Source organism: Leptosomus discolor, chromosome 3 (assembly GCF_034619465.1).
Source record: "Leptosomus discolor isolate bLepDis1 chromosome 3, bLepDis1.hap2, whole genome shotgun sequence".
Lineage (NCBI taxonomy): Eukaryota > Metazoa > Chordata > Aves > Leptosomiformes > Leptosomidae > Leptosomus > Leptosomus discolor.
Genome location: NC_141393.1, coordinates 29,049,182 through 29,258,926, shown reverse-complemented (window position 1 = coordinate 29,258,926; position 209,745 = coordinate 29,049,182). Strand labels below are relative to the sequence as shown.

The 209,745-nt window shown below is 42.3% G+C and overlaps 6 protein-coding genes across 11 annotated transcripts; 4 read left to right on the top strand and 2 right to left on the bottom strand.

Moving 5' to 3' along the window:
• Positions 1-32,945: 32,945 nt before the first annotated feature.
• Positions 32,946-55,719, bottom strand: LOC104351393 (uncharacterized). The gene is made up of 8 exons (XM_086463296.1): positions 55,623-55,719; positions 44,366-44,487; positions 43,125-43,263; positions 42,147-42,268; positions 40,324-40,434; positions 35,998-36,104; positions 34,556-34,646; positions 32,946-33,062 (listed from the first exon to the last, which is right to left on the bottom strand). Exons 1-8 carry the CDS (start codon positions 55,717-55,719, stop codon positions 32,946-32,948), a joined length of 906 nt encoding a protein of 301 aa, XP_086319422.1.
• Positions 55,720-56,314: 595 nt separating this feature from the next.
• Positions 56,315-70,610, top strand: SRP54 (signal recognition particle 54). 3 transcript variants are annotated; one of them, XM_086463554.1, is made up of 16 exons: positions 56,315-56,354; positions 58,881-58,989; positions 60,455-60,546; positions 61,135-61,219; positions 62,166-62,270; positions 63,512-63,578; positions 63,663-63,720; positions 64,424-64,574; positions 65,454-65,602; positions 66,944-67,044; positions 67,155-67,241; positions 67,669-67,742; positions 67,991-68,099; positions 68,896-69,066; positions 69,512-69,607; positions 70,279-70,610. In XM_086463554.1, exons 2-16 carry the CDS (start codon positions 58,912-58,914, stop codon positions 70,368-70,370), a joined length of 1,515 nt encoding a protein of 504 aa, XP_086319680.1. In that variant the 5' UTR covers positions 56,315-56,354; positions 58,881-58,911; the 3' UTR covers positions 70,371-70,610. The 3 variants fall into 3 exon arrangements, with proteins under 3 accessions (XP_086319680.1, XP_086319678.1, XP_009951796.1); XM_086463552.1 differs by lacking the exon at positions 70,279-70,610 and having other exon boundaries at positions 69,512-70,267; XM_009953494.2 differs by lacking the exons at positions 56,315-56,354; positions 60,455-60,546 and having other exon boundaries at positions 58,936-58,989.
• A 4,219-nt stretch (positions 70,611-74,829) lies between these two features.
• Positions 74,830-94,371, top strand: FAM177A1 (family with sequence similarity 177 member A1). Its single transcript, XM_086463555.1, has 5 exons — positions 74,830-74,916; positions 79,099-79,275; positions 89,516-89,582; positions 91,275-91,372; positions 92,189-94,371. The coding sequence occupies exons 1-5, from the start codon at positions 74,830-74,832 to the stop codon at positions 92,399-92,401; spliced, it is 642 nt and encodes a 213-aa protein (XP_086319681.1). The 3' UTR covers positions 92,402-94,371.
• Positions 94,372-95,239: 868 nt separating this feature from the next.
• PPP2R3C (protein phosphatase 2 regulatory subunit B''gamma) lies at positions 95,240-111,056 on the bottom strand. 3 transcript variants are annotated; one of them, XM_086462369.1, is made up of 13 exons: positions 111,008-111,056; positions 110,166-110,293; positions 108,909-109,013; positions 108,201-108,313; positions 107,283-107,380; positions 104,488-104,558; positions 103,616-103,748; positions 102,386-102,441; positions 102,237-102,312; positions 101,454-101,590; positions 99,660-99,797; positions 96,412-96,471; positions 95,240-95,684 (listed from the first exon to the last, which is right to left on the bottom strand). In XM_086462369.1, the coding sequence occupies exons 1-13, from the start codon at positions 111,054-111,056 to the stop codon at positions 95,496-95,498; spliced, it is 1,353 nt and encodes a 450-aa protein (XP_086318495.1). In that variant the 3' UTR covers positions 95,240-95,495. The 3 variants fall into 3 exon arrangements, with proteins under 3 accessions (XP_086318495.1, XP_086318498.1, XP_086318497.1); XM_086462371.1 differs by lacking the exons at positions 95,240-95,684; positions 111,008-111,056 and adding an exon at positions 95,742-96,307 and having other exon boundaries at positions 110,166-110,277; XM_086462372.1 differs by lacking the exons at positions 99,660-99,797; positions 111,008-111,056 and having other exon boundaries at positions 110,166-110,277.
• Positions 111,057-112,112: 1,056 nt separating this feature from the next.
• PRORP (protein only RNase P catalytic subunit) lies at positions 112,113-165,931 on the top strand. Of its 2 annotated transcripts, none has more exons than XM_009954130.2 (7): positions 112,113-113,336; positions 115,642-115,689; positions 121,347-121,479; positions 137,251-137,358; positions 162,272-162,420; positions 163,807-164,002; positions 165,687-165,931. In XM_009954130.2, the coding sequence occupies exons 1-7, from the start codon at positions 112,339-112,341 to the stop codon at positions 165,816-165,818; spliced, it is 1,764 nt and encodes a 587-aa protein (XP_009952432.1). In that variant the 5' UTR covers positions 112,113-112,338; the 3' UTR covers positions 165,819-165,931. The 2 variants fall into 2 exon arrangements, with proteins under 2 accessions (XP_009952432.1, XP_086318382.1); XM_086462256.1 differs by having other exon boundaries at positions 163,807-163,934; positions 165,687-165,744.
• A 4,359-nt stretch (positions 165,932-170,290) lies between these two features.
• PSMA6 (proteasome 20S subunit alpha 6) lies at positions 170,291-183,862 on the top strand. Its single transcript, XM_086463646.1, has 7 exons — positions 170,291-170,413; positions 176,275-176,369; positions 177,049-177,130; positions 177,390-177,545; positions 179,502-179,680; positions 181,861-181,955; positions 183,654-183,862. Exons 1-7 carry the CDS (start codon positions 170,338-170,340, stop codon positions 183,709-183,711), a joined length of 741 nt encoding a protein of 246 aa, XP_086319772.1. The 5' UTR covers positions 170,291-170,337; the 3' UTR covers positions 183,712-183,862.
• The last annotated feature ends 25,883 nt before the right edge of the window (positions 183,863-209,745 follow it).

Sequence of the window (209,745 nt, the reverse complement as noted above, 5' to 3'; positions counted from 1 at the left end):
GGCTCGGGGATACCCCAGCCGCCGCCGCCGCGCTTTGTCTCCTCCGGATCCCCTGCCCCCGGGTCACCCCCCCTTCCCCCGCCTCTGACCCACACACGCCGGGCCGGACACCAACTTCCACTCCCCCCCCACCACTGCCGCCGCCGTCTCCTCCTCCTCCCCGCAAAGCAAACACCCAGGAGGGGCAGCGCCGACCGCTTATCTCCCTCCTTCCCTTCCTGCCGGGACGCTGCCTAATGGGGGTCCTCCTCGCCCGGCGCATCCCGCACCGCGCCTCGCCCCGGCCTTCGCCGCTGCGGGACGGCGCGGGGGGCTACCCGCCCGCCCTCCGGCCTGCCGCGGCGGGGGTTCCCCCGCGCCTGCCCACCTGGTGCGGCCGCAGGCTGCCTTCGCCTCTCGGCCGGTGCGAAACGCAGTCCCCTTTCGTTTCTCCCCTTTCCTCTGCCCCCCCACCCCCCCCGGCTCCTGGGAAGTTTTTGATCTACTTCTTCAAGCCCTCAATCAGGAAGAGCTGCGGGGAGGAGCCTTCCCCTGCTCTCCCCTACATCTTTATTGGCCGCTCGGTGCCTTCCAGCGTGTGTCACACAGGAAGACAGCGAGCTACATTATTAATTAATGGCTGAGAGGGCGCATCCTCCATTTTTGATTTATCAGCCGGAGATCTCCGGTGCGGGGGGTGGGCCCCGGCTGGCTGACCGCCGTGGGGAAGGCGGCTCTTTCTGCACGGGGCTGCCGGGCTGCGGGCGGTACGGTATGGCTCGGCTCGGCTCGGCTCGGCACGGCACGGCACGGCGGGGTGGCCGAGCTGCGGCATGCGGCGCTGCCCGCCCGCGCCTCCTGCCACCGGCATCATCAGCGCTTCCGAAACCTGCGCCGAGGAGCCGTCGGGCAGCTGGGAGACCACCGGGCGCTGGGAGACCGACCACCAGGCGCTGGGTCCCGGGGCGATCCGCTGTCCTCAGTACCTGCCCTGCCAGCACGGGCAGGCGCGTCTCCCGCAGGGCTGTTTGGCGTTTGACAGGGCTGTTGCGGAGACGTTTCTCTCTCGGTTACAGCCCAAAAGCCGAGGAGTGTACTGCTGTCAGAGCGTACAGGGGCACGCGGATATATGTTGCTGAAAGTGAGATTACATATGATAAAGCTGAGCGTAAGAGTTGTGCGTGGGCCCCTTGACATTGCCTCGGTTTTTTTCCAGTTCACTGAAAATGTCACTACATGGTTTTACTAGTGTATTAATTTTTCACCTTTTTTTTTTTTTTACACTAATGCATTTACAGTGCCATTGGTAATTAACACTGGGGTGTTGATAATTGTGTTCTTAAGAGTGCTGGCCAGCCTGAAGACATAAAACCACAGAAAGCCCACATCCATTATAGCTCAACATCACAAGGTCCAGCACTTACATGGAAAATCTACAGAATAATTATAGAAACTCCCCAGAACTACTGAGGTGAATAATATCTGAAGGCTGATATCCATGTAGTTTAAATTTCCAGCTTAAAATGCTATTCCTGCAAATGAGTGTCCCTGCTGTTTCCTGCACCTGTGCATAGGTTGTCTTTACCTCTGAAAGTAAAGGCAACAGGCGACACTGCTGTAGCCCATATGACTAAAACATAAAAGAATGTTAACATCCAGTCCATTAATTACTTTGTTTAAAAAGTGATCAAGTTTTAACCAAAAGCACTAAGAAACACTAATGCTCGCTGCTTCTATTACAGTTTACAAAATATGAAGCTTGAGCTACAAAACAGGTTAACTCCTGAGTCCTACCACTTCATTTTAATTTGCCAGCTGGCTTCACTTTCAGTTTTTAATTACTTTCTAGCAAAGGGCACAAATGCAACTTGAGTTAATGCACTTGTATCTAACATCTAGTGATTTTTAGTTCATTTTACATCAAAACTGTACAGTATACCATGGTTATGACATTTAGTGTTGCCAGCTCTTATGATTACAGTGAGATTTTGCAACATTTACCTTTGTTTTAAGCTCTAGCTCTTCCGCAGATGTGATTAAATTGGAACATCAGGTTTCCTTAAAAAGTTATATTTCTAAATCTCAAGTTTGAGAGAAAAGCTTGAATGTGCAAACCTGAAAGGCTTATAAATTAGAACGGAAAGAAAAGTTTTGAGGTTTGAATTTTTCTAAATCTCATTATTTTTAAGCCAGTACCATTATGTTTGGGAGTCTGGCTGATTTTTTTCATGCTCAGATTGTCAGCACAGCATTATTTTAGCACTAGTTGGTAGCCATGAAAAATGCATGAGTTGATAGAACTGTGACATCAAAAGCAAATTCCCTTTTCCTTTTTGCTCTCCCTTTCCCTCTTTTTCTTCTCACCTTTTCCTCCCCCTCTTGTTCTTCCCCCCTCATTATTCCCTCAGTGATTTTCCAGTGAACAGATCCTCACTGAGTAATAGGGTTGCACCACGTTTTCATGTTCTTAGGAGACAGAGAAGCAGTTCATTTAGTTTTCACCTCTGAATCCAGCTCTGTTCTTTAAAATCCACCCATCCAGGCTCTGATTCTGCTCCCAATAAGGTCAGCAGGAACTAGAACAATTTTTTATGACACCAGCTAATGTCTACTTGGCAGGCATTGAGAATTCAATGGAAATTAATTCTGAGAAATCAGAAAAAGGTTACTTCCCTTCCATGGGAATATTTATTGTATTTTCCCACCGTGTTTATTTTTTGCAATGATTTGGATTTTTTGACACATCACTGAAAGTATAGTTTTGATTCAAGATACAAGAATGGGATTATTGATGACATTCAGTGGGGCTGTTGATGTGGATTTTGCCACAAAGCAGCAAAAAAGAAGCTGCTTCCTTTTTAAAAGATGACTTATATGCCAATAACCATACTAAACGGAGCTCTCTAGCCAGGGAGGCTGCAGTTTGCATTCACAGAACTTTAAAAATAGTTGCATCGGGAACACAAAAATCTTATAAAATATGTGGTCTCTATGCTTTACAAGGGCAGAAAAATTTCCCAGGGGCAGTGTTGGCCCAGGCTTGGGACAGCCCCCCAGCTGCTCCTTCAAAGCTCCCCACAATTTAAATTTTTTTTTCCACTTGCTTCCTGCTTTATCACAGATTTCTTCCCTTGTCCTCTCCTATTTCTCCCTGTCTACCAAGAACTGCTTCGCACAAAGATACTCCAAAATATCTGTTCAGCTATATCCATTACCAAATAATTTCACATGTGACTACTGTTATTCTGGAACAAGTAGGGCACATGGAATTCTTTTACTAGAGCATTTCCACTTTAAATTCACACCTAACTTTAGATTGGAATAGCTAATATTTGGACAAATCATATACTTGGAACCACGCAAAAGCAAAAATTTTACTCAGTTTTATCTGTATTATCATGGAATTGGGAGAGTTTCTTTCTGTAGAGTATGTTTAGCCACTTGGTCGCTTGCTTTTTTTGTTCTTTTTATTTTTCCCCCAGTTTGTTCTCTCAGGGTTTGGTTGAAGTCAGAGAAAAAAATTCACTGGATTTCTTCATAAAGAGCTGCCTTGGACTTCAAATGGCATGCTAGATTCTCAACTCTAATTTTTGTAAAAAACATATGGTTGAAAGGATAAATGTGGAAAATGCACTTATTTGCGTGATAGATTGCTAGTGAGTTGTTCAGTCAAATGACATAATAGCAATAATCCTTACCTTTTTCTCAGTTGACTGGAACATGTTAAAAAAGGAGAAGTATAACATCGATGTGAGCATCGACTCATTTGAATGCGCTGAGCAGATTTTTGGGGATAGTATCACCCCTTTCCAAACGCTGTTTTGAAAGTGCTTCACTTCTGTAATGCAAACAGACTGTAGATCACTTTTTTAAAGCTTATGGCACCCAGCAAAACCACCTTATTTAACCAATTATGCGTTTTACAACCTACCGATATAGCTTTTTTTTTTCACTTTTGCCCTTTCTCTGCCACCTTGCTGAGCCAATTTACTCTTTTGATCATACACCTTTATTTAGACTTTAAACTATGTGAGCAAAGACAATGTGCTGGTTTTATCAATCTGCTCCAGCTGTGGGTAACAGTAACATTTGGTCTATTGTCTTTTACTGGCTGTAAAGCACTATGCTCAGTTTTTAATAACGTACTCATTTATAAATAACATACTTCAGTCAAAAAAAAAAGGAAGAGATACACAGATGATTTTTCACAATGCGTTTAATTTTTCTTTCATTCTCGTTCAGTTGCATTTCGACATGCTTTTAAAGCAGTTCTGTAATCACAAGGATAGGATGTTCCTTATTCTGCAGCTGCTGGACACGTTCAATACTTGTTGCTTTCACAGAGTCACAAATAAAGGTAAAGAATCAATTCATGTGGTCAGTGAATTTTTTGTATAGTCACGTTTTTTTGTAGTTTCTTAATAGCCTTAACCCAGGCATTCCACAGTTGCAAATGCAGGCACAATCTTTGGGTCTGTTGCTATCATAAAGGGCAGTAAGTCATGGCCGGAGTCTGCTTTGCCTGCTCTAAGGTTAAATACCACCCAACACAGCAGGGCTCATCCCTCAACAAAGCCCTCGGGGAGCACTGAGGTGTTTCTTGTATGATCAGGGTTATTCTACAGAAAGGCATTCCATTTTCTTCGGGTTTTTTTCACAGTTTAATAGGAATTAGATTACAGTTCTCACTGCTTTTAATTGATATTGCATGTTTAATTTCCATGCAACTCCAGAAATGAAGAGATATGTTCCTTTAAAGTTTACTTTAATCATATCCTATTTTTTCCTCTCAGAAAAGGCCATTAAAGGTATTTAAACTGATAACCTTATAGCAGTGGGGAGGAACTCTGACCTCATCTACATTGCAGCAATGACCATGTATGATGGGCCTCTATCCTGATTACAAAACGATAAAATTATGTTGTGAAACCATTATTAATTTCCTAATAGTGTCTCTGAAACGAGCTTAAATTCTGAGAGGATTGGTACTGCGTTTTCTTTCTTACAGTCGTAGTGCATACGATACAGAATATTGACACTACTGTAATTTTCTGACACTAAAATATGCTGAATTTCTCATTCCTAACCAATATTTAGAATGAATGATGACTGATGAATGATTTTGAATGAATGATGGGGGAATTTGCTCTCTTTTGCTACATATGCACATTGTCACTACTGGAGTGATCTATGGCATTTTACAATAGACTTAAATATCCTGCATCAGCCTGCTGGAAACCTGGATCTGAATCAATAAGATATTCTTTATGCAGTCAAATTTAAGATTAAGAACTCTAGAACTGCATAATACTAGCCTACCGCATACTAAGTTTGCATTCATCTTATTTGAATTACTTACATTGAACACCTTTCTGTCCAGTTGATGAGTAGACCAAATAATTTTGAGGATGTTACTTTATGATTTTGTTGTATGACTATACAGTCCCAGCTGTTTTTTCAGAGATTAGACAAACCTGCTTACATATTGAAAGAGATCCCATGCAGTGCAGTTTCTGTTGTGGAGCACATGAAGAGAAGTTGGTCCAGTAGCTGATCTGGCTTATTTAGTCAAAGATTACAGTGATGAGCCAATCTGAAAGATAATTCTGCTCAAATATAGACCATGTTAGATTTTCATAGAGCCATTCATTCGACAACTGAGATGACTCATGTCTGTGACGACTCACAACTGTGACTAGTATTCTGACTTACTTATCCATTTAATATGAGACTCCTTTGGCCCTCAAATTATTTTCTTCTGTGCTACTACTCATCCCTCGTGGTAGGCTTTAGGAAGGATGAGGCAAAGAGATTAACTATCTGGGCACTGTTCTGATGGTAGATGCCAAAGCAGAGTTGAAGAAGCCAGTAGCTGACTCAACAGGGACTCTGGATGTCTCCCCACTTAACTACACACAGGAGAGTCATGGTGTGTGCAGGTGGAACAGCCTCACCACGATGCTCCTGCACATGCTTAGACCCTGGCCACCACTTCAGCCCAGGTATACAAGGGCTGGAGAAAAGTGGTAGCTTGCCCTGGGTACAAAATGAGCTGCAGATTTCATGTCATGCTTTTACAGGACACTGCTTTTCCATAACTGCTTGTACGAACAGGGTGCTGGCAGAGTGATCCAAACCTGGTGTGCTGAGCCCTAAAGCTGGAAGGGAGCCCAGCATACTAGGTCATAGCCACAGAATATGTTCCTTAGGGGAACACAATACTCAAGGGAGATCCTCCAAAAGGAGAGCTCCTGAGGCACAGCCTATGTGATCATTCTCCCTCCTCCCACAGATCCAGGGACTGGCATGTATTAGACGGACACCACTGTCCCAAGATGCCCATGTTGGGGCCTCACACCCAAGAGAAAGTGAGATACTGACAGAATTTCTAAATTTCTTAAAAGTCAGGCACTCATAAATGTGTTTGGTTTATATAAAGCATGCACGTAGAGCAGAACTAAAGCAAAAACAACTTAAAAGGTGGTAAATCCAGTGCGTGCTTTGGTCTTGCTAGCTTTGGAAGACTTAGGACAGCTGGAAAATTAGTAGGATTGTTACCATACAGTTGCAAAGCATTCATAGCAAGGAAGAAAATGTAAACATTTTTGTTATTGGTACCAATTTAGCACAAGAATTGATAGAATGAAATTGTTAAAGATTCAATAACTTGTGAATTAACAACTGAAAATTATTTCAGTTGTAATTTCCAGTAATCCAAGAAGTTCCTAAACAAAAAAGCAAAGGCAAAACTTTACAATCCTAAGACCACCTTCACATGTGGAACTTACAGTACCTGAGACCTTATTCAGTACAACCCCACAGCATGGACATAGATATAATCTTGTAAAAATGCTTACATCCAGATAGTTTATTTTTCTGTAGAAACACTTTCTAGTGACACATTTTATCGCTATGCATCTCTAAATGTACCCATGTTTAAGGCTGAATTGGTATAAATATCTCGGGCTAAAATATTTTGTAAAAGTTTGCACCCTCGTTATCATAATTACAGAGTGTCATAAAAATTGTATGTAATTCCAGGTTTACAAAGACAGCAACACTTAAAATAGCATACCAACCATCCTGTTGTCCCCCAGAAATCAGAAAGTTACTTTTAACAGCAAGCCTCCTTTAGGGCAAAACAAAAGGTCACCTACAGCTCTGCCTAGTCCCTAACAGATGCAGTAAGTTAAGACGCCTCCTTTAGAAAAAGCTTTCAGTTACACTCAGTACCACTGACTCATTTGAGGTCCAGTAGACAGAAATGCAGCTAATAATGAGAAAAAGGAGAAAGTGTACAAGACGGTTCTTTTATACCTTACCTCAGTAAGTGCCCCCGCTAAAGTCAGTACCAAGGAGAAAGGTATGAAAGGTCAGATGGTTTAAAAATGCCCATGCCTTCCCATCACTGCCCTGAACTGCCTTGATTTTTGTTTTCTTATGCCTGTGAGTGGGTGTGTTGTGACAAAACAAGTTCAGTGAGAGAATTTCCTGCTTCGTAGATAGGTTTTTAACCATGCAAGGCATACGCATGACCTCAATTCTCCATTTCTTGCCTGTTGTGCAATGGAGAGTTTAGCAGCAAAAGGAGTTACAACCTCAGCATTATCGAATACTTGTGCATATTGCATGTGTACATGCTTGGATAAAAGTGTTTAACAGCTGACATAAGTTGAAATAAACCACTCTTCTCTCCCCCCCACCCCCCCCAATAATACTTCATTCACACAGTCTGAAGGAATCTTCTGGCAGGAAGACAATTTGTTGCAAAAATTGGGAGGAGGAAAGGGAAAGGTATGCCAGGAAACACAGCTCGGGTCTGTGCTGACGGTGAGGTTCTCCATGACCTCCACAGCAGCCTGTGACTACAGCTCATCTCTGAGGCCAACACATACGAATTCTTCTTAACCTTCACATAAAACCTGGTTACACCAAGTGGTGACTTTCCAAACGACTTTGCAAACAGAAGTAGTGCTCTTCTGGCTGGCAAAGCTCAGTCCAACTGTATGAATGAGTAAATGCTGCCAGAGAAGTTTTTTTCCCTGCTGTTCATCTGTATCTTAGCGTTAGGCCAACACTGTCGCCCTGGCAGGCACCAGCTCCGCAGGCTGGCCTGTCAGTGGGATTTGGAGAGAGTTTGGTGCTCACTGTGGGATCTGGAAGAAAAACACTCTCGGGAACTACGCGTTTTGTGACGAGCGTGGAGGAGGCCGGAGCTGCTCCTACACCTGCCGCTTTTTAACAACCAGGGCACCGCCGCAGTGCTTGCGCGATAGCGGGAGCTTCCCCGAGGAAGGGCCGGCCATCTGGCTGCTTTCCTGCCCCTCCTCGCCGCTTCACGCTTGCCAACACCATGAGCGGCTCGGCATTGGTACGGGACGGGGACATCCAGCCCCCAAGCGGCCTCCAGCCCCTCAAAGCCGCCAGCGGACTGCGCGATGGCAGGGTGAGCCGCCGCCTTTTCGCCCCCTGGGCGCCAGCCCCGCCACCGGCCCGGCCGCGAGCGCTGCAAACCGTGGCCGGGCCGGGGGAGCTGACCGGCGGCAGGCGGCCCGGCCGGGGCGCCCCCTGGCGGTGGCGGTGGCGGTGGCGGTGGCGGACGGGGGTCCCGGGCGGTGGGCGCCGCCGGGGCCCGCGCTGCGGGCAATGGCCGCCGTACGGCGAAGCCCCTCACAAGCCGCTCATGAGGGGCGGCCTCGTGGCGGGCGGAGCGTCTGCGCCCTCGCCTGTAGATAAGGCGGCTGGTTAAAACTTAACCCGGGCGGGCCGAGGAGGCGAGCGTCGGCGGGAGGAGGTGTTTGAGGGAAAGTCCTCGCAGTTTGTCCGACCCTGCTTCCAGGGAGGGCACGGGAGGCTGAAAGCCGCTGCTCCCCAGGCGGACGGGCTGCCCGAGGAGGAAGGCTCGGGGTCGTGGCCTCCGCCTGTCCGGCGTGTGTCTCCAAATGGAGGGTCAGGAACTTCGGCAGCTGCCGGGGCTGGCACCGGCCCCAGCACAACTGGCAGCCCACCATGAAGTCCCCTGGCTGAGCGAGGCCTACGGCCCTCTCCACCTTTTCTGCCTTTGCCGAAATTGTGTTGGAAGTGTCTTTTGGCTCCAGGCCACGTGAAAGCGTTGCACTGTGTGGGTTACGGGCACCGAGTTTGGCTGCCCCTTTATCCGACAGTGAAGAAGCAGCACTGGGTTTGGCACCGTAAGATGTGCTGTTCCTTGTACACCAGCTGGATCACGTCCAGTGCTCAGCAACGGTGTATATAAAACCTCTCAGAAATTAAGAGATCCTTCTGCTGAGAGTCGTAAAATGTAATCAGTTCCAGTGGAGGTCGAACAACAAAATGCTGCTGGGAATAGTTTGGACTTTGTTTCTTCAGTTATACCAGAATTAATCCGTGTAACTAGTCTTTCATATTTCCGTGGTGTATAGACCTTGTGCATGTGACCATCCTTTTTTGTAAAATTAAGTCTGTCCCTTCTGTCCCTTTATTTTGTAAACTATCAGTTCATAAGGATTTAGGGAAGGACAAAAGCCCCTGTAAATTGTTACGGTTTCACAGTGCTAGGGAATGCAGGAGGGAACTTTCCTGACTCCTCTTTTTTTTAACACGCTCTACTCCTACATCCTGCTCTTAGATGTATCATCAGCTTTGCATGCAGACCAGACCAGGAGCTAGTTTAACTAGAGTTATTTTGGTATCAGTTTAGCTGCTGTGCTGTGAACCGTCAGGTGGACACACTGAGAAACAAGGTGTAAACGTGGTATTGGCACATTAACACAGGGGTTTAAAGGTATTTAGTTAAGCAGGCATAAAAGGTGATCTATATGAGCCAGCGCAAGCTTTGTGCATAGACTAGATTAAGCATTATTTGGAATTAAGTTCCTTTCGTCTGGAGTTTGCCTGCGTAGGAACTCTGCTTAATTCTGTATCAGATGACTGGTGTAAGTATACGCTTGTCCCACCAAAGGGAGATTTGCCTCAAAGTATCTGAAATATGTGACGTGGTATGCTTTCCTCCTGTAGTAGTAGTAAAGCTAAAAATCAAGCCCTATCAGCTGACTTACACACTGTTTTCTTGATTCTTTTGACAGCCAATAGCCATGTATTTCAAGACATAAGTATCTTCCCCTATATGAGTGTGTTCCAAAGCCTTTGCAAAAGGTCTGTGAGAGGAGAAGTTCATCGGTGTGCTTGAACTTCTGAAGAAACTACAGTGAGCAGTAAGATGAAAAAGTATCCGGAAGGAGGGAATGTTACCCCCGTAAGTTCAATCATACTAAAAGTACTCTTTAGTTCATTATGAAACCAGATTATTTTTTCCTAATAAAAATAATATGGATGAATATGATCTGCAGTTTTTCTGAAGGAGTGAGTACACACACACACATAAAACCCTCATGGGCAGGATCTTTAAAAGACTCTGCGGTGTTCAGTATGTCAAAACACTTGAGCAGCTGTAAGATCAGAACCCAAAGGCCTACAAGCAAGGATGCAGCACCTGGGAGGGTGATGAAGGTAATGTGGAAAATGCTTACATGGGTCCTGTTGTAGTTGCTATTTAAATAATCCTATCTGCACTTAACCATTGTACTACAAAAAAATAATCAAGTCTTGCAGGTTACTTGTGCTTATTATGCAACTTGAAAACAAAATCTATCAGTTGAGCCAGGTCCTTGGCTCTACTCCAATAGTTCAAAACAAGTCTAGAGCCAGCCTAACTGCCCTAGCCATAACTATGTTCACTTCTCCAGGAACAGCTCTGCAGGGCACAGACCCACTGAGATAGCCCACACTTCCCTGCTTCTGAACTCTGACTCCCAGAACATACGCAAAGAAAAGGGATGGGCAGCATGCACCCACTCTGCAGTGCCTCTCTGCATCAGGAACGCTCCCCCTGGGCTAGGAGCAGCCAATAAATTATTTAAACAACAAAACAAATCCCAGGATAGTTAAACAAAATGTTCACTGTACTTTTTTTTTTCTTTTTTTTTGTTTTTAAATTTTTCATCTTTGGAGATAAGCTAGAATCAGCATAGAGAAACTATTATTTTTTAATGTCAACTGGTGGGGTTCAGGCATGTTTGCTTTTCCTTGGTTCCTAGTGAATCATCCGAGGTATCATTTTGAAGTTCCTGTTGCTTGTTTTATGCAAACATGCTCTCAAGCTTCTGTCTGGTGAGGAAGTAATGAGAGTTTGTAGAGTAATAAAAAAGAGTCAACATTTTACAATGTTGAAAACTGTTAATAATCAACATCAAAAGGCTTTAATCTGTTGACAGTCGTATACTTGATTTATGCAGCTGGCTGCCCTACTGCTCTTCTTTCAGGCTAGCTGGAGGGTGTTCTGACTGTATCTGTACAGTGATGACTCTGGAAACGTGGAGGTAGCAGCGACCCAAAGCAATGTGTCAAATCTGAACGCCTGAGCAAGAAGTAGTCCAGGCAGTATGTGTGATTTTCTCAGGTTGATGTGAATGAATTAAGAGCAAAGGTGCTGCCTTCAGGATCAAAAAAAACCCCCCCAAAACCAACCAAACCAAACAAAAATCAAAACAGAACAAAGACCCAACCCTCTGTCTAGCAGTTGCTTAGAGCAAGGGGATGGAAATTTTGGTTTTGTGTTCCTGTTGCCTAGAGTCATGTAAAACCTTTGCCCTTTTACAACTAGCTACAAATCCTGGGGCTGACTGGGTATTACACTGTGTGAGAAGGAAGAAGAAAGAAAAGAGAAAGAGCCCTTTGGGGCATTGAATGGGCCTGAGGGCCAAGCACAGGGTTTAGGAACACGAAATCGCTTGCTCTCTGTTTATTTACAAAGACTTTAGAGGAGGGGCTAGAGCTGGTACTACCCCTTTGTCCTCCTCATATACATGCTAATTCAAAGCTTCCAATAGTAACTTCTAAAGTCAGGAAGAAAATGTTATTTTCCCCTTTTATGACAATTGGATGTTTAGCGGAAGGAACGCTCGACATGCATCTAAGAGATCGCTGATGCCAGCTGTGAGGAAAAAAGGACTTCACACCCTCAAACTGAACTAGTTTGGTGGCCTGTACAGTGAGCAGCCTAAATAGCGCAGAGATAGGTTCATAGTCATTTAAAGTGTAGTAGGTAACACATAAATAACCTTGTCTAGAGACACCATAAATTTGCAGGGCTTGCTTAGCAAAATGAAATGACAGCTAAGGTTCTCCAAACGCAGGCTAGTCTCTTTCCTGGTTTGGCTGAGAAGGGAAGAGAAAAAGGACACCTGAGAAAGATGCTGATTTCAGCCCATTTAAAGCTGCTTCACTGGGATAACTAATTATCGTGTCTTGCCCTCTGTTTCTGCAGGTGCAGGAAACCCTGTTTCAAAGAAAGGGTTTCCAACAGTACCATATTTTGGAAGGTCAGGCAGCAACAGTGAAGAGCACGACAGCCAAAAAATTAAAAGGCAACACAGGTACCTGTTTGAAAGTAATCTTTTCATCATTTCAGCACTCACCTTCTCCTAATTTGCCCCATCTCCTTATCGCTTCGCATGAACTTTGTCTCATGAAAAGATAAGATTATGCACCAAATGATTCATCTGACTCCCTATTCTGACACTCTGCAAGGAAAGTGGTATATAAATGTTATTTGTACAAGGTGGATTTCACCTTGCTTTTCATTGCCTGATTTCAAAAATATTAGATTTATAACATTTCTGTTAATGTCGCCCTTTTCAGCTTGTTGTTTTTTTTTTTTAATATCTTTGAACATGTTACAGCTTCCTAGAATTCCTAGTTCCAGAATAACTGAGATCATTAGGAAAAATAAATTGCTAGTGTTACTTTAAGTGCATCCTTATCGATCGGAAACGCAGCTCAGCATCAGGCTGTCATCTCCAGAAACACTACTCAGCAGTAGTGTACATCAGAAGTTACCTTGCTCTGATGTTATAAAAAGTTTTCAGAGGAGAAAGAAGTCATGGTTCTATTTATGCTATTTAAGAATGCTTTTAAGTAACTTGTAATGGCAGATGCCATTGGATACTCTGTCATAAGTGGTTTTCTTATTAATAACAAGTAATACATATTATGGTACGTTTCAAGCTAGGCCCACATGAAACTTTGTAGAAACAAACACACAGACCATGTCTATAGTACTGCTTCATTCAGGCTTCTCCAGGCCAGAAAGCTCCACTCCCTTGGAAATGATGGCTTTTCACGCTACATGTGTGAGGCTCCTAGCACTGACTTACTGTAAGAGTTTTTACCTTCTTTCAACAAACATGTTTCTGTCCTGTGTGCTCCAGTGCCACTTACTGCCTTTGGCCTTACCTTTGCTTCCAGCCCTGATCCCTTCCAACCGCTGCTCTTAATCATCCAGTCATCAACCACCCTTTTGACACATACACTCAGCTGCCAGCTTGCTTTTCTTCTAGAATGGCCGTGGTTATTGATTATTCAAAGTTTTACTGGAATTGGCAAGTAACAAGTGATTTCACAGCTGTTTAAAAACTTCCAAGAAAATAAAGTTGGAACTTCAGGGGCACGTAGATAAAAATATTTACAGCATTGTTAAACAGGTTAAAAAGTAGAACATTATTCTTTCATTTCTTCTCTTTCCTTTGCCTTTTAGCAACATGTGTCAGGATTTTCCTTTTGTAAGTTGCATAACTACCTTGATCAGCACTTCTCTCCCATCTGCTAAAAACCAAAGAAACCAGACTGGGAGCTTCTCGCATGTTCTCAGTTGAGGCCTCTAGTCCAAAATCCATCTTAAGCACTGTTAGTATGATCTCACTGGGAAGATGTAGTTCTGCTGATTTCTGAGTGGGTTTTTTCCTTGGATTTTCCTTGGGGTTTGGTTTTGTTTGGGGTTTTTTTTTTGATACTTTTATGTAAAACTAAGCAGATAAGTCTCTGCCTGGTGTGCCTTGACACACTACTTGAGTCATTCGCTTTGTTGAAGGACTGAATTGACACCGATCTTGGTTTACAGCTCTATTTGTAGCTGCTGAGTCCTGCCTTCAACAATCGTTCCACAGCCTCATAACTCAACAACCTGTCCCTTTTCCTGTCAACACAGCATTTCTCTAAAGAATGCTGTTGACCAAACAAATACCTGCAGAGAGGATGAGACTGCTATTGCATGTGTAGCTTTTTTAAAAAGTCAGTCATCTGCTGAGGTGATGAGAATGTGGGGAATTCTGTGCTATACATACACAGATGTTTATAGTACCTATATGGCTTGCTCGTAGACAAAGCCAGCACTCAGGAGACTTCAGCATATAGAGACAAATATAAACAGGAGATGTTTTGTTCTGTCCTAGTGAATTATGCACCAGATGCAAAAACTGGGGATTCTGAAGATTATTTTTGAAAAGTTGAGTGTTTGAGTCCTACACCATTCCTAAATGCCCTAAGTGAAGCAGGGACTGAAAGAAGAAAAGTCAGATTCTGGCAGCAAAGGAAATCTTTATATTGCTGCTAGCCTTCAGTTTTCAGTTATTACCTTTAATTATTCTTGAATTGTATCATATTAGGCACGGCTTATTCAGGTGTTTCTCAAGGGCAGCAAGTGTTTCGTTTCAGCAAAGTGCAAGGGTTACTGAAAGAGTGACTCCCAGCAAGTAATAATTCAGTACAGAAATGTAGATTTCATTCAGAGGAAACTATTTTTAAGATGTGTCATCACCGGCAGAACAGACTTTGGTTAGTATAAGCTAGTTATTAATGGCTTTCTGATGTTAGGCACGGTATAGGTCTGAATGTGATTAAGTTAGCAGGAATTCTGCCACTCTTCAGTGACAATGATGTTGAGTCCTGAACTGAAAAATAGGAACATCTTAGCAAGAGAGTAGCTATTCTGAATAATTCAACTAAAATATTAGAAAATTTCAGCATATGTGGAAAGAGCAGACCTCAGCATGAGTGATTAAAAAGAACTACAGTTGTTAAGATCTAATTATTATGCAAAGGCTGAGAAGCTTAAAAAACCCCTAATGTTGCAGTTTACCATTATCAGCCTTTTGAGTACCTTATTTCTAGGTGATGGCATGATTAACATCTAACTATGAAGGCAGCTCAAATTCCTTATAATACTGCTTTCACTGTTAGTAAAACTATCAGCCCTAGCAGAATCCCTAAACCTAGTTTTCAGCATATTAGCACAGGAATAATTTGTTTCTCAACTGTTACTTTGAAACATATTGATTTTTCAGCCTACACATGTTTTTACTTGTTTGTGATCTTATCTTATTCAAATTTCAGAACCACACAATTCACCGCTAAGATAAAGAATGCAAAATTATCCACCCAGTTTGGCTTCAGACAAACAAATGCAACTTCACACAAACAAAGGGAGCTGTATCCAAGCATTATTTGCCTCTGTTCTTAATATTTCAATACTTTGTGGAAGAAAGCAAGTTGGGTAACAAGCTGTTTTGACTTCATACCCAGTATACTTTCAGGTTTCTCTAGTCTCCAAAGCCAAGAATCCAGTCTAAAGATGCCACAAAGCTTCAGCATGCTTAAGGCAAGGCAGTGCTGTGCTTTTTTTCTATCTTTGTTGCCATACTTTGGAATAAAATAAAAGTTTTGCTGTAGATAAAAAGAAAAGCATGTCTGACACCTAAATCTTCTACGCCTATTCCATATATGATCTACACTCGGAGGAAGGAACCTTGGGTTGGAGCTGGTTAGATTTGCTTTTTCTGCTGAACCAAGCTCTGAACTTGAAGTGTTTCACTGGAAGCACTCTGAACTTTCAGCAAATCAGAGCTGAAGCCAAGCTCCCCAAAATGGGGCACCGCACCAGCTGGGTCTCTGGTCTCTGACCCGCTGGCAAATGGTCTGTGGATAGAGCATCCAAATCATCCATCTCGGTACCGGCTGACACAACTTCCTCAAAGAGCAATTCGTGACTTTTCCAGGAATAGCTCAAGCCTCACAAGTGTCGACGTTGGCACGTGACTGTTGCTCTTGCTGTCATGTAGGAAACGGGGTCAGCTTTGTAGAGAGCAGCCTTTGGACTGCTCTGGGTTATTAAACTGGCGGCTTGAAAACCAGCCTCCCAAAGCCCCTGGAACCTCCTCCCAAGAATTAGTAAGGCTGAGTTAGCAAGCCTGAACCACAGCCCTGGGAAGGACTGCGCTTTCTAGCTAAGTAAACCTCTTTTTGATTCCTTGTCTTTTAGTGCAGTTTCTTTGTGGAGCGACTTGTTTGTCCCCATCAGTACCAGGGAAGACAGGACCTGACTTTTCAAATAACTTTTGTTCGTCCCTGGCAGGACTTGACACTTCTTGCCCATGTTACGCAAGACTGTCCTACCCTATGTATGACAGAACAGTTTGGCAAGATCTGCCACCACCTTTCTTTACAGACAGGGCTGCTCTTTCAGTCCTGACTGGAGGGAAAGTGTTTGCCAGTTTGTATGTTTTATTTTAATTTCCTCTGCCCAGATCTGGAGAATGTCTGCCTATAAATACCTGCTTATAGGGTGCTTGGAGAACCACTGTTTTCTCCAGGGACTAGATCGTGTTTTCAAGTTGTATCTTGCCATGGAAACAGACAGGTAATGAAGGATCTGAATTGGATTTCTCTGCATTGGATTTCTCTGCATCACCTCAGTCATTCATTCAACCAGGTGGCAAACCCTCATTACAAAACAAAGGCTGCAATCCAAAATGATGGTTACAGTAAAAACAGGATCCCCAAACCAAAGCGCTAACAGTTTAACAGAGATAAGCAATCTTTTCCAAATCAAAGTAGGTTGTGCAGTGGTACCTACCGAATTTGGTAAGGAAATTTTCAAGTCTTACTACAAAAGCTTTCCAGTCAATTCTGAATAAGTTTCAGACTGGCCTATGCATTTAAAAAAATGTATTAAAACAGAGACTAGAATGCCTGACTGAATTCTGATTCAGTCTTTGCAACTGAATTCCAGACATCATAGAATGATTTTCAAGATGTTATTCAAAGCAATGGAATATATATTTTAAACTAAGCTTAATCTTGCCCAGATTTTGCACAAAATAATTTGGAAATGTGTGCTATTGCAATTTCTTATTACACCTTAATCTGTTACAGTATTCAAGAAAGCTGTTGGAAATTAAAGGCTATGATCCTGCAAATATCACCATGAACTTTAATAAAACCCCAGCTTGCTATTAGGGGCTGCTAAATACCAAGAATTACTAAATAAGAGTTTTCTTAAAAGTCTTTGCTGAACCAATACAAAACTATGCCATCATTAACAATAAAATTGTTCAGATGTTTCAAGATGTTATTGAAATGATCACAAATTTCTGCATATACAGATCAATCAAAATGACCAGTCAAAAAAATGAGGGTTTTGGGAAAGACTAGACCTTTCTTTGACAATACACCACACTAAAATGCATAGAACCCCTGCAATGGATGTAAATGATTTGCCGTGGAACATCCCCCTGTGCTTTTGATCAGAACAAGAGACAAAGAGTATTCCCAAAAAATTCACCATGTGTTTGACAGCCCTTAGTGAAGAGTGAAGAAAGACTTTAGAAATCTGAGTTTGTCCAGGCAGAGCACACAGTTTCCATCAGCTTTAGTAAACCCTGTAATAATAAGCCTCATCATATTATTTAAAGATTATTTAAGAAACTTAATCTATAGTAGTAGCTTACAGTACTGTCATTCCTGGGTAGGAATTACTAATTGCTTGGCACTGTTAATGTACGCTACCTGATTGGAAAGTGCTGTGGAGATCAGAGAGAATGTCAGTAGAGAAATCATTTTCTTTTCTTTTGCTTTGCTTAGCTCTTTTCCCTCTTCTGTGTGAATGAGTGGTAGCATTTTGCTCCTTATCCTCATTACTCCACAGATTTATTATTTTGTGCCCGATCATCAATCAGCCCAGTTTGTACCTTGCTCATGACACTAGCCCAGCAAAAAGGGTAGTAGGAGCATTCTGCCAGAAGGTGAGGGGGAAAAAAAGCTGTAGAAGGACTATTTAAGTGAAAATGTTTGAAAGTCAAAGGGAGGGCATGTGTTTGATTTCACAAAATAAAATGCTGGTTTCTGTTGCAACGTTGGTTACACAATCACATAAGGTTTTATTTTTAAAAGCAAGTAAAAAAATTATGATGCATCAGCTCCTCGACTGGTGTAAATCAACATGGCTTTATTGACTTTGATGGAGCTATGTCGATTTATACCAGATGAGGATTTGGCCCACTGTATGGAGATATTTTTATTTCTCTTCTCACTCTATCAGTTAAGGAAAGGGTAATAATCAGCAAGCTGGAAGCAATTACGTGTGTGTGTGAGGAGGGGGTAGTTTCATAATAGCTAACTTGATATTATTTCCTGTAAAATGCATCAGGAGAATAGAGCCTGGAGCCTGCTGACCAGTTTGTTTTGTAAAGAAATATTTGTTCAGATCTGTTTATAATAATTTGTCAAACGATGAGCAGACTCTGCTCAAGCACTTGCCTTCCACTGACACCAGGGGCGGCAGTTCTAGTGCTGACCAGTGCACCAAGTGGCAGCCGATGAGGAAAGACCCAGGCAAAATTTGGCTTTCACTTGCATCCGTGTAAATCTGGAGTAATTTACCAAAATCAGTAGAAATACTCCCTATTTACAACAGTGTGCCTAAAAGCAAAATTTGGCAGCGTTTTCAACTGAGCATTTATAAGCTGTTTCTGGCAGCAAATAAGAATGGGGGAGGGGAAGATTATTCATTGCAGATGCTTTGTAAGATTAACGGAGGCTTTCTGGTGACAATAAAGTCTACTAACATAGTCACTTTTGGAAAATGCTTTTTAAAGGGTGATTTGAGGGAGTTTTCTGTCATCCTCTAATTCTTAGAGCATTTCATGGTGGTAAAAAGTGCTAACCAAGGCCTCAAGCGAAATGATCTAAATTGTTCTTTTCACCCTGGCGAGGCAGATGAGTCCTGACCTGCGATACCAAGTGGAATAAAGCAGTTGATGGGAAGCTAAGATTTCTGAGAAATCATTTTGGATAAATGCATTTCATAAGATTCAGCTTTCGTTATTGTTAAGCAGCCACACATTGATGAGGGAGCCGAAGACAAACTAGTCACAACTGAGATAAATGTAAAGATTTATCAAATTATGTTTAAGTTATAATGCAGGTTATTCTAAAGTAACAACACTAGCACTATTAACACTGGAGTATTCCAACCAGCTTTTGAAATATAGCTCACTCATCTGTTATCTTTGCTCTCAGGGATGATTTAAGCATATTTTTGTAATGTTTTAAACTTTGAAATACCATTAAAATTACTTCAAGCCCTGTTAGAGTGGATGCAGTTATACTAGGCTAATGGTGCTTCTGTCTCTGTAGCTTGTACCCATATGGCTACCTCTTTCTGAACTGATCTACAGTTAAATTAATCCCAAAAGCAGCACGTAGGTGAACCCTTAAGCATTAGCAGACAACTCATAAAAGACTGGAGAATATGCGGTTCAGAAATCATTCTGGACAGATGCATAAATGCAGCTCTTGCCCCAACTACGGAGAGCCCCATGGAGCTGTGCAGACCTTCTTTCCAATACTGGCCCTCTCCAGGCCTCCCTGCTGTCTTTCCCTGGGAAAGGTCAGGTAGCCTATTAATCACGCTCTTGTCTTTGACTTGAGGTATATATATGTCTACCGCTTCCTGGATCCTTTTGAAGCAAGGAACAATGAGCAACTTTCCAAGGGAGGAGCAGGTTTGCTTATTTTGGTTTCTTTTTTTAATAACTCAAATACAAGCTCCTTAAACCCAACATAAGATAAGGCACTGTTTCAGCTAGGGCAGGAGACAGTGCTCTGACATTGAATTTAAATCCACTTTTCTGTAATGAATATGTAACTTTAGGTATAAGCTGCTAGGTTTTTTTTCTGTCTGTTGTTACAATGCATCTTTCACCAGTTTTGTTGCTCAGTTTTTCGGCTGCTCATGGAAATTCATGGGATGTTTTTTCCCAGTAAGTTTTAAATGTATATGCTGTTTTGCACTGGAAAAGACAACTGCAGGGTTATTATCATCTTTTCTAGTAAGAACACAGAATTGAAAAACAAGTGCAGTATTGTAACCAGCACTACCTCTTCATTGAATTTCTAGTGTTATGTGGACTGTATAAAAAAATTATTCTGTTTTTTTATAAATACATGCACCTAGATTGTTTTTACTATTTAATAGATTGCACAAAACGTAACTGCTTACAGACAGTGTTCCTAGAATCAATACTGCAAAATCAATTCACACTAAGAATAATTTTAAAAGGATGAGAAAACTTTGAGCATGACACATCAGTGAAATGAAGGTAGGCTCTTTTCATTATTTTTCTGCTTAGGTTTTAGATCTTTACAGAAAAAAAAAATGATGAAAAGATCATTTTCAAATCTGGTGTGCACTGTGAAGATGATGTCCCAGCTAATTTTGATGCGGACAGAGATTATGACCGAAGTCAGGAATACACAGAAGATTAAATCCTAAACTGTAACCCTGTTTTCATAGAAATGTATTAAGGAAACAAAATAGAATGACATACCTAAACCAAAGCATTTCTGAGTAAGGCATCTGTCAGATTTTTCCATGAGGTGTAGGCAGTTTAATATGTACTGTGACAGAATTTGAGATTGTTGTGTTTTAGTATTGCTCAGCTTTCAGGGTGAGGGTGGTCCAAAGCCTGAAGATGAATTTCAGGGACAAGCTGAGCAGTAGCCAGGAAAAAGATTAATATTACAGTAACTAGCAGTTCATATGTGTCAACTAATCTTTAATTCGAGAAAACGTGGGACAAAGTCATCATTAAACCAAGTGAAGCTTGAATGTACGAAGGAATTTGAGTTTGGTGTCAAACTGCATAGCGGATTAGGTATTACACCAGTATCTGGTCCTGTACAAACTCCTGGAGTTCATGCTTAGCACAGCAGAACTTCAGGCTGTAAGCACAAGTTCTCATAGGCCGTATCTGTGGGATGCCGTGTGTCCTTGTTTGGTCTTGATCAGGGACCAAGATAATCCTGTCACCAGACAGAACTGAATTCTGCTGAGAGATCTCCGAAAGACACCTCTCGGGGTCCTGCAGGAACTGGTGCTAATCACTTGCTGCTTTATTCACTTGCTGTTACCCAGGCATAGCAAGGAAGGGACCCAAGTACCAGCTGAAACCCCTGGCCAGGCAGCACTAGGATAAAAACTGATAAAACTACCACAAGTTCCCTTCCAAGTGCTCTAGCCTGATCTGAGAAGAAATATTAATCACATCTCTACTGTCTAAAATAGAGCTCAGCTATTCTGAGGTACATATTTAAGTTTCTGGAAGCCTCCTAAGTTGTTTTGTTGGTAGTTTTGGGGTTTTGTGTGGGTTTTTTGGTTTGTTTTGTTTTGTTTCTTTACTACATATACAGTTAATCTGCTTACCAGTTGGAAATCTTTGGAAGCAAGAGGCACCACCTCTTTTTGATCATCGTGTTCCCATAGATATTAAGAAGACTGGAAAAAGTAGAGCTGGAAGGGATCTCTGAAGGTCATCTAATCCATCCTCCATTCTACAGCAGGTTGAAACAGCAAAGATCACACTGCTGGAGTATCTTCACTCGCATCATCTGTTTCTAGCGTGCAGCCTGTGTCTGACTCTGCTACAAGGCCTTACAAAAAGAATTAGTGTGGGACTTAGAGGTCCCCGGGGAAGAAATGAAAATGGGAGTGGAACTAACAGAATGACTTCTAAAATGCTGTTGCTCATCTTGGCCTCCGATTGAGTATCACTTTAGTAGAACTGTTAATTAAAAAACTTAATTTGATTACTTTGGTTAGTCCTGAAATTTAAGAACCTAGTGTCAAGGCTCACAGAGCCTGAGACCAGCTACAGTCTAATTACTAGGCTGGAATTTTTTAATTACTACAGATAAGAGTATTGGGGGAAAATTGTCACGAATCAGAGTTCGGAAACCACATCCTCCCTATTTTCTAGCCATCCCACTCAGCCTCTGAGAGGGAGTCTCGAGAGTGTAGTAAGTGGAGGCAGATAACCACATCCCCAATCTGCTGTCATCCTCAGAGACCAGAATTTCCGATGTGCCTTCTGCGTGACAAAGAGAAGTGATGAAAACAAAGAGGATGTAAGTAACCTCACTTGTTAACAGGTGCCTTCACAATAATTACTCGTGGTTGGCCTTTTGCCTACAGGCAAAATTTCCATTGGCTTTTTAGTAAATTTCTACCATGTCTCCACTTAGAAAACTCAAGATGAATCAGCTAAAGGCATGAAGACAATGTGAACAATTTTAGACACCTTAAACCTGAAGTAGATGCTTTTATTCAGGAGCAAGAGGTCTGCAGAGCTCTGATGGATCTCCCCTTCTGAATGTCACCTTTGGCAAAAAAGGTTTAAGATATCATAGTGTTTAAGATATCACAGTAATGAAAAGTTACTGTCTCTCTTGCCAGGTAGCAAAGCAGGATTCAGGTGTTTGTGAGGGACATCCTTATTTGCAGCGTGGTGTCTTAGCACAAGCCCACCTTTACTATTGGCTTAAGCCAAAACACTGGGCTGTGAACAGGAAGGGGTGAGGTGTTGTACCCATCCTATTCGGCTCTGGGGGGCAAGAGTAGCAAGTTTCTTGTCATAATGCATTAAACTGCCTAGCTACATTTGGCCTGTCCAAGTTTTTGGTTCATTATAAGCAGAACCTACTAAATAGCATCAAACTAAAGCTGCTTGATTTGTAACAGAAACCTCCATCTTGGGACGGGATGCATTTTAAGGGCTCTGACAGATGGGCTCTGTTGGATTGAACATCAGCAATCTTTAACGCTTTACCTCCCCCATATCTGCTGTAACCTTCTTCCAGTGCTGTCTGTCCCAGCAGCAGGGGAAACGAGAGCAGATGCTGATGAGCGTGGTTTCTCCACCGAATCTGGCCTGGGGACTGTGTAGGCTGAGGCAGCAAGTCCCTGCTTTGGCCACCGCTGGTGCAGAGGCAGTGGCCCCTGGCAGTGAGGTGGAGGAGATGGGAGGCAGCCAACATGTAGCCATCACTGCTAAACGTGACAGAGTCCAACCATGATGTCTCACACTCAGCCAATTTGCCAAAACCTTCTGTGGCTGCCTCATGCTGGCAGCTTCTTCATATGCATAATAATTTGACCACAGTGAAAGTTTTTGCTTAAAGCAAAGCATAAGACAGAGCTGGTGCAGTGCAGGCGGAGAGGAGAATGGGTTTAAAAGCCCTTTCACAGCTTTGATCTGAAACTTTTTGGGTTCCCATAAACCCCTTTTGCCCTGCCAGCAGCAATCCCCACAGGAACATGAACATGAGCCCTGTCTCCTCCCTCCTGCAACACCTACCCCCCTTGCATCTGGGCATACCTGCCAAGTTTTGTGCATCTCTGTGTCTGGCACCTATGCAAATTAAGCAATCTGTATCTAATTTATGTGGTCATAAATACTGCTTCTGAAAAAACACTGGCTTTAGGGGTGGTTAAAAGTGTTAGGCTTCGCAGGGAGAGCTCCTTCAAGTGCTAGGGTCAGAGCGCATGGGAGATGAGAAGGAGCCTTCTCACTAGTCAGCCTGGAAAGAGCAAGTTTTTGTGGAAAACATAGGTAACAGGTAAAGACCAATGAGCACACCAGTGGAAGAGCAGAAGTTGAGAGAGCTGTTCCCCATGGAAGGAGTGCTACCTGCTATCCCATGCTGCATGCATGTCAGGTTCTGCCAGTCATCTGTTGTCAGAGCCCTCCTCCTGCCAACCGGCTCCTTAGTCCCTATTCCCACTAGTCGACCTCTTCCTCTACGTTGGATGCCCTGTGCCTTAAAACTGCCCTGGGAATGGGGAGGAAGGGAAGGCTGTCCCAAGCTGTACGTCACCCCCGCTCCTGGGGCCAGATGCAGAAACCACAGCCCACACCAGTCTCCTTGCCTGAAGCCACTTTTCCCCAATTCTTTCAGAACAGGTCTTGCTGCTCCCGATTTCTCCTGCTTTTCCTTCTTGCCTTGCCCCTCTCCCACCTCACAGGGAGGCTGGCTGGGAACCAGCATTCAGGTGAGCCAGTCTGGGCAGAAAGCGATCCCAGACTGTTGACCTCTGTACTCTAACTCCCCTCATTGAGGTGCAGGGTAATTGGACAGCCTGCGTGCGTTTCTGAAAACACTGTAGGAAGAGGAGAAGGAGGAACATGATTGGGAGAGATGAGACGGTTCTGCAAGGCAGGGGAGAGAAAACTGGCTGGGTCATGCAAGAAGCAAAGCATGAAACTTTGGGGAGAAGTCCTGACTTAGCAAATCCAGTGGCTGCAGCAGCAAAGGGTTGGACTCTTCAGGGCTGTGAGCGATGGAAAGGCCTGGGCTATGGTACAGCACTGAACAGGGCTAATCCTTGGGCTCTGGTCATCATTGGGGTTGTAGGCCTTACCTCTTCTCTCTGGGCACTGAGCAGAACATTGCTACTTTCCCCACCAGACGACCACCAGGCTGCTCTGGAGATGCTGAGAAGTTTGCACCTTGTTTGTCCTGGGCTGTGATCACAGCAGTGAGGTGAGCCTGTACCCATGGGCTGGAAATACTTGCTTTGGAGCCTAGATAGCTCTGCCAGTTAATCTAGGCTGTGGGCATGGATGTCAGCCACACATACTGGGTGCTTGTCTGCTCTCCTCTCTGCCAGGGTCCTTCGCCACCATGAAGGCCTGCATAGGGAGGAGGGGAATTAGTTTCTGACCAGCTCTATGTCTTCTCCACTCCCTTCACGCCCTTGCAGCCACTTGCAGGAAGGACAAAGGAATAACCCCAAGTCTGGATACCATAACACTGTAGTTACAAGACAGTAGAAAACAATAAAACCATATTACTGAAATGCCAGTAGCTCTGGGTTGAATGATCTGCTTCTAAGTGTCAGTAAAATACCTCTTTCTAGCTACTAAATAAAAACTTGTCCCTGTTATTTGTGAGAGCTAAACCATATGTACAGTTATGATGAAATGTGGGTGCTGCAGCTAACTTCTGTTAATTCAGAGCATGAAAATCAACTCAAACCGATGAGTGGTAAGAGGAAAAAATAGTAAAACATGTAAGAACATCCTTCTGTTACCAGAGAGTTTCAGGGCAGCATCAACACAAGAAGGGCAGACCACAGCAGCACAGAGAAAAAGGAATGCAGTGTTGGATTGTGTGTCATACATATACTGTAAAAAAGGATCAATTTGAAAGGGATTGGAAAATTTCACAGAAACCATCTTGTTATCTATGTAAGTAAACCCAAATCTAATTCTCCCGCTGTGCTCAGTTGTGCTCTCAGAACTGAACAACAAAATAAGTCATTTAAAGGTTCCTCTTACCTGCAGGAAAGCCTGAGGAGGATAGGAAGGTAGCCTTAAGAGCTGCTTTCAGCCTTCTAAACATTAGCTGGGATAACTGCTAACCAGCTCATACTTGGCTATTCTGCAATTTAAAGGATTATTTATTTAATTTTTTTAATCAAAGCAAGCAAAATAAAGATCCATCTTCAGAAGTCTCAGTGCCCTGAGAGCCAGATACTCAGCTGATAAGAACTGAAGGAAGTTCACTGAAGCCTTGCACGCATGGAGTTACACCAGCAGGCATCCAAACCAGCACGCTCCCCTTTACTTTTTCATCTAACAATTTCTGTGCTCTGCACCATCTGATAGGTCACGGCAGCTCTTGTAAAGGGAAGATGCTTAAATTGTGCAGACTTCATGCTGCACAGAGGTGCTTCAACTCACTCGGTTACCTGATGGGAAGGGGTGAGTGGCCTGTAGCAACCTCATTTGCTGGTGCCAGACTTCTTCATCTCCCATTCCCGCACGTGCTTCTGGGGCACTGGTTCCAGGGCAGCAGCACAGCATGCCTCGCTGCGGAGGCACACCAGCATCTGAGACGAGGCATGGCGCAGAACACAGGCTAAAAACCTCTACTAGGTGTGAGCTGAGGCTCCTCTCCAAAGCTGGCGCTCATCAGGAAGCAGTAGGCAAGAGCCCAGGGGGTCTGGGGTAGGAAACAGCCCTGCAGAGAGGTGGGATACAGCAGAGCTGGCAGTGGGCAGGCACCGGCCAAGAGGCAGGATCAACCTCGTAAGAAGAGCTGAGAAGTTAAGAGCCAGGACAGTGCAGTGGCAGCAGGAGGTGGCCCAAAAACAGGAGCTGAGAGGAGAAGATGCTGCACTCGGAGCCTGCACGAACAAAAAAAAGTAGCTACATCTGAAAGGTTGCTCCCCAGCTACATCCCACAGCCGTGCATGCGCAAGCAACGCGGCAGAGGTAGCACTAGAAGCCGGTATGACACCGCCACAGCTAAATGTCAGTGGTAGCCTAAAGAGGGAACTTCATTCTGAAAAATGCATAGCTGTGAGATCCATAGACAAAACTGATGTCTGCTTCTATTAGTACCAAAACAGCAGTTTGACCTAAATAACGATTTCTGTTTGGCGTTGAAAGGCAAACAGGAATAAGGTCCAAAATGTGAGTCATTAAAAAATAAAAAAAGCCCAACAACATGTACTGTACTCCACAATCAGCCCCTTTCTGAAAGAGGGCCAATAGCTTTATGTATTTTTGAGTCTTCCCTTCCACAGCAAATCTTAGTGCAGCTTCAGAATTTTTGGCTGACACCTTGATGACACTGAAATAGAGTCAGTCTGTGAAGTGCAGATTTTAACTAGGCAGTGGAAGTCCTTACTAATTCCAGTAAGTGCATTAGAATTACAGACTCACAGTATTGCAACACCACATGTTATACTTACACATGCAGTAGTTTTGATTATAAAATCCTTGAATGCTTACTGTGACCCACTCATTGCCTGGCTCTGTTTTGGATTTTTTTGATGATGACCTGCTGGGTTATCACCCCGTCAGGAACGGAGCTCTGACAATGACCTACCCGTTACTGGTCCGTCCAGTCTTTCTAACATGCCCAAGTGGGAAAGGATCAGGGAGAATGAGATGCTCCTGTGCAGACTTCTGTGAGAGACACCCCTAGTACACATACACAGTATAGTAGTTCAAGGTTACTTACTAGTTCAAGTAATTGTTTTCCCTAATTGTCACAGTTCCTAATAGAAATGTGCTTACTATTAAAAATGCTTTCAAAATTATGAAGAAAAGCTACCAGTTCACAAACATCCTCAGCTTGCACACCTTACTCAGGACTGAAAGAAAACGTGCAGACATCTATTCTCTCTAGTACAGAGCACTGCTCCTCAGCATCCAGCCTTAGTTAGCTGGCAAGAGCTTTTGCAACATCATGCTCAGTTTCATTTTAAGACACCAAGCCTCATGTTTTGTTAGCTTTCCATTTAACTTACTACTAAAATTGTTAATTTTTCCTTTGTTTGTTTCTTCGTTCAAGCAGTTGGAAGCAGGCAGCTCCACCCAAATTATTCTTTTCATTACACCAGTGCCCTTGCAATGTTTATCTGTGTGTCAGCTTGGTGCCTGTATTCTAGTGTCTTAAAAGTTTTGCCAGGAAACTGTCGGTGATGTTTTTTCCCCCCTTCCTCCCTAGTAAATTGTGTACTATTTATCTTCTTAACATCATTTTTAAAATAGAGACTATTTATTTTAACAGCTCTGTGTATATTTTCATGCTCACAATTGTTAAGTCCCTGAATACATTGACCAGAGAAATTGCACTCACCGATCCTGCAGCAGACCATGTGCGTGCAATTACCTCATTTACACAATCACAATAACGACACAAAATTCAATGCCCCATCTGGAAGATAGGAAATAATATTTCCTCTCTTCTACCTTTGTCCATGTACGTAGTAGACTCTTGAGAATAAGCAGAGTCTCATTCCATGGGTGGATACATACACGCACACACACAATACACACGCTCACACAATACCACAGACAATCGGGGCCTGATCTCGGTCAGGGCTGCCAGCAACTCTGGTAAAATATTCTGCTTCAAATTCTGGACTGAAATCTGCTCACTTTCCCCATCCTTGCTATTTCCAGCCCAGGCCCACAGTTTTGGCTCTCGGCCTTCCACGCTCTGGCAAAAGTGGGGAAGCACAGCTGAGCAGAGCAGTGGGAAGAGAAAGGCAGAGCGTCCCCTCTCCCCCACTTGCCCCGTGGGCCTTTGGTGGGTCTTGGGGAAGCAGATGGAAAGGCAAGCCCTCCCAGCTATTTTCACACAGAAGGGGGCAGAATGAGCCCCGGAGGACTCTGCTGCACCCTGGGATGACAAACGAAAACTGCTTTCCTCTTCTTTCTGTCCCATCAAGTGGAAGGAGAAAAACTTCCCCTCCCAAGAAGAATGAATCCAAAGATCCCTGAGATAGGGTCTACAGGTAAGGAAGTACCACAGCTGCAGGAGGGGCTGGGATGTCATGCAGCAGAAAAAAAGGTGGAAGATGCAAAATGCTTAGTAGAAAAGACTTGCAACTAACAGGGAACTTCTGGGTTTGGGCCTTCAAGATCTATTTGTTGGCATTCCTGAAAGAGTGAAGCAGGGGATGACTCCAGCACACGATCACTCCAATGTTACAAGCTACAAAGGACTCTGGAGGTGATCAGCTCCAAGCCTTCAAGCATATTGCTACCTTGTTCCTGTTGGAAAAGACTCATCCCTAGGGCCACACAGACATTTCATTTTTTAAATGTGGCAAGCTGCATTGAGTGCCAGGAATTAAAAAAAATTTGTTTTTTTAAATTAAGCATGATGTTCCATCTCTCTTCCTACCTCGAAACCCTGTGCCACATTAATCTGATGTTAAGTAACAAGTAGAAGTACAGACATTTCCAGAAAGAGCATTTAACATGCAGCCAAGCAGCATTGGCTCCTTCTCCACTTAGATCTACAAATACATGCCCCTCTACTGCAAAGATCTTGTGACAGCCCAAGGGTGAATTTTGAGAGTCCATTTGTTAAAATGCTGGCAAGGAGCAGTGGCATTGTGCGTGCTGGGCTCCTGCTTTACCGAGGTGGGGGAGCCAGGGCCTGTGTCTGTCATGATGCCTCAGAGATGAGATGGAGCTGGGTCTGCCCATTTCGCTGGAGTCCCTAAGAATTCCTGGAGAGTGAGAAGCAGCCCCTTAAAAACCCTTCCATCATTACTCCAGCCAGCATTGACCCTTAGACGTTGCTCAGCTGAAGTTACAGGCCATGTTCGCTGTTACTGTCTTCCAGAGACAACGTGCAGGCTGCAGCCACGCTCAGTCGGAGCCTCTGCGTGCCTCCTGCTGCACCACGGGCCAGTCCTGGCGCTGGGAGCGGGGAGAGAGGAGACGGCTGAAAAGAGTCGAGAGACAGGAGAAACCTAAGAAAGAGGAGAGAGGAGGACATAGATGGTGAGGAAGAGAGATGGATTTGGGTTTTTTCAACCTTGCCCCACTGTCAAGTTTGCCCAAGCATGGGTCATTAGCCCCTTTCAGTACTGCTTACTGGGAAAAAGCACGCATGGGAAGTGACTCACCTTTCAGAGCCAGGCTGCCCGCATCAGGCATTTGATGTTTTTTTTTTTAAAAACACAATCTTGAGTGAAAATATTTGCAAAGTTTTCTGTCTGCAAAGTTAATCTATCATTCTTACTGCTTGACAGTTTTTGCTCTATTACAGTAGATCCAAAAAGTCTTCTTTGGTTTACAGAAGTAATTCCTGATGGATTTAAATTTCAGATAGCTCGTGCTGCAGAAGCCAGAGTACTGCAGGGAGAGTTATGCTGCGATGGAAGAGGGGAGCTGCTTTCCATGTGTGCCAGAAACTCCGGGTGATTACAACAAGCACTGCAGATGCGCAGCTCCCTCTGATTAATTTGTTCTAATTCAGGCCTACAAATGTCAAATTTCATGATTTATGCGTTGTTCACGACCACAGGGTTTCTGTGTCATAGCTGGGGTTAGGACCTCCGTCAGGTCATCCACAGAGCTGTCTTTCATGGATGATGTAGCACACCGGCCATGCAGCCTAAGAGCTGTTCGGGGCACTAAGCAGCTCAGGGGCTGGGAGCTTGCAACAGCCACCGTGTCATCTGTGGTAGCTCTCACAGAGCTGCTCTGCACACAAACCCAAAAATCTGGGTACCAGTGGGGGTTTGTTTCTGCCCCCTCCCCTCCTCCCAATACCAGCGGCCATCTGACAGCACGGACAGTGAAAAAAAGGTGTAGGAAATAATTATTTATGCATTTTCAACACTGTAGTGTGGTTAATCTAGGCTTCCTCTTCAATGCTGTCTTGTGAAGAAAAGGGCCAGAAAGTGTATCTCTGAGAGGTACTGATATTTTCTTTGCCTTTCAGGTCTTTTAAATTAGGTCAGCTTACAAAGAACAGCTTGGCTGTTTAGCAGGTTTGTATGACAATCTGAAAGCAATTGATGTTCAATTAATTCACAGCCTTGCTCTTGATTTTGGATTTGTTATTCCTATTTTCACTGTAGACACTGAGGCAGAGAAAAGTTCAATCATCTGCCAAATACCGTGCAATACAGCAGCAGCAGAACAGAGAACAGGACTCTGCATGCTGGATATAGCTGTGGCAGCTTCCTCGAGCCAAACAAGCAAAACCTGAGCTGAGGCAATACACACACTCTTGGGAGGATTTCGGCTGATGTCCGAGGCCTTCTGAGCATATACAGCGGGGACAGATTTGCCCACTTTCACACAGGGTTTTACAAACCTCACACCTTACTTTTTCTACCCTTGTATATGGGAATCTATAGCAGGACTAAAAGGGGCGAGATAACACAAGTTAAAGCTGGAAAAGAGACAAATTCAACCAACACCTTCTTGCACACACTAGTTGTTTTCCAGCTCTTCAGTAGACAAGCAGCTCGTATAAGAACAGCCCTATGAAGCTAAGTTAGGGAGAGATGTCTAAAGGGACAGAGAAGTTGTATCTCTGAGTATTAGTTTAACAAAACCAAACTGAATTACCACCACCTCTTCACTGTGAAGACGTCAGGGTGCGGGTTAAAATCAAGGACCTGTTAAGGGCAGGAGAGGAAGACAGAAGTTTCAGCAGCTTGAACTCACCTCTTGAGTTTCTCCTGATGTCTAAAAAAGACAAGAGGAGCTTCCCTGTTGCACCCTCTGTTGCATATGAGCTCCAGATGCGTGCATGCTATTTCCAGAGTCAGAGGATACAGATGTCATTAAATATGCTGGTGATCTGCTCCAGTCTATTGAAATTTTTTTAATCTGAGATCAACACCCAAAAAAAGTATTTGAAGACTCAGCATGAAGAGGGGAAACAACTGCAATGAAAGCTATAGTTCCTACATTACCAGAACAAGGTGCAGCGTACATATTATACCCGGTATTTAAGCCAAAAGTCCTGCCAATTGATTCAGGAGATCTTGCAGGACCCCTGGAAGAAGTAAGCAACATTTCGACACAGTGTTTTCTTTTCACACGATAGTAGGGTTAGGAAGTAGCTTTTTAAGACCCAGTCAGTTTTCCTTTTATAGCAGCCTATTTATACACTCCAAATTCAGTCACAGCTTCCACTGTGCTGTACTGATTACTATAGTGCTCATTTCCTCATTCCGAGTTGCACAGGCATTTCTTTTCTCATTTTTTTATTCTCTCCTTGTTAGATCTATTAGCCTGGCATTACCTCCACCCCATTTGCTTAGCCTCTCCTGGTTTCCCTTTCCAGCGGCGCTGGTCTCATTGACAACTAAATAATCAACAGTTCAGTTATTGTACTTTAATAAAATAAACACTTTAAGAAAAGAAGTCCATTTTTGTTCACTTTTAAATGCATGAAGAATAGATTCAACACAGTATTTGGGCAGCAGTTCAGTATTGCTCAAGTTAAAACATCCTCCTCCACTCCAAACAGACCATGAAAAATGAGACTTCTCAAAAAGGCACTACCCTTTCCACAGTGCCATTTGCTTACCATGCTAGTGAGTGCCTAATGGCCACTGCTCCTTTTTGCTTACAGCATATATTACCAAGTTCACTGACCTGCAAATCATTTGAAGACTGAAATCCAATTTAAAGTTTTCCCATTGGCACTTGACATAAGTTGTGTAGCAAACTTTTAGACCCTAACAATGCTTCTAAATTCACATTGCACTTAGTCCAAAACTCTTGAAGTTAATGTTTTTGCACTTGGACTGTTAATGTTTGCTAAAAACTGAAACATTCTTCAGATGACTAAAAGCTTCACATCCTTAGAACGTAAAATCTAAATATAAATGTGGTGGGCGTATGTGGATCTTTTCTCTCTGAGGAGGCTCTGTTACGAATTTCCAATGTTTTACGCCACCACCAAGCCTCCGCTAAGCCGTGACACCTGTTCAGAATTTTCAGCTTCTTAACCCCTTATTACACTTCCTACCATCCCCAGCAGACCTGCAGGAAGTGGAACACAGTTCTGTCGTCCCTGACTTGCTCTATTAATTCTCAATGGCTCCTCAGTGTCTTTCGGTATTTTACATTAATAGCCACCTTAAGGACAACTAACTAAATGGAAGGACTTTCTTCTCCTAACTGATGCCAGTAGATGCTCTGGTTGTCAAGCAGGCCCAGGAAAGAAAACCTACAAATTCCATAGGAAGAACATTAAAGACAATAGTGTTAATAATAAATATTATTACTGATAATAATAAATGGTCTATACCAAAACAAACCAGCAAACTCTAACGCACTGCAGCTTTTAAGTAACATTATGCTAAATGCATTCTTACAATTCACGTTAATAACGATTTGCTATTCTTAGGTTTGATATATTTAGCAAACATTAGCAGTGCACAATGCTAGTGAAGAAAAATTCTTTCAGCATCAGTATGTAGCTACTCTTTCTAACATCTCTGCAAAAATTAAACCATAAGGATCTCTCCTAGTTAAAAGTCAATATACTCTGCTGAGACAGAATGCCTCCGTAACAAAACTAATTTCAAAACACTTTTAATTAAAAATCGCAGATATGACTCAGATTAATCACAATAAAAATTTTGAGCTGATTTATTCACACAAGTAAATCCGAATCCATTGTAGATCCAAAATACATGATATTACAAGGATACTAGTAATTATTTTCAGGTACTAGAGAATCTTGTATAAATGTATTTGTTCAAGCGCTTCTCTGTCAATGTCCTTTTCCATGTACACATCATAGTTCAGCTGCATCTCTTCGACCCATTGGCTGAGCTCTATATCTGTCTGAAACAATGAAAACAGATTCTCAAATTAACACAATGTTGACAAACACAGCAGGAGCTTCAAGGTCAGTACAACATTAGCAAGGCAAGACATAATAAGAGAGATTAGTCATTCCAAATTATGCAGCAATGATAAACTCATTTCTGGAAATGCCATTTAACTTAAATAGGAAAGAATAAAGATTACTTTTAAAAATTATCTCAGTCAATAGTCTAGATATTTTGCTAGTATGTTACAACTGCTTCTCTATACGCATTTGTATAAGCCTCAAGCATCCTGATCAGGGAATGTTCTGACAGAAGTGCTGAGGGAGCAGCTAACTGTACCACAGAAGAATCATGGGTACTTCCTTGTTTTACACCCAGGATGTGTCGTATTAAGGCTACAAAGGGCTTCTCAGCTGCTGCTGTAACCACTGCCTGCTCCAAGAAAAGGTCAAGCCCCATTGCTGCTCCTGGGGCTGAGTATCTATTTCACCCACCAGCACACAGGCAACAAGCAATTCAGCTTCTCCAAAGCAGACTCCTGTGGCAAGCAAGCCACTTTACAAATAACCTTGTCATGCATGGTCAGCGTTTTGTTTCCTCACTAAAGCCAGCCCACGTAATTTGTCTAGGCATCACACACCTAACAACTGTAATCTACCGACGACCTATGGCAGCACGGACACAGGGCAGAGGCTGGTCCACCAGAAATGGTTACTACGTGGGGACCAGCAGCAACAGCAGCACAGGGCGTTCAACATCTTTGAAACTTGCACTGGTGTCGCGTTTGTCTCCAACTGCAATGTAAAGCTGCGTCACTGATCCGAGACTCCCGATGGCAATCACTTGGCTAGTTGGGAGACCACATGTCTTCCTAATCTGTACTTCTAACAGCTCCTACTGGCATATTATGAGTCATTTGCTATGCTGGCAGCAGGTCAGAAGACAAAGTATCCTCAGGGATGGTCCATCTTTAGTATGTCCCTTTCTCCCACTGGCTTAAAAAAATAGTTTGTCACGTTTCAAGGCAATGTGCAAATGTAGAGCTAAACAGAGAAAGCATTTCAAGGTTTTGCCTCTAGAAGTTTACAAATACGTCTGTACTTTTGAGGTTCTACCCCTATACCTGGAAGAGGTGTGACAGAAGCGGATATGATTATCACAAAACTTACTCACATCATAATATGGCTTTGCTAATGTTTTTTAGGGGTTTTTTAACCTCACAGCTAGGGTATTGTTAATAATACACCTGATAATACAATGATTCATGCAGCCTATTGATATAGGCTGGGATTTCCATTTTATGGGTTGGGACAATCAAACTACAGGAAGATGTGTTGGTGGTCAACCCAGAAACGGAATCCAGAGTCCTACATCGTTTAATCTATGCACAAAATTATATAACCTTCCTCACAGCAATACTGGCAGGCAGCTAGCCTCTACTACAGAACTGCCACTCTCATAGACAGGGACAAAATGTGTTGGATAAAACTGGCTGAGGGAACTTACCTGGAGCTTTGAGAGCGATTCTTTAAGGCTTGGAACTGTCACTAATAAGGACCCTCTTTTCCTTACATTACAAGCAATAAATTCCCAAGCTCTGAAACATATTTAAAAGTAGGTCACAAATTTTTAGGAAAAAACCCACATTTGATATAAAATAGATCTAACACTTTTACAATTTAGTGGCCAGAGGTAGACTAAGCTTAAGAACTTGCTACACATGCTTATTAGTCACTATTAATATCTAAGCAAATAGCTTTGTATGAAGCTTTGTATTAAAAACAGAGTGAATATCTGATCTTGCAATGTTCGATTTTTTAACTTTTTAACTCTGATACTTACAGGCATGTCATTTTGAACTGTCAACACCTTCACTTTGGACTAGGATTAAACATCAACATTTGGTCCTTTTAGACTTTTGCTTTTGAAGAAAATCCAGTCTCTAAGCGCACTGTTTTGTTAAGCTTAACAACAAGCTGCTCTCTACATACATGCTTTGCAGTCGTGACAAAACACTTCTCTTAAGACATTAGCAATCAGAGTATTTAAATATAGCCCCCAGCATTCTTTTTTTTCTGCTTTTGCAAGTCAGATCATTTCTCACAGCACGGCAAGTCAGACTAAAAAGAATTTAACTTCCAGCATTCTTCAAATGTCATTTGTCTTCATGGTACTAATGCAACATTAAACCACAACCCTTGAGTTCTTGAAGAATCAAATCAATTTTCAGTCATGTGCCTGGATCTCCTAGCAATTTGAAACACCCACTACCCTTCACTCATCCACTCTGTGTCTCTCTGGTTGACATTTCCACCTGGATCAAGGGCAGCAGGACAAGCTTTAGCTGTTGGCTGGGATGGTAGAGACACAGGCACCCTTTCTTTTTGACTGCCCATTCTAAAGGCACAGTAACTTTGGATGGTAAAGTTATTTATGTTTTAAACTGAACCTGCTGGATTAGAAAAAGCTCATCTGTGAGTGTCTTGTAGCTGAAAGAGAAGAACCTTAGGCATGTGTTTGTTTGCTACCACATCTTTATGAAGATATACTAGGAACATCATTAATAACCATGTTTTGCAGTGCATCTATATTAAAGCTCTGACATCCACAAGTCAGTGACCTGTTATCTTTCTGAAGATAGAGCTTTATGCTGATATTGTAATTTCAGATCCTTTAACAGCAAGATACTATTTTAACAGATCAGTACAACGATTCAGGGCAAGGTTTGGGTAAACAAAGCAGCAGCGTTTAGTGGGTCTACCAATAAACAACTGCCATAACACCTTAGCAGTAAAGTGTAACAATTAAGTGTAGGCAGTTTAAGACAATTTCCTTATGTAATTTATGTATGTGACTTGAAAAAGCACAACCTTAAGGTTTTCCATAACTCACAAGGTTACACACATAGTGCCAAAGAAACAGGTAACTTGTTTGGACACATAGCTTACCTGGCCTGTTCCTGTCTGTCAAGAAAATATTCAAAGACGTTATTCATTACAACAACATCAGCCTTCTGAAGAAGTGAAGCCTGAGTACAGATGTCTGCGTGAACAACCTGAAGGAGAAAAATTTCACAAGGCATAAATTAATTTAAGAGACAAATACAGCCTTCAAGTAGCCATGAAGCCTGTCAACCTAATACAGCACCTGCTACCACCATTTTCAACCAGTTACAAAACCAAGAATTTCACTGACTTCATAGCAGATAAAACTGAAGTAAACAATCAGAATAAGCTTTAAAAATATGGAAAAATAAAAATCAGATTTATCTCCTCTAATTAAAATACTTGATTCATTATAGTAAGTGAAATAAATGACTTTTGGTCCAGAATAGAAAAAAGGAGATGATGTATATGATGGCGGTTACATTTCACTTACCTATATTTTAGCAAAAGTGTTCATTGATTTCAGGAAAACAGCTAAGATAGCTAAAGCTGTTTTGAAGATATTAAAAGGCATCTCACAGGCTCTGTGGGTTACTAAAGGATTATAGCTAGAAAACACACTACAGACTCAGGTTTGACAGCTGAATTCTCATGACATATATTGGGACTGGGAATGCTGGAAAGGCAGGATGCTCAGTGGCACTGGAGGACAGCAAGTTCTTTACCTTACTGAACAACTGCCCCTCCAGTCAGCATAGGAGTGGGCTTGATTTCATCTACCTTCACCTACCAGAAAGGATATTAGCACATCATGTAATTTTCAAACAGGTGAGATTATAGTGACAGGAAAATATGGATGCTCATTAACACTCTGACAAGATGTGTTTGACTTTCTCTTAAATACATCACATCCCAAATCGGAGGAGAAACATAAATTGGAAATCTTTTGAAGGGATAAGGGAGAGAAAGCCAATCTGAGTATTATTTGCATTCCATAAATTTTTTTTGAAAGTGCATCCCTGTATGCTGAAAGTGGACAGAAAATCTGAACAGCTTCTTTTCTTTCCTGTGTGTCCTATTACTACGTTGTGCTAGGAATATACTAACCTGATGGATTCAACATTTCGTATTTTGTCAAATCCTTCCAACAGAGGACAGATGTAAAAAGGAATTCTTAATTCTGACAGGAAAGCTGAACGTTAGTGTAGGAGATTAAAAACACTTACCTGTTGAAAAATGTTTTGCCCTCTTAGCAGTGTATCAATACTTGTTGGGAGGGTAAATGATGTATTCCTCCTGATAGCTAACACACAAAGCATGCTGTTCTGACTGACAGAGAAAACAGATTCTAACCAGCCCTGCAACTTGTAAGGGTTCAAGCGCCGAAAAGATGACGAGTTGCCAGTTTATGACAGTTCAGGCTATCAGAATGCATTATAGCAATTCCAATTATAGCCAAATATTTCAGTAACAGTAATAACAGAAACAAAACTCTACCATTCATAAAACAATTAGGCATCATAGCAGTTCTTCTTTGAGAGCTATATTCCACGGGTTCTTTGCAAGTGCGCCAAATCAATAAACCAAACAGCTTTATCTCCTTAAACATGTTACCATACAAAGCTGTTCACCACTGCCTGTAGGGAGTGGAAAGGAAGCAAAGCAACTGAGTTCCTGTACCTTACACAGAACTGGCAGGTTAGTGTTTGAAGGCTCCATCTCATTGAGAAATAGGGACAGTGTAGTTGTCAGAACGACTGGACAAATGTCTACTTTCACCTCTAGTGGTGGACATCTGAACTATTTATCCACTAGTTCATGAAAGTTAGAGCTTTTTACAACAATTAAGATTGGCGATAATTTATCTTAAAACGGTGCACTGTAAACTGTAGCAGTACAGGAGCCGATTAAGAAGAAATTCAAGCATTCAGGCAGCAGAGAAAGAAGACAGACCACTCAGGCCACTATCAGCAGTCCTAAATACATAGTTCCTGGTTGTCAACTCACGTCCTCTGCATAAAGCCACTGCTAACTGTTGATTAAAACAAAAGACCATAAACTGGGGTGGCAGAGAGATTATGGACACAGGCTTGAATGCTGCCTTGTTACACAGGCAACAGTCTCCTGCAGTGGGGCAGGACAGACAGCTAGGGGCAAAACATGTCTCAGCTAGATCTGCCAGAACTCATGTATCAGAACCCAGATTTACCTAGACTGTAAGCAGGATTTTGATCACTATTTCTGAGGCTAAGGAGATATTTTACTTTACTCTGTTATTTTCAAAGGGGCAAAAATAAAAAACCCACCGAATTTCTGTACGAAAATCCAAACACAAGTGACTGGCAGACTGTTCTACCACTGGACTTGTAGCACAAGAAGTCATGATTAGCACTACATTTTCTGAATGCCCTATTAATGGCAGTCCTAATATTTTAAGCCTCAATTCACAAAGACGCTTAAACCACGGGGAAACTCTGAACTTGTGCTGATGTTTCCTTGACTTGAATAACACTTAAACCTTAACTTAAAATTAGTCTGCATTTACAGAGTACGTGACCATGCTGACTGAAGTAACCTAAGCACCCCATTCTCCCCAAACGCATCCTCATTCCTATTAGGGAATATGGGATAAACACGTGTGGCTGCACGATGAGCCAGACCCAGGTATTGCTCCAACCAAAAAACTCTTTTGCCAAGTTCTTTTTCACCTGGACTAGCTTCCTGACCTGCTTGGATGTGTGCTGGCACAACAGAGGCAGCAGCTGATTTTAAAACTGCCCTGCTGCCCAATGGAATACACATCAAGCCTTTCACGATTACAGGCCATTTCTGAATTGAGGTCTCAAGTTTCCCAAGATCTGTTGAACTGTTTACTTTCCTCCCAGCACCTAAGTGTTTGCTCAAATGGCGAAAGATGCTAAGCAACTTTCTACATACTTTAACAAACCAAATGTTGACCAAAGAAACATGAGGTTCACTCAGAGATTTAACCACTAAAGGTATCATTCCACTCTTCTGTCCTTTGGGAACATGCTCTAATAAAAATTCACAATATCCTGAAAAAATTATCGTTATTTAACAAGGGTCTCTTAAAAGTTTTTCAAATTTGTGTCATAAATTATTATCAGCAACTGGATTCTGACTATTTTTCAAGCTGGTATGTAACTCTAGAAAAGATTCATTTGGGGGCAAAGACTGAAATGTTCAAAGCAGTGTGATAACAGGAGTCACATGACTAAATTAGCATCTAATGAGACTCAAATAGCTAAGTCCTCAGGCACTGCTTTGAAAACGTATTATCTTCTTATCTTTATGCTCTGAAATGAATACTTCAGCAGAATTACAAGGTGTGAAGGAAAAACAAAAAGGCTTATAATAAAGAATATACAGGGCTGAAAAGCATGCGTATAGATCTCCAGCTCCACTGAATTAACTTGACACAGCTCCTAACTGCACTTTCAGTCTCATCACAATAAGGTGTTATGAACACAAAACACATGCAAAAAAACAAGGGTTCTGGATAATCTTGCAGGAACTGGGATTGAATTGAGCAACCCAATGCAACTGCTTACCGTATGTTAAACATTTTATGTTTATTATTTCTTTCCAGTTTAAAATCGGTTACTTAATTCCCAAGAAATTACTATACCCAGCAGTTTGTGTGACTCCATGCAAGACCACATCCACACAACACAGGATTGAAGCCGGTATTCTACCCAGCAAGTTCTGCTTACCAACTTTTGCTGGTAACAAAACAACTGGTATTCCCCGGAAAGGTAAAAAACCCCTTTTCTTTTCCTCATTAAAATAGTAGCAGTCATTTCCATAATGGGACTAGGGAAATGGTTCCCGTAACGCTATCACGTTGTTTGAAACTCATTTTGTTTGTGGAAGGTACATACGCACTGACACTCCAAGAAAGGAAATACCCTAAGTCCTTTAGGTGTTCTTAGATGCAAATTTGCAAACCCTACAAACAGCCTTCTGCTAACGATAATGAAACACAGACATTCAGTTTTGTTATTCATGACAGAAACTATACTCTCAGTTTCACAGAAGTTAGTGGCAATAATGTCACTTGATTTCACTGGGAAAAACACCTAAGATATATTTGTTTTGCATGAGCCAGCAGGTAAGTCCATTCAGGAAAAAGGCTAAGTGACTCAACACATGTTATCATATTTTGATATTTTCCCTCTTCCTCTCTGCTATGAGATGTTTTGTTGTTTTTTGGTTTTTTTTTTTCTTAATGCAAAGCCTTTATTTAGGACCAAAACAAGCAAAGGCAGAAACTTCTTCTCAGAATGCTGATTTACCAGCCACTCACAGAAACAGGATACTAGTATACAGTGGTTAAAAATACATATGCTAAACCATATATTTAGTTACCTTTATTCTGTTAATGAACTGGTATTTTGTAATCATAATTTCTTGCAACTGGCAAAAGTCTGCATTCATTTCTACTCCATACAGTTGGGATGCTGAGCTATAAAGGTAACCCTGCATTAGGAAAAGGAAATTTAGTAACTGTGATGCCTTTAAAACAAGTCCCAAAATTTCAATTAAAATGGAAAAAATAAAGCACAGGTTAAGATTAAGAAAGAATCTTAAAATAGCAAGTTGAGAAATGTCTTTCAGTGGACATGACATGTTTTTCAGAGCTAAGCCCCTGATTTGGCAATTCCCAAGGTCTCAGGAATTTTAATAAGAGATGCAAAATGACACGTCAAAACAATAAAGAGAAAAGGAAAGTTCCAGCTTCACTTCAATTCCAAAACAGATGGAAAATGGTCTAAGAAGGAAAAAAGGAGTACAAACCAAGTTACAAAAATAGTGTGAAAAGAAAAGACTGTACATTTTTGTTTCTTAGGAAACTGGAAGAAGAAAATAGCAAGAGAAAAAAAAAGCGTAAGACATACACATAGTCAAAGTGAGTGAAAATATAAGACTATGTACCAATAATATAATGGCATATTTTGGTACAGAGTCTTTGTCAGCATCCCTAAGTATTGTATTACTGCCATTTTCAGGTGCTTCATACAGGTACATATGAAAAAAAGTAAGTTATCCCGTAACAGTAAGCCCAAAATAATGGTTCAGTTTCAGACTGAGATTTTGGAAAACTGTTGGAGATGTTAGGGGGGAAAAAAACAAAAAGTGCAAATACTTGAGCCTACAGGGCCCTAATGAAGATAGGGCTTTAAGTGCTGCTATCTCCACTGAACACCGTAATTACACTTTGCCAACAATGGTGAAGGCAAACAAACAACGCTAAAGATACAGAATACCTGAGATACCCATGTACTACATAGATATCACCTTAGAGAGTAGAAAAGCAACCTGTGAAGGTGAAGTCACTGCTCTTCCAATACAAGCCAAAAACATGATTAAAAAGCAGAAGTCTTTTTTTAAAAACGTTCCCCCTGCTTTATTTGAGACTATCTTCTACTGTAACAATACAAGCACTTGAGTACTTCAAAACACATTCAGGCTAGCAAAAGTGTTACCATTTATGGACCCAATGCTGCAAATATTTACAAATGGGAGTAACTTTCCTCATTTGAGTAGTCCCAAAATTAGATTATTCAGATGAGTAAAATTACATGCTCAAGTGTTTCCAAGATTGAGCCCTAAACAGCCATTGACTTTTGTAAGAAAGTTGTAATGTGTGTTTTGCATTGCTGTTGGCCATATGTTGCAACAGCCATGCCAAAAGCAATCAAAATTGCACTCAAGTTTCTTGATGAAGTATTTTATGTGCATTTTAAAACACAGAGCAGGACAATATGTTTTCGGAGACAAATTCATATCAAAGTCTTCCTTTGTATAATTTAACAGTTTGCCAGCTTCATAAAGGAATTTAAGATAACTAATCTATATATAGACATGGTCAAGACACAGAAGACAAACTTACTTACAAAGGAGAGATAGAGCAGGAACTAGCAAAAGAGCAGCATGTGGGACAGCAATATGCTACTCTGTTGGACAACAGACTTTTCCTCTCCATAAGCAAGATCGTTTGTATGCCCTCTTGTGAGGAACAGAACAAAAACTGAAATCAGTAGTAAACAGCACCTTATACTGTTCAGAGTCAGATCAGAGGTGCCTCTCAGAACAACCCGTCCAAGATGGAGTAACGAGAGTAGGCAGTCAGAGAAGAGGGAAAATGTTTGTCACGGTAATAAAATATGAATTCCTGTACTGGAAGTTACCGCAAACAGCACTGCACCAAGCCTGGAGCCAACGTCAACCACTACCTTTCCTGTCAGGTCAGGCAGTACATGTTGATAAAGAAACTTCAGTTCCATGAGGGAAAAGGAATGCGAAATAAACTCTGGGAAATAAGAACAGAACAAAGGTGTTGGGTGGGCAGTACTAACTACTGTGTTATTAATGAAATATTAATCTGAGGAGTTATCATCACTGAAAACCTGTATGGTTTCCTGACTGAACTAGTGTTGAGGACCCTAGAAAACCAGGGTTTGCAGATCAGAGGTAACCTGCCAAGTAGCCCATCCACTTTGGGGATTCCTTCCCTTACATGGAGAATTTTTAAATCCTTCATGAAACCGAATTACCTTTTTCTGCACAGCAACATACATTAAAGAATACAAAACAAAGTAACTTGGAATTGTTTAAGTGAAAAAGGAAACATGGTACCTAAGGCTCAACACAATTCATGCAAACCTTTTTATGGGCAGGCATATTAATAGCTTGAATTTCAACTCCAAGGTTTTTAAGGAACGGAATGTTCTCCATATAAACCATTCCTCCTTCAATGCCTGTGCTATACTGGCAACAACACTGATCTGTACCACGCCACACACAAGCTTTAAGACAGATGGTGCTTTCTACTGCTTTTCAGTGTGCGAGAGGAGACTGAGGCTACTGCATGGGCTCCTACAGTATTGTTCTCCTCTTGCATCTTCCTTTTCAGTGGTACACAGCCCTGCCTCCTCCCTGCTCAGTTTTTGTGGGCAACTAGTGGCACTTATACTCTGCAAATTAATTCAACTTACGTGTGCAGGAGTCTCCTTCCATTGGTTGTAGGAAGTAATTCTGGCCTGTGTACTGCCCCGGTCTGGACAAAGTCCTCCATCAGCTGGATGTTGCGTTGTCCAGCTGAGTCACTGCACAAACCAGTTTAGCTATACTGAATTTGTTTCTCGTGTTCCCAAAAGAGCACTTACCTAAAGATGCAGTCTTGTATGAGCCACACTCTGTGCAGTAGCTCCTACTCATTTTCCCCTCCTCACACAATGAATCAACAAAATCATCATCATAAAGGAATGCATCAACATGAATCATGGGCAGTGGATGCTGATGTATCTGAGAAGAGGAACAAAACCTAAGAAAGGCATAACCAAGTCTCTTAACTTCACTTACACTGTTACACAGTTAATTGTCCCATCATCCTACCTTTCCCAAAATCCCTGAGATCCAAGTTTTTCCCCTTCTCAAAAGTTACAAATCAGAATTATACCATAGAAATCCTGCATGTAAACTGGATCATCAATTTCCACTGAAATAACCAGCAAGTGGAATTCGACAAAGGAAAGCAAGCTCGTTTCAACAGCCAAGTAGAAGACCTGCCATGAATTTGACTCCTTAGTGCTTGCTTGGCTATAGAGGAGGTACAGGGTAAAAGAAGCTTTTTATCTTCCAATTTAATGAGGAGAATGTAACTTAAACTTAGGAGAAAGCGCAATTTTGCTTCTCAACTTCAACTGTCTCAGTATTTTCATCTTCATGCCTTACGCCTCAATCTAGAAGCACTCTTGATTAACACGGGTGTCATTTTCAATCAAAATCATACCAGTTGGGATGCCTGCCTCTCATCATTTCAGGGGGTATAATCTTCATCCTCCTACTCGTTTTTCCTCCCTCTCCCAGGCTTGCTGCATGTGGCCAATCCACCTTTCCCATTTAAGAGCCACACACCACTTTTCTGGGAAATGCGTTAACTTTCCACCGATACTGACAGCTCAAGTAGAAAAGGTGCTCTGCCCTCCCACAGGACTCACAGCCCACCTCTTTCTGAGCCACCAGAATCTGAAAAGAGCTGGAAATAATTTCTGAGCTGCCCACATTATGGCAACAGCAAAACACTGGCCCTGTATTTCTGTTTTCTTTAGAGAGGCTGTTAAGAGCCTATTATGGAACTAGTATTAAAGAATGACTGTGACAGGTGCCATACCACACAGAATGAAAGCTATGCCAAATAACTTGTGAATAAAGTATTAAGAACTACAAAGCAACTTCCTTCGGGTCACACAATCATGCAGCAACAGTCCTGAGAACCAAACTGAGATCTCCTATACCTCAATCCAGTGCTCATTCTCTATTATGAACCACTAAAAAAACTGAAATCAGCGTAGTCTGCAAACAAGTGATGTGGTTCAGCAAAAGGAGACCATAACGATGAGCTTACTTTCTGAACAGCTTGATGCTCCGAATTAAACATTGCCTCGATGGGTAAACGATTCCGCAAGTCTTCAGCGATATTTTTGAGCACAACATCATTGTTGCTCACCACAAGCTCATCAAAGTCATCTACAAATCAAGACAAACAAAAACCCCTGAACAATCATATGTAGATCATGTGGACTAAGTGATGACCAGTACAATACAGTTGCAAGACATAAACAATACCAGATGGAGAAGGTTTTTATTTGAAATGCATTTTTCAGCCTTTGTTAGCTTTTCCAGCCAATGACAGATTTGGATTGTAATAACTTTGCCACTTAAAATAAACGTAGTGCTTTCCTGAAACCTCAAATTATTTTCATATTTATAAACTTACAACTCACATATGATGGTCTGGGTTGCCACCAAAGTGATACTGTTTCAGCTTAAGATATAAAAACATCAAAGATGTTTTTGAACTAGCGGAGAAATTACAAAACTCATAGTTGCCTGAACGCAGGCTTTTTTTTTAATACAAGTTTCTTTTTATACATACCATCTTTCTTTCTAAGTGGCTACAAAAAAATCAGGGATAATGCACAGTTCAACAGTTCAACTTACAATACATTTTACATGACTTAAACTATCAAAATATTTCAAATGTGAGAGAAAACAGAAATAGATGTAAAACAGTACATTTTTGCAAAGCCACACTGTAAATTCTTACTATTTTTTTCAGGATATCCCTGCATTACTTTAACACCTTTTTTTTTTTTTTGCTTTTTAAAGACATCTAGAAAAAAGATTGAGAGGGAACCTTGGGAAGTCACAAACCCTTTCTTCTTCCAAAGCTGAATCAATAAGTGTCGCTACTTCTCCAAACTATTCTTTTAAAAAAGATTAATGCTGGAAACTACACAACCTCCCTTAGCAATCTATTCCAGTGCTTGACCATACTTACTGTTAGAAAGGCACACTTTTCTTAACAACTGATCTAGATTTCCTCTGCCACAATTCAAACCCAGTACTCTGTCCCACTCGCAATGGAAATAGAGAAGTTTGTTCCTCTCCTGTATATAGCAACTTTTTACTTCTTTAAAGACTTAGAGGTGCCATCAGTCTTCTTTTCTAGAAGAAACAAGATCTACTTATCCAGCCCCTTCCTGCATTTTTTCTACGAGTCTGATCATTCTCATCACTTCCCTCTGGATCTTCTGGACTCTCTCACCCTTTATGATCTGCAGTGAGAAATAGACACATTACTCCAGCTAAAGGTTTATTTGCACTAACCAGACTTTTCACATCCTGCAGTGAACGTCCTGCTTACACACCCCAGTTTCATGTTAGAGTATGATGTTCCTGACTGACATTCAGCATGAGATCTGCTGTACGCCTGTACTCTGTTCCTTTTCTGTTATGTTTTCCTCAAAAGAAGGACTAGACGAAATTTCTTTCTTCTGGACATCTCACTGCTCTGAGGACACTGAACTGCTTCTAAACAAAGGCACATCTCAGGTCAAAACTAGACACCTGTAAAAGAAACAAAAACCACACAACAAACAGCAACTACAAACCTAATCCTGAAAAATACACCAAACCCATTTATTGATTCTTGTCTAAAATCAGACTTGTTTGCCCTCTCTTCCCCACCCCTTCTGGTTTGTTTCTGTTCTATTTAGACTGCCACCATGCTGAGCAGGGAGGGTGGTTTCTACATGTATGGATATCACTCACCAAAGAAAGATCTGACGGCTTTTAGAGGTGTTTAAAAAAAGTATTTGTTAGCATTGCTGTCCCAGGTGGGAACATTAGTATAGACAAGATTGATGGCAAGCAGGTTCAAAGCAAATCTATAAAACATGCTACAAGTTTCTCTATGCTAGTATACTTATCTTTCCTGTGGAACACAGGCAATGCTAGAAACAGTGAGAAATTTTAAGGCTAGTATAAGAAACAGAGACCAGGTAAACTTTCAACTATTAAATGGCTCTGAAATGCTTTTTACTTAAGCACTGTAGTGTCAACAATATGATTAAAGAAACCCTCATTCATTAGTGCAAGACACTCTCTTCTTAGAGCGTAAATGTAAATAGTTCTTTCAACACATCCCAAAACTGACTCCAACAGATAATCCCGAATCCCCCATAGTAAGCAGTAGAAACTTTAAATCATCTGGATTCCCGTAATAGATATTTGGTTTATTATTTATTAAATGTACAGCAGTAACGCTCCAAGCCTGATGGGCACAATACTGTTGGTAGTTATACGACAGCAAGGCAATTTGCTGTTCCAAAGTGCTCACAGTTAAGTCCTCCAGAACCTCAGCTCCTAAAGAGATGCAGACTTTGCAATGAGGAACACAGGAGGGATAGAGGCGGCAGCTGCAACAGTAGCAGCACGAACAACGCAACAGGTGCAATGCAGCAGCTCCAGCTTGTCAGCATTTTAATTTGAAACCTCTAATGAGCACCCATCTCCTGTTAACCTCAGGGTCCATACAACAGCTTGCAGATTTGTTACGAACATCCCAGAAGCAGTGAGTGATCAGGTCAGGGAAGATTTCTATGGATGTGACACATCACAGAAGTAAACTCAGAGATTAGGGGAAGGGAAGGTGGATAGATTTAACTGTTGCTTAACTGGGACCGTCAGCACCACAACAGGTCCCCAGAGCGCAAAGAAGCCAGTTTGCCGAGGTGGATAACATCTGAGGAAGCAAGAAAGAGAAAAATCGTGCTACAGACAGAACGAGAAAGCTGATATTAGCAGCTGTACAGACCAGTGCCTGTGGGCAATAAGCCTCTACATCTGGCACATGCTTTAAAACAATACTATTACTATGCAAGAGAGCTCATCCAGCTGTTATACTGCCTGTTAAGAGTATCAAATTCATATATAGCGTTTAATGAAATGCAGGAAGTGATCATAGACCACCAGGCCAGCTACATCACACTGCAAATGCAGAACTTCAGCTCGCTTTCTCCCAGAGCTGGTGTGTCAATAGGATCTGCTCCCTCATGGCCTGGGTGACCTTTCCTGGCCGACAGCAGCAGTGGACAGCTCTCTAGGTTATTCTGTGTCCCAGCTCTACAGTGGAGAAATGGACACTTCTGGTGGGAGACAGGTAGCACACCTGTCTTCCTCAAATCCACAATAACCCCTCCCTGCCTTGACTTCCATTTGTACAATACTTGTCACAACGCTGGCCATCTTAACACAGGGCCCTCAGCTCTTCTTATGAAACAAAGCATGACACACACGAGTTCTTGTGAATACTCTGTATGAAATAGGTCCTAAGGAAAAATCTTACAACACATATACAACTAAAACAAAAAACTGTTGAAACACTGATACTGAAAAATGAATGATGAATGGAAATGCTTCTTCCCAACTATCAGTTAATACTGTAAAGCATAAGCAAGCAGGAACAAAAAAAAAAGAGAAGGAGGTTTGAACACGCTCTTTGCAAAATGACAAAATGTCAGCTTCAGCAGAAGCTGCACATGCAACGCTCTGCGCTTGCGTGTATAGTCTGTGACTGAACTCAGACATGGAGAGTCAGTCGCCTCATTCCCGTCAAAGCAAGAAACAGCAACAGCTACCACAATAACTCATTTACTTTTGCAGTATGTAAATATTTACAGATTGCCATCAAGTACAGAACACAGGTGCCAAATATGAAAATATGCATTTCTGCCTCTGCCGGTAGTTTTTTCAACTCCACCCTTGTGTTTAACAAACTGTTCGCTCTTGAGAATCTCAGTATCACCTTACAAGCAATCTTCAAAGAACAAACAAAAATAGAAAACTATTTTTGATATCATTTAGTGCCTGATATATATATGAAATGGAGAGGTGTGCAAGCCAACCCCACTGAACAGACAACTGACCAGGAAAGAACTGTAGAGTTCATGAAATACTGCAAGATGAATCACAATCATTTGTTTATGGAGGAAGTCTGAGTGCACAGTGTTTGTATTTTACTTCAAAAACCGGTTCCACTGGATCTACTCAACATGCATTTATAAAATTTAATTAACACATTGCAAAAAGCCTAATTAACACCCTGGTGCTGCTCAGCCTTCCTACAGCAAATATAAGACAAGCTAAGGAAACATCACAAAGTCTCACACCGGATAGAGAGCACCGCTATACCAACATCTAAACATCCTGGCACTGCAAAATTGATTGATTGAAGACAAGCAATATATGATTTCCAAATGACAACAGGAGATTATATGTCACATGGAAAGAAGAGGATTTAGCAAAGGCAACCACAACAGCAAGCACCTTATGGTCTTCCAGGTATTCAGACTCACAGAAGTAAAAAGCAAATATTCACATCCATGTTATTTAATACGAGATTAATTGAATCATTCAGTGTGTTTTAATGATACTGAACAAACAGGTCGAGGAGGAAGTCCCACATTTCTAAAACGCTGTATCTCCTTTTTTGGCTAAACAACGTAGGAAGCAATCTGTGACTTCAGTATACCAACTTCTTCAGGAACATTAAATACTATTTCTATACCTAAGCATACTTAGCTATTGGTAGAAAGTAGTCAGGTTTTTCCAATAGGAATATAACCAGAGCTTATTTTATTAGTTCTTTAAGTCTTTTACATTCATAAATTGAAAGAAGCTTCAAAGTTAAATTTTAAACAAGTCACATACCTATTTTACAATCACTGTTTTTTCCGACCATTATTAAGTTTCAGTGACTAACAACTTCGAAGTAGTTGGTATTCTTAAGCCCTCTCTTGCAACAGCATCATTTGTCACAAGAAAGGAAATTAATGCCAATTCCCAAAGTTAGTGATCCATCAAATTACAGGTAACATCCTATTTTAGTTCACCGAACAAATGAGCAGTGGAAAAGATTTTTGGTATGGCGTAATTTTAACAAAGAAATACATTCCAGTTAATGTAGCTCTGCAATGCTATTTTGATCTCTTCTGAAAGGATATTTTACTTGGAGAAATCACTTCTACCAATTTGGATATGAAGCCTTGTAGTAAATTGCTTTTTCACACACACACACACAAAACTTACATGCTACACTTGTTACACTGCAGAGACTCATGCTTTCATCCTTTTAAAGAGACTCATTCCACTTCAGTTCCACCTGCAGTGACACTAGTACTGAACGAAACATTAAAGACCATTTCCTGTAAAGAGTCAAGTTTTTTCTTACTCTATTTCCTATTCTTGTTTTGTGAAAATCATCATCTGACAATTTCACTTAGCAGGCCTGCAAACACAGTAATGCCTAGATCATAAAGTACAGCATAGAAAAAGCTGGACAAACTTGGTCCGTTCCCGAGTATGATGAGAAGTTTCTTCTCCATATGCAGAGCACTATACTAAAGCAGCATGTCCACCACGGGCCAGTTAAGCCAAGTTTGTCAGATACTCCTCCCTCACTGCCTGCTAAAAGCCTGAATTTACAGCACTGCTTGCCCTCAATTTGCAAGTCGCAAGACTAAATCCTATGCCAATCTCTTAAAAAGCTGGTTTGCTCCCAACACAAGTGAGTCCACAAGAAAAAAATAATTTGTACTTAATTATATGTTGTTTATCCTTGACTTAGAGGATTTGCAACGGTTATTCAACGATTGTTTTGAGTAATCCATCACTGTATGAACAACCAGCAATTCAGACCAGAACATCACTTTGAAATCTTAGCTTTGTATTTAAATGTTTCTAATGAAATGCACAGAATGGAAGAAGTTTCTAAGATTGTTTTATTTTACTGTTACATGGCTGAGAAAAATTTAAAAGCCAGTATTAGAACAGTCAGTTTTAACCCTGCTGAAAAAAATATTTTTTTAATCTATCTTGGGCTCTGCGACAGCACGTGAAAAACCATAAAGGGTCTTTTTATCACCTTATCTGTGCTTCACTGACATGAATTAAGAGACAGGCTTTTGTAATCTGCATTAAAACTCTAAGTACAGCAAAACTGTTCAGTAGCTGCCAGTAAGTAGAGTGGTTTGATGACTTCAATTTCAAACTTGAAATTAGGATTCCTGTATTTACTTCCTCTGATTCCTGTATCTCTGTTCATGTATACAGCTTAGTCAATTCCGCTTTCACTGCTTATCTTCTCCAGCACCCATTCTTACCAAATGCAACCCCTCCTGCTGCTGAAAATTCCTAAGAGTCTGGGCAGTGGAGGAGCAAGAAGGAATATGACCATGCACAGGTTTACATAGAAGCTATACATCAAATGCTGGGACCCAACTGAGGGGGATCTTCAGGGGAGTTTCCCCAAGTGGTTTGAATTAGCTCTTGGGCTTCACCCAAGTTTCTTAGCCAGAACTTCTGGAACGTGGTTATTGCAGAAGGATATTAAAGCATTAATCATCCCATTATAAAAAAGTTCAGTTTAGACACCAAAAGTTCCTATTATTCTTTCCAACTCTTATTATTTAATTTTCTTTCAGATCTAAGACTAACTCAAAAGAAAAGCTGGAATGCAAGTCACCGTGAAATGACGTACATTTCACTGCAGTGTGTGGGAAGAGCTGGCTGATTGCGAAACAGCAAAGCAGTGTTGCTAAGCAGCTGCCTTAAAACAGTAACGTCTTCTTCCATCATACGTAAAGATTTGGAATTTCTAAATTGGCAATACCAAAAAACAAAAAAAAAGCATGACTGGTTATTTTATTCTGTATTTGTACAAAGAAGAAAATGAATAGCATCTTAAATACGCTTACATTCTGTAATTACTAAAGAAGATTAGTCAGAAATCATTAGAGTGAGAACCTGTTCAGCATTCTCTCGGTTCCACATACAGAAGAGTCTTTACTTTAGATATGATAACTTGCTCTACTATAAAGTAATTTGGCTCCTCCATGGAAAGTTTCTCAATCGCATTCCATGCATACAGCACGCGAGTCAGAAAACACCAACTAAGTTACATTAATAAATAAGGCTGTCTGCGACAACACCGATCCCAAAGGGTAACCGCTTCATGCAGGGCTTTAAGGCCGCCTGTATGCTTTACTTGCGAGAGAGGCGTGAGGCAGGGAAAAAGCCTGACTATAGCTAACAGTGGAATCATGCCCAGTCCTCCTCAGCTGGAAGTAAAACTATAAGCTCAACATCTTGCCAGAAAGAGGAATAGATGGCAGTAGGAGTTGGAGGGGAAACCCACACATCACAGAAAAACAACTTGTCTGTGAGGATGCCATTTTTTGTTTCCATTTATCCTATCCATGTTCGCTTACAATTTTTTTCATTCAGAATATCACCCCCCCATCCCTACAATTTTTTTTTTTTTGTTCATCAGAGGTTTGTTTCTTTCCTGCATCTGTAAGGCCAAAGATTAGGCTTTTATTTCTGTGTGGTACAGAGATCTGATAACTTTTTAGCATCTCCCATAAAGCTGTTTTCTCTCTGCACAGACAGAACCCTCAATTCCCTAGCTGCATTCAGGGTACAGAAGCAGAAACCTCAGTACCAGCTCACTATCCTCTGTCCATCCACTATTACTTATTACAGCACTATCTAGGTGTTACAAAGGGCAGTATAATTACTCAAACGCAACAATTCTGAGGGGGAAAAAACCCCACAGTAAAAGTTACTGTCAGTATGCAGCCACAGAAGCAGCTCAGAGAAACAATACAAAAAGAGTGTTGTGTTGGGGATATCACCCAAAATATTTGCAACTCTGGGGAAACTGCAAAAAGAGCAAAGGAATGTGACCTGCTGGACAAATGCCCCTGCTCACTTGCTGTTCAATGCTGCAGGAAAATAAAACCAATAAGAGAGAGAGCCCATGTGCGCTTTTCCTCCAGTCCTGTACTCACTCAGGGTGAAGAAAAAGAAAACTGGCGATAAACCAGAAGGACACAGCCATTAGGGAAAAGCAAGAACGGAAAAACATTAACAGGTTAATGGCTCAAAGAGGCAATGAAACATATCTTAATTGGATAACAACAAAAAGTTCTTACAGATAGGCACAAAGCTTTCCAACTCCCTCTCCTCTACCTTACCTACGATACGTACGTTACAGGGGGAGACCACAGCACCCCAAGATAGCACAAAAATTCGGTGAACTTTAATACTTGTACTTAATATTTGTACTTAAAGCATTATAATCAAGAGATTCAGAAATGGTAACTCCTACAAGCAGCACCATAAGACCAAATTCTATAGGCTCTAAAATTTCTCCACAAATGTGGCAATAGGAAGTAAAACTACTCTAAGTCACACATGTCCCAAATGACACATCTGGGAACAAATATGGTTACCTATAGCTTTCTACAGCATCAGCACTTGGCAAAACACAATCACAAACTGTAAGGAAATGCCAAGGATGCAGATGCCCAAAGTGCAACTTCATTTCTCAGCAAATAAACTCATAGCATCGAACCAGGACATCAACAATTATTTTTTTTTCCTGAAAAAGAGAAAGAAAATATGTATAAATTATTATCGGAGCACAAGCCTGTAAACAAAGACAATAAAACATCATGGATAGCGACTATAAGAATCCTAAACCAAAAAAGATTCTGAAGATGGCCTGTCAAGGACTACAGAGATGACATTATATCCATTACTTCAGCTGCTTGATCCTGACTGCCCTACGTATCCTGTCTGCTCTGTCCTCTGATCTGCAGCAAATGAGCTAAAAAGCCATTGAATGGCAACTACAAAACTAATGATGTTTGCTTTAAGATGATGTATAAAGTGAAGCCACAGCAATGCAAACAAACAGTATAAAAATTGGATGCAGATTACTCAGATGTACCAAGCACAAAGTAGTTCAAAATTTGGAACCTGATCTACACTTTACCTTGTATCTTAATTATGAAGAGTGAATATGAAGAAAGAATATATATTTCCTTTCACTGAAAGACCTAGGCACGGATCTAGACCATTAAAATTCTAAAAAAAAATTTGAGAAATCATCATCTAATAAAGGCTAGGAACTATAGCATACTCATCTTTCACAGAAACTATCTATGGACGAGAATTTTTGCAAGCTGTAGCATAAAAAGAAAGATTCTAAAAGTTATTCATTGACAAAGGATTTTTGCAAGTCTACATAAACTATGCCATTGGCTAAAAATTCCTGTGGTAGAGATAAAGCACGATCATAGAATCAAAGTGGAGAAAACAGTAAGTACGTGTCTCCTAACTGAACCACTTTAGCATGTTCAAGTTTCACGAGGAAGCTCCCATGTGCTTTACTGTATTTGTAAAGGAGTCAGGAAGCTGAGAGAGCCGTATAGACACAGCACCCAAACTGAGACAGTGTAGGAGCTGTAATTATTTACGTTAAGCCAACAAGCAGTATGAGCGACTGCATACGAAATCCAACGAGATTTTCAAATTGGAGCATATTGGATGGAAGGAAACCACTTCTAACAAGACTGTTTACAGTAACGCCGGCACCATTTAGCAAGCGGAGCACGCTACTGCAGCCAGCCAAGGGCTCCGAAAGGAAGGGGTGAAATACTGCTTACAGCAGATCGCTCTGCCATTAAGTCTATACACACATATGTGCAGACATAGACATGTGCATATACACATGTACATACACTCAGAAAAAATAAGAATGTTCAGTTACAATTAACTCTACATCCATCCAAGTTCAGCCTTCAAGTCTTAGGGCCTCCCATCTCTGCCATCACGGTGAAGGCCGATGCACAGATGCTCTGAAACATCTGGTAACGCCTTTCTTAGGCAAGAACCCGGTGGGGTGGGAGGCCTGCGTGCCCCCCAAGGAGGGCAAGCACTGCGCTCCCCATTGGTTCCTTTCCCCAAACGCCAGCAGAGGCCCCAGTCCAGCAGAGACGGAGCCCAAGTGGCAGGGGGAGCCGCAAGCCACAGGGCAACAGTGTGTTTCCAGCTCTCAGTACCTGGACAGCTGGACAACTCCTGGGTGGCACAGCCGGCCTTTGGGCAGCAGCCCCCATGCGTCTGCTTATGCTTCCACCCTGAAGTGGAAGTGCTGGAACACAAGGCCTGAACAAGAATAACCCTGCCACAACAGGGCATGACTTGGGGAAGTAATGCATCGTACAGCAATTTTTTCCCACCCGACGCACAGTCACCAGGGAGGGGGTTTACCATCTCAGCAGGCAACGATTAATAGACAGGACACACAGTTATCAGCTGCTTGAGATGGGATGAAAGGATTCGGGGAGCCTTCAAGATTCTTTTCTGCAATGCCAAAATGCAAATACTCCCGCCCCCTAAGCAGCGGCTAGTCAGTTTATTCAGTGCGGCACCGTGTGCCTACAGCTTTCCTGCACTGCCTATATTCGGGTTTTCCATGTCGTCTTTTCAAGTTGCAAATTAACAGCTTGTGCGCTGACCCCCATTTCCTCTACCACAAGATGCCTGACGGCAGCACGTTGATGAAATCCTACCGAGGCACAAACAAGAAAGTAAACAGAAAGGTACGTTAACTTAAGACGACACGAGGTGGGGACAAGTTAGCTCAGCCCGCTACTTTCGGGCTGCTGGAAGGCGGCTGCGAACGCGTGCGAAGCTGAACGCGCCCAGATCAGCGCCCAGAACCCTCCAGCTACGCCGGGGGCGCCGTGCCGGTGCCGCTTCACGCCCGAGAGGGTAAGAGGTCACCGCCCCCGCTAGGCCGCCCTCCCGCCGGCAGCACGGCCAGGAGCTTGCGGCTCTGCCGCGACACTCGCAGCCCGAAGTGTGCCACTAGCTCCGGTGCACACACACGGGACCGCCGGCGGCGGCTGAGGAAGGCGGGCAGGTGCCAGCGGGCCGCCTCAGGCGCAGCAGCCCCTGCCTAAGAGTCGGAGAGGGCGGGCGGCGCCCGACGGGCTGCCCGCCCCGCGGCCTCCCCCGCCTCCCCGAGCGCGGCCACACGCGCCGGCCGTGCCTCCAGCTCCCTGCGGCGGCGGCCTCCGCTCCTGGGCAGCCCCCTCGCCTCGGCCAGGCCAGGCGGCGCCGAAACAGAGGGCCTCGGGCGGGGGGCTGCCGGCCAGTACCCGCCTAGGCGGGCCCTGGCAGCCTTGTGCCACCGGCAGATCCGAGCGCCCAGCCCGGGGACGGCTTCCCTCCGCCCGGCGGCCGCTCTCTCCCTCCCCCGGCTACAGCACCTCCCGCCTCGGCCACCGGCCCAGCACCGGGGTCGGAGGGACGCCCGCGTAACAGAACGGGGCAGCCAACCCGCAGAGCCAGCAGCGACTCGCCCCGGCTCAGGCCCGCTACGCCCAGCGGGCCTCCCGCCGCCACCGGGGCCGGACGGCGGCAGCGGCAGCCGGAGCGCAGGGCCCGACCCGGGCCGCGCTTACTGGTGTTGCGCATCCAGTGCAGCAGGCGGGGCAGGTCGGCAGCGCACGTGCCCCGCACGGCGGCCAGCACCGCGCGCCGCGCCGCCTCCAGCTCCATCGCGCTGCGCCGCGCCGCCGCGGGGGGGCGCCGCCGCCGCGCCGCCGCCGCTGGACGCGGGCGGGGTCTCATGCCGCGCCTGCGCGGACCGCCCGCTGCCTTCCGCCGCCCGCACGTGCCCCGGGAGCAGGATGCCAAGGGAAAACCCCGCCCTCCGCTGCACACACCCACCCGCTAGCGCGCATGCGGGAGGGCGCCACGGCCCGGGGCTGGCCTTCACGCATGCGCATTCCAGCTGCTAAACGCCATCTCTCTGCGCATGCTCAGGCCCCCGGGCCTGCTGCTGGCGGCACGCCCGGTCCCGCCTCCCCGTCCGGTGCCCACGTCCTCCCCCGTCCCCGCCTGCGCTCGCCCCGCCCGCCCTTAAGCTGGCACGGCGCAGGTCCTGGCCTGCCGTGGGGCTCCGCTGGGTGTGAGCAGGCCGCTTCCCCAGGAGCACCTTAACGAGGCAGCGGGCGCGCGCCCCGGAAGCGGAAGCGAGCTGGGGCCCGCGGGGTGACGGCGAGTGGTGACGTTTCCCTGGTCAGTGGGTAGCGGTGGCATCTTGTGGTTGCCGGTGGCTGCGGAGCGCTGGGCGGCCTCGCCTGGGCTGGGCTGGGCTGGGCTCTGCCCGCGGGCCCGGCGCCGCGCTGCCGGTGAGTGCTCGGGCGGCCGCCGCGACCGGCGCGAAGCGGGACTGCGGCCCGCGGCGGCTTTTCGGGGCGAGGCGGGGGCCCTGGGCCCAACCCCGGCGATGCTGCGGCGGGGAGGGAGGACACTTGGGCCCTGCTGGCCCCGGGGAACGGACGGCGGGGTCTGTCCTGTGGCAGCCTGGACGCGGGGCGGCGGCCGGGCTGGGCAGGGGCCTCCGGTCTGCTGAACCGCTGCTTGGCTGCGCTGCCCCGGCTCCGGGGGAGCGGAGCTTTGGGGCTCCTGGGCGAGCCCCGGCTGTCCGCGTCACCGGGACAGGGCTCGCCCAGGCCGGTGCCTGACCGTTGGCTGTGGCCAGCTGTGGATATACAGCGGGGAAAGACAGGGGCCGGGCACGTATCTAAGGCTGTGCCTTCACCGGTTTTTTCCTCTTCTGTGAAAACGAAGGTGTCGGGCCGTAAGCAGGATAGCCGGTCCCTGTTGCGGCTCAGGCGGGTGCCGTCCTGTTCCTCTGCCAGATGATTTTAGAAGGTGAAGACTAGTAGTTGGGTTTGATTGTCACTGCAGTCGTTCAGACTATTTCTACCTGTGAATCAGCCTTTTTTTGGTTATAGTATTAGATTTTCGGTGGGTTTTAACCCATATGTGTGTATATTTAGTATAACCTTGTACAGGCTTTAGGTAAGTATTCTTTTTGCCTGTTCTCTTTTTTGAAAAACAGATGTTATCTTTTAAAATAGCTGTTTAAACAGCTGTCATCTCTTAAAGCTGTTAGCTTTTAAAAATTATGCGCTTTAAAGAGTACTGCTAGTTTAGCTAGGCAAATTTTGATTAGGAGTTTATACTAAATGGATAGGCAGGGATAGGCAGTCTGTTTTTTCAGACTTGTTTCACTGCTGCTTTGGTGTGACTTAATAACAGCCCTGCTATTTCTGCAGCCACTTTATTCCTGAAATGCCTGCTTTTCAGCAGCAAGTGAAGAGGTCTTGGAATTCTGTGCAGTAGAACAGTGACCTGGGAACTCAGTGCAGAGGTGCCCAGGCTGCTTCTGCTGAAGGCAGCTTAGACTAGGTAAAGCTCACGGCCTTGCTCAGCATGAGGCCTGCTTGATACAGCCTGGCTTGTTTACTGTGGGCACCTGCCAGGTTTAAACGTGTTCAGTGCATTTGTGGAGTGCTGCATCAAAGCTAAAAAGCTCTTCCAGAACTACAGATTCTCTGAATGCAGCGTATATGCATTCTGCAGTACAATCACTGCTAATGCCCTTCTGGCTGCCTGCCAACCTAAGCTGGCTGCCTGCTAAGACAGTTTATGTATCTTTTTGTCTGCAGTGTGGCTCACAACTTGGGTGGACTGTATGTGAAAAGTTACATTTATTTCTGTACTTGGCATTGCTTAGTAATCCTGATGGCTTATCAATTCTTAATGTGCCAGAAAAAGCAGGTGATATTAAAATGATTAAACGCATCCCCTTAGCATAGTGTTTGCATTATTCTTATTGTAAGGCTGTTGGAAGAAGCTTTTGGAGTTCTGTAGTGGAAACAGTTGTTTATTAGGACATAATTAACTTTTTGTATTTGGAGATCCCTAGAACTCTGGAAACTAATTTTAAATACTGAGTATTCTCCTGGCTGCTCTATGTTGGTCATCCTATCAAACTACTTGGCTTTTATATCCCAGTGTGCTAGTTAAGTTTTGTCCATGGCTGCAGTTTTAGTAGCTCAAAGCTTACCAGATGCAGTGGTATTTTAAGAGAGTTTTGGTGGTGGGTTTGTTTTTTTTTTGCATTATTGTGATTTTCATGGGAAGCAAGCTTGAGAAACATTTTGAACATCTGTTTTGCTGACACTTTTGGTAGATCATATTGATGATGATGGGTACCCTACAGAAAGTTAGGGTTTGCTAACTGTAAGTTATGGTATGCTTTAGGCTCGTATGTAAGGTTTGTGTCTGTAGTGAATAAAAATAGTCTGGTTTTCCAATAAAGCTATTAAAAAATACAACGTGAATTTTCCTTATCAAAATGCAAATATGTTTGTAGGGTTACTGAAATGGGAAATTGTTTGGTTTAGTGTAAGGTAGATAAAATAGAGCAAATAAGTAATGTTCAATTTTGTTAGCAAAATATTTTGCTTCTGATCATACTGTCTTTGCAGGATGCACAGCTTTTAGGCTATTCTGCTTAATTTTATTCTGTCATGTAGCGTATTGCTGATAAGATAAAAAAGAAGTTAGCATTCTGTCTGGAAGCCTGTCTGGACTGTTTTTTCCTGGTGAGTTCAATGCACAAATATTCCAGGCAGTGAAATGCTTCCTAATTGCAGTGTGGTATCTCTGTTTTTAAGTAGGCCATCAGGGTAGCCTAAAATTAACTTCAGGCCAATATTTCCTAAAAATAACTCTTAAAAAAGTAAAACTTGTGTGCTTTCTGGAATGCCAAGCAGTTTCTTAACGCAAAAGACACTTCAATAATTAATTTGTAAAAGCATAGCTTCAACTACTTTTAAGTTTAACTTTTACTTGTTTTCCAGATTCTCCTGAGTTCTACTTGAAGCCGCCAAAATGGTTCTAGCAGATCTTGGAAGAAAAATAACTTCAGCATTACGCTCGCTGAGCAATGCTACGATTATCAATGAAGAGGTATGTAGTGTGTGTATACGGTGGCACTAACGTTTAGAAAGCAAAGTTCCGAGAAAAAGTTTCGAAGGCTGATGAGAAGCTTGAAGTAGGTTGACGTTGCTCCGAGGCTCTTTTCTTCCTTCAAGTAAAATTTCTAGCTAGAGGTTTCAGCCCCCTGATAGTTTCAAAGCTTGGAACCAGATTTAGGCATGTGTAGTCACCTCAGGCATAGTGGGTCCCATGGTCAAAGGGTCCTTGAGCCTCACGGCTGCACTTACGGAGAGCAGTGGTCTGAGGAGGTGACACTGGAGGAGGCAATATGTGCCTAAGTTTGGGTGGAAGGTGGGCTGTGGGAACTATGGAGAGTGCTCTGATTCGTGTGTGTGTGCAGCTAGACTACGGAGATGTGTACTAAGCTGCTAGAAGCTGCAGTGTGGAAGAACAAATAGCTTTCGGTGTAAACTTGGTCTGAAATGTGAGGATTATGTTATGTTTGCTGCCTTTAAATTTGAGCCAATCAAGTGTGTGGTTCTGTAAGCTGTGTGACTTGATATAGTCTGTATTTTTTTATTAAGAGTTTGAAATTACAAATAAGTGTTTTCTGTTACATGGACTGAAAAGCAAGATGGAAAGCTAACTGATGTGATGGTTTAGAAGTGCCTCTAAGTAAATAAATTGCTAGAAACTCTTCAGATAGGCAGACAGGTGGCTGAAAGTAACTAAAAAGCAGGCTTATTGAGGGTTTTAGGGGTGGAACTTGTTCATAGATGAAAGGTTTTAACAAATCTTCATCTAGGAGACAACAAATCCTGAAGTGAATCAAATATAGCCCAATTAATTTTTTTCAGCAGTAGAAACTTTTCTCCTGCAAGAGCTCAAGCTGTGCAAATGAGGCCATTTATGCAGGTGTTACTTTCAAAAAATCTTGTTCTTCAAGACTTTTCACTTTGAAAAGTCTTAGAACTACTGAACTGGGTTTCTAACTGAGGCACCTGTTTGCCTGAATGGCATACTGCAGAGCGGTCCAGTTCCTGCTGAGAATGCAGATAGCGGTGTGTCCATTCTGCGTTTAAGGAATGCTTTTGTTTGCAGAGATTGTGTTGTGTTAGGAGATTCCTTTGTGGCTTTCTGTTGCAGCTGTCTCTAAGGAGTACCTGTAGGGAAGTTTAGAAGGTCTTGCTGCCATACCAGCTGCTGTTGTCCTTAGTGCAATAGGGAGCGTTCTGTGTTACTTTGTTATAGCGTGCATAGTACAAATTGAGGACCCTTCTTTTCCAGTGTGACCCTTTCCAATTTAAATTGCACTTACACAGGAACAAATGCATAGGTCTTTTTGTGTCAGTCAGTATAATGATAGGACTGCATTCATTTAATTTGTGAAAGCCTTGGTTATATCATAAATACAGTTTCACAGTCTTATTTTGAACTGCTACTGGCCTAATCAATACTGTGTGTTGTAAAACCACTTTTCTTTTATACTCCAAAGGTTTTAAATGCTATGTTAAAAGAAGTATGTACAGCATTACTGGAAGCTGATGTTAATATTAAACTCGTGAAGCAACTCAGAGAAAATGTCAAGTAAGTGAAATAATCAAAATGCATTTAATTTCTAATGTTTGTAAAAGTTGTCATATGAGGTTACAGAAGAATAACTAACTTCTAACTTTATATGGCTTTCTTGGACACTCCCAGTTTACCTTTAACAGGAAAATACAGTTTGAACTAAATGTCTAGCCAGTTCCATCAAAAGAATCTTCATCAAGTTTAGCCAGTTATTGCTGTTACAGTCTTGTTTGAAAAAACTGTTGGTGTCATTCGTTGAGTGGTATAATAAACAAGTTCTTTGTTACTTCCTAGACACCTCATCTTCACATGTTCTGTGCTGGATATAAATAGATCTGTGTCTATGACCAGTACTGTTACCTTGGCTATTTTCAGATGTGTGATTCAAGTAGGTGCAAGTCTGAAAGATGCGAGTCTTTTAAAAACCTGGTTTTGTCCTGCATACAGAAGTGATATCTCCAGTGCATGTCTCTTCTTAAATATGTCCTGTGTGAAAATGCAAGGCAAATCAGAGTGCTGTTCCGGTTGCAACGACTTCATTTATTACTAGGTTAAAGTGATGCTTTAAGCTATGCTAGTGTTTCATTGTTTTCCTAAACTCAGGTCTGCAATTGATCTTGAAGAAATGGCGTCTGGCCTTAACAAAAGAAAAATGATTCAGCATGCTGTCTTTAAGGAACTTGTTAAGGTAGGACTTCAAAATTCTGTGTAATGTCACTTTTCTTGTACTGTTACTTTCCACAGCCTGGGCTGTGGAAGCAGTACAGGAGCAAGCCAAGCTTTAAGGTTACCTGCAGTTATGTTTTCTGTTGTAAAGCTTCTTACTATTGCAAACAGTAGTATTCTTCTGATTGAAACTACTTGCTGGGCATCTCTCAAACTCACTTCAATTTAAGCTTCAAGTTCAGCTATTCTTACTCTTCAATTGAAATTTAAAGACAGAATAAGGGTAAAGTACTGTCAGCTTCTGGACTGTCTTTGGTTGTCCCAGAAATGTGCCTTTGCTACCTGAGTGAAGATCTGTTCAAACTATTTATAAGCCTTTGAAAAAAGTGTGGAGTAACAACCCAGCAGTTGGTGACAACATTAATCTGCCTGCTTGATCAAATCAGCACCTGGGTGTCCGTATTCTGTCCTCTTTCCAGTTAACAGCCTAGTCTTTTGTTCTTCTGTAGTCTGTGCCCACCCACATGATGGTTCTCTGGAATGTATGGACCTTGTACTCATTTGAGAAGTGAGGCAGCAACCCTAAAAAGTGTTCTGTACTGTAGGATTCTCGCCAGAAGAGGTCCATCTTGAGCAGTGATGGCGGGGTGGAGGTCATGTTTCTGTGTTGGTTGATATACTTGTGCCATATATACAGGACACTCTGACTTTGGTGCTTGGTCTTAGAAAGAAATGACACTGCTACTGTTACAGAATTATTATGCATGACACTATGTACTAGAGATCTTGCACGGGCTGTTGCTGTTCACTGTGAATCTGGAAGCATCTAAGCCAAATTACAACTAGGATGTGCAAAAATTGATTTGCTTCATTGCGTATAAAACCAAGCACTTAGCACAACTGTGACATTGACTGTTGTGTGCTTCTGAAGTTCAGTTCTGCAGCATATGTTGTGCTTTGTTCTTTAGCTTGTAGATCCTGGAGTGAAAGCGTGGACACCTACCAAAGGAAAACAGAATATTATAATGTTTGTTGGTTTGCAAGGAAGTGGTAAAACAACGACCTGTTCAAAGGTGACTTGCACTGAATCTGTGTGTTGTTGGGTTGGGGTTTTTTAGGGGAGGGGGTGGGTGGAAGTGGTGGTCATTGGACTCCTTTTGTAGGATTTACTTGTGATCTCTGCTGTTTCTATTAGTAGGAAAGTACTAACTGATTACAAGGTAGAGATATGTTTGCAGAGGGGTTTCCTGAGGTGAGATGAATGTCCAGAGTGATACTTTTGCAGCAATTTATGGCTTGTAGGACTACCTTCAAGATTTTTTTTTTTAAACTAAACTCTTGATGAAACAGTACTGTATATGGATAAGAAAGATTCTTCCTGGCTTTTGCTTTCTGGGTTTAAGACTAGTAGTATAAAAGAAACCTATTTTAATCCATTACTTATTTAGACAAACCAGTGGAAGTTGGCCTCTGTGTTAGACATCAGTTAAGTATGAGTGGGTGGTGTGAAACCTTCCAGCCCCAAATTCATTGAGGAAATTTGCATTTGTATTTTTAAGGCTAAAAAAGAAAGCTCTGAATCGACACTTAATTTTTCCTCCCAATGACCATCATAAATAGATTATCTTGTGGAAAAGAACTGATGCTTCTTTGCTTGTTTGAGTCATCTGCTTCTGAGATTCACACATAGGCTATACCAAATATCACTGCTCTGGTTTCATAAGACTTTCCAAGTGCTTCTGTAGGCAAACTATATTTTGGAAGTTTGGTCAATCAAATGTTTTGTGAATGTATGTTGTACTAGTGAAGCTGAGTGTTACAAGAAAGTAAGGATTGTATTCCATCACTTAAGCATGTCCTTGCGATGGAATTACCTTTGTTCTTCTGGAAGCACAGAAACAGAGCTGTACAAGTTGTAGCCATTACAGTACTTAATACTGAAGTACTTACTGCTTTGAGTAGTTTCTAAAACCTAGTCCTGTCTGCAGTATTAACAGTAAATAGAATCCAGGAGTTAGTAAAATGGGGACTGGAATTATTTGTAGTCATTCCTAGCTCAGGAAGCTGAAATCAGAAGCAGAATCAAGCAGCTGTTTTCATCTTGCCATTAATTATTATTTGTGCAAGATACTTTTCTAAATAACGGAAATTCTAACATTTGATACTTGCACAGTGTTACGAAGTGGTCTCGGTTATAGGAGGGCTGGCTTGATGTTGAGTCTTCTGTATGTACTTTAGTGACTTGTAAGCTGTTACACGTCATGCTTTCTAGTGGGATTTTGGGGTAACTGCTTGATTTGGATTCTTTTCACAGTTAGCATACTTCTATCAGAGGAAGGGTTGGAAGACATCTTTAATATGTGCAGACACATACAGAGCAGGTAATACAGTCTTTAATGGGATGGTTCTTTAACACTTAGATTTATTTTTTTTTAAGTAGTCCCTTGACTATACCTGTCTTACAGGTGCTTTTGACCAGTTAAAGCAGAATGCCACAAAAGCAAGAATTCCCTTTTATGGGAGGTAAGCATGTTTCAGAAGCAGTTTGGAGAATGATTCAATGCCAGTGATGTGTTGTTCCTTATTGAACATCTTGCACTAAGCCCCATTCAGTGTTGCCTAATTAGTTAGATTTTATTATAGTATTTGCTCTGATCAGATGAAAATTCTGCCTAGTTGAGTGTACTGTCTGTCAGCAGTAGCAGGTGGGGATAGTGTAAGAAGGCATCAGGCATCCCTAGAGTCTTCTCTCAGTGTATAGCTGTTCATAGGCCTTTCCAGAACATTGAGGTCTTCAGGAAGTATCTTTACAGATCAAAGGATATGATTTTTGGACCCTTAATTCTTACTGTCAAGTAGGGGCAGTAGTGGACCTAAAATAGCTTTTATAAAGCAGTAAATAATTTTCCCCTAAGCTTCACTGGAGGTGTACTGTCTAGGTGCTCAGTTAAATCTTATTTCAGAGGAGGCTAGTAGAACTTAGTGCAGTCTTCAGCAGGTGAGACAGACAGTCCTTTGTGCTTCGGTTCACTGAACAGTAAGGGCAAATGGCTTAGGAAGGCATATTTTTAATCAATTTTTGCTTGATATAAGAGGAAGCCCCTCTTGAAAATCCAGATAGATTTAACAGTTAACAAGTTTACAGTCAAGTGGTGAAATTTTGAATTTGTTTATTTGGAAACAAAGAATTGCATATATAATATAAAGATGTTCTCTTTGTGATCAGTTATACAGAAATGGATCCTGTAATTATTGCCTCAGAAGGTGTTGAGAAATTTAAGAATGAAAACTTTGAAATAATCATTGTTGATACCAGTGGACGTCACAAACAGGAAGACTCTTTGTTTGAAGAGATGTTACAAGTTGCTAATGCTATAGTGAGTAGTTTCAAGAAATAACTTCTGTTATAGTAATTTGGCTACAATTCATTTATGTCTGTCTCCTAATGTTCTCTGTGGATTTTGCTTTAACTCCTAGATTATATTAGAAATCACAAATGGATATGAATAAACAAGGGCTGGATGATCAGTGGTTGATAGTTCTCCGTCAGTTTTAATTCTTGTATCTGTAACTCAAGGACACTTGCATGTAACTAGATTATTGTTCCTGCTTTAACTTTTCCTTTTCAGGATCTTTGCATTGAGAATCTAGATAAAAGAACCAGTCTGATCTGATTTCCTGTAGCTACATGCACTAAATTTTCTGTGATTGTCATGAATTGCTCTGAAACAGAGAAGATGATTGGATAACTTTCAGCAGTTTTGATATTAAGTGAAGCTGCTGTTTCTTGTATGAGTTTAAAAAGCCTGGCTATTTGTTTGATTCTGTGGTCTTGTGTGACCACAGGTAATGACACTTCCCACACAACTCTGGCTAATGGCTAACTTGTTTTCAGAGGAATGGATGTCTTAAAGCTCTTAATGTAAAACCCGAATGTTGTTAGCCATTAGTTGCTGGCACATACTAGTTAGCTTATTGGCTCAGACACTGGCTAAAATCACTCAAAGCATAAGTAATAACTGTAAACCTATTAAATTTTAATATTCTGTATGGTAGGTGTTTCACATAGTAGTACAGCATCAGAGTTTTCAGATGGTCCTTAGACAGTACTGTTCATAAACCAGTTGTCCTTTTGTTTTAAACTGCACAGCCCTTACATACTGTTACTGCAGGAAGTTCTGCTACTGAACATAATGCACAAACACAGTTTAAGAAAGCATGAAATGATTCTTTTGTGTATCTCTCATTTCTCCCAGCAACCAGATAACATTGTTTATGTGATGGATGCTTCCATTGGCCAAGCTTGTGAAGCTCAAGCTAAAGCTTTCAAAGATAAAGTAGATGTAGCTTCTGTTATTGTTACTAAGCTTGATGGACATGCAAAAGGAGGTGGAGCTCTTAGCGCGTAAGTATTGTGGTGTACGAGTGTCCAACATACGGCCAGCCATGACATGTGTTGGAGTCTCTCAGAAGGTGTCACTGTCACACTGCGCAGCATCTGAGAGCTAAGTCAGTAACAGTTGTGGTCTTGCCCTGCTTCTGGTGGATAAGATCACCCATTGATACTTAACGTCAGTCAGAATCTGGTATGGTGATGTCCTTCCGATGCGGCAGTGTGTAATGTCACATGTCAGACTTCTGAGAACAGCGTCAAGCAATTATATTTATTGCATATCAGGAGTTTTTACCAGAACTAAAAATTTGAACTTAATAGATACAACTCACCTGAAAAGTTTTGCTTCTCATATAATGCCCAAGATTTTTTTTTCCAAAAGGGGGAAAAACTCGAGCTAGTGGCCTTAAAACTACGATGCAAAGCAAACTTCTGCATGGCCAGTGTCTAGCAATTTGGTAAAAAAATTAGTCTGTGTCATACTTTCCCAAATTCCATTCTAGAGGACTTCTCTCGTGCTGTATCTTGACAGACTATTGACTAGAAAATGTTACGTTTTATCTTCAGCCTTGTATGATGGCATGTCAGACTAACCTCCATCTGTGTTTCGATGATACAGCTTGTATGGAGCTGAGATGATTTGTCAAAACAGTCAAAGTTAACTGACATCAACTTACTAAATCACTGTCTGACTTTGATCTTGAGTGTTAGAGTTCTTAAACTGCCATATGTATTTTGCTGTTACTTAGAGTGTAGTGATGGAAAACTGAACTTAAGAGAAAATGAGAATACGGAAAGCTTGTTCCAGTTGTCACGCGCTTGTATGCATTAAGTCTGCTCTGTGTGTGCTATACTTTCTGTAGACTGGAAGCTGAGTTAATCTAAAAACTACTGCCAAAGATTGTTTGGTGAAAAGGTTCTGATTTTTCTTCTAAGCTTTTTTCCTGTGTTGAAAATGAGATGCTGTCTGTTGTAGGAGGTACCTTGAAGAAAAAGTATTCAATGCCTGTTTCATCTGACCTCCCAACATTAGGTTAAAATGGAGATGATTTATTTTTCTTTCTTTTAAGTTTCTTAAACTCAGCAATGAAAACAAGCAACTTGTATTTCTGTTGATGACTTTTGAAAGCTGAGTTTGTATTTTACAAAGTACTAATTAGAGAAACATCTTGTCAGTTGCTTCTAGCTACTGATCCTAAATGCTGGATGGTCTGCATTGATAGTTTGAGGAGGAAGATAGATGCTTCAGAGAGGATGCGTTGTGCTGATGATGCCCAGCTGATGATACTAACAGCTGGTACACAAGATGGGTGGGTTTTGAGAGGCCATTTCATAAAATATATTTTATTGCAGAGTTGCTGCCACAAAGAGTCCTATTATTTTCATTGGAACTGGCGAACACATAGATGACTTTGAACCCTTTAAAACACAGCCTTTCATCAGCAAACTTCTTGGTACGTACTGTGTACAACTATACTTAAAAGACACTTTGAATTAGGTAACAAAGTCAAAGTGTAGGTTTTTTTAATGCAAACTTCAGAGCTGGTTTTGTTTGTTTTTCTAGGTATGGGTGATATTGAAGGATTGATAGATAAAGTAAATGAGTTAAAGTTGGATGATAATGAAGCACTTATAGAAAAGCTCAAACATGGTAAGTTATTCCCAAGGCCTGAATAGCGGGTGTATTACCATGACCTTATCATGGCAGGTTCTCTGAGACATAGACCACTGAGTTAATTTGTGTTGTGTGTAGAGACAAGTAACTTGTTTCATGTTCATAGTGAAGAATGACTATTCTTTCTCTAATAACTGTGGCAGGCAAGTAAATTGAGTTATGTTTTTTGAGTGGTAAGTCTCTCAGACTATAACTGTCTATAACTGCAGAATAACTGCCTTAACTCTGAAGTGTGTGTCATCTAACATGGTTTAGCCATGTTAATATTGGAGAATTTTATTTATCTACTTATTCTTGCAGTATAATATTTAGTTTGTAAATATGAAGAATAATTGAGAAAGGACAGTAAGACCAAAATGCTGGTGTGACTGTTGCTAATCTTCTTTTTGTTGTTGTACTTCAGGTCAATTTACCTTAAGAGATATGTATGAACAATTCCAAAACATCATGAAAATGGGACCGTTCAGTCAGATCTTGGTTAGTTATCCCAAAAATAACTTTATCAGATTTTTGTTTATATTTGACAAACTTCTGCTGTAAACTTAGAACTCTTCATTGAAACTGGCGTGAAGAGTCTGTGCTTAATTTTTCAAAAACATGAAATGATTTGCCTACTGCAATACATAACTACTGAACTAAAACTTGCTGTCCGTATTTCTGGCTGCTTAATTAAAGTTGGCTTTGCCAATTCTGACACAGCTGTTGTTTTCCATTTTTAAAACAAGGGTATGATCCCTGGTTTTGGAACTGACTTCATGAGTAAAGGCAATGAACAGGAATCAATGGCAAGGCTAAAGAAATTGATGACTATAATGGACAGTATGAATGACCAAGGTAAAACAAACTTCACCCACTTTTTTTTTTTTCCCCCTCCCTTGTTGAACAAGCTTGTTTACAGAGATTTTGGAAACAAGTTGGACATAAGGCAGCATCTACAGTGAAGAAAATGACGAGGAGCACTTATCACTGTTGGGAATGGCAAAGAGTACATATGTGCCTCAAACTTTCTGAATAAGTCTAAATATTGAGAGATACCTTGACAATTGCCTGTTGCTGCTCTATCTTGTGTAGAGTAGGCAGGATTTTGAAGCATTCTATTGGAAATTAATTTATTTTTATTTTTCATACTGTAACTGTGCTTCTTGAATTATTAATGCTATACTTGCAAATTAAAATGCTACATTGATCTTTAATCTGTCATTGCTGTCTTTCTTCCTACCCACCCTCAAATTTACTTGGTGACATAGCCTAGTCTCTGGAATTCAAGGTGTGTTGTTTCTAAGCCACCCATAACTCTTGCAGAAGTATGCTTGTACCCTTGTGCTAAACCGATTAATATGGCTTAAGACCAAGTATGCTGAGAGCATAATTTATTCAGGTGACTTTTTCTATTATGGTGATTGCCATACGAACGTAACAGCTTTTTAGTACTATTCCCTAGATTATCGTATCTCATTTATTGTAAAATCCTATAAAATTCTGCATTGTCACTTCTAAAACGTCACTTCTTCTATGTTTTTGTTCTCTGGCTCAAAACTAGATTCTCAACAATAATAAGTTTGCTACCAGCTGTAACAGATTTTAATGTCTGTAACTGAATGGCTTTTTATTTCCCACACTGTAATTGCAGAGCTTGACAGTACAGATGGTGCCAAAGTTTTCAGTAAGCAGCCAGGAAGAATCCAAAGAGTAGCAAGAGGTTCAGGTGTCTCTACCAGAGATGTTCAGGAGCTTTTGACCCAATACACTAAGTTTGCACAGATGGTGAAAAAGATGGGAGGCATCAAAGGGCTTTTCAAAGGTAAAAAAAAAAAAAAAAATTAATTCAGTGGGGAGGTCACTTGATGTGTGAACACAGGAAGTGTAAAAAATGTCAATTAGGTGTTGGGAGAGGAGAAAGGTGAGTTGTAGCTCACTCATTTTCATGATGTTTGAAAGCTCTTTCATGTAACTGCTAAGAGCTGCAGTGTTCTTTGTGACACTAATGTGTAACTTGGCAGTGAAAAGCACTGTATTTTTGGCTTTATCAGTGTAGACTTTATTACTACTACAATACTGACACTTCAGTCTATGTGGGGTGCAGGGACAGTTGGTCCTTAAAATACTTTTAAGTAGCTGATGTAGTAACTTTTGATCATGGACTCAGATGGATTTGAATCTAGAATTAAGTGTAAAATTCTGATTTATTTTCTTTTTAGCCTTACATGTTAATCCACTTTCTTACAATTGCTCGCTTTTTTTTTAAGGCGGTGACATGTCAAAGAATGTAAACCCATCTCAGTTGGCCAAACTGAACCAACAGATGGCAAAGATGATGGATCCAAGAGTTCTTCATCATATGGGTATGTATTGGCTCTTTACAGCTTCAAGAAAGGAGTACCAAGTTACAGTGGAAGACTTGAAATATAGAAGTGAGGAAGATGATGTGAGAATGTGTGCATTATATCAGTATTAAGTATTCCTAGATTTTTCTAACAGGAATCAGAAAGTTTACTCCCTATGTTATGAATGCTTTGTACTTACCAGTGCTTAATTTAGTCTCTTCGTTCGGATTCAGCTCTCAAAATGAGCAGTTGGAGTGGTGTCTGATGAAATAGTAAAGTGATTAATTGAAGCATGACTGTAATAAAGCAAATCTATTCCTAAACTCCTCTTCTCTTTTAAGCTTTGCCTTGAATAATTAAATTTGACAAAAGCAGCTTTAAATAAAGGCTCCTATACTGGAACTTCACTAGTTGATAATGGTCATTCCTTCAAGGTTTTTTCTTTTGTCTATATCTTCATGCACAGGTCATCTTAACACCTACTTTAAGCCTGGTGTTTTGCAGACCTTTCTGTAATTACTCACTCAGTTACCCATTTTCGATAGTCATTTAAACCTGGCTGGACAGTCTTGGGCTTTTGTGTTTGTGTATTATTGAAGTAGTGTGTGTGCTGTAATGAGGCCTCAGAAGCGAGGTAGCTGTCCTTCAGTGCTAATTAACACATCCATGTTCTCACTTGTTTTCTGCAGGTGGCATGGCAGGGTTGCAGTCAATGATGAGACAGTTTCAACAAGGTGCTGCTGGGAATATGAAAGGCATGATGGGATTCAATAATATGTAAAGAAGCCTTAATAAAAATGGACTTGGTTAACTCTTAGTTGCAACTTCAGTGAAAGAATTTCCTTTCTTCCTTTTTACAGTGATGGGGGGAGTTGTCTTTTGAAATCTTATTCAGGCTTCTCAGTTTCTACATCTAACTTCTGAAAACTATTTTTGCTTAAATTAGTTCCTCTCCACTAATATCTGATGGCACAAAGAGTAAATCAATTTAATAAAACAAATTCATGATGTAAAATTTTAATATTTAGAGACACTTTTTAATTGTTTACATCAAATGGCAGCCGTTATATTTGTAAACAACCCTGATCTTTGGTTATAGTAACATAAAATGTCACAAATATACTGTAAAATAAAATTTAAGTGGTTATAAACAAGGGAATGGCATGGTTCTTCAGTTCTTTCATAACTGTCCTTTATCAGTCTGTAAAGAGATTATTTCCTTAGTTTGGTTTGTTTCTAATGACTGTCATAACTCATGTTTGGCATAGACACTATAAGCATAATTCAGTAGCTGAAATGTGCTGTTGCTGCTCAGGTGTTCTCCTTGGAGCATTTTTAGAAGGTGGATGTGCTGTGCTCAGGTTTGTACAAAACTTTGTTGTCCAGAATTTTATCGTTCTTTCCCTATACATAAAGAATGACGTGACTAAAAATACACAGGTATGCAGATACCAAGCTGTCATATAGTGAAGATAATCTTCATACCAGGTTGCCAATTAAGCAGTTCTTTTATTATGGAGATAATTTCTAATACATACTAGATGGGATTCTGTGCTGGTACTGAAAATAAAACACAGATAGCTGTGTCTAACAGAGCATATTGTGCCAACTCAGCTACAATCTGATCTTAATTTCCTATAGCATTTCTTCTAATATTTCAGTTTACTGTGGTGTCTCAAAAGGGTGGAATCTACAGGCACACTTCAGAAACTAGGTAGACTGATGAACTTTGAAATCCAACATATGTTTTGGCAAATAGGGTAAGATCTTTCACCCTTAAGGCAAGAAGGGGATATATACTTACTGTATAATATACTACAAAGTGCTTGGGTTGTAAATGGACACTCACCTCTGTTGCTTAGATAAAGTAAAAATGCAGTAATTAAGTAACTCTGTCCCTATGTCAGCCATTTGTCTGTAAAAGGTTCAGTTATGTTGGCTCTTAGTATTTTAACTGTAACAAAAGAATGAGTCCTTGTGTATCACCAGCTTGTGGGGGAGGTGTCCATAGCTGCTTAAGTGATGTGTGTTTACTAAAACTGTGTATTTTTTTTTTAATAGTCTTTTCCATTCTTGAGCAGTACAAACCAATGCAGTACACAAAACCATGCAGCAAAGTAGCAAATCTTGGTTTGGAATGCAGTGCGTAGGGAAAAGTGGATGGTCAAGTCAAATGCTTTTCATGGAAATCAAACATGAATAGGCATATTGAGGATGAACAGTGAAGCACTGTGCTTCTGTCCAGGCTCAGGCAGGCTGTCAGGTTACCAATAAGTAACTCTTTCTATTTTCAGTTCATTGCATACATTTCGTTGTAGTCTTCAGTTCACCGTTTCCAAACCACTACCTCTGCTACCAGACAGGAAGAATCTTGTCACTAGCTGTGTGTTGGGGGCAAGTTCAGAAGCGATTTCCTTTAAGTATAAGATGTGTCAATTGTAATTTCTAAGGTTTACACTGGAATAAACAAATAGCAGTATATTGCTCTTACCTTCACATGCTGGGTAAAAAAGACTTTGGAGCCTGCTTGGAGTAATTGCCTAAAGATCTCAAAGTTTAAGAAAAAAAATATGAAAAAAACCTGATTGATGTTGGAGGCACTTAAAAGGAGAGTTCAACTGTATAGGAGCACCTATAAAATTCTCTTATAGATCTACAGGAGAATAACAATTTTTTTGTTTGCAGAGCACGATGAGTAGAAGAAAATCCTGAAGTTGTTGCAGGAGAACAGAAGCTATCGTGTTCTCTCAGTGTGGAATTCTGAATTAGACACTGTTGCATCAAGCTAGGAGAGGTCATGTAAAACACTGCCAGCAAGTGCCATGAGTAATGACTTTCCCAGCACTATTTTTGTGCATTAGGCTTCTTGTAGTCATCCTCCACGGGATCTTGCCATGTTCTGCAGAAAAGTTTTCTCATGGCATACAAGAAGCCTGAAAAGTTATAGGCAAACAAACTTCACTGGAAATACTTAGAAGGCTGAGGCCTATTTTTTCTGTGTATGTCTTAGTGAAAGCTGTTGCTCAGACAAGTTTTTCTGCTGTTCCGGTGTCTGGACACAGAGCTCAATGACGTTCGTTGAGAAACGTATAAGGAAGGGTTTAGGTAATTGTAGTGCCCGGGAAAGGCCACTAGAAGGAGCCAACGGACAGGAGAGTAACGTACAGCGTAAGCTCAACTCTATTTCTGTTTTAGAACTGCACCCTTATTTCAAAATCGGTGAAGTAACCTGCAGTCACCCTGTTCTTTGGTTACAGGATGTTAGTAAGCTTTGACATCCAGCACCCTAATGCAGAAAGAGGTATCTGACACATCTTTACTTTTTTGGAAGATGGTGGTTGTTCTGGAGAAGTCGAAGACTTTGACCAGCTTTGGAATAATAATGTATTGTTGGTTCATGCTTTATCAGTTTGCTACTTTTTAAAGGAAAAGTCCTACCCATAGGGCAGAACAACAGGTTTGATGGAGTTTCTTTATTCCTTCAAAAAAAAGGAAGACCTTGGCAGTTCAAATATAAATAGCCTCTTGTTACAGCTAGGGCAAAGGATGCGTATAGTTCATGGCAACTGTTCTTAAGCCTCTCTGCTGATAAGGCTACCAAGAGGAAACAGTTATGATGGTCAATAGGTAGCTGCGTGGTAGGAGCTGGACAATTAACTATTAGCACACACAAATAGCCATGGAAAGGCATAGGCATGGGTTTACTTGTTAAGTCTTTACCTTTCCTCAGACTTTCGACATTGACACTTGCTAAATCTATTAAATTTGTCTAAGTTGGAGATGCTAATTCTTCTGGGAGGTGAAATATTAACTTCAGTATTACTGTACAGCTGCTCTAACTGCAGTAGATGCAAAGGAGAGCAAGTCGGCTGGTTTGATGCTGTTCTTTAAGAGCTGCTACCCTATTTCAACCAGTTCTTATTTAACAGAATGTAGACTCTGCTAAGGGTAAGATGTGTTTATGTGCCCTTACATTAGTTGGTTTCTTTGCAGCTTTAAGTAATCCCTCTTTGTTTTAACATACAAAGCAGATGCTCAGTCCTGTACTAACTAAAATAGTACTCTCATCTTTCTTTCATGTGTTTCTGTAAACAATCTGTACATTCAATAGTATGTTCTCTGTGTGTCAGCCCTTTTCATAAGGGGAACATTTTCTGCCTTGTGTAATTGTAAAATGGGTATATCTGTGCTTTACCTGGGCCTGTAATTTATTGTGGGATCTGGATAATGCTTTGATAATATGGCTAAGAAAGTGCCTAAGAACCTGTCTATGCTACAGCCTGTAATTCTTTGGAAGTTATTCTTAATGACACAGGTTTGGAGGATGGCTCTTGCTGTCCCATAAAGAAGTGCACTTTACAGATGTTGGCTCCAACCTTTTTTAAAAAATAAATTATTCCTTGGTCCTATAAAAACGATGTTTTAAATGCTTCCACGTCCAGCTGTTTTCAGTAGTCGTTGGCACTGGCTAATGTGCCTTAACCTAGGTCAGCCCCGGTCCTGCCTGCAGGCCAGGCCCTCACCTGCACTAGGGCGGCCGTAGCATGGATGCAGGGGAAAGGACTCCCACTGCTCTGCTGGAGCCATTGAGCCACTATCTGACACACACTCTTCCCCGCATGCTGGGACTAACTGTTATTTTCTCACCTAGACACACAGCAGGGGCCTGGGCACCCTTGGTTTGCGTTTGCTTCTTGTTCTGTGGTTTCTGTCCTTCAAACTGCATTGAATTGCATGAGCCAACACCAGGTGCTGAAAGGCTTGGCCGGCCACCCCTTCTCGAGAGAGGAGGACTTCTAAATACTGTCACGTAACTTCAGGCACTTCTCAAACTATTATTCTATTATTTTGCAGATTTCTACAATATTCTAAGAAGATGACGTGTGTATTTCCCCACAACACGCAGAGTTTTCCCTCTTTGCAGAGGGGGCACGCTTCCCGTGGGGTGCAGCTATGGCCCCAGGTCTCTTCCCCGTCTCCCTCCCGGCTTGGTCCCGCTCCCCGAGCACCCGCCGGGCCTCTCTCTCGGGCAGGCCGCAGTTTCGAGCGCGGCCAGCCCCGCCGGGGCACTGCACCCCTCGGGCCGCGGAGGGGGCGCGGGCGGCGGCCTAGCAGGCCCTGGCGGTCTCCAAGCGCCGCCCCGGCGGGCGGTGTGACGGGCGGCGCCGCCCGGCTGCTCGCCTCTCAGGGCCGCGGCGGGTCCGCTGCCGCCCTCCCCCGGCGCCACAGCGGGCGGGAGGATGGAGCAGGGGCTGTCCGCCATCACCCTCTACTGCGCGCCAGCCGCCGGCCCCGCGGCTGCCGCCTGCGCCATGGAGCCTGAGCAGGTGAGCGGGGCCGAGGCCGGCGAAGCGGCCTCTCCCCCCGGCCGGGCCGGGCCGCCCCGCCGCGGGGCCCGGGACGAGACCGCTTCCGGAGGAGGGCGAGGCCCCTCGGGCCGCGATGGGGCGGGCGGCGGGGCTGGGTCCGGCCGGGGCGTGGGTGGCCACCGCGGCCCGATCGGCGGGGGAGCGCCCGGCGCAGGCCGGTTTTCCTCGGTGGGGTGTGGAGGGGCCTGGCCGCGGTGGGGGCAGAGCAGTCCGTCCGTCCGTCCATCCGTCCGTCCATCGGTCGTTTCCAGCGCTCGGTAATTACAGTCAGCGCGGCGGGCACGCGTGTATCCGGTGTCTCCTGTTCACCGGCAGATAATGTCTCTTACAAACGAGCCTGATAAATAGTAAATGGAGACAGGTTTCCGCTTTCCTCTGCACTGTCAGGCTCGCAAAGGCCTTGGAGATGGTCGGGGACACCAGCTCTTAATTAGACTGTAACCTAGCGAGCTCTCCTGCCCCTGCTGCTGATGTCCCTCGCGATGACCTCGGCCGCACGTTGGATCCTTTATGCACTGCATACGACTTTGGTGCCTATCCAGGGCTTGTTATTCCGAAGGTGTCTTGCAGTCGTCCTCTGACTCTATTATTCTGTTGTCTTCTGTTTCAGAAAGACTTGCTGTTTAATTTTAGTTGAAACACCAGGGTGGAAAGTCAAGCAATATAAAAACAAAAACAAAAACAAAACCAAAAACCACGACACCAAACCCAAACAAACCCCCAAAAACCCTAGCCAAAAAAAGTTAACACACATGAAATTGGTAAGGCAGGGAAGATGGCATAGGTAGAAATGTTGCATAGGTACAAATGTTTCTTGTTAGCTATTACCAGCCTTCTAGTAACTAGCACTGTCAGGTCAGTACCTCTGTGCAAATAGAATTACTGAGGAGGAGCGAGCATAGGAGACTTTGGCATTTTGGGTCATAAGTTCTCATAAGGATACCTGAGTCTGTCAGATTAAAAGATGCCAAAGCCTGCTCTCCCTATTACTTTTCACTTTTCTTTTTCCTAACCTTGATGAAACTTTATGCTACTCCACCACCTAATTAATGCTAGTTGTGTGAGCTCTCCTAGCTTACCTGAAGCTGTCCTGGCACACCTCATCCTTAATTGTAGTTTATTTATTTTGGCAGTTTGGATGTCGACTGAAATCCTATTGTGCTGGGTATTGTACCAACACTGTCAAAATGTGCCCTGCTCTCTCTGTTTCTGGCCAAAGGGTGAGATAAGAGAGTGGGTGTGAGGAGGGTAGACAAGGAGCAGCAGTTTCAGATGCCGACTTCCTGACAGGCAAGGTTTGCGTGAGTGCCATAAAGCCAAGAAGAATTCCAACAGGGCATCTGAATGAAAAGGAAGTTGCTTTCACTGAGTACCTTAAGAGCCTTAGCTAGTGTGGCGACAGCACAAAGGTGGCTGGACTTTGTGTCTAATAATTGCTGGAATAGAAGCTGAAGTAAATACTTTTATGACGTGAGGTTAAGACGAATGCTGCGTCTTTCAAGACCCAGATACGTGTTGGAGAGGGACGAGTCTGTAAAAAAAAAAAGCGGTGCCAACCTGACTAAAGCTGTGGACTAGCAGAACGATCTTTGTAACAACTTCTTGAACTGGAAAAGAAGATCAAATTCGTAAAGGAAGATTGATAGTATAAGCCTCAAACAGGAAATACTGTCACATTTGAGCTATAAAGCGAGTCTACTGACAATTCCAGAATAGATCTGCATTGCCACAGTTTTGGAAACACAAACTTTACTGAACTGTCTTTCAGCTGGGAGAGTTGGCTTTTATTGTGCATGTAAAAATTAAAAGGACAAATACTACAGTCATGACTAAAACCTGCATCCAGGTCTGTTGACTAGGTAGTAACCAAAGCAACAGCTGATATGTATTACTTATAATTATTTTACTTAATAATTTTGGCCCCTGAACCAGGTTACTAAGGGAAACTGGATTCATTGTTCCTTGATGAATCCTTACTATCTTCAACTACTGTATTTGTCTGAAACTTTGTGCCAGTACCAGCTATGCGGAGCTGCTTAGTGTAGGTAGTGTAAGTGGAGTGTGGGATGGGTGTGCAGGGAATTAAAGCCTGCTTTTTAAACTTTAAATATTAACTATGATTTTTTTCTAAATTAAAATATTTGAAGCGTTTGAGTTAAATGAGCCAAAATCAGATAAAGAGTCTGTGCCTTTTGAGAAGCTCTAAGGAGAGGCTCATGTTGCATGCTGTTATTAATCACAGTAATATTTGTGATGCTGTGTTGCAAGAAATAGTGCTCTTTAGCACTGTGACTAAACATGAAAAATGGCATCATTGTACGATGTCAATAAAGGAGTGTGAAACGTTCATAAAAGGCTGATTCTGTGGTGCTCTTTGCTCCAAAAAATACAGAATTGAGTCGCAGTGAGTGGCGCCCACTTTTATGGCAGCATCAAGGAGCGCTCCCTGTGTGTAGGCTGCTTCGCTGTTTTCAGTATTCGTATTTTTGTAGCTTTGGTGTTCTGCTCCTGCTCTGTTCCCAGGGTTGAAACACGGCAGAGAGAGTGCGCTGGGCCCGGGATAGTCAGTTTTGTCTTTCTATGTGAAAATGTAATTCTGCATGAAAATGTGATGCTGTTTCAGCTGAATTACCCCATTGAAGACTCGCCACTTGCTTCTGCTCTGCTCATCCAGGAAAGTGTCCACAATGTGCCATGGTAGCTAAAGGGATGCTAGGGGAGGCTGAGATGACTTGCAGTTTTGAGAAGCGGTGGTACAAGGGCTGGGAGAGATGATGAATGTGTGCACTCCCTCTCCACGCTGTAGAGCTCGGCACGTGATCTTTACCTTCCCTCCCTCTTCTCTGTGGGCACGAGAAGAATCTCTGCCTGGAATGCAGGAAGCCATTCTGCTCCCCACAGCCCCCTTCTGCCCCTCTCTGCCGTGCCCACTGGCTTTCCCAGCTAACCGAGCCTGTTTGCACAGTAAAGCTAAGCTACATAACCTGGCATAAGAGATGGGAACGGTGATGCTGTGCTTGCCATGATTATGGGATGTCTTACAACTATGTGATAAAATATGTATTTTTATAAATAATTTTGAATAGTCTCTGTGGAGACAATTAAGGTTGCATAGACAAGAAGTCAAACATTGGAACGTGCCCATTTTAAGCAGCCTGGATTCTGTGTACACATACACATGTCTCATTCCTTATAATTTTTAAGTTACATGGGCTTGTGCATTTTTAAAAACCTTTGTGGTACATTAAAACCATGTGGGTGGCATTTCCTAACTTCTATGTCCTTCTCTGTGTGACAGAAGTGTTTTCAAAACAGTGTTATGCATTTGATGTACTAGTGTCTAAAAGCTCTACCAAGGTGAAGTCTCTGTTTTGATAGATACAGCACAAAACCTTACTGAATTTCTCTGGCTGCAGGAGTTACTACCCTAAAAAATTATTGATTGGCCTTTGAACAGAAGTATATTTTTGTAACGCTTGTGACCCAAAGACTGCATTGTAGTATTCAGCAGCTGAAAAAACAAACCCAGACATTGTACTTCTCTTTTTTATATGTCCTTAGCCACAAAACTAAGTGTTGTTCTTTTAGCGTGGTCCCTTGTGCTAATTGTGATGGCTGATAGCGACCACAGAGGCAGACTCCTTGATGCATCTTTTTAAAGCTTGAGCCTGGCCCCTTAGTTATCCTTCATTCAGTTCTCTTCTGTGCTAGAGGTGTCTGCCTAAGCTTGCAAAGAGGTGGCTACAGCCTATGAACAACTTGATTAATTTCACTATATATTCACTCCAAAACCTACGATATTTGTGTGCACATCAAATTGTTTAAAGAAAAGTATCCTGCTAAGAAACTCCTACATAACACGGTGCTCTTTTGGAATAGGTGTTTTTAATACCACCTGTCCATTCTGAAGTGAAGGCACTTACCTTCTTGTTACTTTTAGTGAAGCGATCAGTTTTTACATATCTGCAAACAGTAATGTTTCAGTCTTACCTTTTACCTACAGCCAAGCTCTTGCAAATGTCCATTGTGTCTGCTAATCAATCTGAAATATTTTAAATAGCTCTTCATTATTTTTTTTAAGGCGGAACTTTTCCAGTTCCAGAAGCAAATACTTGAGATAATTTTTTTTCTTCTTTATAGCAACTTGCAAATGGAGATAGAGGCTTTGAGAATGTGGAGCTGGGTGTCATAGGAAAGAAGAAGAAAATTCCGAGGAGGGTTATTCATTTTGCAAGTGGAGAAACAATGGAAGAATATAGCACAGATGAAGAGGAAGACGAACAAGAGAAAAAAGACCTCTTGCCGCCTGTAGATCCTGTAGGTATTCTACTTGATAAATTGCTACTTCTGGTTTACTGGGTAGTTGCCCACATTTTATACTTTAATTCTTGTGTCACAAATATGATTTAGTATTTAGTATTAAAGAGTCCCTTAATTTTATTGGCTTTAGGGACTGAGAAATCTGTGAGAAGTACTCCTGAGAAGTTTTGTCCTGGAGTCCTCCTCCACTAAAGTAGCCCTATTAAGTAGAAATGGGTTTAATTTCTTCACAGTTCTAGTCTGTCCTCTCCAGCATTTTCCCCTCTAATAATATTTGCTTGGTGTCTCCTTGATGCATACTGTTTTTTAAAAAAATGTGCAGGGAAGGCATTTGTTTTGTGTTTGGTGAGAGCAGAGAGTTGAACCTGTAATTTAGTGTTAACCATACCAGCAATTTGATATAATTAAAAGAGTATAGAAGGGAAAGAAACAGATGACTTGCAGAAATAAAGGAAAACTGGTGTAATTAATTATATATCACAAACAGGCTTTTAAAGGACCTGCCTCGTCCATGTATGTAGTGTTCATCTGTCTTGTAAGCTGTTAAGATGTTGCTTGACCTGTGAATGGAGTCTCCATTTATTGGTCCAAATTCAAGTGGAGTTTTGACAATGAAAGCTGTCTCTAGTAGTGTGTATTGTAGCTGCTAAAATACATTTTCCTTTTTGTCAGTGATTCTGGATCTATGCTTGGAGGTAAATGAAATATATCTTCTGTTTTATTCTGTTGGCGTGTCTGACAATCTATTTTGTAGTGATAGTGTATCGTAAAGCTCGCAGACATGCGTGCCAGCGCTGGTGGTAGCAGCTCTCTGCTCTCTGGCAGTCAGTCTCAAAGAAGATCCACATCCATCTCTCCATCTCTCCACAACCCCATTCTCATGTTTCTTTTATGACAGCCCCACAAACGGCTGTCCCAACCACCTTTTTTCTGTACCCTCCTACAACATTTCTTACCCCAATAAATGGGGTCTGTAGTCCTATCCTCTCCTTGCCGGCGGGGCTCCCCTCCTGACCCTCTCTGGACTTGGTTGCGTGTACTGAGCTAGAGGTGGAGGCTCCAAAATTGGCTGGGTCCTTCCTGATGTGGACGTGGGGTCAGGCAGCCGGGAGCTGTTGCTTTGTGCAGCTGCTAGTCCTACCTGGTTGCACGCTGTGGGCAGAGGCCAGTGTAGAGCCGCTGGTTCCCAGACTTCGGATAAGAGTCTTTGCAGGCACAGGAGCTGGTGCCCTGTTTTTTACTTGACATTGCTGTTGAAATGACTTCTGCACCATCATTTGGGAATCTGTAATTAAGAAGTGTTGTGATTGAAGCTCTCTATTTACTGTGCAGTAGTAGGCCCTGTATTTATTTGTATCCCTATCCGTCCTGGGAGAGCTTGGCTTTGTTAGAGGGACTGCAATGGACACTTTGACTTACTGCTCATTCTCTTATGAAGAAATGGTGAAGGGATTTGCTTTAGGAAGGACTGTCGATCAGTTCTTTTCTTCCTCTCTATAAAATGAGTTTATCTTGAAGAAAAGAAAAAAAGTAGTTTGAGGACAGAGCTGCAGTGAGACTATGGGAATTGAGCTGGGATTTGGGTTCCTAGTGATTCACAGGTGAAGCTGTTGCATTTCATCTTGGATGAATTGATGGTACTATCTCTTTCTTGCTAGGAAGTTCTTGTATACAACGAAAAGTAACATTCTCCTGGGTGGAGGTAGGATATCCTCAGGATAAAACACACCTGAAGTTTATAGATTGAAAATAAGTATATTCTACTCACAAACAATGACTAGATGTTAAGCTGCCTTGCTGGATGTTGGGGGTTTTTTTTCTTCCCTAAGGATCTACTAAGAGAAATGCGAGAACTGTGAAACTTATTGAATATTATGGTAATGTTCAGGTATCTTCAGAGTTGGGTCTGTTCCCTGGTGTGCAAGTCATGTCAGATATCCATGGATCTGTAAGAGATTTTTTCCCAACTCTAATTGGCAGGGGACCAGACCTGTGTAATTTTTGTGCCATTTCCTCTCGGTAGAAGAGAGTTACACTGTGGTGCAGTGATGGAAGGCTCACGAGCCTTGATGTGCGTGTTGTAAGGCCAGAGATGTGCACACTGCTGTACAAATCGACACTTAACTAAAGAGCCCTCGAACATGCACAACAGCTGGGAATGCTGTGTGATCATTTTCCTGCTTTCCTAATATGGATTTTTTTTCTATATACCAAAAAGGATATTGTATGGCACAGTTAAGATTGCTTTATTCTCTTTTTATAGTTTATGAAAGCCTTAATTTTTATTACACTTCTTAATAAAAGGGCCCCCCAATCCAGAATAGTTTATTGTGGAGCACAGTATGCCTTATTATGTATTGCTTTTTGCCTTGACAGAATAAACTTGATTAGACCAAGGGTTGCCATTAAGTGAAGTTTACCTTATCTGCTGCATGCTTCGTGTACCCCAGCTGAGCCAGTCAATTGAAGAAATGTTAGTCCAAGCTGAGCTTTGATGTTTTAGCCAACAGCTGCCTTAAAAATGTTTTTATTGTGGGATTTCTATAAAAGCAATTAAATAGTCAGTTTGCTGAGACCAGCATGTCTAAAACTTGTTATCTCAGTTGGGATACTAAAATGTACGTTGCAAGTAATAGCTGTTTCTGGTCCAATTTATTTTTAGAAAAGGCATATTTAATATTTTGAATAGAAACTTTGCATCATGAAATTTCAAAGGTCAGCTGGTATTGGCATCCTGGCAGCTTCTGAATGAGTTTAAGGGAAGCAAATATTTTGCTGTGTTGTAAAGAAACATCTTCAGCAAGTACTTTGGTTTAATTGTGTTTTAGAGCTAAGCAGACAATAACCAGACAATAATGATGTCTTTCTTACTAAGCAAAGTAACATGTATATAACCTGGTAATACGACAACTAAAGCACTCAGTGTGATGGACTTCTGCCACTCATAAGAAAACAATTTCTCAAAAAGAACTGGGTCTTAAATTTTGTTTTGAAACAACGATTCTGATACTTCTGTAGGTCAGCACTCAGTTCATTAACGTTCTTCAACTGGAGTGTCCATTCTATTGTATTTTGTTTTCTTTTTTTTTAAGAATGTGTTGAATCCAGAACACAGGGTATGCTTAATATATTTTCCCTGGATTTTTTAGATAATAGCATTCAGTATTATCTGATTGTTCTCAGATTAAAATTTAAATGCTTTAATAACATAAATGTTTTAATTTTAACTGAGTCTTCTGTCCTAAAATTTAGATTACACTTTATATGTAAATCTCCTTTTGCTTCTGTCCACCCAAACTTTATTTTGTAGTAATTAAATTTCTCTAACCTGTTATAGAAGATAATCTTTCTGTTATCCATGGAGGGCCGCTTGCTATAGTCTTTGTTGCATTCACCTACTGCATGAGTAGGCAGAAGGTGGAGTGTAAGTTTTTGCAGAGCGACTGTAAGCAATATGACTGTTGGTGTTAACCTTAGAATTCATCCTGAGAACATCTCTGCAACAAAGCTCCAGAAGAGATTTAATTTTATTAACATTCAGTGCTCAGAAAGATTGAAACACATTCTTACAGGAAGATTATCTTGATATCCTGTAGTTAAAAGGAGCTTAACTTCAAATACAAAAAGTTGTCTCTTGAGGACCGTTGAACTCTAATTTTCAGAATCTGGGGATGAGGGAGAAAAATAGTCACTGACCAAGTAATAGCTACTTGTAATATGGTAGAAGCTTTTTGGTGGAGGATGATGTGTGTGTTTCTGATCTTGTTTTCACTGGCTTGTCTTAGATGCCACAGTTTGCATGGTGCATACACTGAAGGACCTGATATAGCAATGATCAGTCAATAACTAAAATGCATCTTGGCACAGTAAACAATGGAAAAATGTACACCCTATTTGGTGATGTATATTAACTCTTAAATACAGGATTTGTTTTTTCTTAAATCAGGAAATGATTCTTTTCATCATTTTGCCATTTTGTTTGGCAAAGAGAAACCCTACATTTTTTGGAAAGTTCATGTGTTTGTTATTAGGGACTGAAATCTGCCAAAAATAAATACAGGTGTGGGTTGTTTAGGAACATGGTGCACTCAGAAGTTCAGGGAAGCCTGTGTGCGCTCCCTTTGGCAGCCCTATACTACGAAACGAAGTCATGTTCTGTTGTTGAACCAGAGCCCTCTTGATTTTGTCAATGATTGAATCCACTATGTTTATACCTACTTAAAATGAAGCACTTACAGAATCATAGGATAGAATCATTAAGGTTGGAAGAGAGCTGTAAGATCATCAAGCCCAACTGTCAACCCAACACCACCATGCCCAATAAACCATGTCCTGAAGTGCCACATCTACATGGTTTTTGGACACCTCTAGAGACGGTGACTCCACCACTTCCCTGGGCAGCCTGTTCCAGTGTTTGACCACTCTTTCAGTAAAGAAATTCTTTGTAATGTCCAGTCTAAACCTCCCCTGGCCCAACTTGAGGCCATTTCCTCTTGTCCTATCACTGATTACTTGGGAGAAGAGACCAACACCCACCTCACTGCAACCCCCTTTCAGGTAGCTGTAGAGAGCGATAAGGTCTCCCCTCAGCCTCCTCTTCTCCAGACTAAACAACTCCAGTTCCCTCAGCTGCTCCTCACACGACCTGTTCTCCAGACCCTTCACCGTCTTCATTGCCCTTCTCTGGACACGCTCCAGCACCTCAATGTCCTTCTTGCAGTGAGGGGCCCAAAACTGAACACAGTGTTCGAGGTGTGGCCTCACCAGTGCTGAGTACAGGGGCAGGATCACCTCCCTGCTCCTGCTGGCCACATTGTTTCTGATACAGGCCAGGATGCTGTTGGCCTTCTTGGCCACCTGGGTGCACTTCAGCTGGCTGTCAGCCAACACCGCCAGGTCCTTTTCCACCCAGCAGCTTTCCAGCTACTCATCCCTAGGCCTGTAGCATGGCATGGGGTTGTTGTGACCCAAGTGCAGGATGCAGCACTTGGCCTTATTAAACTTCATAGAGTTGACCTCAGCCCATCGATCCAGCCTGTCCAGGTCCTTCTGCAGAGCCTTCTTACCCTTGAGCAGGTGAACACTCCCACCCAATTTAGTGTCATCTGCAAACTTACTGAGGGAGCACTCAATACCCTCATGCAGATCATTGATAAAGGTATTAAACAAGACCGGTCCCAGTACTGAGCCCTGGCACCAGCTGGATTTAACTCCATTCACCACCACTCTCTGTGCTCGGCCATCCAGCCAGTTTTTAACCCCACTTAGACTGCGCCTGTCTAGGCCATGAGCCACCAGCTTTCTTAGGAGAGTGCTATGGGAGTCGGTGTCAAAGGCTTCACTGAAGTCCAGGCAGATGACATCCACAGCCTTTCCCTCATCGACTAAGCGGGTCACCTGGTCATAGAAGGAGATCAGGTTTGTCAAGCAGGACCTGACCTTCATGAACCCATGCTGGCTGGGCCCGATCCCCCAATTGTCCTGCACATGCCATGGAGTGCCCTCAAGATGAACTGCTCCATAATCTTTCCTGTTACCGAGATCAGGCTGACAGGCCTGTAGTTCCCCAGATCCTCCTTCTGGCCTTTCTTGTAGATGGGCATCACATTGGCAAGCCTCCAGTCATCTGGGACCTCCCCTGTTAACCAGGACTGCTGATAAATGATAAACAGAGTGGTTTGGCCAGTTCCTTTGCTAGCTCCGTCAGTACTTTTGGGTGGATCCCATCTGGCCCCATAGACTTGTGAGTGTCCAGGTCATGTAGCAGGTCATTAACTGCTTCCTCCTGAATTATGGGGGGTTTATTCTGCTCTCCATCCCTGTCTTCTGGCTCAGGGGTCTGATTACCTTGAGGATAACTGGTTTGACTATTAAAGACTGAAGCAAAGAAGGCATTGAGTACCTCAGCCATTTCCTCATCCTCGGTGACAATGTTCCCCCCCTGCATCCAATAGAACATGGAAATTCTCCTTGGCTGTCTTTTTGTTGTTGATATATTTGTAAAAGCATTTCTTGTTCTCTCTTATGACAGTGGCCAGATTTCTAGCTGGGCTTTTGCCTTTCTAATTTTCTCTCTGCATGACCTAAAAAGATCCCTGTACTTTTCTTGAGTTGCCTGCCCCTTCTTCCAGAAGTGGTAAACTCTGCTTTCTTTCCTGAGTTCTAGCAGAAGCTCCCTGTTCAGCCAGGCCGGTTGTCTTCCCCTCTGGTTTGTCATACAGCACATGGGGACAGCCTGCTCCTGTGCCTTTAAGACTTCCTTCTTGAAGAATGTCCAGCCTTCCTGGACCCCTTTGCCTTTCAGGACTGTCTCCCAAGGGACTTTCTTGACTAGCGTTCTGAACAGGCCAAAGTCAGCCCCCCCCAGAAGTCCATGGTAGTGGTTTTGCTGATCCCCTCCTTACTTCACCAAGAATTGAGAACTCTGTCATTTCGTGGTCGCTAAGCCCAAGACGGCCTCTGACCACCACATCTCCTCTGTTTGTAAACAGCAGGTCAAGCGAGGCACCTCCCCTGGTAGGCTCACTCACCAGCTGTGTCAGGAAGTTCTCTTCCACACACTCCAGGAGCCTCCTGGACCATTTCCTCTCTGCTGTGTTGTATTTCCAGCAGACATCCGGTAAGTTGAAATCCCCCACAAGGACAAGGGCTAATGATTGAGAGACTTCTACCAGTTGCTTGTAGAATGCCTCATCTGCCTCTTCCTCCTGCTTGGGTGGTCTATGACAGACTCCCAGCAGGATATCTGCCTCGTTGGCCTTTCCCCTCATCCATAAGCACTCAACCTTGTCATCGCAATCATTGAGCTCTACACAATCAAAACACTCCCTAACATACAAAGCCACCCCACCACCTCTCCTTCCTTACCTGTCCTTCTGAAGTGCTTGTAGCCATCCGTTTTAGCACCGCAGTCAGGAGAGTCATCCCATCATGTTTGTGTGATGGCGACTAAGTCACAGCTGTCCTGCACAATGGCTTCCAGCTCCTCCTGCTTGTTGCTCATGCTGTGTGCATTGGTGTAGATGCACTTGAGCTGAGCTATCGATTTCACCCCCAACATTGGCATGCCAGACCTGGGCTCATCTCTAGCGGGCCTGGTTTTATCCCCTTCCCCCTTCGAACCTCGTTTAAAGCCTTCTCGATGAGCCCAGCCAACTCATATGTGAGAATCCTTTTCCCCCTTTGAGAAAGTTGAACTCCATCTGTTGCCAGCAGGCCCGGTGCCGTGTAAACCTCCCCATGACCATAAAAAACAAAATTCCACTGATAGCACCAGCCTCAGAGCCACGTGTTTATCAGGTGCGTTTTCCTGTTCCTTTCAGTATTCTTCCCTGCCACTTGGATTAAAATTATACATTAAGAATTTTCGTACTTTAAAACCATTGTGTTTTCCAGTTTAAACAACAAAATAAAGTCAGGACAGCTGAATAGTATAATTAAGCATGGTAGAAATGTATACTAAAGAGACTGATGGCAGGAGAAATACTGTCCCCTTACAATAAACCAGTGTCCTGTGTTTCATACTGCTGCCCCTTGTTTCGAGTCAAGAAATACGGTATTACTGTGTCCTTGCATTGATTAACGACTGAGCATTAAGGCTTCTCTGGCCAAAGGAGGTTAACATACAGTATCTGGGTATGTGGTTCTTACTGAATATCAGTAGGACCTGACTTGGGTACTGTTTTCCAGTGTTGCTCAATGCATTAAAGCTACTTCACGGGGTGAGATTAGTTTGTACTGAACCATTGCCTAACAGCCCTGTTCACATCACCCGAATGGCTCTGGCTTTCTCCAGTACCTCTTCTCACCTCGCATTCACCATTCCTGGTTCGATCTCCGAGGTGCTCTGAGAAACCACCCAAAATTGCCCTGAGGAAGTAAGTGGGGGAAAAAAGGAGGATTATTCCCTGCATGTGTTCCCTTGTTCCTGGTTGATCTTGGTGGTTTACTCTCCAAGCCATCTCCTTTCTCCTGTTGAATTTGTGTGAAGTAGCTTCTCTCATGGTTTTATATTGCCTTTTGAGACACTTGAAAGAATGGTTTTTAAATTGAGGGGACTGGCAAAGCCTTGCTTGGTGGGGGTGAAGAAGTGTCCAGTTGGGCTTTGTCAGAAAGCAGAGGTTTCCATGAAGCTGAACTTACAAGTGCTTCTGGTATACCAAACTGGTTTTTAATTGTGGTGGGGGAACAGTAGAAATAGAATCTCTGTGTCTGCTGAGCCTCAGATGTTCTCTACGTTTGTGTTACCAGAAACACGTTAGAATATTCTGTGTCTGAGTTACTTCTGTCATGTTGAAGTTCAGCTTGTGTTTTCACTCTTAAATGCTAGGGGGGCTCTTGTAGCTTCTTGCTTACAGCCACACAGCAGGCCCTTGTTTGTCCTGTGCACTGTGTGAATGCTTTTTAACCTTGTCACCTTGTTATGAAGGATTGTACAGAGCCTCTGCTGCATCATTATTGGCACCTGCAGCAACAAGCTTTTCCAGCACTTTTTTTGACTTCAACTGAACAAACTCTGAAATGATTGTCCTTAGCCTGTCTGCCAGCTGAGCCCGTAATCGACAAGCTGGAGGTGCTTTTGTGCAAGCAGGATAGCAGCTGGTTTTGCTTATACTTTTACCTTGGCAGGACATTTTCCATACCCACTGCCAAAAATATGTAGCATCTGGCTTTTTTCAGCCTGCCCAACTTGAGTTTCTGGCTTGACAGACAATTTCTTGCTGCACTGATTTGTAGAGGCTACGCTTGGAAAGCACTGAAGTCTAGTAGCATGTGTACGTGCATACTGAGGCTATACCAACTAATCTCTGTAGCTGTATTATTTACAATAATACTGTAAATATGTCCTGTACAGATATCTACTAAAGAAGGTCGCAGAAAATGGTTACTATCAAACAGTTTTTAGCAACAAGCTATAAATACATATGTAACTGAGTGGAGCTAATGGATTTCATTTAATAAATGCTGACACTTTTAATTGCTACTTTGCACAAGGAAAGTACCTCTACAGAGATCTTTACTGGGGGAAAATATATAACAAAGAGCTAGCCTGAATGAAACAGACTGTTAACTATAAACATGTTTTAGTCCACTGTGAAATTTGAGTTTGCCTTTTCACAAAAGTGAAAGCCTACAGCTTTTCCCCGTTAGATTGGAATCTGCTTTTCCCCTTCGTTTTATTACATGGCTTCTTGTCTGATTTTTTTTAAAAAAAGAGATACAGCCCCTTTCCTTAGTGGAGAGGGTAGCCTATATATGCCCATGAATTTCTAAATTTTCTTCAAGTTCCTATGTGTCAGTATCTCAAGCTGTCTGGAGGCTGCAGTACTTCTGTGGTGGTGAGTACACCATAGTCGTGCAAAGGGCAACTCCCCCTCCTCGTGTTTCTGGTCTGTCCTTCCTAAAGAGTCTGTATCCCCCCACTGCAGCACTCCAGTCATGTGAGCCGTCCACCACATCTCTGGGAACCCACGATCCTACCCCTGCAGCTGCACACACATCTCTTAATTCCTTGTGTTTACGCCCCGTGCTGCGTGCCTTTGTGTGCAGGCATTTCAGAGAGACTTCCCTGCTTACATGCAAATACTTGAGGTGACCCCACTTGAGCTCCGTTTTGTTAATTTTGTGTTCCTCGTTGTTCACATCACCCCAGGCACTTCACTTGTCAGCCCTGTCCATCGCTCCCTCAGAGCTGCAGTAACTTTCTCCCTCCCTCATCGTTCCTGGTTTTGTTCTTCAGGTGGAATTCCAAACAATAATTCATGTCTCATTGTAAATACTTGGAAGCAGCCTCTTGCTCAGAGACCACTTTGAAGGTTTGGTTTGGTTTTCAACAGTCTTTTGCAGTTCTCTTATTATTGTAATGAGGGACTACGTGGTTGACCCACTTCTCTTCTCGGCCTGATGGAATTCAGAACATTATGGGAAGGTCTTTCTAGTTATAGGAGTTACCTCGGGATCGAGCTGGATGCTTGTCATTTCCCAAGTCTGGGAGTGGGAAGCAAAAACCAGTGAAACAGATTTTCCCAGATGTAAACTGTGGTTGTATTTATATCTTACAGTGATACCTTGGTTCATGTATGACTGATCTAGACCTACTTTAAAGCAAGAATATTCTTATAGGTGGCAAACACGAACTGTTGCAGATCCTTCTTCTCAATCGGTGTGAGTTTTCGCATGTATTACTGTGTGCATGAACATACAGCTGTACGTATTCATACTAGTCTTGTTCTCACAGACCACGCTCACGTGGGGACCCTACTTGTGGTTTCATATGCTGCGAGTTGCCACATCAACTTTATCAGGTATTGCTTTATTTAATTCTTGAGTAAACCAGTAATGGAATATTGAAAGTTGCTTTGACAGACTGTAAATCATCTTCGTGAGCTACTGGACATTTTTTCAAAAGTAGGAGTGAACCTGTATTTTAATCTGTAGAGACATACTCTCTTGCCTTAGGCACTTTTTACCTTTCAATCAGCAACTCTTAAATGCAAGAATGAACAGAAAATATCCTTTCGCTGAACACTTTTTTCCCCCTTTTTCTCCATATGGAGATAGGGTGGTGTTGGCAAGGGAGTGCATCAGCTTTCTATTAGGTTTTGTATGGAACTATTTTGTGTGACATTATCTGAAAAGAATGTGGTTTGGAGTAACTAAACTGACAGTTTTTATGAAGAAGACAACTAGAAGTTATCCCAAGAACACATCTAGCCTTGTGCTTTACAACAGACTTCTGAGGTTACAAAATAAACAAAAATAAGACTATTGTCAAGACTGTTAAACTCACTGCATAGAAGTTTATTTGACCTGTGGACCTCATAAAATTTTGCGAGGTTTTAAAAATGCTTGCCCTAGCCTGTGTTCTTCCCAAGGTGAAAAGTATCTTTATTGGTTTTTTGACAAATATTGTAGAGTATCTGTCATTGTACACTGAATTTTGAGTATTTTTTAAAACTATTGGCAGTCTATTCTATTAACTAACCTATCCTTATTTTTAGAAACAGTTTTTCCCTAATGTACAGTGTAATTCTATTCCTCGTCATATCTGTTCTTCATACACAAAGGTAGATATGGCTTCCCTTTCTTCAGAAGTTCTTTATGAATGTGAAGATTAGTACTTCTTTCTTCCCACTTCAGTTTTGCCTCTTACATTTGTAATTTCACCTGGTCTTTTGCACAGAGCTCTGGATGCCAGGATACCTACAAAATTGGTCATTGTGAATATTCACTGAAGCAGTCAATTGCTAACTTCTGACTTGTTTTCCCTGAAGATAACTAGCTCATTTGTATCTTTAGGGCAGATTTGCAATTTGAAGTGCAATATATTTGACTTCTTGCTTGCCTTTACTCAAGAACCAGTGGCGTAGCCTTCACCATGACTGACACAAGCCCCTCTGTTCCACACTTCTGGCTGTGCAGTACCACTGTTTTAGCAAAGCAGTGCTGCATGTAGCCTCCAGCTTGAAAGCTGAGACAGCTGAAACCTAAATATTTTATTAATCCATTAGTATGCAACACAGAACATTGCTAAAACTGCTACTGACTTGAAGTATGCGTAAGTCATAAATAACTCTCTAGTTTGTTGGTACCATTAGGCTGAAGTACTGGCTCAGTTGGTAGCTATGTGTTTTTGTCTAACCTTTAATTTTCAGTTCAGGTTCAGTTAAAGGCTTATCCTTTAACTGATCCTCGAGCAAAACAAACCTAGAGTCAAAGCTGAAATTGGTAGAATTCAAACAAACACTAGCACCATCTAGATTTTCATTAATTTCTGTGTTCTCCTTTGTTCGTTCTTTATCTTAAAGAACAATTATTAGTATATTGATCTAATAATTACATATAAGTAGGTCAGCCTAGCAGATTCTGGTTTTGTTGTTTGAGTGAAGTAGGACTATGGAAAACCATTCAGGAAAAATGGTGATACCTTTAAAAATAAAGCTGTGCTTAAGAATTTTCTTCTAGATACTAATTGTACGTAAACCTCTGTTTTTTAGTGTGTGACTTCCTTGGGGAAAAGATTGCATCTGTTCTGGGGATAAGCACCCCAAAATACCAGTATGCCATTGATGAGTATTACAGAATGAAGAGAGAGGTATGTGTGTGTGAGAGAGAGTTCTTGCACTCCTTTTCTCCCAATTTGCCTTCCCTGCTATTTTAAAAAATGAAATTTGTATTCCAGCATTAAAATGAAGTTGTAGAACCTCTATTTCAGCTTGCCTTCAGTTTTCATTTGCAACATGATTAACGCTTGCTTATCCGTCAGCTCATCAGCCGTAGAACTGGCTGGGTCCTGACCACCGCTCTGTTTCTCTTGTACAATGCACTTTAAAGTCACAGCGTGAGAAAGTTGGCTGGAGGAGTCGCTGGGCGCTGTGCAGAGGTGGCTCCTAGGAGCGTGCTTTCCAACTCTAAAACTTGTTCAACGAAGTGTCAAGGGTAAACTGAACATGATGTTACCATTTGTTCTAAACCATAACTGGAAATGACTGATAGGCAGCCAGTGCGTTATGCAAAAAACCCCTTGATCTTCATTCGGCAGAGAAGAGAAACACACTTAAGGGTTTGCTACTTATTTTGTATTTTTGATAGGTCTTTATTATTAAGAGCTGAAAAAGCTTTAGAGAAGGTAGACCTATCACTTACTATTGACTGAAACCTGCTTATCTAGGCATGTGACATTTTTTTCTGTGCTTAACAGGGTTTAATCCTTCACTTTTCATGATTACTTTTTTTTTCCATAATGGGAATCCAGGAATAACCTCATCTTACGATCAACTAGTGACTGTTTTGTGGTGGAACAAATGTCCTTGCCTTGTAATAGGAACTGGATTGCTCTTATGGAAAGACTTAGAGTGAATGTAAGTTAAGTGGTAAATAGCAGCTTACGAATCCGGTTATCTATTTTTAGGAGGAAGAGGAGGAACAGGAAAACAAGATGTCAGAAGAAGCAGAAAGACGGCATCAGGAACAGCAGAACAAGCCACAAGCTGAAGCTCCTGTCCAGACAGACCAGCCTGAAGCAACAGCATGCACTTCATTTGTGAATGTAAACTTTGAAAATGAGGGAGATGGCCAGTCTGTTGGGGAAGATAAACAAGAGGTAGTTCCTGTCCCTCCTTAAGTGTAAAGCTCTGTATAATGTAGGAAATAGGAAGTGTCAGATGTCACAATCTGGCTATAAGAACCAGGAAAAATAGGATTATACTTGTTCAGTGAAATACAACTTTTAGCATTCTTATTGATCAGGAGAGAGCTAGGTGGTGTCTGTTCAGTCTGTCTGCCTAATAAAGGCTGAGGCATGCTGCCAAATTGGCACTTCAGTCAAAATTAAAGTTGCACTACAAACATTTGGTCTAAAATTGAGTGTGTGAGCTAATTTCTGTGTAAAGCAAGTAAAAATGTCTTTTCTTTGAATTGCTGTGTCTAACACCTGTGGATTGCAGATGCAGTGCTGTTTCCTACTTCTAAACACCTATTTCTGATTTGCACATTGTTTGCAACTTGGCTCTCTATGAATAGATTAATAGGAACCAATATCCTGTAACTCACAAGTCAGTATAATAGTGTCTCATTTCCCCTATTTATTGTCACTGTTGTATGCATGTATTTTTTTTCTGGTGTTGTTTAACACAAGAGATAATGTTAGATTTAATGTTAATTAGATTTAAGGGTCCACTGACTTTTTTTTTTAAATAAATTAAAAAAAAAGAAAAACAGTTAAAGGAGGCTGTAAACACCCTTAAGAACTTATTAACAAATACCAGTACTCTTGGAGGCTAATAGTGCTCAGCTGCTTCACCCAGTGCTGTAACAGTACAGAACTAGGATCGGTGTAAGATGTTCTCAGGCCAAGTCCAAGAATTGAGGCCCACCTGCTTGAATACTTTACATGCTCTGAATCGCCCTGGGAATAAACTATGAAGTCTTGCTAAATTGTCCTGAATGCACTGGACACTGTGTATGGTGCCCGTCTAGAACTATGAGAACTTTTCTGGCCACAGATTACCTGTCAGGGTACCTGATTAACTAAACAGACCATTTAAATTACCAGTAAGGGATGTGCCGTTGCAGATGTCCCCCCCACTTTAGCACAGAATACATAAATAACTAGCAATCACAAAACCAAACTTCTGATTCTTCCTTTCTCTTAAATAAACAAAACGCTTTGTTGCAATACTGCAACAACAACAATTTTTACTTTTGTCTGAGCGAAACGCAGGTAGCTCCAGAGCTTTTAAGTAGCACCAAATACCAATTTACTATTGTACTGCAATGACTGTCGTTCTACCTGTAGCTTGCAAGAGGTAGATGATTTACTTTGGGACAATCAGATGTCAGTGCCCCAGTCACTTACCATCGAGAACCGCTGTAGATGAAGGAGCAGAGATCCTGCACTAGTTACCATGTGAAACATTACTCCTCAAGATTTCTTAAAATAATTTGTAAGAAAGAGTCTTCAGTGAAATTTTGTGATGGTATCATCAGATGTCCCTGGCCTTGGTCCTGCCACCAACTAACTAAGGAGCCTGATGTAGTAGCAGAGGCCAGGTAACTTGGCTGTTAGTTTCCAGAGTTCTGTTACGTATTTTGAACAACCCCCTGCCTGAACTAGTGTCCTACAAGAGCACAAATTCCTTCTTCTCTGTCTGCTCTTGGCATTCCAGCACTACAGAAAATCTTGAGGAGGATTCAATCACCAGCTCTAGTCCATCTGTTTTGATACTCAGTTCTTTGCCTCTTTTTGAATTCTAAGACAGAGGGTGCCAACAGCTGTGTAAAAATCATTCCTTAGCCCTGAACATCTCCACAGGAGAGCTTGCTTCAACAGCTGGGGGATACACAGAAAAACAGCTTGTTGGGAGTCCTTACACTGTCAAGGATAGATAGACTCACAGAGCTCAAGAGTAAACCTTTACAGCTGATGGATGCTTTTCATTTCTGCTAAGAAATTTATGTCAGTTACATTGATTTTTTTTCCTCCCTCTTGTATCTGTTGCATCAGAAACGCTCTCACTGCCTTGGGTTTAAACTTCTTTGTATAAAATACTGTATTAATCACTGTGCCTTAACTTAATCCTTCCTTCATTTTTTTGCGAGCTGTATGAAAGTGGTTACTTTCATAATGGTTTAATTTTTCTGTAAATGCATTAATTGGTTATTTTATATTTAATATAATTTTTGAACTGGAAGTTGGCTATGGCTTTTCCTTTAAAAGGGTGCGGTCTTTGAAACTATGCCTGCACACAGGAACCAGTGCCTGTTCATTGTTTCCCATTGAGTCACACATCCTGGTGGAATATTCAAACACTGAAATTCAAGATACTGTACTGCCCTCACCCCTTCCTTACAATCTCATGTAGTACTTGTAAGCATACTCAGTGTGTTCAGCACTACCTCAAAGTAATAAATAATGAGGATTGCAACCACCTCTGGCCTGGAACTATTGTAATTTTATCTGAAAGTTTAAACACTTCTACAGCTTTGAAGAGAGTTTCACTGCTTTAACCACTGCTGTAGCTCAGCTGGACAGCTAAATGACATAAAATCCTTGCACAGGAGGTTAAGTTGGTGAAAGCCTCTGTACAGCTGTTTGGATTAGTTTTAACTGGACCTAAAGCTAGTGCAGTTTTATTTCTGTTAATGAACCTCCTAAGAAGTAGGTGACTATTCAGTCAGTTCAATAGTTACTTATTCTTTCTGTTAGACACTTACAGCTGGACACATACAGAGGAGAAAGGCCTAAGCTCTTTACCTCTTGCCAAAGGCTTTTGCCTTTACCACAGAAAGCTCAGCAGTGCTCTCATTAGAGGAAGCCATACAGCATGCCGTGGGAGGCCTGGGATGGCTGAGAGGATACAGGCCAGTGCTGAAGATACCAAGAACCACATCCCTACTTTCTGGATAAATTCACATTCTAGAGTAGGGTATTCAAATAAGAATAGGGCTTCGTACACAGGGAAAACATTCAAAAATATTTATTAAAAAAAAGATCATTTTTACCTCTTAAACAACACTTGCTTTTTTGGTTTCAGAAATCACTTCTGAGATTCCCGTATGTATGTACCACATTTTATGTTATATGGAGGGGCGAGGGGGGAAGGGGAGGGAAGTCAAAGGGAAGAGGCATTGACTCAGATAATAAATGTTTCCAGCTTCCGACAGTTGGTGCCTCAGACTGAGATATCACTGTGGACATGGCCTGCTCCTGTTCAAAGTCACGTATCATCAACATCAGCAGCGTTGTCATTATCACTTGCCACAAGGACCTCTCTGTTCTCGTATGTCCAGAACCCATTCAGATCAATTAGAATGCTGGTAACAGTGTCTCCTTGACTGCTATTGATTAAGTCTTGAAGGGAGATTTTGTAAGGATCCTTAGGCTTCACCATATCAAAGATTTCATCCTATGAAAGAAAAGTCAAAATTGGGGACACCCCCCCCCCCCCCCACACACACACATTAATAAGCTGAATAATGTCTACTTTATACCACATACAGAATGATCTTTGGGTAACTTGTACCACCCACACCGGTTTACAAAAAAAAGCTGTTAAGTCCCAACCCATTTAAGATACAAAGCACAATCACTGGCTACAGATAGGAGCAGTGTCCTCAGCTCCCACATCCCAAATAAGAATTTGCTTTTCTGGGGAGGCTTTGGCTTCAAGGTAGCAACATGAAACTCAGTTTGCTTGTATGAGCGAAGTTTTATAAAAGCTCTTTTTTTTTTTTTTTTTAAGTACTAAAACTGCTAAACGTAAAGCAGGCAGTAATAAAGAGAGTTTTATAGACAGGTCCTTCTAGTCACTAGTCCACCCCCCACCCAAAGGGATGATCCTGAACCATAAAACAGACGTACCAAGTATCTTCCAGTGTAAGCCACAGCAGCATGTATTTAACAGGTACTTTGTCTATTAATAAGGAAACTACTACATGAGTTGCATACCAGACTTCTTACAGAGCAGCTGCTGCACAGAAAGACATTTTCAAACCTATGAGTAGGACAAGTCAGATCACCTCTATGACTCTGCAAGTAAATATACAACCACCTAGAAACCACGATATAACAGAAGTAAATTATGAAACGCTTGTTCAAGTATTTCACATAGTACTCTACTCAGTAAAACTAACCTTGACATCCTGAAAAGAAACTGGTTCTTGTCCATGGATTTTCATTTGTTCCTGAATAGCCTAGGGAAAAAAAAAGTTAGGAATAGGTAGTACAGTATTATACTGGCACTGTATGAAACTTTTTCAATGCTTCTGCACCTTAAGCTGCATGGCCCTGTGACAAAGCATTCATACAGCTTGCCATCGATTCTCTTCCACAGGTGAGGCAGGGGTGAGTTAAGGCATAATCAAAGATACACATCTCTAAGTTCGCAGTCCTTACTCAATGTGATAAGAATCCAACTTTCATTATGACCAGTGTTTGAGTACTCTGCAAATGGGATATGCAGACATGTGAATATTATCACTCAAAGCCTGAGACAGTAATCTGCTCAAACGAGAAGGTTCAGTTTTCTGACGAAATGTGAAATACAAACTAGGGAAAGAGAGAAGGGAAAAGACCAGTCAGCAGACAGACAAAGCAGCGTGGCTACACACACTTTCAATCACTTTGAAAATGGAACCTGTATTCTGGTTGATCAAGTAATAATGTGAAGGAGACGATGTATTCGTCTATTTGAGCATTTCTCCATGGACCGAAGGATTCTCCTGGTTCATTCTGTAAGTGGGCATTTCTCATTTTGCACAAAATAGTATTCCCTACTGTCAGTTATTTTAATGTGGTACTATTTAAACAGCCTTATCACCAAACCTCTGCCTGCAAATAACAAGTATGAACAAAACTGTTTCACCAGCACAAGCTGCATAGCCTTGTCAGCACAGCCGTAGCAACACAGCCTCTGCAGGTGCAGACCTACCCACGCTTACACTGGCAGAAAAGCAATTATTCTCAAAGTCAAAAGAAGCTGTTCTGATTTCAAGGAAAACTTAGAATGAATGTTCCACTTCCAAAAGTTTAAAGGAGGGACACGTTTTGGAGCAGCATCTGCTGTAGTCAAGCAATCTTTACTGTAACTAAGCCACAGAGCATGTTAACTGGAGACATGCACAAAAATAGCTATGCCACGGGAGCTTATTACCTTGTTAAACTGCTTTCATATTAGAATCACTTATGTACTATGACAACACTAAAATTCAGGTTTTTATAAAACATAGAACTGCACGTTAACACCTTTTATTCAAATCTGAGTCAGAGACAGCTGAAATGGCCCCTGTCCTCCCTGAATCCTACTGCCATGGAACAGAAGTGGAGGAAGTGGTGGGAATGGTGAGCTGTAAAAGCAGGGGGAGAAGACAAGTCATTGCTCAGTTTCTCTAGGATCCTTAGTGTTGCCAAGTCCTGGCCTGATGGTTGCCCATCAAGTGTGCAACACAGCTACAACTGCTAAACAAAGTTCATGATGAAGTTCAAGAGGCACATGGAAAAATCCTGCCTGCACCTGCAGCAGCACAACCCCATGCAGCAGCACGCTTTGGGGGCCAGCTGCCTAGAAGCAGCTTAGGAGGAAAGGTGGTGGAGGTCTTCGTGCACAAGAAGTTGAACAAGAATCTGCAGGGTGCCCTTGTGGTGATGAAGGTAGATAAATACTGGGCTGTGTTAGCGCAAGCATAGCTAGCGGGTTCAGGGGGACGATTATTCCTCCTGACTCAACGTTTGGACACGGTACTCCAGATGCAGCCTCACAGCTTCGGGCTCCCCTTTAAGAGATGCTGACAAACCAGTGGGAACCCACTAGAGGGCTATCGGGATGCCTGGGGGGCTAAAGCACAGCACAGCTGAGAGGAGAGGCTTGAGAACAGAAGGGTGGGGTGGTGGGGGAAATCTAATTACTACCTTCCACTACCTAGCAGGTGGCTGGAGACAAGACAGCAAGACTCCTCTTGGAGACACACAGTAACAGGGCAAGAGGCAGTGGACACCAACAGCAGCAAGAGGTATCCCAACTAGCCAAAGGTGGGAGAAAGGGTGAGGGGAGAAAAGTCTCAGTCAGGGCAGTCAGTCACCAGAACACATTGCTCAAAGAGGCCGTAGAGTGTCCGTCCTTGGAGATAGCCAAAACTCGCCTGGACAAGGCCCTGAGCGACTCGACCTAACCATGAAGCTGGCCCTGCTCTGAGCAGATGGTGGGAGCAGGTGACCTCCGAAGGCCATTCCACCCTAAATTATTTGATGGTTCCAAGGCACTGAAAGGAAAAAAAGTGGTGGGGTTTTTTATTTGTTTTGGTTGTTTGGTTGTTTTTTTTAAAGCCCTTCCTTTTTCGAAAAAGTCTTCAGATAAGAAGTCTTATTTTCACAAAATCATACGGTCATAGTCACTATAAAAGTTCATGTTCAACTGGAGACTTACTACAATATAGAAATACCGTGGATGTAAGATTATGCCTTGAGCAGGCCTGATTGCTTTACTTAACGAACTCAATGAAGTATGTACCTTGTTCATCATATTTGGATCCAATTAATTCCAACAGCTAAATACAAGGACATAACTGTGAAAATAAACAATGACACAAAGACCCACATAAAGAAAACTGAAGTGCTCGTCCCTGTGTGTGAATAAGTATCACTGAAAGGATCTTGTACCTGAAAAAAACACCACACAGCTCAGCCTAAACCATCCACAGCAAAAATACTCTTACACTGCACGACACTCCCCTTCCCAAGACACCTCAGGTATTTATTAAAAAAACCAAGATAAAACAACAAAACATTCACCCCCAGCCCCCAAACCAAAACCACCACAAAACCAAAAACCCACTCACACACAAACCACAATCCAGAGGAAGACTTTACAAGCCTTAGGTTAATTTTAAAAGCAACCAAAAAAAAAAAATTAAGCTTATTTTAAATCTATTCGGGGAGCAACAGATAAAAACACAGAATATGAAAAATGCAAGAAGCTTTTTGCAATCAATAAACTTTTCAGCTGTACAGGCCCATCACTGTATTTTATTTTAATTTCAATAACCAATTAGAACTATTATAAGAGATTTTAATAGATAATCAATAGGCAATTTTAGGAAAATTTCAATTTTAAAAAGAAAGAACAAAACAATAGAAAATAGTTTTTCCTAACCAAAATCAAAACAGTTACATTTGACTGCAGAGAAAATGTTGAAAATACGTTTTGAATTCTTTCCAAGTTTTGGAATATTTTTTTTTTAATATTTCAAATCTTCTTAGAAGTAGTTACTAGCCTCCCAGTGGGTATTGGTAATTTAAAATGATTCCCTGCAGATCTGCATGCAGAAGCACACAGGCTGTAACACTATAAACACAGAAAATGGCCTATCTGTATAAAGAGACTTACCCTAAAGAAATAATTAAGGGAAAAGACATTCAGGTATCCTTTGTTCTCTATATCAAGCAGTTTGAAAATATATTGCAGAGCTGCAGGCTCCTTTCTGTTTTCTAATGCAAGCACAAAGTCCAGGTAGGTTTTATAGTCCTAAAAGTAGATACAATCATGTTTATTACAGTCTTCTTTCTAAATTGATTTTGCAAGCAGGAACTTTATAATTGGCAGCTATTTCATTGTAGGGGATCAGTCTATTTTCTGAAAAAGACAACATGAAATAGAAAATGGCTGCTACCACCAACATGAACAGAAAAGTTAGTTTTTAATGACTGCTGCTGACAGGAAATCCTGCCATTTTAGAGGTAAAATAGGATTCCAAGCATAAATCCAAATTAAACATGCTATATATACTTTAAAACAATGCTTAGTACATCTTTAGACTGCTGACTAGTGAAGAAAAGCCATATAAAAAGTTTTCATTACCATAAATTAAACATCCAGCGGCAAAAAGCCTACCACTACCAAACAGCGAACTATATGGCCAATTAAAGTACACAATCCTTTGACCAGAGTAGGCTGTTTGGCAAATCATGTGATAGAAGATTAGTAGACATCCCAAACAGGTATCACACTTTTTTTCACTAATACCGATTCTTGGTTTCCCAATCAAGATACAGCTGTGACAAGGACAGAAATCCTTCAGTCCTATGTATATAACAACTCTGTCTACCTTGAACACCAGAGGGTTGTGCTGCCATTCAGAAGGAGCTTGACAAGCTGGAAAAAAGGGCTGTCAGGAGCCTCATCAAGTTCAACAGAGGGAATACAAAATCCTGCATCTGGGGAGGAATAACCCCATGCACCAGTACATGCTGGGGGCTGACTAGTCAGAAAGCAGCTTTGCACAGACAGACCCAGGTGTCCTGATGGGCAGTAAAGCTGAACACAGGCCAGCAAACAGCCCTTGCAGCAAAGGCTGCCGACAGCATCCTGCGCTGCATTAGGAAGGGCTTTGCTGGCAAGCCGAGGAAGGTGATGCTTCTCCTTCACTCAGCATTGCTCTGACCACATCTGAGCGCTGGGTCCTGTTCTGGTCTCCCCTGTACAAGGGAGACTACCCTACTGCAGCAAGTCCAGCAAAGGGCAACTAAAAGGATCCCTCACGACCTCAGTGATCCTGTAATTCTACAAAAAAACGGCTAAGGCAGCAGAAGGGCCGTACAGTGAGTTTGTAATTTATCACTGTTAGAGTTGAGTCACCTGAACGCAGACAACAAGAGCAGCAATACAGTAAGTAAAGCTTTCAAAATAGATACAAGTTTTTGTTTTAACTCTAGTTAGACTTCCCATTTTTCACAGCTATGGAAAGCTCACAACAAAACCCACTTGTCTTCACAGGGAAGTGAACAGGTTAGCTAACTTGCCTTAGTCTCAAGTGTGCCACTTGTCTTTGGTCCTCTTTAAAGAATTACATCTAACTAAAAAGCTCTGCTACATCTATAAATTTTTTCAACATGCACTTCACGTTACTGAATCTACAAGAAGCTTTATCCCAGGCTGTCTGGATTTTGTATCACCTCTGCTTTTCAAAACAAGCAAGTTGTCTTTAAGCCACACTGTGATCACCTTGCTGTTAAGAAAATGAATTTTTTTTTTTAATCTGCTGCATAGTCATTTGTGCAATGGTAACTAAAGTTACTTTACCTCAACCTACTCTTTATTGTAAAGATACCGATTGTGAGACATTCCCCCATCTTAATAAGCCAAGGCTTTTATATTGTGAACAGAATGACAATATGTGATTACCATTTCGCCATCGTAAGTCAAGCATTCCTGAAAGACACGGTCCAAAAATATGTTGGTCAGAGTCCCTGTTCCATACCGGGACAGTTCTTCTTTGCTGAGCATGCCATTGTGATCTTTATCAAGGTTTAAATACTGGCCTAGGGAGGACATATGGAGGGCAAAACATAATATATATCAGCAAAGAGCTATTTCAACAGAGAAAGAAAATGTAGCACTTTTTAAACATTTTTTTAAAATTTTCATCATAAAGTTAATGTAGTTAAGTGGCAATATTCTAGATCACAATAATATTCATAGAGTATCATAAATGAGCACAGAACATGGGGGGCTTGGGACTCCCATAACTAGGTGCTAATAGTTCTACTCTAAGGTAACGGCTCAAAAGTAAAGGCTATGCATACAGAGAAAGGAGCAGAAGACTAAGAGCATATTATTTTAAATAGATCGGCTGCAAGCATGAAAAAAGAGCTAAAGGTGATGCGAAAGCATGAATAGAACAGTCAAAAGAGAAGGTTACAGAGGAATCTTGTACTTTGTGCAACAAGCACAAAATGACAGGGGATAAAACCCTGATAAAGAGCAAGAGTGGAGAGTCAGAACTGTAACTCAGGAAGATACACTGAAAGGATGGCTACAGGAGTTGAAAAGACAAATTATCAGGAGGATTTAAATCAGGGGAAAAATAATGCTAAGAACATGACTAAGTCATACAAGGCAGAGAGGCGAGCGCATAAAAAAAAAAAAAAAAAAAAAAGAAAAGCATTCACATATAAAGGAACCTACCATAAACTCTTAAGGCAGAAGGAGCAGAAAACCAATTTGTTTCCTGACTTTCTTTAGAAAGTTCTTCATCCCTTAACTAAGTGAAACATAAAGTTAGAATTCAGAAAGAGTAAATTAAAATACAATAGCATATGATAAGAGATCTTTACCTCCAGTAAATCATCCAGGAAGCTGCAAGCTAAAATATCCTGTATCTTTATCTTCCCTGCAGCAAGAAAAGGAAAACACGTTTTAACAGTCACCCAGCCAACATACCCATTCGACTGTTCTCATTTAGGTGGTTCTACTTAAGAAAGAAGTATTCTGAGCAGAAAAAAAAAAAGTCTTTTTAAAAAAACAAAATCAAACAAAACCATCTTCTAACATCAAGGATAAGGATGTAATTTAAGAGATAAAATAACTATAGCTTTTAAAATGACTGAACAAAACTAGCCTGATATTGGCAGGAGTTATCCTGTAGCCTTAAAAGCCAGAAAACTAGATTAAAAAAAAAAAAAAGCAAGCATTCAACATCAACTCAAAACATAAAATAAGAAATGCCAAGAAAGCACGCTTAAAACATTTGTTGGAACAACAGCGTCTCCTAAGTGATGTAGTATTTTTGCATCTTCAGAAACTACAGATGTGGCACAGAGCTAAGGTGGCAGATTGCACTTCTGCTGGTGCAGCTTTGACTGGTGCACAGACACTGCACAAACAGCTGTGCAAAATAACAGCATTATAACTTCACACAAACCCTCTCCATGTGTTTGTAATTACCTCTGCTGGAGGCTCCTGCCCACGCCACTCTGGTGTCCTCGAGTGGCACAGCTAGATCTTGAAAACACACGCAGTTCGTGACTTAAATCAAGGGCACATGGAAAAGCAAACTGTCGGAGGGAGCTACATCTGTAACAGGGATTAGCAGCCGTAACTGCAAACCTCTCCTGATGAGTTTCCACGGTGCACACAAATTTAATCACAGGAGAAGCACATCACGATAAGCATTCCTGAGCATTTCCACTCTGCGGACATTCCGCCAAGCCATTCTGTTGCTAGTTGCTGTGTTTTCTATTCACCCTAAACACCTATAAAATTAGCTACTGCTAATGATGCATTTTATGATGAAATAGTATCTTATTTGTTAGTTTCTATGAGATGCCCATCAGTTGTGGTACGACAGAGTTCTCATAGAAATTCATTAGCTGTAGAAGTAGACTATTAGACCCATGTAAAGACTTATGGTCTTCAGTGGAGATTAATCCTCAAATACAAGATTGCTGAACAAAAGCCCACAAAGACAACTACATATTACTTTGAAAACACAAGTAGTTTTGGTGGAAGTATTTTAGAAGCGAAAAACCTCCCACATATTTAAAACTTTGAAAACATGGACCTACCTGTTCTGAGAGGATCCAGAAAGAAGAAGAACTTTCTAACTGCTGTGCAGACATAGAAGGAGTAAAAAGATTTTTCTAAACCATCTAGCTGTGGCAAAGTAGGGATGAGTTCCAAGATATAGTTTTCTAAATCCTGCAGAATTAAGAAAGAAAAGAAAACAAGCTTTAAACACTACTGTTGTTGCATGTTTGCTATATTCCACCCTGGCTTTCAAGTGTATTTTTTTAAAAAATACAATCCTGCAACAATGCAGGAAAGAGCATGAAAGCAGGCAAAAAAGCTTCTGTCTCCATGCAAGAAACCCTAGGTCATATACACACATGTGATGCCATGACTGAAACAGTCTACAGATAAAGCAGAATGTTAACAAAGTAGATGGTATTTACATCCAAATATAAATGCATTCAACTGGACCTTTTTTCAACTACTGATGCGTAACTCCTAATTGGATTATCCTATTGCTGAATACTCTTTAACAGATCTTTTTTGAGTACAGTGGTACCTAGAACCTTCTTATTCATAATACTAACTCCTTTTAGAACAGGACAGTAACTCATTAAGGCCCACTAGCCATCCTTTTTTGTGATTACTACTATAGCCTACTAAATCTGGTAAAGTGCTAATGACATGAAACCTTGCTATGTGTGATCACTTTTTCAGAGAATCAACCACATGTTAAAAAGGCTAGCAGCATGCTCATCACCAAATCTCTGGAATATAAAGACTGTTATTTATCCAAACAAATGTGCCCCCCTCCCCCTGATTATGATAGAAGCTTTTATGAGCTAACACTGGAAGAAAATTGGAGCCTTTCTGATGCTCTGTCATTTGAGTAAAAGACAGACATTAAGTTAATCAAGAATTTACTTACTGATTCTCTGAGGTAGCCCTGTCCTGCCACGTCATATAAACTGAGACCTATTCTTGTCTGATGAAGCCATACTGTAAAAGGAGAAAACATAATTACAAACCAAGAAACTTAGGGGATATTTGAGGCCTCACCAAAATTTGAAGTTATTCCAAAGGCCAAAAGGCACTATTGGATGTTAAGTGCCTCTCTATTTCCCATTTTTCTGAGATTTAAGCAAAGCCAGGATATGTACCAGCCCTGCTTAGAAACACCAGTTGGTAAGAGTCACTGGCAATATGTGTACACTGCCTTGTAATAACTAGATGTGAGAAACGGCTGAGAAGACACCACATTTTATCTGGTAGATGGAATCAAAAAGGATTCGCTCTCTCTCACTGACCTAGAGATATGGGTGCAGCACATTTTCACCGCACTAAAGACAGCTGTTCAACGTAGCATACAGATGGCTCGTCAGATTGCTCCAGCCCCTTGTGCAGCACAAGGCACTGCAGCTACAGCCAAGGGTCCTGACCTCACTTCTGAGTTACAACAGGAGAATCAGAATAGGACAAGCATCTATTTTTTGCAACGAGAAGGCACATTAGTCAGGCAATCTACAGGACAATGTGCATGAGGCCACTGTTAAAGCACCATAACAGAGATGGAGTCGAAATTAGGCATAAAAACTACTATTCATACACTTAGTGCTAAATTTAACTTCCATTTTATGAAGAAACAGTTTAAAAGGTCCTCTTATGAAAGATAAGCTGTGCTTCATACCAACATCCATCTCTTCAAGGCGTTTGTCAAGACGGACTTAGTATCACTCAGAGATGACAGAGGTTGTATGGTGAGGCTGTTTCTTCATTGGCTGACGTTTCAAGGTGTGCACCATACACCCTGAAGTGATCCAAGACACTTTTACTCGCCTTGATTTAGACAAAGCCAAAAGACTCGACCGCCTTTCCTCCCAAAGGGGGAGCATTACTGGAGGCAAATGGTGCTTTGGGAAACGGTTCACTGCTCTCTCAGCCTATCCCATGGTCCTTTGACCATGTAGATCATTAAGAATGAGGAAGAAAAGCTGTCATCCATGGACTGTAGGAAATCCTCCAGCTGAAGGCAGGAAGGAGAAAGACAGAATGCTACATATTCAGCACAAGTATGTGAATACATACAGCTATTCCTAAAATTTTAACAAGCATATAAAAGAAAAACCCCAAAAGCTCATTAATGAGTTCAGATGGTTAGAGAATACCATCACACACCTGAGGCATGGCAGTTTTAAGATGTTTTAAGCTCAGGGTGATATGGCCTCTTCCTGCTGCAGCATCACTCTGGAGGCTGACCACTTCGCTGCACGAGCTTCATCAAAACAAGGCAAAATGTGGGACTGCACTGCCCCAACTTGGATCAGCTCCAGCAGCTGTGGAATAACTCCTTTCATCACGTGTTACTTTCCCTCCTTTCAGTGCCACACGAAGGACATCTAGCAGTAAATACAGATGGAAATCACTAATTCCAATCCAAAGTATTAACTGAAAGTTCCTACAGGAATTTAAGTCTTTTCTTCCTTTAATACCTGCCCTGGTCTTCAGCCCTTGTAAGGAATGCTGTACAACAAACAACAGAAATTATCTCAGCTACTGCACAGACACGCTACCAGGTTAAACTTACTAGGCAATTCCAATGTCATAAGCTAACAAAACCAAGGATTTGTTCAACTGACCCAAGAGGGACTTGCAAACAAACACTGCGATGGGACCCATGTTGGCCAGAGTCCGATAATGAAATCTGATTGAGATGGGACATACCAAAAGGCTTCCTGTCTCTACATTTTTGGGTTTGTTTTTTTTTTTGTCTGTTTGTTTTGGTTGGCTGGCTTTGGGGTTTTTTCTTGTTTGCTTTTTTTGGTTTTGATTTAGGAAAAAAAAAGGTATCACCATAAATACACAAGACTTAAAACAAATGAAATAAAGAGCTCTGTTTGGTCCATCTGGGTAGGCCTTTTTGAAATGCATTTTCACAGGCTTCTTCACAAGTCTCCTATCCTGCAGCTTTTGGGTTTGCTGTTTGTTTCAAATGGGTGTATTATTCCTTTTGTGCATACTCTGCACTTCTACTCACCAGACTTCCTGCTCAACACATCTCTTGCCCCTTGTACCTCAAGATTTTAGGGTAAACAAGCTGAGCTGCTCTGGGGAAAGGTGCCATTCTCCCCTCCTGAAGGCTCTATCAGACCTAAGAACACATAGCCACGGGGCAAGGCAAGGAGGAAACCTTCCTTTCTGCTAGCCTGCCTCATCTTTTTAAACAAGATCTAATACAGATTTTTTAAAAAGTAAAATTGCATTTTTCAGCCTAAGTGTTATTTGTAATAAAAAAATAGCTGAAAATGTGGTAAGGCTATAGTGACAAGCGCAGTTAGAAAGCGTAGATAGCACCACTCTGCAGAAGGAAAGACAGCAAAGGTGTCTGCTGGACAGTCCGATCACAATGGTTAGGATCACACTCGCCACATAACTACACTGTTTTGCTCTTCACAGTACTGCCTGAATAAAGGAAATCAGAAGGATGATATATGTAACAAACAGATCAAGGATATCTCTGGCTGGAGGGGAGAGGTGGATTTCAGAGGCAGGGTGAACTCCCACCTCCTACTAACTGGAAAAAAAAAAAACCTGCAGGAAAACAGCATTAGCAATCAAGGGCTAGAACTCACTGCTGTCGAAGAGAACAGCAAGTAATTAATGAAGCTTAAAATAGCCTTGAAAATAAAACAACTTCTCATTAACACAGAAAAAGCATCAACTAACCTTTTCGCATGACATAATTGAAAAACTGCATGATAGATATCCTCCCATAAGGATCATTATGGAGTAATTTAGCAAAGATCTTGGCTGTGAAGAACTGCCTGTAAAACAAACACAAAGCTAGTTCTATGCATCAGGTCACACTGCACTGACAGATTCAGTCACAGTATTCAAAACTCACAGACACTTTAAAATACTGTTTTGACAATATAGAATCTGTCCTGTGTATTCAAAGACGCTAATTTGCTACACTACACCCATCGAGTGGGATCCTACCAAGTAACAATGGTAAACTCAATAAAAAGCAGCAGCTGCCTTTGCTGCTCATGAGACTCTTCAGTGATGTGGAAGTTTTGAAAGCTTTCATTCCATTTAATTTCTCTTTAGTACGATATATTTGGTAGCTTCCAATCTTCTACAATACTACGCACATAAAAGGAACTGCCAGTACTGAACTAACCTGCTTCTGCTCAAAACTCAATCACAAAGCCATGCACACCACAGCCTCCAACGGGAGCATAAAGAAGAAATATTCGCTGTATGCTTTACACAGAACATCAGGTAGGAAATTTTCCACCAGAAGATGGTTAGGGAAGGTTAGGCAATATCCCTGGAGACCTGATTTCCTCTTCAAATGCAAAATGTGCTGGTTACAGGCCACTAACATCATAAATGTTACACTGATGAGAATTTCTTCTTCAAAAGGACGCAGTACCCCTCTTGCAGACATCTCTATCAAAAGTTCCCTCAGAGATGTAGGGCAATACACCTTTGTGTGGATGCGAAGCAAGTAGTTCATCAACAACCACATGGACATGATTTTATCTCACCATTAAACTGTTTCCATCTATTTTAACAACTGAAAGTTACAGCAGCACTTAGGTTTAGCCAAAGTAAGCACATACACAAAAAGAGTCTTACTTGCATTTAGGTCCAGCTTTTTCACCAACTTTCAAGAAGTTCTCATAGTTGATCATTGCTTCTTCCCCAATCATTGGTGATGTCTGATGTTTGTCCAGTAGAAACCATAGATTCTTAAAAAGCATTTATATCTGGTTAAGAAGATATCTCTCTAGAGATGTCAATGTGCTTAAGACAGAGTATCTAAGAAATGCAGCAAAAGCATGGTTTTGCTGCAAGGTTATCTCAGTTAATCAGCACACACTGTCAATTCAGCCAGAAAAGCAAGCAAACGCTATTTCCACTGCTCTAAACTGGTGTCAAACACACAGAGACACTCTCTCTCACTCACTAGGATTTCCAGGGTCACATCCCTCTTGTCTTTGCAGTAAACTCAACTACCTTTGGAGTACCTCTCAGTGATCTGTAAACAGAACTTAGTTCTTCTGCTGGGCCCACTAGGGAAATTGATGGAATGCGCTGGAAAACCAGAAGCCATTGATGTAGTCCTCGTATACATCATAATGAGGAAGCTTTACACTGACATTACCAGCCCAAGACTACGCAGCACTTCCGCTTTAGCTAGCACTTCACAAACAGCCAACATGCCCAAATACAAAGGACCTTACCACAACATTCTGCGGCAGACAGAGAGAATCAAACGCTGCAGAAAAAGGAAGCCTTGTCAGAAGCCATTACAATACAATATTAGAGAAAATATCTTCTTACCTGCAGCTCTTCATTATCCAACAGCTCTCTACTTTTTCTTTGCAGAAAGACTGCTCTAGATTCTTCTCTTAATTTCTGAAGCAAGACTTCATCTTCAGCTGGCAGCTAGAAACATTGTGGTGTTTCAGTTTTAGGTACAGTGGTACCAGTCAAAAATTACACAACTAGGAAGTGCTCTTCGGTAGTCCCGACTCACACACCCCGATGAAACTGTTTACTTGACAGAAAATAATGACCTACCAGAATGCTGCACAGTACCTGCTTCTTCTACAGGGATATCACTTGCGTACTCTATCAAACTATTCCAATATTGAAATATTTATTTAAAGCAGGACACTTCAACATGAGAGACAAGAGATCTACCTCATACCTGATAACCCACCCAGCAAGCACTTTTCCACAGTTGCAAGACAGGAGGGCTCACACATAAAAGACATTTACTACTGCGTTTTTACTCGTGAGAGAGCAGGACTTTCTATTTCGTGGTAGGCCTGACTCTCAAAAGTGTGAATGTCTACTAGACTTGTTTTGGCCAACAAAACTGATGGAAGAACCCTTAGTATGAAAGTTCTGCTAACGTTAACATGCAAAACTGTACAGCACCACCAGAACTTGGATGGTTGCACATGTATTCATCAAGTGAATCATAGGTACTTGAGAACTTAATTGGCAAAACCTCAAGATTCTACGGAATATGGGACCATGCGAGGTTAGACAGCAGCTGAGCGGTCAAGTTGACCAGCATCAGCAATATCAAGATGTTTAACTTGTGCTCCTATATTCCCCCATGCCAATTTGATTCATTTTACACATAAGTTACCAGACCAAGCATTTCTGCTGGACGATGCAACAGACCCATCTTTAGTCTGCAAGACCAATGACCCACCATTTTCATGAAGCAGCATCCTATTGTGTCTAAACAGGAAGACACATATTTATAACACTGGTAGGTCAAAATCTAGTTAAAACAGGAAGTTTCTTTGAAAGAGAGAGAGGACTTCCTATCTTTAGGAAACAGCCAAACCTACTGCCTGATTAGCAAGCTATTTCATGGCCTTTGAAGTGATGCTTTGTAATTATTTAAAACTGCTGAAATTCACAATTGTACAAAACAAAAAATTACGCTTAGCAATTCGCATCATTCACGTTTCAATCTACGTAAGCTTTTGAAGCTGAAGCGTCCCTTTGAATAAGCACAACTTTCTTTATAGCACACAACAGCCTCTTTTTTGAAGTTCATCTGGATGCTTTGCTTACCCGGTAGTAAAATCGTGGTATGTTTGTATATGACATATTGCCACTTTTTCTTCCTCCTTTCCATTCCATGTAGTACTTTGTGAACAACTCCATTTCTTCATCTTTTAGCTCTTGTTCACTCTTTTTGGCTGATTAACACAGAAAAGAAGTTTCCTACTGTACTCCAGAGTTTTAACGTAACAAGGAGCTTGAACAAAGGAGTTAATGCTGAAGCTTAGGCAGCTATGCCGTTTGGTAGTACAAGCATTAGGTGGAAATGAATGGAGCAGAGGCCTATTACGTAAATCATGTAACAGATACATCACACAGAATGTGTCACACCCGTATTCCGTCTGAGTGTGTACAGAACACCTCTTTCCGTAACCGCTCACGCCTCATCCTCCGTGGGCTGCGCGACTATAACACACGCGCGGCTACGACGGACAAAGCAGGCAGCATTCTTGTTCTACGGGGGCAGCACTTCTTAAAGCACCGCTTACGGCCAGCGGCGGCGTTGAATCACCCTCCGCTCTGTCCCCATCAAGGACGCCGCTACACGCCCGCCGCAGCGCTCCGTGGGCTCCCTCCCGAGCAGCGCTGACAGCCGAAGTCGTCACGGGGGGTACCCGCGTACCGCACACAAACCGGCCCTTACGCCCGCGCGGCTCGCAGCGTCCCTCGGCCCCGCCCCTGCTGCCATTAACCCTAACATAAGGGTGCTTATTCCTCCGCAGAGCGAGCCCGGGGCCTGTCCAGCCCTCGTAGGACACCGGGCGCGCCGACGCTCGCCCCGCCAGGCCTGAATCCGCGCCCCCCCCCCCGCGGGCGCCCACGGGGGCACCCTCCCCGCCCCCGGCACTCACGGCCGCGGCGGGCGGCCAGGCGGCCCCGCAGGCTCCGCTTCCAGTCCATGACCCCGCGGCGGCCACCCCGCGCCTCACGTGACCGCCGCCGCCGCGCTCCCCGACGCTCGGAGCGCCGTGCCCGCAACAGCTATGGCGGAGCAACCCCATCCGCCCGCACAGGATCACGTGCCAACCCGCCCGGTGAGACGCGATTGGCTCCAAGCCGAGACGCGATTGGCTCCAAGCCCAGGCGCGGGCCTGGTAGCGCTTCCGGGCAAGCGGGAGGCGAGCGGCGTGGCTGCCGCGCAGTCGCCTCTGCCGTACGCGTCTCCCCGCCGGCGCCTGCAGCGCCGAGAGCCCATGGCCGCCGCGCACCCAGCGAGGTAGGCCCGTCCCGGGGGGCAGGGGCGCAGCCGGGGCCGTGCTCCGTTAGGCTCTGGTGGGGTAAAGGCGGGGAGGGGGCAGGCAGAGAGGCTTTCCCAGGAGGCAGCGCGCGGTGTGCCCAGCTGCTGTGCAGGCTGGGAGCTGCAGTGCAGGGGCCGCGGCCGCGCCGGGCACCGGGCGAGGGACGCGGGGCCCCGGCCGGACCTCATGAGGCGCTGCAGCTGCCTGGCCGGCTGCCGGTGTGCCTCCCGGCACTCGCCTTTGTAACCCAGCGTTTACGTGGGGTTTCGCTGTAGTTGCTGCCGCTGGTGTTGCTCTGCCCCTGTGGTGTTACCGAGGATTTACGGTTGGGGAAACCAGTTGAACGGAAGTTTGTCACAGGTTGAAAGGTATGAGGGAACCAACGTAGGAACCCCATGGTGGGACTGCCTGAGGGATCAGGATTGGGATTCCTGACTTGAAATTGCCGAGGTACCTTGAACTTTGTGTTTGCTAGCACGCAAATGTGAATATGACGGGAAAGTACGGAGCAGGTCATGATGTTGTGCTGCTATTTTTTTATTATTATTTTTAGGAAACTTTCTCACTCGGCTTGGATGAAGACAGGAAGGAAAAAAAACCGTACTCTTTGCCTAGCTGCATCAGAGTTGCATGCCTGCATACAGCATACTCAGTACTCATCTTTAACCAAAACCAGCTGCAAACCTGCAAAGCATCTTCTCTACAAAGAAAGATACTCTGTTTGGATGAATGTTCTCAGTCTGAGGGACTGATTTCTGTGAAAAAAATTTTACCAGTTTTGTAAGAGGCAGAAAGGACTTGTAGAACAAGCATTTTGAAACTGAATCTTATACAGCTTGACAGCCCTTGGGCTTTTATAATAAACGTCCCTGTGCAAACTGCATTTACCATTTTATAACTTTGTTAGATACAGTGAGCTAAAAGTGAGATATTTTCTTCTTGTGATGGCACTCTTTTCTCAAACTAGTCAACAGGTTTTTCAGGCTTTGCTGTGGAAATGTCATGTGTTCTGGCCTGTTTCAAGATGCCAACAACTGTTTGCTGTCTCTTTCAGCATCCCCAATAGGGAAAAGGTTAGCTATTTAAGTTTTATGACGTCTTCCAGCACTGCATTGCCCGTGGATCCCAAAGGAAGCGATGCCTTTCCTACCAAGAAAAGGTCTGAAATTGATTATGAAGAAGAAAGGTGGGATGAGGAGACTAAAGAAATATCTGAAGGGAAACTCCACTTTTCTTCCTCTGTTGGAGCTCCAAAGAAACAGTTAATGAGTCAAATTCTGTCAAGGCGTAAGTTTACCGACATACAGCCTCCAGAAAAACCTTTGCAGGCTGAGGAATGGAACAGACTGAGGGAAGGCTTTCGATCACCTGAAATATTTGAAGAAGTGATGTTTAACAATATGGTCAGGTGCAACAGCCCCATTGATGTGGCCAAGTCCTTGCTGACCCACGTGGCAAAGAGTAACGGTGACATTGCATATGGTTTGTTGGTCAAATATCTGGCATTGTGTGTCCATCAGGGGCAGACTTCAGAAATTTGTGATGTGTATGACATAATGAAAATCAGATTTAAGATTTTAGAAAGTGGTGCTTACAACCTTATTATCAGGGGGTTGAGTAATTCGGATCAGTGGAGAATGGCCTTGACTCTTTTGGAAGAAGTAAAAAAGATTATGATTCCCTCGCGGACAAACTATGAATCCTGTATCAAAGCAGCCTGCCGTCACCAAGAAATGAACCTCGCATTTGAACTTTATCATGAAATGTTGGCTAAGGATTTGGTCCCAACCTTAGATGTCCTGCAGGCCTTTTTTGACTTCAGCAGGGGTATGAAAGGTGCTGAGTTACAAAACCAGCTGTTTGGTATTCTCTTATATTTGAGAGAGAACCAAATATACCCTCACAAAACATTTATGCGGAGTATAAAGCTATGGTTTGAAAGGTAAATAATGTTTCGATAGCAAGCTCTGGTTAATGAGGATGGGATTCAGATTATTCCAGAGATCAAGTCTAATGAGATCCCTCAACATCTCTTTTTGTTCATTGCTTCATGAGCTACACATTGTCATGAAAATGTGCATTTTATTTTTGCTCCCAAATTAGTGTCGTATATAAAATTCTTACTGATTTCACCTTTTCTTGAAAGATTTTGCCTGTTAAGTGTTATTCCTTGGTGCAGAAAGTAGGAAATTGTGATGGATCATGGCTGTCCAAAATACCCAACTTCATCTTTTTCTGGGATTGGGTCACGAGGAATATTGACGGGTATGAGGGTTTTTTCTGTAGTCTGCCAGAGTGTAGTAGTAAGTTATTTAACAATAAGATAGCTTCTCTCTTTAAAGGAAAGAGGCAGCAAATTTAGCTTAGGTTAAGTGAAGATTAAATTTTGATATTGTATAGAATAGTAGGAGAGGAAGAATCTTAATAGGAGGCTCTTTGGTTTAGCCCAGCATTTAGCAGGCCACACAGTTTGTTTTCATGAGTAGTGATGGTCAGACTCTGCAAATTACAACTAGTTATGCTGCACATGCACAGTGTGGTTCACCTGAGCCCACTGCATATTTTTCATGTCCATCTATGACTTTTTTTTTTTTTTAACTGTTGGCTTTGATTTATGTGAGCTACACAGCTGTTTTATGAGTTAGTCTACCTGGATGGAAAATATGGCTGTGGGAATGCACTACCATTCTTAGAATAGTTTATACTGCTGTCCCCTAGGTATTTTCTTTCCCGGGAACAGCTAGGGAGCAGACAGAATAGGCTTCAGTTGAGATGAACTGGTTTGGTGGGTGAAAATCTGTTGTGGGGTGCTGTTTTCCCAGTGAGTAGAGAAGGACTTACCTGTAGATGGGCTCTGCATGCATAGGAGACTCAATGTAATAAGGAGTCCTTGGAGACTGCAGAGGCAGCGATTACATTGAAAAGTTGTATATTGCCCGTATGTAGTGGTAAACCAGTGCTGCAAGCTGAAGCTAGACAAACTCCTGTTTATATCTTCAATACTGTGTTTGACTGTTAGAACAATTCATGAAAGATTGTGATAGACTCATGGTTTAAGATTAATGTTGGGTGTTTCCCGAAAGGAAGTAGTGTTTCAAACATGAAAAAGAAATAAAGTCCATCATAGGCGGAGGAAACTAGGTGATCAGTTATCCCATCTGGATTTTTGTCTTTGAACGTGTACAAAATGCTCAGTTTTACCCGTCTGTTCCAGTTGCCAAGTGTTGAACTTGTATATGCTGGTGGTTGAAAAATAAATAAGCAGTTTACGTGGGGTTCCCAAAAAGAAATGTAATCTGATAACTTCTAGCACTGTTAGTCTTGCAAAAATGATGCAGATTGGGAGGTAACTTTTGCTGACAAAGGAAACCGATGGTAGAGCAAGCACAGAAGTGAACTCTGTGAGTGTAACTGAATAGGAGTTAGTTTTAAAAAATGATTTTTTGGAAAAGCAGACCAGCATTGACTACTAGTAGTGAGTAAAGCCAGATCCAGTACAGAGATCTGGGTCTGCAACAAAGAATCACAGTATTTTCTGCTGCCCGTTGTCTTTGTAAGAAAACTAACAAACTGCTATGTATCAGCATGAGAAGTGGGAAAGGAGGGCGGAAGCAGGACAGTTATTGCAAAGCTCCAGCATGTGTGATTGTGCAGCCTGTCATAACAGACACAGTGGCAAAGGGAGAGATGTCTGGAGTTGCATATTGGCGTGGGTATTCCTGTTCTGTGACCTATTCTGGTTTGGATGTTGTGGGCAAAAAGGAATACTTACACCAGCATGGTGGAAGCTGTGATAGTGGTGGTGATGATGATGATGTGGAGTCAAAAAGTCTCAATGCAGCATTTTGGTGTGAGCATATCTTAATCTCTCAGGATGACATCTGCATAGAAGTCTTGATTCCTGATTGCCCATCTGGTTTCTGAGGTGCTATATGAATGTGCAGGGCAGCAACTTAAAAATTGTCAGTGCAGCCTGGTTATTTGTACTGTTCCAAATATTTGGGGCAACATAAACTGGGAGGTTGATGGTGGTAGTTCTCTGCGTGTTGTTAAATGCTGGTTCTTTATATGATATTTTCAGGCATTGCTAAATTATATATGAATCTTTGTAAGATTTCAGCGTAGGTGATGGATTGGTCTTTTATTTCTAAATGTTGACAAAAATAGAATTATTCTTTATCTGTAATTCAGGTATTGTTAAATAAGAATCTAATGTTTTTATTTATCTTTCCCTCTACACATATTAGTATACCAGGAAAGAACTGGAGAGGACACCTGACCAACATTAAAGACAGGTACATGCAACATTCTGTTTAAAAGTGAGGTGTTGTCTTGATTATTCTTGAACTCTTATTTCATAAATATAAAAAATTGCTTTCTTTACATAAGAAAATATTTTAATACTTGAGAATATGAAACTTTGTTGTATACATATCTCAAACTCCAGTTTCCAACTTGTTGTGCATGAAACAAGACACAACATGCACATTTGGAAAGGAGTTATGCAAAGCAGAGGCAAGACAGAGAAAAATATGAGCTGCTGTTTTATTGGATGGCTTATTTGCTTACTGTTTAGAAATTAAAGACTTACTTTTTGGTTGGCTTTATAATACCTTTGTTTAACACAATATTGAACAGAGCAGCTTTGGTGTGTAAATGGATGTCTTCTTGAAAACTGATAGTATTCACACGCTGCAGTTAATTTGTACAGATGGAAGGGTTCTCCCCACCTGATTTTCAGTGAGGACAAAATTATTATGTTAGGTTTTCGCAGGGATAACTTGGATATGTGTTTCTATTACAGCATGTTTTTCTTAATGTCTGTAAATTCCTATTTTAAATATTATTCTATTGGAAGCCTAGTTTGTAGTAATTTGGCAACTGTAAATCTATTAATTATAAGAATATCTCCAATGGATTATGGAGTTTTTTTGGTGGTTTATAAAAATTCATTGTGTTGAATACTCTGAAGTAAAACTGTGTGTAAAATCTGCTGCTTTTGAAGCCCATGAAAGAACAGTTTAACTCACTGTCCTATGAGCAGGGGTTGTTCGTTGTAAGATGGATTATTATTATGTATAAATGTGTGTGTGTTACTGTACTGTATTACGATAACTCACCAAATTCTAGACAACCGTTTTCAACCTTTAGAGTTTTAAAATTCTAAACTGATTAAGAGGTAGCTTGTTATCTATAAACTCCATTACAGACTTAGAGAGCTAAACTAACTTAAATCACCTCACATTTTATCATGGGTTAAGAATCTGTGAAAAAAGTAGTGACAAGGTGCTATATGGCAGTTATTTTGTAATAACTGTATGAACATTTTTTATTTTGAAATAAACAAGTTTGAGGTAACATAGTTGGATAAGTATTGGAATAAAATTAAGAAGGTTTCAAGAAAAGAAAAAGAATATTAGAGCTTTGTTGTGTTTAAATTAAATGGCTGCTGACAGAAAAGATCCTTAGGATTTAAGAAGGGGAAAAAAGGTTTGTTGGCTTTGTTGGAGTTTTTTGTGTGGTTTTTTTTGATCCTAATCATAAAGGACAAAGTGCTTAAGGTGTTTCTGAAAGTCATGCAGTGATTGTTACTACGCTCATCTCTGCAGTCAGCATAACTGATGTCTTAAAACATAAGTCTGTGAGATAAATAATCCAGAAGAACTGTTTTTTCCTAAACTGAGTTTGACAATTTAATAGGCTAGTTCATAGGTTATTCTGATTTTGTATAAATACTGGCAGTTATATCTAAGATGCTTATATCCAGGATATTTTCTTCTTCCTATAGCACAGAGCTCCTGGTTTCTTTGAACTGTGATAGTCAGAAGCTTGAACCTCTGCAAACAAACCTTGAAGTTTGCTGACCATTTTTCTGTGAGAGTTACAAAAGCTTTGGATTTCCAAGGTCAGCTATAGAAAGCTGCAGCTCAAGTTATTTGAGCCTGCATTGGAATTACTGTAGCGTGTAGGACTTCATGCTTGATACATAGGTGCCATGATACTCCAAATCTATCACAGAAAAGTAGTCCCTCAAAAAAGTAGTTAAATGGTCAATTAGCTGTAAGGACAGTTATACATCCTACAGAGGTGCAGCCTTCTGTGTGGGAATTTCTTGGTGTGGAATCCTAAAATGAACCATGAGAAGTCACAAAAATTGCAAGGTAATTTTAAAGGTATAGTTGTGAAAAAGCAGCACTTAGAGTAAGGGTCCAGTCTTGCAAGATGCTGAATGTTTCTTCTGCCTGTTTTGCCTCTGCTCCCTTTGGGAATCCACATTGAGAATTCACAAGAAGAAACTAACTGGCTCCAGGAATTGTGGTTGTTGATAGGTGGTTGGGGTGGGTTAATTTGTTGGGGTATGGGGAGGTTTGGTTTTTTTCAAGTAATTTGAATGTGGTAGTTGCAGAAGGATCCAAGTTAACTATGGGACAGGTCCTTAAACTTTAGGCTTAATGGTTTGGAAATAGTCTCGTAACAGTTCGTTAGGCCTTTCTTTTCTGTTGCCAAAGTGTGAAGTTCCTTAATGCAATTAGATGTATTTAATGGTAACTTCACAGCTATATGAGCAGCCAGTCTCATTGATCATGTTAATATGTAGGCTAAGCCTGCAGTGGCCACAGTGGGTTGAGCAACTGGAGTGTATTGTTTGTATCGAGCAGTGAACATCCATTGTTGGGATTCCATACGTAACTTGTTTTGATGCAGTAGATGCACTGTCAGCATTGCAATTAATGCTGTCTTGGCTTATGGTATGTGCATTAATATGTGTTAGATGTCAGTTGTTGGGAGAATTTGACATTTCTGATTGCCATGGTTTTAGAAAACTACAATGACTTAGCTTTGACATCTCTAGGATATTTCTGTGGAGACAGTCAGGGGAGAATAACTCATTCCATTTTAACACTTAAAGTTCAAATCCTATGAATCAGTTCTGAGACTGTGCTTGTGAAAATAAGATATTTTGATAGATTTAGAGAAGAATGGTTACTCCTTCAGTTCAAACTATGCCCAGCTGAATGAATATAGGCTTCTGAACAGAGCACGATAGAGAGTAAAAATGTGAAACATCAACAACATATCCTGCATCTAAGAGAAGCTCAAATGGAAGAAAGTGGCAAAAAACTCATAATTTGTCAGCCAGGAAGAACCAAAGACCCATTCAGACTAAGTGTCATTTTGTTGCCTGTTGGAGAAGCTGCGAGATTCTGCTTATTTTCTTGGTGCCATGGCTGGAGTGTACAGTCTGGTGATGAAGATGCAGGCTGGACCTCATGTCTAATATTCTTGGCAGATGTGCTTGAGAAGAGACATAACTGACTGTGAATTTCCTTGGTGTATGTTAATGTCCTATCTGACTGTTCTTTGACTGCGTCCTGGGCTGCATCGAGAAGTGTGACCAGCAGGTCAAGGGAGGTGATTCTCCCCCTCTACTCTGCTCTGGTGAGACCTCACCTGGAGTACTGTGTTCAGCTGTGGGGCCCCCAGTATAAGAAGGACATGGACCTACTTGAGCAGGTCCAGAGGAGGGCCATGAAGATGAACAGGGGGCTGGAGCACCTCCCCTATGAGGACAGGCTGAGAGAGTAGGGGTTGTTCAGCCTGGAGAAAAGAAGGCTCCTGGGAGACCTTCTAGCAGCCTTCCAGTACTTAAAAAGGGCCTACAGGAAAGGTGGGGAGGGACTCTTGATCAAGGAGTGTAGTGATAGGAGAAGGAATAACCATTTCAAACTGAAAGAGAGGAGATTTAGATTAGATATAAAGAAGAAATTCTTCACTGTGCGGGGTGGTGAGGCACTGGCACAGGTTGCCCAGAGAAGCTGTGGCTGCCCCCTCCCTGGCAGTGTTCAAGACCAGGCTGGATGGGGCTTGGAGCAACCTGGTCTAGTGGAAGGTGACCCTGCCCATGGCAGGGGAGTTTGAACTAGGTGGTCTTTAAGGTCTCTTCCAACCCAAACCATTCTGTGATTCTATGATTCTCTTTCCTTTTTCATGTAGTTATTAAAAAGTTAATCCTGGAAAAATTTCTAGGTTTAACCATAATCAGAGATGCAAGTCAAGAAGTGTACTCATGAAATCTATGTATGTTTGTAGCTCATTGGTTTGTCTTTAGAAAGTGTATCTGCAAAACTTTCAGGTAAGTGTTTTAGGAAGGAAAAAAAAAAGGTTAATGTAGTTCACCATTCAAGGACAGAGATGCAGGTTGTTTTGTTTCAGTCCTCCACTGTTACTGACCTTACATGCTGGTTTTGTGGTGAAGCGCAGAGGTTTGTGGTAGTGATTCATGACATAGCTTTTTGACCTGGGTTTGGAGTTGTGTGTTGTGTTGATTATGTGTTCAGTTTATAGGGGCTAACGAGAGAGACAGCTAGGAAAGAAAAGAATGAACAAATGGGACATGGAAGCGATGACAGTTCCAGTTTGGTTTCCTTCAGACTATGTGTTAGAGCAGAGGTTATGCCCGTGGGACATGAAACAGTAGAAAAGGCTAGATGTTAGAAAAGATGTTTGTCCTTTCTCTGAAGATACAGTTCTGGGGGTTCATACCAAATCCAATACTCAGAAATCCAGAGGTGGACACAAAAGTTAGGCCTGTCTTGTTTTGCATCTTGGCATTATGTGTGTGCTGTGCTAGCAGGCTGTATGAACAAAAACCCAACATAGAGCAGTTGACATGGTTCTTGTGGTCACAGTTTGTTTTGATGGCCTTTCCCAGTGCTGGGGATTTTTTGCAGCACTAGGTTGGTCAGACAAAAAGTTGTGCCCCTTGGCTGGCGTGGATCTGTGTGTTCTTTGTACCATTGCCTCACTTGTGCTCACTTGAAAATTTTTCAGGATCTGCTATAACGTCAGCACTCTTCTTGAGGAAACTAAAGAGTTTGAGGTCTGTTTTTTTTCACATCTCCTATTGTTCTATTCTGTAATCTTTTATTTTATGATGGATTTTCAATCCCTTTGGTCTTTTAGTATTAAAAACATGCACAGACAGATCAGTGGAGAGTTCTTGTGTGTGTGTCAGAGACAAAACAATGTATGATTTGGGATTTGCAGAACCGCAGTTGTTGCCATAGCTGCTGGCCCTGCAACAGGGAAACTAAGAGTACTGAAAAGCGACGATGTGAATGATAGAAGAAACTGTCCCTGTGCTGCATGCAGTCAATACAATCACTGGCACAGTTGTGCACGATGGAGCGGTGTTTCTGGCTCTGGGAGGTGAACGCTAAATTCTTTCCTTTTTTCTTCTTTTGGGAGGGGTTATTTCTACACACTTGTGGCAGGTTTGATTATTCCAAACCTTGATAAACCAGGCACAGATAGCTTAGGTTTTTTTGTAGCGGCAACCTGTGGCACAATAGTGGAGCATTTCTCTGGTGCTTTTTCTTGTTCTAACACTTTGGAATGGATTTATAGCTAGACCAAAGCTCTGTGTCATGCCTGCTAGCTTCAACTAGTATGCCTACAAGCTGCTTCGTATGTTCTGGCCAGGCCAGTGCAACTGCATCACCTTCCCACATTGAGATCTGGGCTGTATGTGTCCATCGTGACTTTCCTGTCTAGTAGGGAAACTTTTAAATACTAGAGATGTGGAAATTCGTGGTAGTGCTGAGAATTAAACTCTGATCTCCTAAGGCCTAAATAAATGCTGGTGAATATTTAAAAACTTTTTTTTTTTTTTTTTCCCATGCTGTCATGCAGAGTTTTAGCCCTAAATCCTCAAATGTCTTTAGAGTTAAATCTTTGATCCTGATCCCACTAAATCACATAAAAGTATTTCAAGTGACTTCAGTAGGTTTTGGATGCATCCCAGAAAGATTACAACTGATTTTCTGGTGATTGTATTATGTTGGAGTTCAATTGTGCTCATACACAGACACTCAATAAGTTAGTAAAATTTGAGGTATTTGTTATTTAAAAGCCTTTATCCTTTTGTTTTCTTGTTTCACTATTATTACAGCGGACAGTGCCCAGTTTGCAACCATCAGCTGGAGGACAGTGACCTCACCGAAGAGGAGTATAATAATCTCAGAGAAAGAATAATAAGGGATGTGATACATGGAACTGACCCTTTTAGAAAGACAACCCCACAGGTAGGTCTTGCATGCTGCAGGTTCATTGGCTAAGAGAGTAATATACAATTAGTGTTCAGGTACTTTGAAAATGCCACAAATATTTTTTTTCTTTGCTTTAAACATTAATAGGCCATTAGATACTGAAGTATCCTATGTGTCATTTTCAGCTGTGTTTATAAAATGGGTCTAAACCTTGGCCTCTTTCATACTGTCTTTTTTCTTATATTTTCAGTCAGCAGTTAATGGACACTGAAATAATTAAAATGTCTTTTTTTTTTTACATTAAAAAATTTAAAAGGTGTGAAAATCTTTTAATAAGACCTCTAGTATTTTGAGCTTGCAAAAAAGTAGAAGTCCTAGTGTTTCTTAAGTTCAGTGTCATATCTGAAGCTTACATTTATGTGCTGAATATTTGATTTTTTTCAGTTGGGCAGCTGTTTGCCAGAAACAATAAAGAACTCATTATCACTTTGTTCAGTCAACTTTCACAACCCACCAACCAACCAACTACGTATCAATTTTAAAGATGCACTTTCATATTTATAATTCCAGTATACATGAGAAGTATCAAGCTTTTCAAAGGTCATTGTAAACATACAAGAGGACGTAATTCCCGGACACTGTAATACCCTGTGGTTCTCTCTCTTACTCCTTTTGTGTGGAGATCAGCGCTTCAGCCATAGCGGTAGGGAATGGGGCTGAACTCGCTAGGTGGAGCCCACGCCACATTTTGGGATGGTTTTGCTTTACTTTTAAGTATTGATGTAGTTTTGCTGCAGCAGGCACCTCAGTTCTGCACCACTTCTGAAAATATGGAAGAGGACACCAGGTTTAATCCTTCAGGCTTTCTACAGACACAGATGTTGTGCATGTGTAGCAGTTACAGAAACTTGAAAGAGTTAATGTTGGGGTGCTTGTAGTGCCTGCAGCCTATTGTTCAGATAACTAATTTCCACACAGATTTCCCCTCAATTCAGGGTTTTTAGCTGATCTAGCTGTGAATTGTATAGGGGAGTAAAATTATCCTTAAAAATGTAGCAATAATTTTAAGTATTTAATGGGTACTGGTGTTCTGTAATATTACACGATAAACAAAAGGATGTGTTTTACTGCACATTGCACAACTAACTCTATCTGTTCTCTGAAAGCCTTTGTGAAAATTATGGTTGAGGTTGGTTTATTAAAGAAAGCAAGAACAACAAAACTTTTAATTTCTTAACGGGTTAACTGTCTAGTCTGCGAAGTTTCATTTCTGTTCCCTGTGGTGGCTGCTGGCTTGAAAATTTCAAATTTGTCAAGTACACAGGGCTAGATTAGCAGTACCAGTTGAAGGTGGGGGGATTTAGGAAAGGAGTTCTGAGTAACAGGAAATTCACGCCCAAGCTGAGCAGTAGTGGGAATGATGTGCCCCCTGTTTGAGAACCTGATTGATCAAATGAATGTGATCTCATGAAACAAAGACTCAATACACTATTTTAAGTTTTGATGTCAGTAGATTTTGTTAGTCCATGTGATAGCTGAAATTCCATCATTTACCACTCTGGGGCCACCCACTCACTAGTTCCAAGTTGACCTTGTTCCAGTTCCATATCAGCAGGCAGTTACTGGGAGGCCGAATGGAGATGAACTTGGGGTGTTTACTGTTGGCCGTACAGCTTAAAGTCTGCTTTGTCTGTGGATTTTGAGCATGGATGTGGGGGTAGAGGCAAAACAGTGTCGTGATGTGTCAGAGGTTTCCAGAAATAAATTTGGGGCTTTTTAATTGCCTTTGTGCTGTGAAAGCAGACATGTGGTGATGAAATGTGCTGCCCATTTTAGGTATGCCAGACTGTGTGACTTCTCCTGCAGCCAGGGTTTTCCAGAGGGGAAACTAGGTGAAGAGGCTGAAAATAGGATGTAAGCAAGCATGTCTGAGAGGGGGGTTTCCATTTTCCAGTCAGTCACTTTTTTGTAGTAGCCGCAATTCAAATGGAAAACATTTTAGCTTTCTATTCCTTCTTTTCTCCTAACTAGTTTTCTTTAGTGCATCTGTGTTCCTTGCAGTGAAACGATTATTCAGGGAAACAGTTTGAGTTGTTTTGAGCTCTAAACGTTTGTGTTTTTTTTTCCAACAGTGTTTCAAGTTGAAGATGTAGTGCATTTAGAATCTTATATTTGTTTGTTTTTTCACTGAGGAATAGTCTTTTGTCTTACTTTTGCAACAGCATCATTGCTTTATTTGATTTTTATCTCTCTCACTGAAGAATAAATGTGATCAGAGTAGAAAATTAGGAGCAAAGATTTCATTTGTTGAAGATCCCCCCCCAACCAGTCTGTTGTATTATGATTTTAAAAAAAATATTTTTGTAATTAGTTTTAGTGAAGAAAATCAAACAACTTTGTCTTGTGCATCAGAATGGTAGTGAACACTATTTATGAATATGTTGAAAAGACAGCTTGCATGAACTATAAAACTGATTATCTGTGACAAGGAAATACCTGTTACACATTAAAAATAGACATCAGTTCAGATCTTTGTGCACAATCACTGAAAGGTCTGTTAGGATGTCATAGTTGTTGATCTAACATAGCAAGCCACAACCTTGCCGACTGTCATAGAAAGAAAACAATTGTAACAAAACTGTCACCTTTTGTACCAATGTCTATATGATGTTTTCAGTTGGATGACTGTTTACTCTGACTGCATTTAATTTGGAGCTATGCCATTGAGCCTCAGATGATATAATTGGTATACTGAGAGGCAGAATCAACTTTTGCTGTGACTTTCGTGTTGCAGCTGCTCCCAGGTGTTTCTCTCAAATACGCAAATGCAGTAATTTACTTTATGTCCCTGGTAAGCCGGAAAGGACTGTTGTGCATGGGAGATGTGTACGTGCTGTCAAGAAGGCAGGAAGAGGTGGGTTTGTGGGCATGTGAAGTCCCCACACTAGATCTGAACTAAATGTGTAAAGGGGTTTTACATGTTCTTCTAGAATGTAGTAGAATAGAGGGAGAAGAGGAAGTGACCCATTCATCTCAGTGTTGTTTTTTGCAACTGAATGAGGTTGTGCTGTTTCTAAAGAGCCTTGAAAATAAAGCTCTATCTCTTACTTTTAGATTGATGCCTTTTTTTTTTTCTGTAATGCTTTGGTTCTCTTTCCGTATGTGCGTGTTTCCCAACTCATGATTTGCCCCAAAGCCCTGTGTGGTGTATGTCAGTCCTGTTCTGAATGGAGTAGTTCATTACTTCCAAAAACTCTATGTACTCCAAACTGTAAGAAGACTGTGTCGAACGCAGTCTAGCCTAACCCCAACTGGCAGAGACTTCACTCCCAACTTGCACTGTGATCTTCTCATTCTTCTACCTGCTTTGTGGACTCTCAACTTGTGGTCAAAGTCAGCTAAATTGCCTTCACTTGAGCTGTTTCCAAGGTGAGCTACCTTTACCTGTCCCGAGATGCCAGGGTGGTTATGGCTGTCCATCTTGGACCTGGATGCCATGGCTTCTTTGCCTGAGCTCAGGGAGAAAGAGAAGGCTAGTTAATTTGGTTAGGCTTGCTCTGTCTCCTGAGAAGGTCAGGGGCTGAAGAGGAGAAAACCCCTTCCCAGCAACAGCTGATACTGTGTGCACAGTGTGTGCCACAGCCCAGGCTACATGTGCCGTTTACCTCTTCTACCTCTATTCTCATATGTTACCTCCTCCCTGCCGCTGCCTGGGAGCAAAGAACTTTCTGAGGGGAGGAAATGGGGAAGGAAGGAGAAGGCTGGGTAGAATTTCTCCTGTGGGTTCACGTGTCCCTTTCCCTCCCAGATATGTGCCACATTGCAGCAAAGGGATCAAATTCCCAGTTAAGTGTTTGTTCTCTACAGAAGTAGTGCGAGAATTTGTCATGTTGCTGAATGCTGCAAAGCCTCTTGCACTGAGATGGGGGCTGGTTTGGGCAGGAACAGTTCCCATGGTTTCTTCTCAGGTGGGAATGACTGAAAGTCTTCTCGTCAGTTCTGTGGCAGGGTGGGTCACTTTGCTAGGTTTCAGTTTAAAATTACAGCAGGCTGCTTCAGAGCTAGCTTCTGCAAGAACCATGCTGGCAGGCTGAAAATCCTGCTTTCTGTTGATTCTGGAGAGGGATACAGGGGTGGTGAGCTGTAGTTAGGGTTAGAGCTAAGCCTAAGATGGTAAAGATTTCTGAGCTAGTGGCTTTATTTTCTTTTTTTTCTTTTTCCTTCCTTCCTCTCTTCCTCTCTTCTCAGAGGCCCAAAAGTAGGATGAATTCTGAGGTTGGCTTAGATGAGCAAGGTATGACTAAGTTTTGGATGGATGTCAGTTACTGGCATATAGTAGACTGGGGTTTCAGGATGGCAAGGATGGAAGAACCTGTTATTGCTGAATCTGGAAAGTCCTGGAAGTGTGATGTTTGGAGATTAGTGTTTTGGACAGCAGATGGTGGAGAACTTGAGTTACTGTTGGAGCCCTACAAGTTCATTAGTATTAAGTGAGAGCTAATGCTGGTGGAGATGAAGGGCTTATTGGTAGCCTTTTCGGTGCATGTTGATGTTGGGCTATGGATAAGACTAGGGTAAGTGTTGATATTTGGGAGTTAAAATACTTGAAGCACTCACTTAATATGGCTACGGCCAGAGCGTTACATTAGAGGTGGCATTGGTAAGGACAAATGTCCTATCTAGTCTGCCACAACACTAATCAAAAAATTTGCTTGTAGCTGTTGTTTGATTATAGGATGGCCAGTGCTGAATAGTGTAATTCTACAGGTTTTGCAGAATAGCAGATTGATGACTAAGTCCACTGTTGCCTTGTGGCTAATCTTTAGTTATGGGATGGCTATGGTCATCAGCTTGTAGATAAGGTAGGGTTCACACTGCAGTTAGAATTAAATACATCTGCAGATAGGGTTGAACAGCTTTTTTTGTTTGTTTGTCAGATCTCTGCTAAATATGGGCCCCTGAACTCAGTCAGGATAGGGTTAGTATTCAGTAGGGCAGTCTGCATTGCCTTAAGAGCCAGGTTTGCTGCTAGATCTTGTAACATCCACAAGGATAGAGGAGAGAGCTGGTCTGAGTGGGGCTCAGGATTAGCTGGGGGTTTGTTTCAGTTCCAGTGTTTTGGCTAGACCTATAGTTAGTTTGGGGGTTAGAAAGAACACTAGCCTCAGAGCTTGATGCACCACTCAGTCTTGTAGGTCTAGTAAGCACAGAATAAAGTCAAGTGGTGTTTTATGGTGGGTGTTGATACAATTGCAGTAGTAGAGTGCTCAGAGTCTGAAAGCACTGCAGTGCGAGCTGCAGCCTTTATCCTGCTTACTTTCTGTTCTCCTGCCTCTGTTTAATTCAGTGTGTTACACTCTTCTTGTGATATGATCTGCTAGGGGGGAGGGAACTTCTGGGAGGAAGGAAAAGAAGGGGAAGAGGGGAGACCAAGTGGGAAATGGGTGGTGAGAGACAAAGGCAGTTGGAATTTTTTTAAGGTTTCTCTTGCATCTCCCTTTACCCCAGAGGCTCCTCATAATGGAAGCAAACAGAAGCACAGAGAGTCTTTTGGCAGGAGAATAAAAGACTTAGGTGCTTCCTTAGCAGCAAGAAATAGACCTAGATGAAAACATTATAAATTCAGTGCGTATTTCTTTCCCTCTATTATCTCAGCGTTAGAGAATCTTTCTTGGGTGTGGGTCAGAGCTTCTAGGGTGGTCCACAGTCCTCCTTTTCTTGATTCGTATAGCAAGGAATGAGATGCAATTTTCTTCAGGTCACTTGGTATCCTTTCCCATCAAATGGTTATGCAGCAAAATTAGGCTACCCTGCAACACAAGAATGTCCCTTTCTTCCAGTCCACTGTCTAAACTTGTTTCGTTGTCCTCCTCGGTCTCTTTAAACTACTACTGTGTCACCTCTGTATTTGGAAATTCTCCTAACGTGGTACATTCTTCATATTCCAGTTAGTGCAATCAAGTAAGATTGCGCTATTTTTTTTTTTTCCACAGCAGTTGCTTGGTTAAAATACAGTTGCTAACCTTAACTTGTTTCCAATGTATATCATCTGAAGATCTTGCTAAACGAAATACAAACATGGTTTGCTGATGCAGTTATTTTTCTCAGATTTGATTTTCCTTACGTTAGCTAGAATGTATAAGAAGAAAGAGAGAGACATAGAAGAAATGGAAGAATTTCACCAAGGTTTAAGAGTGCGTACCTTGATAAAGTATTTCTTTTTTCTTGTTCATTAGCTGATCACAGAGGTAGACAGGACCATAAGCATGAAATCAGAACGGCAACTTTTAACTAGAGAATTAAATTAATCTGAATTATCTGAGTAGCTGATAAGGAGATTTATTTCTTTTTAGGAGATTATTTTATCAGGAACCTCTTGGACACACAGTCCTTTACTTGCAGCTCATGCATTGCACTAAGTAGGATCTTGAGATATGTTTACATAATGCAGACTGCATACCCTGCCATCCTTTTTAAGTCTTTGCTGTCTCTGAATATTGCTAAGTTCTGTGATAATACTTCTAAAGTAAAATTATCGTGAGCACACGTTGATTTAAGACACTTTGAAATGTCACCTCATGGAAGTTAAGCATTATGGAATGGTCCTTTACCGTTTGGTATTTTGGTCTGTTACCAAAGGTCCTTCTAAGTTGAGGAACTGGTCTCCAGCTGTGGTCAAAGACAGAGTCTTCTGATGCTGCAGACGTCTATGTGGAATTGTCTGATATAGGGCTTCATTATAATTTATAATAATTAGAATAGCGTAACAAGTTACAATAATTTCATGTTATCTATTCAATGCCTTATCTCTTACGAGTTGGTTAGACTTGTTTTAGAACATCAGCAATTTGAGCAGATGTTTTCATTACACTATGATGATCGTGTAAGTTGATACAGTTCCTCCAGAAATCTGTAAAGTATGAGTGCACTTTCTTCCTATATTATGCATTGTTTCATCTTTCTGATACTAAATTTAATTTGGTTTTGTATTTGTAATTTCTTTGGCTTCTTCTGGGCCATTCCCTTTCCTAAACATCTGTAAAATATTTTGTGTATATGGGAATTAGCACAGAACTTTGAAAGATGGTAATTTTTTAGCATGACCCTTTGATTTTTCTTTTCTGCCTGTTTTTAATGCTGTAACTAGTTCAGTGTTTTTAGTAGCTTGTTATGAAGTCTTGTATCAGGTTTTTTGAAAGTCTAATTAATGGCATCCTGATCTATTTTACCTACATTTTCATTGACACAAGGAAAGAATTTTTAGACATACACTTTTGCAAGAGATGTGCACATTAAACTCTACCAGATCATATTATTCCAGAGAGTTTGTACAATTTTTAGAGACTGGTTCAACCATGTTACGGTGTACAGATGCTGGGTGCGTAGATTTATAATTCTCTGGATTGCTTCTAGAAATATTAAAATAGGAGTAGACATGTGGTGCCATTCGGCCCCCCAGAACAGCTGCTGTTTCTCTTGAGATTGCAAATATTAGTTAGCATAAGCATTTGGTGGCAGTGTGATTTTTTTAAACTAGCATAACTAGCCTTACCACCCTGCCAGCTGTTCATTCCTGCCCTCTTTGGCCCCTGCAAGTGTGCCAACAAACAAGTGCGCGCAGCCCCATGGAAAGCAGGGCACAAACCTAGATGACAAGGTAATGTTTTGTTTTCTTGTGGGTATTTTTTCAGCAGGTCAGTTCCTTGTTCAGATTTGCTTCAAATATATGTACCAGCGTAGCAGAATAAGCAGCGTGGAAGTATATCTGGCTGCCTGATATTCATGTAACATTTTTCCACATGGTTATCATGAACTGTCTGTAATTAAGTGCTAGTCCTCCACACTTACTTGGGACGCTGTCTTTTCCATGAAGTTCATGATGCATTGCTTTTATATTATTCCACTGTCTTTCTATAATGCCTGTTATGTTGTATTTAAACGTTCAAGTCGATCTTTTCCTGGTTTAGGATTCTGTTAGGTGGTTTGCCTTAAGAGGGAAAGGTTCCAAAATAGTGTTTTTCATTTTGAAAGCACTGTGAATTCAAAATAGTTCTGCCTTTGCAAGGTTTTGTTTGTTTGTTTGTTTTAAAAGAAACCTTGGTATGGTCCATTTCCATACTCTTGTACTTATGATGGCAGCCTTGCAAAGGTGAGAGCATTTTTCCCCTGAGGACAGCAGTACAATCTGCTTGTTCCTCCCTCCATGTTAAGTGTGCTCTGGAAAGATGTTCAGAAGTGTGCTGCCTGGATTGTTGAGGTCCAAGTTTTGCACTGGCCTTGTGACTGACCCTCTGCTGTCTGGTGTCGGCAGGCAGGAACAAGTCCCACGACAGCACTGCCTGCTGTTGATGGCGGGCTACGAACAGGCATCACAAGGCACATCTCAGCCAGGTTGTCAATGTGCCTGTGAGTTACCTTTCCATTTGTGATGGTATCTCTGAAGGCTACAGCCACAGGAGTTTGTGACTTCTGGATTATTTGTTAACTTCAAAAGCATGTAACAGAGGGCAAACAAATTGTATGCAATCCAGAGTACATAATGATACCATGCACAATGCTGAGAAAAGCCTCCCTGCTCATAAGGGTTTGAAGGGGGTTTCCAAGCTTTGAAGCTATGGAGGAAATATTCAAACCCTTCAGGCACAGCAACAAACAGACTTAAGAGTGCTCCAACAAGGCGCCTTAAAAAAAATTGGCTGGATTTCAGTTTGACAGCTGAATTTTATTTCTCACACTCTAATGCTCATTCCTGTGTTTTTCTTTTTGATACCAAGAAACACTGCTGAAAAGAAAGCAACCTCCATCGCTTTGTATTTTATGAAACTGTTAAAAAGTGAATGTTTTCACTTCTCTAAAAGCTGCTCTTACGGTGTTGAAAAACACCCTGATTGATACTTAAGGTAGAATTACGTAATACTTATGTGCAGTATAATACTCTGTTAATTAGAATTTCCTCTTTCCTTGCACTAGTGTATGTTGCCATTTAATATGGAGAAGGGAAGCACTGCTTTTTCTGTTGTTCAAAGCTGAAACTATTGTGAATGCTTCTGGAAACAATACAGGTTGAATACTGTAGGTTTTGCACTTTTTAATTTTTCTTTAGTGTCTCTGCCATTCCTGATGAGTGGCCATAAACTTTGTTGTTTTGAAGAAGTAGCAACCAGCCTTTCCTGCAGTGATTTTAATAGTTTTTGGTAGGGTTTCTTTTTTTTTGTCTTTTTTTCTTTTTTTTCCCAAATTCCATGTGTTGGCATGAACATAGTAGCCTTTCTTGTATTTAAAAGTCCTCTATGGATTTGCTCATGTATCTCCTTTGTGGGTTGTATTACTTTGGTTTTTGGCATTTAGATTAGTAGACGTTTTGGATTGTTGAAGCATTTGAGCAATAACATGATTTTGTTTCTAGTTGCCAACATATTTCCTATTTAGACTTGAGGAGAAAAATGCTCAAGTGGTCTAACCTTTCTGTGATCTGAAACTTGTCATACCCTGAGATCTGTTATAGATGTTAAAATTATTTCAAAATACTAATTTGAATTACTGGCATTTCTCTTATCAAAAGACATGCTGGTTCAGCTATGTTTTCTTTGTTTCGTCTTCAGTTGTGATGTTTAATTCTATGTTATCATATTTAACATAGTAAATCTGTAAATATTAATAATTAATTCCTCCCTTCATTTTTGTTGTGCTTTTGAGGCTTGTAGTCTGTGTGTGCACTGGTATCTGAAGAAAAACATGCATTTCTGTTTATACCTGTATTTACAGAAGTTGAAGTTTTGTTACAGAAAAGTCCTATTTTCAGATTTATTACTACGGCTATTTCAAATATTACTGGTTGTGTAAGCCAGACTTTTGAAGTCTGAGGTCACAATTTTTTAAAATTATTTTTTGAATGAATGGTTTAAAATAGCAAACCAAATCTTCTTTCTTTCTTTCTTTTTCAAAGAATAATTCCTATACTTCTATTTTTTAAAACCAACCTCTATCTATTGTTTTGCTGCAGTACCCCAGGTTGAGAGATAAATCTCATTAAATGCTGTAGTTTCACCATCCAGTGAGTTAGCTGCCTATTGGAAAAAGGTGATCCCGGTAGTCTCACTTGCTACCAGTCTCATTCATATTCCATGTCCTGCCTGAGTTTTCATGCCAGGACAAACCTCTGTACTCTGACCTAAACAGAGGGACTGGTGCAGGCTAAAGACTGTTAGTTGGCTCAGTTCATGGTGGCTTTTCATCCACTTCAGTCTTTCTCCTTGTGCCAACAAATGTGTTTGCATAGGTAGAGGAGGGGGCAAGCCTAGGAATGAAGGGCTGAGGGAAGGGGGAAGGTAGAACGACCTTTTTCTGTGGCAGCACCAGTACATACCAGTATAAAATGGTGGTGAAATAGTGCGTGAGTCATCCAGCTGGTGTGGAGTACCAAAAAAATGGAAGACTTGCGTGCTTTTGCCGAGGTATGAATGGACTTGAGCCACCCACATGCTAGTGGTTAAACAAAAAATTATTTTAAATGTCTTTAATTCTTTGCATCAAGATAAATTCCGTCATGTGTTGATGGTTGGACTTGATGATCTCAAAGGTCTTTTCCAACCTGAATGTTTCTATGATTCTATGGGTTTGTTATGGCTGGCTCTTACTTCCAAATTGATTTAATCAGTGTGGTGTCCATTTGCAAAGATAAGTTTTCTTAGTAGAAAGTGCAGTGATTCATTTCGAATGGTTGCATAGTTGGCATTCCCCTATTTTCCCAGCTAGGCAATGAATGAAATCAGGTGGGTTTTCTAAAATTCCGTTTTCTTTTGTACGTGATGTGAAACGGGATATCAGTGGAGCCTCCCCTGAGCACCCTGCTGCATTGCGTGTATTCCTGCTGCAGGGAGACAGACATTCACGCAGGGCACCGGCTGCTGGGGGAAGCCTTGCAGTGAGGTAACAGCCTTGCTGTATTGCAACAATTTTCTGTGGCTCCCGAGCTTTAAAAGGGTCATGTGTTTTTAAAGTTTTGTCCCTTCAGTTGCCAACTCTGTTGAAGCAAGTTTAAGTAGTTTCCAAGGCTGGGAGACTTTTGCAAGAGGTGTGAACTTTCCTCGGAAGCTTTGTGAGCTGAACCGGGTCAGGACAAGTTAGAAATCAGCATAGGGTTTGTGGTGTCTGTTTTGGTGCTCTTGGCATGGAGAGAGTGTGAGATGTTTCACCACTTGTTGGCATGTTGAAGGGATTCATCTGAAAGTGCCCCATGTCATGTTCAGCGGGTTGTTTCCGTGTAAACATTCCTGTGGCATACACAGGGGTGTATGTAGATCGTGCATTGCCTTCTCCATTTGGAAGGGAGAATAGCTCACTTCTTTTTGCCTAAACCAACCATCATGTCATCCTTGTACTGCATTGATGATTATTGTGTCTGGCTTCTCTTGATCAGCCGTATCCTAGCTGCAGCTGTGCTCTACTTCATTTACTGCTTGTAAAGAAGATCGTCAGTTTCTTCTTATAGTTGGCTAGTGAGGGAAATATCCTTAGAGAATCGTGGGTGAATCATCTCTTTGTTACTGTGGCTGTAAGATTGATCTGCATAAAATCCAGACAAATCCCAATCTTTGGAAGATCAGCATCCTTCAAATTGTATAGTTTCTCTCTTTGTGGTGGGTTGACCGTGTCTGGATGCCAGGTGCCCACTAAGCTGCTCTATCACTCACCTCCTGAGCAGGGCAGGGTTGGGAGGCAGCACAGAGAAAATAAGATGGAAAAAACTCATGGATCAAGATAAAGGCAGTTTAATAAAGCAAAAGCAAAGGCCACCTGCAGAAGCAAAGAAAAACAAAAGATTTATTCTCTCCTTCCTATCAGCGGGCGATGTCCAGCCACTTCCCAGGAAGCAGGGCTTCAGTACGTGTAGTGGTTGCTCCAGAAGACAAATGTTGTAATAATGAATGTCCCTCCCCACTCCTCCTTTCTTTTAGCTTTTATTGCTGAGCAGATGTCATATAGTATGTCATATGGTGGTCAGTTTGGGTCAGCTGTCTTGGCTGTGTCCTCTCTCAGTATCATGCCCACCCCCAGGCTCCTGGTGAGGGGGAAATGCTGGAGAGACAGCCTTGATGCTGTGCGAGCACTGCTCAGCAGTAGCCAAAACACTAGTGTGTTATCAATGCCTTCCTAGCTACCAATACAAAGCACAGCACTATGAGGGCTGCTATGGGGAAAACTAACTCCATTTCAGCCAGACCCAGTACACTCTTATAGTGTAGGTCTTTGTGTGTTTGAATAAGCCTTTGTACTGCATCTGGATGACGTGGCCTGCTGTTTATTCTCAGGTTTCATCCTTGTCCTTCCCTGTGTTCAGAGAGGAGGGGAAATATGATGACTCAAAAATGGTCTCTCAGGGGAGCAGACTTGGATTTTCTCTGTCGTTCTCGAAGTATTTTTTTTTCCTGGAAAAGGAAAGGAGCACTTGTGTGTTGCTGGCAAAATATGGATGGCGATGAGAAAATGAACTGATCCTCAGGGATTTTGTTTAAGTCTTTTTCACTGGAGTCTTCTGTATTTGGTGACATAAATTAAACCTGGACATTTGTCTTCTGTGCTTACTCTGTTATTAACTCTGTATCTCCCTATGTGGTTAAGAGTCTCCTGTGCCAGCAAACCCAGGGAGGTTGGACTAGATGATCTTTCGAGGTCCCTTCCAACCCCTAACATTCTGTGATTCTGTGATTCTCAACGTGTATCGCACAGTTTACTGATAGTGAGGCAAAACAATTGAGCAGATCTGGGAGGCAGGCAGGGGCAAACTGTCAGGCATCTGTTGAAAATGGAGTAGGAGACATGGACAGAAGGAGATGGCAGGCAAAGGTGGGGCGGCCAAGGGAATGACACTGAAAAGGCTGCAGCACCTTCCCAGCTCCAAAAGTAAACCCCAGAGAGTCAGGAGCTGGTTTCTGAGAGGTGCTTAGCCTATCCTGGTGCCTCTCAGCAGGACCCTCCTTCTCCGTCTGCCCTGCTGGGAAAGGAGAAGGAGCCAAGCAAGGCATGGGCAGAGGGGAGCGCTGACCCACTGAACTCCTCTGCTGCTCCCCTAGCTCGTGCTGTAGTGTGGCCTTGACAAAGCACTCTGCCCATCAGGGAGAACCCACCCCTTCAGGAACTGTTCTATAACTGTTGTCACTTGAAATAAAATACCACTTTAAAAAATCTCCACAAAGTGTTTTGTGTTGAACTGAGCTCTTAAAGACAAGATTACCTGTATGCTAAACTTTATAAACTGTAACCATGTTACTTCAAATATTTGTTGGCATTAGGAAAAGAATGCTCTATTAGAGTGTTTACTGTGCCTTTTTCTTCTGCTTCCACTTTCTTGTGTCTTTTCAATTTTCACTCATCTTTGTCTCAAAGGTCTCCTATTTTACCTTCATTTGGTCTGCATGTGTTTTTCTTCTTTTTATCTTTCCCACATTTCAGACAGTCATCCAGTATTACAGTGATGACTCATCTGGTTTTGAACCGTGGGGAAGTCCGCTGGATGGCATAAGTCTGGAAGTCAGGAATCCTTATTGGTTTTGTATTTGTTTCTCCTCCGCTTCTCTGCCACCACCTTTGCTAGTAACTTCCTTTGTGTATCTTGGTGGCCTTGTCAGATGGCGATGAGAATATTTATTTGTCTATATAAAATACATTGAGATTGGGGCTGGGGGGCAGGGGGAAACACTTCATAAGTGCCAACAATTTATTTTTGTTTGAGATGATCGTTTTCTTGCCCAGCTTTTCATACTTTCTCAATAATAATATTTATTTAAGCCGTGGAGAAATGAAAGATCACATAAAAGACAATTGATTCTGGTGGTGCTAGACTGAGCCCTGCATTGTCTGTGTTCTTGTCAGTGTGCTTTTGACCAGTACGCTTCTGTTCACTTGGAAGGATGCCTTGTGAGTGAGGCATCCTTATCTCACTTGGTTGGTTTGTATTCTTGACACAAGTAACCCTGCTCCTAGTGTAATTTGTCATAAATGTTCTGACTAAATTTGAAATTGGTGATCATTTGTTACTGCCTGACAGCAATGCATTTTCTGGACAAAGATTCTTTCCTTCATTCCTTTCTCTGAGGAGGAATTGTATATGCTGTATAGGTTTTTGTCTGGTTGATGAGGGGATGGTTTTTATTTAAACTTATTGTTACCATGTGGCTATGTGGGAGAAAATTAGAAAAGTGCTTCTTGAATTTTGAGCAGAAGGCATGAAATTTGCAATTGTTTTGAGTTCCTGTGAAAGTTCATTTATAGCCTTGGACTGTGAAACCTTGGACTGTGAAACCTCTGTTAATGATAAATAAGTCTTACTTGTTACTAGAAAGGTCATTTATGAAACCAGGTCACTGCCTACCAGGATGGCTTAGGGTTCCTGTGCCTATTAAAAACAGTCAGAAGCAGGACGTAGAAATTTTATGCAAGTGTCTGCTAAAACCACTAAATCTTTCCTCAAAAATCAGGGAGAAATTCCTGAAGATTTTATTAAAGCTTTGTACTTTATTAAAGTTTCTGTTTTCCTCCTGTGGGGTCTCAAGCCTAAAGCAGTTGTGGTTTTCCTTCCATTGGAAAAACTGGATGGATGCCGTTGGTTTGCTCAATCACTGCATTATGTTTCTGACCTAGTAAGAAAGTTCCTTGTTTTGCTAGCCTTAAAGCTGTGTATTTCTCACAAATGGAGTGCTGTGTTTCTAAATGAATGTTTATTTAAATATTGACTGGTGTTCAGACATCTCAGTATTCGTACAGAGAAACTGAGTATGATGCTTATTTTACGCTTGGAAATGTTAATCGTTAGTGTCACAGTCTACTGGTTTGTTTTACAGCTGTTGTGTAACAATGACTATAGCATGTGTCTTTACAAAAGTGTACAGTTCAGATTATAATTTTGAAGATCTGGATGACTGTGAAGTTTTGGTTTTCAGTTGTAATGTAGTTTAAAATTATATTGGAAGTATCCACTTGTCATGGTTTAACCCCAGCCAGCAACTAAGCACCACGTAGCCACTCGCTCGCTCCTCCTCCCCACAGAGGGATGGGGAGGAGAAAAAAGAAGTAAAACTTGTGGGTTGAGATAAGAACAGTTTAATAACTGAAGTTAAATAAAATTTAATTATTATTATTAATAATAATAATGAGAAGGAATATGACAAAAAGAGAGATAAGTAAAACTCAAGAGAAGACAAGTGATGCACGACGCAGTTGCTCAACACCTGCTGACCAATGCCTGAGCAGCGATCCACCCCTCCGGCCAACTGCCCCCAGTTTATATACTGGGCATGATGTCCGATGGTATGGAATATCCTGTGGCTAGTTCAGGTCAGCTGTCCTGGCCATGCTCCCTCCCAGCTTCTTGTGCACCTCCTCACTGGCAGAGCAGGGGAAACTGAAAAATCCTGAACCTAGGGTAAGCGCTACTTCGCAACAACTAAAACATCAGTGTGCTATCAGCAGTGCTCTCATGCTAAATCCCAAAGACAGCACTGGACCAGCTACTAGGAAGAAAATTAACTCTGTCCCAGCTGAAACCAGGACACCACTGTAACACTTAACGGCTTTTAAAGATTTGTTTCTTTGGTGTTTTTTTGTGTGCTTGTTTTAGCAAATATGCAAGTAAAGATGTGAAGTGTAGCCAATGAAGGAAAAGTAGCCAATGAAGGAAAAGTAGCCAATGAAGGAAAAGTGAGAGGTTTAGGCTTTGTTTCTTTTTTTAATAAAAAGTGAATGAAATCTTTTTCTGTTACACTCAATATGTTATTCCCCTGTGTTTGTTTGTTTATTTATTTATTTCAGGAATTTGAAGCCTTTCAAACATTTGTGGAAAATCGACTTCCATTTGATGTTGTTATTGATGGACTCAATGTTTCCCACATAAAAACCAGAAAGATGCAGTGTGAAAACGTAAGTGCTGGTTAAATATTCATTAAGAGTCTTGTGTATGCTGATTGTAAAACAATGAGTGCCTCATTATTACTTCTCCTCTTGGGAAACTGATCAAACATTTTTGTAGCACATTACATTGAAGTTCAAAGAGTTATCTAGACTTCACAAATTAAAAATGATTAGTGGGAAGATGGTTCGCCTTATATGTTTGACTGTATTAGCCATAAAAAATCACAGCTAAATTTCCTCATGTATGCAATGCTCATAGTTTCAGCTAATGTATTGATAATAACTTTATTAGGACATACACTGTGTGAGTGTGTATGTTTTCATAGTAATAGGGATTTTGGGGAACAGAGTAAATCTACTGTATAGTTATGTTGTTAAGAGTTCTTCTTAAAATAACCCCTTAGTTCAAACCACATCCTGTGCAAGTTTAAACTTTATTTCACTTCCTTAAGCATTTGAGTCCTGTTCTTACAAAGGCAGCTCAAACTGGCTTCAGTTCTTTCCAGTTGGTGATTTGTAGAAGAATAATCCTGCTTTTTTACCAATACCTATTTTTGAGAATTCTTAGTACTCCCTTTTAACATTTCACTAAGAAATGGCTTAAGGTGTTTTTTTTGTCAATCAAATATTTACTTTAAATTGGAAGTATCGAAGTAGTTGCTCACATTATTCCAGAGCTAGAATTTAAATTTTCACACCCTTGAAATTAAAACTGTTATAAATGAGCTTGGTAATAAAGGAAGTAATTTACTTCTAGGAATTAGAAAAAATATGGTTTTGTTCTAAGAACTACTTTAAAACTATTCTTAAGAAGCAGGATATGCTTTCATATATGTAGATAAAAGCACCTGAGCTAGGGAGGTTGGATAAACTTGCTGAAAGATGTTTGTTTGAGAGCGGCAGTGAAGTTTCATGAGATGCTGGCTCACAAAGAGGGTACTTTCCTTACCGTGAAAGTGGAAAAGGAAGTTTACAAGTTTTTTGGATGGGATCAGAGAGGAAGTGTTGATTATCTGAGAAGAATCCCAAGCAGCATGTAGTGACACAGTGTTTTAAGATCTGGAAAGACAGATCTATGCTGCCAAAGAGGGGGAAGATAAATGAATGTCCTTGCTTGGTGCGTGCCTATTCCAGTGTGGGAGCTCTGAGCAGGATCCTGAGTGGTCTGTAAGAGCTGGAGGCAGTGGAGCAAAGAGCCAGCCTGGTTTTGATGGGTAAATACTGCTGATTTCTGGTCAGAAGTCTTACTAGGAGGTACTGGCATGCTAAGCAGCATAAACTGTCTTTGAGTTCCTCCTTAGCCTCTGCTGTGTTGGAAGGACTTTGGGATCCATGATGCCAGGGAGCCCCAGAAGGACTGTATGGAGGCATCAACTTTCCGTTTAGGTTGTTCCATATAAGTATAGGTCAGATCTCTCTTGAATCCCAGATATTTACAGATTAGGAGGATTTTTACGAAGATCTGCCTTTTCTTCCTGCACAACAGAACAGTAACTTGAGCTCACAGCATCTTACCTCCAGAAGAAGATTCTCTTAGCTAAAATTTATTTGTTCTATGAGCTATGTTGCTGTTCATTATTATTGCATTTTGCCATGCACAAAAAACATTAATCATTGGAACTGCCACCAGCTAGTCTTTTGCTGCTTCTGTCATCTGAATCCTGTTTTTGAGAGTGTGGAGTCATTACATGAGATAGGATGGACGTGCCCATTACTCATGCCTTATACCTGTAGATATTCACTGGCTGGATACTACCTTTTTTGGCATGGGAAGTGTGTATTTGCATTCTAGGCAGCAAAATAGCTCCTTCACTGTCCAAAAGAAATACTCTTCAAGACTCATGAACTACTAAAGACTTTTTTGTGTATTGAACCCCTTTATTCATTGGGATAATTTTAAATTATTTTTTATGATAGATGTCTTTATACACAATTACAGTATTAACTGTTGAGTTTACCATTTTTTCCAACTGGAAACATTGTTTAAATGCAAGATAGTGATGGATGCTAGCAAAGCCTGTTTTATTTCTTCATGACTTTGAACTCCTGTGTTGTAACATGTCAGGAAAGGACTGTGTCTTTGTTCTTATTTTGGATATTTCTGACAAGAAGCATGTATTCTCGTTTTCTTACTCTTTTTTCCAAGACTGCTAAAAACAGAAAGAAAAAAACCCCTGCCAGACCCACAAAGCAGAGCAATCCTTTCTTCTGCCTCCAAACTTTTCTTGCAGATGAGGGAAGGGAAGGCCGCAGGAATCTCTGCATGTGGTGCTTTCCTGCTTACTGGTGTTGCTGCCAAGTAGTCCTCCATCTGCAAATGCTGACCTCTCTGAACGCTGTAGTCTGATGTCCTTTGAGGGCTGACTGCCACAAAACATCCTCTTTGGAGGCTGCTATCCTCATGCCTGAGGCAGCTGAACAGAAGATGTGGAGTGGCAGGTCTGGGGCATTCGCAGCCTGCCTTACTAAACTCTTCAATATACATAGGGAAACCTAGCGCAGAACTGAGAGGATGGAGAGAAGAAATAAATGCAAGAGAAGTTGGAGGCAGAGCACGAAGGGTGGAAAAAGCTAAGAGTGAAGGCTGCTGAAGTCAAGCTGGCTGGCTAGGACAGCATGACTTGCCTATTTTGAAGAAGAGGGGCATACTGTGACTCTTTAGTGACCTCTTCTGTTCGACTTAAGAGATAATAGAGGACCAGTTTTTCCAAGGACCTGTGTTAAAAGCTGCCCAGCCCACGTTTTACTTGTCAAAAAGCTGAATTATTTTAAGTCTCCAGGTGGGAATCAGTCTGTGCTCTTTTCAAGGGTTCATTACTGCAGCTGTTAGACCCAGTCAGAATATTGTTTTATAAACTTTTCTGTTCCAATGTATAGTTAGTATTCAGTGGAGGATGAAAGAGAAAATGAGATTGTTGCTCTCCATTTATAACACACTGTGACTGTTACTATGTGCAAATTGTTAGGGTTTTTTGGACCATGTCCCTTGTGTGATTTAGAGAGAATAGCAAAATAAGGGGCATTGTTAAACACAGGAGAAGGCCTAAGATTTATGTGGCAATAATATGGTAATTTAAATGCATTCTGGTCTTTATTTAAATTTAGCAAAGAACGCGGTTCCACTTTGTGGTTTAGCTTTGAGAATTGTGTTTTGCTGAAAACCAGCTCTAGCTAACTCTTGGTCATATGATTAAAATAAGAAAACATTGATAAAATGTTCCTTTCTTTTTTCAAACATCCTAACATTTGTAATTCTATTTAGGCATTCCTTAGGCATCTTGGGAAGGTACTGGGTTATGTGGGCAAGGCCCAAATACCTCGAGGGATGCGAAAAGAAGGAAAAAAAGGAATGATTTTTACTCTTTTAATTCCCAAAGAGTTCTAACATTCTGGAAAACTAGCTATGTGACTTCCAGTAGCCCCAGGCAACTTCAGTCCTCACAGCCAGAACTTATTTAGCAGATCATCATGAATATTATTGACTTGGCAGATTTACAGGAATATTCTGTGGCTGTTTCACATGACACTGTCGATTTGTAATTACAATCCCCTTTTTCCCCAGGTTGATTTTATACTAGGTCTGTTTCCTGGTACAAATCACCATGTGGCTGCATCAATTACTGACAAAAAGAGGAGGTAGCATGAGGGTGGGAACAAAGATTTTTTTGAGGGCTAGGGAATGGTGAGATCATCTGATTTGAAGGCACTGCACACAGAGTGACTGTAAAACTGCAACACTGGACATCAGCCAGAACCTGTTTTCAACCCTTTGCTTCCTTACTGCAGCATTTTAAATCAGACATTAAAGTTGACTACTAATTAAAAGATGATATAGAATGGGAATTAATTTTGCTGTATATAATATATATCTGTAAAATCCAGATGATAGAAACAAACTCCCATAAAGTCTAAAATCATTCGATCTTGTCTTTTTCCAGGTGGTTTGGTTTTTGGTTTTTTTTGCATTGTGCTCCTGTTAAGACTGTACCTGGTGCGTATTTGCCTTGATGAGTCAGTCTCTGTTTGTACTGCAAACATGGTAGTTTGGGAGATACCCTTGCAGTTTAACTAAGCAAAGTTGATTCAGGCTGTATCATGACGTTGAGTTAGTCCTTTCCTCCAGATGTATCTAATTACATAAATCCTTAGCCAGCACAATGACATTTGGTACGCCCTGTCCTCTGCTGCCGTAACTCCCCATGCTTCCACCTTTCACCTTGTAAATGTCAAGAGAGGGAATTTCCACGTGCTAATTGTCCAGTTCTCTTATTAAACACAAATTGTTACATAATTCTTAAATGTATTTTTTCCTGTTTATCACAATTTTCTGTAGAAGTATTCTTTGGAAGTAAGGGGGAATCCAAGTGCAAGCAAGATATCTAGGCTCTGAAGCATCTCACTTTGCTTGTGGGGGAGGAGTGAAGGGACTACGATGAGCCATGCTCCCTACTGTGAAGGGCCAGGGTGGGGGGGTGGGAGAGGGGTGAGGGAGCACGATCAGCAAGCACAATTTAAACAGTACTTTGCTATTTTTACATTGAGATCAATGTATGGTAAATGAGGTACGCACCAGCTCCTTTTTTAGCTATACCCAGCTGGTGTTAGACATAAGTGAATATGTATTTCAAATGTGTGTTGGATCAAAGCTAACTCACAGTTCCCATCTTCAAAAGTTTGGCAGTTGGGGTCAGCTCTGCCCTAACTTTACCCTCTCTAATCTCTGTGTTAAACTCAAACATCTGAAAGATTGGTAAAATAGTTCCAGATTGAGTTCTTTAAGCCTGACAGTGCACAAAGGAATAGTTTTTGCTCTTGGCAGGTAGTTCAAAGTGGTTGCTCCCAAACTTAATCAGCATTTCTATAAATGGACTACATAAGTTCATACAATTCCCATGTAAATTGCAGTAGGCCTGTACAGCAGCTGACGAAGCCAGATCCTTGCTGTTACCCTCCCATTCCATCCCAGTCTGGTGGCAGCAGCTGGCATGCCACCCCTGCCACACCTCCTGCTTGCAGCGGCAGTCAGCTCCTGCCAGCAAAGCTGCCAAACCTGCCCTCCTGCACCTCTCAAAGGCTGCCACAAAAAGCCAGGCTGTGAGTGCTGTAGTTGGGGGTGCTCTGTGACAGGCAGAGGGGACAGGACATGCCTTGCAGCTGTCTCTTGTCTCTTCCAGGGCAAAAGCAGTAGACTTGTTGAGTGGAGGCTGCTCTGAATTGGACAAGGGTTCTTTGACTAAATGAATTGTGTGGTTGCAAGTAGCATAGTAGTCACCTGCGAACAGATTATTGCATTTTGGTTTTCCATGTGTTAAATATTTTAAAATTAGTATTTATCAAGGGGATTCAAATTTAAAACCAATATTGTAGTTTTAGTTATTCTAGTGGTTCTGTGGTAGTTGTTCCTGGACTCCCTGCCTACTTTAGCAGTGTGGAAAACAGTGGGTAGAGAGAGGCTACAGCCTTGAAAGGAAAGCTGAGAGTAAGAAAAAAGTTTCATAGGATAGAGGAGAAAACCAGGCTGTAGGATACCAGTCTACAGGAAAATGGTGAATGGTCGTCTTAAATTTTTGAAGAAAAGCCCAACTGTGGCAACAGAATTGAAGAACCTTGACAAATTATGCTTTTTAAATTCAGCTCAGTTTTGGTATGCACTTTATACACATTTTCAAGGCTCAGTTTCCAAATATCAAGACAAATATCAAGACAAAACTGATAACTCTTCAGATGAAGTTACAGTTAAAAAAGAGGAGAAAAAAAACAACCAAAAGCAGGGCACCTATGACCCATCATTCTCTTGGGTTAATAACACAAATTTTGAATCATAATTTTGTTTCTTTGGAATCTCTTATCTTGTGCCTATAAATTTTCTATAAAAAGCGGGGGGGAAAGTGTTATAGCTTATAGTGTTGGGGAAAATAGTAAGTAAAACTCTCTCTCTCTAGAGTCCCGCCTACAAAAATTTATCTTGAGGGCAGGAAACACACAAAGAAATGAACACCTGTGCATATATATATATATATAATGTGTAATACACGTGTCATATATAATGACAAATACATGTGCTAATATGCTCAGGTTTTCATGTGGTGACTTTTCCCAGTCTTCGAGTCTGTCTTAACTGTGCAACATGCGTGTGAGAGATCAACTGCACAATTAGTGAGACAGTGATACTTGATACGAAATATGACCTCTACTGTATAAGCTGTCCTGCAAAACAAGGAGTTATTAATAAATTTGACCCCAAAAAAGTCATGCATGGAAAAGAATTTTTTTCTTCTTTGACTCATTTGGCAGCATCTGTGATTTGTTCAAGTACTTTACTGTCTGTAATTGAAGCAAGAATTAAGTAGATCCATGAGTCATTCTCTGTTCAGAATCAATATATCCAACAGAGGTCTTATTTGTCATACTGTGACAGTTCATCAATTCTTCCTCCCACCAACTCTTGTCTTACCACTCAGCAAAGCAGTCAGACACGTGTTTGTTCATTTGCTCCCAGCCTTTTCCATCTTTTTTTTTTTCTGTCTTCTAATGGTGGACCAAGTTTGCATTTCCACGATAACGAAACATTTACCCTGTTGCTCAAGATTGGAGAGATTTCTGTCTTTGCAGCATGTGTTAATTCTTTAGACCTGTACTTTCATTTCCTTTAAGTATTGCACAAATTGTAAAGATGAAGATTTTTGGTGTTTTCACTGAAAATCACCTTCAGCCTCAGTGTAACATGATCTTAGAAGAGAAAAGAGCTCAAGTACTAAGGGGAACCCTTGAAACTTGACCTATTTTTAGCATTAGAGATGTGTGACTGGAACATTCAGCATTGCATTCATCTCTCATCTGTTAATTTCTGGGGTTCCTTGAATATCTAAGCAGGTGGACTGAGGGAAGTTCTTCTCCGAAGCCCCATATAAGAGATTACTACTCATATGCTGAAATCTTCTCCCTCCTCTCCTATATTGGGACTATCCTAAAATGGAGTAGATCAAGCTCAAAAATTTTTGGTCACCAGATCCAGAAGAACAAGGCTGTTAAGCTTCTCAGGAGAGGTGAAGAAGACTAGACTGATTTTCCTGTGAAACCTAGGGGAAAGGCCTGGCCTGCAAATCTTCCTTCTCTCCCTGCAGTTGTTCTGAAACCTGAGAGTTTCTATTTGCATCTAAAAGAGAAATAGAAGGGCATTTAATATATTCAGCTTTACATACCAGTACACAGTAAGTGAAGCTGTCTTGGACATCATTGTGTCAGAGGTTCTAGAAGTGCTCCTGCAAGTGGTCAGCATGTATGCTTCCACTGAGGAATCACGGAGGTTGACTACGTACCAAGTAGTATTGAGGTTGACTTGAGCCACCAAGTTTGGCTTTTCCCATTGGGGTGTGCTCCAACGCCCTTTGCTGTTTCTGCAGCACTGGGAGGGGAGAGCAGGAGGTAGATAGGACTTCTTAAGAAAGGAAATACAAAGTCAGACTGGCTAATTGTGAATACAGGGAAGCTTTCTCAGAACTTTTAACTTCCCAGCATTGTGAAGTTGGGGGAAAGCTGGCACAATTCCCTGACTAAATGCCTCAACAGTCGACCCTAAGCAACTGTTTTTCCTTTCAGAGGTTTCCAATCCGATTTTGTGTTTGCTGATGAGAAGAATAGAGCAGCAGAAACTGAGCAGGTTAAAAAATCTTGACTATCAGGCATTTTGTCAACTTCTCACTGTTGTTTTCCCCCAGTCAAATACTTCCTGGTGTTGCCTCCCCTTACTATTTGAAACCTCTACTGCTGGCTGTAAAACCAAATAAAAAGCATGTGATTAAATTAGCAATCTCTACCAGTTTCTGTCTGGTATTTATAATTTCTACATTTGTATTTGGCAGTAACAGCAAATCAAAAGTTAAGTACAGGAGCACCCAAGCACTCCTTTTTTATGAGGGGAATTGCATCATATCTTTCATAACAACATTCTTCTAATCACTAGGAATGTAAGCCTGAAATTCAACAAAGCAGAATGAACGTGCCTTGATGATTCATGTCCCAGTGAACTTGGTAACTGTAGCAACAGGTTGTTTGTTGTATGTTGTAGAGAAGTCCTGCTAAAATCCGGATGATGAAGTCAAATGAAGTATCTTCTGAACTGCATGAGTTTCAGTCTTGCTGTTTTCACTTCTCCCTTAGAAACCACAAGATGAGTTTTCTTTGGGCGGCCTTACTGATTCACCTAATCATGGAATTGTTATCAGTGTGGCAATAAGAGGTGTGCTAGGCCTCCAAATTGGAAACCTGGTCTTTAGGGAACTGAACCGCTTCTGTAGAAGTGATTCTTGTATGGAAGGTCTCCATTACAGTGAGAGACTATACTGCTATTAAGATATGGGAAGCAGGCCAGAAAATGTGAAGGTTGGGTTACTATAGACCAATTCTGTGTAAGAATAAATATTTGATTTAAGCTTGAGAAATGCTGGGTTTTAGTGTTGTCTTAAAGGTAACGTAGATAAAATCCTCAGAACAACAATTGCATTCATTTGTGTACATCTGGATTTATTTATATATTTTGAAAAGCAATCACCTTTTGGTTCACACTTGGCTTTTACATCTAATATGTTATTTTTAGTAAAAGTAGGAAAGAAAACATATTTGGAAGCTGTGTTATCTGAAGGAGAAAAGGTACAATGAAACACTAGCCTAAACTGCATTTGGATTTATTTATGAAGTTATGGCATAAATTTTTTTGAGCAGTAGTTATTCCCAGGGATTTCAGTCTATTGACGTGCTGATTAATGATCCAACAATCTGTTAAGCTGCATTTGTTGTTTTTTTTTTCTCTAGCTGCATTCTACCTGTAGCTGTAGAGCAAGAGTGGAAGAGACATATATTTATAGGTAATGAAATATATTTAAATTGAGGTTATAAAATTGTTATAACCTGCAGTGAAGTTTAAATCCAAAGTTAAAGTAATTTTACTTTTATTTAATCTTAGACTTATATGAAGTCAAGTACAATTGTCCATAGCTTTTAATCTAAATCTGTTCATAAACTGATTGTTTCATGTTGTCTGGAACATGGAACGCCTGTTTCAATCTAGGACACCAGTTTCACCAGAATTAAAATTCCATACTGGGAACACAATCACGCTGGCAGTGTGCTTGCTTAAAACCAATGCACAAGAATTCCTATGTCAAACTGAACTTCTGAAAAATTATAAGAACTCTTAATTCTTATCCAAAGTACCCTTGCCCATTACAGGTAGCCTTTTGCATCAAACACTTATTATGAAAACCTCACCTTCTTCCAGTATTGATTTGGTACGTCAGATGCAGAGGTGACATGCAAGAGGCTATTCCTATTCTGTCTTTTACTTACTTAAGTGTATGTTTGTGCAGTTCCTCCAAACAAGGGAGGGGAAAGAAGGCAGGGCAAAAAAAAAGGTCAAAATGAAGTAGTCTCCAGTCTAATTCAGACTTATGCCTTTATCTCTGATGTAAATCTAAATCACACCAAATTAGATTAAACTAATAGGTTTATGTGTGCCAATATAAAGATGAGATCTCATTCAAATACCTGTCACTTCTCTGTAGGCTGCTACCAGGACCATAAGAGGAGCAATTTCTAGAAATGATAAGAAAAATTTTTATCCTCTTTGCTATTAGAAAGATAAGAGCATTTGTATTGTTTCAAACCAAAGTATCTAACCTGTCTAATCAAGACAGTAGTCAGAAGTGGATTAGGAGTGCAAGAACAAGACAAGTTTGGAGGGATGATTCCGGTTGTTGTAGACTCCCAGATTTTGTTACTGATTTTGGGACTTCTGGATGAAGAAGTTACATCCTGACTAGCAAGTTTAATTGCCATTGATGAAGTTTTCTTTGATAAATGTGTTTAATTAACTTCCCAACTTATTTTTGCCTTTGGTTTTCAAACCATCCTGTGGCAGTGTGTCCCACAATTATATAGGATGTGATAATATGTGTGCTTTTGTTTGTTAATGTTGTATGATGGCCTCTGCTGCTTGTGCTGAGAAATGGTGAATAGTCCCCATTGACACTTTCCAGCTAACTTGCCAGTTTATGGACCTTCTCAAATAACTAGCATGTATTCTCTTTATAGATCATCTGTAACAAAAAATTGCATACAATTCTACAAGATGGGTATCACACAGATTTTTGTTTCTTTCTCATTTTTGACTATGTTCCTTTCTCAATAAGGTCTTTGTTCTGCCTGGGTGTGTGTATGATGACAATCAATCAGGGGTACTATTGGGGTAAAAAGTAAGCCCCTCAGATTGGACTCGGGAGACCAGCATTTTATTGTGTAATGGTTGATCTCCTATTTGACTGTGAGCAACAGTCAGTTTGAATTATCCTGGTCTTGCAGCTTACCTGCAGTTAATATAACAAGCCAAAGTTTTCTGTGGAGTTTTCACTATTTTTAAGAATACATTCTTATTTGTCATAGAATGAAAATTCCTAATAAGCTTTTTTTTTCTTTATTTAAGTGTAAGAGATGGAATGAATGTAAGATTTTGAATGACATTGAAAATTAATTCCACCTCAGAAAGGTTTGGGAGTTTGTGTGTGCCAATGCAGCAATCCATTGCAGTCTCCCATGGATGATGTGTGGTGCGCCTCTGCTGTGGTTAAATTACAACATACCAACAGGAGCAGGGGACAGTGGTTTGACATAATCTCTCTGACTCCCCACCACCAATGCAATCGAAACATGGTCTGGAATAGTGCAAAATGTGAAATGCCTAGAAGCCTTGCAAGCCTGTCTATTAATGGTTATAATCAGATCTGATCCATCCATACAAAACATGATGAAGCTATTATCGTACATGATGGGACTTGTAAATCATTTTGTTGGTTGGTATCATGTGAGGAACAGGAGTAATGTAGTAAGAATACCAGTACCAAGAACATAATAAGAAAGCTATGGCTACCTTTGCTGCTGCTGTTCTTCAAATTTTTAGGAAAAAAACCAACCCACAGGCTGATTTCTAGCACAGGCAATGCTAATCTACATGGGTTCTTCCTCTGTTATACAGAATGAACTCTAGTAAATATGGGGGGTTTTGGAACTGCTGATTGATTTCTAGGAGAAAGGTCATAGCAATGTGATGACTCAAGATGAAATAAACTGCAGAGGAGGTCCTGAGTTGCAGGATCTCCTGAAAATGAGCCTCGTGTCTGCTGGGTCACTCATAGGCACATCATGCTAGTGTAGCAGGTCAATGGCTTACTGCCTCAGAGGTTGATCTTGTCATATAAGGTCATCCCTATCTCCGTGTGTAAAGCAAGAGAACTTTCCTTGGTACTTGCAGAAAATCTCTAAGCACTTTTCCTTATTTGCTTCTTAACCTGATTTCCCCTGTTGCTTACATGATTTTACAACTTCTTAGGTCTTCTGGCTTGTATTTTTCTAAATGATAGAGAAAGAACTGAAAATTTAAAACTGTATGTATGTATTTAACTATTAGTAGCCATGGTGCCAACTGTTATACAATAGAATTCTTCACTCCCCATCCTCCAAGAAAGATGCCTACCTCAAGATCTTAAAAATTAGTAATTGAAAAACAGATGAAGAAATAACCTTATAAAGCATCATTTGTGTTAGAGTTCCCCTTTTTATGTGCACCTCCATAAAATAAAAATTCATATTCTCTATTTTATAGATATTATTTCCTAAATATGATCCCAAAAAATTACATTTTAAATCACTTTGAATGCTTAATCTCTGGCATTGTACTTAGTGCTTTGTCTCATTGTTAGGAAAGCTTCCTCTTCTTGAGAATTTCTCTGTTTCAAAACATTTACATATTTCATACTAATTTTTACAAGTGTCTGCTGGTTTTTGCTTTCCACGCAGAGATACTAGCTTGTGATGCTGTTTCTTCCTGATTTACTATTCACCAGTCAGTTCTTTAATGATCCAAATAGTTCTTTTCACAAGTCTAGCTGGAAACATGCATTGAAGTTACAATGAGCCAGCTGTGTCAGAAGCTGAAGAGGTTATCAAAATGACGTAAACGTAATATGCTTTATTTTCCAAGAAATTTTATGAAGTATTAACTGATACTTCTGTCTAATTTTTCCAAATAATTTCTACCATTTCCAGCTGCTCCATTGTCCTATTCTTGCACAATGTTTCCTCTAGTGACTGTTAAAACTGGACCTGTGCTTCTGTCATATTGACAATGATGACTTACCTTTTACATAGATCAAGAAATACTGGTGATGCTTATGCCTGTCATCTTCATTGTCCAACATTCATCCGTTTACCTGATCACAGAAGATCGCCAAAAAAGATACAGCAAGTTGGCAGTAATATTTCTTGTGCCTCTAATACTTTCAATCCTTTCGAGTCTTGAGCTTTTAAGGAGTCATGTTGACATGGCTCCGTGAGCAAGTTGTGTACGTTGTGTGCCAGAAGCTCCCTAACAGAAGTTAAAAGCCAGTTCAGTTCCACTGATTCTGTGGAGTTGTTTCTGACTTACGTGGTATACCGCTGTGGGAAGATCAACCTTGTTGATGTCTTCTCTCCTTTTTTATTTGAGTGATACTTTGGTAAACCAGGGAGTGCTTATACTATACACTGAAAAAAAAAAAAGTAGAAGTATGAGGTAGGTGCTTGTTAGAGCTGTGGCTCATTGGAATTTGCGTTCCTACATTGAGTGCAAGTTTGAGGAAAGCACAGTGGAAGGTAGGTGTTCCTTGAATACTGGATTGATTGATGGATAGATTGATAGGAATTTTCTTCCACCACAGCCCTAAGCTGCCACATGTTTGCGTAAATAAAATGAAGGTAGTAGTAAGGGGGTTGCAAGCAAGTAATCATAGAGCAGAGCCAGTCAGTCTTAATGATTTTGATTTACGTTGCTCTTTATTAGGAGTAGTTATCCTGGGCTTGTCTAATGTCAGTGTCGCTACACTGCTTTCAGCATCTGGTCATCTGCATGATAGCCCTGTAAAACATTGCACTGTATTGTTTAAATCCATTTCTGTAGATGGCCCTACGTCTCAATAGTTAAAGGAAGTGACTTAAATAAAAGAACTGGAGACTTTTGAGGTTTTCACTTCTCATTGATATGTGTGTATATCTTTATACTTTCATGCCTTGCAGAGTGAAAAGCTCTAACTTTCCATTGAATGGGCATCCCCAAATGGGCTTTCAGAAATACGAATGCTATAGGTTAGGGATTTCTTTTTTCTCACCCCACTCACTCTCATTTCCACAAGCCCATTCACTCTGCCAGCGTAGCTAACATAAGCAGTAATATGACACAGTTTTAACCCTTAGCTATCTGATAAATTTGGTAAACAGAATACTTCTGAAACTATAGGTCTCTCCTGCACTTGAGCACTGCTGTTTGGCCCTGAGTGCTCCAGGAGTTGTTAGGTGGGTGTCTGCATCCTTTCCATGGAAATGGACAAGGGAGGAAAAGATGCAACATAATTCCTTCAAATGTGCTGGCTGGTATAGTTGTATACAAGTACCTAGAAACCGTAATGCTCAGTCCCTAAACCAAAATTTGCTTAAAAAAGATCAATCCTTTTATGAAATAGGAGGTGGGTGGTTCTTACTTGTTGTCCAAGCCGTTCTGGTGGTCATATTTTCATATTCTCAAGCTGATTTCTCTTGACTACAGGGGCAAAAAATTACTAAGTAGACAAAGATTTTCATATAACCAGTTGTTCCCAGGAGGTGGAGCTTTTAGACAAATGCCAAATATCATCCATAATTAATTTATAGGAGCTGACAATATTATCTGTTTGTCAAATTGCTGTATCTTATCTCCTGAGTAAAAGAAAAATACTTTAGATAAAACAGTGGCCTGCCCAGTGTCTGACTATTGAGTATTGCAGACTGTTATCAACAAACTTATATTGAAAGCACTGAAGTAAATTAGATCTTGTGGATTGTAGTGGTTGTGGGGGTTTTCAGACCTTCAGTGCCTAGGATCTCCAGGCATAGATACTGCTTGCAGTGTTACTAGTAGTAAAATGGTGTGAGTCTGCAGCAATGTACAATCCAAGTTAACGACTGTGTTAAGAAAAATAATGCTGACCCGTAGTTTACAGTCACTTGTGGTACACTCTGCATCAGAATTTTGCTGGTTTTGCCAGAGCAGTATGTACTTACCAGGGTGTGCACCTTTGATCCAAGTGAGACAGCTGAACCTCTGCCTCAGGGGACTGGGAGTGCAAGGTGTACTGGTGTACATGAAAGTCCCCTAAGTTTTCTCCAGCCTGGTAAATACCATTGTGCTCTTAGCAATATTAAATCTGACCACACAGCTGCTCCTCCACCTCAGACCTTTGTGCTTTAGTTTGCTTCTACTGACTTTTGTCCTGTTAAAGAACATTTTCTATTATTTCATATTAAACAAATTTTTCATCTTTCTGACCTTCAAAGAGAAACCACCACTCACTTGAGTAGTGTTTCTTAATGTATTTAGTTGTGTTAAGAACTGCAAAATTGTTCTTTTAGAACAATTGTTTTTGAAGGTAACTTCTTTATCTCTGACTAGTAATCTGTAGCAGGCAACTGGAAAATAGTACTAATGAGAAACAGAAGAAAAGCAGTGTGAAAATTGTGTTATAAATGTTTGCTACATGTGGTAGTCTAATTCTTTTTTGACTGCAAGCAATCGATTTGCTGATGGGTTTCCTTGGTTATTGTGTCATTCTACCTGGACAATAAGCCTGTTGACCTGTGAGCATAGAAGTAGTCTTTATTTTAAAGTGCTCGTGGAATTACCAAGTTTATTAAAACATAGGATGTTGCTGCAGAAGTATAGGTTTAATGTGCCTTGAACAACATCATCCCTGTGCATTCTGTGACAGTGATCTCCCCAGCTGCTGCATCACCTTTCCTCAAAGAATAAAAGTACCGTCTGGACTTTTTGAACCACGGGTTGGAGAGGGAGAAAACAGACTAGGTCAGTGACACTGTGCAGACATCTGCATAGGACAGTGGTGAGAGCTAAAGTATTAAAAAAAGTATTAAAGTATTTTAAACTGTCAGTTTCAGTCTTACAAAGCTGATTTCAGTCCTGCACCAAGTTATTTCCTATCTATGGAAAGGATCAGTCAAGCCTGTGGTTTCATTTTCATAACACCCCGTCACCACTGCTGCTACCACCACCCAAAGATCCCGCTCACATTTTGGATTTTTGGTACTTAAATACAACTTCTGACCCACACTGTGAAAATCTAAGACTAGCACAGCTGCATTTAGTTCACAAATATTCCTTTCTAATAGCTAGCTTTTTACATTCTTTCTAAAATGAGAAATGGTAAGAGAAACTCTTATGGACTTCAGTCGTTGAATATAGGTGCTACATTAATAGTAGAAATGCGAGGATACCAATGTAATAGCAAAGAGTAGACTTACAGTGAAAGGTGGCAGACTTCTGAAGCTGTGAGTTCAGCTGGGACACTTATTCCATTTACAGTCAGTGGCTCTGATAGATAAAGTTTCACTTCTGAAGCCTATACAAAAATAAGTAAAACCTCATACCTTTTAATTTTTATGTAACTTACTTCCTCACAAAAATAAAGATGATGTATATGTAGTACTTGGTGCAATGGAGCAATGTGTAGTGATTAGTAAGAAAGTGCTGTTGAAGAAACAGCAGTGCAGGCAGAAAGAATGCAAGGATAAGAACAAAGGATAGTATTGATATGTGGAAATGCAGAGTTCATATCCTTTCAGCTTTTACATGTTTATTTTCATACTCTTGTATAATCACGGATAGACAGAATTACCTAGTGCATCTCCTTGGTGTGGAGGGTTGATACTGGTAACTTTTTAATACTTTGCAAATCTCCAGGTTTTGACACAAAACAGTAAGTGCTCAGGAGAGGTCTGGATAAAAAAAAATTCCATGTAAGATACCCTATAGGTATTGTCAAGATCTTGGTATTTATTCTTTGTTTCAAGAAAGAAGATGAGTAAGAGGAGAGATAAAAGTGTACAATGTTACCAGGTACGTGGAAAAAACATCTCAGAGAAGATCAGAAAAAGAGAAATATCTTTGCCCTTTTACATGACTCAAGAAAGGAGGACATTCAGAAAATTCAAATTCATGAAAGGAAACATTTTACTGCCAGTCCACAATTAAAATACAGAACTTAGAGCTGCTAGGACTGGGCTGTAGTTAATTGTGAATTGAGCATTTCCCAGTTGCTGCCTCATCAAAATGCTGCTATGGATTTCAGATTCACCCTTTCTCTTTCATCTTTATACCTACTTCGTAATTGCTGAGCCAACATCAAAGGGTCTGCTTGCATGTTTAAACCAACATTACATTTTTTGTAAGTGACTGGGAAAGAAAATGGTATTGTAGCTGGTTAACAAAACTTTTGGATTGAGAAACTTCACTGGTACTGCAGTGACTTACAAAATTCAACTTCCAAAAATGCTATTATGCAACTGAAGAATGTTTGTCCATGTATTTCTTGAATTGTTGTAAGAATCAGGAAAAAAAAATGCCTGTTTTTCTCTTTTGCAATTTATACTATAAAATTCAACAATTCCTCAACTGTCCATCTCTTCTTTAGCCATCATTTCCGGAGCTCTTGGCATTGTTCATTTAATAACATGCTATGCTAACGTTTGTCACTACCCATTTTTCTTTCTTTTATTCATGGTTGACTGTCATGTATCTAAAGATCATGGTGATGAAAATATTAACATTCAAAAGGACTGACATTCAAAAAGTGAGCAAGAATGGTCACACTAAAAGGTTTGTCAGGTGTAAGGTCTGACAAAGTGGCTGAGATCTTCTAAAAGTGACACTCCATTCTGAAAAGCCAGACTCCAAAAAGCTAGTGTCTCCTCCCCTGGTGATCCCACTCCTGCCTCCCCATCCTTCATGTCAAACACACAATTTAAATTCTGTGGTTAATTTGTGTGTATTTCTTCAGTCTCTGCATGCATCCTGCCTTGATTCTGTTAGTTCTTCTAGGAAATACTGCATCACTACCCATCAAATCACTACTTGTCGTGCTTTTTGGGAATAAGACAGAGCAGGATATGGCTGTAATTAGATTATATATTAGAAAATACCTATTTCAAAACGTTTTTTTCTTACATGCCTCTCTGCTGGGAAAGATAGGGACCTATCGCTGTCTTCATAGGAGAGATTCATAACAGTGTTTCCAAACTTAATTTACACAGGTTTGGTTTATGTTGTGCTGTTCTCTGAGCTGGTCTGTAGAGTAAAAGAGAGGGGTGGCTCTTCAAGCTTGCTTGAAATTGGAAATTTTACCTATACTTTATAATATAGCAGAATATAATGTCAGAGCCTATTTGCAAACATATTACTTCTACATTCAGAACTGTTTCAGAGATTATCTTGAGCAGGTTGCACCTTCACTTGAAATCAAGTAGAGTTGTAATTAAAGAAATCTCTGTTACTGGCATAATAGCCAGGGTACCATGAATACAGAAAAATATAAATTACGCTATTGCTTCTGTACCTGACCTGAATCTGCTTTTTGGTTACTCTGCTTTACTTTCCTCACTACCCAGGATTCAAGAGGGCTCATTATCTTGGGCACAGTCCATGGAGTATCCTTGCAGTCAAGTTTGACCTGGAAGTAATATTCACCCAGTGCTGCACTTGAGCCAAGTCCTCCAGTCAGCACTAGACTGAGGTGGGGGCACTAGATGTCTTAGTACACAGTCAGTGTGGACCTGGCTGCCAAAGCATCCTCAGGATTCCTCTGAATACAAACTTACTCTACAAGCAGCAGAGCTATATTTAGGCATCACCTCATCTGAGCAAACTGAGGCTACCGTACCATTCTCAATCTATATTAAATCAACTCTGTGTGTCTTTGCCTCTGTGGTTTAGTTTTCCTGCTCAATCAATAACCTGCCTTTGATTAATAGAGTTGACTGTGAAGTCAAGAGCAAAAGCTGGCATCTAAAAATGAACTGCAAATTTTAATGAATTGTGATAGGGAGTTACGACATATCTCTAGTGAATGTGTCAAGACAGGATAAGTCAATTCTAGGTGTGGAGTCAATGTAGACAGGTTAAAACATGTGAAATATTGTGTGATTGCTGTCATTGATGTGTGAAGTACTGTCACTGGTAGAATTTTGCGTGATGATGTGTGTGTTGCATCAATCTAAATAGTTCTACTGTGATGCAACGATATTGTTTCTGCAGTATTGCAGAGAACCCCAGTGTTGTAAGGGATAATTCCCAAGAGTTAGCTGTTGGCTGTCTCAAGAGCATAAACTAAACCAGGCTGATTAAGCTCAGTGACTGTTACTTACTCATCCATTACTGCTTTCCCTTCTAAGTAGCTACCCACTTAGTCAAGGGCAGATAATCTGTAGGGGCTCAAGAAATGTATATGCTGGCCTTGCATTTGAGTGAAGAGGACTTTGAGACTAATTTGCACTGTCTTGTGTAGAGAATATAAGAAGCAGCTTCCATTGTGTTTGGTGCTGTGATAATGGTAGTGAATCTGCTTTGGTGAAATTACAAGGCTCAGTGAGAAAGTCCAGGCTTCCTCGCAAACAGCACCCTTGCCTTCCGTGGGTAACTGGCTGTGCCGTGGGGTAAAACTCCTTCATCGTGTCTCTCTCCTGTGTGTGGTACTAAAGTGCACAGGTTTTTTTATCTTCTTTGTCTGCAATATGTAAAAAGGGAACTAAAAATGATGAATGTAGTGATGGTGGGAATAAATTCCTTGATAACCTTTGGAGAGAATGTTTGTGCTCAGGTCTGCCTGACGGTGTACTTATGGCAGCTCTGTACCGGTGGTCAGCATTGGGGGTTTCCTCTGCAGTTTCACAGATACGCTGTTGGCTGGGAGGCAGCAGTAACAGCAGGTGAAAATAACAATAATACAGCAGTTTGCTGTTATTAGCAGATAATCTGATTGTAGGTATGGTTTGCTTTTAAATGGCAGTTAGTGAAATGAAATGTTTAGAAAAAGTCAAACATGATTTATTAGTAACAAGTCTGCTTTTAAGTTTTTTGGGGTGATTACTTCTTCATGCTATACCTGTATACAGGTGAGCCACTTTTTGCTGAATCACTGAATGACGTGCCTCCCAGCAGTGATATTCAGGGGTTTCCCATCTGACAAGTGGGAAACCACCGGTAGTGACCAAGGAGAAAGGCCGTCCTACAGCAAGCTGACCTTTGAAACTGGGACACGTGGCACGGTGTGATCTAGTGATCAGAATGGGTGACTGACAGTGAAGCCTTAGGAAATCTATATCCTGCTTTGCTCATAGTTCCTAGTATGAGGTAATTAATCTGTCTTCCTTGTGCTCCATTATGCACTCGTGTAAAATGGAGATATAATTATGCATTTACTTCATAAGGCTGTTATGAAATCTAAAGAATGAGGATTAATCTTCCAGTGTGACAAGGATTCGCTGCTCTCCCAGCTTAAATCCTGTGTTTGATCCCCATTAAATTGTGCAGAACTGTGAATGTGGGTCACTGCAAAACTAATTGTATAGAGAAGTTCCCTTCTGATGTGAAACTCTTAATATTCATTCTTACCTGAAAAGTGGTTCTTTTAAGGTATAACTTGCTGATTTTTAAGATGTAAAACTGCCAGTTACAGCCATTTTTGCTTGCTTTATTTCATATTTGCAAAGGTCAGGCTTTTTACATGCTACGAGGAGTTCAACATCAGCGTGATCCTGTGGAGTGTGCATTTTCTGTCCTACTGCTCTGCCTCCCCACCTCTTTTCACTCAGGCTGCTCTGATCCAGAAGTTCCTGCCCTGGTGTGTGAACGCAGTTGTGACTGTGCCATCATTCGATTGACAACATGGCCCAACTAATAGATTATATCAGCTCAACAGGAAAGAAAAAGGTGCAAAGGTGCATTGTGATATGAGGTTAGGAGCTTGGTGGTAGAGGGGAAATTCCATAAAATGGCATTGCTGCAGAAACAAAATAGAACTCATTTACATGTCGGGAAATAGCTCATATCTCTGGGACTGTCCCAAGAAAGATAAGTGTATACACTCAGCCAAAGTACTGTACAAGTGTGCTAGTTTTTCACTGCTTCAGAGTTTAGGGTGCAGAAATCAGGTTAAAACATGCACACTGGATGAATACATACATTTAATTATGGATTATTTTTAATAATTAAAAAAATCATAGAAAAATTATTAGCAGTGTGCTTAGAAGAACCACACTGGAAGATAGTTGGTGCATTTGTGAACTGCTGATCTTGACTCTTCCATTGATCTGTGTGTAGTTTCATACTTCTTTGTGGCTGCACCCAGCTCCATCAGAGTAATTTGCTAAAGTGCTGTGAACACAAAATTGTTTGCATTGTGAGTAAAATGTTAAGGTTTAGAAGAAGCTTCAGAAAGATCTAATTAAAGAAAGACTGGGACAGCACAGGAATAACTTAAATGTAACTGAAAAATGATGAAAGGGATTGCAAGCAGAACATACTCAGCAGATGCTAATGAGCATGAGTCTCATGGAGAAGGATCTAGTGATCTTCACAAACAGTTGTTTAAAATGTTTGTGTAGTTCAGAAAGAAACATGGATCCTGATGTGCCCTGTCAGAGGAAAAGCGAGTCAGACTGACTGCAATGGTAGTTATCTATATAACCCAGTAGTACTTCTAGTGCCTTATTGTGTGGCCAGTGATTTGTGCATAACAGCAGCGATTCACAAGTTCTTGCTACTCTGCCTCAGCCACAACTTGCCCTATGAATTGAAGCAGCCAGTCTAATCATGCTTATTTTCCCTTCTGTGGAAAATAGCATCTTCAGAGAAAATGTGTTCTTATATGCTCTGCTGTCCAAATTTTAAAGATACTGATATTCATAAAAGGTCATTCTTTCACTACTTTTGTAGTCTTCATTCTCAAGAAAATTAATAGCATAGGGACTGTTTTGTATATTTTTTAATGTTTTATACAGATTGCTTTTTGGACAGATCATCCAACTGAGCAACTGATGTTTACTGCCTAAATAATGTGAGAACATTCAAAGGGTGCATCTACATAGATCTTATTGCATATATCATATCTGCATTGTGTAGTGGCAGATAACAATAATTTTTAGATAACTTCTGGAAATACTACGTTAATAACATACTTTATCTTTTTAAGTGAGAGATCACTACTGCTGTGTTTTTGTTAGCAGTATTATGTTCAGTTTCCTTTATGACTAAAGCAAGTGTTACTGTGTGTCTCATGTCTTCCTTTCTTGAGAAGCAGCCAGGCGTAGGAGTAGACACATTTAGGAAACCCCCCACATTAAGTTCTGTGACTCCCTGTAGACCACCCCTGTTAAGCGCCCAAGCCTAAAATGAGATCAAATGCTCTTTAGTAAGTTGCATCAGGCAAGGGAGTGTGCAGAACAAAATTATTTTTATTTTGTGAAAGCAAAAATAACTTCTATCTTCTGTGTTTTAGTTGTGTATGTAAAGGTTAATCTCTGTGGTAAGTAGAGGAGGGACAGTGTGCTGTTATGCAAGCAGGAGTTTCTGAATTTTTTAATGGTGATTCCCATTAATTTTATTATGATTTAAGCCTGGTTTGAGTTTTTCCATTGCAAAACCATAGCTAATTTATACCAACCTCTCAATTTTTTCCCAGAAGCACTTCATGCTAGAGAACCTCATATGCTAATAATATGTAGAAGAAAGTCCATATGACTAACAGGTACAAAGTGCCATTAGTTATAACCTTCAGAAAGAAAGACTTAAGGAAGCTAGATCCAAGCCAGTCAAGTTTTTTATAAACTGGGGAATAGCCTCAGTTGACCAATCTATGTCTGGAAATCCAGCTGCCTTTGTGTTGAACCATAAGTGTAGTTAAAAGGAATTTACTTTTTTTAATTGGGGGTAAACTCCGGCAGTTCAAATACTGGCAATTCTTTATTGACTTGCGCTTTGACTAGTGCAGCTATATACCTGAAACCCATATTCTGCTTTTAGGACTTGTTGCTTTTGTGGTACCATCAGGATGCTCTTGCTGTCAAGTTTTTTTATTTTAGACTTTGTGGAATCAGTTTCTGAAGTGTTCTTTGAAAAATGTTTTAACTTACTTTTTTTCATGTGACCTTCTGCTCACCTTCCCTTAATGTAGCAAAACATCAGGCAAAAAGAAGAAGTATTTTCATTTGGAATTTGTAAGGGTTTGCTTAAGTTACTCATGGTTGATATTTCTTCACTGTTGACTTCTTTACATGAAAATGTATGTGGATGCAATTGGTACATTCCTAACTTTCATTAAGTTTAGTGAACTTAGCTTAACAAACTTAATTTGGCTTTGGTATTTGTATCCCATTATTTGCACGTCTGGGCCAATGCATGAGAACTGGAGAATAAAAGTGACTTTAAACAAGTAAAATTGATGAGCCAGTTTTTACTGCACAGATGAGACATTCCAAAAAGAAATGTCAGTACTGAAAAACTTAATTTCAGTTTTTCAATTTTTAATAACCTCGTAATTTAATAATCAAATAAATTACATGACATAGATGAGAAGATATTGTCATGTCGTGGGCGAAAAGTACTGCATATATGACATAGATGAGAAGATACTGTCATTTCATGGGCAAAAAGTACTGCATTTGACCTTTTCCTGCTCATATTATGTCCTATTTGTTTTAACCAGGGAAAAGTAGATTGTATGCATGCATAGCCTGTTATAAAGAGTAAACCCAGTTTGTAATGAAGTATGCGTAGTATGTATCCATTGCTGACTAACTAACTAGTCTTTAGAGATAAGAAGGAAGCAAAGTTAGCCAAATGAAGGACAGCAGGTGGAATCCTCCAATCAGGAGGCTCAAGGGCTGTGGGGCTCAAGGAACACAAAGGACTGAGCAGGAGAGATAGGGAGGGCAGCTAGCAAGAGCTAGTTCTGTGAATTGGAAAAGACCCAGGGTGGTACAGGGCATGCGCCACAGGACAAGTTCAAGAGTTTAACCATGAGGAAGACTCAGATCTTCATCCCCAGCGACCATCAAGGACCACCAGTGGAGGCGTAGCTTGGGCGGACTGAGACAGGACTATGGGAGGAAATTATGTTAATGAATTCCTGGAAGTGATTAGAATAACCCGACCTTTTCTTAGAAATGTAATAAATATGTATAAAAGCTGTAAATATAAGGCAAGAATCCTAACGCTTGGGCGCGCATGTACGGAAGGAGCTATATCCCCCGTGCTGCCCAGCGCCGCAGTACAGAATACCTGCTTAATAACACTGAGTGGTTACTGAGTTTTCTCCAATTCAAGCCGACGTCCAGCACGATCTCCTGGAAGCAGGAAGCCAGTTCCAATAGGTACTGTTAGGCTCTTGTGCTTTGCATAAGCTCCAAGACCCTGCATCTCCATGAAAACAGAGCCTTCAGTCCCTCAGAGTCGATGCTGGTAACAGCAGCTTACAGGTCAACAGTTAAAATTAATGTAGAAAATCTTCTGACCTCCTCTCTCAGTTCCTTAGGTCCAGATTCATGGCTTACTTAATTTGACCCACCTGCAGGTCCTTTGCTGAGAGGGGCAGTCACATGCTTCCTGTCCTCACCACCTCCAGCAGTGTGTTCTGTCAGCCATTGCCTTTGACTCAGGTCTATCAGTTGTGTGGCTGCAAGCTCAATCCTGCAAAAAAAAAATTCTTTTGTTGCATCAGTGACCTCATGGGTAGTTATTGTTAGATCTGATGCAACAGAAGTAGAAGGAATGTGCAGCTCGGGAGAGATTGAATGGGACCACCTCTTTCCACTGCTACCTGCAGGGAGATCAAACTTAATGCACTGTAAAATTGTACCCAAGAGTCAGAAGAACAATTCTTTTTAGCCCCTGAAACAGAAGATAATGATATCAAATAATGATAAGGATCACAAATAGGAGGAAAGAAAGGGAAAGAGCAAGAGAAGGAGAAAGGCAATTGGAGGTATTGCAGGGAGAAGAGATAGCAGGGAAGAGGGAGGTAGCGAGAAAAGCAGAAAAAGGGATTAGAGAAAAATCAGGGGATTGTATATTGACAAATAGTGTCAGCAAATGCAGGTTTAGGAAACTCCTTCCCCTGGTGGTTGAGCATACTGTCCTCAGCCTTCAAACGTGATGCTTCAGTCTCAAGAAACAGTTCTTCTGTCTTTCTGGGCAGAATTGAAATGCTGTTGCTTTGTGAGCAGTCCACAGTAATAACCTGGATGCTGAAAGCCAGAACCTTTGCCCTCCATGAGCTGTCTGAGTGAAGCAGGGAGGGAAAGCCAGAGGCACAAGTGCCTGTCCTGAGAAGCATTTCTTGTGGAACAGGCACAGCCCTAAGAGGCTGGTGAAAAGTCCCTTTGAAGAGAAGCTGGCCCAGCAGTGAATTTGCCACCTCAGAATGTTGGTTCATAAGTGGGAGGCTAGTCTGGATGTGGCTTTCATAAACCCTTAATCCTGAGGTCACGGATTTCCTTTTACTGCTGCTTGCTTCTTCCCCACAGGGCAGCCCAGATCACATGTAGTTGTCCAATTTCGACAATAGGTGGGGCTGGAGAAGCTGTATGGTGTAGGGCTTGGTCCTCCTCTAAATACCAACAAAGGCTTCAGTGCTGAATCATTTCAAAAAGTAGATACTACTTAAATCCCAAGGTGATTCAGTTCCCTCAGCTGAATCTGAATTTCTGAAATCTCCATACAACTCTTCCTGAGTTCATTCATGTCATTCAAGTTGCCAGAGCTGAGAAAGGTTTGTAAGAGCTGTGTATTTTCTGTGGGGTTGACAGCAGCTTCCTACAATGAATTGGTTTGGTGTGGTTTTTTTCTTTGTCATTAGGGAGTTAAATTAGTTATCTACTTAATTTGTATTGCAGTTAAGAACTGTGGGAAATGAGGGTATGCTAGAAATCCCACCAGCTGAGACACACATGTGAAAGTGTTTCCTGTCAGTCTGTTTTTACAGTAAGATGATCTTTAGTTTTCCTTTGTTTTCTGCAGCTATTTGATGCTATCAACTGCTTGGCAAAAGAGAATGTCCGGTTGCTTGTGCTGGGCCGCAAACACATGCTGATTAACTCTTCGAATTGGAAAAGAGAGATTATGAAGGAGATGCAGAATAAGGCAGACTTCTTCTTCGCTGAAAATATGTAAGTTGAAGAAAATGGCTAAATGTAATGGAGATCAACACCTGATTTATGTGTATTTTGCTGTAGATTTTAGTACCATTACTAGTACCTCTAGCTCTGTGAGTGTGAAAGAGAAACATAGCCCTTGCTATACTTGCTTCAAAAAATATTAAAAGTTGCATTATGAAGAATTTGATCACTTAGAATCATGTTGACATCTGTGTGGTTTATTAGGATTTATAACTGTTAAAACCACTGCCAAGACCACAGTGGCCTGAACTTACAGAATACCTGACAGCATCAGTGTCCAGCTGTGCTGCTGTGTTAGCCCTGCAAAGGGAGGAGATGAAGTTCATGCCTGGCTGTTGTCGCTTGGTAACCCAGGAGCATGGAGAGTTGGGAACACTGGCTTCCTTGCTGCTCCCAGAAGGGACCATTTCTGTGAGTGGAAATGACCCTCTGCCTCTCTAATTTAAGAACTGCGACGCCCTTGATCTTGTCCAGTCAAGCCTGTCCTTGTCTCTAAACTAGGTACTTGCCTCTGCCTCAGTGTCCTCTCTCCTTGCCCTGCTTTCATCATATAATGAGTCTCAGTTTTCCTTCGGTTCGTGCTCCACCTAGTCTCCATCTGAGTTGGGCACTGTTAATCCTTCACCTATCTCTGCCATTTCTTCTGTGATCCTAGTTCCCAGCTTGTGACAAAGTTCCTTGTCCCACAACAGCCAGATCAAGTCTCTTCTGTCTGTCTCCTTGTTTCAGATCTCTTCTCCTTCATCCCCTCACGAGTTCTGGCTCTTGTTCTCTTTGCCGTTGAATCACATTGCTTTCTTTCCTGCTATCTGAGCACCAACAAAGGGGACACTGTTACCCCAGGATGGAGATCCTCACTGGTCTCATGTCTTGTCACTTACTAGTTTTTTCCCTAAAACTCTTTCAGTTTAATAGCAGCTAGTGTTGAATATTTTTCAAATAATCATAGTACTTTTTGGAAGTATATTAACCCATGTAAAGACAAAGACTCACAGGTTTGTGCTGTTGCCTACCTTACACTTTATCAGTTGTGATGATTGTTTGTATTCCGGCAAAGCTTTGGGGGTATGCTTAGGAGTTTTAGCAGTTCAGTTCTACATAGCACTGTATTGTTAAGTTTTGTGGCAAAAGGTTGTAGCGTTATCTGATTGTGGTAAGAGGGAAGAATGTTCTGTGTTGTATGCAATTAATTTTTATTGCACTCTAACTTTTGGTGTCCTGTGGTAAGCAGTTCTTTATTTTTACCAGGGAACTAGACTAGTGATGGGAATTTTCAGTGTTGCTGATGAATAAATCCTAGATCAGCATTTGATTCATTTCCTGCAGCCACTTACTGCTTTGTGAATGACGTCTGTATTTTCCATTTGTTTTGTTAAGCTCTGAAGATGATGCGTTCTTGTTATATGCCACTCTTCGATCAGGCAAGCATTGCAAGTTTGTTACTAGAGACTTCCTCCGGGATCACAAGGCTTGTCTTTCCGACAGTCTGACGCGTCATCTGTTCCGTAAGTGGCAGCGTGGACACCAAATGGTGTTTTCCCCTTCTGTAGAAGGAAAGCATATAAATTTCTTGGTAAGTTTTCTGCAGCAATCAGAAAGCACACAGAGCATATTCCTTAAAGATACACAATTTCAAACTCTGGAAGCAAAAGGATTCTTGTTGGAGTCTAAGATATGGATTCCTACCAATGGGCTCAAAACTCCCATGTTTAACTGAAAGTTCACTGTATTCATAAAGCACGCCACAAACATGAAAACTGTTAAAAAGACAAGAAATGCTGCCTAAATGTTTAAAATGTAAATACAAGTTTGTGTATACGAATTTTTCCAAATTTTGCTGTAAAACCTACGTGCCAATATGTTTTATTTCATTTTAAACTTTGAAATACCTTATTCTCCTCTGTAGCACTGTTATAAAATATCATGCTTCTAATTGTACAATAGGATTTCTTTCATCTTTATTTTAAAGAAGCAGGAGAATACAGGTATTTCAATATTCACTGTAATGTTAGCCTAACATATGTATAAGGTTTCATGAAGGAAAGCCCAGGACAGTCAGGTTTATAGTCAGTATTCAGCTGCAGAATTTACAGTCTTCCAAGCATCTTATAGCAGAATACTACAGTTACTATCTAGGAGACGTGCAACCTTGTGAGCCATGAACAGTACATTAACAGGAGTGCAGCTGTTTAAGATTTTTCTAGGGAAAAATTTGTCACGTGACATTCCGTATCATGCAGTTGTTTGCTGTCTGGTCAGTCTGCATTGTTATTGCCTACTTAAAGGAATAATGCACCTATGCAGATTCATTTTCTTGCTGCTTTGGTTAAAATTGTAGAATAATATTCATCATTACATTACAGAGATACAGGCTTGTAAGAACAACAGCCTTTCGTTCAGTGTTGCTATATATACATTTTTTTATGGAACCAAATACTGAATGTAGGGTTACATGTGTGACACAGCTTTAGCTACACCTTTTTTCTTTCTTTTGTACAAAAGTAATTTGCACGTATTAATTCCCATACAAGTGATTTGGATGATTGACATTCCCTGTTATAGCTGTCTTCTGGGTTATTGTGGAAAGCGGTCATGGGATAGTCGACTTCCCAGACTATACATACAGAGCGATAGTATGTTCTGAGAACCACAGTTGCCAGCCAGCAATGTTTCTTTTGTATTTGTGTTATATGTGTTGAGTTAGTGTACCTGTAACATAGTAGACCAGAAAAATAGTTTATTATATTTGTTCGACTAGACACTCTTGAAAGTGTTGGTGATAAACCTTTTTCTTACATCCTGCTCAGCACAGAGCAAGTTAGTTCTGTAAAGAGGTATACTGGAAGAACAAACGCAAGATGTCATTCATGTCATTAAATCCTGTCAGTCCAAGCCTATAAACACCACATCCTGTGTTAATTCTCATATGATTTCATTTAACTGAACAGAAAAAACATTATTTTGCTATTTCTAGAAATTGAGTGCATTATGTTCAAATCATTATTATCTGGTGGAGATTGAAAACAGATTTTTAACCATTTATGATGACTCCTAGACCACAAAATACTAAAAGATGTTTTAGTTTTTTCCTCCAGTACTAAAATTTAGAATTTGTTTGGTATAAGGAAATAAATGAGAGTTGAATCTATGGAGATTTCTAAGGTAAGTGTTAGAAGTTATAGCTACCTGTAACTGATATTTTAGTCCTGTATTGTGTAAAATCTAAAAAAATGGTTTTATCTGTCTTTATCCAACAGCCTGCTTTCCGTTATGACTGTGTGGTACAGACTACAGGTGATACATGGCATATCCCCTATAAAGACATTTTTGAGGAAAAATATTCATATCGAGTACCAAGAAAATGGCTCTGCATTCGACAGAAACGATGAAGAATGTAATTGCACAAGCTGAAGTTGCTTTTTTTTGTTTTTTTAAGTCACTGTTGCTGACTAGAAAACTCAGCAGTACAATTATGGAATTAATGTGTGAGGCCTATAACGAAAGAAAATTAATTAACTGCGTTTTGTCAAAATCATTCTTGCAGTAAATCTGTTAACGTCAGTGGTGGTCCAGCAGGGGTTAGGTCCGTTATTTCAGTCTTTACAGGCTATTTTTGTAGCCTCTCAATGTGATTTGAATTAAAACTTGTTTTTTGCTCTTGCAGTTTCAGGTTGTGGTGTTTGGTTTTTGGTTTGTTGGGGTTTTTTTGCTCAAGCTTTTCATCTACACTGAAATTCATAAACTCTGTACTTCAAAGAAATTAAGCAAGACTTGCAAAGTACCTTAAAAATTTGTGAGGCTGACCTTGTAACAGTGTTGCACGATGTCTACCACCAATAAATGGAGCTAAATGGTACCTTTACTGTTTGCCAGACACACATAGCCCTAATACTTCCACACGCTCATTAGAATTTATTTGATCGCATAGAATGCAAGAGATTTGTTAAAGCAACATATATTAAGATTTTGTTTGGAAGAGTAAGGAAACAAACAGTGGGATATTGTGTGGCTCTTTCACACTCTTAAATTTGCTGCTTCTGCTGCTTCTGACAGGATTTCATGTCACCGGAATGGTTAGCTTATGGAAATGCATGAATTTTTTAAACAAAAATTGATGATAACTAGAAATTCTTACAGGCAATGATAGGACAAAACTGAATTTTGTACAGAGATTTCTGTAAAACATATCCTAAGTTACAAAGCAAGAAAAATAGAATATATTGTAGGAAAAGTGTTCTAAGTTATTATTTGTAAGAGTGTGTATGGTAAACATGTTTGTTTATTGCAGTTAATGCAAACCTTTCTCCCGTAAAAACATTAAATGCCATTAATATCATGGTTTTGTCACATTTGTCTTGTACACTGAAAAATCCTCTGAAACTGAGCTGAACCATGCAGCTCTTTTTGTATAGTGCTTGCAGTTCTGAGCTTTTGCAGTGTCCCATGACAACCTCTCTCAGGACTCTTAGCATTCAAGCATGTTCCCTGCTGGTTTTTTTCTGACCCCTTTTCTGATGGAACATGCCAGCTCCTATACATCACCTGCTTTCCAGAGTCCCTTTCCAGGGAAAGCAGAGGTTGGATTGACTTCTCTCACTCCTCAAACTCATTTACTTCTAATTTGTCAGAAGATCGTTTTTACAATTCTGTAAGTCAGAGAACTGCCACATCTCCTTGAAAGTGCAAATACTGCTTGCGTAAAGTAAGTGTCTTCTCCTGTGCAGGACGGCTTGGTTAGCAACTGCTGCCCTGTGTGAGGGTTACCTACCCTCTGCGTGAAGCTCTGCAACAGCATAAGCTGATCTGCATCAGTGCTGTTAGGGTCCCAGTTTGGTACTAGCCGTGTTCTGGTGGCCGTGCAGTCCTCAGCCATGCAGAGCTGGGTCAGCTGAATGCAAACCCCTTAAAGGGTGCGTTTTGGCTAGGTCAGGATTGGCATTGTTGCACTGAATTAGCACCATTGCACGAGTACCGGTACCTGTGTGGGAGGGGGGCTGAAATGTCTGCTGTAGGTCAGCTTTAGCTGACCAGAAACCACCTTAAGGTCATCCATTGCATTGTGACATGCGTTCATCCACTGAGGTGTGTGTTTCACCTCACCCTGGTCATTAACAGACATGCATAGTATCAACAACTAACTGGAATAAATGTGTCCTCTACGTCCTCCTGACTGAGAACAGACATGTCCTGAATCAATCACGGGGGTTTCATCTCAAAAACTGTTCTTACAGAGACACCATAATACCTTCTACATAGTAACACTTCCTAAATACATATTCTTAGTGTATTTAGGGGAAGATGGAACAGAATCTGGAATTTACGACAGGAAGATGTCCCAACATTAGTGTCAGAATTGTTGTGACTTTTTTTTTCCCCCTTACGTTTGCTGCTAATACACTTTACTGTAGATCCTTATAGGGAATCACTGGCCTTCTCTCTCTTGAACCAAAGAGGAAACATTAGTGATCAAGCTGCAGACTTTCTCAGTTGCATACCACCTGTTCATACAGATGTACGCAGTCTCCAGAGGCTCAGTTCTGACTGAGGTTAATTGTTTGCATTTTATTTAAGATATTTGTGAAATAACATTCCTTTGGTGTTGCTGTAAGACTTCAAATTTCAGATTACTGAAACAGGGCATTTGGAGATGACAATGAATATGAGGATTTCCTTCTGAGTATGTAAAAGGAATTCTGGGGGGTTTCACTGGCAATAAACCCGAGAGCCAAACCAAAGCATACTGACATCTGCCAGCAGATCTACTTGACGTTACAACTGCTTATACAGTAGTACAGTGACAAGCCAAGGATTTTTAATGTCTGTGGTAGTTATTAGGTTGATGGGTCCATGCTGAATCAGTTCAGATTCAGCCTGTGCTATAGCTGTTCTGTGAACACCTTCATCTCCAAGGTCACCTGCTCATTATTTACTACATTAAAAAGACATCAGTGAGAACAGGATCCTGCAACACAGACTGACTCTCATATGGTTGGTCAGAGGTGATGAACACTAACCCAATGATTGCTCTTCTGAAACAAAACTGCAGTTTGGAAGCTGACAAAATTGCTACGTAGATGGAGAAAAATTCTGGAAGCTGTACCCTGAAAGTAGCATGACTTCCACTCCGTCATGTCCATGGTATTGAGCAACTGTCACTCTTTCCTTGGTCTAAGACAAACATTGATTCTTTGATTCCAGACACTTAAGGATGTCTCGCTTGGTTGCTTTTTGGCAATCAAGCTGAACGCTTGCCAGTTGCTTCCGTTTTCCCACCCCTTTTTTCTCAAGGGAAAAAAAAAATCTGACATTAAACTCCAGTGTTATGGAACAGAAGAGCTTTGTACGTGGAAGGACTGAGGGTGGGAATCCTCAGCCTGGAGAAACAGAGGTTGTAAGAGTCATGTGTGTTGTGGAGGGGATGCATAGGGATCGATTGCATTCTCCAGTACAAAGGTGGCATCAAATGGTGCTGGCAGATGGCAGGCTCAGATAAAAGGTGAGGTTTCAGATGAAACCACACAATGCGTCATTACGCTGAGCAACTCTTTGCCACAGCATGTCATGGATGCAAGTTCACGTGAGTTCAGGGGGGGACCAGCAAGTTCACGGTTATTAAATAACCAGAGACGAGCTCTGCCTTGGGGAGTCCCTCCAGGGGGTTGGGGACTGGGAGAGGATTCAGGGAGTGTATCATTAAAGGCTCTCTGTGGCGTTTTTTCCTTGGGCATCCACTTTTGGCCAGTTGGAGTCGGGGCATTGGGCTAGCGAGGCTCTGTGTCTGACCCACCAGAAATGTTCTTACCTTTTCATGTTCTCTGTGTTCCACTGCTGCTTTGCAGCTTTAATCACTTCATGTCTGCCCACAAAGTGCTTCCCTAACGAAGGGGACAAACTCTGTGTCTTGTAATACAGAGTGAGATGTTTTATTCTCCCGTAGTATTAACAAGCAAGGAAAAGTATATTGAAAAATTCAAGAAAGCACTTTTCATGTATGGCATACACCAGATGCACCTGTGATGTGTTGAAATCAACAAAGACTAAGCTCATCTAATAATAATCTTTTAAAATAGAGGTGTGGATACCAAAACACAGCTTTTCCAACTCTTTTAATGACTGACTTTAAAAAAAAAGCCTTCCCACAAAGAGTAGGGGAAATCCAAGATGCTGAAAGGCAAAGACAGCATGTATTCATGAGTTTAAATTTGGGGAATTTCCCTTTGTACTGGACACTGATAAAAAGTCTTTTAAACATCATATTATAATGCAGCTGCAACAGCAATTATTGTACCTCAAACATCTTTAAGGTTAGTACATTTCCTTGCTTAAAAATTGTACTTGAGGAGAACACGTGGAAATACTTGTCTACAAAATGAGGAGGGGTTTTGTGTCCCCGGCTGCCTGTGCAGCTCATGATGACACTTTTCTCCAGTTTTCTGGTATTTCCGCCCGCATTCTCCAACACAGGCCGAGCCTGCCAGCGTGCCCAGTACCACAGGCCGCTGGAGCAGCCCCACCGTCCCCCGCCCCCCCGCCTCGGCTCCCCGCCGCCCCAGAGGGCAAGCTGCCAGCACCGCCGCTCAAACGCCGCAGAACTGCCGTGCGGCAAAGGTCTGCATTTCGCGACATGTCGCGACACGGCAGCGCGCAGCAACCCGCCGTCCACGCCACCGCCGGCAAGCCGCCGGCGCCGCCCTAGTGCGCATGCTCGGGTGGGGGAAAGAAGTGCCGTGGAACTCAGGCATGCGCAGTAACGGAGGTGGAGCGTGACGGTGCGCGAGTGGGTGCGCTTCGGCGCCTGCGTGGAGCGCGTAACCCGGAAGTTCTCCGGAGCGTTGCCCTGTCTGCGGCAGCGGTGCGGCCCTGCACGTTGTGAGCTCCTCGGCTGCGCCGCCCGTCACCGCTCCCGCCATGTCCCGAGGCTCCAGCGCCGGCTTCGACCGCCATATCACCATCTTCTCGCCCGAGGGCCGCCTCTACCAAGTCGGTGGGTGTCCGGCCCCGGGGATGCTGCCGCTGAATTGCCCCGTCACGGGCCCGGCCTGCCTATGCCGCCGCCACTTCCCGCCGAGCGGGGCTGCAGCCGGCTCGGAAAAACTCCGCCGAGCCTGGCTGCCTTTGGGGAGGGAGAGGGAACGTCGCGCCTCCCGTGGCTGGGGAGTCTCGGTTCCCGTCCTGCCTGGTCCCGCGGTGTGCGGGGTGAAGCCTGGTGGGAGCCTGGAGCAGCTGCGGTCCGGGTCGTGCTGGCATGGGGGCCTGGGAGAGGGATCCTCGCATGAGATAAGGAAAACTTAGAGCCAGTGTAGGCCCCCTCGAGTGACCCCTGCCATGGGGAGGGACCTCCTGTGATTTCCCTGTGTTTGATTTCAGACGCTTGCAGACCAAACTTGACACCTATCCAGAAACTGTTTATTGCTCCTAAGGTGTTTCTGTCAGTTTATCTTGCCAAACTTACAAGCATTGTGTTTTGGAACCTGAGAACTACAATAGCTGTTTGCAGTGGGACTTGAACTGCCTCAGACCCTGTGTGCCAGGGTAACAAAGTCAGTTTTTGGAGGAAACTCATGCCTCTCTCGTTATACCTGAATGCCGTGTGTTCTGTACATCACGGCCTGTGAGACAGCAGCAACCATCCTTTATTTCCAGGCTTCTTTGAACATTCAGCAAGTAAGCTGCAGCTTAGCTTCATCTTCTTCTGTAGGCCACTGAATCTTTTATTCATATTTCTACAGCGCACTAAATTCTACAGAAGAGCCTTATGGTGCTCCTTCTGCAGAATACCTTGTAACAGCATAGACAGGTCGCATTATGGCAGGAGAGTTCATTGAGAGCGCTTCTGGAGGATCCTCACAACAGGGCTAGAGGAATTGTTTTGGCACCATTGTCCTGATGCCATCTTCCCCTGGAGCTTAGTGGCTCTTCCCCAGCTGCAGTGGCTCCACTGCATGTGTGTTGCACAACGTGTCTACACATCCGTGTTCTCCAGGAAAGGAGGTTGCTGGGACCAGACTGCATGAATTGTCTGTGGTAGCCAGTAGTTTCTTCTGTGTCTGCCCCTGTGTTTTTCTCAGGAAGAAGGCTGTGTGGAACGGGCTTAGTGGGCAGACAGTGCAGTCGCAAGCAGTCCTTTCTCCAAGCAGCAACTGGGAAAGTGCCTGTGTATAGCTGTCTATACACAGGTAGAAAGTTACCTGTGCTAGATAGATACCTACATACAGCTACCGTCTTACACCTGGAGTGTGTGTAAGGCTTGTCTGCAACTTGCATAGTAAACTTTGTACATATGGATAGTAGGGACAGTGCTTCCTCATGTAGGATGTCGGTGCCTCTGTGATGGAAGAATTACAGGCTCCAACCTTCTGTTGCCATTGAAACAGGCTGGTTGGTCTGCATGGCCTTCTTGGCTGTTCCTCTGTTGCAGTACTACTTGTTGGGAACGATTTCTGCATCCTGTAGTAAAGCTGAAATTGAGCCTTGGTTTTCTGCCTCCTGGGTATATTCAACCATTAGGTTAATGTATGAGAAGTGTGCAGTACCTCCATATCATTTACTAGTGTCTTAGAAACAAGTATCTGCATATGTATTTGAGACCCTCTGCACATGGCCTGAAGCTGTCTTAAAAGTATATTAAGTACCTATATGCTCTGGGAAGAAAAATACATAGATGTGCGTAGTTAACTTCAAGCAAGTATGATCTCACTGTACTTGCAGCTGGGCCGATAACTCAGGCATGGTGCAACGCTAGTGTCTGTGTTGGCCAACATCTAGCCACAGCATGAGCAGAAAGATCATGTTTGCTTGCAGTCAGATGTCCAAATCTAGCTTCTTTCTTTCTTAATCTGGTACATCCTTGTCTCTGTGCTGGATTCAGATTAACTAGATGCTCTCAGGGATGGGCATGGACACGTATTGCTTTAAGGCTGCCTTAAAACTTGAGGTTTTTCTGGAATTTGGCAGTACCTGAACAGAGATTTCCAGCATAGTGATACTGGACTGAAAAGCCTGTACTTTGCCTTAGATATGTCTTCAGCTTCTGGAGCTCGAAAAGCTCATGTGCCTTTGAAGTGATCTCATATTAGAAAAGTAACAGTTATTTCATATATATTTCTTATTACTGTAGTTAAAATCCCTCAGAGCATCAGTGTTGTCTTACCACCTGTTAGTTCCAGTCTTCAAAGGTGATGTTCATTTAAGTGGAATTTTGGGAGGTGAAGAAAATTATTACAGTTAGATTCCTGGCTGTTGTGAATCTATTCAGGGAACAGCAAGCTACCGCTGGTTTCAGAAAGAATGTGTGTAGTACTGCTGAAATACTTCAATAGCAGAAAACAGACTTAAAACACCACTAGTAATTTGGTTTTGTTATTTTGTAAGAACCACCTCACTTGTTGGCTTGTCTCTGAGCAATGCAGATGGTGATAGGAACAGTGCGAGAAGGGACTGCAGTTCAGCAAGCCTGGTTGTCAGTACTTGTGAGCAAAACCAGTTTGTAAGGGCATCTATTTGTGCTCCCACTGAAGCATCACAGAAGGGTTGAGGTTGGCAGGGACCTCTGGAGGTCGTCTGGGCTAATTCCTGCTCAATCAGGGCCACCTAGAGCCAGTTGCCCAAGACCACGTCCAGACAGATTTTAAATATTTCCAAGGAGGGAGCAGAACCTCTCTGGGCAACCTGTGCCAGTGCTTGGCCACCCTCACAGTTAAAAAGTGTTCCCTGATACTCAGATGGACCCTTCTGTGTTTCAGTTTATGCCCATTGCCTCTGGTCCTGTCACCAGGCACCACTGAAAAGAGCCTGGGCCTGTCCATCTTCTTTATATCCTCCCTTCAGATATTTGTACACATAAATAACCAACTGTTGTGGAGCCCTGGCCTGGGGCTTCAGACACAACTGGTTTGCAGGCCGTGCTAGCTCGGCTCTCGCCGGGTTCTGTGCTTTGCTGCAGGCTAGCACTGATCATCCCGGGGAAGGCAAGTGAAGAGGTGAGCGGAGTTGTGCATTTAGTGGAGAGAAAGGGAGAACATTCTTTATGGCATGTTTGCATGTTTGGGTAACCAGTAAATGCTCTGATGCCCGGGAGTAATGAATACAGTGGCATAAATACATGGCAATCAGCCCTTCAACAGCACTGACTCAGCAGAGTGAACATCAAGATCCTGATATTGCAAGACTTGGTTTTTTTATTTTCAGATTATTCCTCTTCTGTTGTGCAGTCTCTTCTATAGATCTGAATGCAGCTTTTAAAACAGCTCAGTTTTTTGCTTCCGTTAATTTAGAAGATGGTTTTAGCAATTTGCTGCACTGTTAGACATGTTCTAGGTTCCCGTTTCATTCCCATTGCTAACAAAAAATTCATCTACATTTAGCTACTGCCTGAAACTTGCCTCTCCTAACCAGATATTAGAAAGTTCTGAATGTTTATCGTATATTGCCTCTGGTCACAAGGGATGTGGAGAAGGCTGAGGTTCTCAATGACTTCTTTGCCTCAGTCTTCACTGGCAAGGGCTCTAGCTGAACTGTCTAAGTTGCAGAAGCTGGAGGCAGGGACTGGGAGAAGGAAGATCCGTGTACTGTAAGTGAAGAGTAGGGTTGTGACTAAAGAATCCGGAGGTGCACAAGTCCATGGGACCTGATGAGATCCATCCATGTGTCCCGAGAGAACTAGCAGACCAAGTTGCTAGGCCGCTTTCCCTCATATTTGAGAAGTCATGGTAGTCTGCTGAAGTGCCCACTGACTGGAAAAGGGGAAACATCACCCTCATTTTCAAAAAGGGAAAAGAGGAAGACCTTGGAAACTACAGGCTGGTCCGTCTCACCTCTGTGCCTGGCAAGATCATGGAGGAGATCCTCCTGAAGGCTCTGCTATGGCACATGGAAAATGTGGAGACGATTGGTGGCAACCAACATGGCTTTGCCAAGGGAGAATCCTGCCTAATGAATCTGGTGGCCTTTTATGATGGAGCTACAGCATCAATTGACAAGAGAGGAGCAACTGCTGTCATCTGTCTGGGCTTGTGTAAAGCCTTCGACACTGTTCCGCACAACATCATGATCTCCAAATTAGAAAGACATGGATTTGACTGATGGACGACTCTGTGGATAAGGAATTGGCTGGAAGGTCGCACTCGAAAGAGTTGCAATCAGTGGCTCAATGTCTTGAGTGGAGACCAGCAACAAGTGGTGATCCTCAGGGGTCAGTACTGGGACTGGTGCTATTTAACATCTTTGTTGGTGACATGGACAGTGGGATTGAGTGCACCCTCAGCAAGTTTGCCAACGACACCAAGTTGTGTGGTGAGGTTGACACGCTGGAGGGAAGGGATGCCATCCAGAGGGACCTGGACAGGCTGGAGAGGTGGGCCCAGGCCAACCTCATGAAGTTTAGCAAGGCCAAGTGCAAGGTCCTGCACCTGGGTTGGGGCAATCCCAAGCACAGATACAGGTTGGGTGATGAGTGGATGAGAGCAGCCCTGGGGACAAGGACTTGGGAGTGCTGGTGGATGACAGGATGAAGCCGTGAGCCAGCAGTGTGCACTTGCAGCCCAGAAAGCCAACCGTATCCTGGGCTGCATCGAAACAAGTGTGGCCAGGTTGAGGGAGATGAGTCTGCCCCTCTACTCTGCCCTCCCGAGTCCCCACCTGGAGTACTGTATCCAGCTCTGGAGCCCCCAACACAAGAAAGACATGGAGCTGTTGGAGCGAGTCCAGAGGAGGGCTACCAAGATGGTCAAAGGGTTGGAGCACCTTTCCTATGAGGACAGGCTGAGAGAGTTGGGGTTGTTCAGCCTGGAAAAGAGAAGGCTCTGGGGAGACCTTACAGCAGCCTTCCAGTACCTGAAGGGGGCCTACAGGAAGGCTGGGGAGGGACTTTTTACAAGGGCCTCAATGATAAGATGAGGGGTAATCGTTGGAAGCTGGGAGAGGGCAGGTTTAGACTAGATATAAGAAAGAAGTTTTTCACCCTGCGGGTGGTGAGACACAGGAACACGTTGCCAAAGGAAGTTTGACGCTCCAACCCTGGCAGTGTTCAAGGCCAGGCTGGATGGAGCCTTGAGCAACCTCGTCCAGTGGGAGGTGCCCCTGCCAATGGCAGGGGGGTTGGAACTAGATGGTGTTTGAGGTCCCTTCCAACCCAAGCTGTTCTATAATTCTATGAAACAATTTTTAAAGTTGTTGTTCCTGAGGCTTTTGAAACCCTTAATCAAGGGAAATCGATTTCATCAGTCATATCAAGTAAATCTTAATCCGTTGTATTTATCTGAAGAATGCTGTTGAGTTGGCATGTGCATAGGTTTCATTTTAGAAAGTGAACGAAAGCATTGCAGTGTTTGAACATCAAGTCAGAAAATGTAACAGTAGAGTTGAAAGCCATCTTCTGTGCCTGGTCCATCGTTGCAATTTCATCTGTATCAGTTAAAATCTAGAAAAGAAAATTACATCATTGCAATGATAATAATGCTTGAAATATTAAACTTCTGTGTGTTAAAAAATCTGTAAGGATTTACAGTTACTTTAGGTTAAGGTTGGATTGTTTTGGTCAAATGCAGAACAACCTTTTTGTTTTAAAAGTATTTCCGTTGCTGTTAAGCATTCTAGCGGAACAAAAAGGCGAATTAGTGGAAATGTTTGAAGGAAGCATTGGTAGTGTCTTTGTGAAGAGAGTCAATGACATTAATTCCCATCAGAAAGTTCTTGTGTGCATTGTGCTGAAGATCTTAAAGGCACAAAGTATTGCACAAGTATTAAAGTATTAAAAAAGCCAGAACTTGGTGAGATTTCTGTGTTGAGGAGAGGTGCATTCTAATATTTTTAACACTGTTTTTTATTAACATTTACATATTTTTCTAGAATATGCTTTTAAGGCCATAAACCAAGGCGGACTTACGTCTGTAGCTGTTCGTGGGAAAGATTCTGCAGTAATTGTAACACAGAAGAAAGTACCTGTAAGTAGTCTGGTTTTGAGGGGGGGACTGGAAAGGAGATGAGAAGAAAGGTGGGGGTGAGACTCTGCAACATTGATACCATGTTTATTAGCATTAATATATATTGCTGTTTGAATTTAATAATATCTTGCTATTGTTATGCTTATTGCAAGTTCTAGCTCTGTTTAGTGCTCAGTTGTGTGTTTCCTCACCAGGTAACGTTGGTTTCCTCTGTAGTTGTCAAGGGGATAAAGCTAAAATACGAAGTTGGTGCCGCTGTACATTCTGATTTCTTTAATTCCTACTCAGAAAACATTGTAGAAGTAGCATTCAGAACACATTTTCATGAGTATTTCAGCACAGTATTGTTGACAAAGGGGGAAAACCCTTGTGTTTGAAGGGCAGCATGCAGTAAGAGCGCATGTATTCTCAAAGTTTCTTCAGAGGCAAAAGGACTTTGATGCTGGTCATGCTTTAGCTGTCATCCTTTTCCAGGTATTGTGGGTTTTATTTTCCCTCTTCTCCTCTTCTTCCTTCACATGCCTATCGCAGAAAATAGTGGAGAGCCTGAAAGACAATTTTAGCACTTAGTTGATTCTTTTGGGCACTTCTGTAGGTACCAGAGCATCCAGAGTCTGTCTGGGTTTTTTGTACTTGAAGGGCAGTATTTTCTATTAGGTTATTTCTATTTCCTCTTTAGGACAAGTTACTGGATTCCAACACAGTGACTCATTTATTCAGAATTACTGAAAATATTGGCTGTGTGATGACGGGAATGACAGGTATTTAATCCACCATGTTTTTTTAAGTATCTGAAGTGTGTCAGACTTTTTTATGTAGTTTGCCAACTCTGCATCACGTAAAACAAAGAAGTGCTCTGGGACATTTGTTCCACTGAGCCTGGCTTTGGAGAACTTGTCTGGTTCTGGTCTTATATTTAAAGACAACTTAAAGTTGGGCCTGGAATTTCCATTCTCAGGCAGTGCTGGGAATAAATGTGGTACATGTTCCGTTAAATTAATAGTAGTTCTTTCTGCCTAGCTGACAGCAGATCCCAGGTGCAGAGAGCCCGCTATGAGGCTGCTAACTGGAAGTACAAGTATGGCTATGACATCCCTGTGGATATGCTGTGTAAAAGGATTGCAGATATTTCTCAGGTCTATACGCAGAATGCTGAAATGAGGCCTCTTGGTTGCTGTAAGTATAGTGTATGAAATTAATCTGTTCTGTTTCTTGTCTAAGCTTGCAACCTTAAGTACAAGAATTCTTGCCCATTTTCAAATTGTGCAAAATATGGATGTAACTGAAGGAGTAAGAGGAGTGAACGGACAAGTGAGAGCTGTCTTGGAAATCTTGAATTGGAGCCATGATTTTACCATTAACTCAGCGTTTGAATGGGAGTGAATGACTTGGCCTCTTTAAAACGTGTGATACTATTTCACTTTCGGTTTTGGGGCCTAGTCTGTTTGCACTGCACAGTCATGTCTGTGAATGGGAGATGCTCTTTTTACTGGTATCTGTGTCTGGAAAATACCACTGTTGAAACAGACATATGGAGAGTGCAGTTGTGCTTCTGCGGATTTTGTGGCTTTTTTATCTAAGTAGTATGTATAGGACAAAAATCTGCACAATTTTTGCTCTTAACCATGATATATACGTAATGTAGAGAAGAAGCACTTAAAAATATTTCACTTGCAAACATTTCTACACCAGTCTGGTTTTCTAACAGCAAATGCAGCTTAAATAAAAAAAAAAAATGATGTGTGTACGGTTGTTTTTTGTAGGTATTCCTGGTCATCTGTGTGTTCTGAGGTTGCTTCTGACTTGTTTTTTCTCTTACATCTGCCTGTGAGCAAATTTCAACCGTACTGTTAGGCTGTCTGGGAACCAAGATAAAAGACTTAATGTTCCCTCACTCAGTAACTTTTTCACTAAACATTCTATCTGGATTTCTTTTTGTTTGCTTGGTTGTTTGGGGGGTTTTTGTTTGTGTTCTTTTTTTTTCTTTTAGAGAGAATAGTTTCAGATTTGATGAATCACTTCTCGTAATCATAGTAGGCACTAGCATTTCTCACTAAATAAGTAACGTTCAGGGTTGCACCACAATTTCCATGATGGGGCAATTTTCCTTTGCTTGTAATGTTCAGGAATGATTGTTTCTTTCTTTCCTTGGCATTTCCCATGCCTTGATAGTACTAGAAAGTGATTTATTTTTTTAATACGTGAATAAAAATGTATTTTTCTTAACTTTCGTTAACCTTTTTTGAAAAGAAGATGGGAAATTTTTTTAGCTGTTGTAGTAATAGCTGCTCAGAAGCTTATCAGCTATAACTACTAGTTAAGAGTTAACGCAAGTTTAAAGCGAAAATAATTTTAAACCTTGACCTTGTTCTGTTTTGGGGTTTTTTTGCAAGTATTGCTTTTGAGTTATTTTCAATATCCATACTGAGACTATACAACGGCGAATCTAGAAGTGTAGGTGAACAAGGCGTATTTCAGTGATGTGACCAGTTTGTGTTACTTGAAGTCTATCCAACTTAGTCAAATGGTCTTCAGAGACTCAGTTTTATGTTCTGGTATTTCCACATTTCATTTCAGATTTTTTTTAAATTATTTTTTTCCTTTAAAGAAAAGGGGAAAAGGGCTGTAATGCAGTGCTTCTCAGGATTACAGTCGAGAAATCTTTTAATATTTCCTTTAGTTTCAACATACTTGTAAAGTTGCTTTCTGGTAAAAGGCACATGTTAATGGAGCTATTGTTTACCCTTTTAAAGTGTCGCATAATGCACAGGATGTGACTGTGGCTGGGTTAACTTTGTATCAGGATTAAACCTGTGGATTTCCTGACTTTGTGGCTCTCCGCAGGCTGAGCATGGCAAAAACGTTTCTATGCTCAGTGAGTAGCATTCTTTGAGAGTGACAGAAATTAGTTTGCACTAGACTGAGCTGCACACCTAGTAGTGAGATGCTGGTAAGAAAGGGCATATTAGAGGTAAAGAGGAAATCACAGCTGTAGGTATTGGACTGGTTCCCAAAAATGTACCACCGTGCATGCACGTTTTTCACAGGAGAGGAGTATCTGTTCTATTCTTCAGTTGAATGAAATTGCTAGAATAGGGGAAAGAATTTAATTAACAGATTTTTCTCTTCAAGGTATGATTTTGATTGGTATTGATGAAGAACACGGCCCTCAGGTATACAAGTGTGATCCGGCAGGTTACTATTGTGGATTCAAGGCCACAGCTGCAGGAGTTAAACAGACAGAGTCAACCAGTTTTCTTGAAAAGAAAGTAAAGAAGAAATTTGATTGGACGTATGAACAAACAGTAGAGGTAGGCCAGCAGAAGGAAATAAAGATTTGTTGAAGTATTTTTAATGAATATGCTTGTGATCTAGAGGAATGCGGTTAGGCATTTCCTGTTTTCATACAGTTCTGTTTTGCTGCCAGAGCGAGTATAGCTATTCCAACCAGAAAAATCTTTTGAAGGTATTTTGCAAATGCTTAAGTAGTCGTCTGATCTGTTTTTTCTGCTTTACGTTAGCTGAAGCAGAATCTCTAATTGTTGCACTCCCACTGTAGCTGGAGGTTGGTTACTACAGTGCTTGATTCTGGGAATACCAGTACAATTTTCTTTTAGTGGCACTTGAAACGAACTTCATGTTAGAAAGCATTTCAAACAGGATGGGGTAGTGCTTGTCCACGAGTTTAGTAAATATAACACCACCTGTTATGCCTACTGTGAAAACTGTTGTTCAAGGCCCATTATAAAAATGTATCCTACTTACAAAGCAGGTCAGTGAACTTATTTTATAAATCATCCGTACTTTTTCACTTACACTGTAGAGATCTGTCTGAACAGTCCTTCCATGGCCCCCCTGTTTCTCCTGTCAGGCCTTGTTCTTCTCTCAAAATGTTATGTTTCCTGCATCACAAGATCAGCAGCTGAAATGAGGAGTCATAACCCAAGCAACTGACTCCCCTGTATAAACAGAATATTGTATTAAGAGCCCTGTGAGTGCTATGCAGATTCAGACCTTCAGCTAAATTACTTCTGAAGTCTACGTTACTGTGAAAGTACCATTTAAATAAAAAAAAGTTCTTCAGCATAAACCCCTGAGTTTTATATGTGTGTCTTAATAAGTACTGATTTCCTTAATATGTGATTTCTTTAAAGAAAAGATCCTGAAGGGGTTAAATAATCATAGCATACTGAAATTGAATGTATTTGAAACTACCTCAGAGATCCTTTTTATCCTGGCTCTGGTTTTCACATTAAATGTGTTTTTCTATCACTGCTTGATTAGACTGTACTTGTCTCTTAGTTGAGCGGTTGGAAGTAAATGAAAGAGTCTTTTCACATTCTTGTTTCTAATTCATAAAAATTCCATGGTATGTCGCAAATACTTAATTGGTAATTAACCTGCCAGTCAGATCCTGGATGTGCTTCTATATCTTTTTGTGGTCTTTGTAAAAAATGCCCAGATTGTGAATGTAAATTACAATCTGTAACAAAACCTTTTTGTTACAAAAGTAACAAAACTGTTACTTGAAAAGTTGTTGGTGACAGGGAGAAACAAGTCTGTCAAGCAAAAACAGGAGTCACGTTTTGCACGCGCACACACACGTTCTGCTTTTTTTTAAAAGCTTGTGGTGCGTTCAAGGTAATGCTCAAAGGCTAAAAATTTTGGGTTTTTTTTGTTGTTTGGGGGTTCTTTTTACAACTTGGCAGTCTTTTGATAAGACATCTATATAGTCTTACAGAATTACTGCACAATCAATATATTATCAACATATTGAAAATAAACTTTAGAAAAGTCTTGTCTGGTGCTCTACACTTCCTGACACATTACTGCTCAGAATTAAATGCCAGTGTGTCAGAATAACAGATTTGATAAGCATCTAGTCACATAACTGTTTAATGAAACTTCTTTTTGTGCCCAGCTGTCATTTTGGGTATACCTTTGTAGCATTATTGTGACCCTACTGCAGGTTAACTATGAGTGTGGTTGCAAAGAACACCTTTTAAAACAGGTTATGATTAGGGTGGGGAAAAAATAAGTTAAGCCAGCTTTTAAAAACAGCCAGCATAATTTTAATTACCAGAAGAAAAGCCAGAATGGAAACTTTGCAAGCTTTGAGTAATTGTGGAATGTAATGATGATGTCTGTCTTGTTTGCTGCTAATGAATTATGTTCTGTCCTTGGGACCTGGGGTTTTAATCTTTGCATGATAAGAGGTTTTGGGTTTGTTGCGGTGTGTTTTTCTGCTGTGAAAATTACATATCACTTTGGTTTTCATAGATTGGGCTTTTTAGGGAGAGGACCAGAGAGGCACTGTAGTCTGTAACAAGGGGAAACTATTTGAAACTTTTCAGCTGAGACTTTGAAGTGGAAAGGAATAACTTAAGACTAGAAGGAAGGGTAGTTGTTAATGCTATGTCTGTTTAAAAACAAAAACCAAAAAACCCTTAGTGCTTTCTGTTTAATGATAGGTTTTTTGTTTATCTTTCAGACAGCAATAACATGCCTGTCTACTGTACTATCCATTGATTTCAAACCTTCAGAAATAGAAGTTGGTGTAGTTACAGTGGAAAATCCTAAATTCAGGTAAGTTGATCAGTGTTGGTAAAACTTGGTGTGTTTCTCTGGTTATGTGCAATTAGTTTTAACTTCTTGTGTAATGGTAAATCGAGAGAGAGACACATGTCAGAATTTGAAGTTTGGGATTTTTTTTTACTTCTAACTCTTGAAAATGTATTGGGGTAAAAGGCATTTGAAAAGAATAATAACACAGATTTAAAATGTTTGATATGGTTAAGGAATCCAGTAGAGAAAAGTGTTGTCTTTTGTTTCGTAAAAGGGTATTGCTTTATGTGATGATTATACTGTAGTTACATCTGGTCTAGATGATTTTTCATGCTTAAAAGAATAAAAATTTTTCTTTGTACTAGTATCTGGAGTCCACTTTGAAATCATAGTCATGACAACTAACACAGTAAAGTCTTTTATATTAGGGAAAATTTTGTAAGTCCCTTCGTTTTTTAATCCCTTTCTAAATAGGATCTTTAAATTACTCTTGCTCATCTTGGTATTGTAGTAGTTTTTAACATCTCCAGTATATAGTTAGTAGATTATGAATTTGTGTGATTTGAACTGTGGTATTTAAATTTGACAAGATTAAAAGTTCCTGGATTTAAAAATCACTGCAGTGATTTGGAACTTTTACTTTCTGAGTGCACTGCATTCCCACGTAGCGTGAAAGCCACACGCCTGCAATTTCCTCCTTCCCCCATTATTGCCTGAACCTGAGTGCAGCACGCTGTGTGCAGCAAGGTGTCTTGGTCCGTCTGCCGAGGCACCACCTGGAAATCCTTTTGCTGAGGGCTACACCTCACGTGAGATACAGCGTGCTTGACAGTCTTCTCACAATGTGATGTATAGCTGCAGAAGTATGCATGGAAGGGGGGAGAACAAGTCTTGGGGCTTTTTGTTATTGCAAATGGACACTGTAGGTATGTCTTACCTAAAATTTAGGTAAGTCTGACATGCTGCAGAGGAGTTCAGTTATTTCTGCCTTAGTCTTTCATTGTTGTTTTTTTTTTTAAATTAAAAGAAAAAAAAAAGGGGGGGACACACACAGCTAAGTGTCTAAGGAAGAAGAGTCCTCTGCTGCTTTAGTCAAGCTGCTTGGTAGGTGGGGATTGGAGAGAGGCTTCAAACCTTTGGGTCCTATAGGTGCAGTCTTTTGAGTGCTTCCTAGTTTAAAGTTGACATGGCAACCATGGCTGGTTTTGCGTTTGGTGGTATGTGTTTAGGACAATGGAATAGCACAATGTTTTTGAGAAAGCATGCGGGAGCTGCATTACCCCTTTGCTGCTGCTGCTCGAGGGTCAAGTGCTAGCTTTCTGCCCAACTTCGTTTACCGGTCTCGTGTCCTATTCAGAAAGGATGGATAACAAGCAGAGGGAGGAGGCTAAGAAAACCTCTGTCCCCTTTGGAGTAATCATACTAGTTACCATACCCATTCTTCTCACCAGGACCCAGCTTGCAAGTTTATTACTCATGAGGAATTTCCTGTTCTTTTTCTACCATGTGTTACCTCTTTGCTCTCTAGTTCTTTCGATTCTTCCTTTATTTTTCAAAACCAGTGGGAATGTTGGCCTGCGGCCCTGGCAGCAGGGCTTTAAAGGACTGAAAGATGCATTGTATAAAATTATTTGGGTAGATACTAGGTTGTAATATTTGAGCTTAAGGGGAAGAATCATTTAAGCTATTTAAGACATTTTTGTTGTTGTTGTCTTTCAGGATCCTTACAGAAGCAGAGATTGATGTGCACCTTGTAGCTCTGGCAGAGAGAGACTAATTAGCATTCCCATTTCCATTGTCTGTGCTTCTGGCTGGGAGATTTGGTGAAAAGAAAACACTTACTAATGGCTTTAGATTATGGGTGGAAAACAATGTTCACTGTATGATGTATTTTACTCTGTACAAATAAAACAGAGGTTTTTGAAATACTTGGTGTCTCCTTCTACTGTATTTTTTTAAGTTTCAGTTCTGTGAAATACACATCAAAGTGCTTGATGACTTTGAATGTTTTTGTGATGATTGCTTGCCTTTTAGTTGTATTTTAAGAGAAATTTTATACTCTGTGCTTTGGCTCCTAGTGTAAAGTTTTATAACAGATAATGTGGGGTGTGTGTCTTGAGAGAATTCTTGCATTTACATGTGTTCTCTTCTTGCCCTGATGTTGAAAGGTTTTTAACATCACTGGTTTAACTGGGGGGAAATTAAGAATATATTAATATTTGCTCACGTCTCTGTGAGGATATAGGACAAAAGTTGAAAGAAAAAACTTGAGCTGCAATTCCCAGTGCATTCCTTTAGACTGATTTATTTGGGGTGCAGGTAATGAGTGTAACAGACATCTGCTATAATTAATCAGTTCTGAAGCTGGCGTTTATTTAGGGGAACAGATTTTACATGTGGTGTATTTTAGGATTTTGGCTGTTTGTCACCTACCTGGTTTTGAGGCGTTGGGCAGTGCCAGAAACAATGTTGGGGCTGGATAGAGGCAACAATGTCCACCAACAAGAATGTCTCTGGGATGCAATTCTCCTTGCTCCTTCAAAGATTCTGGGCTCAGAGAAAAGAGAACACTGCAAAAACTTTAGTCACGGTGAAGGGAAATACATTTTTGTGTTGCTGCAATTGAAGAGGTTTCGGCCTCAGCAGTAAAAAGGGAGATGATGAAGTTGTGAGGGGGGAGACACTGAGGAGAAAGGGAAGATTAGCAGGCATTTTTAGCTGTTGGGTAGACACGGGAGTCGTCTTGGAAGAATGCCAAGCTAATACAACTTAGCTCCTTGCCTTCATTCCTCTGCTGTGCTGTTCCTGTGTTGGCTTTAATGACTCCAAAATTCTCTTTGATTTTTTTTTTTTTTGAGACATTTGGGGAAGGCCTCGTAAGTCATCAGAAACTGGGATTGCTTAATTTTTTTTCTTTTTCTTTACAGTTAAAGCCCCTTGAATGTGTTTTTTTTCAAGTTCATTGTAGTAAAGGGGATGCAATTCTGTGCGGTGGTTTTAATAAAAGCTAATGCTAACCTTATGTGATAACTGAGTTGAGGAGATACAAATGTACTGTGAATTACTGACTTTACAAAGCTTCCTGAATTCCCATTAGTGCTTCCAAATTTCAGCTTTCCTCATGTCAGATAGCGTAGTGTAGATGGTAAGATGAAGCCATGCTTGCTTCTGGTTTTGGGTTTGTTATCTGAGAATTCTGTGTGGTTTTGTGCAACAATTGGCAGAACAAATACTAATGGCACATATGGAAAGGTCTGTGTTGTTCTAAGTGACAGCTGAGTTACTGAAACTTCCTAGGAACTTTCTTCCTAATCTTCCAGTTTTATAACAACCTAGGATTTGAGTAGACTTAAGTCATCATTTACTCTGCCATAAAATATAATCCACTGGTACTGTGTTCTTGCTCAGCTTTAATTATGAGTCTAAAACTTCACTAATGACTTCTTGAACAAAACAAATTAAAAGGAAGATGACAATTGGGGAGCCATATGACTAGAGCACATTTTCATAGTGTTTAGTATTAAAACGCCCTGCAACAACTTTAATTCTAAATTTTGGAGCTTGTATGTGATTGTATAACTCAGATGGTGGTTCTGAGAGCAAGGGGTGTTTGTACCTTACACTTCTGCAGTGCAGAATGTCCCTTCTTGCGTTCAGAGATGATGAAATAAGCTGTCTACAGTATATTAACTGGGAATGTTGCATTTTTTTTTAATAAGCAAACTTAAAATTGCAGCAGCTGAAATGCCATTTTTGCTAGTATTTTGTCCTGTAGTGAAAATTCATGGTTCTCTTTTACTACTAATGATTGGGATTTTTCTTTTTCGGTCAAAGCTTTCTGTTGTTTGAGATAAGGCAGCTACGCAGATGGGGATACCTGACCTAATGGGAAAACCCCACGAATGACGCATGCATGTGATCCCATTCCTCGCACCCTGGAGCAGACGGCACCTGCAACCAAACTGTACCGGCTGTGGCTGGTGTCGAGCGGTACCTGGTATCGTCTGCTATTTCAAACCTGGCACGTGCAGAGAAACTAGAGCGTGCATGCTATGGTCCTAACGCTTCTCGTCTGGCTAGAGCTTATCAAGAGCGACACCAGGCTTGGGCTCGCTCCATGTGTTTGTGGTTTGTTGTGCCAGTGCTGAAAACTCTGGTAGGTGCAGTTCCAGTGTGAATGCACAAGCGGTTAAGCAGGAATAGGATCAAGTCTTATTTGCGTACTAGACCCAGATTGGTGTTACCTGTGCTAAACTGGGACGGGCTCTGCCCAGCCATGTAACTACGTCCACGTTAGATTCCCAGTGCTCTTCGTAGGATATAAGTTATGTAGAGTGGAAGGATGCAAATCCAAGCGCATGCAGTCAGCTTAAGTAAATCAGTGTTTATTGGCCTCTGGAAAGCATCTGGATTTCTTATGAGCACGCCCCCTCTGCCCCAAAGGGGGCCCAGAAGCTGTAACGGCACATATAGACAGAAATAGCTTAATAAGGATTCTTAGCATAAATAGTCTGTGGGTCCTCAGGAGCTGTCTGTGTATTCATCTTGGAAACAAAAGATGTTAAGGCAGGCAGGAATGAACCTCTTTAGGATCTTAAATGCAACATGTGGTACTGAATCAACTTGCAATGCACAATGTTTGACCACTACTTTTCACTGCAAAGCCTCCAGTGATGACAGTCTAAGCACAGAGAGGTAGATGGGGAGTTCAGGTGGAGCAAGTAAGTGTAGATATATTACAGTGATGTTAATGACATGGGATGATATGCTGCATTCTTCTCTACCTTCTCTGTCCTGTTTCTCATTAAGCCAGTGTCCAGGTGTCCAAATATTTTGGTTCAGTGCACATTGTTGGAAGTAAGATGGAAGAACTAGGTAGGTAGCTTGCTGGCATCTGAAGAAAAAAAGAAAATGAACTTTCCCATTTTTTTCCCTGACACAGAAGCAAAGCCTGCTATTTGAGTTCTGCCAAACAGCAGCCTTGTTCGCTCATGAGATCAAGTTTTGTGAAGCGTATCCATGACAGTATTCATCTTTTCCTCTAGAAAAAGCCCTACGCTACCAGGGTGATAACGGTAGGGGCATTGCTGTTCATTTTGTAATCAGTGATTTCTTTTTTTTGAGATGGGAAGTTCTTAAATTGTCATAGCTTGTTCCAGCCAGTTCTTGCTAGTAACGGTTTGTTCTGTTCTCTTGTTTTGCTGTAACCCAAACTATTTGGAAACAATGCAAGACATCCTGTAGGTCAGGATCCATTGGGACAGTGAACTCGAACTTCTCATGCCCAAACTAAAACAAGGATCATCACGTGCTTATGCAAAGTTGCTTAAAATAGTGTCTGGATTTTGTTTGTTTATCATGAATCTCACATTTAAAAAAAAAAAAAACAACACACCAACAAACAAAACACTTTCTCTTGTACTATGTCTGTACAGATAAACTTGCATTTCTTAAATGACTCTCAAAAACCTCCGTTATTAGCAGTATTTGCTGCTATTCACCAAGCGTTTCTTAGCATAGTAATCTTTTATTTAGTAGTAGTCCTACCTGTGTCACCATCATCTCTGCAAATTCTGTGCTGCAGTGGTAAGTATGGGAACCGTAATGTACTTGACTATAAACCTTCTGAATAAATAGACCCAGCATATCACCAAGTCAAAATCCAGCTAACTGCATTTGGCAGAATTGAGTCATCTATGAAGAGGTGTGTGCTTCCATTTTTTGGGTTAGTATTTTTCCCCTGGTGCTTTTTAGAACTTGTCACCTGTAGCTGAGCTTACCGGTGCTGCAAATGCACTGCACAGCCTTGCTGTGCAACTCTTTGTGGCTTAGCTGATGTATATGTTGAACCACAAGCCTCTGAAATAAAGTTTCCTAAGGCTTCAGTGGAATAGTATGCAGTGCAGATGGGGACACACCAGCCAAGATGTAATTTTTTGGCCAGCAAATTATATCTGTTTGTTTTCTTTTCCAGAAACCTGCCTCTTGTGACACCCACCGGCATAGTGGGTGGTTAGTAGTTAGTAGTAGTGGATGGATAAATATGGCATGAAAGTGCATGATCAGGAATAGGGATGCCTTTCGGTGACATCGGGTGCTGCTGTGATGATTGCAGGTACGATCGCTCTCCCTGTTCTGCTCACAGATAAGTCCGCCCACTTCCTTCAGCCAGCACTGGTGCTCCTTTACATTTGTAACAAGCTGTTCTGTTTACTAAACTGATGAAAAATATGGTTTTGTTTGGCTCAGTGCTCTGTCAGATCAGTGACCTGAATTGGCTCACTGTGGGATCAAATTGGTCAGAGTGCTGGTGTGAAGGAGGGAAGCGGGAAATTGGATTGCACTGCTTCTGGTTTAAGGCACTGTGGAAACCACAGCCTGCATCACCAAAAGAACAGGAGTATCTACAGCTCGTTATCCCCTGGACTACTCTTTGACTTAAACCTATATGATGGCACCTGGTCCACAAAAGTGGTGTTTGCTTCTCTCAGCAGGTGACAAAAGCCTTCATTGGAGCAGCATCGAGACTACTCCCTTCTAGTCTGAAGAGGGTTTCTTGCGGGACAGCAGTTCCTTCTTGGTTCCTCTGCTCCTATACCCATTGTGTTGACCAGCCATTTCCAGGGCTACCAGGGTAACCTGATTTGGAAACAAAGTATATGGGTTTTTTTTTAAAAAAAAAAAAAAAAAAATTAACCCTCTAGAGAAGTAGGATTAACTCAATTTTGAGGCTGGTCCTGCAATGGTAGTACCAGCCAGCACAGGGGGCAGTGCAGGACAGGATCCATAAGCAGGGTCTGGTTAAACTAGTGGTGCATCTGGTAGGAGAGGCAGTCAAAATCCTTCCTTGTAAGCAAATTTTAGTTCTCTGAATCTGTCGAAGCTGCCTTTCTGGAATCTAGCTGGAGGCTGGCATGGCTGGCCAGTCAGGGTGTCTCTCTGGGCAGTGCAGCTTCACGGCGTTTAGGAAGGTGGAACTTCCAACAAGGTGTCAAGAAAACCTGCAGCAAACTGGCTGCCAAAGGAGACAGCCACCTTGGGGCGGGTTGTAGCACAAGTGGGATGGACAGTGTTTCTTTGGTTCCCTTTTCCATCTGTGTCCCTTAAACCACTTGCAGCTGTGCATACCTTTAGGGTCTTGTGAAGAAATTTCTTTGCGTTGAATGTTAGCCTAGTTTCAGTTAACAGTACTTGGAAATGCCTGGCTGACAGAAAAAAACATTTCTCACCTAAGGATGTGGTGAACCTTGAAAATAGGCTACCAGGTTATCTTAGTTACTCGCTGCCCCCGAAGGTAACAGGAGGTGCCTGTGAGAAAGCTGGAGGGTTGCTGTCAGGGCTGTTAGCAGAAGGGATGGGAGAGAAAGGAGGATTTTCAGTGATGACTGGGAAGGCTGCCTGACTTGCTGCAAGGTAGTGGCAAGTTGCCTGAACCCTCAGTCTCCAGTGGATTTCTCAGCCTGTAGCTCCCGGTTGCTCTGCCTTGTGGATGTCTGTGCACGTGAAATGTTAGTGGAATACTTGTTAGAAGATTAGGTCATAATATTCCTGGTTCTTATCTCCAGGAGAAGTTTCCATTACTAACTTCTCTACCTAGTAACAAACCAAGTAAATAAAGTATGAAAAAGTGTAAAATTAGCTTTGTAACTGCAAAAATAGTTGTATCCCTTGGGTGACAACAGTACTCACCAGGAAGTAATTTTTTAAAACTTTTTTTTCCTACTTTGGGTACTTTGCACTGACACCTACATCTTTCTCACTCCAACACAGGAAACAGACACGAGCTCTTATGTAGGTAGTTCAGTGGGGACGTCCGCCTGAGGTGCAGTAATGGTCCATGCGTTCAAAGGCAAGAGCTACCGAGATGGGCTGCAAAATAAGTTGGGGGTGGTGGTGAGTGGGGAATGGGACAGGACAGGAGACTAAACAGATATTGTGCATGTCCTGGCACCCACGGGAGGGTATGGGGCATAACGTTGTCCAGAAAAGGAAGATAACAAAAAGAATTAGTGATAAGTAGCATTACAAGTGGTCTATATTACAGGAATGAAGTAGCAAATGTTCTTCCCCTTCAATTTTAAGAGGAGAATTTAGTTATTAATAGAGAAAAAGAGCATAAAATGGATTTTTCTGTGCTCTGATGCTAGACCTATTGACAAACAAAAGCACGTGCATTGCATTCAGCAGGAGGATAACTGAGAAACTGCTTCTGTTGTTGAAGCACATGTTTGCAAGATGATGTTATAGCCCTTATTTCAAGTGCAGATAATAATGAGCGTGCGATACTTTCCCACTTTGGTAGCAAATCAAAACACATACCATCACAATACATGAACACTTGTGGTTTGTAACAAGAATCAACATGTGTGGATAGATACATGCTGTAATCCAGCTCTGTGGGGAGTGTGAGCTTTCAAAACGGCTGGCAAGGCCAAGGTGTGCTGCAAGAGCAGAGCGGGCAAAGGGGCTTGTTTCAGCTTCTAGGCTCTGATCCATGACGTTTGGCTCTTGCAGTGAACAGGCAAGGGTGCGGGTCCATAGCGTCTTTACCAGATCTAAGTCAGAACTGGCTGCCTGGTCCCATGCCATCTCTTGTGCCAGCAATGGCATCCGTGTGATCGCAAGCTGACCCAGGTCAGGGAGTCCATCTGGGCTGGTACTTGTCCCTTCTTCACTGCAGGATTAACTTGTGTCTGGCTCAGCTCACAGTTGCTGGAGCTCCAGTGCTTGTAGAAGGGAGAGGATAAGATCTTGTGGAAACAGGGAGGATAGGACCTAGTTTAGCACAGGCTGATGTGTTACCATCCTGTCAGAGTGCAAAAAGCACACCGCTTGATTTTGTTGTGCCACGTACTGCGGGTTGCCACAGTTATATTGTGCTGGTATTTGAAACCATTTTGAGATGGATCGTTACCTAGGAGAAGAAACAATTGCTCTTTGCCAACTTCAGGCACATCGCTAGCTCGTGGCACTCTCCAACAGTAAAAGTACAATCCTCCAGATGGTACTTCAGCCCACTCTGCAGGTACCTACTCATTCATAGCCATACACAGAGTGTGAAACTTGATGCATGTGCGTCTTTGTTTTGCGTAAAACAGGTGGTTGAAAGGGCTGGATTTAAGAGCTGTGGTTACTGCCTGGAATCGTTCCTGCTGGTGAAAGGCTTGAGCTCCCTCCCTCTGCTCTTGACAAGTACCTGAGAGAGGTTAATGTGCTGGCTAGTGTGTTGGTGCCTGCTCTCCCATAATGTTCTGCCTCCGATTTGCCTTTGGAAGGTCTGTTGAAAATAAGTAAATAAAATGAAGCAAAAATCTTGAAGTACATCTATGCTGAAAGATACACATTTAATGCAACTTGAGTATTTGCAGTAATGGTGAACAAAACTTGGGCACTCAGTTTTGCACATCCATTGATTTTCAGAACTGGGAAAGAAAACGGCGTTGTCCTCAGTAAGCAGGGTCATGTGAGGATAGCTGAGCTAGAGAGGAAGCCAGCCCCAAGCACCACTGTGCTCATGTGAGCCTTGTGCCATGGGCTGTGGGAGAGGATTCAGAACAGTGATTAAATATAGTTGCGGCAGAACCTGCTCAGCTTGTTTCAGCTGGATCTGTGCTTTAAAATTTTGATTAAAAATATCCTTGTGTGGTGCAGTCTTGTCAACAATAGCAACGGGGCGGACATGTCTCCGCCAGGCTTTGAGTGCTGCCTGCTAACCCTACTGCAGGGGTTCTGCAGGGCACAGTGGTTTGCTAGCTCCTGTGCAGCTACAGCCTTACACCTTGGGTGGCTTCGGAGGAGCCTTCTGCCATGGTTAACAGTGAGAAATACTCCACCCTTCTTTCTTTCCTCTTCTTAATCCTAAAACATGATTATTCCAACCATTTTTAACATGTTTAGAGAGCAGTCTCATGCAAACCAACCAACTTCTATAAACTGCTCTTGTTTTCAGGTGTCTTTTAAACCTCTTATGCCCAGGTCACGGGCATATTTTTTGATCTGAGAGAAGGGATCTGTGTTCTTTTTCTGAGACAAAAATTACAAGTTCTGCAAGTTATACAATACCAGGAGAAGGATAGTTTGAAATTTGTCAGATCAGTGCTTGTCCTAGTCCTGTCCCCTCCAACTTCCACACACTTAGCAGTTAATTACTCTTCTACTAAACTGTAAACAGCAGAAAAATTTCAAGGCAATTTTCCCCACCCCAGGCAGCTCTGAGGCCCACCCTGAAAGAAGCGGTGAAAACCTGTGCTTGTTTTTGTTGGTACCACACCTACAGCACAGAGCTCCTCCCTGGAGGGAATTCCCACGCTTGGTAATTGCACCACAGCAGCGCGGCCAAATATTCAGCAAGCCCAGGACCGAACTTGGTTCCGGATCCTGTAAACAAAGTAGAAATCTATATGAAAGTCCATGGCCTCTTCAGGGTCTTTTCCCCCCCTGAAGATTTTCTCTGCTAGTGCCTCTGAAAGTCCTGCAGATGAGCCAAATGGTGTCTGCTCAGTGCAGAGAGGTATCATGGCCTTTGCAGCTGGGGCCGTGTGGTTTTTCTTTACAAAGAGTGAATAACGGGATTTTGTCTGCTAAGGCTAGAGCGGGCTGGTCTATGCTTTTATCTCTTGTGGTCGGATGGGCAGTGACATCTTTCCCCCTAGGGGCTGTAGGTCAAACTTAATTGTGCTCGAAATTGTGCTTGAAATATTGCAATGTAGACAATGGCTTCACAGCAAAATTCGCTGCTGGGTTAGCTCCTGCATCGAAGATAATGCTTAAATTTGGTTGTTGGCCTCTTCAACAAGCTTAGTAAAAAAGCCTGCTAGGACCTAATTAAAAGACCAATTAGAGTCAGAGGGTGTGAGCGGGGAGGTGTCGAAGGCTGTGTGGATGGTGCAGCTTATCTGTGCCCAGGCACGTATGCACTGCACCTTGTGCTCCCCTCCGTGCCACGGAGCATGACATGCTCCCACCCCTCCACAGGGACCTGGGACAGGAGGGCACTCAGCCATCCCAGCTGCCCTGCGGCACGGCGGGTGGGAGATGCCAGGAAGGACTGGTGGGTGCGACGCTCGCTGCTGGGGAGCCCTGCGGGCTGGCAGGCACGGGTGTGGATGGAGCTCCTGGGTCAGTCCCACCTACCCCGGGGTCACACGTCAGTCCTAGCCCTGCCAACAGCATTTCGTAGTGTCAATGGGTCCACGAGTAAATGAGGCAGGAGGTTGTTCACGCACTTTGTGTGGGTCTTGCAGCTTACAGGGTCCCGCCTGGTTTGTGTGGGCGTGTCAGGTGATTGCCGTGGGCTGTCTGGGGTGGGGAAACTACCGCAGCTTCGATGGGGATCTGAGTTACTGGCTCAGCGAGAAGTAAAGGTACCAAAACCCCCTCCTGTTTCCCTGTTCCCAGACTTCTCCTCCATTCAAAAGTACCGTGTATAAAGACAGTGTCGGAGTCTGGGAAACCCCTGTCTTGCACAGTTTCCTTCCTCTTTTCTTCTTCCTAAAACTCAGGGGCTTTGTCATTACACAACAGTGTCCTCTGAGCAAGGAAAGGAGAGAGCACCCCAGCATCCCAGCCAGTGAGCACCCAGTGCTGCTCCATTCATGACAGTCTCTGCAGACTCAACTGCCCGGGGAGACCCTTTTGGTATGAGGTGGAGGGAGGGATCCTCCTTGTACCCTGAACTGTTTTGTCAGGAAAACAGACAGTGCCTCTGGGCACAGGGAGCTTTTAAAGCCCACAAACTTTCTAACTTTTTTTGTTCAAAATATTCCTGATTTTAAGCAGATAAGGAGCAAGGGAAAACAGACTGGGTGTGCAAACAGAGGAGAAGAGGTGCTGTACAACCAGCACTAACAGAGTTTTTAACTTTAGTAGAAATTTATTTTTCACAAAGAGGAAAATGCCTTCAAATCCCTCAAGCATGGTTAGTCAGCTACAGGGTCTGGGGAACTAGAGGCTATGAACACATCAGACCACAAACCTTGATTCTCCTTCCCCTGCTATCAGCAGGACAAGGAGCAGGCATTACCATGGACTGCGTGAAATAGTTCACCCTGGTGCAGTGTATTTGCTCCTCTTCCGGAGGTCAGGGATTATTTACTGTCTGCTGAAGGGAAGCTGGTTTAGCCACAGTGCCAATTACCTTCCTTTAGAAATCCCCCTGAGGAGAAGCTGAGTAAGCTGAACCAGTGGATGCTGAGGCCAGAGCAATGCTTTCTTCCTAAAGTAGCTGTTGCCACATACAACCAAGCAGAAGAAAAAAAAGAAAAAAAAGACAAACAACCAAACAAAAACACATGGAAAAAAGGAAGGGAGAGAAAATGGGCCCTGGAGATGTTCTGTCACCATGTAGGTCCCTTGCTGTGTTCAGCTGCAAGGCAAAGCTGGCTGAAAAAGTGGGAGTAGTGTGCCTTTTCTTCGTGTAAGGACTGTGTCCGTCCTGCAGTTCCTGTGGGCTTGCTTTTCATCCCTTTTCCCTAACTAAGCAATCTGACTTTTAGATGTGTATGTTTTCCACCCTGCAAGCTTGCTGAAAACATCCTCAAGTGTTTCCTTCTCCGGGCAAATGGTCAGCAGGAGCCAGGGAGACATCAAGTGACACTTGGATTAGGGGAAGGCGTCTCAGCTCGTGGACAAAAACTTCTGCTTCTGCAGTGCTTCAGAGCAGCAGAGTGCTACAGAGAGGGTTAAATGGGACTAGGATGGGGAGTACAGTGGGTTGTCACTGACCTTCTGATCAGCATGTGGCCCTCTGAGTCTGTACACTAGTGGAAATCAGGCCCTGACAGTGTTTGCCACTTGAATCACTATGAAAGTGGGTGAGAAGAACCCTAGGGAAATGAGGGTTAACCAGAAAATGGCATAAGGGACCTTATATGCCTTATTGTGCTGTGTGGGACCTTCCCCCCACCTGCCTGGGGACACCTCGGTGTGGTGAGACACAGGAGCAATCCCTGTCCTAGCTGGGCAGCTTGGTCCCGGTTTGGACTTGAGACTGGCGGGGGACACTGCCTGCCTGCGTTAGGGAAGTGAGAAATGCTTTAATAAGATCCGTCAGGTGCACACTGTGTTTGCTTTGGTCTGGGTGATTCCCCGGAAAACCACAGCCCAAGCCAAATGGGTGGCTCAGAGCCGGTGCTGGCACAGCTCCACCACTGCAGCCTTCCACCAGAGCCACGACAGCAGCCTCTCCCCTGCTCCTGCAGCAGCCAGGCACCCCTAAAGGAAGAAAAGAGTGTGAGGACAGAAAGACAATCCTCCTGGCTGCTCCCAAGCCCACCAGAAAGCCCTGCCTTCTCCTCAGCATGTCCCGTCAGAGACTGTCCCTGGGGGGCATGGAAAAGCACCTTCCTTCCAAACCTGAGAACAGGAGTTCTTCTTTGCAAGTTACCACAGGAAACACTCTGCTTTCTGAGCAAAAACACTAAAAAAACCCCCACCTGTTTGGCACACCCATTTGCACTGAAATCCACTACATTCAGCTAGAAATTGCATCGGCTTGATCCAGGGGTAATTTTGCTTTGAGGATAGCAGTTTCAGGCAATGTTTTCATCTGTAACTCTCTGCTCTAATCTGCTTCAGTTGCCTGACAATTGCTTTCCCCCATCACTCAGAATTTCTGCAAGTTTCTGTGTTTCTGCCCCCAACCCTGACCCTCACTGATTTTTCCTGGGTTCTCACTCTTCTTGTGGATAATGTCATATAGTTACCATGTAAACCAGGGTTTGTCTGGCTACCCCAAGGTGATTCCACACCAACATCTGCTCTTTGCTCCTCCAAAGTTGTATCCTCTCCCACCTCAGGGTTTGGATCTTTCCTTTCACAGCTCTTCTGTAGTGCCCGTGCTCAGTGCAGCATGTCACCAGTTGCAGTAACTTCAAGGCAAATCCACCCTGTAGCTCTCTCCCTTCTAACAAAATGGAAGAAAGAAGGGCACTGACAGCTCAGCTATGACATAAAGCATCCATGAAGCAGAGAAGAAACATCAGCTCAAACACGTGCCTTGCTGGCTTAGCTAAGCAGAGTGGAAGTGGTGAAACCCTCCTTGACAAGCAGCAGCAGATCATGACAGCTGAGTCACCAAGACACCTATCTGTCAGCAGGTGATTTAGGAAATGTCAGCCATCTCTCAGGGGATCTGCACATGTGATGGCACGTGCCGCTCAGATCGCAGATGTTCAAAGGGATCAGATTTAACTGAGCACGTTACTGAGGCGACAGAGGGTGGCCATCACACCACAATTAACACAAGAAGTGAAGGGAATCCTGCATATACCACAGTGTGGATGCTTCTACTTTCAGCACTGGTTTTGTTTATACAGCCTGGGTGTATGCAGGAACCCCACCAAAACAAGTTTGCAAAGGGAACATTTCATTTGTGGAAGGAACCTGGAATTTCCCAAGGTGAGAGCAGCAGGTTTAACTGATTGCGTTTCCATCAAGCAGCTGGCATCTTTCCAGCGCCCCACCTCAGCCTCCCCAGCTTCCTTGTGGGCTGAGAAGGGCTTCAGCTCCTCTGGCTGGTGGCCAGCCCTGGAGCTCATCACCCGTCTAGCTGGTACCAGGCCTGTTTTCAAGGTGAACCTTCGTACGTGAGCAGAGGCAACACCTGTATAGTGGGACAGCCGTGCCACTCCTCTCCTCCCTGATGCACGGAGGCCTAGGGGGCTGGAGATTGATTCTGCCAGTCGCCATGGTGAAGCACTGAGAGCCACATGACTCTTCTCCTCATCTTCCCTGTTTTCTCTAGTTCGATAGGGCAGATACTTGGTCATGCAAGTTACCATTTCACCTGGCAGTTTCTCATGGCAGCCCCATCTCCCAGCATGTCCAACATCCATTTCCCCGGCCTTGACTGCTTTGTTGAGGAGGGCCCTCTCCTACCTCCAACCTGCTCTGTGCTCCCAGTCCCACCAGCTTCTTTTGCTCTTTCCCACAATAAGCCTTCAGGGCCCTGTCTGTGTTTTTATACAGAAAGTCCACGAACTTCACCTCCCTGTTCCTCTGGGCTCAGCGAAAGCCTTTGCCTGCTGCTAGGAAGGGATGCTGCTGCTGCTGCCCACCCTGATAGTTTGGTGGGTTTCTAGGAGGAGTTTCCTGCATGCATTGGGCCACAAGGACTTTTCTTCCTCCTGAGCAAGGTCTGGAAGAGGTTTTCAATCTCCCTGCTCTCACCTTCCTCTCCCACTGGAGGTTGCTCCCCCTCAGATAGCTGGTGGAGTAATTACAGTGCAATTCCCTGTGTTTGCTTTGGGCAAGATTGTATAGGTTAATTTAAACTTGTCTAAGCCACCCTGGCTGCTTCTGTCTAAACTGAACTGGGAGAAAGCTCATGCAAGCCTCTCTGCCAGCTGTGATGTGGGTACCACGGCAGCCAGGCAGACCAGGGTCATCAGCTCTTCCACTAGCAAAGCTGGGGCTGAAGCAAGCCCTGTTCTGATGTCGCATTTCTCAACGAGAGGCCGAAAACAACAAACCAGTCCTGTTCTCCGCAGAGCCTCTAGTCAGCTGGAAACACTGAGCACAGGTTCTGCCTGAAGATCTGCCTCCCTTAATATCCAGACTCTTGACTCAGCTGCAGCTGGCTGTTTCCTAGGGTTTGGTGTGAACATCGCTGCCCTTTCACAGCCTTTCTCTTTTCCTCCTGAAATATCTCAAAGGTAACAGCCTCCTGGGTGAACATAATAAACTTCTACCTAGGGCACTCATCTGAGAAATGGGTTTCTCGCCCCTCAGCCAAAGGGCAGCTTGGCACATCTCCATGGAAGATAAGCCTTGGCCCCTGGGGTAGGAGAGAGAGCGAGAAGAGGGGACACGCTGCCTCCTCTCCTTCCCTAATGTCAGGGTTTCAGGGCAGGGGCATAGGGTCAGCAGCAAGGTGTGCAGGAGTGTGGGGTTAGGTTCTTCTTCTGGGTGGGAGAGAAGATCTAGCAGTCCTTCTTCCTAGGAGGGTGCATGCAATAGCCATTGAAGGGTCATTGGGTGAGACACACCCCCACACAGACCCCAGTTACTTGGGGGCTTCCAAGCCAAGCAGAGAGAAACCATTAGTGAGTTGTACACATTGAAAGGAGTTAGGGAACTGCTGAGCACAGGCCTTCTAGATGGTGGGTTTGGATTCAGGCTTTCACAGCCTGCCAGCATCCTGATTTAGGGTCTTAAATCTCTTCTGGGATCCATGCCCAAGTGCTGATTTCCGCTATGCAACTGGAGAACAAGTAGTTTTTCCTGAAGCTGGGGTGTAATAGCTGCTGTATTTCTGTGGCACTTCAGAGTACACTTCTGTAGGCCCTTCAGCATCAGCTCCAGCTGAGATTGGATTATACTGCTCTTAATTCTCCTGCTGCTGGGTAGTTAAGACAGTCACTGACACAGGCAGAGGCATCTCCCTGCACAGGGCTGCAGTACTAGTTGCCTAGGAGCCCAAGCGATGGCGAGGTTATACCCCACTGTTTCCAGCATTGGTCATGGCTGAAGACAACACACCAGACTGGAAAGACCTCTGGGCTGGTGATTGTGGTGGCCTTATTAAGTGTGAAACTCAGCCTGTTGCTCAACGAGCTGTTTTCTTCATGTAACCCAGTGTCCCTGACACAGCTAGAAATAGCCTGGCTAGCAAATAAATTGCAGTGTGGCCAGCAATGTGAGCAGCTCTCTCAGCAGCTCCGTATGTGCCCAAGGCTGATCATCGCAGCATAAATTATGGGTTTGCTCAACTCTGAGGATGAGGCCTCTGTTTTGCTGTATAAATGTAAGAAAACATGAGCTCAGATTGCCCCAAGCACAGCTTTGATTTTTACATTGCGCAAGGGCTCAGCGAGCGCGTGCAGCTACTGCAGTGCCTGCCAGAGAGACATGCTGGGGCCGATGGAGAAGAGTGACCTTGGAAGCTGTCATGATGTCCTGGATGCCGAGGATGTTGTTGCAAAATCCCCTGCCGGGGGCTTCCCTGCTCGTGTAACTTCTGGCACCGCATTCCTGCACAGTTGTCTCTGGTGGCCAATAGAGGTTGCCGTCTCCTGCGGCAAAGCTTCTAGGAATGGACTTGTTTATCTCCTTCAAGCTGCTAAATCTCATCAAACAAAACACAAGAGTTCAGTGAGCTGAGAAACCTGCTTTGCACAGGAGCTTGCGTGACCAGAGTGCTGGCTGTCAGAAGCCAGGATTGGCCACAGCCGGCAGCTCCAGGGTGGTAGTGGGCTCAGAGAAAGAGGGAAAGCATTGGGGCTGGAACAGCAAAAGCAAGCGAAGCTGTGTCTCCTTATAGGTAGCGCTGCAGTCTGGGTAGGTGCCTATCTCCAAGCACTGGCATTACTATGTAATATCTCTGGCAAGAGCTGGAACTAGGTTGATGGCCTGTGGTTTAGGGAGATGACTTTATTCAGGTGATAGAAAGGTTTGGGGGTGGGGGGATTCCCAGCTTTGCATGTCATTTGAGTTTGGATGGCTGCAAACTCGTGGCAATGGAAAAGCAAGCTCTACCAAAATTAATGACAAGCTACTCCATGTGCAGCCCTGGCTGATGAATGAATGGCAATTTTCTGTCCAAACCAGGGCTCAGACCAGCCAGGAACACTAACAGCCTGCCAGCACGTGTGCATGGACACATGGAAGGGGCCAACCGGGCAGCGCACAGTTCCGTCCTTGGCAAGTGATCTGCAGGGGAGGATTCCTCTGACCTTTTCCCTGGAGGAGGTCCACTAAACACAGATCAGTTACCCTGTTTCTGCAGCCTCCCTGGACGTGCTCACTTTTCACTCTTGGAAATTTTGTCTGTGCTGAAGCTGAGGAATTTGGCTGGCTGACGTCGAGCAATCCCAGCAGCACAGCAGCTGTGACCGGCCACCAGAGTGTTTGGAAATCCTGGACTCTTGATTGCACAAGTGCAGCTGAAGTGCCCTGGTCGCACTGCACAGATCGTCCCCTCATGTGCTGGAGATCCCACGCATGCAACCTGCCGAGCTCACCACATGCACGCAGCTTCTCTCACCACAAGAGCCTTTATTTCAGGCCAGGAAACTCCAAACAGAAATAGGGCAACCCCTGCCTACCCAAGCAGCTTGCTGGGATTTCTCCCTAGCAATGTACTGGGTTGGTTTTTTTTTGCAGCAAACCATGACCCAGCTTGCTTGCAACGAGTTGCATGCTTTTTCTTGCTGCAGAGCCCAAGCCTACTGCTCGGACCCGGCCCGTTTGGACAGCTTGCAGAGGCAGGCCCTGCAGCGTGCCCAGCTGCCAGCTGCACCAGCGAGGGCTGCAGCTCCCGGTTGCTTTGGCAGGGAGCCACAGCTGTCGTGCTGGGCTGCTTGCCCCAGAAGACCTTAGCATTTAGTTGGGCAGGTGCAGGCTGAAGCATTGGAGGGAGCATTAGTGCGGAGTTCAGCTCCTGGCTCTTTAGCTGAGCGTTACCTAAGCCTTGCCCAAAGCATATCTAGATAAAAAATGCTGGATTCTTCCAGCAAGCTATCTATTCCTCTCCTGAGGGGCTGCAGCCATGGGAAATTGCAGTTATGCATTTTCCGGTAGAAGAAAGAGGGGGCAAAATATTCCAGCTGTTTCCCCCTGTCCTCTCCCCTTCTATGCAGAGAGGGTTTCTGCTACTCACTATTACAGTGCCTCAGAGCACGACTCACTCGGTTATCCCGCTATGGGAAAGGAACCATCTGCAGAGCCCCATGCTATTCCGGGGTGCACCCCTTTCTGCGTGCCTTAGATCAGGGGTGTGAGAGGAGAGGCCACAGAGGCCACGGAGAGCACTTTTCACAGCACAGCTCTGCCATGACCTCTCATCCTGATTCACCTCCTTCCCCCTGCCGTGCTGGCCAGCCTGAGGCTGGAGGTGCATCTCTGGCCTTGGCATTCCCCTTTGCTTGCGTAGGCAGCTCCTTGCTCCCTGTCCTGGGCACCAGACCGGCTCAGTGGATTCCAGCAAGCTGGCAGGCTTGTAAAAGTGAGGCAGTGCAATGCCTATCACTGTCACGCTTATGCCTTTCCAAGGTCTTTTGTTTCACTGCCCCACATCCCATTGCCCTTATGCATCTGTACACACAGAAAAGTCCTCTGTAAGAAGGAACTGTCTTGTTTGGAAAATATTCTGCAATTCCCTCTGCCAGCTGATCCTGGAAAACAGCTTTGTGTGGCTCTGCACTTGCTGAGATATGGTAAACAGATCTCCACGGATTAGCTTGAAAGAGAGATGGGCTTTTTTAGTAGATACAGCTAAGTGCAGGGAAGGAGCACACAGCAGGGACCCGAGATGGGAAGGAAACAGGAAGACCTGTCACTGCTTTATGTGTTTTACTTTCAGAGCAGCAGTCGTCTTCGCTATTTCCCTTAAAAGAAAGAAACGGCAAAGATGATTCATGTCCCGTTCCCCAGCTCAGCCTTGAAGCAGTGTTAGTGTGACTAAGGTCCTTGCTGCATCATTTCTTTCTCCATCTGATGCTGAGAAGGTGGTAGCAGGGCAGGCTGTGATTAAGTGGAATTTCTCGATGTTGAAAGATGTTTGAGAATGGACCCAGTGATTAATAAAATTACTTGAGGGGCAATAGGAAAATCTGATCCTATAAATTCTTTTCTGAAGAGCTTGAGCCTTTTGAAAGTCCCATGTATAAAAGCTTAGAGAATGGCATTTGCATAGAGTCCCTCTGTCAGCAAGGCTGAGCAAAGTTGAACCTACCAGCATGGCAAGACCCTTGCTGAGCAAGAATTCCTCCTGAATTTCCGTGTAGCTCGGATTACAGGTGTCCACAGTCTTTTACCTCATCCTATTGCACATCGCTGATGGAAGTCTGCTAACTTAGCAGAGGCTAACGCACCAGAGGGAGGCCCAGTGCACAGGTGACAGCCCGAATCTTGGCTGTCCCAGCAGACATCAAAGTGGGTACCTTTGCAGCTGGCAGCACCAACTGCTTTAACGCTGTAGGTTCAGGTTTGACTAGTTCATATTCCTTGTGGCTCTGCAGAGGAGGGGACTGGTAGCACATACTCTCCAGGAGCTCCACAAGCACCTATTTAAAAGCAGTCCCTGCCCTGGGGAGCTTACAGCCCAAAGCCGGGGCAGAGATCCTGCGGGCCACAAGCCCAGTGTGGGCTGTGACTCCGTGTCCTACGGCAGCATTTTGCATCTGCTGGTTGCAGTGCCCTAAGGTGCATGTGTAGCCTGCCCGGGTGAGGAGCAGCAGAGTTGCACAGGGTGGCAGTGGCTTGGCCCCAGTCACACACACAGTGAGCAGCAGAGATGGAGCCAGCGCCGGCCTTTGCCAAGCCGTGCCACTGTTGTTACCAGAAGGTGCTTTGAAGGAGACGTGACGTTCTACTTTCTCGTTGTCCTAGGTGCTGTTAAGGAGCGGGCTAAGCCCTCCTGTGCTGCAGCATAAACCACTGACTATCTGTACCTCAGTTTTCCCCACTGGGGACTTACAGCATTCATACTGCAAGTATTTGGAGAGGCCAATACCACATTCAGTCAGGCTCACTTCTGTTAGTGCACTTCCTAATTTAAATTGCTGGCTGTTTGCTAGCAAAAACATTTCCTTCCCTCTCCTTCATTCCTTTGGTATTGATCAGCCTGTTCTGTCCTGGCAAGGAGGTTTTCTGCCGGGACATCTGCAGCCCCAGTTGGCAGATGCTGGAAGCACACAGCTCTTGCAGAGGCCCCTCCTGGGGACTCTTGAAACCACGCCAGAAGCGTGTCTGACATTGCACATCAGATCTGTGAGGCGCTGTGCAGGGACAGAGGGCCCAACGGGTTGCCAGTTAGCAAAAGGGAGACGCTCTAGGTTTATGCAGGAGCAAGTTCATTACGTGTATGATTACAGCAGTGCAAGAAATAATTTAGCTGTCACCAATGTAGCTGCTGCAGGACATCTGAGAAGAATCATCCTGTCTGCAGCTTGATGCAGCTCATGCTGCATGTGCACAGTCCAAATAATTTCCTCTTTCTTCTGCCTTTCTTGTAATGCCAAAGGCAGCCATGCATGTCAAGCTCTCACTTTTAAGAACAGATCTTCAGTACATATTTCGATCATGTCTGAGTAGGAGCCAAAAAAGCCCCAGCTGATGTTGATGGGATAAAGGGACTTACTTCCCAGCCAAGAGAGCAGTCAGTCATTGCAGCAATATCCATGTCAGTCATAAGTCACAACCATGCAGCTCCCTTAACCCTGTGCTCAGGGATGGCAGAGCTGAGCCGGTTCCCTGATGAGGCCTTGATGTCTCTTGCAGATATTTGCATTTACCATCACTGCCTTTTTTTCTCACCACCTCTTCATAAAAAAAGGGTAAAATGAAATCCCACGCAAAGCAGCTCGGTCACTCTGAGCCAACTTGCACTTTTCTTTCTGAAGAGCTCCTGGAGGCTCAGTTCAGAGGTGGTGAGCTCCTGCTCGCTTCAGTGGAGACTGAGTGCACCTGGTGCCTCTCTGCTTTAACCCTTTAAAGGGTGACATTTGCAGTGCTTGCTCTCGTTTCGAAGCTTGCTTTCTTCTGATTGTCATGACTGTTTACATCCATCGTTGGTGAGTTACGCCCTGAACTCTGGGTTTCCACGCAGACCGATGAGGTTAAGCGGGACCATGCTCTGCATTGCTTCACTGATCTCATACGTCTTGTCTTTGACTTCCTCCTGCGGTTTGCTGAAGCAGGTCCCTGACCGCGAGTGGGATAGGGCAGGCACTGGAGTGCTGCAGGGACGGGGTCATCTCCTGCTCCGACTGTGGGCTCTGACGCCAGAAGCACTGAGCTGCCCCCAGAAGCAAACAGCACTGCTTTGCGTGTGTCACAGCACTGCTCTTCGGGCTAAGCGACGCTGAAACATGATAAAAAAGTCTGCTCTATCATTAGGGCACACTTGCCTTTTAGTTCACCCTTAAAAGCCCCCTTGGCAATGAGGCCTGGCAGTACAGCGTCCTTCACCTCTGCGCTGGGCCAGGGTCATATCCAGCCTGGGGCAAAAGCTCTTGGTCTCCCTGTGGTGTCAGCAGGCAGATGTGGGGGAAGGGACACCGAGGGACAGGATCACTTGGGCTGTGCCAGCACCCTGCTCAGCAGCAGCATCTTCACCAACACAGCATTTGGCTGCGCACTCCAGCTTGGGTGGGAGGCTTGCCACCACCTAAAGGTACACTGCTCCCAAATGATTTCTTTGCTATTCTCAGAGACAAAACTTGGATGATCTGGGGATTGGAGATGAAGATGATATTTCATGTGCCATTAAACAAAATGATTAATAAGGCTACAGGGAGCTGTCTTTATCCTGTGCTTTCAAGGAATATGCAATTTCTGTTGACAGCATCCAAGGGCCAGCTGTAAACTCAGTGAAGTGGAATGACTGCAGAGATAACGTTTTTCTTATGGTCATGTTGCGAAGCTGTGTGTGGTGGCATTTCATGATGAACGTGCTTACGATGCAAGGGGCTTGCCTCCAGGAAGAGGACACACCAAGCTGCGTTTGCTTTATTGCTGAATGACAGCATCTGCATGGGAAATACCTAACACTCCCTGGGTCATGTGCATTGGCTTCACGCCTTGGGTTGAATCAGCCTTCAGACATGGTCTAAGTCATGGGCAAAACGTCTGGCAGCAGGACACTGGTGTCAGAACCAGCATCAGTTTACCTACCAGAAGCCGTACGCTCGCCATGGATTGATTTGCAGCCCCAAAACTTTCAGCACAAGAGTGCCCTCAGGATCAGTTTTGAAAATGTCACCTCCCGTGAGCTGAGTTTTCTTCTTGGTATAGTTAGAGCCACCAAAAGATGGAGTCAATGGGCAGAGGGAATAGGATGCACGTGTGTGAGGGGGGTGGGTGCTGTGACAGCAAGAGGCTGCCAAATAGACCTTATGGAAGGCTGCTAGCTGCAAGGCTAACTGAAGACTTGCACCTATGCAAGAGGAGTTTAATAGCTATTATATAGATGGCAATCGGAAGCAAATTTGGGGGCTGGCTTTTCAGAGACAACAGGGTAAGCCCCAGGTCAGTTCACATGACTCAGGAGGAGAGTGGGAGAGGAAATTCTGCTATGTCGCAACTACAAAAGCTTAGGAGAGAAAATTTTTCAGGTGAGTGAGAAGACAAACACCTGAAGTTTCCAATGAATGAAAAAAAAAATGAAATAAATTCTTGTTTTCTGAGTCTACAGAAGTCTTCTGTTTCAGTTGGGATGTTCTCAATATGATTTCAATCATATGATTTTTTAAATACACTTTTTCTAACTGAAACAAAGCAGAGCAAAACAAGTCCTTTGCACAACGAAAAAAAAATTGCTATTTTGAATTGTTCCACTTGTTCTTAAATTTGAAGCAGAAAGTTTGCAGATATTGGCACTCATTCTCAGGATGCTGTGGTGTGGCTAGGCTCACACCTTCTGCACATGCAAGCCTTTGTGAGGAATATCTGTGGTCCTACTTGTGGCACAGAGTTGCCATGTGCTCTACTGAGGTGCTCTTCTCTAATTTTGTGTAGTGCATGGGTGCAGATTGGTCCTCTTGTCTTCTGCCCCTCAGCACATCTGCTTTTAGGACGAGGCTTCCCAGAGCACCACGCCTAGGGAGGCTTGGTCATGCCACCATGCACCTGGATGGTTTCCCCTTCCCATTTTGCTTGGACTTCTCTGAAAAAGGAAATGAAGAGGTATCAGTTCCTCGCTCCAGAAGTCCCTCAGATACAGACGTGGCTCGCAGAGGGAAGCTGGTGATCGGCTCACCTTGGGAGTCAGCTGCATGGAGAAGGGAAACTGGTTTTGTGTGCCATCATCCAGGGGTCGAAGGCAATCCTGGCCAGAAGTCCCGGACTTTCCTGGACCTGCTAACCTTCATTCCCCTGGGACAGAGCCAGAGGGGAGGGTGCTGTAGGGAAAGCTTAAGCATTTCTGTGTGAAAACTGCTACCACTTGACTGTGAACAGGATGAGACCACCTCGGCAGTGGAGCTGGGGGACCTGCTGGACCTGTGTCTGCTACTGGTGGTGTCTCACCTAGCTTTCACACCCCGGTGGCACTGCTGCCATTTCCCCCTCTGCCTTCCTGCCATTTCATAGTTGTTGAACATGCCCTCGTACAGTTTGATCTCCTGTTTAAACCCAGCTAACCAGGGGCAAAGCCTGCCAGCCTCTCACACTGCTGCCAGCTATCCCTGTTTCCACCTAATGATTTAATTTTCCACAGGTTTGAGCTCTGTCCTGCGAGACTGATTGTCAAGGCAGGAGACGTGGCGGTTTGCGAGATTTCCCTCGCTGCAGTGGGGTGGTCCAGCAACTCAGCACCATGCGTTTCAGCCTGCTGCTGCTGGGGGTGCAGGGCTGCAAGGATGGGTGCATGGAGAGGTCTGGGGCAGGTGGACAGACAGGCAATGTTGGATGTTTTACTACAGCTCAGGAAATTTCATAGGCTGTTTGAGAGGAGGTGAATGTCAAGTGTGCTTAGGGGTGAGTGGGTGGTGCGTGAATCCCCCTCATTGGGAGGGTTTTCCCCAAGCCGCGCTCAGCACAGCCCAGGGTAAGGAGCATCCATGCAGCTTGGGGGAGGGCTGGTTATTTTGCTGGGGCAAAACGTCTCAGAGGAGCCACTGCCAGGAGTCAGATCTAAGTTTTTAGATGAAATCCAGAAACATCAGCCTTGATGCATGCAGGAATGGAAACCAATCCACTTAGAAAAAAATGAAAGAAGAGGGTGGTTTCATTCTGTGTGCTGCACAGGCCGGGCAGCCATCCTTACTGGCTCTCAGTTCTTCTCAGCTCAGCACGCATACAGAGCTTTGACTGAGACGTGGCATGTCCTTTTCCCACGCAGAGAGGAAAAATACCTTGTGGGTCCTCCCACGCTGCATGAGAAAACACCACGGGCTCTCCTTTGTCACCGGTCAGTGCTCCTTTGGGGGGGCTGCGTCTCACCTGACCCCTGGGCACTCCGCAGTGAAAACAAGGAGCATTGCTGAAGTGGAGCAGCAGCACTCCAGAGATCTTCTGTAGGGCCTTGGGAAACTCCCTCCTCCAAGCTACTGAAATCCAGGGGTAATAATTAACCAAGTTAAGTGTTGCACTGTAATTGTAGCTGTGCGCCCTTCACGGGGTACAAGTGTTAAAAATGTTTGCATTTTAAGGCTCTTTCTTGAATCACTTTGCAAACATTTGCTCATATTTTGCTTTCGGCTGGAGGGATGAACAGCTTCCCTTGAAAGAGGTGCAGGAAATTGAATCTGAATTAACTAAAACTGTGAATGGGAAAAGGATTTAAATTAAAGGGGGGCAGGCCTGTTCCTTCGGAGCAGGGAAGCCTTTGGGGCTGGTAGTGGGAAGGTAGGAGGCTGCACTCCCGCTGCTGAAGAGGCAATGGAGCCTGGTGCCACAGCTTGTGACTGCTGTGAAAGGGTAAAACTGCAGAAAGGAGTGAGCGGGGAAAACCCCAGCTCTCTCCTGACACGGACTGGAAAGTCCTGTTTGGAAAATTGGACAAGGAGATGGTTCTGGGAAAATTTGAGTGCTGGAGCAAGGGGAGGGAGGGCAGTCAAACCTCCAGGATGTTGGGGGGAGTTTCTGTTTCAACCCCTCTGGACTTCAGCTTCTTACATTATGAACGATAAATGTGTCAGGGTTTAAAGGGAGCCTTTTGGCCCTGATGTTAATGCTTCAGAGAGTTGTTTGAAGGGATGGGGAGGTGAGAGGTGCCAGAGTGGTGACAGGCACTTCCTAGAGACAGGGAGAGGCTGTACAGCAGCTGTCCCGGTGGTGTGTGCCATCCTGGCTGGCGTGAGGGGACAGGACTTTCCTGCTCCCTTGTCCCTCGATATCCCATGTAGCTCTTGCTCCCCAGCAAAGCGCTGGCACTGGGAGCACAGCAATGCTGGAAAAATCCCTCCTCCACCCCCCTGAAGTGACGGTGGGCTTTCATCCAGGCAGAGGTTCCTCCCTGCCAGCCCTGCACTCTGTTCTGCAATTCATTCCTCTAGGAACAACCGAATGCTTAATTACTTCCACAGCTCAGCTTCTGCAGAAAAATTATCTATGCTGGGACCCTGCCTGGCCCAGAGTCCACTATCATGGAAGATTTTCCGTTAAAACAAGTCACAAATTGTACTTCTCCTCCTCCTCAGAGATCATGGTATCTTTCCTCAGGTTTTGTTACTGGTTTTACCTTTTTCTTTCCTCACTCAACAATTTTGCTCATCCAAATCCGAACTGAAAATGTGGGGCAAAGCCAGCAGCAGTGGGGCTGCCACTTTTGGGGATAGATTAAGGGTCCTGGTGGCCTCATTACCTCCTGGTGCATTGAGTCCTGCTGAGGCAGGCAAGTAGATGTGTTCAACAGGTAGGTGCAGGACACATGGTTGGTAAACACTGTCCATTGGCCCCTGTCTGGCCCTGTAGTTCTTTTCGGTGGGTAAAATGCTAAGTAGCCAATAGGGAGCCCCCTCCCAACATCAAAAGCCTGAAGGCTGAGGAGGAGGACAGCAAGAGTTAAGGCCCCCAAGTTAGGACTGCAGCCCCTCATGATGTCCAAACCCATCAGCAGGCAGGCGGGCAGGCAGCTCCCGGGACTGCCCATCCCACCTCTCTCTGCTGAGGGAGATGAGACACCCACACCTCTGTGTCAAAGAGCCCACACAGCCTAAGCTGCATGAGAGGAGCACACTGCACCATAACCCGAGAGCAGCAGAGCAAGCAGGCTGGGAGGGCGGCAAAAGGTTTTTGCTCATGACTGCAAAGGTCAGGCTGGCGCTGGCGCAAGTGGGAGGACGCAGCCTTCCTGTGCAATGTCCCTAGGTGCAGGGTTGCCTTTTGCCCTTGCTTTTAACACCTTCCAAAGGTGTAGTGAATGGAAAAGAAGGGTTCCCAATTTATTGGGGGAAAAATCAGGCCCTGGGCTCTGCTCTCCACCATTGCCTGCCTGGCAGCCTGTGTTTTGTCTGTCATCACCATAAGGCTCTTGAGAAGCTCAGGGCTGCTGCTGAGTGAGCTAAAAGGCAGGACAGCAGGGACTGAAGGCAGCCCCTGGGTTGTGGCTGGGGTGAGGGAGGACTGCATGTAGTTGGAGTGCAAAGAGGAAGAGGAGGGTGTGGGAGGAAATGGGGAGTTCAGCTCTTTGTGCGCAATATAAGGAAGTATGGGAATATCCCCGTGGGATTTACAAGAATGGGCAGCAGGGAAAAGCTGGAAATAAAAACGCAGCCTCATGCTCTGCAATGTCATGATGGATGAATGAGTTCATGGTGAGCTGGTGTTGCAAAGAGGAAGAGGGACCTGCGGAAAGGTGATAACCCTAGAAGAGTGAAAAGAGCAGGCAGAGGCAGATACAGGTGCCAAGGGCAGTAAGAGAGGAGGACACAGGCATGGCAGGAGCTGAGGAAAGGAGTGAGAGAGGGTCAGAGTCAGGAAACTAAGACCGAACTTCATGGGACCTAGATCTGCAGTAGCATGGCTGCTCTTGAAACTTGCTGAGCCATCCAGGGCAGGTGGCAAAGGTGCTGGGAGAGAATTTTGAACCCTGGGCGGGTGTGGGGAAGCACTGGCAGGAGGACAAGCAAGAAGAAGCTAGTGTGCACTGCTAATCGCAGCTGTGGCAGCTGAATAAGGAAAAAAGTGATGCTGGCAGAGCAAATTGGATTTCTTGCTCTGGGTCCTACAAATGCAACTGTGCAACATACCTGCCAGAGTGCCGAGGAGATAGCAAAACCAAAAACACTCAGAAGGCATAGGTGTGGAAAAGCTAGGGACAGGGTGGACATGCAGCAGTTAAGAGCTGTTAAGTTTGTAACCGGGGGTGTGGAGGGTGACCTACAGTGGACAATCTCATTGTATCACCAAGTTGAACAGGCAAAGCTCT

Bases quoted from the DNA above. Each gene is read 5' to 3' on its own strand.
- LOC104351393 (XM_086463296.1), bottom strand. From the start codon at position 55,719: ATGGAGCTGGAGGCGGCGCGGCGCGCGGTGCTGGCCGCCGTGCGGGGC. The intron at 42,269-43,124 runs GTAAGTGCTCTT...CTTATTTCCCAG, and splicing joins ATACAAGACTGCATCTTTAG to AGTTTATTTCGCATTCCTTT. The intron at 33,063-34,555 runs GTAAGTTCCCTC...TCATTGTTTCAG, and splicing joins AATCGCTCTCAAAGCTCCAG to ACAGATATAGAGCTCAGCCA.
- SRP54 (XM_086463552.1), top strand. From the start codon at position 58,912: ATGGTTCTAGCAGATCTTGGAAGAAAAATAACTTCAGCATTACGCTCG. The intron at 60,547-61,134 runs GTAAGTGAAATA...TCCTAAACTCAG, and splicing joins CAACTCAGAGAAAATGTCAA to GTCTGCAATTGATCTTGAAG. The intron at 65,603-66,943 runs GTAAGTATTGTG...ATTTTATTGCAG, and splicing joins GGAGGTGGAGCTCTTAGCGC to AGTTGCTGCCACAAAGAGTC.
- FAM177A1 (XM_086463555.1), top strand. From the start codon at position 74,830: ATGGAGCAGGGGCTGTCCGCCATCACCCTCTACTGCGCGCCAGCCGCC. The intron at 79,276-89,515 runs GTAGGTATTCTA...TTGTTCTCACAG, and splicing joins TCTTGCCGCCTGTAGATCCT to ACCACGCTCACGTGGGGACC. The intron at 89,583-91,274 runs GTATTGCTTTAT...TCTGTTTTTTAG, and splicing joins TGCCACATCAACTTTATCAG to TGTGTGACTTCCTTGGGGAA.
- PPP2R3C (XM_086462369.1), bottom strand. From the start codon at position 111,056: ATGGACTGGAAGCGGAGCCTGCGGGGCCGCCTGGCCGCCCGCCGCGGC. The intron at 102,313-102,385 runs GTAAAGATCTCT...TGTTTCACTTAG, and splicing joins TCCTGGATGATTTACTGGAG to TTAAGGGATGAAGAACTTTC. The intron at 101,591-102,236 runs GTAGGTTCCTTT...TGTCCTCCCTAG, and splicing joins TTCTGCCTTAAGAGTTTATG to GCCAGTATTTAAACCTTGAT.
- PRORP (XM_009954130.2), top strand. From the start codon at position 112,339: ATGGCACTCTTTTCTCAAACTAGTCAACAGGTTTTTCAGGCTTTGCTG. The intron at 121,480-137,250 runs GTAGGTCTTGCA...TATTTATTTCAG, and splicing joins TTAGAAAGACAACCCCACAG to GAATTTGAAGCCTTTCAAAC. The intron at 164,003-165,686 runs GTAAGTTTTCTG...TTTATCCAACAG, and splicing joins GAAAGCATATAAATTTCTTG to CCTGCTTTCCGTTATGACTG.
- PSMA6 (XM_086463646.1), top strand. From the start codon at position 170,338: ATGTCCCGAGGCTCCAGCGCCGGCTTCGACCGCCATATCACCATCTTC. The intron at 176,370-177,048 runs GTAAGTAGTCTG...TTTCCTCTTTAG, and splicing joins TAACACAGAAGAAAGTACCT to GACAAGTTACTGGATTCCAA. The intron at 179,681-181,860 runs GTAGGCCAGCAG...TTTATCTTTCAG, and splicing joins CGTATGAACAAACAGTAGAG to ACAGCAATAACATGCCTGTC.